The sequence below is a fragment of the Spermophilus citellus genome (assembly GCF_964194105.1).
Source record: "Spermophilus citellus genome assembly, chromosome: 2".
Lineage (NCBI taxonomy): Eukaryota > Metazoa > Chordata > Mammalia > Rodentia > Sciuridae > Spermophilus > Spermophilus citellus.
Genome location: NC_138183.1, coordinates 184,714,261 through 185,002,618, shown reverse-complemented (window position 1 = coordinate 185,002,618; position 288,358 = coordinate 184,714,261). Strand labels below are relative to the sequence as shown.

The 288,358-nt window shown below is 37.2% G+C and overlaps 3 protein-coding genes and 1 pseudogene across 7 annotated transcripts; 2 read left to right on the top strand and 2 right to left on the bottom strand.

The window, feature by feature from the left end:
- The first annotated feature begins 55,542 nt into the window (after positions 1–55,542).
- On the top strand, positions 55,543–81,779 carry PCF11 (PCF11 cleavage and polyadenylation factor subunit). 3 transcript variants are annotated; one of them, XM_081275073.1, is made up of 16 exons: positions 55,543–56,240; positions 59,942–60,067; positions 61,865–62,053; positions 62,364–62,558; positions 63,562–64,679; positions 65,075–65,255; positions 65,359–65,842; positions 66,397–67,955; positions 69,804–69,903; positions 73,125–73,244; positions 74,161–74,266; positions 77,454–77,637; positions 78,204–78,359; positions 78,785–78,877; positions 79,418–79,453; positions 79,902–80,649. In XM_081275073.1, exons 1-16 carry the CDS (start codon positions 56,049–56,051, stop codon positions 79,923–79,925), a joined length of 4,863 nt encoding a protein of 1,620 aa, XP_081131199.1. In that variant the 5' UTR covers positions 55,543–56,048; the 3' UTR covers positions 79,926–80,649. The 3 variants fall into 3 exon arrangements, with proteins under 3 accessions (XP_081131199.1, XP_081131198.1, XP_081131200.1); XM_081275072.1 differs by lacking the exon at positions 79,902–80,649 and adding an exon at positions 80,656–81,779 and having other exon boundaries at positions 55,592–56,240; XM_081275074.1 differs by lacking the exon at positions 79,902–80,649 and adding an exon at positions 80,656–81,778 and having other exon boundaries at positions 55,598–56,240; positions 65,359–65,449.
- A 6,567-nt stretch (positions 81,780–88,346) lies between these two features.
- Positions 88,347–225,237, top strand: ANKRD42 (ankyrin repeat domain 42). 2 transcript variants are annotated; one of them, XM_081280143.1, is made up of 13 exons: positions 88,347–89,266; positions 97,508–97,695; positions 99,227–99,334; positions 105,239–105,358; positions 106,673–106,808; positions 117,610–117,810; positions 122,501–122,626; positions 125,364–125,469; positions 129,707–129,882; positions 138,989–139,115; positions 141,423–141,567; positions 147,157–147,236; positions 225,183–225,237. In XM_081280143.1, exons 1-13 carry the CDS (start codon positions 89,209–89,211, stop codon positions 225,208–225,210), a joined length of 1,599 nt encoding a protein of 532 aa, XP_081136269.1. In that variant the 5' UTR covers positions 88,347–89,208; the 3' UTR covers positions 225,211–225,237. The 2 variants fall into 2 exon arrangements, with proteins under 2 accessions (XP_081136269.1, XP_081136270.1); XM_081280144.1 differs by having other exon boundaries at positions 97,508–97,671; positions 225,183–225,235.
- CCDC90B (coiled-coil domain containing 90B) lies at positions 152,850–170,576 on the bottom strand. Its single transcript, XM_081280145.1, has 9 exons — positions 169,847–170,576; positions 165,572–165,691; positions 164,384–164,487; positions 160,758–160,859; positions 160,036–160,077; positions 159,881–159,952; positions 159,727–159,780; positions 158,179–158,293; positions 152,850–153,392 (listed from the first exon to the last, which is right to left on the bottom strand). The coding sequence occupies exons 1-9, from the start codon at positions 169,944–169,946 to the stop codon at positions 153,331–153,333; spliced, it is 771 nt and encodes a 256-aa protein (XP_081136271.1). The 5' UTR covers positions 169,947–170,576; the 3' UTR covers positions 152,850–153,330.
- LOC308641455 (zinc finger Ran-binding domain-containing protein 2-like) lies at positions 174,691–176,229 on the bottom strand (annotated as a pseudogene). Its single transcript has 2 exons — positions 174,820–176,229; positions 174,691–174,748 (listed from the first exon to the last, which is right to left on the bottom strand). The product of its transcript is annotated as a zinc finger Ran-binding domain-containing protein 2-like (transcript).
- Positions 225,238–288,358: the final 63,121 nt, after the last annotated feature.

Here is a 288,358-nt window from a genome sequence, read left to right as displayed (position 1 = left end):
TGCTGGTCTTGATAACAAAAAAATGTAAAAAATTTTTTAAAAGATTTTATGCCATAAGTCACTAAAATTATTCAGAATACTTATTTTTCATGTCATTCTCCACCATGAGGGCAGAGGTGACATGAAGCCTCTACATAGTGTTGGATGGATATTTGTTGAATAAGCATTTTTCTTATGTTCTATAGAAGTGTTAATGTTTTGAGTCCATGGACCTCTAAGAATTTTATAAAAACTATGGAGGGTTTTGGGATGTTACCTTCCCCGCCTCACACAGGAAGAGCCAAGATCCTCTCCTGGCCTTAACCACTGAACATCTATATTTGTATAAGACCCATTATTTTAGAATGCTAGAAGCTGCTCTAGGATCCATTCATGTACTTTATATTAAGGACTGGAACTGTGTGGACATCTACACAGTCTGGAAGCCATTCCTTGATGGTGGTACATAGTGTAGTATAGAGCTGCCTTGCTTTATTGGTCCTTTATAGATGAGAAAATTGCACCATGCCTCCTGACTGTTAACTAATGGGCATGTTCAGTTTTCCTTTTATGAGTAGGAATTATATCCTCAATAGATTTAGATTCATGAATATGTGCTATAACCCAAAGGTCAGCATTACATACTTTATCTTTTTTAGGTTTTTTGAAACATAAGTTATGTAATATTACAGATAAAAAAATCAAGATCTGTCCCAAAGTTTATCTCACAAGGGTAACATATTACTAGCTCTCTAGATAAAATGATTCCTATTTCCTTTTCCTCCACTCCCTATTCAGAACACTTGGAACTCTGTTAGGACAGTGTCTTCATCTGTAAAATCTTATCTGAGTAAAGAAAGATGACAAAAATCATGTTTCACAGTGGAGCAGAAGGATGTGTAAAACAAGTATTTTAAATAATTCCAAACATGGTATGAGAACTGTTCCATGAAGTTTGAGAGTCAAACTTGTTAAACAAAAACAGTGCTGTGTGCGTTAGAAAGTTTTCTACTTACCTATCTGACCATTGCCTTGCTGCAGAATCTTCAAGGGCTAGTACAGTCTAACCAGAGTAGCTATCTGAATGTTTACCTAATCTCCAAAAGCATTTTCCCTTTTGTACATTACAGCAAGACTGCATCTCTCCTAGGCTTGTGATGGAAGAAATTCAAGTTGTTTACTATTATTATTAAAGTAGAATCAATAGAGCAGAGAAAGAGAGACAGGGGGAGGGAGAAGAGATTAAAGGGAAGTACTGGGGATTGAAATGGAGCAAATTATGTTATATGCATTTATGAATGTCAAATGAGTCTCACTATTATGTATGACCATAATGTACTAATAAAAGTTAAATAAATAAATGTAGGTAACAGAGAGAGTTTTGTTGATCAAATGTATTAATGTTATGAACATTTGGGCTGGGGATGTGGCTCAAGCGGTAGCGCGCTCGCCTGGCATGCGTGTGGCCCGGGTCGATCCTCAGCACCACATACCAACGAAGATGTTGTGTCTGCCGAGAACTAAAAAATAAATATTAAAAATTCTCTCTCTCTCTCTCTCTCTCTCTCTCTCTCTCTCTCTCTCTCTCTCTCTCCTCTCTCTTAAAAAAATGTTATGAACATTCAATATGTGCCAGGAGTTTTTTAATTTTCACATAAATTATTTGGGTAGAGAGTGATAGAATCTTCTAAGTTCACTCGCCCCAGGCCATATAATTTTGACTAACATTTGAATGCTCGCTGTAAGCAAAGGCACAAGGGCATTACAAGCATTTCATTCATGTTTCTCACTTAATATTTCTGACAACTCTGTAAAATTCTGTTAATCTTGTCATCCTGAAACTTAAAGAATTTAGAAATTTAAAGAATTTGGTATTTGCAATATGCACAACATATTGCAAAACTGAGACTCTGAACCCTGGCTGTTCTGACTCCAAAGTCTGTGCTCCATTCCATTAAATTGCCAAATCTTCTGGCATTATCATTAACCTTCACTATAATTTATGAGATAAGTGTCGCTGTCTGTGTTCAGTAGTTGGGCAGGAATCTTTTGAGGGGGAGTTACTGTGCCACTTCTGGGAGATGTGCTACCTTCCCTCACAAATAGGTTTCCTGTGGTGAAATCAAGTTGAAAGGATACAAAAGCTAAAGGAGGTGGAGGTAGTGTGGATGAACCTGTTTAGGAACTGATTATATCTGAGCCTCTGGCTCTTTTGCCTACCAGCTGACTCAGAGCTGGCAGATGGGCCAAAGCCCAGGCAGGTTGATTTCATGGGCTGAATACTTCAAAGGATCTGATTCCTGGCACTGCTATGTACCTTGCTTTTGAGAGGGCACAGACTTGTGAGGGAGGGAACAGGATGGTCTCCATGAGTTATTTGCAAAAGCCCTAGGCAGTGTTTGCTTTGAATCCAAATGTATACAGCTTGTTCTGAGTTTGGCAATAAAACCACAGAAGCAGCTCTAAGCAGGGCTGAAAATTTGATATATTTAATTTTTTTTTTAGTTGTTGATGGACCTTTATTTTATTTATTTATATGTGATGCTGAGAATCAAACCCAGTGCCTCACACATGCTAGTCAAGCACTCTACCACTGAGCCACAGCTTCAGCCCTGGATATTTAAATTTTAAGCATTCTACAGTACAACAATCCTCAAGTCCTGGATTCCAATCTTGGCTTCAGCATTTAACTGTAGATAAGTTACTAGGCCTCAGTTTTCTTAGGTGTGGAACTGGGATTTTAGCAGTACTTACTTCAAATGGTTGTTGTGAGGATTATTCAAAAACGAATAGAAAGCATATACCACAGTTCCTGACATAGGAAACACACTCAAACCATTAGTCATTATTCAATGAAAACTCCTATGTTATAAGAGATCACAGGACATGAATACGATAATTTATTCCCCATTCTTTCAGTTAAGATAAATTCAAAAAGGCAATGACTGTATTGGGTAGGAGGAAAGAAGAAAATAGCAATAACTTTCATTGAACACCTAAAATGAGCTAAACATTTTTAAACTACATATTGTCTCATTTAGTGCTCACAACAGCCCTAAGAAGTATTTACCCACTTTATAAATGAGATTGCAGACTGAGAGGCACTTAGTAACATGTCAGAGCCCATACAGTCTACACTGTCTAACTTCAAAGCCTATGAATAAAGTAGCCCTTATCTCCACTGGAGCATGTTATTCAGCAGGTAGTCAGACACATAAACAAGGGTGTACATTCAAACTGTTGAGGTTTATCCCAGATGCTTAGGAGGACAGAGCAGAAAGGGTCAACCCTTCACAGAAATCAGTGCTCAGAGTAAGACTTTAGGTGGGAATGAGTTAGGGGCTTTTGCTGGTGGACGGGTTAAGGGAAGTCTTTCTGGTTTTCTTCAAGTCATACTAAAAGAGAAGGATTAGAAGGAGAGCTTTCTAGGATTCTTCAAGTCAGTATGACTGACTTTTATATCTGGCATTATAACCACAGACAAAATGTCTCCAGAGAGACCAGATTAATGTTGTTTACTTGAAGTGAAATGGTGGGAGTCACATTTAAATGATATCTGTCTGCATCAGAATTGCTGTACTTCCTTGAGCTTTGGGACTAAACCTAAATATTAATTGTGTAAGTAATTCTTACTGCATGATTATTCTGTACTAATCACCACTGTGTTCATAGGTTAAAACTCCCAACTGGTGAAAGGTGAAAAGGCTTTGTCTAAATCAGTACATTTAATTCGAGCACATACTATATATACATATATATATTCATAAGTTATACATATTTACTACTATGGTAGTACTAGGATATGAATTATGAAAAGCATACAAAAATTGGAAGTGACAGAGTGAAGTTGAAATTAGTTTATTTCATGGTAAAATATACTTAGATTTCCTTTTTCTTTCTGTTCGTTTTAAATATATACTTAGGTTTCTATACCTTGTGGATAGTCAATATAAATTAATGTTTCTGATAAACTTTATAATAGTTTTGGATATTTTTTCAGCGTTTTTTGTTGTTTTTGCTATATTTAACTTACAGGGTTTTACCCCCCCCCCAGCAATTTTTTTAAAACAATAGTCCACCATGTGATTTGATTTAATTAAAATTATATTTTAAAATCCAGAAGTATCAAGTTCAAAGCCAGCCTTAGCAATTTAGCAAAGCCCTAGGTATCTTAGTGAGACACTGTCTCAAAAATAAAATGGACTGGAGATGTGGCTCAGTGGTTAAGTGCCCTGGGTTCAATCCCTGGTACCAGAAGAAAGAAAGAAAGAAAGAAAGAAAGAAAGAAAGGAAGGAAGGAAGGAAGGAAGGAAGGAAGGAAGGAAGGAAGATAGATTCTGGTTTTTAAAAGAGTGGACCTAGATTCCTAGATTTAATCCCAGCTGTACTATTTACTAGCCATGCAACTTGGGAAAGCAACAACTTCTTGGAGCATGTTTTTCATTAAATGAGAATGATTAATATTATATTATATTATATCCACCTCACTGAAGAGAATATAATGTGATAATACTAAACCCTCACTATGTGCACAAAGATGCCAAGCTAAAATCTTTACAAACTTTAATTTAATCTTCAATATGCTAGTGGGTAAAGGCTAACTAGTTCACCAAAGGATTTTCCTTTTCCTCCTGACCACACAGTAAGTCTGCATTTCCTGGCCTCTCTCTTATAGTTAGCATGATCACATTACCATTCTAGCCATTAAAACAGGGGCAGAAGTGATCAGCACTACCCCTAGGCCTGTCCTCTAAGGCATTCCCTTGTAATTCTCCATGCTCTCTTCCCTTGTCTGCCAGAAGACTGAGCAGAACCATTAGGTGAAAGGAGCTCTTTGCTTATCTCTCTACCTCCATCCTGCACTGGACTGTGACATGAGCCGGATATTAACTTTTATTGTGTTACATTATTGAGATGTGGGGATTGTTTGTTACAGCAGGTAGTGTACCAAGACAAGAATATTGGCACAAACCTAGAGAAGTGAGAGAGTTATTTACAGTGTCTGCCACATATCTACAATAAAAGGGGTTTGGCCTCATTCACTTTAGACAGATGAAGATTAATTATATGAAATAACTTATGAGCAAGTATCTGTAAAAGTTCTTTGAATAAAGCATGAGAAATTGTCAAGAATCACAGATACCACTGGGAACACCTTAAAAAATGAAGATATCACCCATTCAAAATCTCATGGCCTATAGCCTACAAAGTCAGTTCAACACATTTCTCCAAGTTTTATAAAAATGGGTAGTGAGTTTGAGTACATATTTTATATGACATAAAGAATCCTTCCTCTGTGTTGATGAAGTGTTCTCTTATCTATTAAATTCAAGAGTTGAAATGTGTTTTGGAACTTTTTCCCCTGAAGTTAGCCCATATATAATCAATAGTTTCCTTTACCCTAACAATTTTTCTGGATGTTACATTATGGTATCTGTCTTGATTCATATTTTTTAGCTGGAGTAATTGAATTACTGTCATTTGGATTACCCTTGATCACTGAATGATTTCATATCATATTTTTTTAAGAGAGAGAGAGAGAGAATTTTTTAATATTTATTTTTTAGTTCTCGGCGGACACAACATCTTTGTTTGTATGTGGTGCTGAGGATTGAACCCAGGCCGCACGCATGTCAGGCGAGCGCGCTACTGCTTGAGCCACATCCCCAGCCCCAAATATCATATTTTTTAAATAAAACAATATTACTGCACTTTCCCCTTTTCATGCTTATTTGCAAAAATTGATTCCTATGGAATTGCATAGATAACTAACTGGGCTCTGACTTCACATTTTTCTTCTCAGATGCAGATGAATGATTTCTCATTGACTTTGGTGAATGAAAATATCAGCATAATCTCCTAAGATTATCTGATGTTATCACCCTTATCATAATCCCTCTTCAATCCTATGTTTTAGAAACATTTAGGAGCTGGGATTGATTTAAGGAACTTGATAAATGTTCATGAAAGCTACGTGACTTGAGGAAACAAGCATGCTTTGTGTTCAAACAGACCTGACTTCTAATCCTGACACAGTCACCAATTAGCTATATGTGATTTTGACCAATTATTCTACCTCTTAGGAGTCACAGGTAGAAATGGAGATGGTAAAATCTGCATTGAAAACTTGATGAGAATATTAAATGGGATATACAGATTGATTTCACTTTTGAAAATGGATACAAAGATCTTAAGTAAAATACTAGCAAATCAAATCCAAAATATGCAAAATCCAAACTGTATTTGTATCAGAAATACAAATTTTGTTTAAAATTTTAAAAAGTCAAAAATGTAATTTATACCTTAACTGTCAGAAGGGATCAAAACATACGGTCATTTCTATAGGTTCAGAAAACTTTGACAAAACTAGAATCCACTCATTAAAAAATAAGACTTTTGGTAAGTTGGGAACCAAAGAAAACTTGTTTAACTAAAAAGAAGTATCTATATAATAAAATTTTAAAAACTTATAACCTAGCAAAAGCTCTCTTAAATTGGTAATGGGTATCTTTTAAAAGTATATTATTATTGAGCTGGGAATATAGTTCAGGGGTAGAGCATTTATTTGCCTAGCATGAGCAAGGCCCTGCCCCAGATTTGATGCCCAGCACTACAAAAACAAACAAAACAAAAGTATATCATCAAATCTAATAGAGGATGAAAAGTTTCCTTTTGAGTTCAAGAATAAGAGACTCCAACATATGATTGTCCTTGGAGGACCTAATAAGCTAAGTTAAAGTAATATATATATATATATATATATATATATATATATACACACACACACACACACACACACACACACACACACACATATATATATATATATATATATTCTTAAATACCATTCTTATAAACCAGCCACAAATACCTTTTAATTTTTAAAGATAATTTATGATAGTATTAAAAATTTTAATTACTTGGGAATAATCTAACAAAAGATATGCATTTCTCTAGGGAGAAGACTAAATTCAGAGACATTAGAGAAGACATAAATAAATGGAGAAATACACCATGTTCAGATTCATTGTCTCCTCATGCCAGTACATACAATAACCTGACTTATGTGGAAACCAAGTCCTGGTGCCTCAGAAAGCTTCCTGCCTCCAGCTCGTCCATGAGAGGGTCAGTTAGCTATAAACACATATGTATACAGAAATAGCTCCTAATGGTCTCAGCACAGTTGTGTCTACTCCTGGACCCACACTCAGGGGTGTGCCTTTCTCTCAGGTTTTGGAGGATTAAATAAATCAGACATGGAAAGGTCTTGGCCCAGGGCCTACTGCCTAATATGTGCTTCATAAATGTTAGCTATTACTAACAACTATTGATTAGCTGTTGGTAACAACTACATCAGTAGAAGATAATCCTGCATTTTGTATAACCAGAGTGTTCCCCAGATGAAGGCAGAGGAGGCACAACACCAGACTCACTGCAGCCTCCTTTGACTAAGTCTTTTGTGTGATTCTTGAGGTAATATCCTGCCCCTGGAGAACTAATACAGCAAGAGAAAGATGCCCAGGAGCTGTTTTTTTTGTTTTTAGAGTGTGATTGATAAGAGGAGCCCCGTTGTTTAAAACATCTCCTTTGCTCATTTGTTCATTCTGTTCTTTAAATTCAGAATGCCCTTACTGGAGAGTGAGCCATGCATCAAGATCTGTGTTAATCACCGAGAATGGAGAGAAATGCACCATGAGAGCATTGCAAAAGGAACTCTGATAATTATCTTCGGCTTCACAGCTCTAGGTGTCCAGGTCTGTTCATTTGGAGGAAGAGGGGACAGGATCTCAGTTAAGATGGAAAAAGTATGAGCTTTGGCATTAATGGAATCAGGATTTCAATCAGGATTTCAACTTACTTTCTTTGTGAACTTGAATAAAGCCTTCACTTCTCTAAACCTTTCTTCTCTCATCTGTTAAATGGAAATAACATACTTTCCATGAAAGATTATTATTGGGGCCATTTAAGCACAGTGCCTAGGCCTTAGTGGCTTCTCCTCAACAAAACAGCATGGCCCTCTGCCTCTACAACTTGTCCACTGCTAGTTGCATTTTTCTCTTTTGTGGCATCTTTCTCCCCTTTAAACTTGACTTTAATTTATTGTGAAAACTGCTCTTGTACATATAATGACAATAAAATAAATGGACTAGTGGAGCACAGTGTACTTTGCCCCTAACTAGGAAGCTGCCCTCCCATTCTGCTTCCCACAAAGCCATCATTGTTTTAAGCAGAAATTGCTGGGGCTCAAAGGCCAGCCGTCCTTAATGGTCCACGCCAACCATTTCTGATTAGTACAACAAAGGGAGTCCATTTGGTGCAGGTGGACTATTTCCGCATTTGCTCTTTTTTTCTCTGAGTAACTGGTCAGAATATTCAGAGCAGGGAAGGGTCTTGTAAAGAAGTTGACTCCAAAAAATGCTTTTTTTTTAAATTTTCATTCTTGGGTTCTTGATGTATCAGGACAAATGTCCTTTTTCCTCTCCTGGATAGTGGTGCATTGGTTCTTTTTTTTTTTTTTTTTTCCCTCCTTAATACTGGGAAGAACCAAGGGGCTCTTTGCCATGGAGTTACTTCCCTATCCCTTTTTATTTTTTATTTTGAGACAGGGTCTTGCTAACCTGCCAAGGCTAGCCTTGACTTTTTAATCCCAAATCTCTGGAATTAGAGGCATGCGCACCTAGTTTACAATGGTTCTTTGTAAATATTAGAATCCTACCCTGAGCACCAAAAAAAACCTGCTTTCTTCATTTATTCATTTTTAAATTATATTTACTAATTCAGTAGACACTATTGAACAATAAATATGTGTCAGGCCTGTGCCAGATCTTGGAAATACCTCAGCAAGATAGACTGGGCCACTTCCCTCATGAAGCTTACGTTTAATGAGGATAGACAGACAAAAATCAAAACAAATACAATATGTCACCAAATCAATTAACAAGAAAATTGTGATAAATGCTATAAAAGACATAAGCAGGAAAATGTATAAAAAATAACGGGGGGGAGGGTTGGGGGTGCTGTGGTTGTGGCTCAGTGGTAGAGTGCTCGCCTAGTCCATGCGAGGCCCTGGGTTCCATCCTCAGCACCACATAAAAATAAAGGTATTGTTTAGAACTACAACTAAAAAATAAATATTAAAAAAAATAGTAACTGGGGAGCCGGGGTTGTGGCTCAGTGGTACAGTGCTTGCCTAGCATGCATGAGGCACTGGGTTCGATCCCTCGCACCACGTAAAAAATAAACAAATTAAATAAAGGTATTGTGTCCATCTACATCTAAAAAATTTTTTTTAAAGTAATTGGGGGGAGGCAATTAGAGTGGTCAGAGTGGACCATTCTGAGGAGAGGAATGAGAAATGTGAAGAGCTGGAAAAAAACTTTCTCGACAGAGGAGAGAGCAAATGTTCTCTGAATTGAAAAACAGCTTGATATGTTTAGAGAAACGAAAGGAGTGGAAATGAGAGTGGGGAGGCTGGCAGAAAACAAATTAAGCAGGGTTTTTTAGGCCAGGACTATGGATTTTACTCTAAGTACAATTCATTAAGCACTCAACAACCACCGATGGAATGTCTACTGTGTCCCTTGCACTGTTCTAAACATGGCACATGCAGCAGTGACAAAATGTGAAACTCCCTCCCTTTTGGAAGTTACCTTCTAGTGAGGGCAAAAGGCAAAAAGTGAGACTACATGAAATAAAGGGTATTTTAGAAATGCTAAAGAGAATATAAAGAGGCTGGGAATACTGTTCTGTGGTAGAGTGCTTGCCAAGCATGTGTGAGGCTCTAGGTTCTATTCCCAGTACTGAAAATAAATAAATAAATAAATACATTCTTTGGCTCAATATGTTGTTGTGGGTTGATTTCTTCATTATATAGTAAAAATACAGCAATATTTATTTATTCACTCTATTGTTTGTGGTGATATTGGTTGTTTCTAGTTTTCTTTCTTTCTTTCCCTCTTATGAAGAATGCTGAATACTAGTATGAACATACTTGTTTGAGTCTTTTGATGCACATGTGCATGCATTTCTAATGGGCATATTTCATGGAGCTGAGTTGTATGTATCTAGTCTGCAAACCTAATACCAGAATTTTCCTCATCAGTTGTACTGACTTTTATTCCCACTGGCAATGTCTGAGAGACTGGAAATAAATTATGGAGGTAAAATATATGGCAGAGAACAAGCTGACCACATTAGGCTAAAGATTTGCAAACTTCTTGGAAACCTTAGAATATAAGAATCAAAGTTAGCTGGATTGGACCATGAATACAATCAAATGTCTTCTTTAACCCCATGATACTCAGGTTCAGTCCAACTTCCTAGCTACTTCCAACAGTAGAGAACCCCCTATTCTATCCATTTATTCAATTCACTACACCTGTTCTGCTCTGTCAAGTGTCTGTGGAATCCTAGGCAACATGGATAATTAAGGTTCACTCCCTTCTCTGGAGAAACTCTGAGAAAGGGACAATTCTCTTAGAAAGTTGTTTGATTCTGACCTGTTCTCCAGTCTCTTGTCTAAACTTTTTTTTTTTTTTTTTTTTGGGCACTGCTGGGATGGAACACAGGGGTTCATACATACTAGGCAATTGCTCTACCACTGAGCTGTATCTCCAACCCACTCTTGTCTGAATTCTTAAAATCCTAAGAACTGAATTATTTTATAGGCTATACTCTCTTCCAGTGCTGCTTGCTCCTCAGATTTTTGCAAAGGTGATCAGAGCTTTTGGGGGTTCTTAGCCTGTCTTCCTTCTTTTTCTTATTTGATCTGGAATCAAGTTCTCTCTCTATCCTGGTCCAAATTTGACAAACTTGAAACTCCTACTTTCGTGTTATTTCCTAAAGAGTTATGACGTAATTTCTGTACCTCTACTTCGTAAGCCAATATCTTGGGGAATGAATATTCCTTTATTTATAGTTAAATATTATTGTTAATATTTACATTTTTGGCTTAATGTTCAGTTTTTTTAATGTCTTCTTTAGGGACTTAGTTTATTAAGTGTATAATTAGCTTTGGGAACAAAATAGAAAGCAGCCACACAATCAAATAGCTTACTAGGCTCAGCAGACACTAGCTGGCTACAATGATAAAGGCATTTGTACACTGAAAAGGCTGACAATAAAAAATAATAGTATGCGTGGAAGGAAGCTAGCAAGTTGATGAGTGCTAAGAATAAAATATAAATATATGATTTCTCCAAAACAGTGATACAGACTCTACTTTTATACACATACAACTGCAACATCCAGTTCCAAGTAATCAGACTCCTCCCCATCAGCTCATTATTCTTTCAACGTTGTTATGTTAATTATGGATTCACAATTCCAATCCTTTTTTTAATATTTATATTTTAGTTTTCGGTGGACACAACATCTTTATTTTATTTTTGTGTGGTGCTGAGGATCGAACCCAGCGCCCCGCACATGCCAGGTGAGCATGTTACCGCTTGAGCCACATCCCCAGCCCCCCAGTCCTTTTTAACAGTCAATATATATATATAATGAAGATGTTAACTTTTTGGTGAGGCATTTTCAGGTAACATTTTGATATGACTATTACGTATTTATTGTCATAAATCTTAATAATTTGACATGTTTTTCCAAATGAATTGCAGAGTGATGACAGAAAGTAAAAGAAAGAACAATGTAAGGGGTTTGTTTGTTTTTATTTTTTTCATTTTTTTTCTATAAAAACAATCCAGAATGGAGACAGCTGTGAATTATAATCAGTTCCTCCGAGAATCATGGTAGTTAAACTAAACTAATGATATGGATCACTCAGGGACTAATCCCTGGTGGTTTACACACATTGCAAGCAGTTTCCTTCCCTGCATGATGTAAGATAATTTTTTTCCCTGAATGTTTTTTTTTAAGCCTAGGTAGCTTAGACAAGTAAAGAACATTGATTTTGCCACCACATATATCAGACTTTGATATGATTCTGATATGAATCCTTCTGAGAAAACCAATAGCTTTTTATTTTGCATATGTTATCTGCCTAATTAGGATTTTTCATGCTTAAATGGATTATAATACTTCTCTATTAGGGCTGCTGTGAAATTAAGTTAGTGCACTATATGTATATATTTTCATTCAATTTTCATGTATGTGCACACACACACACACACACACACACACCCCAAAAGTCCTTAGTAAGTGCTTAGTAATGTCAGAGACCAAATTCCCTGCCATATATTCCTTTTCTTTTTAACTCATTCATTTGTCTACATAATGTCTTTTTTCCCTTAGAATTGACATTTATTGGGTCATAGAGTTTTGCTGATTCTCTTTCTGAAATGCTTTTCTAATTGATTTCATCATCATCATTGTTTCTGACAAGCTTTAGTTCAGAATTGCAGCAACCTTTTCACTAATTTGTTTTCCTCCTCTCAGTCTTAATACTTCCAATCCATTGAGAAGCACTGTCTAGAGCTTCTCAAAACACAGTTCTAAATGTGAGTCCACTTCTCTTGCTTAAATACTTTTAATGACCCAGCTATATTTCAAAGATCTTGTTTTCTTCACGTTGTATCTCAAATGTCCAATAGGGTATTCCATGCTAACCATTTTATTCTATTAACTTCTTTAAATTTCTGTGATTAGATTAGGTTGGGGCAAATTTCTGAACAAAATGATCTATCAGTAACTTTTTAAAATGAAAAAGACGTTCAACTTTACTTCAATTAGGAGATCTACAAATTAAAATTGGATAAGATTTTTTTTCATTAGTTTGGCAAAGATCAAAAAGTTTGAAAATACACTGTTTTGGCCAGAATGCAGGGAAACATTCTCAAATAATGTTGATAGAAGTATAAATTGGTACCACCCTTTCAGGGAAAATTTTGACAATATCTATCAAAAATGCTTATATCTTTGACCCAGTATTTTCATTTATCCCACAGAAACAATATTCATTGCAACATTGTAAGAGAAATGGGGTATATTTTTTATATGGGGGAAATATCTATCAATAAGGTCATGGTTATATAAATTGCAGTGTATCCATAAAACATAATTCTTCAGTCACTAAAAAGAATGACATAAATCTTTGTCTACTATTATAAAAAACATATCTAGAATAGAGTTAAGAAACAGTTTAAGTACAGAGCAGCACATGTAGTAAGCTATCATTTTTATAAAATTTAAATACATATACACATACGTATTAAGTGTCAAAATATCTTATTAGAGTGATACACAAGGGATTGAAGAGAGCAGTTGCCCCTGAGGAGGTAAACCAGGAACAGGTACTAGAGTTGGTAGAGAGACTTACACTCTATATTCTTCAGTTCTGTTGGAGATTTTTTTCTACAAGGTATATGTATTTTTAAAAAAAAATAACAGAGCAATGTTTAAGCAAATTATGGTAGGTTACCGTGATGATTTCTGAATCTGGTCCTGCATTTCAAAGCCGACCTATGAGATGACACTGTTTATATCTGAGAGGGGTGATGATTGATGAGATTGAGTATCTGGTCATTAAGAAGCCATAGGGATATAAGCCGGGCTTACCTGGCACCAGCTCCCTGCAGTCTGCCTTGAAAGTAGATCAGTTGTAAAATATACCCCATTGTATTCTGAGTAGCACTTGAGTCTGTGCTAGATATTAAGACTGAAAGCTTCTTGAAGGTAGAAGCCAGCCATAACTTTACCATTAGCCACTACCACATGACTGGAATATAATAAGTGTTGACTAACTTTATGAACACGAACAATTAGATGATTTCCTTTACGAAATCAGATATTTATTAGATGCAAATGTTAGAGCCTGCTGTCTTTTCTAAAAAGCAGACCATTTGTTTTATGACTTCATCATGCTAAGCAATTTAAGAAGCAAAAATCAGGATGGGGATGGTTAACAACTACAGCCACAGAATTCAAGAGCAAGCCATTTTCTTTGATGTTGTTTGGTTTTTCCAGGGCACAAGAGAATAATTTAAAGTGTTTTAAAAACACCTGCTTCTTCACACAGCTGACAGGAGCAATAAGAGACTGACTCTGCAGTTTAAGCTATGAAACATTTCATTAGACACCTCCTGTTTCTAGCTCCATTTGGACTGCTCAAAGCAGGAGTTAGGGCCCTGCCTGTTTGCTCCCGGAGGATTCCTGTCACAAGTCAAAGTAGCATGTGAATCCCATCAATTCAAATGACTTGCCTCTGTGGTACACAAACACTGTACTCACTGCAAAGCCTCTAGCTCTGGAAAACTGTAGTATTTAGACTTTCCAGAGCAATCAACAATTTTTGGAAGCTACTGAGAATTTTCCAGAATAGCACTTAAAGCAATGCTTTGTTTCTTGATTCTGTAAGAAAAACATCCTTTTATTGATCTCCCTAATGCCCCCTTCTCTGAAAACACATGTCAGCCAATGAGAAAACAAGATGTGGGAAGGAGTGAGTCTATCAACTGGGACTTAGCACCTTGGGCATATCAGTTTAGAATCTCAGAGAATTCCTTTCCCAGCATTGCCTGAGCAAAGGAGAAAGATGTAATGGAAATAGCACAGAATGAAAGCAGATGGACCTGTGTTGGAAACTAGGTTGTGTCAACAACTGGTCATGTGACTTTGGGCAAATTACTTAACTTCTTTAAGGCTCTGCGTCCTCATTTTGCAATATTGTGGTGAAATTTTGATGGGTCAGCAGCAGCAGCAGCAGCCAGTTGCACTAACAGAGAGGTGCTCAATAAATCTTATACATATCTTTAATGACTGGCATAGAGAGGAGTTGAATAAATATTAATTTTCTCTCACCTTTAGTTGGGACTAAGTGTTGTCTTTTGATGAATTTTTTCTCCTACAAAGTTTCTCCCAAAGGTGACCAAAGCCTATTTTAAAACAGAGAAAGGAAAACAAAAGTGAATGAAAAGCAAAGAGCAGGCAATGGAAATGTATTTACTTTAGATCCTAAGCCTCCATCGGTTGGTCCCAATTTTCTATTTGTGTGATCAAAAATGATCCTGTCCAATGTTGTTTAGCAAAGAAAATTACAAATTTTTATTTTTAAAACTGTTTGTCTATGGTATTGCAAAAAGGATTTAAGACCAAAAACAGAGAGTCGCCATTACCAAACCATGCATTAGAATCTTTTTATAGCTTCATTACGAAAACACCATGGATAAGGAGTTGAGTACACAGCTTTAACCCCTGACCAACCTAGATTAGAGTCCAGACTCTATCACTTATTTTCCTTGTGGCCTTGGGCAATTTACTTAATCAGTGTGTACTTCAGTGTGTTGAACTGTGAAATAAGACTAACAAGAGTGCCCACCTTGTATGTGTGTGTGTGTGTGTGTGTGTGTGTGTGTGTGTGTGTGGTCAATGGACCTTTATTTTATTTATTTATATGAGGTGCTGAGAATCCAACCCAGTGCCTCACACATGCTAGGCAAACGCTCTACCACTGAACCACAACCCCAACCCTACCTTGTGGTTTTTATAAGGATTAAATAAAATAATTACCATGTTTACCATGATGCCTGGCACAGGGTTGCTCTCAACAAATTGTTATAATCATTGTTATAATCATTTCATATGTTATAACTCCATGAAGTAGCTACCATTGTTGCCTCTATTTCATAGACAAGGAAATGGTCTTACATGACAAATATAAAAATATTTAGCACATCACCAAGCAAATAATAAAAAGCTCAAAATATATGCATTAAAATAAAAAAGTCAATGGCCCCCAATGTGAAGATCAGGAATAGTGACTTGGTATACCTGGCAGGCATTTTGTGTAAGAAGAACCTGAAATGGCCTGTTAACTTGTCTGTTTAGCCCAGTGCTAGGAAGGTATGGCCAGAGTCCCCATAAGGCTAACATGTAGCCATTGTAGGTGCTTAGTAAATATTTGTTAATCAAATAAGTGGAGAGATTGAGCACACAGAGGCTCTGTTCTGGATCTTTTTGGTCAGGAACTGCACCAGCCCCCATTCCTGCCCCCATCTCCCTATCTTCATTGCTACTTCCTTCTTCATCTTAAAGCTTCAGGAAAATCAACACAGGTCCCTCCTCACTGAAAGAGGATGTAAACAAAAAATCTGAACCCTCCTTGAGAGGTCAACCCTGAAAATTTCACCCAAAATTCAAAAAATGGGCCATTCACATCTAATTGAGAAATGGTGGTAGATTGTTTATCAAAGGTAGGCAACAGAAAGACTGTAACCTTATTGGGGATAAGCAGGTCTCATATTGTTTTAGAGGAGAACAGGTTTAAAGCCTGAATAAATCAGTAGTTAAGTTCTGGAGATCTTAGTTTAAACAAATATATTTTTTAAACTACAGCAGAAATATAAACATGAACCTAAAATGAATTTGCAAATGATTGTTCTTGGTCAACTAGTGAAAGAAAGTCCAAATTTGAAAGTTCTTTTGGGGATCATAGTTTTTGTTCTCTTTTATGTTTACAATAGGACAAGTAGGAAACAAATTAAAAAAATTTTAAATGAAAGCATGTTTAAATGTTACTTTGTGGATTCCAAAGATAGGAACACAGAGGAAATTAAGGTCTATAATAGTGGCTTTAGAGACAGACTAGGCTAAAATGCTAGAAATCTGGCTCAATCAATTACTAGTATGTGTACTTGAACACACTCATTCTGTCTCTCTATCATACACACACACACTATATACACACACATACATATATCTACATACACACATATGATTATAGTGATGATTGAATAGCACAATGATATGTTTAGTAAATGATAGTTTTTTTAATTATCCAGGAAAGATGATATGCGTTAGAGGCCTTTTTTTTTTTTTTTTTTTTTTTTGGTACTAGGATTGAACCCAGGGGCACTTAGCACTGAGCAACATCCCCAGCCCTTTTTTTGTATTTTATTTAAAGACAGGGTCTCATTGAGTTGCTTAGGATATTGCTAGGTTGCTGAGGCTGGCTTTGAACTTGGGATCCTACTGCCTCAACCTCCTAAGCCGCTGGTATTACAGACATTCACCACCGTGCTTGGGAGAAGCCAAATTTTTTGACGATAGTTTCTCATGTCCAAGAGTTCACAGTGATCCTCAGTAGCAAAAATTTATTGATATGTTTACAAGGAATTTTCAAGGAAAAAAAGTAGCAATTATTTGGGGGGAGTGTGGGAGATTTAGGATTAAAAGAACCTAAGCACCAAGTCCTGACTCTAACACCTGTAGATGCTGTGAACTTGGACCCATCACCTAGAGTCTCTGAGACTTGGATTCCCCACCAGGAATCTTGGGTCCCTGAGATTTTTCAAAGTAACAAAGAGAATGAATGTGGATTAAAGCCCTTTATAAACTGTGACACACTCTAAAACATTAGCAAGTCCCTTGGAGTCTGGCCATGTTACAGTCATACCCTAAGAAAGGAATATGATGCTATCAGGTGAGGGGCCAGGTTTCCCACCAGATGGGCCACAGAGGTCTCATGACCTCACAGCAGTCAAACTTGTATCAGAGTCCAGGTTGCTGCATTTCAGGATAGAATGGGACAACAAAGAGAGCTTCCACACAAGGAAGTGCAGGGTTTTCTCAGGTCTGTCAAGCAAGGAACCTTTCACTCTCTCTCTCATCCTGATCATGAAAACCCACCTGCACTCTTCCTTCTCACAGAAGAAATCCCTCTTACAAGGATTCAAGAACTTGGAGGAGAAACGGGGGCTGGGGGAAGAACACTCTTGCCTATCACTTTCTTTTCTTTTCTTTTTTTTAAAGAGAGAGTGATAGAGGAGAGAGAGAGAGAGAGAGAGAGAGAGAGAGAGAGAGAGAGAGAGAGAGAGAGAGAGGGAATTTTTTTTAATATTTATTTTTTGGCGGACACAACATCTTTGTTTGTATGTGGTGCTGAGGATCGAACCTGGGCCGAATGCCTGCCAGGCGAGCGCGCTGCCGCTTGAGCCACATCCCCAGCCCCTCATCACTTTATTTTCAAAAGATACTTTCTGTGATGACAGCAGACTTTTTAATTTTCATTTCAATGCAAATAATTTCATGTGAGCTCTCTCACAGCAGCAAAGGAGTGTCAGGGAAAGAGCTATGGAGTGACTCAAGCTTGGCTCAACACACTTCCCCCACCAGTTCTTTAATTAATATATGACCTTCAGTGGATCACTACTTCCTTTGAACTATGGTTGCTTCTTGAAGCTAAGCAAAGTCATGAACATAGAGACATCGTTTCCTAGCTCATCCTGTAAGCTTAGAAGCCACTCTTAGTCCCCAATTAGATTCTATCTTGAATTGGTCTCTGATTTTCCTGAGTTTATCTAGTCTCCTCTATGTTTGTGAGCTCCAACACTATCTTTTCACTTAAGGATTTACTGTTAAGGCCTGAACCCAGCACATAGAATCTTCATAACACATATTTGTTGAATGATTGCTTTAGGAATTAATTTAAAAATCATGTTAAGCTCCTGGAGTGAAATCCCCAAAGTACCCAACAGTACAAAACAGGTGCTAAAGAAACACAGGTTCACAGGTTGATTAATTCATCTGCACTGTTTTTATCATCTCTTTTTCTTGCTTGATTTGTATCTTTTCTTTGGGAAGTTGAAATTTCCTGCTGTGTTTCATTTCTCAACTGCCACCAACTGTTAGTACAAACTGCCATACTCTTGGAGATTTCTGAAATCTCCCCTTTATAGGTAAGGTTGCCCAATTTAGGGGAAAAATAAAAAAACAAAGTGGGACACCAAGTGAAATTTGAATTTCAGATACAACAATGAATAAATTTTTTGGCATAAGGAAATACCCTACAACATTTGGGTCATATTTATACCAACATTTATTTCATTGTTTGTTGACATTCAAATGTAACTGAGTGTCTGTGTTTGATTTGGCAACCCTACCTACAGGAACTTACTCCAAGCACTGACACCAACATGGAGGTTGTCATTTATCAAAATTACACCTTCGTAGGCTCTGTGCTCATTGATTGGTCAGTTCCCAAACATTCCTAACAGAAAACTGCTTTACCTCCCTTCAGGCACAGGCCTTGCTCAGAGTCATGTGTTAGGGAAGGGAGAATCAAGGTCTGATTTCAAGTTTCCCTCATTTGACTAGTGAACTGCCCTCTCTCCTCTTTTGAGGATATTTGGCTTGTGGATGTTCCATTAACACCAAATATCAGAGTGTCCAAACATTAAGCTTAGATTTCTCCTTTTGTGCCACTCCTGAAACTGGTTTGACCTTCCAAATCTCCCTGCTGCTATCCTTGAAACACAGAAATCTTTCCTTCTTTTCCAAACATCAGAGACATCCTAAACTTTCTCTTTTGTATGCCTGTTAGTGTACTAAGTTACAAAGTAAATGGATTTGTTTTTGATGCGTTTATTTATTTTTTGTTGTTTTCACTACAGAAACATGTCTTGGACCTGTCTCTTCCATTTCACTTCTCCAGCCTGCTCTGCCAATTTGATATGACATCCACCTGGGGCCTAGACTGTAGCAACAGTATCCAAGCTCTTCCGTCTCCCTACATCTGGGCAACTCCTTGCAAACTTATCTTTATATAGTGTCCTTTTCCCACCTGGGATTCCGCTTTGGGAGAAGTTGGCATGAATCATTATTTTCTGTTAAACAAGCCAATACAAGGCTTTGTGGCCCAGCCTTCAAAGCCCCCAATCCTATCTATTTCCCTCTCCCTATCTGCTTTTCATAGACTGATATCCAATATCTATTTTGCTAGTCTCTGTGAGCCTCATCGCTGCTTCTGGCTACATCAGCCCCATCATTGCATTGAATACCAAATCCCTTCCCTCTTCCTCTGAGTCAATTCATATCCCTTCCCTCTTCAAAACCTTCATTAGAAGAGATATTAGCCAATCTTGGGGTGGAGTAGGGCCTGGCCAAAAGGAAGAAATCAAGGAAAAAAAAAGACAACCAAGCAAAAGCTCAGTAGATTTGCTTCCTTAATGAAAAGCTTTATAATATTAAATCACACTATAAACAAAAGAAGAAAAACTAGGAAAAATATTGACTATGTATAAGTGGCAAAGTTAAAATTCTTAATATAATTTACAAATCAATAGGAAACAAATATTTCAAAAGAAAATGAAAAGCAGATATCAGAGTGTGACACACATGCACAAAGTAGAAAAGATCAAAAACATGAAGAATCACAAGACCACATGAGTACTGGAGAAATGGAAACTAAAATAGCAAGGAGTGCCCATTTTCATTTATCAGATTGGCATTTTTAAAAATGACACTGAGTATTGATGAAAGTACAAGAGCAGGGTTCTTTTTTTTTTTCCTTAAGAAAAGGGTTAAGAGCAGTTTCTTTAAAATATATACTTTAGTAATGAATTTTAAGATGTTCTTCTTTGGACTTCTTTAACATAGCATAGACTTGACAAATCATATTTTTTTTATCTTAACAATGTTTTCCCATTTTCTATAATAAATATGTATTATTTTTATAATTGAATACACTTATATATATGCATTTTTTAATCCTATGAAAATTGAAGGGAAGATAAGGAGGAAAGGGGAAAGAAAGTCCATTTTCTTAACCAGGTAGACCTGGTTTAGATATCCCTGATTGCTGCCAATGAGATGTGGTTAATCTCTCAAACTTGAAATCCTCATCTCAAACGTTGCTAACATTAAAAATAAAAAAAGGCTATAGCTCAGCTGTCGGGTGCTTGCCTCACACATGCGAGGCACTGGGTTTGATCCTCAGCACCACATAAAAGTAAATAAAGATATTGTGTCCATCTACAACTAAAAAATAAATAAAAAAAAAGGTATATGACTTGTTACTAAAGTAACCGGTACTTTGTGAACATCTAGAAAGTTGCTGATTTTTCTATTCTTCTGCATCCTCAGTATGTAGTGCCAGCCTTGTCCTTGTGCAAATTAAAATATCTGATTGATAACCTCACTTTTAAAAAATCTGTATATTTAATATGCTTCTCCACTAATCCCATTTTTCTCTTCCCTTTTTCCTTTCCTTCTTCCTATTTCACATCAGTCCTATCTGCCCCATTTTCCCTTCTCATTATACTCTGCTTCTTATGAAATAATCTCACTAGTACTCTAAATAGCAATTTTTCAAAACCTAGTCCCAAAGCCGCTAATTTATCAGACTTACTTGAAAGTCACCACTGGGTCCCAAGTCTTCTTTTCCCTCTTGCTTCTTATTTTATCAATATCTGGCTTGAATATCATGTATCCTTGAGATGCCTCCTATGCTGCACTGAAAATGAGTCTGTTGATGTTGGTCCTGGGAGTCTGTGACATGTTTTTTCTGTCAACCTATTTTTTCCTCCAGGCAGAAGCTAATTCTATGTTTCTTAGGATGCTTCCTGCATGTTTGTGTTCATCATTCTTGTAAATTAAGTTTATAGCATTTTTTAGTAAGCAAAATAGCTTCTCTTCCCTTCCTCTTTTTTTCTCCTTTCATCTTTGCCACTCCTTTGTCTCCCCCATCCCATGAATATAATTATTAATGATTGTTTTTTTTTCTTTTTCTCTGATCTAGTTTGTATTTGCTAAAGCTAAGTAGAATGAATGCTTTTACACCTTTTAATCACAGGCACAATACTGAATATATGTTCTCTTATTATCTGGAAAACATGTTGGGCTGGGTTGTGGCTCAGTGGTACAGCACTTGCCTAGCATGTGTGAGGCACTGGGTTTCATTCTCAGCACCACATAAAAAAATAAATAAATATATTGTGTCCATCTACAGCTAAAAAAAAATATGCTGGGGGCTGGGGTTGTGGCTCAGCGGTACAGCACTTGCCTAGCATGTGTGAGGCACTGGGTTTCATTCTCAGCACCACATAAAAAAATAAATAAATATATTGTGTCCATCTACAGCTAAAAAAAATATGCTGGGGGCTGGGGTTGTGGCTCAGCGGGAGAGTGCTTGCCTAGCATGTATGGGGCCCTGGGTTTGATCCTCAGCGCCACATAAAAATAAATAAATAAAATAAAGGTATCGTGTACAACTACAACTAAAAAATAAATATTTAAAAAAAATATGATGAACACTTTAGGACAACTTGTTGGGAAAAGTATAAATGGCAGCCGTACCCCAGAGAAAAAACCCCAACATGGCGCCTAAGGACTTCTTCCTACCTTCTTCTTCTCTACAGTGGCGTGAAAAGTTCCCGCCCTTGTGAACTCTCCTGCCGGCGCCAATTTCAAATCTCGCTGGCGGGGAACCTTAGCCCCAATGAGAACTAATTCCTGGGCGCGGGAGCTGATATCTGGAAGAACTTGCCAATAAACAGGTGGCCTGCCATTTATCTAAGCCCTACCATCTCCCCTTTAGTTCTATAGAAGCACACAGCTTTTTGCAATAAAATTAGAATTCTCCTGGCGAAGTGTCTTTGCGTGGGGAATTCTTTCACAACTGAGAAGAGAAATTGACAAGCGGAATATATTCACAAAACAAGTTCTGTATTCTCCCTTCCATGATAATTAAGGTGTATGAGTATGGAATTTTGCATTAGACCAGATTGAATTCTGTCTCCAATACTATGCAACCTTAGGCAATGCACCTATCTTCTCTGGGCTTTAGCTTCATCATCTGCTGCAGTCTGGCTGGGCACAAAATAACCAAGCCGCAACGACGACGCACTTGTAGGTTCAAAACAGGAACCCCTTTATTCTCCAAACTCCCGCCAACGCCACCCACGCGGCCTATCCAGGAACCACCAACCGGAAATCCCTCCTCCCACACCTCCCCAACCAACCCGAACTCTCCAGGAATCCCCGAGAGAACTCCAAAGTAGCCAGCGCTTGAGGCGGACAGCAGGGGTCTAATATACAATTGAATACACAGCTTAACATAACCATCATCATCTCAATGGCTTGCTGATATCACCTCTCAGCTACTCCTTTCTGGCAAAAATGCCATGCTTCATCCCGACTTGGCTGTGGCTCTCAGCAATCATCTATAAAAAAAAAATAAGACATTCACATCTATATCCAAAGGTGGAAATTAAATGTGTCAAGTATACAAGATACTATTTACCACAGAGCAGGGGTACGGACACTAGCCAACATGAAGAGAAGGGTTGCTTCCCCCTACCCTTTCCAAGATCCAGTCATCCTTTGGGGGATTTATAATCTAGTGGGTGGGGGACTAAGATCTATATAAATAAAATAAACATTAAACACAATCAAAATAAATTTATCAAACATAGAATTTTGTACACGTCACGTAGTTCTACTAAAGGAACTTTGTAAAGACTATCTCATTTAATCCTTATAACAGGTACTATTATAATCTCAATTTTAACATGGAAAACCTAACATGCCTATAGATCCTGCAGATAGTAAGAGGCAAAATCTACAAAATCACCTACCAGTGTCCATGCTCAGAACTACTATATCATACTGTTCTCACTCATGCCTTGCACATAGTAGGAACTCAATAAATATCTCTTTTAATTCCTTTGACCAAAGCATACATTTCCAGAAAAATTCCACTTACCTATTCTTTGATCAAAACAGTTGGTTGCTTTACAGAGAATCTAAAACTCTATCTGGTGCGAAAGGAGATAGGGGAGGAATTGGGTACATTTTTTGGGGGGGGGTACTAGGAATTGAACCTAGATGTGTTTAATCATTGAGTCACATCCCCAGCACCCCCTTTTGTCTTATGACCAATCCCTTTTATTAAAAAATATTTTATTTAGAGACAAAGTCTCACTGAGTTGCTTCTTTGAACTTGGGTTCCTCCTGCCTCAGACTCCGGAGCTGCTGGGGTTCCAGGCATGTGCCACTGCACCTGGTGAACTGGGGTACTTTTTACTATCATAGATCTAGTTTCCCTAAGACTAGTGACTCTATAATAATCCACACCAAAGAGTATGAGGAGGACAGCTTGTTTTTAAAGGTCCCTCTGAACTCCACAATCTCTTTAGAGAGAGTTCATTTGTGAAGTCTTTTCAATGTTTGTTTTCTCATTTAATTCTCACAACTCTCTTACGAATAAGTATCATTTATAGATCTAATTTATTCCGATGGAGACACTGAGGCCCAAAATTATTCAGTTCCCCAAAGTTAGTCACTTTGGGAAGTGATTTAGGATTTGAATTTTGGACTGTTCAAAGCCAATGTTGTTTTCATTATACCACTCTCAGAGATGACAGTATGTATAAGACTGCTGGAAATCTTTCCCATCTCACCACTGGGCACAGGCACCTTGCATGTAAACTCAGATTTCTGACTACTTTAGGAACACAGGTGAGCCATAAGAGATTATTAATCTATCTTTAGAAACATCTTAAGCACTGTGTTCTTAATCAGTAATAAGGAGTAACTCTAGCAATAACAATTTCTCTTAGAACATTCAGCGTAAGTCTTTAGGACACCAAGGTAATAGCTCTGATTTGAGAGAGAACATTTTGTCCTAGCCAATCTGTAGCTCTATCCATAAAAAAATTAATGATAACAAAATAATTCAAGATTCAGGCCTTTATAAAAAGATGAATTGTAAAAGTCTTAGACTTTAACTGCATTTAACCTTGCTTCACTATTATTAATATCTTATCCTCCTGGGAAGGTTTTACCTTGAGTGTCCCAACAGGATTTTCAAGGATGTGACTAGAAACATGGATGACACCTCTGATGTTGATGTTTCTTACTGAAATCATTAGGGACACTAACTTTTCTTGAAGTAAACAATTCTACAAGTTTACATTTTAAAGCAGAACTCACACTTTATCCAAAAACAAAAACAAAACCCCAAACTGATTCCATCTCAAGGCATACTTTTTAATGAGTAAATTATCTAGTTCCAAGGTGAAGATCAAGATAACAAATTGAGTCTAAACTCTCATTAATTTAGATGTCACCTATCTAGATTTAAAGATAATTTTGACTGGGTTCAGGGCAAATTTATTTTCTCTTAGAAAACCCTGTATTCCCAGGACTTACAACATAGGTCTCCTGTATATCTCAGGGATCTCTCTGAAAGTGATAAAGGAAGTTCCCAAACAATCTGTAACCTCAAGTAGTAACTGCATGGGCTAATTCACATATTCTGCTCCTGTAATGATCAACTCATGTGGCAGATCTAACTGTTATGGGCAGTCACAGATATTCTTGACTATAAAACAACAAAATGAATATGATGAATTAGTATAGTTTAATTGACAAAATTTTCAAATTTAGGATCTGTCATGGCAAGGACTAAGGTCTGTTTGTACCATAAAAAGTTTCCTTTCTTAAAAAAAAACATTTTAGTTGTAGATTGACACAATATCTTTATTTTATTTATTTTTATGTGGTGCTGAGGATCGAACCCAGTGCCTTACGTGTGCAAAGTGAGTGCTCTACCACTGAGCCCCAGCCCCTATAAAAAAAGTTCTTGATGGTGAAAATTTGGGAATATTGTCCCAGAATATAAATTCAGAAAATTGGAAAGAACACAGAAGGATGTTTAAAATGTAATATGGTTTTGGGAGTGATGTTGGTCAACAAGATGGCAGGATACAAGTTTCTAATGCTTGTTCCCTTGCAGAATATTAAGCAATTATCCACATGCAAAAATACTTTCACAAGAGTTAAGGAATCTAGGTGAGATATGATAGTATCTGGGTAGAGCACAGAATTAAGGAAAGGTGCCTTTAAGCAGGTAGGAAGGACAGGGTCCCATTACCCACATCATTCCCTCTAAGCCTTCTTCATGGAGAAGGGGAATATACTGAGCTCTGAACTTCCCCCTAGACCCAGCACCAGGCCCTCCCCAGTGAACTCCAGTTCCCAGCTGGTCCCTGTGGACCCAGGCTTTAGCCTGTCCCTGCAGCCCCAGAATCCAGGCCAGCCCCAGACTCAAGCCTTACTAATCACCAGGCTGGCCCCTAAAGACTCAGGCTTTCGGCTGGCATTCACAGACAAGGCTTTCAGACCCGTCAACACAGACCATGGCTCCAGACTTTCTCCAGTGCCAGGCCCTAGCCCAAGGCTGGCTGTGCCCCTACACTCTAAGGGACAAGGAATCTGCAAGCCTGCTCCAGTGAACCCAGATTCCAGAATCACCCCCAGAGACTCAGGCATGCAGACTCAGACTCCAGGCTTACTCTGGCACCAGGTTAGTCCACATGGATTCAGGACCAGGTCTACCCCATGAACCCCATGATCAGCTCTATTTCCGGCACTAGAACAGCCCCAGTGGATTCAGGCTTCCTGCTGGCCACCATGGACACAGGCTATAGATCTAATCCCTGAGACCCAGTCTCTAGGCTTCCCCCTAAGGTCCCAGTTACCAGAAACACGTCAGTGAAGCCCAGTGCTCCACTGGCTCCCTTGGACCAGGATTCAGAACCACGCCCAAAAATGCAGGTCTGAGACCCACCTCTGCAGATCCAGGCACTAGGCCAAGCCCACCAAGGACTTTACCATGGATCCCACCAGACAGCCCATCCAGAATCAAGTTTACTCAGGGAACCACCAAGGTACAAAACACTTATAACTGACCCTAAAAAAACCAGAAATCTACATCATCTTAAAGAAACTCAAGAAGTTACAAGAGAACACAGATAGACAAGTAAATGAAATCAGGAAAACAATTTATGAACAAAATTAGAAGTTCTATGAAGTGCTAGAAATCATAAAAAAAAAAAAAAAAAAAAAAAGAACTGCCACCACCTTTGCTATCTCTGACCCAGCTTGTCTAAGTCCCACCATGGTCGCTATGCCTCAGGGGACTGCAGTATGTTTACCCAGCCAGCCGGAGACACCCCCCACCCCCCACACACACACTCTGTCTACCCACTTGTATACCCACTGTCCATGACTGCCACCCTAGCTCCCACCCTATGAGGCCAGCTGGGCTTCTCAGTACAGATGACATCCACACACACTGGAGTACCCATGAGCTCAGCTGTGCGACATATATATCTTAGGCAGCAACTGAAATGAAAGTCTGGAACTTGCCCAGCGCTACCCCCATGGATGGGGGCCCTGCTGTTATGAATATAAGCAGTTTGGGATTGCTCCATGATTCAGAGAAGCCTGTCCCTGTGTGAGGATTTCAGCTGGCCCTGAAGCAGGGCAAGTACTTCCAAGGTCTGAGATCCCTTCCTTGGTGAGTCTGGTGCAGACTCAAGGGCCAGTTCTGAGATGGCCCCAGGCCATAGCTCAGCACTCATGCCCTCTCACTGAGAGCCAGACCATGACACCATATTATACCTGTATAGCTGGGATTGGGAGTAAGGAAGGGGCTTCTCACTCCAGAGTAACTCAAGACACAAATGTGCAATTAAAAGAGGGTTTTTTTTTTTTTTTTTTTTTTTTTAAGAGCACACTCATGCATACATATGCACAGAACCTGAAAGAACCAAATAGAAAGTCAGGGCTGAATATGATAACTGACCTATATATAATTTTTGTTATTAAAAAGATCATAACTTCTTTTTTAAAGTCTTTTTTTAAAACTTTTGTTTTTAACCTTTATTTATTTGTTTTTTAACCTTTATTTATTTGTTTTTTTAACCTTTATTTATTTGCTAAAGACCAAACCCAGTGTCTCACATGTACTAGTAAAGTGCTCTGCCACTGAGCCACAAACCCAGCCCCTAGATCATAACTTCTCAGAAAGTATTTTGAAGTCATGCTTCCAAAAATATTAATCTTATATGTTTCATGTAATCAAGATTCTTTCCCTTTTTAAATCTATTTCAGACTTAATCTTCATAATTTAATGCTTTTAAATTCATGGTGGAATGACCAGTTGGGACCTAGTTTTTTTTTTTTTTTTAAAGAAGGAGAGAGAGAGAGAGAGAAAGAGAGAGAGAATTTTTTTAAATATTTATTTTTCAGTTCTCGGCAGACACAACATCTTTGTTTGTATGTGGTGCTGAGATCGAACCCGGGCCGCACGCATGCCAGGCGAGCGCGCTACCACTTGAGCCACATCCCCAGCCCGGGACCTAGTTTTGATCTTGGCCTGCAACTTTCAGAAAATTATATCAAATCTGCCAATTAGTTGGGACAATCTGGAAGGGAATACTAACAGTGTACCCTAAGACATATCTACAGATTATATTTAGAAATTACTCTAATTATGCTTCAACACCTATGGGATTGAGTCAATTAAACCTCCAAATTATATGCTGGGGACATAATTTAATGTTAGTCTCCCAGAGCATAGCATGGAAAATTTATCTTTAAGAAAAGTAAAATTTGGTTTCCTTTTCCTTTATATATATATGTATATAATATATAATATTATATATAACTATAATATATAATATAGCTATATATATGTGTGTGTATATACATACATATATATATGTATATATATTTAGTGTAGATAGGCATGTTACCTTTATTTTATTTTTTATTTTTATGTGGTGCCAGGAATCAAACCCAGTGCCTCGTGCGTGCTAAGTAAGCATTCTACCACTGAGCCACAACTCCAATTCTCCCTTTCCATTTCAAAAGTAATATATGATTTAAATAGAGAGAAAAAAAGAAACGCACATTAAAAAAAAGTCATATATGATCAATGTGGAAAAACTAAAAAAACAAAGTCATAAGTAAAAATAAATTATAGGCTATCCCAGGGAAGTTTTTCTTTATGTTGGGATACTCTAAAAATATAGATTCCAAGGTTTTATCCTAAACCAACTATATAAAAATATCTGGATGGAACCTAGAAATCTGCATTTTTAACCAGAATGCAGGCAACCTAGTGTTCTAGAAAAGACTACATTGTAGTCTATACTGTGCAAAACACCTATGGAGTGTATCACTGAAGATAAATTGATTGCAAAAGAAATATACCCAAGTTCCTGATGAGTTATCTTGCTGTATAGGTTAATTTAAGTTGACATATCTTTCTTCATTTTTGTCATGTGGATTTTTATGCTACTTTTTAAATGTTTTAGCTTAATAAACAGAAGGAAGCCATCTGAGTAAAAAATTGAGACACATATGATAAAGGATTCTATTTATTTTTTTAATTTAATTTTTTTTAGTTGTAGATGGACACAATACCTTTGTTTTATTTATTTATTTTTCTGTGTGCCAGTGATAGAACCCAGTGCTTCATGCATCCTTGGCAAGAGCTCTCCCACTGAGCCACAACCCTAGCCCAGGATTCTATTGTTGTTATTATTATTATTACTATTATTTTATCTGAGAATGCAAGTGAAAAGTTTTATAGTAGTAAAGAAAAGTTTTATTACCTTCATGGAAAAGAATGACATTGAAACTCTTCTAGAGAATTTTGAACAAACAGTTTCTAACATTGTGCAGTAGGTTGAAGTATCCTTACATAGAATGGAGTCATACAGTGAACTTCCTAGTAAGGAAAAGACAAGTACATAAACACCAAGAATCAGAGATAAAACAATATACACACGTCAAAAGAAAAAGTAATGAGAAGATGTTCCACACATGAGTGAAATGCAATTTAGAAAAAAAGAGATACCACTACCTGTCCAACAGAATGGTTAAAATCCAGAACACCAACAACCCCCAATACTGGCAAAGATGAGGAATTCATTCTTTGTTAATGGGAATGTAAATGTCAGTTTCTTGGGAAAAAACACTGATGTCCACACTAAAACTTCAACATGGATGTTTACAGCAGCTCTATTCATATTTGCCAAACTTGGAAGCAACAAAGACATCCTTCAGTAGGTGAATGATAAATAACCAGTGGTACATTTGGACCATGCACTAATATTCAGCACCAAAAAGAAGTGTTGTTATTAAGCCATGAAAAGACATGGAGGAAGTTTAAATGCATATTGGTAAGTGAAAGAAGCCAGTCTGGAAAGGATACATGTTTTACAATTCCAATTTTATGACATTCTGGAAAAGGGAAAACCATGTGGACAGCAAAAATATCAGTGGTTTCCAGGAATTATGGGCAGGGAGGATGAATAGGTGAACCAAAGGGGATTTTTAGGAAAGTGAAACTATTTTGTAGGTACATGTCATTTCCGTTTTTTTTTTTTTTTTTTCCAACCACAGAACATACAGTAACAAGAGTGAATCCCAGGGTAAGCTGTGGACTTTGCATGATTGTGGTGGGTCCATGTAAGTTTATCAGTTGTAACAAATGTACCCCTTTGGTAGGAGGATATTGAAAGGCAGGCTATGCAAGGACCGAGCAGGGAAAATAGGAGAAATCTCTGCCACTTCTGCTCCATTTTCTGCTAACCTAAAAATGTTCTAAAAAATCAACTCTAAAAAATAAAGAGAAACACAAATAATATATAGGGCTTCAAAGAAGAGAAAATTCTGTTAATTATGCATTCATTCAATTAACAAAACTTTTTGAGTACCTATTATTTTCCAGATACTGTGGTATTAAAGAGAAGGAAAAGCTGAAGGCAATTTTTAACTCAAAATTATTATTTGCTAATAATTTTTTCAAGGATCTCAAAGTCTATCTGTCTAGATCTGATATTAGTGTATGTTTTATAATGATAAATTATTAAATCAAATAAATTTTCATGAAAGATGAATGGAAAAAAAAACTACAGACATTTCTTGAGTGCCTACCAAATGTGAAGCATTGTGATACCAATACCTGGTTAAGAGGGAAACTTTAAAAATAAGGTTTCTCGTTTTTATTTTTTAAGCTGGGTAACATTGAGCCTGCTAAAATGAGCATTCTGTTTCTAAAGAAGGGGAAAATAACAATCTTTTATTTTTTTAAATTTACTTATTATAATTTGTTATATATGACAGCAGAATGTATTACAATTCATATTACACACATAGAGCACAATTTTTCATGTCTCTGGTTGTACACACAGTAGAGTCACACCATTCGTGTCTTTACACATGTACTTAGGGTAATGATGTCCATCTTATTCCACCATCTTTCCTACCCCCGTGATGCCTCCTTTCCCCTCCCTCCCCTTTGCCCTATGTAGAGTTCCTCCATTCCTCCCATGCTCCACCCCACCCCCATTAGGGATCTATAATCTTTATTTTAGTCAATCCTTACAAACTTCAGTGTGGCAGGTGCTTTTATCCCCAATTTTCAGATGAGAAAATCGAGGCTTAGTAGTTGAAATAACTTGTCTAAAGTCACACACAAAATGTTCAGGATTGTATTGAAATTAATTCTACTAATTTTGCTGTGAGTAAAAACATATTGATGTTTTGGGCTGAGGATATAACTCAGTGATAGAGCACTTTCGTAATATGTGAAAGGTCCTGGGTTCAATTCCCAGTACTGCAAAGAAAAAAAAATTAGTTTTAATGGTACTTTCTCCACAGAAATCAAATTACTAGGATCTCAGAGATTTGTTAAAATTTAAAAATTTGTTTTATTGTATTTAGGAAAATTAGGTAGATTTGATCGTGAAAACTGTATTTACTAATGGTACAGACTGCCCGGCAAAACAAACCACAAAAGAAGAAACTCATTAATGTTCCATCCTTGCTTGGAATCCAATATTTTTCTCCTAGGATGTGGTTACTCCATATGCATTGATACTTACCTGATAATGAGCTATGGGTCCAGGTTGACTGCCTTGTTCCTTTACTGATTAAATTCATCATCTCTGTCTTCATCAGGGAATGTCAAGCCAGCAATTGCTAAGCTTGAGTAAGTATTTATGGTTTCTTATGATTAGCTGACACCTAGAATTAAACTGCCTCACAGAAGTAGAATACCAGGGCACTAACTAATAGCAAATAGAAGAGCAAAATAATGGTAAGTGAAAAATGGATGACTAAAATTCTGAAATTATCCATGTTTTAAGAGTACTGATCCGGGCTGGGGATGTGGCTCAAGAGGTAGCGCGCTCGCCTGGCATGCGTGCGGCCCGGGTTCGATCCTCAGCACCACATACCAACAAAGATGTTGTGTCCGCCGAGAACTAAAAAATAAATATTAAAAATTCTTTCTCTCTCTCTCTCTCTCCTCTCTCTTAAAAAAAAAAAAAGAGTACTGATCCTCAAGGTAAATTTTTATTGTTATTCATGAACGCTCTATATTTAAGATTTGTCGAAGTGTGGACTATCCTGTCCCTGAGATAGAAGGACTGAAGTGGAAGCACACTCCTTGAGGACAGTTCCTGAGTAAGGGAGTGTTTACTGCTAGACAAAGATGTTGGGGGTGATCAATGAAAAGGCATAACCCAAACCAGGAAGGGTCAGACTAGCACAATTAGGAGAGGGCAAGGAGAAGGCATAAAGTCGTGAAAGAAGAAGCAGAGAGGAAGATGACCTATGAGAGGAAAAGAGCGAGATGAAAACAGGTAGAAAGGAACTGTCCCCATGGGCGAGATTGCTCTTGCCTGCAAAGCTTGCTGTTTGCCCCGCCCCCACATCCCTTCTTCTCCTCACTCTTCTTCCCTATCCCAGGTCAAGGGCTTCAGTGACTTTCTGCTTCTAGTTAAGATGAAGGAAAGTCCTGGCTGGAGAGCAGAGGGAGACAGGAAGGGAGGTCAAAATATTTATATTCCCTGGACTTGCTCCCTGCAGGGCCACTTCCAACTGACCCAGTCCCTCAACCAAAGTCACAGCCTCTCTCAAAACAACCAAATTTACGCATCTCTCTCATCACAAGGCTGTGGGACTCAGAAACACACCTCTCTAATAGTCCCTCTGTCAGTAAGCCTTCCTTAATTTTTAGTGTAGTAACTGTTTCACATTGGGATCTTGACTATTATGCTTCCTAATGTTCCTTTTCCCCTTCTTTAGAAACAGAATGCTCATCTTAGCGGGCTCAATGTTAACCAGCTTAAAAAATAAAAACGAGAAACTCTATTTTTAAAGTTTTCGTCTTAACCAGGTAGGACGACAAGTCAGTAAAAATGATATGATTGTTTTACACACATGCATATATTTTTATTTATTTGTTTTAAAGGGGTCTACCCTTCTCTATTTTTACATTCTACCATGAGGATGATGATATGATTCCTGGAGCTCCAGCATCTAGATTGAAACCAGAAGATTAAAGTCCCATCCTAAGGATGGTGAAATAAAGAGCTAGAAGGGAACCGGTCTCTGATAACTTGTTGACTGCCCATTTCAAGACTTTTTATGCATGAGAAATAATCTCTATATTGTGTAAGTTTCCATTATATTGTGTTTCTCTGTTACATACAGCCAAACTAATCCTAAATTATGTATTTCCAGAACAAATATTCTATGCCGTGGTATATACCTGTTTACATAACCTTTATCACCCCTATTGTGAATTATTTTCATTTGCTTTATTATTGTTGTTGTTGTTGTTGTTGCTTGTTTCCTCCCACTAGACTCCTTAAGGGAAGGAACTTTGCTTGTTTTATTGTATTCCCAGCCCCTAGAACAGAGTTCATCAGATAGTAGAAGCTCAATAAATATTTGCCAAATGAATGAAAAAGTGACTGATTGATACCTCAACTGGGAACTGCGGAGGTGGGCACTGTTAGTTGAAGGAGCCACACCAGGGAGCGTTACCCTTTTTACTCATTAGTGCGTAATGATAACACAGACATAATCATGCTGCTTCATACTTCATGCCCACTCTCCAGTGGCCATTCAGTCAAGAATGGTTTTCCCCTGTCCAAAAATCACATTCCTACTTATAGCTAAGGTTCTAACTTTTTGTTTTTAATAAACCTACTTTATACCTTATAGAAAGAATTGGAACAGAAAGCCTTTATTTATTTATTTTTTGGGTGCTGGGGATTGAACGTAGGGCCTCACAAATGCTAGGCAAGAGCCCTAATGCTGAGCTACATGCTCAGCTCCCTAAGGTTCCAACTTAATCATCACCTTCTCTGGGAGACTACCTGTCCCCTGTCACCACAAGCAGAGTTGATCTTCCTCCCTCCATCCTCCATCCTCCCTCCCAGGGTCTCTTTTTCTTTTCCTTGCCTGGGTCTCAGTATATTGCACAGGTTGGTGGGGGAACTCCTGGGCTCCCAGTGGTCCTTCTGCCTTAACCTTCTGAGTTCTGGGATTACAGGAGCACACTGACATACCCAGTTCACGTTGATCTTTCTTTATTCAACTCTTTATCCAATTCTTGGTTGAATTTTAGCACTTGCCACACTGAATTGCAATAAATTCTTTGTATGTTTTCCTCCTTGACTATATTCTCAGACCTTGAGGATAAAGTCTATAACTTATTTATCTCTTGTGTTTTCAGGACATAGCCTAATGTCTGGCTCACGGTCAGGCTCACTAAATGTTTGCTGAGTTATTAGCAAGATGACAGATCTAAGGCTATGATTTGAATCTGCCAGTTGGAAACAACATAAGAAGCACTTTTGGATTACATGTTTAAGTGGAGGAAAGTACTATATTTTATAAGCTATTGCAACCTGGAAGCTGGTGTTGTGGTGCACACCTGAAATCTTAGGTACTTGGAGATGGAGGCAGGAGGATTGAGAGTTTAGGGCCAGCCAAGACAATTTAGCAAGACCCTGACTTACAATAAAAAATGAAAAGGGGGGCTGGGGATGTGGCTCAAGCGGTAGCGTGCTCGCCTGGCATGCATGCGGCCCGGGTTCGATCCTTAGCACCACATACAAACAAAGATGCTGTACCTGCCGATAACTAAATAATAAATATTAAAAAATTCTCTCTCTCTCTCTCTCTCTCTCTCTCTCTCTCTCTCTCTCACTCACTCTCTCTTTAAAAAAAAAAAAATGAAAAGGGCTGGGATATAGCTTGGTAGTAGAGTGCCCTTGGGTTCAATACCTAGTATACCCCCTCCCACAAAAAAAAAAAAAAAAAAAAGACAACCTGGATCCATTTCCAATCTTAAAACTTCCTACTCAGTGTTGAAGTGTCTTTGAACATCTAACCCCTTGTCTATAAACTGGGATTTAATGACCACACAGGGCTGTTGTGAGAATCAAGTCAACAGTTGTGGGCAAAAACTTTTTGTAAACTAAAACTGTTAAGTTTCACACAAGAACAAATTTAAAAACTGCCCCAGTTTTTTTTTGTTGTTGTTGTTTTTAAGAAAACAATTCCCAGAAAATTCTCCTTCCAGTTCTCTCGTCATAAAGACAACTGCTGTGGTTTAGATCTGTCCTCCCGAGTCTTAAAAGAGTTGCAACACAAATCGAAATTTGAGGCTCCTCATCTGGAATCAGTCTTCTAGTCTATGAAATAGTTCACCATAGAGATCCATGTGTTTTATTTAGGGTTGATATTTATAAGAAGACCTTTCCTTGCCCCTTTGAAAATTCCACACTAAATTGCAGCCCAAATCTGAGGCCTCCTTATACTTGAAACTTGGGCTAAATGGTTCCAGCATGTGGAAAATTCCTCTCCTCAGCTCTCAGACTTGAACATTTTCTTAGTATGGTGAGAAAAACAGTCATTGTGTTCTTCTCTGGTCCTTTGAGTCTCACCTTGATTTACTCCAGTAGGCGGGAGAATGTAGCACCCGAGCCAGTGGGGGAGTCACGATTTAGTGGGAAAGGTGGAAAAAGGGGCAGGGGAAAAGATGGTCATTAAAGAAATGCCTTCTAATTGGCTACCCTTAGCACTCAGATGTTTCTTGGGCCTCATCTAGAGCTATACTTAGGATCAAATGGAATGATGGGATCATTAACTCGGCCCTGGAATGCAGTCTAGCAGCACTGATGGTATGATGGCTGAAGTCTGATTCCTCTGGGCTGGCTACACACAGAGGGTCCAAGAACATTTTGCAAGTTTCTCCAGTGCTCTCAACTGCATCTGTTCTCATGATAATTATGACACCTTTCTCCAGCTGCCTTAAGGAGCCTGAAAATCTCAGGGCAGGTTTTTAAACTGGCAAGGCTTCATTGTCAGCTCACAGGTGGCTTTATCCACACTGCAACAAGTCAAATTTTCAGACTTCTACCTCTGCTCCATCCCCGTCTTCAACCACACACTTCGCGTTCAGTCATGCTTCCTCGCCTTTGCCTCCACCATTGCCTTCACCTGGAATGCTCTTCTCTTGTTTATCTTAAATCATGCTTCTGTATGAGTTTTAAAGAGCCATCTTCATATAGTGCAACTTCTCTCAAACTCCTCCTAATATATAGTAGGCATTGTGTTAGCTTATGAGGACAGAGGTTAATGATATGCAAACATGGTTCCTCATTTCCTTTAGCTTATGTTCTTGGAAGGCAAGAAAACTAACCCAATACAAAGTAATCAGACTTATCACAAAACATTATGAAAGTATAGATGTCTGGGAGGGTTTAAGGAAATTTACTTATTTTCTATGAAACTATCTTGAACCACCTACACCCTTGTTATGTATATTTCCTGAGAACACTTATTATGCTTCGAGTCACTTAATGTAGTTCATGTTATTTTTATGTCAAAACCAGATTTAAGCCCCTTGAGATTAAGAACCATATTCTTTTGTGTCTCATCCGCGGCATATAACATTTGATAATACTTAAATGGTTTAATAGTTGATTGCTTGATCTGGAGTAGAATGAGGTTGTAGCAAGAGCTTGGGTAGGGAATCAGGAAATATGGGATTCTAATTTTAGTAATGACATTTGTTGGTGGTCGATTTTGGCCTTACCATTAGCTTCTCTGAATCTCAGTTCTTTTTTCTAAAATGAAGAACATCTTCCTTATGTGTTTTATAATTTCATTAGATTATTTAAGTGAAATGTCTGGTTTTAAAGTAAAATTCTTTTGTCTTCTTCCTCCTCCTCTTTCTGAGAGAAATACTAGGAAAGTTATGATCTTTTGTAACTCTCCACAGCAAAAGTGACCAAATTTTTTTAAATGAAAAATATGGATCCAACCTTTGAAAAACTTTTTTTTCTGATTTGTGAATTCTTTCATACAGAGAGCCTTGCAAAAGCATAAATATTAAATGACATTAGTACTTTATATAATTTCAAGGTTGTAAGCTCCAGGAGGGCAGAGATTCTGACTTGTTCAACATTGTAACAGTTGCTAACATAGGAACTCAATAAATATCTGAGGAAAGAATGGATAAATGCATAGTAATACATTTATATAAAAATAATACATCTATCCAAGTTCATTGGTGCATGCTTGGAATCCCAGTGACGCAGGAGACTGAGGCAGGAGGATCACAAGTTCAAGGCCAGCCTCAGCAATTTAGTGAGATCCTGTCTTAAAACAAAAAATTCAAAAAAGGGCTGGGAATGCAGCTAAGTGGTAAAGTTCCTCTGAGTTTAATCCTGTTACCCCCCACTCCCCCCAAAAAGAATATAAAAATTCACAAAAAGAGTTTCAAAGTATCTTAACATATGAAATTTGGACTGTCTTAAAATATTCAGAGCAAAATTTCATACTTCTGGCTCCAATCTTGACTGCCTGTGGCACAAACCATGAGCTTAATGGAACTTGATTGGTAGCAGGATTCCATACTGAAAGCAGTAGCCCCCTGACAGCAAAGTGGGTAGCTGCAAGCAGTATAGAGGAAGAAATGGCAGTTTCATACTAAATCTAAAAATGCCTTAAAATATTGATTTTAGAACCAGAAGAATGACACACATCTTAGCTGAAAAAAAGTAAAGTTTTACCCCATTGGCAGGGGACAGATAGTAACACATTGCTTCTATCTTCTAGTTTTCAAAACTTTATACACATCCCATTATTTGATCTCTACAATAAATGTGTAAATTAGTTAATTCAATAACATTTGAGCATCTTGTTCATTCCAAGCACTGTGCTTAGCCCTATAGGTCATGAATATGAATGCAATTGTTCCTTCTGTGTTTAATAATAGTAATTACCATGTATTGGGCTCTTCTACTCAGGCACTATAATTTCTTTTCTTCTTTCATTTTTACTGTATTATCACATTTAATCCTCAGAAGAAATGTATGAATTTTTGTTCTATTTGCTTGTTTTAGACATTAAAAAAAGATGCTTAGAGATGTGAATTATTTGCCAAGGTCACAGAGTTAACAAGTAAGATAGCACATAAATTAAAAAGCAAAATGTGAGACTCTAATCTGAATTACCTGATTCCAAAGCCCTTGTTTTCTTAACAAGTTACTAAAATAAGTTAGTAAATATTTTGACTAGCAGTTGCTTACTGCTAGAAACATTTCAAATTCTACATGAAATAAAATAGGATGTATGTTAAAAAGTTTAGAATTTCAAAGGTCTTTACTAAATAAACAGGCATTCTTTTTTTTTTTTTTATTGGTTGTTCACAACGTTACAAAGCTCTTGACATATCATACTTCATACATTAGACTGAAGTGGGTTATGAACTCCCAATTTTACCCCAAATGCAGATTGCAGAGTCACATCGGTTACACATCCACAATTTTACATAATGCCCTATTGGTAATTGTTGTACTCTGCTCCCTTTCCTATACCCCACTATCCCCCCTCCCCTCCCCTCCCTTTTACTCTCTCTACCCCATCTACTGTAATCCATCTCCCTCCTTATTTATTTTCCCATTAAACAGGCATTCTTTACACTGACTTTTTTTGGCAAGCCAATTGCCATTATGCGTCAAAATATAAATTGCTTACCCCTTGAACTGGCATTCTGTTTTAGTAATTATTGAATAACCCTAAGTACTCAAATATAGTGCTTTACTTCGTGTTCTTCCTCAAATGGTCCTTGAGATGAAGCATTGAATGATTTATTTGGCCAGAGACCCCAGAATCACTGGAGTGAATTCAGAGAGGGAGGGGAAGAAAATACAGGGTGGAAAATTAATCAACTCATCACTGTTGTGGGCAATGGTGTGTGGAAATGTGGAGGGTTTGTCCATACTCAGGGAGATTCTGTAAAATTTGTCTCAGACCTGTCATACCCAAGGAAGCAGGAATAGTCATCCTCAAATTCCTATCCATCATTAGACAGTGAGCTGATAGAAAGAGGGGGTGTTAATGCCCTGTTCACATGTGGTCTGAGTGTCTTCTCTCATTGAGAAAACCTAAGTGGAGCCACAGGTGCTTGAAGAAAAGACTCATGTGTTTAAGGAAACAGAAGTGCCAAGGGAGTTTTGGTGGGGCACAGGCAACATCTGCTGTCCCATATTAATGTAAAAAGATGTTAAATGAGTCATGATTTACAATAGTGAAACCTATAGACAACCTAAATATAATTCAGAGGGTAGGGTTCAAGGTTACCTGAACAACTTATGACCAAGAGACATGATGACTGCTAATCTTTTTCAACTACTTAAGACCAGGGGGTGCCTGACCTCATCTGGAAGGTCAGGGAAGCATTTTGAGGAAAGAACCATATGTGTTGAGGTGATACAGTATTGGGGAGTGCTGTGCAAGCAGAAGGAATGGCATTGCTGAAACCCTGAGAAAGGAAGAGGCATGGAACTAGAAGGCTTGTGTGGCAGGAATACAGAGTACCAAGGAAAATAGGCTTCCTGAGGCTTCAAGAAGAGGTAAAGACCAAAGTGGTACCTTGTAAGATTTGGAAATTAACTCTGTGACCCTGAGGGTGAGGAAAAGCCATGGAAGGGCTTAAGTTTTTGCAGCAACTAGAATGACAGCTCTGGTTGCAAAGTAAAGAAAGCAGGAGCCCACACTACGCTGCTTGACCCCCATGATCTGTGATAAATTTGAGAGAAGAGCAAGCTGTCAAGAATGCAACCCCAGATTTCCAGCAGATTGGTTATTGTTGTATGTAAACAAAATATTGATATTATTTATTATAAAGAGTCATAGATGTGATATATATACTCAATGGAATATTATTCAACTTTAAAGAAGAATGAGATTATGGCATTTGCCAGTAAATGGTTGGATTTGGAGAATATCATGCTAAGTGAAATAAGCCAATCCCACAAAACCAAAGGCTACTAGTTCACAGTAAGGTGGGGGAGCACTAGGGAAGAATAGCATTACCTTATATTAGGTAGAGGGAAGTGATGGGAGGGGAGGGGAGGGGATGTGAGGAGAGAAAAGATAGTAGAATGAAACAGACATTATCACTGTATGTATATGTGTGACTACATGACCAATATGATTCTGCAACATTTACACTCAGAAAAATGAGAAATTATATCTCATCTATGTATGATATATCAAAGTGCATAAATGTATTCTACTGTCTTGTATAACTAATTAAAACAAATAAAAAATTTAAAAAAAATCAGAGATACCTTTAATTTTTGTTACCTAACCTAATATAAAAGGACTTGTTGATGTAAATTTTGTTTTGTTTTGTTTTGGGTTCCAAGGATTGAACCCAGAGGGGCTTTACCATTGAGCCACATCCCAGACCCTTTTATTTTGAGACAAGATCTCACTAAGTTGCTTAGGGCCTTGCTAAACTGCTGAGACTAACTTAGAACTTTCGATCTCCTGCCTCCTGAGCAGCTGGGCTTACAGGCACGTGCCACCATACTTGGTTAATGTGAAGTTTTTAACTGTCCTAGAGTGACTTTTATACATAGAAAAGACTTTTCATGAGTTTTTATAAGTTAATATTCAATAAATAAAATGACAATTGAAGAAATTTAGTTTTCATTGTGACTTTGAGTTAAAATAATAAGTTATTCTATTTACTTTATTTGTTCATTATTTGTTCATTTATTTTCTGGGAAGTGAGGCCAGATATGCTTTACCACTAAGTAATATTCCTAACCCTTTTTATTTTTTATTCAGAGGCAAGGTCTCACTAAGTTGCTGAGGCTGGCCTGGAACTTGCCATCCTCCTGCCTCAGCCTCCTGAGTCCGGCTTTTATTTACATACCTAGAAAATATTCAAAATTATCTGATTAATGTTCAATCAACTTTACTTAAGCAAGTTTTCTTCAAACAATTAAACTTATTTCTAACTTAGTTCATTGAATTTCTCTAAACTTTAAACTCACAAATCTAATGCATTCTGTTTCCTTTGAGGCACTTTATTTACTTATTTATTGGTACAATTGAATTCAGGAGCACTTAATCACTGAGCCATACCCCCAGACCTTTTTTGTATTTAATTTAGAGACAGGGTCTCACTGAATTGCTTAGGGCCTGACTAAATTGCTGATGCCGGTTTTGAATTTGTGATCCTCCTGTCCCAAACTAGGATTACAGGTGTGTGCCACCACACCCGGCTAACTTTGAGGCACTTTAAATGCTTGATCTCATAAGAAAAATGTTTTCAAGTTCTTATTTTAAATATGGCAATAATATTTATAAATAGTAAAATTATTTTTTAAGTCTAAAATCAATTACTACATTACAGTTTCTAATTTTATTTTTTTCAAGAGAGTGTTTTTCTATGTTGCCCAGGGTGGTCCTGAAATCCTGGGCTCAAGCAATGCTCCTGTTTCGGTTTCCCAAGTACTTGGGATCTGGGGTTATAGTGTTCTTCCTATGACATATAGATTTACTCAAGGAAATCACAGTTACCAGCTCACTGAATGAGATAGTTTATGGACCAGAGGGTTTTTATCTTTGGCTGCAGATACGCTTTTTTTTTTTTGTACCAAGGATTGAATTCAGGGGCACTCAACCACTGAGCCACATTTAGAGACAAGGTCTCACTGAATTGCTTAGCAATTCATTTTTGCTGAGGATGGCTTTGAACTCACGATCCTCCTGTTTCAGCCTCCTGATGCACACGCACTATTAACTGGGAATTTTAAGGTTAACTGCTAGATTCTTTTGCATTATTAAAATTATAAGTGGTGCTTTTTAACACTGATTAATATTCAATTTATTTAAATAACAACACTCATCTCAAATACAAACTAGTGTTTTTTGAGCATATTATAAAAGGTATAACAGATTATCTAAGGCATGGTGTTAATAATTATGGTTCATAAGTAGCAAATTCTTAGAGACTTTGGTTGTTGAGGCCTTAATTTGTAACAGGAAGAGTAAAAAACATTTCAAGAATAGTACAGATAAGACCATAGAAACTTACAATCAAAACAACTTCTTTTTAAAATGAAGTGAATAAATGGAAGATAAGAAATCCAGGCTCTTTTGAGATCATAGGACAGCTGGGTTTTTTTTTCTGGATTACAAGACTATTTTTAAAATAAGTGTATGTATTTGTTTATAGAAATGAAAAACCAGCCTCTATCTCAGAGCAAAGCCTGTCCAAGGAAGGGACATGGCCTTTGTCCTTGGAAAAACCCACAGAGCACTCCTAAGCACATTCCCACCCTGCTGAGTTGTTTATCTACAAATAACAGGAGAGATCTGCTGTGCCAGGTGTCCCTGACTCAGTCAGGCTAGGTGGGGATCCATAGCAGCCCCCTAGCAGCCACCAATCAGCATGAGACAGGGAAATACCTGGGATGCTAGATGACCCTCCCAGTAGTTTATGGTGGTTGATAACAAGTTGGGAAACCATGTAGTTCAGCATGTACACCCCTTTTGGCTTAAACCAATCAGTTCAAATGAATACCCCTTTTGTACTGACCAATCACCCGTACCCAACTTGTTCCCACCAGTGAATGTGCTAATCATGTTTTAGAGTTGTTATTTGATTTTCCCACGGTGTGTGATGATTTGCTATGATGTATGTGAAGTCCCTGCCCTCTCCAAAGAATGTATAAAACTGCTGCAAACCCTGGGCTCGGGGCCTCTCAGCGTCACCAGTTGCTGTGTGTGCGCGTGGAGGACTGAGCTAGCTCGCAATAAACACCTCTTTGCTGCTTACATCGATCTTGGGTCTCTGGTGGTCTTTGGGGGTCCTGAATTCGAGCATAACAGAAACCCCTCTAAACTGTTCTAGCTGATGAAGGTGAATAACACGTCATAGTTCTAAAAGAGGGTTCATTCATAAACTGTTGGCAAAAAGATAAAATGTGCACTGACTGAAAGAAAAGGAAACAATAGTTCCTCTGAAGAAAAGATTTACTTAAGAACTAGAATGTATGTGTTGCCTACTCTGGCCAAGAACCCTGACTGGCACCAATATCTTGTTCCTTTCTCCTCCAAATAAGATTCTTAAAACATCCAATATGCACATTTTCTTTCTATACTCATATAGATTTACACATTTTCTCCATTAACTAATGCAAGGAATCCATAGTTACCAGCTTGTCAAATAAGGTTCTTTATGGAGCAGAAAGTTTTTATCTTTGGCTGCATATACACATAGTCATTATTCTGTTAAAGAACACGTTTAGCTCTCTTTAAATGCTGTGAAAGATTGAATCATTGTTACCAATGCTTCATGACCTTCCTGTCCTAGAATTCTATATCCTCGTCCTTTTCATATAACTCCCCAGAAGAGGCAGAAGACATCTCCCCTCCTCCCAATTAATGATGTGTTTGGCCTTGTAACTTGTTTTGACCAATGAGATATGGGCCAAACTGGCAAAGGTGTCAGTTCCAGGCCAAGTCCTCAAGGGACGTCTTAATTTTCTGCTTACTCCCTTGGACTCTGGTGACCCTTCATGAGAATAACTTGTCCCAGGTAGCCACTGGTCCAAGGAGAATGAGGAAATATGTGGAGCACCTTGACCCTAATCAGCAGCTGGACTCAAGCCCAACAGATTCCAGCCAAGCCTAGCAGAGCCACAGCCAACCACAGAGCCAGAAGAGATGAAATAAAACTTGTCGCTATAAGCTCCCGGAAGTTTAAAGTTGATAAAGAGCAAAAACTTTTCTTTTCTTTTCTTTTTTTTTTTATTGTCTAATCCTATCATTTTCTTTTTTTTTATTGGTTGTTCACAAGAGAGCAAAAACTTTTCAAGCCAATAGTTAGCATTAAACCTTTTTTAAAGGTTTATGCTGATGTAGCTTTATAAAATCTTGTAATTCACTTCAGATTTCTTCAGTTGATTGTTTAAGTAGCTAATCTACTACAGCCTGATTGAATTAAACATTATTTTAGATTCATGTTTGCCTATCTTCACAATTGTTATGATCATTTTAATAAAAATATTTGAAGTAACTGTAATAATCGGATGTTTGGATTTTGTGTATTTCATCTTAAGGCAGTTTAATAACAGTGTGTGCATTCAGAATAAAGATTTTTCAGCTTTTTAACATTTTTGTATAGTTAAAAAGCATTTTTATTTTTTTATTTTTTATTTTTTTGAGTCAAAACACTCTAATCTAGAATCCACATTTTCAATCACAAACTTTGAAGTATTGTTTATATCATTTAGAAACATCTTAAAATTCCAACAATAGACAGACGATTTTTCTAGTTTACATTTATGTGATAAACTTATACAAGCATTTAAAAATGATGTAGAAGAATATTTGAAAAAGACTTTAAGATGTATCATAAAACAACACTGGTTATCCCTAGTGATGAAATCACAAGAAAGCTTAATTTTCTTCTTTTTTTCCTTCCTTATAGTTTTCAGATTTCTTAACTTTGTACATAAAGAAAAACAAATTATATACAAAGAGTATGGTAGCCCTGGGTGCTTCCATGAAAATTAGCCATGAATGAGTTCTAGAAACTGGGCTTTTGGCCTACCTTTTTTATTTTTATTTTTTGGGGGGTACCAGGAATTGAACTCAGGGGCACTTGACCACTGAGCCACATCCCAAGCCCTATTTTGTGTTTTATTTGTAGACAGAGTCTTTCTGAGTTGCTTAGTGCCTCGTTATCCTCTAGCCTCAGCCTCCTGAGCCACTGGGATTACAGGTATTCACCACCACGCCCGGCTGGCCTACACTTTTGGTGTTTGTAGACTTCTTAAAAAGCATTTTTAAAATAAAGATTTTTATCTGAGATAGAAAGACCCCATGTATAATTTATTGAACATCTTCCAGGCATGCATATGTGGAAAGCATGCATATGTGTGTGTTATAAGTGTGTGTGATACACATATAAAATATATACTTTTTTAAAAAAACAAATTTAATTTGATTAATTAATATTTTCATAAGTTAGAAAGATTCTTTTGTTTTTGTTTTTTGTTTTGGTAGTAGGGATTTATCCCAGGAGCACTTTACCATTGAGCAATATCCCCAGCCCTTTTTATTTTTATTTTGAGAGAGGCTCTGTCTAAGCTGCTTAAGGCCTTGCAAAGTTGCTGGGTCTGGCTTTGAACTTGCAATTCTCCTGCCTCAGCCTCCCAAATCACTGGTATTACAGGTCTGTGCTACTGCATCTGACTTCAAAAGGTAGACAGTTTGAAAGGCAAGAAAGAGAATGAAAAGATTTCTTCTTACCTTATTTACAGGTTGCCTGGTCCAGAGGTCATTGTTACCAATTTTTTTTGATTTTTTGTTTTATATATTCTTCCAATGATATTTTTTTATTTTATTTTTTTATTGGTTGTTCACAACATTACAAAGCTCTTGACATATCATATTTCATACATTAGATTGAAGTGGGTTATGAACCCCCAATTTTACCCCAAATGCAGATTGCAGAATCACGTCGGTTACACATCCACAATTTTACATAATGCCCTATTAGTAATTGTTGTATTCTGCTACCTTTCCTATCCCCTACTATCCCCCCTCCCCTCCCCTCCCATCTTCTCTCTCTACCCCATCTACTGTAATTCATTTCTCTCCTTGTTTATTTTCCCATTCCCCTCACAACCTCTTATATGTAATTTTGTATAGCAATGAGGGCCTCCCTTCATTTCCATGCAATTTCCCTTTTCCCTCCCTTTCCCTCCCATCTCATGTCTCTGTTTAATGTTAATCTTTTCTTCCTGCTCTTCCTCCCTGCTCTGTTCATAGTTGCTCTCATTATATCAAAGAAGACATTTGGTATTTGTTTTTTAGGGATTGGCTGGCTTCACTAAGCATAATCTGCTCTAGTGCCATCCATTTCCCTGCAAATTCTATGATTTTGTCATTTTTTATTGCTGCATAGTACTCCATTGTGTATAGATGCCACATTTTTTTTTTATCCATTCATCTATTGAAGGGCATCTGGGTTGGTTCCACAGTCTAGCTATTGTGAATTGTGCTGCTATGAACATCGATGTGGCAGTATCCCTGTAGTGCGCTCTTTTAAGGTCTTCAGGGAATAGTCCGAGAAGGGCAATAGCAGGGTCAAATGTTGGTTCCATTCCCAGTTTTCCCAGGAATCTCCAAACTGCTTTCCAAATTGGCCGCACCAATTTGCAGTCCCACCAGCAATGTACAAGTGTACCCTTTTCTCCACATCCTCGCCAGCACTTGTTGTTGTTTGACTTCATAGTGGCTGCCAATCTTACTGGAATGAGATGGTATCTTAGGGTGGTTTTGATTTGCATTTCTCTGACTGCTAGAGATGGAGAGCATTTTTTCATGTACTTGTTGATTGATTGTATATCCTCCTCTGAGAAGTGTCTGTTCAGGTCCTTGGCCCATTTGTTGATTGGGTTATTTGTTATCTTATTGTCTAATTTTTTGAGTTCTTTGTATACTCTGGATATTAGGGCTCTATCTGAAGTGTGAGGAGTAAAAATTTGTTCCCAGGATGTAGGCTCCCTATTTACCTCTCTTATTGTTTCTCTTGCTGAGAAAAAACTTTTTAGTTTAAGTAAGTCCCATTTGTTGATTCTTGTTATTAACTCTTGTGCTATGGGTGTCCTATTAAGGAATTTGGAGCCCGACCCCACAATATGTAGATTGGAGCCAACTTTTTCTTCTATCAGACACAGAGTCTCTGATTTGATATCAAGCTCCTTGATCCATTTTGAGTTAACTTTTGTGCATGGCGAGAGAAAGGGATTCAGTTTCATTTTGTTGCATATGGATTTCCAGTTTTCCCAACACCATTTGTTGAAGATGCTATCCTTCCTCCATTGCATGCTTTTAGCCCCTTTATCAAATATAAGATAGTTGTAACTTTGTGGATTAGTCTCTGTGTCCTCTATTCTATACCATTGGTCCACCCGCCTGTTTTGGTACCAGTACCATGCTGTTTTTGTCACTATTGCTCTGTAATATAGTTTGAAATCTGGTATCGCTATACCGCCTGATTCACACTTCCTGTTTAGAATTGCTTTTGCTATTCTGGGTCTTTTATTTTTCCATATGAATTTCATGATTGCTTTATCTATTCCTACAAGAAATGCTGTTGGGATTTTGATTGGCATTGCATTAAACCTATAGAGAACTTTTGGTAATATCGCCATTTTGATGATGTTAGTTCTGCCTCTCCATGAACAGGGTATATTTTTCCATCTTCTAAGATCTTCTTCTACTTCTCTCTTTAGGGTTCTGTAGTTTTCATTGTATAAATCTTTCACCTCTTTTGTTAGGTTGATTCCCAAGTATTTTATTTTATTTTTTTGAGGATATTGTGAATGGAGTGTTTTTCCTCATTTCCGTTTCAGAAGTTTTGTCGCTGATATACAGAAATGCCTTTGATTTATGCATGTTGATTTTATATCCTGCCACTTTGCTGAATTCATTTATTAGTTCTAGTAGTTTCTTTGTAGACCCTTTTGGGTCTTCTAGGTATAGAATCATGTCATCTGTAAATAGTGACAATTTAAGTTCTTCTTTTCCTATTTTTATGCCTTTAATTTCTTTCGTCTATCTAATTGCTCTGGCCAGTGTTTCGAGAACTATATTGAATAGAAGTGGTGATAGAGGGCATCCCTGTCTGTTCCACCAATGATATTATATTTATATAAAAATACATATTTATACATGTATGTAACCTTTATCCTGATTTTTAAGAAACTAACGTAGTGCTAATACTATGTGCAGGGTCTGTACCTTAATTTAATTTTATTTTTTCATTTATTAAATCTTGAAGATTATTAAAGAGCAGCACATAAAGATCTACCTCATTCTTTCAAAAAAGACCCATAATACTCCGCTTGCAATACAGTTCTCCAAGTGACAGGGGTCTTGATGTCACAATTATTTTTGTAATAATGCTAAGATTTTATTTTTTTCCTTTTCACTTCTCTCACTGGAGTGGAATTTCCCAGAGGCTATGTGACCTGTGTTGTTGTAGCAGAGTAAACACAGAAGCAGACCTGAGAATCCAGCCATCTCTGAGGCCAGACAGTAAAGTGGTTTGCAAAAATATGAATAATGTTACTTTTTCACTTATTTTCTTGTGTTTTGGAAAATATAATTATTATTTCAAAAAAGTGTTATTTATATTAACATCTGAAAGATTTGTTTTTTAAATGGATAAATATTTTTCTGATTTCCAAAATAATCAATATTGACAAATGTAGTTCACATAAACTAAGCCTATTGGGATTCTCAATTTTTTTTAGTGTAAACTGGTCTTGAAACTAGTCTTGAGAACTGCTGTTCAATTATATAGATTTGTCATGACTTAATTTGTCATCTAAAAATTGACATTTACATTGTTTTCAATTTGTTGTAACTTGAAACCATACTGAAATCAAGAACCTTCTATGCACTTTATTTCCCACATTTGAGTAAACGTGTTTGGTGTTAGAAATGGAGTTGCTTGATAAGGTCTCTCAAAAGCATATAGCATCGTGTTCCATCCTTGAAAAGACCTTATGGGGTGAGAGTTGTGATTATTTCCTTTTTTTAAATATTTACTTTTTAGTTGTAGTTGGACACAATATCTTTATTTTATTAATTTTTATGTGGGGGTGCTGGGGATGTGGCTCAAGCGGTAGCATGCTCGCCTGGCTTGCGTGCGGGCCGGGTTCGATCCCCAGCACCACATACAAAACAAAGATGTGTAAGGGTAAAATTTCTAAGCTGATTCTAAGCTGCAAAAGTCTGAGTTAAAGTGTAAAAGACTAGGGCATTGTAAAGCTTCTAGATTGCAAGGCCTGGGCTAAAAAGTAAACAATTCCCCTGCTATCCCCGGAACCTGTAATGTCTGTAAAGTTGTTAGGACAATGCGGGAGCTGCTCAGTAAATATCTCCATTGATTCCCTGGTTGTTTAATAGCTAAGGGCTCCAGGTAGCATGGCACGTAAGCATATAGGCCCCAGAACCAATCAGTTTGAATGTGTGCCCCACTTAGAAGTGACCAATCACCCCTGCCCAAACTGTTCCCGCCAATGAATGGACTAATCATGTATCAGAATTGTTGTTCAATTTCCCCGCGCCTCATGATGATTTGTTCTGATGTATGCAAAGCCCACCGCCCTCTCCAAAAAGTGTACTTAAGCTCTGCTTGACCTCTGCTCTGGGCTCTGGGCTGCTCTCCCTTCTTGAGTGAGCACAGAGTCCCAACGCGTTGGAACGGATCCCTAATAAAAAATCCCCCTTGCCATTGCATGAAGCTAGTCTCGTGTGGTCTTTCCTTCTCCGACGTTTCGCCGGACCCTTACAGATGTTGTGTCCGCCGATAACTAAAAAATAAATATTAAAAAATTCTCTCTCTCTCTCTCTCTCTCTCTTTAAAAAAAAATAATAATTTTTATGTGGTGCTGAGGATTGAACCCAGGGCCTCACATGTGCTAGGTGAGTGCTCTACTGCTGAGCCACAATCCCAGCCCCTCATTATTTCCTTCTTACATGAGAAAACAGAAGCTTATAGAAGTTAAAATTCCTAACAGTCATGAGGCTAAGCAGTTGCTACAGTGACAGAGTGAGATGGTTTATCAAACTCCATGCTTTGAACCACTATTCTGAGTTATGGTTTCTCCCTGCGAGTATATTCTCTTCAGTTTAATTCATTTATCTGATAACAGGCTCTATTCTTGCCTTGGCCTAGCTTGTTTTCTGGCATAAAATAGTCCTGGAATAAGGTAGATGAATTGGTCCTCCTGAACAAAAGTCAGTACCAGAAAATAAGACTCTATTTTTATTCTTAAGTAATAAAGTAATAATAATAATAATAATTATTATTATTATTTGGTATTGGGGAGTGAACACAGGGGCACTTCACCACTGAGCCACATTCCCAGCCCTTTTTTATGTTTTATTTAGAGGTAGGGTTTCACTAAGTTACTTAGGGTCTCACTAATTGCGGAGACTGGCTTTGAATTCACAATCTTCCCGCCTCAGTCTTTCAAGCTGCTGGGATTATAGGCATGCACCACCACACCCAACAATTAACTAATTCTTAATTACTTAAGTAATTAAAAATTAAATTTGTTTTTAAAGAGATTATATATGTATTGTATACATATGTGTGTGTATGTGTATGCTTGCTTGATTTTATATATATATATATAATATTTATGCTTTCCACATGCCTGAAAGATGCTCAGTAAGTTATATATAGGGCGTTTCTATTCTGAGATGAACTCATTATTTTAAAAGCTTTTTTAACAATATAAAAACATGTAAACTTAGGAAATTCTTAAGTTCTTATTTTGGCTCACAAGAATTTCAGCCACCAAACAATTTGAGAAATGAATTCTAGAATATAATGCAGTTACACAATTTTCATTTTTCAGAATAAACTTTCTAACCAAATTGTGTGTCAAAATACCACATTTGACAAACAAAAATAATAAAAACAAAAATAACATTCAAACCATGTCAGTCATGTAAAATGAACTCAATAACCTTGAAAAAAATAACTAGAAAACAATAAAGTAACATGTTATGATGTATATGCACTTAAAAAAATACTTTTTAGTTATCAATAGGCCTTTATTTTACTTATATGTGGTGCTGGGGATTGAACCCAGCGCCTCACACATGCTAGGCAAGTGCTGTACCATTGAGCTTCAACTCTAGCCTTGTATATATACTTTTTTTTAACCCATGAAACTTATATACTTATATATAAACTTATATATTTTTCAAGAAACCTAATATAAGGGGCTGGGGATGTGGCTCAAGCGGTAGCGCACTCGCCTGGCATGCGTGCGGCCGGTGTTCGATCCTCAGCACCACATACCAACAAAGATGTTGTGTCCGCCGAGAACTAAAAAATAAATATTAAAAATTCTCTCTCTCACTCTTTCTTTAAAAAAAAAAAACCTAATATAATTTTTACTAAACCTGACATAGTAAGAATTTTTTTTTTTGATACAAAAATGTGGCCACTACTCCTTAAAATCTTTCCAAAGACACCAATCTACTACACGATAAAGCTTTAAAAGAGGTCACTTGTGATAGGCTAATCTCATCCTTTCTCCTACGCATCTTTTGATCTGCTTTGAAATACTTGTAGATCTCTAATACCTTCTTTAAATTGGTTTTTTGAATAGGCAGAAACACAGTGAAACCAATGAATGAAACCTCACTTACATGGGTCACATGTTTTATATTTGTAACTTTGTTATCTTTATCTTAAACATCTTCTAAATTGTATGTACTTTGGGCCCCCAAAACTCAGATCCTCCTCTATCTTTGTACCGGGAATTCCCTTTTCTTCTTTTATCTAGTTATTCCTATTCACTACTTTGAAACTTGTGAACTGTCAGTTCTTCAAGAAAGGTGTCCTGAACCATACCCAGTCTGATTTAGATGCCTATTTCATGCTCCCAGTCTATACACTGTTATCTTGACTCTTGTCACACTGCAGCAATTATTGGTTTAATTGCTTAGCTAACCCATGAGCTCCTCAGAGCATAGTCCAGCTGAATGAATGATAAACAGCAACAGCTTTTTACCCCAAGCACTTTTTTTAGATTCTCTTTCTCTCCAAATACATATTTTTTCCCAGAAAACAATATAAAATAACATGCATTTTATATAATTTGTTATGAAATATTCTGGAAGCTAGTTCTATTAGTTTGGTTTTTCTATTCCCTATTTCTATGAGGGAGAGAGAAACTGAACAGATAATATATATTATTATACAATATAAAATGTCTGTTATAAAATTATATTTTGTAATATAATTGTTTATTATATTTATATAATATGTTATATAAATATAATAATAGAGGCTTTCTGTTAGTATTCATTTGCTGTTATATTTAGAAGGAAGACAATGGCTCAGCTAAACAAATGGGAGCAAAACTTAATATATAGAAATGTTTTGAGTTAAGTTATATTTTCTTGTAAACAAGTGAAAAGATTGTTGGCAAAATGCCATTTTTAAGCTTTACAACTTTGAACTGGTTTCACAGTATTTGAACTGTGAGCCAGACTCCCTTCCTGATAATCTCTCCTTAAACTTCATAACAATAAGTTCAGCTTTTGCCCTAGCTTCTCAACTAATGCTGTATTGACCTATTTGAGTTGGTGGGATATAACAGTGGACAAGCAAGATGAGATCAAAATCAAAAGGTCAGCAAATATAAATACTACATATCTACTACATGCCAGTTTTAGAGCTTTGTTTATGGCCAATACTAGAATAGCTTCTTTCTTAGTTATCCTTTTAAGCCATGAACTTTAAAAACAAATGCTTTAATTATATAGCATTAGGACTATTCATGAAAGGATGTTCATGAGCATGAAAGGATATCCATGATAGCTTGAGTTTAAAGAGCAGGTTATTTTCTCTCTCTCTCTCTCTCTCTCTCTCTCTTTCTCTCCCTCCCTCCCTCCCCCTATCTATCTATACACACACATATGTATATATATATATATAAATATATGTATATATGTCTATAAAATCATATAATTTATAATCTCTCCATATATATTCCTTTTTTGTGTGGTATTAGGGATGAAATCCAGGGGCATTCACCACTGAGCCATATCCCCAGCCCTTTTTAATTTTGAGACAAGGTCTTGCTAAGTTATCCAAGCTGGCCTCAAACTTGTGATCCTCCTGCCTTAGCATCCAGAGTTGTTGGGATTACAGGTGTGCACCATCACACCTGACATACTCCCATGTTTTTGGTACTGAGGATTGAGCACGAGGGGTGCTCAACCACTGAGCCACATCCTCAGCCCTTTTTTATATTTTGTTTGGAGACAGGGTCTCACTGAGTTGGTAAGTGCCTCGCTAAGTTGTATATCCCCATTAAAAAAAAAATAAGATGTGCAAATTGCATTTGTGTGTATGTTCATTAAAAAGGCATGGAAGAGCTGGGTGTGGTGGTACACACCTATCATCCCATCATCCCAGCCACTGAAGAGGCTGAGTCAGGAGGATTGTGAATTCAAAGTCAACTTCAGCAATTTAGTAAGGCCCTAAGTAACTTAGCAAGACCTTGTCTCAAAATAAAATATAAAATGGATGTATTTCAGTGGGCAAGCACCCCTGGGTTTGATCTGTAGTACAAAAAAAAAAAAAAAAGGCATTGAAGAATGCATAATTAAATTGTGAACTGTGGTTACCTTGTCTGCTAAGTGTAGAGAGGTTTTTTCAGTTTTTAATTTATATACTCGTAGTTTGAATTCCTTTTCTTTTTAAAGTTTTTATGTGTAGTTGGCCACAATGCCTTTATTCGCTTATTTTTATGTGGTGCTGAGGATCGAAACCAGGGCCTCGCCAGTGCTAGGCAAGCACTCTACCGCTGAGCCACAATCCCAGCCCCCGTAGTTTGAATTCTTTAGAATAAGCATGAATTATTTTTGTGGTTATAAAACATAAACAATGAATAATGTTTAAATGGATAAAGGACTTGTACATGTTTTCAGCAAGTATATATACATATTTATGTAACATAAATGTTATTCCTACATATTATTCTCATAGTCAGGATTCACATGTTAAAGGAGAAATTCTACTTGCAAGTAGTGCTAGATAACTATTTGTTTTTTAAACGGATTGCTTTTTAATTCTTATTCCCTTATTTACTTTCTACTTTCTATGTTAATATACACATTTCAGTCTTTCTGATGACATCACAAATTTACATCAGAACAGTGCATGATTGCCCAGAACAGAGGTTTTGTGAGGAATTAAACTTCTCTTGTAAACATTCTGTGAAACAAGAGAAGGGTGTAGTTATTTTGCTCAAAAACAATGGAAAGTCTTTGTATTCTGTGGAAACACAATAATTAGTGGGCTTGATTTTTGAAAATGCCTCTGGATATTATTCCATGGGATTATTATTGGACTACTAATTTCATCAAGGCAGGGCCAAGGGGGTTATCATGTTCACCAATGCACCTAGTATAGAGATAGGCAGATAACTGGGGCTTAATGTTGATGGCAAGTCAATCAATTGTATATCCTGATTAAAGAACTGGCACTGAAAACCCATAGGAGAGGTTTTATGCATTCATTTGTAGATTTGTGTTGTTCTTCATAATTAAAGAAAAAACATTGCTGTTGCAGTATAACAAACAATATGATTGCTAGTCATTTGAAGTTTTCCATATGCTTTGTGGGTATATAGGTTTGACAATTTATATATGAAGATATATTAATTGCTTACTCTGTGTATAACATGAGAGGGATACAACAGAAACCAAATCGGAGCTTCAAAAATGTTTAATTTTTTAGAAGTTCATTTGATGTGAAAAGGGTATAAAAAATGAAAGGAAGATTTTAAAAGTGTAGTGACTAATTTGCATTTGACATTGCAAGGAAAGCTATCAAACTATTTTACTCAGGCTGTTTTCCTCCTGAAATATAGAAACTTCAAAATTTATTTAATTTTAACAATGTTCATTATAACTACATACCAATACTAACACAGGATGAAATTATTGAGATAATAAATAAACATTCAGCAATATTTCTTAGCTTCTAATGGAAGACAAGCTCTCCTCCCCAGGTTTTACTTCTCACTCATATAATATCATACTAGAAACAAATGAAAGGCTGCAGGTTGGTGCACGTAATTCCAACCACTGAGGCAGGAGGATTGTGAAATTCCAGGCCAGTCTCAGCAAGTTAGTGAGACCCTATCTCAAAATAAAAGGCAAAAAGGACTGACTGGGGATTTAGTTCAGCGGTAAAGCTCCCCTGGGCTTAATCCCCAGTACCAACAAAACAAAACAACAAAATGGAAAACAAAAAGTTAAAACTTAACCTGGTTGTATACTTTAATTATGTGCTGTTTTGTATATATCAGTCATATCTCAATGCTGCCAAAAAAGGGAAAGAAATGAAAAATGCTACTTTTTAGGGACAAATAAAGATCAAGTTTCTTCTGGGTTACAACAAAGTATCTCCACAGTGCGTAGTACTACAAGGGCAATGGTTATTATTAATTTATGTAATTAATAATCTTTTTAGCCTATATTTAGGCTAATATGTTTATTGAAAAAAACTACATTTAGCTTATTGTTTTATGCCGCAGCTCCACCGTAGAACCACTTGAATGCTTTGTGTGTTTTGAAAACACGATTGAATCCTAGTCTTCAAATAGATTTTAGAAAACAGAGAAAAGATTCTCGGAAGTTGAATATGTACTGGCGCAATGTATACACATTTTTCTATGTGCACCAAATAAGGCTATTTTTCAGTGTAGAAGATTCAGCAGTACAGTTATTAGGCTCCGGGTTGGGTGTGGCTGTTGTGATACGGTTCCTAGAGATCTGAGTGGGCTCTCCAACAATCTCCAAACCTCTAGGGAAAATGCTTTCACACGCAACCTCTAAATTAAGGCATTTTTTTCCTGGGGATTTATCTCCAGCATGCAGACGTAGGTGTTTTTGTGAGTGTGGGAAGCTATGGGCTCTCTAGTGAGTCTTCCCTTGGTTCCGGGGTAAACTGGCCCTCCCCCTTAGTTCGCGCTGGGACAGAAGGCCCGGCAGGACCCGCCCAGGCACTCGGAGCACCTGAGACGAAGGAGACGAGCGGGTGTGAAGGCCCGTGGGCTTAGCTCCCCCAGCGTCTCCCCGGGCCGGGGCTGTCTGGACGCGCGGGAGGGAGGATGATTGACTGAGCCTCTCAGTGGCTGCGGGACCGCAGGGAGGGACGGAAAAGCGACGGCTGAGCTTTCATCTTAAACTGGTTGGGTTGGTCCTCCGGAACTGCCTTCCCCAGCCCTATTGGCTTCTCGGAATGGGTTGTTATGGTTACAAATGACCGAACAGTCCCTTATGAATCAGCCAATGAGAAGCGCGGTCTTTTCCATCGCACCTCTGAGCAGTAGGTGTTGCGAAAGCCCCGACCGGAGCCGGAGAAGAAGGCGGTGCCAGAACGTCCTGCGGAAGGGACGGGGGCGGGGCTTGTGACGTTTCCGGGAGAGCCAATCACTTTTGCTTTTATCAACGGCCCCGCCCTTTTACCGCACATTTCCCCTCCCCTAGTTCATTTCGCACGACGCAGCGGTTGGGAACAGAGACATTTTCGGAGCTGGAGCCGCCACTGCCGCCGCCATTTTGTGTCTGTGGAGAAAGAAGCTTCTGTGGCGGCTGGAAGTGGACGGAGATCACCCGTGAGACGGCGGCGTTTCATACCCGAGGTTTCCCCTGTGTCGTCCCCCAACCCCCCTCCGCGGTCAGCATGTGTTGAAGCCGGAGCCGCGAGAGACCCGGGGAGAGGAAGAGGAGTCGGAAGGGAGGCGGGGTATCGAGAGCGGCTTCAGCTTCAGCTGCGGCGGACCTCGGAGGGGGGCCGCGGCGCAATGTCAGAGCAGACGCCGGCCGAGGCCGGTGCTGCGGGGGCCCGGGAGGACGCCTGTCGGGATTATCAGTCATCGCTCGAAGACCTGACCTTCAATAGCAAACCGCACATCAATATGCTGACCATTCTAGCCGAGGAGAACCTGCCCTTCGCCAAGGAGATCGTCTCTCTCATCGAGGCCCAAACCGCCAAGGTTTTTATACACCCCGCAGCCTCCTATTCTTCTAATACTCCCTGATTTTAGTGTCAGCCTCATCCCAGGTCTCGCTTCCATCCAAAGGGGGACGGTGTTCCTCCTCTCCAACCCCCCCCCCCCCCAACTCAGGCTCGGTCCTTGGCCCAGGCTTCGAGCGTGGGCCTCTGGAGGGGAGGGAGTGGGGAGGGTAAGGGTGGAGCCCCGTTTCCGCTTACCAGCTCCCGTTTAGGCCACCGCATTGTATACCCCGACACGCACACGCTGTGAATAGAGCCCTTTCGGGTGGGGGAGACTTTAAAGGCAGTTTGTGGTTTGGGGAACTAAGAGTTAAAGCAAATGATTCTAAGCCCCTGGGAAGGTGGGGAGTGGCTCTCCCGTTTTCCCCCAGTACCCTTTTGGGTAATTGTGCTCTGTGGGTTGGAAGGAGGTGAAGGGGGACCTGGGAGCGAGCTGTTGGTGGGTGGGTATAGGGCATTGGCCCCGAGTGGAGCAGCGGCCTGTTAGGAGCCCAACATGGCGCCTGAAAAGCACATGATGCGAAAGGGAAGAGAGGAGAATCCATTCCCTGCCAGCCAGGCAGCTGCTCACACCCGTCAGCCCCATTTTGGGGTGGGGGCGGCTAGATCAAACTTTTATTCTCTTATCGGAGGGTCTAATTTACCCCCAAATATGGGAAATTGGGCTGAGGGTGGGGTTTGGGTGGAGGGGGGGAGAGATCTTATCCAACCTGTAGGTGGAGAACTGGCCCAGTGGGTACAGGCACTTGTAGTTTTTCTGAAAAGTTCAGTCCCTCCTCCTCTTCCTTTTCTCTTTTTTTCCTCCCTTCACTGATAATGAAGGCGTGCTTTTCTTTACCCCTTGACAGAAGTGGTCCTCTGCCACCTTATATTTCCCTGTAGTCTTCCTCTTCTGTGGATTCATGTGGGAGCGATATGTCATTTAAGTTACTGTTAAACTTAGTTAATTATGAGTTTTAATAGCTTCCCAGTACTACTTTTTAAGTTATTTTTCAAGCTTGTATCTACGGTTTAGTTTTTTCTAGTTGTTAGTGTTTGCAATGATCCAGGATGAGCCTCCTTTTAGCAGAGTGAACCCCTTTTAAAAGGCCACTTTAACAACAACCACCAATATATTGTTTAGAGACGGTTTCTGTCTAGTGTAAAACTGAGTGGTCTGACTAATAAATGGTTTTGAAATGTGTGACTGGTATTATAAAATTTGTGAATAAAACATATAAAATATGTATTTGTCTTTTTTATTTACCTTTGTAAGGTGTAGAATTTGTTTCCAAGACTTATTTTTATCTATGTGGTTGTGTGTTTTAAACAAAAGTCTTTAAGTGACTTGGGTTCATTCTTCTTTAGGTTCCATCCACTCTTTTGGGTAAATCTGTTCACAAGATACACGGTTTCAGGCGGTCCTTTCATAACCTTAATTTGAAGTGGGAAAAAAGCAAGTTTTTTTTTTTTTTTTTTTTTTTTTTTACTTTTTAAGGACTCAACAAGTTTATTCTGTTCACTTTGACAGTGAAAATACAAGTTTTCATTCACCTTTTCTGTGAATGTCAGACAGCTATTGTTCTTTTTTTTTTTTAAATGTGAGATTTAGAGGGAAAACTTCGTTCCTATATTCAACATCCTTTTTATTGATACCACGAACATTTTGGACATAAAAAGTTAGTTTTTGCCCTTTTGAAGGCTTAAACTTATGACTTTAAAAAAAGCACTACTCATTTTTCAGAAAATACAATTTTTTAAAGCTAATGACCTCTTATTTGGGGCATTAATATTTCACAGCACCTAATATTTAGCAGCTTAGGCTGTCACTCAAAAGAACAGTTTCCTTGCTGTTTTTAATGGATCCAGAAGAACTTCGAGAACTGAAAACTAAATGCTGAATGTAGTGACCACATAAAACTTGTATTAGTGTATTCGCTACACAGAGAGGTGAAATTAGATGGACTGTTTGCTGGTAAAAAGCTGAATTTTTTTGGGCACACATTTCCTGGTTATTTTTGTAAAGCCAGACCAAGGAAAAGACGCCAAAGTCACTTTGGGGAAACTATCTTAATATGGGTTGGGGTTGAGGGTGGTGGGAGGGTTTTGTCATTTGGTAGCAAACTGGCTTGGTTTTGTGTTTCTGGAGGTGAATGTTTGTGTCCTTATTCTTTAGTATCAGCATTACTGAACTTAAGGATTCACACCTAATTTGACTCCCCCAAAGGTAGCAGTAGTGAAAAAGAATATTACATATAAGGACTTCACTTGTACAATAAAAAATTGGCTTACTGAACAGATTTTGGTGTGAAAGAGAACCTATTTATCTTCATAAGTACAATAATGACTTAAATGGTGTAAAACAAGACATGGTAAGGTAAAGACACAGCAATAAAGCATTTGACGTGTCAGTACTTGTTTGCCCACATGCAGTGGCCTTGTGAACCCTTTTATTAGATAGCACCTTAAAAGAGATTTGTCATACAAGTTACTCAAAGGTTTCTTTAGCCAACTTTGGGTTGTAAAGGTGTTATCAGAAGCAAGAGCATTTCCACACACTTGTATGGGCAATTGGTTTTGTGAAAAGTATGATAGCATTGTGTACTACAGAACTGCCCTAGCTACAGGTAGCTATGGGTAAGTGGTGTTGAGTGTTAAGATTCCTATACACAGGGGGTGGGTAAATGGGGATAACCTAAGTTTTGTCTTTGGATTTTAAAATCATGGATGCTCCTGTGGAGTCAGAGTTTAACACTTAGTTTATATGGTATGTCTTAATGCTCCTCAACAAGTCTGTGAACCTGCTGATGCTTTCTGGAAGCTTGCTGTGCCTTCTAAAAGCCAGTGGTGGGTAGGCGTTGCAGTTGAACTCTTGGGCAACATTACATTGGAAAGGGCTACCTTTATCAGCATCACCACACTGGCTCTGCACAAATTTAGAGCCCCTGGTTTGTGCATGTCAGAGGAAAAAATATTTCGACGTCGAGTTCATGCTGTGAAGAAAATCTTCAGGACAAATCCAGGTTTCCAGAGTCAAGTTCAACCTGATTTACATGACTCAGCGGCTGCTCCATCCAGTTTTTCTTGTATCAGTAACAAAATTGCAACTTCCTGCATGTTCATGTGCAAGTTTAAGTGACTTGCCATTAACTTCATGTGTGAAGTGTATTTAGTTTCTTTGTTCATTTGGATTATAGATAAGTAATCCTAATGATTTTACAGGTAACAAAAACTGCATAGACTTTAACATATAAAATATGCCTATGAAATTAGAGTTTCTACCAGAGGACTTTGTTAAATCTAGGCACACCATTATAAGTTAATACGGGTCCCAAAGCTGACACTTAAATTACAGAAAATAATTTTCCCCCTTTTTACTTCTCCCCCTTTAATTGTCACTTAAAACAGTCTTTTTTTTGCCACATGTACCTGAAATTCCATTGAGTGTTAAATGAGTACTAGAGATGTTTTTTTTTTTTCTTCCTGATAATTCTGAGCTTTTGTATGCCCAATTAAAGACCATTGTAAGAGATGAGAGTTGATTGAACACCTTAATTTCAAAAAGGTTAATATATCCATTCAAAAGTGTTTAGTGCCAACAAAAATAGAGGTCTGTATTTTAGGTTTAAAACTCACTTTTAAAAGTATTATTTGGTGACAATTCATTATACTAAACTTCTCAGTTTCTTTTTATTACCTCAGGCTCCTTCCTCAGAGAAGCTTCCTGTTATGTACCTTATGGATTCTATCGTGAAAAACGTTGGAAGAGAGTATCTCACTGCCTTTACTAAAAATCTAGTTGCAACATTTATTTGTGTGTTTGAAAAGGTATATATGCATTTAGAAACGTTTGCTTTTTTTGAAAAAAAAAAAAATGTGTTCCTGATTAAATAAATACCTGGCTTGTGTTGGGTTTTCTTGGGTGGTAAAATGTTTTATTGGACATTGATTTTCAAGTACTGTTTTAAAGTGGCTAAAACTGATGTTTTATGTTAGATCTTTAAAACAGATCTTACAGTTTTATACTATCCAAGAATAGTGTTTTTATTCACCTTTAGAAATAGCCTTTTTAGAGAAATTGAGCATTGTTCCATTTGAAGATCCGTTTCATCACTACAGGAAAAAAGATTAAAACTGTCAATTCGAATTTCATTGTTTAAATTTCTAGTGTTAGAGGAGAAAAAGCACAATCTTCTACTGTCTCAATCTGTGATTGATTGGTGAAACCTCTGATATATTTGTTTTTCCTAGGAATGTTTCTTCTTTTGTTACTTTGTTCAAGTATTTTGTGAATGTTGTAGGTATGTGTGAATGGTGGACAAGTTAATTACTCTAGGTTATTTTGGAAATATCCACCTCCTTAGTGTGTAGAATTAGAAGAAAGGCTTGCTAGTTTCTATAGCTAAAGATTGTAAATTTCTTACATAACATTGTATCTGGTTGTTTGGGTAATACAGTATTACCTTAAGGAAGATGAGGAGGTTGCCCAGTTAATTCTCTGGCTGCTAGACTTTATCTTTCACACTGAGCAAAAGGGCACTTATAAGATATTTAGGCTTAAAGATTGTTTCCTAACAAATAATTGGTGGTAGTTCTATTTTAGTAGATGCACCTGTTGTATCTGGACACGGTTGTCAGATTTGTAGAATTAGTTTTTTTTTTTTGAAAACTATTAGATATTACTTATTAGGAAATGTGTAGCTCCTACTTGAATAAATTTTTTAAGTTGTTAGAGAAGAAATGGTATATAGAGAAGTAATTTGGAAAGTAAATTAATGCTATATTTTCAGATAGCATTAAAAAGTGTGTTAATAGTCTATTTGTAGAACCTGGCTAGATACTTCTTAACTGAGGCTTTAGTCCTAAGAAGTGGCCAAATTCTGGTTTCAGTTTCAGTATATTCAAATTATTTGTGTATTTGGTAGCATATCTTTACTGAATTTAAGTGGGGTCAACTACAGTTGATGAAAATGACCTTATAGTAAATGGCGTTAACTGAAGACATGAATGCAGTTAAGGCTTTATTTCCTAAAGTTAAAAATTGTTTTCCCAAGTACTACGTTTCTCTCATGACTAGTTTTTAAAAAATTGTTAATGCCCATAGAATAAAGCTTATCAGTGTTTAAGATTTGTGAATTTAAATTCAATTAGGGTGCATTTCATACTATGAATAGTTTTTCATAGCTACCAAACATGTATTGCATTAGATTGGTTAGTGAGAGTTTTGTCTTAATTTTTAACTTTGTACGGCTATGTGAAAAATTTAAGCCATCAGGTAAACCATTTTCTAGTTGTTCTATATATTTCTCCAGAGTTAATAGGAATATTATTCTTAACCCTAAAATGTGAAGACTTTTGTACTTCCAGAAATATAAAAATGTATCTAATTTGCTTGCATGAAGGCTAGGTAATGATGACTTGATTTTTCTAATTATTTTTAAAGGATAAATTTATTAACTACATTTGCAAACCAAATGTACCTTTAATAAATTACTGTTCTATATATTTACAAAAGGACAGTATAGTTATGTATGTGAAGCAAAACAGACTTATGTAGCTTTCTACTTAATATATGAAATATTCTATAGTAACTTAACAAGCCATAGAATTGTTCTGTTGTTCTAGGTGGATGAAAATACTAGAAAAAGTTTATTTAAGTTACGTTCCACATGGGATGAAATATTCCCTTTGAAGAAACTTTATGCCCTGGATGTCAGAGTCAATTCATTAGATCCTGCTTGGCCTATTAAACCTCTACCCCCTAATGTGAATACATCTAGCATCCATGTGAATCCCAAATTTTTAAATAAATCGGTAAGTTTTAGTGTGAATGGTATATACTAATACTTTTAACTACTAAATATTAAAACTTTCCAGAAAGCAAAAATATAATATTTTGTGCTAAATCAGTTTGAAAAGTAATAGTATATAATTAAAATTTTATTTAAAAAAATGCATTCACCTATTTAGTTACTATGTAACTAAAAAGCTTTCTGTGTGCTTTTAAACATGATTGACTTCATGATTATGGTAGTATTAAGAATTAAACTGGTAGTTTTTAGTCAATCCTTAGCTTCCTTTTTAGATATGATATGTTTTCTTAACAAAGTATTTTTTCTTTTAGCCTGAGGAGCCTTCAACACCTGGCACAGTGGTCAGTTCTCCCAGCATCTCTACTCCTCCGATTGTTCCTGATATACAAAAGAATCTTACTCAAGAACAACTAATAAGGCAGCAATTACTGGCAAAGCAAAAACAGTTGTTAGAACTTCAGCAGAAAAAGCTGGAGCTTGAGTTAGAGCAAGCTAAGGCACAACTGGTAAGTACAGAAGATTTGGCATTTTAAGTAATTTAAACCTGCCATCCAAAAGGGAAATAATTTTTATTTGAATTGTATCAGCATGTTATTTTATTGATATTGTATTTTCCCACTTAGTTTGCAAATTATGGTGTATTTACTAGACCAAATTTTTATTGGAAAACACATTTATAAGCTGTATTTTATTCTCCAAATTGTTTTATCTTAGATTGCTGTCTTATAAGGTAGCACTTTAGTTTTTTTAACCATTAAATAAATATGGGTATAGTATTTGCAGTCTCAAGATTGTAGGTGTACTAAGGTGAATGTTTTTGCATAGTTTTGCATAGAGTTTCATTGAAATAATTAGGCTTCAAAAAGCCTACAAAAGAAAGGCTATCAAAATTTAAAGAGAAGAATGTATTTTCATGCACGAATGACCTTATACTAAGCTATTTTACTTATTTGAGAATCAAGAGGTATAGGAAGACAGAATTTTGCAAGATCATTAATAGTGCTGTTCTGGGAGAAACTAAATTTCATGACAGAATATAATGACTGACAAAGAATTTAATTTAGTAGTTTCTTAGGCATAATCTATTTTAGAATCCTGAGTAGTTAGGAAGAGGGAGTTTTTTTTTTTTTTTTTTTTAAAGAGAGAGAATTTTTTTTAATATTTATTTTTTAGTTTTCGGCAGACACAACATCTTTGTTTGTATGTGGTGCTGAGGATCCAACCTCCAAAGGGAGGTTTTTTTAAAACATTTTTAAAATTTTTTTGGCAAAGATGATGATGTCTCCTTATCTAGGTATTATAAAGCCATAAAAGAAAGGACTCATGAGAGGTAGTGAATCACCTATATATATGGGCTTTCTTTTCATTATATATACACTAGAAATGCCTAATATAAATATGGCATCAAGTAAATAAGTTTATGGAATATAAGAATTCTTCATAATGTCAGGAAATTGAAATAATGTGTGTGTTTATAGTATAAACATGAACATTTATTTTGTATTTCAGGCAGTTTCTCTTAGTGTTCAGCAGGAGACATCCAACTTAGGTCCTGGATCAGCACCATCCAAGTTACATGTTTCACAGATTCCCCCTATGGCAGTTAAAGCCCCCCATCAGATTCCTGTGCAACCTGAGAAAAACCGTCCGTGTCCATCCTTACAAATTCAGGATTTGAAAGGAACAAACCGGGATCCTCGTCTTAACAGGATGAGCCAACATTCTTCTCATGGAAAAGATCAGAGTCACAGGAAGGAATTCCTAATGAACACATTGAACCAGTCTGATATTAAGACAAGTAAAACTGTACCCTCTGAAAAACTAAATTCATCCAAACAAGAAAAAAGTAAATCAGGTGAAAAAATAACCAAGAAAGAACTTGACCAATTAGATTCTAAATCTAAATCTAAATCTAAATCACCATCACCTCTGAAAAACAAATTATCTCACACGAAAGACTTGAAAAATCAAGAATCTGAAAGTGTGAGATTGTCAGATATGAACAAGAGAGATCCAAGATTAAAAAAACATCTTCAAGATAAGACTGATGGCAAAGATGATGATGTGAAAGAGAAGAGAAAAACAGTAGAAAAAAAGGATAAAGATGAGCACATGAAATCATCTGAACACAGACTGATTGGAAGTAGAAATAAAATCATAAATGGCATTGTACAGAAACAGGATACAATAACAGAAGAATTGGAAAAACAGGGGATAAAACCAGGGAGATCGAGTAACAGGAAGCGTTCACGATCAAGATCACCCAAGTCCCGGTCACCAATTATACATTCCCCAAAGAGAAGAGATAGGCGGTCACCCAAAAGAAGGCAGAGAAGTATGTCTCCAACTTCAACACCTAAAGCTGGTAAGATTCGTCAATCTGGAATTAAGCAGTCACATATGGAAGAATTTACACCACCTTCCAGGGAAGAAAGAAATGCTAAGAGAAGTACTAAACAGGATGTTCGAGATCCAAGGCGAATGAAAAAGACTGAAGAGGAACGACCACAAGAAACTGCAAATCAACATTCTACAAAGTCAGGCTCTGAGCCAAAGGAGAATATAGAAAATTGGCAAAGTTCTAAGTCTGCCAAAAGATGGAAATCTGGTTGGGAAGAAAATAAAAGGTATGATATTAACATTTTTGATCAAGTACAATAATATATGTATTTTAAAGATAGTATTAATGAAAAATTAGGAAATGATTATTAAATGTTAAGATTAGTGCTTTCATTTTTTTCATTTAATTGTTAACAGTGCTACAGTTTAAATACCATCAATTATTCCTATTTTACAGATAAGGAAACTGAAGTTCAGAAAGGTTTATAAATTCACCTAAGGCTACAGTCCAGGGCATGCAAGAATCAGAATTCATACCTGAGTTTTCTTGACTTGTTTTTTACTTTTCATGGTTACTTATGTATCTATTTAACTGAGTCATTTGGAAAGGATTGTTAAATATGGTCTTGAGTGCGAAAAAACAAACTAACTTGGAAGTAACACACTGCTTTTATGGTTTCAGTTTACAACAGGGTGATGAACATAGTAAATCTCCTCATCTAAGGCATAGGGAGAGCTGGTCAAGCACTAAAGGAATCTTGTCACCTCGAGCCCCAAAGCAGCAGCATCGATTAAGTGTAGATGCCAATCTTCAGATTCCTAAAGAGTTAACTCTTGCAAGCAAAAGAGAATTGCTTCAAAAGGTAGTTACTATGGTTAATCCCATGTAGTCATTATTCTGTTTTGTACTTAATAAGTACTTTTTATATTTAAATTATTTAATTTGCTCTTATCATCCCTATGCAGACGAGTGAACGTTTAGCATCTGGTGAAATTACACAGGATGAGTTCCTTGTTGTTGTGCATCAAATTCGACAGCTTTTTCAGTATCAAGAAGGTAAACATAGATGCAGTGTACGGGATAGTCCTACAGAAGAAAATAAAGGTGGATTAAAAAAGAAACCTCTCTTATCTGATGCTGAATTAACCTACTATGAACATAAAGCAAAACTGAAAAGGACACAGGTTCAGCATTCATTTCCAAGACTTGATCTCTTAGATCCTGATATTTTTGACTACCCTTTGACTGATGCCTTGTTGTCTGGAATAGAATGTGAGCCATCCAAAAGTAAACATGCAAGTAGGAATAGTGGAGCACAGTTTGACAGAAAAGAACAATTTAGTGAAAGAGCAAGACGTCTTTCTCCTATATCTGGGAGTCGTACTTATGCTGAGAATCTTTCACCCCATGAGGGCCGGAGAAGACATGACGAGCAAGTCTCTGCTAAAGGTAGAAAAAGTTAAATCAGATTATGCCTATTGAATCACACAGCAGTGAAGGGAAAATGAACAAGCTAAGTGGGGATGGATTTTATTACTGTTCAGACTACCTTTTTTTGTTTGTGTGTCTGTTTTGTTCCCTTCCCTCCAACCCCCATATGAAAAGGGAAGGGGAAGGGAGTTAGTATTTATAAGGCCAGTTGTGTATTAGGGATTTCACTAGGTTCTTTATATATGTAATTTGATTCAATACAACAACCTGATGAAATATATATTATCCCCATTTCAGATAAGAAACAATGGAGAGGTTAAATAACTTGCACTCAAAGTCAAATAATAAGTTGATAGGGTGGGGATTTTTTTTTAATCCATGTGTGTTTGAATATAGAGGGCATCCTCTTACCTGTATTGCTTGATGCTATCTTGTCTCTTCCCGCCCCTCTAATATAGTGAGATAGATCTTATGTCTTTGGATAAACATTTACATGAATATAAAAAGAAGACTTTTAAGGTAATTTAATATAAACTCAAATTTAGTGAAAATTCTTTTTTTTTTTTTTAAAGGTGTTCGAGAAGAGCAGAGATCTCCATTCAATGATCGTTTTCCACTTAAGCGACCTAGATATGAAGATTCAGATAAACCATTTGTAGATAGCCCAGCATCAAGATTTGCTGGCCTTGATACAAATCAGCGGCTTACTGCTTTAGCTGAAGACAGACCATTATTTGATGGACCTAATAGGCCGTCAGTAACAAGAGATGGCCCAACCAAGATGATTTTTGAAGGACCTAATAAATTAAGCCCTAGAATTGATGGACCTCCTACACCAGGTTCTCTTCGGTTTGATGGGTCACCAGGACAAATGGGGGGAGGAGGCCCTTTGAGATTTGAAGGACCACAAGGTCAGTTAGGAGGTGGGTGTCCTTTGAGATTTGAAGGTCCTCCAGGACCAGTAGGGACACCTCTGAGGTTTGAGGGGCCAATTGGTCAAGCAGGAGGAGGTGGTTTTCGGTTTGAGGGTTCCCCCGGTCTAAGGTTTGAGGGATCTGCAGGTGGTTTGCGATTTGAAGGACCAGGGGGTCAGCCTGTGGGTGGTCTCAGATTTGAAGGACATCGTGGTCAACCTATGGGTGGTCTGAGGTTTGAGGGACCTCATGGTCAGCCTGTGGGTGGTCTTAGATTTGATAATCCCCGTGGTCAACCTGTAGGTGGACTTAGATTTGAGGGGGGTCATGGTCCATCAGGAGCTGCCATTAGATTTGATGGACCTCATGGTCAGCCAGGAGGTGGGATCAGATTTGAGGGGCCTTTGCTACAGCAAGGAGTTGGAATGAGGTTTGAGGGCCCCCATGGTCAGTCAGTAGCTGGTCTGAGATTTGAAGGACAACATAATCAACTTGGTGGAAACCTCAGATTTGAGGGTCCACATGGTCAACCAGGGGTTGGAATCAGGTTTGAAGGACCTTTAGTCCAGCAAGGTGGTGGAATGAGGTTTGAGGGTCCTTCGGTACCAGGAGGTGGCTTGAGAATTGAAGGGCCTCTGGGTCAAGGTGGTCCAAGATTTGAAGGTCATGCTTTAAGGTTTGATGGTCAGCCAGGTCAGCCATCACTCTTGCCAAGATTTGATGGATTGCATGGTCAGCCAGGTCCTAGATTTGAAAGAACTCCTGGTCAGCCAGGCCCACAGAGGTTTGATGGACCACCTGGACAGCAGGTTCAACCAAGATTTGATGGTATACCTCAAAGATTTGATGGTCCACAACACCAGCAAGCATCAAGGTTTGATATTCCTCTTGGTCTACAAGGCACACGATTTGACAATCATCCTTCACAAAGGCTTGAATCTTTCAATCAGACTGGTCCATATAATGATCCACCTGGTAGTGCTTTTAATGCCCCATCCCAAGGACTACAATTCCAAAGACATGAACAAATGTTTGATTCACCTCAAGGACCAAATTTTAATGGACCACATGGCCCTGGAAACCAGAGTTTCTCAACTCCCCTTAACAGAGCTTCTGGACACTATTTTGATGAAAAGAATCTTCAGAGTTCTCAGTTCGGAAACTTTGGCAATTTACCTGCACCATTGTCAGTAGGAAATATTCAGGCATCTCAACAGGTGAGTCTGTTGTTACTCTAAAATTATGTGGTGTGTAGATAAGTCAACTATTTTTAATATTTCTAGGGTTTGTGGAAGTCCTTCAGGACATAGTTTATTGTGTAGAGTGAAATGAAGTTCTTAATTTACTTCATTTACACTAGGGATGAGTGTCTTCCAGGGATATTTGCAACTTATATCCAAAACTGGTGTTAGCTCTTTCTTCCTGCTCCAGGGAAATGTCTGTCTTTCTCCTTTTCCGTTTTCATCCTTTTCTCTCTGCTTTTATACACACATGCTGTTTTTTGTTGATTTCTGTTTTGTTTTTTGCCTCAAAGCTTTGCAGTATTATGTTTTATAGACCTCTGTTACATTGAACAACTGTTGAACCATGTTATGCTATAAAGTAACTATAGAGCTGATTTCTTAGACTTTTTTGGCCAAGAACTTCCTTAAATAAGAAAATGAAATTGTCCGAATTTTTACAGTGTATACAATCTCTTCTTCATTTTCTCTTCCTGTGTTCACCGTCTTTCCATTCACTCTAGTCAGATAACAATTGCTTGATATTAAATAATAACACAGCAAACTTGCTATCTGTTTTTCAGATATACTCTAGTTACCTAAATATATAGTCATTCATTAATGCTCATTCATATTTATTCTGCATACATTTAAAAATGCATACTGAAATAATTTTAAAGCAATATGTTTATAATTTGTGATGAATTCAATTGAAAATTTAATGACTGTTCCTTGCTTGCTGAAGTTCTCCTGGACTAAATTTACTTTATACTGGGTGCTGACACTTTACTAGGACAAATTCATTTCATAGTAGTAAGACTATTTAGAAGAAAATGAAAAATAAGAAAAATCTTAAAAGCACATTATGAACTTATTGATAGAAAGTAGTCTCCTGGGGGCTGAGGATGTGGCTCAAGCGGTAGCGCGCTCGCCTGGCATGCGTGCGGCCCGGGTTCGATCCTCAGCACCACATACCAACAAAGATGTTGTGTCCGCCGAGAACTAAAAAATAAATATTAAAAATTCTCTCTCTCCTCTCTCACTCTCTCTTTAAAAAAAAAAAAGTAGTCTCCTGTTTATATATCCAGTTATTTGGAATCTATTCTTATATGTTCTTAAAGAAATGGTAGTGTTATTGACAGATACTCTAAAATGGGACTTAATTTAGTTTTGTTTCTATGTTATATAGAATTGGTGGTTTTTTATTATCTCTACAACACTGAAAATTCACGTGGATACTGACAAGGCTTATAAATGGGTATTTATTTTATGTAGTAGCAAGAAGTTGAAGTCCTGCCTCCCTATGATCTACAAACCTAGTATGCAAGTACAATACTTGTTTCAAAACAGGTCTCATTTTTAATTTTTTGTGATGCTGGGGATTAAACCCAGTGCCTTGCATATGGTAGGCAAGCAGTCAACCTCTGAGCCATAATCCCATCCCTGACTAACATTCCCTTTGACATCTTTTATGATCTGCTTTCTACTCCAGTTATAAACCTTATTCCAAAATGATGACCATGAAGGATAATAACCTGGAGTTCAGATTGGTAATTAAAGGCAGGCTTTGGACTGTGGAAAGAAGTCAAGGGTTTGGAGTTTTGGCCTCAGCTTTGCTAAGTAGCCCCATGACTGTATACAAGTTTTATTGTTGTATGCCAGTTCTTCTATTTGTAAATAAGGGAAACCTTCCCCAAGGTAAAGTGACTTGTGTAAGGGCACAGGGCTAGTTGATATCTAATATTTGTATGGTATCTTAAACTTTTCAAGGAAGTTTCAACTTATTCTCAGTTCCTTATAACTGTGAGAGATGTAAGGGAAGATACTGTTTCTTTTATCTTAAAGGTTATGACTGGTGTTGCTCAGCCAGTAGCATTTGGCCAAGGACAACAATTTTTACCAGTTCATCCACAAAATCCTGGAGCATTTGTTCAGAATCCTTCAGGTAGGTACTTTCTGAACTCTGTTTTTTTTAAAAGACAATTGTTGTTTTGTTAAATGGCTAATTTTGTCAGTTTCAGAAAATGGCATTGTTGAGAGGGCATATTAAATTTAGAGAGATTTAAATCTGGCTGAAATGTTTTTGTTCCCTTTCTGAGTTTATTAACATTGTTGATGTGTATCCATGTTGACCTTATTATTTACAGCTAGAGATGGTTAGCCTGGACTTGTAGAACAGAAAAAAGAGGGTAGAAATGTGGGATGTTTGTGTTAACATAGAGTAAAATAAATGACAAACCTCAGAAGTCTCAATTATTTGAGCTATTATATATATATTTATTTTTATTATTATTTTTGGTACTGGGAATGTGTTTAAACCATTAAGCCACACCCCCAGCCCTTTTTTATATTTTATTTAGAGACAGATTCCCTGAGTTACTTAGGATCTTGCTAAGTTGCTGAGGCTGGCTTTGAACTTGCATTCCTCCTATCTCATCTTCTTGATCTGTTGGAATTTGATATTTTGAGTTGTTTTGTGTGTATACATGGATTATGATTCAGGTGAACATTTATTAATCGAATACTGGGGATCTTTTATAAAATTGATTCATTCATATTTTTGTGGGCACTAAACTAGAAAAACTGATTTCTTAGCCAGGTCTGTTGTTACACATTTTTGTTGTTGGTGAGTCACAACTAACAATGGATAAAAAGAGTTTTTAAAATTTTTTGAATTTTAGTTTTAATATGTGGTAAATATATAAATTATGGTGACTTGTAACATAACTGCAAAGTTAATGTGTTGAGATCTAACCCAACCAAATAGTAGTGACATTTGTTTTAATTTCTAAATAATTTAAAAAAGCTATTTTCAGAAACATACTTTATCATAGTATTCATTCAGTTTACAAATTTAAGGTGTTTTCCAAAACTTAAGAAGAAAACTGGGGAAGTTGTAGCCAAGCTCTCTTTTATGCATTAGTTCTTAAATTGTGCCACTTAAATTCATTTTATTGATATGAAAGCTTTTTGATTTTTAATTTCTAGATGAACAATTAGGATTAATATATATATATATATTTGTCATCACTTTAGTGAAAAGGGAAGGAAAGGATTGGGATTAAATTTAGAAGACCAGGGTTAGAATCTCTACCCTGACACTTTATAAGTGAACAGGGTATAAGCAAATATCCTGTTTTTCATTTTTTTTTTTTTTCATCTCTGAACAGGAGATGGTAGTGTTATTTGCCTGGGATATATTTTTTAAGAGAATCAAGTGACGTAGCATATGTAAAAGTACTTTGTAACTTTTTAAGTGCTCTATTAATGTGTTTTCCTCTATAAACCAGTTTTCCTTGTTGAGTAGGGATGTCTTATTGGGTTAGTGGCATAAGATAGTATACAAAGACTGAATTTTCTTCTTTTACAAGGTTGGGCTATATGTGTGTTTTTGTATGCGTGTGCACAGAGTATAGCAGTATCACAGAGGAAATCAGATTTGATTCCCCTGGGTTGAGAGTATTGGATGAGATGTTAGGAATGTCTTTCAAGTGTGCTTATTCTTTTTTTTTTTTTAATATATATATATATATATATATTTTTTTTTTTTACCTTTATTGTACTTATTCATTTGTATGTGGTGCTGAGGATCCAACACAGGACCTCACATGTGCTTGGGAAGCACTCTATCACTGACCTCCAGCCTCAGCCCCACAAGTGTGCTTATTCTTATAAGAGATGTGAATAGTATTCAGTGAGCTATCTTCAGCTTCTCTCAAGGTTCCTTCTCTGATTTGAAAGTGAAAACAACACTTTCCTAATGGTTACTCCTTGTTCATTTATTCATTGAAACATAAACTGATCATTTGCTGATGCTGGGTATTGTGCTAGGAGGAATTTAATAAGGTTTCATCCTTCAAAGAGCTTTTTAGTGTAGTAGATTTATTGATTTTTTTTCTTAAATAATGTGTATGGTGCCAAATATTCCAGGGACTTAGAAATATTTAATTCATTGGATCCTTATAACAGCTGTAGGTAGGAACTATTATTAACAGTCAGGGGAAATTGATGCAAAGATAAGAAACTTGATCATGTCCCCAACTGAAAGTGGTATTTCTAACTTTCTGGCAAGGGGATCTGACAACATAATTTGTTCATGCTCTTAATCACTAAATGGAATGTAAATGTTAAACTAGTTGCGAAATGCTATTGTAATTGATTAACTACTGGGATTGATTTATTCATTCATGCATTCAGATATTTAATTTGAAGACATTAGCCTACTGTGTTAAATGTACAGCATTATAAAGGTTAAGGGTAGGGATTGTGTGTATTGTGGACACAAATAGAATTTCTGCTGCCTTTAAGAGGAACATTTATTGGTTCAGAACAGTTTTTTGGAGGTGTAGGCAGATGTATAATAGTGACAAACACATTTTATTTTTACATTTTTGCAGTGCTGAAACTCAGTGCCTTGAGCATGCTAAGCACTCTGCCACTGAGCTACAACCATAGCTTATTTTTATAGTTAAAGAATCACAATTTTTATCAGAATAGTGCTTAGCAAAATATGGGATCAGATTGAGTTTGAGGAGAATTTTGTTATGCTTGTCTCATTGATTTAAATTATCAAAGCTGTAATAAGCCTGACACTGTTTAGCAAAAGCCTGAACCGCTTTGCAAAATTAAGCACAGGTTATAGGGGCAGTTGTATTCTGAGCTAGATGGTCATCTCCTTGCATCAGTTCCTCTGGGGAGCAGTGGGGTCAGGAGTACTTCCACTTTGGCCTTGGGTTATTTTTCCCTCCTAGAAATCTCTGCATGAGATGTTATACTACTACACCTATACAAAACAACTTTTCTCAACGTGGTTATAATTAGATTAGAACATTAGAAAGGTTAAAAATCGGACCTACCTATGGCACTGTTTTGCATAGGAGATTGAGGCTTTCGGTTCTCTCTACACACTTTTTCTTGGTATCAATTAGATAAAAGTGGGTAGTACTGGTTTTTTAAAGATAACATGTTTAATAGTATTCTAGAATATTTTTTGTTGGTGATGATTTGTCAACTTAAATGAAAAATTAACTTGAACTTTTGAAATAATAGATCCAAGTATAATAAGATTTTTTGTTGGTAGAACATCTTGAAGAAAACTTAGAAAAATGCTTAGTAATGTAATGCATCTTTAAGTTCTTTTACTTTAAGAATCTTATTTTTTCAAAGGCGCTCTTCCTAAGGCATATCCTGATAATCATCTCAGTCAGGTGGATGTTAATGAATTATTTTCAAAACTGCTAAAAACAGGAATTCTCAAATTGTCCCAGCCTGATTCAGCTACAACACGTAAGTGTGATTTTATTCTTTATGTACTAAGCTTCATTTAGTTACAGAGATGTGTTATTTGATATAATAATATTATAAATGTCCTTATAGTTGAATTCTCAAGCATACCTTGTATTTATTTTAAATTAGCAATTTTATTTCAGAATTTCTTTTCATTCTGTTGACTTTACAAATCTCATTTTATTTTTCATTATATTGGGGTTTGAACCCAGGGTTGCTCTACCACTGAGTATTTTTTTTTTAAATATCTTTATTTTACTTATTTATTGTTATGTGGTGCTGAGGATTAAACCCAAGACTTTGCACATGCTAGGCAAGCACTCTATCGCTGAGCCACAATCCCAGCCCCACTGAGTGATATTTTTAAAAATTAGTTTGACACAGCGTCACACTATTTCCCAGACTGGCCTCAAATTTGCAATCCTTTTGCCCAGCTTCCCAAGTAGCTGGGATTATAGCTGGGATTACAGTGTGCCACTGTACTCATCACTACTTTTTTTTTAAATCAGATACAATTGGTTTATTATGACATTTAAAAAAATTGTCTAAGATTGAAAGGTTACTATATGGTAGACATTTATTTTAGTTAACATTCCTGCAGATGTCATATATAGTTTTAAATTAGTTATTCTCCATCAGTGTTGAAAGTAAATTGATTTAGAATTTGAATATAAATTGAATATTTATGAAATAGAATTTTAAGAATTGAAAGTATACTAAGTTCTTGGCCAAATTTTTGAATATAAATTGAATATTGATGAAATAGAATTTCAAGAAGGTGTACTAAGTTCCTTGGCCAGATCAAAGCACTGAATAGTTGGGTTTCACTGTATGCTTATGACATTATAATGTTCCTCTGTGAAGAACGTATATGAGTAAATGATATTCAGAAATTTGTATCTTTTCTCAATTGAAGAAGTAAACGAAGTTGCTGCTCAGCCTCCCCCTGAAGAAGAAGAAGATCAAAATGAAGATCAAGATGTTCCAGATCTCACTAATTTTACAATTGAAGAATTGAAACAGTACGTAATCTAATTTTCCTTAAAAGAGACAATGACTTTAATTACAGTATATGTTATTTCATTATTACTATATTGTTTTCATTTTATTCCATTTTACTGTTCTAAATTTTAGAAAGCTCCCTCACATCCACCTGTTTTTTGGAGTATGGTAAACTATATAATGTAATCTTATCTTTAGGAAGCCTGTTTTTAAATCCCCTTTAAAAAAGTCTGTGCTGTGTAGGTATTTAGGTCAAAAGGCCACCACAACATTTCCATTTTTTAAATGGATGGTGTAGAAAATATAAATAACAGGTATTAATAATTCATGTTTTCCTTTTTTTATTGGTACTAGGTATTGAACTTAGGGGTGCTTAACCCACTGAGTCATATCCCTACCCCCGCCTTTTTTTCTTTAAGTATTTTTTAGTTGTACTTAGACACTATACCTTTATTTTATTTATTTTTATGTGGTGCTGAGGATCGAACCCAGGGCCTCACATGTGCTAGGTGAGTGCTCTACCGCTGAGCCACAACCCCAGCCTGCCTTTTTTCTTTTTCTTTTTTTTTTTTTTTTAAAGATAGAGTGAGAGAGAGAAAGAGAGATAGATAATTTTTTAATATTTATTTTTTAGTTTTCGGCGGACACAACATCTTTGTTTGTATGTGGTGCTGAGGATCGAACCCGGGCCGCACGCATGCCAGGCGAGCGCGCTACTGCTTGAGCCACATCCCCAGCCCTGCCTTTTTTCTTTTAAGACAGGGTCTCGCTAAGTTGTTGAGGACCTTGTTTAGTTGCAGAGGCTGGCTTTGAACTTGTAGTCCTCCTGCCTCAGCCTTCCAAGCTGTTGGGATTACAGATTTGCACCACAATGCTTGGCTCATGTTTTCCTTTTTGTCTTAATAATTTTTTCTGTATTCTTACACTATGGAATTTCAGAAAGTTAGTCTTTATAGCTCATTCTTATAAGCAATGTTATGGTCATTGTGAAAATGTAGGAAATACAGGTAGCCCTAAGTATCTTAGCAGGTTCCACAACTGTGGATTCAACCTCTTTAAGAAGATGGGTTGGTTCTGAATATGTACAAACGTTTCTCTTGTCATTATTTACTAATTAGTTTGTATAAGAACTACTTAAACATAGCATTGTGTTAAGTATCATAAGTAATCTAGACATGATTTAAAATATACAGGAGGATGTGTAGGTTATTAATACTATGCCATTTATGTAAGGGACTTGAGCATCAGTAGATTTGGGTATTCATGGGGCATCAGGGAATCAAGTCCTTGAGGATAACAAAGGAGAACTGTAAATAGGAAAATGAAACTAACTACAGTTTTCTCTCTATGGATAACCACTATTAACATTTGCTATCTTTAAAAAAATTTGTTATCTTTATTTTTAAATTTTTTTTGGTACCTGGGGATTGAACTCAAGGGCACTCAACCACTGAGCCATATCCCTAGCCCTATTTTGTATTTTATTTAGAGACAGGGTCTCACTGAGTTGCTTAATGCCTTGCTTTTGCTGAGGCTGGCTTTGAACTTGTATTCCTCCTGCCTGAAGCCTCCTGAGCCACTGGGATTACAAGTGTGCACCAGTGTGCCTGGTGATATGATATATAAAAATTTAAAGCTATTTTCTAGTAAATGAATTCATTATATTCTTTTATCAGAAAAACAGTTAACAGGTTTACCATTTTAACAATCAATATTTTGTAGTTAAAGGCTTAAAAGATGGCATCCCTTTTCCTGCTACTATTCTTCATCTAGCTCTGTCCTTTAAAGGCAACTTTTTTCACTCAAACTTTTTTTTTTAAACGCATCAAAGTTCTTATATATATATATATATATATATATATATATATATATATATATATATAAATTATTATTTTTTTTAGGTGTAGATGGACACAACACAATGCCTTCATTTTTATGTGGTGCTGAGGATCAAACCCGGGTCCCTCCTGTGCTAGGCGAGTGCTCTACCACTGAGCCACAATCCCAGCCCCTTCACTCAAACTTTTAACATATTTTTTTCTATCATTTGTATCTTGATTTCATAAAATATGCTTTTTTTCCTCCTTCCTTCCTTCCTTCCTTGGTGCAAGAGACTTAATCCAGGGGCGCTTAATCACTGAGCCACATCCTTTGCCCTTTTTATTATTTTGATACACGTTTTGCAAAGTTGCTGAGGCTGACTTTAATTTGTAATTCTCCCAAGTTGCTGGGATTATAGGTGCGCACCACCACACTTGGTTGCTTTTTGATTTATTATGTTTAGATGAACTGTGAAATTCTTAAAAGTAAAGATTTGGCTAGCTCTTACTTTTTTTTTTCTGAAGTATAAGGTCTTGTTATGTTGCCCAAGATTGCCCCAAACACTTGGGCTCAAACTATCATCTTGCAATAGTTTCTTGAGTAATTAGGACAACAAGCATGTTAGTGTACTTGGTTAGTTAGCTCTTTTATTGTCCTACTAATTCCCTCCATGTAGTTATGAAACTGTTTTTCATTAAATTGTCATTCAGTGTTAATAGTATGACTTAATTTTTCTAGAATGCATTCTAGTTTCCTGAATGCAAAGTATCCATATTCTATATTTTGCTTTCTTTTTCATTTGGAGTTAATAACTGCTCTGTTTTGTATTTTCTCTTACTTGTTCTGTGTACTTATTACTTCTCAAATAGGGAGTCTAGAATTTAAAAAATGGATTATAATAAGTTTTCTACAGATCTTATAATTTTTAGTTAGCTATCTATTGTTATATAGATGGCTATTTCACTGTTCTTTAAATCAGTGGAGCAGTTGAATTATTCAGAACTCCAAATACCTATTGGGGTGAAATCTAACTATTCTGCTGTATCTACTTTGATATTAACTCCAAACTGAGAATCAGCCAACCACTATGGTCTCATTAGCTAGCATAAGATCATTCTATTTTTAGCTAAAAGGAGGTAAGTAACTGGGGCAAGGCCATCAATAAGCTTACCTAGGCTCCATGTTCCATTATTCATCAAAGTTTAGGTAAAGTGAGCCAGTGATACTAGTAGGTAAGAGTATTGATGTCTGGATATTAACTGTTTCAGCCAGCCTTCTTGGTTTCACCCTTGTTAAAATATGGCAAACTGAAGTTATTTGTAATTGATTTTGTTCTTTTAGCCATTGAGATATGTTATTGTAAAGATTTTTTCTTTTTCAAAACAGACGTTATGACAGTGTTATAAACCGACTGTACACTGGTATTCAGTGTTACTCTTGTGGAATGAGGTTTACAACATCACAGACAGATGTATATGCAGATCACTTGGACTGGCACTATCGGCAAAATAGAACTGAGAAGGATGTTAGTAGAAAAGTCACTCATAGACGTTGGTACTACAGTTTAACGGTAAGTAATTCATATGCCTCCGAACTTTCTTTTAGGCTTCAGTTTTTGGATATTCTGAATAAACTTCAACACCTAGAATATAAGCAATTGTTTACATAAAGGTATTTTGGAGAGTATTTGCTTTTTGTTGAGTTTTGAATAGTATACAAACCTGTTCCAGGTTTAAAGTTCCAAGGTACAGTGAATGAATTATTTTTGTGAAAATTGTATATGAACTTTTTCTTGTTTAAATTAGTTGTAACTTTAGGGCTCATGGAAAATAACATTAAGATACATACACATATAATTTTGTTTGTGGTGTTAGGGATTAAACACAGGGCAGTCATGCATGCTAGGTTTTGTGCTTCATTACTGAGGTATACCGCTAGTCCTAATATTAAAATCTTGGTTGTTCATCAGTTGTTGTTACATGTTGTCCATTAGTTATGGGGCTCAGTGAGAAGATATAATATTTAAACAATATTGTAGAAAAATACACCTTTACCTTAAAGTGGCATTATATTGAAGATAAGCAGTAAAAGTTTAGGAACAAATGAAATATTCTTTTTAAATCAACTCATTTTAAGGACTGGATAGAATTTGAGGAAATAGCTGATCTGGAAGAACGTGCAAAGAGCCAGTTTTTTGAAAAGGTGCATGAAGAAGTTGTGCTCAAAACTCAGGAGGCTGCTAAAGAAAAGGAATTTCAAAGTGTACCTGCTGGACCAGCTGGAGCAGTTGAGGTCAGAGAACAATGTTTAAATTTTATCCTTCACTTCCTTTAATAATCATAAATATATCAATTTATTTATATCCTCCTAATGATTTTAATATTTCTTATAAGCTCTATCATTCTATTGTGAAATGTTAACTGTTTTTCAGAATATTTAAAACATTTTTATATGTTGGACATTGTTAAACTTTTAACAACATTCTAAGTTTCTTAAAAAATATATATTTCTTTAATGGGAGTAAATGTTCTATTATGTAAATTTATTTTTTTAAATATATTTTTTAAAATTTGTAGTTGGACACAATACCTTTATTTTATTTATTTTTATGTGGTGCTGAGGATCGAACCCAGTTCGCAATTTCTTGCTAGGCGCCAGCTCTACTGCCAAGCCATAACCCCAGCCCCTAAATTTTATTTTATATGATTCTATTTTAGAGTTGTGAAATCTGTCAAGAACAGTTTGAACAATACTGGGATGAAGAAGAGGAGGAATGGCACTTAAAAAATGCTATCAGAGTAGATGGAAAGGTAAAATTTCAGTACTTTATAAGGAATGTTAAAGTTATATTTTTTGTTGGAGTAGCTCAACACTCTGAAAGAAGATTCTTAATTGATTATTTTTGGATTTTGGTCAATAAAAAAGGCACTGACCTTTAGAGTCATAGAATGAGTTTGGAAGGATCTTAGCAATCATCTGGATGCTTATATAGCAAATGTCATAATTAGTGCAAGACTCAATACTAGGTCTTCTAAACCTACTTAGTTATCTTTCTGCCTAATCATGCTATTATGATTCTGAATTTATATTTCACTATCAAATTGTTATTGCCATGAAACCAACCCATGTTATAGTAGGTACTTAAATGTAGAAGGCAAGTTTAAAGAGAAATCAAGTTTTTCATATTCCTTTAAAATTCTGTAAGGGTAAGGATAATTTGGTTCATTAAACAATGTTCCTTTGAAAGAACATCACCTTCTGGTTTAAATTTTAAGAGAGAAATCATTTTAGAATAGTCCATTAGAAATGAATATGCATGAAATTTATTTACCATTTTCTTTTTGTTTCAGATATATCATCCATCATGTTATGAAGATTATCAAAATGTAAGTTTTTTCTGGATTCTGTATTTGTTCTTATTTACATCAATAAATTTTAATTTTCAGTTATTTTTTGCATTATAAAAAGTAGTTAATCTTACTGAGCTATTTATTTTTAAAATTTTTATTATTTTTTGGTACCAGGGATTGAACTCAGGGGCACTTAACCCTGAGGCACATCCCCAGCCCTTTTTATTTTTTGAAAATGGTTTTCGGTAAGTTGCCGAAACTGGCTTTGAACCTGTGATCTTCTTGCATTAGCCTGCTGAACTGCTGGTGGTATTACAGCTACGCCTGGTGCTGTTTAATTTTGATGTAGCAGTTAGGTTGGTCACCAAATATTGGTGTTTTATAGGATCTAACATTAGTATATCATCTGTTAAATATAATTTGAAATTATGAAATATTTTTATTAATCCTTGTAATTTACTTGAATCTTGATGTCTTTTACTAGCCCCAAGGAAATGTGGAAATCTAAAGAGAAGGATCATGATGCAAATAGCATTCATGACTATGGGAAGCATTTACTTTTTTTTATATACTCCATTTAGCCATCTTATATTAAATGATCAAATCTTAAAAAATTGACACCAGTCTGGTAGTCTTAAGTTTAAATTGTTATATTTGTGGCTTGACCATTTTTGTAACCAAATGATGGTATACATTGTCAAATTTGTTTAAATCACCATAATATTAAGTTTCCTAGGATTTTTGAAGGTGTGTGAGAGATCCTCAATTGCCAAGTGTCATAGTATATGCCTATATTCCCAGCTCCTTTGAAGGCTGAAGTAGGAGGATTGAGATTTCAAGGCCAGCCTGGTCAATTTAGCAAGACCCCCTGTCTCAACAACAACAAAAATCCCCCATATCCTCAAGTGTTTATAGTCACAAAAATCCCAGAGTATTTGTATAAGAGACTACCATCTTTGTAAGGGTTAAAGACAAAAGCATGTCTAATCAACTTCTCTTGGCTGTATATTTGATAACAGATCAGCTGTTACTGGACAGCTCATTGCTAAATATGTATTGAATATTCAGTGTTTTTAGTATTTGGCTGCCTTTGCATGTCTTGTGGGGAAGGGGGGAGGTATTTTAGTTGCTTTTTGTTATGTGTGTTCCTTTGCCCATACACAGGTCTTATAAAACTGTTACTTAACGTGATAATTTTGAACTTTCATCAGTACTTATAGGGCTTTTTCATTTTGTAGACATCTTCATTTGATTGTACACCGTCTCCCAGCAAGACACCAGTTGAAAACCCTTTGAACATTATGTTGAACATTGTAAAAAATGAATTGCAAGAACCTTGTGAAAGTCCCAAAGTTAAGGAAGAGCGAATTGATACTCCACCAGCTTGTACAGAGGAGAGCATAGCAACACCTACTGAAATTAAAACAGAAAATGATACAGTCGAGTCAGTTTAAATAAAATGAGAAAGGTATGGTTTTCTTTTTTAAAAAAAAGCTGCTGTTGGATCTAGAAGGTGAAGAATTTTTTATGTATATATAGACATATATCTATATAAATTGTCTAGCTGAGGCAGGGCCTTCAGCTATAACTTGGTTAATAAATACATTTTAGTATTTGCATTTCCTACTGCCTGCACAGTTTCAGGTGCTTGTTGTGTGAAAGTTCTGTAGATGTGTGCAAATTTAACAAAATGAAATTGTATGTGTAAAAATGTACGATTTTCACTTGTGAAACTGTAAATTATAAATAAAAATATTTTTGCTATCCATGGAGTGTAATATTTATGCACACCATCAAATAAAGACAGTGTTTCTGTACTTTTTATTGGGTAAAAATGGAAATGAACAGCAACCTCAGCATAAAGATTTTTTTTCCTAATAGCTTCCCATGATTATAGCAGCAAAGTCTGAAGTTAATTTTATCTTTCAAAAGGGGATTGAGAGCACCGTAGGACTTTTCTCAAATAGAAAAGCCAGATTTGAAAAAATTTTAAAAACAATAGGACATATTTGCCTACATATATATAGGTATGTATCTCCCAACTATAGAAAACCACCCAGATGTCCATTTTTGGAAAGTATCCAATGACACGACTTTTATTCTTGGACATTGATGCCATCAAGAAATTAACAAATATATTTAAGTACTAAACATGATTTTTTTAAAGATATTTTTCAAATTGTCAAATGATTTAATGCAGATGAACATATTTCTATTTTAAGTTACAGGGGAATCTGTAAGAATGCTCATTTGCAATATGGTTAACCTTTTTCCTTTGTTGGTTTTGATTGAATTAGATGGATACCATGAGATGTTAATATTCATACATGTAATAAATAGAATGATGAAGAAATTTCTGGTTTGTATTTCTTTATTTCTTGAGTGAGTTTTTGGAATGTGCTTGCTTTTTTCTTATGTCTTTTTCATCACTTGTTTTTTAAAAACATATGCGTGGTACCTGCTATGAGCCAGGTACTCTGAGACATGAGATGAATACCTTCTGCCATTTATTCGGAGGAGATAGGTATAAAACACTGAAAGTTATTTGTTTATTGAGGTCTTACTATGTGGTAGGCACTGGCAGACTTTCTACAAGTATTTTCTTTGATACTTAAAACTATGCCACATGATACATGATATTTCCATTTTATAGATAAAATTCAGCTACTCCAGATGTTATACAAAATTTGAACCTGCCTTTGTCTTATTCCAGTACTAATGCAATAAAAATAAAAAACACAAGATAAATGCTAAGATAGAAGTAGGCATACCAAATCACCTGGTGGTGGGTTAAAGACTTACTTTACAAAGATGGTAATATGTGAGCTTCAAGGATAACTGCAAGTGAAAGCCACATGGATAGGAAGGATATCTTTTGGAAAATTAATAGCAGATGTAAAGGATTCAAATGGGTCATGTGTTCTAAAAAATTGATTTTCATGACTACAACCTGGTAATTTTCAAATAGATGATGAACTTTCTTGGACATGCAGCCATTATACAATCTTATGCTGCACAGAAATCCAGTAAGAAAACCAAGTATTCACTGGAGTTATGAATTAAATGAATTTCAGTATACATGAATGCTGCAATGGAAGAATTTTGGGGGTCTGTGAATTAAAAAATGTAGGCTGAATTTTCTGTTATACATTTTTCTGGAGACACTGCATTGGTTTAATCAAACACTTACAGGAATGGAGTGTTCAAAAGGAAGGTGACATTCAAACCTATCAGCATACCAAGTGTATCCATAAGAGAGAAGAGGGCCAAGGACAATTCCTTGGGAAATAAAAGCTGGCAGCTGGGAAGATAAGGGAAAAAAAGTGCTAAAGAAAGAAGGCAAATATTCATGTCAGCAGCTCAACTCACAATAGACAAGCTATGGAACAATGTAGGTGTCCCTCAACAGATGAATGGGTAAAGAAAATGTGGTATATACACACAATGGAATATTATTCAGCCATAAAGAAGAATGAAATTAAGGCATCTGCTGATAAATGGGTAGATCTTATTTCATGCTAAGTGAAATAAGACAATTCCCCGCCCCCCCCCCAACCAAGGGCCAATTGTTCTGATTTATGGATGCTAAACCACAACAAGGGAGGGTGGGGAGGGGAAGAATATAGAGGCCCATGGATTAGACAAAGGGAAACAAGGAAAAGGGACTGGGAAGGGGAACAGGAAAGAATAGAATTAGTTGGTCATAACACTCAGAGCCTTGTATACACGACCAGGGTAACTCCACATCATGTATGACCACACCTAAATAGAATTAAGTTATACTCTATGTATGTATATTCTGCCCAAATACATTCTTACTTTCATGTATAATTAAATTTTTGGTTAAAAATGAGATTTAACATGGACTCTGTCCTGAAGAATGTAAATATTATAAACCGCAAATTCAAAGGGGGAAGGGAAGCAAAACAAAAAGAAACATCCCAATTAAAAAAAAAAAAGGCAAGAAGAGTAGGAAAAACTTGGCAACAGGGAAAACAAAAAAAATCAACACCTTTAAGGGATGGGCTAGCCAACAAATTAAGTCACAAATATATGGTAAGACTGAGAAATACTTTAACTGCTGAGTATGGGGTGCCAAGTCTAGGTACAAAGGGTAGTGTGGATGCGAGTTAATGAAATGTAAGGGTCTAACTTTGGAATGGAGGAAGGACAATGCTTTTTGTGAGATGGTCATTGGTAATTACTGTTGGAATTCAATTCCTATTTTTCCTGAGGTGGGAAGCCAGATGTGGGGTAATGATCTAGCGCCGCCCTAAATTTAACTGCCTATTAGAATCACAGTGAAAGTTAAGAGATTCCTCATCTATCAAGTCCCATTTAGTTGATTCTCATTCAAGGGCACCTCAAATATTTAGAAAGCTCTGCAGTCAATTCTAATGAACAGCCAGATAGATTAATCAATTTAGAAATCAGCCACCTTAGATTTTGGTACCAAAATCAGATGGAAAACTAATATTCAACACAGCACTGGGAGCTAGAATTAGTAATCAACACTGAAAAGTGTACCAAGGAAAGCTAAAGGAAGCCCCAGAAAAGGTGGAACATTACATTATATTTGAAATTTGAGAGTTCAAGTTTGCAAAAGAATAAAAGGAAGATTGTTGTGTATGCCCCAAAATGTAGACATTTCATTAAGTTTATACCTACTTTATAATATCTTGTCTTAGTGTAACTTTTCCAATTTTGATGGTCTGGAAAATACAAAGCAATCTCAAAATAAGTTAGTTAAAAAACAAGTTAAAAATAACCATTGGGAAGAAAAAAATCAGGACTTATAATTTACAAATTTAGTAATTCCCATGTAACAGTTTAACTGAAAATGGAGGTGTCTATATTCTAGTTATGTTTTTTTGGCTGGCCGGCTGGTCTTGCAGACTAGTTAGCACCCTGAAAGAGGTTTATGAAAAATATTCAGGAAAACCTAAAGAGGTATCTAACCACACCTGCAAATAGAAAGATGTAGTTGACTAAATAGGTAAATTGGAGGCAGAAATGGAAAGTCAAGAGCTTTTGTCAAATGCCTGAACTTCTGTGAAGCTGGAAGTTCTCTCCTAATCCTAAATGGGGTCAGCTCCCTGAGATAATGGGTACTTTGTTGGGCAGAGGAGGACAAGTTAAGTTAAATAAGGACCAAAATGTATTCACAGGGTACCTCAGAGAGGATTTGGAGGTAAGCACCAAAGACAGAAACAAGAATGCCTGGGAGTAAAAGAGAAGAATACATGGGCAGTCAGGGTGATGCACATCTGCAGTTCCAGGTATCCAGGAGAGGCTGAGGCAGGAGGATCACTTGAGCCCAGGAGTTCCAGGACAGCCTGGAAAACAGTGAGACTATCCCATGGGGGTTTAGAGTACATGAGCAGAAAGAGATGGTTATTAAAACCCAAGTAACTTATGACTATAGCTGGCCCTGTCTCCTCCAGCATGAATTCTGAACCTTGTTTCAACTGAGAAACTTCCTTTATTTTCTGATACCAGAGATGGAACCCAGGGTGCTTAACAATTGAGCCAGATCCCCAGTCCTTTTTATATTTTATTTAAAGACAGGGCCTCCCTAAGTTGCTCGTTCTGGCTTTGAATTTGCATTCCTCCTGCCTAAGCCTCCCAAGCCACTGGGATTATAGGCATGTGCTACTACGCTCGGCAAGAAACTTCCTTTAAAATTAGCCACTTACCTTGAAATCTTGTGCAAATCTGGTTTTTATATCTTTAATACACTGTTTTGCTAAAATTGCTCTCCTCAGTATATCAATGATTTTTTTGCTAAAACTAGTGTCCTTTTCTTAGCTACTTAATCTCTCTTGGCTCATTATTTCTTAAACTACCTTCTTTGCTTTATGTGACAGTACATGTTTTTCTTTGCTTCTATCTTTAATTTGGTAAGGATTTAAAGTTTTTTCCTAAATCAAGAGAACAATCATAAAAAATTGAAGAATACTTTCATACCCTCTCTTCACTTATGCATAATCACCGAATTAACAATATGGTATAGATCCTTTCTAAGCTTATGATTCTTTTAAAAAATTAAATGGGATTTCATATATATATAATTTTTAAAAAATTTTTAAAATATTTTTTAGTTGTCAGTGGACCTTTGACTTTATTTGTGGTGTTGAGAGTCGAAACCAGTGCCTCATACATGCTAGGCAAGCACTCTACCACTAAGTTACAACCCCAGCCCTCACATACATATATTATTTTACATCTTTTTTCACTGTTATCTTAAAATTCTTTCCATGCTGATTAATTCCTTTAGATTTGCATTTCTACCACTCTGAAATATTCTGTTATAAATGTAGTAAAATTTATTCATCCATTTTTTTACCAATGGATATTCAAGTTTTTTCCTAATTATAATTACAAAGTGTTGTAATGACTATCATAAGATATGTACATCAGCAAGTTATTTTGAAGACTTTACAACCAGACAGTTGCTGATTCATAGCTAATGTATATTTAAATTTTGAGAGACGGCTGGGGTTATGGCTTAGTGGCAGAGCACTTGCCTCACATGTGTGAGGCACTGGGTTCGATCCTCAACACCACCTAAAAATAAACAAAGACTTAAAAAATAAAATAAAATTTTGAGAGAGCTGGTTAGGGTTACGTTAGCTTCATAATTGGGAACACTCCTCCTTTCTTAATGTTTTGTTTCTAGTGACTTTTGTCAAAGATAGAATACTTTAGGATATTCATTTAAAAAAAAAATTTTTTTTTTTGAGATAGGGTCTTGCCAAGTTGCTTAGGGTCTCACTAAGTTGTTGAGGCTGGCTTTGAACTTGCAATCTTTCTGCTTTAGACTCCTGAGCTGCTGGGATTACAGATGTATGCCACCATGTCTGGCTCATTCTTGCTTTTATTTTTAATTCCTCTTAAGTTTATTTTGGGGGATTTAACCTTATCTGTTTCTCTGCTACTTGTTTCTGCTTCCTGTTCTGACTCTTCTTGGTATGTGTGTATCCTTTAAAGATTTGTCATGTGCTGCCTCATTCCCTCCATGAGTTCTTTTACTCTATATAACATAGCAAAAAGTAAAGCCTTTACCATTATTACAGAAGTGGCTACAAGCACTCTATTAATTTGGAAGTCAGTTTTAGTAGGTTCCAACTCCTCAACTTTTAGTTATGCGATCTTGGCCAATCTGAATTGTTTCTTCATCTGTAAAAATAAAAATAACAGTAAAGATTAGGTTCAAAGTTATCTGCGAACCATTTAGCATAAAATTGCTCATATTTATAACTCAATAAATATGAAAGACTAATGGCCACAGTTCCCCATTTCTAAAATCAGTTTGGAATGAAGACTAATCCCAAACTTCTTTTTTAATAATAAAAAACCTTATTTTCAAACTTTATCTGTTCATCCACCTGACAATCTTTCAAGCCACCCCACTCATCCACAAAACAGCTTCCAACTAAGCCCTTTCCTTGAAGTAAATATTCCAGATGTTAAGAATGCCAAGATGGATAAGATATAGTCTCTACCTTCCAGAAGCTCAGAACCCCTGGAGGTTGGGGTGGAAGTGAGAACTGTTAAATAGGCAATTACAATACAAAGGTGATAAGTGACCTAATTGATATAGATTGTGGAAATTAAGACTGAGAATATGTGCAGCAAGACTGAAGGACCTAAGTTGGACTCTTCATTCAGATATTTTTACTGTGTATCCTTAAGCAATAAACTTTTGTGCCTTTTTTTTTTAATCTGTAAAAAGGAATATCTATTTTGGAAGGCTGCAGTATGAATTACAGAAGAAAACTAAAATAAAGCACTCCATATAGTGGGGGCAGAGTGATTTATGAATTCAGTAAATGGCAGTTATTATTAATTTCAAGATACTATGTTCAAGAAAGGCAATTGTACCTCAAAAGAGAAGAGGTAGTGTCTGCAGAATTCCCCAAATGTGTCCTCTGGACAAAGCTGGAGGGTGGGATGATGGTTTGGGGATGGGGGAGGCAGGGTAGTTTTGGGTAGGAGGAACAGCACAGCACATATATGAAAAAGTGTTTCCAGGACCCCAGTTCATTATTCCTGAAGGGAGAAGATATGTGTGGCAAGGCATTAATAGTGGAAAAAACAGCTGAGAGGGGAAGCAAGGTGGGCCATATCCCTGAAGGGCAGAAAACTCTTAGTATTTTCGGCTGCTGGCACAAAACCTGACCCATAAATTTACAACAAATAGTGAATGGAAGCGATTGTGCTAATCAATGGAGTTGGAGAGAAAGATTTTAGTCAGATTGTTGAATAGGAACATGTTACAGTGAAAGAAATCTGGATTTGAGGTTAGAAGACCTGGAGCAGTCTTTTGACGAATGAATGACCTGTGTTTTACACAGGCTTTACAACTTACCTGCTGTCCGATGTTAGAAAATTACTGATATATTGAGTCTTGACCTGTAAAATGGGGATTAACACCTATCGAGATAATCACAGAGCCCGGCATTAGTAGGCACTCAATAAAGCCAGCGGCTGTAGCTGCTAAATTCTCTCTTAGGTCTTTCTCAATATTTGTGAAATGACAGGATAAGAACAGATTTTCTTCCAATCAGCACTGAAAAAGTATATTAGGTTTGCCAAGGACGAAAAGGCCCCACCCGGCCCGCGCTACACAGGTCACCTACGCAGACTGCAGTCCTGGGGCCTCCATTTGGGTCGCTGAGCGATAGAGGGCGAGATGGATGACAAGCTGTTCTCAAGAAGAACCTCAGGCTTCGATAGGTTCTTCAAGACGGATCAAAAATCTCACCGAATACTGATCCACACCTCCTTCCCTCCGCTCCAGAAGCAAAGCCTTGAAAAAGGTGAAAGGAAGGAAGTAGGAAGTGACGTAGCAATAAGCAAACGGAAATTACCGCACCACGCCGGAAGTTTACTCGTTTCCAAGGCAACGGCTCCGCCACCACTCCCTCCAGGTGGCCGGAGTCGGGACGCTGGAAAGCGACTCAGAGGAAAGGGCTTCCGCCGATGGCGGCCGCCGCCACAGCGACTCGCGGGGAGTAGTAAATGAAGACGGTGGCCGCCGTACCAGCCATCATGCGTGGAAGGTAAACGGCCGACACGGTTCTCACGGCGCCCATTCCAGGGGAAGACTTGCCGAAGCCCAGGGACTTTGTCTCACCGACAACAGGGAGAGAAAACGTGAAGAAGGCGACAATCGCCTCAAGGTCTCCTTGGGAAGAGTGGGTGAAGAGGTCGGCTTCTCCCGCAGGGACTCGCGGAGAGTCGTTGGAGACATAGGCCACCACCGCTGTGCCTTTCGGGAGAGAGTCAAGGGAGATGGTGGTCACCGTCACAGCAGCTCTCTGGTGAAAGTGAGGGGAGACCGCGGCTTCCCCAGCAGCGACTTGAGTTCAAGTGACGTCGGCGACCCGCACTCGAGCGACTCTGGTGCTACAGTCAGAGACCACAACCGCCGACTCAGTGGCTCTTGGGAGAGAGGGAGTGTGGATGGTAGCCACTACCCCAGTAGTTCTTGGGACGGATTAAGTGAGGACCGCGGCTATGTGGCCAGCGACTCCTCGGGGGTGAGCGTTAGCGAAAACGCCGGTCGCCGTCTCCGTGGCTTCCGGGAGAGAGAAAGTGAAGACGAAGGTTCCCGAGGTAGGGTTTCTTGGGAGAGAGCAAGCAGGGAGGACTCTGGCTACCGTCCCAGCGACGACGACGAAGACGGCTGCAGCCGCTACAGTGGCTCGTGGGTGAGAGCAAGTGAAGACCGCCGCAGCAGCAGGGGCCTGGATTCCACTCCTCCCTGGAGTCTGAGGGATTGCACCATGCCTGGGGTGGCCAATTCGGGCCCTTCCTCTTCCTTTAAGGAGACTGCAAACACGTGTGAGTCAGACTATTTTGTTGGCTCTTGACTTTGCCACACTTCTTTTCACACATCAGCCCACAGCAGCCCTAGCCTCTGTTGGCATTTTCCGTTTAGAGTAGTCACGCCTTCTTTCCCCTTCTTTATTTTCATTGATTCCCCAGACTATTCACCCATCCGTCATCCTCCCTCATTTCCCCCTTTATTTTGATCCGCATCCTTTGAAACTTCTTGCTCAAATTGACATCAACTCTGGTTTTATCTTTTGGATCCTTTTAAGTTATTACCTGACTTCTCTGCAGTATTTGATCCTGTGGAGATAATAATTTAGGCTCACCTAGTTTTTTTTTTTCTTTTCACTGTATTGGGTCTTCTCCTTTGCTGACTTACTTTGCTCTATTCTTAAGTGTTGTTTTCTTCCCTTGATGGTGCCATCTAAAAGTGGTCCCCCCTTTTTTTTTCCTGTCATGTACTGTGGCTTCTGTTCTGTGTTATTCATTCAAATCTTCATAAATATTTAGTGTCTACCGTGGGCAGTGTTGCAAGGAAATAGCATTAAAGAAGGCAGGCGCATAATCTGTCTTATACTGACTAATGTGATTAAGTATTGGAAAGGAACATAAAGTTCCATTGGTTTCATTATGGGGTGAGAAGAGGGTCAGAAAAAGCTTTCTACAGGCCTAACACTGAGGCCTGAATTCCACATCTCTCCTCTGAACTGCAAACTTAAGTATGCATCTCTTTTTTGGAAAACTTCCTTGGGCACCTCAAGATTATGATACCCCAAATGTAATTTTTTTTTGGGGGGGGTGCTGGGGATTGAACCCAGGACCTTGTGCAGCAAGGCAAGCACTCTACCAACTGAGCTATATTTCCAGCCCCAAATGCAATTTTGTATCCATAAACTCTTATATCCCTTAATGTTTTCTATCGCAATGGCAAGATTGCATTCAAGTGACTAAGATACCTTGGATTTATTCCACTACTCTTTCCTTATTTCACCCACTATACTCATCCAAGTTCAGGTCATCCTTTTTCCATTACTATCTGTTGAATTTGTTTTCATTTGTTTCACTGCTACTGTCTTAGTTGAGGGTCTCAATTATTCTGGTCTAAAGTGGTATTTATGTTCTTACATAGTCTCCCTGACTCGCTAATCTTGCCGTTTTGCTCCCTAGTCAATAATTTTCTCACTACCAGCCATATAAACTCAGTGTTAAAAATCTGATCATTTAATTCCTTTTTTTAAAAAGATAGTACACTTGTCTTTATATTTTAACTTTCTATTTCATTACCATCATACTTCTATCTCATTATTCCACTTATTCTTCAATGTAGATTTTTTTTTGGTAGTTAGGGAAATTGGAACAGTTTCTGTTTGTTTAGTGTGTATGTTTTAGTTCAACTTTGCTATAGCTTGAATCTGGAAATAGATCATCCTGGTTTCAATTTATCTTCTCTTTGACAATTGGGAATCCTACTTGAAATCTCTGCCTTCAATTTCCTTAGGTATAAAATAGTATCAGACTTAGCTTGCAGGGCTCAGATAACAGGCATAAAATGTCTGGTACAGTGTGGGTGATTAATGGGTATTTGTTGAAAAAAGTTAGCAGAAAATGATATCTCATTACATCATTATGCTGGATTTTTGTATAATTTGCCAACAATGCTGACCCATAGTGGATGAAATGAGTGCAATTTAATAGAAATGTAACTGAATTGTGCCTGAGGTACTTTGGATTTTGTTAATAACACACACTAATTATACAAATTAATGGGATTCATGGTGATATTTCCATACGTGCACATATCACATGTTCATAGTGCCCATCCACTCTCCTTTCAATCCCCTCACTCCCTGAGCCTGTGGCACCTTTCTCATTATATTTTTCTACTTTCAAATAACTTTTTTTTTCTTTAAGTTCCTCGTATGAAATACTTTCTGTGTCTGGCTTATTTCACCTAACATGATATCCTTTAGTTCCACCCATTTTGCTGCAATGATAGGATTTTATTCTGTTTTTTTTTTTTTAGTGCTGTTTTTTTCTTCACCCCTGCCTCAGACTTCTGAGTGCCTAGCTCATTATTCTTCATTACCGAACAATACTCTATTGTGTATGTATACTGTATTTTCTTTATCCATTCATCTATGGATCGGTACTTAGGCTGATTCCATAGCTTGGTTATTGTGAATAGTGCATCAGTAAACATGGATATGTTGGTATCTTTCTCTTTTTAAATATCTATCTTCTTTTTTATACCTTTATTTTATTTTTATGTGGTACTAAGAATTAAACCCAGTCCTTATAAGTGCTAGGTGACTGCTCTACCACTGATCCACAACCCTAGTCCTGTGTAGGTATCTCTTTTTGTTATGATGACTTCAGGTATATACCCAGGAATGGTAAAGCTGGATTATATGATAGTTTCATTTTTAGTTTTTTGAGGAATTTCCATATTGTTTTGTATAGTGACTGTACTAATTAATTTTCCTACCAATAGTTTATAAGCATTCCTTTTTTTCTACATTCTTGCCAGTGTTTTTTGTTTGTTTTGTTTTTTGCTTATTTGTTTTGGTAATATTCATTCTAACTGGGGTAAGATGGACCCCATTATAATCTGGATTTGCATTTCCTTAATGGCTAATGATATTGAGATTTTTTTCATGTTTATTGGCCATTTGTACTTCTTTTTTGAGAAATGTCTATTCAGCTCATTTGCTCATTTAAAAATTATATTACTTGTTTTTTATTGTTAAGTTTTTTTGAGTTCTTATATATTCTGGAATTATTCATCTTCTGTCAGATGAATAGCTGGCAAATATTTTCTTTCTTTACTATGTCGATTGTTTCCTTTGCTGTGTCGATAACTTTTTAGATTGATGTTATCCCATTTGTCATATTTTGCTTTTGTTGCCTGTGCTTTTGGAGTCCTGTCCAGAAACTCATTTCCTGTACCATTGTTAAGTACCAGTATCTTGAAGTATTTCTCCTATATATTCCTCTGGTAGTTTTAGAATTTCAGGGCTTTCCTTAAGGTTTTTGATTTATTTTTGAGTTGATTTTTGTACAGGGCAAGAGGAGTTAAGTTTCAATCTTTTGCATGCAGATATCGAGTTTTCCCAACACTTTTTGTTAAAACATTGGGCTCTCTGTTCTGTTCCATTGGTTTATATGTCTATTTTTATGCTGTTATACTGCTGATTTGATTACTGTGGCTCTGTAGTGTGTCTTGAAATCAGGTTGTTTTGGCCACTTGGGATCTTTTGTACTTCCATATGAATTTTAGGATTGTATTTCCTAGTTCTGTAAAGAATGCCATTAGTATTTTGAAAGGGATTGCATTGAATCTTTAAATCTCTTTGGAGAGTATGAACATTTTTTTAAAATATTTTTTTTGAGTTGTAGATGGTCACAACACCTTTATTTTGTTTATTTATTTCTATGTGGTGCTGAGGAGGGAACCCAGTGCCCCACATGTTCGAGGGAAGTGCTCTACCACTGAGCCACAACCCCAGCCGACAGTATAATTAATTAATGTTATTAGTTCTTTAAATCAATGAACATGGAGGTCTTTCCATCTTTTAATGTCTTCTTTAATTTCTTTTATTAGTGCTTGGAATTTTCATTGAATTTCATTGAAACTTCTCAGTTAAGTTTATCCCTAGGTTTTTTAAAATTGTTTTTGTGGCTATTGCAAATGGGGTTACTTTTATGGTTTGTCAGCAAATTCATAATTGATAGAGAAAAACTACCCATTTCTGATTTTTGATTTTGTATTCTGCTATTTTATTGAATTCATTTGTCAGTTTCTAATAGTCTTTTGGTGGAGTCTTTAGGTTTTTCTGTTTAGAATCATATCATCTACAAATTTGACTTCCTCCTTTCCTATTTGTACACCTTTTATTTTTTTTGCCCAGTTGCTACAACTAAAATTTCTGGTACTTTAGAGCAGTGAGAATGGACACCCTTGTCTTGTTCTTGATTGTTTTTTTTCATGGTGCTTGTTATTGAATCCAGGGGGCACTCTACCACTGAAGCCACGTTCCCAGCCCTTTTATTTTTATTTTGGGATAGTGTCTTTAAAAGTTGCTGAGGTTGTCTTTGAACTTGTACTTCTCCTGCTTGAGCCTCCTGAATAACTGGTTTTACAGGTGTGCACCAATGTGTCCACTGTAGTTCATAATCTCAGAGGAAATGATTTCCATTTTTCCCTATTCAGTATGATGTTGGCTATGAGTTTGTCATATATAGCCTTTATTATGTTGAGGTATGATCCTTATATATCTATTTTTTTCAGGAATTTTATCATAAAGGAATGTTGAATTTTATCAAATACTTTTTTCTGACTCTTGAGATGATAATATGAATTATTTTTTTAATTAGGAAAAAATTTTTCTTTTGTAGGGTATTATTACTATGTCACCTTAGCTAATCTTGAACTCCTGGGCTCAAGTGATCCTTCTGTCAGCTTCCCAGATAGCTGGGAGTACAGGTATATATACCCAGCTGATTTTTATTACTTTTATCCTTCACCTTATTTGTTGATCTGCATATGTTGAGTTTATTTATGTATTTATTTTTGCTATACTGCTATGCTGTATCCCCAGACCTTGATTTGTTTATGTTGAATCATACTTGCATCCCTGAAATGAAACTGATGTGATATGATATATGATCTTTTTGATGTGCTATTAAATTTGATTTGCTAGTATTTTGTTGAGGACTTATGCATTTATGTTTATCAGAGATATTGGTCTCCTTTTTTGTTGTGTTTTTGTCAGGTTTTGGAAACAGGGTTATGCTAGCTTTATAGAATGAGTGTGGAAGGATTCCTTCCCTTTCAAATATATGGAATGGTTTGAGAAGGATTGGTGTTAGTTCTTTAAAAGTTTGGTAAAATTTAGCAGTGAAGCCATCTGGTCCTGGGCTTTCCTTTGTTGGGAGACTTTTCTTTAGTAATTCAATCTTATTCTTTGTTAATTGGTCTAGTCATGATTTTTATATTCTCTTGGTTCAGTTTACTAGTTCATGTGTGTCCAGTGATTTGTCCATTTCTTTTAGATTTACCAATTTGTCAGCATAGAGTTTTAAAAAAGTATCCCTAGTGATCCTTTTCATTTCTATGGTAGCAGTTGTAATGTCTCCTTTTTCAGATCTAATTTTATTTATTTAGCTCTTTTTTTTCTCTCTTTTTTGTGTAATCTAGCTAAAAGGTTTGTGGATTTTATCTTTTCAAGAAACAACTCCTTGTTTCCTTGATCCTTTGTATTGTTCTTTTAGACTCCTTTTCCTTTATTTATTTATTATTTCTTCCCTTCTACTAATTTGGGGTTTGGTTTGTTCTTGTTTTTCTAAGACAATGAGATGTACCATTAGGTTGTTTATTTGAAATGTTCCTATTTTTTTGATGTAGGCACTTGATGCCATAAACTTTCAGTATTGCTTTTTCTGTATTCCACAGATTTGGGTGTGTTTTATTTCATTTTCATTTGTTTCAAGGAATTTTTAAAATTTCCTTCTGACTTTCTCAATGAAAGTCAAGAGCATGTTATTCAGTCTTTATGTATTTATAGAATTTGTAAAGTTTCTCTTGCTATTGAGTTTTAGTTTCATTTCATTGTGATCAGATATAGGACATGATTTCATTTTTTTTTGAATTTTAAAAACTTGAGTCATGGCCTAATATATGATCATTATAATTCTTCTGTTTAAAATTCCCCAGTGAGTCAGGCATGGTGGCGCATGCCTGTAATCCCAGCATCTTGGGAGGCTAAGGCAAGAGCATTGCAAGTTCAAAGCCAGTTCCATCAACTTAGTGAGGCCCTAAGAAACTTAGTGAGACCCTGTCTCAAAATAAAAAATAAAAAAAGATCTGGGGATGTGGTGAAGCTCCTCTGGGTTCAATCTCATGTATTAATCAATCAATCAGTTAATCCTCAATGATTCTCCACTGTATGCTCAAGGGGAAGGTTTTTTTTTTTTTTGTTATTTGTATTTTCACAACTTCTACCATAGTCTATCTCTTGTCTTGTTCAAGCCTCTTCTACTTTATGCTTCAGCAATAGGACTTTTTTTTTCTTATTTTTAAAATTTAAACCATATCCTAATGTTCATTTTGTCTAGGATGCCTTTCACAGCTCCCAACCTTACTTGATAAACTCCACTGCTCCCACCTTACTTGGTAAACTCCTGATAATTCTTGAAGTTTCGTCTAAGATTTTACCTTCTCTGGGAATCTTTTTCTATTCCCTTGCCCTCCTGTTCTAGCTGAGTTGGAAGTTATCTGTGGTTATATACGTTCCTATAAATATTTTGGTCATTGCTCTTAGCATGTTATGTTTTTTTTTTTTGGCACCGGGGATTGAACTCAGAGGTACTTGACCACTGAGCCACACCCCAGCCCTATTTTATATTTATCTAGAGACAGGGTCTCACTGAGTTGCTTAGCACTTTGCCATTGCTGAGGCTGGCTTTGAACCCGCAATTCTCTTGTCTCAGCCTCCCAAACTGCTGGGATTACTTATAGGTGTGTACTATCATGCCCGGCCCTATCATGTTATTTTCTAAATTGTGTTTATTTCTTCTCTACTAATCTGTGAATTTATGTCTTCATCTTTTATTTTATGGTTACACTAATTCTAAGTGAATGGTGTATGAATTAATGAGTTAATTTGGAAAGGAATGTGGTGATAAAAATTCCATAAAATCATATGGGTCCAAATTATGGAAGAGCACAGATCATCATTCAGAGATTTTGGACTTTGTTCTATAGACTAGCAGTAGCCAATGAGTAGCAGTTTGGAATCGGGGCTTGGTGATCAGGATAGTATCCTTGTACAAAATGGGAGTAGAGTGGGTAGAACACCATTTGTTGGTCTTATTGTACTGGTTTAAAGAAAATGTATTTAATCCATGTCTTCCATCATGTTTTTGTAATGCTTGGTACAAGATAGATATTCAGAAGGATTTTGAGTACATTTATACTGTTTTGCCAAGAGTTAGTATTACTAAGATGTGATTCTAGTACAAGATAAGATTCTAACCTTACCAAATTAACATTCTACTGGATATGGTGGCATGTGTCTGTAGTACCAGCCACTTGAGAGACTGAGATAGGAGGATTGATGAATCATCTTGTACAACATAATGAGACCCTATCAAAAGTAATTAGAAGAAATTAATATTCTGATTATAAATATGTCAATACAAGTTAGTTTAGATTAGTTGTTTTCAGAGTAACTTTTCAATAATTTTTTGGGTTAGTTTTGCTTAGGGAATGCTTGCATTGAACTATGTACTCCTTTTTGCTCCTTCAGTAACTGTCTCTTCATACTTAGATAATTTTTATTGCCTCTGGTTCACGATGCACATTAAATATTTCGCAGAACAGTAAGCCTGACAATGCACTCTTGATGTTTAATAGGTTGAATTATAGAATATAAACCACTAGAGTGTATGCACTAAAAATTGTGACCAGCCATTTCTTTCTTATTATAAGACAAATAAATTAGAAAGAAAAACATATTGATAAAATATATCCATATGTGAGATAAGGCTCTGGTAAACTTTTCTTCACTGGAAAGTAGGTCTTTTTCCCCCCCTTACAGTATCGGGGATTGGACCAGGACCTTACCTATACTAGGCAAGTGCTCTACTTCTGAACTACATTCCAAGCCCAGGGAGTCTATTTTTTGTTTTAAAGAAAACACTGAGCATATTTCAAAATGATCATGTTCCCTTCCCCCATATCAAAGATGTGAGGAGATTGTTCTTCGCTTCTCGTAGTAGTATCCTCATGTTGCTTCTGAAGGTAAAATATATGAAAGTGTAGGGGTTTCCTAAGTCTTCCTAAGTCCCTGCAAGTTTCCCACTTTTAGGATAGTCATATTCAGCCTGGGCAAGTCATCAGAATTACTGTTCAAGTGCTTCTGCCAGTTTATGTCTCCACCACCTTATGTTCCAAGTAAGTTGAACTCGACTATATTTCTCTGTATTTAACTTTCTCCCCAGATTTATAATAGCAGTTTTCCCTGAGGCCTCAGCTCTCTTATGGACACAAGGAAAGTTGTTTATTTTCAGTGTATTCAGTTTTTTTCCTATAAGAATATGAGTGTCAACCTTCATGCTCTTTTCGTGTCAGAGCTAAAGCCAGAAGTCTAATGAAAATGTTAATAATAAACATCTTTGCAGTAAATTTTTACAAACCTGAAATGATTCATAGTTCTGTAATAAGTCTCAACCCATTTGATTTTTCAATAGGTGCCAGGAAGAAGGTACATTTTGGTAGCATTCATGATGCAGTACGAGCAGGAGATGTAAAGCAGCTTTCAGAAATAGTGGAACGTGGAGCCAACATTAATGAAGTTGATGTTCTCCATAAATTTACCCCTTTGCATTGGGCAGCACATTCTGGAAGCTTGGAGGTAAGAAGCTATGCATATTATAAGGTAAGTTTACACCTATAGCAGTTTTGTAAATTTAGCAGACCAGGATGAGACCTTATGCTAGGCACTGCAAATAGTTTTCCTTTCAATTCAGTCTAACATTTGGATATTCTACTGTACTAGGATTTTATAACAAATTATCCCAAAACTTAGGGTCATAAAATAACTGTTCATACTCATCAGTGAACCAAGAATATGGATTCCAGGGGCAGTTTCTCTCTTTTGTATTACATTTGTGACTTTAGCTGAAGATTTATGTGTGGGGCTAGACTTTTTTGAAGGCTTGTTCACTCAGATGCTGGTGGTTATTCTGGCTTAAATGGGGCACTTTAATGTGGGCCTTTCTGTGAGATCTTGCCACTTGGGCTAGTTTGGGCTTTGGATTCCAAAGGTAAGCATAGAGTATAACTTATAGAAGATAACATCATGAATACCCATCATAACATTTTTTCATGTAATTAATTCAGATTTTTAGAAAAGAGGTAGAATATTATGGATATATTTAAAGTCCCTGAGCATTCTTCTCAGTTGTCATCCCTTCCAATTCCAGAGATAAATGTTATATACAGATTTTGGTGTTTATTAGTTCTTTATATAAATGACATCATGTTATGTGTATAATTATTTAGTTTATTTTGTTTGTTCAACAATATGTTTTTGAGTTTTAACCATGTAGTTATATACATGTATTCTCCTTCATTTCATCAGAATTTATTCATACTTCTATTGATAGATATTTAGTTGGTTTCAATTTCTAGCTTGTACAAACAATGCTTAGTGAACATTTTTATGTAAATCTTTTTATTTATTTTTTTAGAGAGAGAGAGAGAGAGAATTTTTTTTAATATTTATTTTTAGTTTTCGGTGGACACAACATCTTTATTTTTAAAAAAATTTTTTTTATGTGGTGCTGAGGATCGAACCCAGCACCCCGCGCATGCCAGGCAAGCACGCTACTGCTTGAGCCACATCCCCAGCCCTCTTTTTATTAAACTGTGTACAAGGCCAACTAGAATTTTTCTTATGATTCAATGTTGTATGTGTGTGGCGGGGGGTGGGGGTGTGTGTGGGCGGTATTTAAGCTACTACATTTTCTCAGCCTGTAGGCCACAATAGGTCTATTCCACATTGCTGTTTTTTCTTTTTTATCCCTGACATACGCACATAGACTGCTTTCATAACTATCGCTATTATTTGTAGTTTCTTCTTTGTTTGGACTTATCTACTTCATGTAATCAAATCGGGTTCAGAGACTCTGTATCAGTTTGTATGTCTCAGTTGAAGTAAACACTTTGGCCTGTTGGTGGATTCCTCTCACATTCGAGAAGTATGTGTCTCATGTGACGTGTGACCCTGGGTGGGTGTTCTCCTCGTTGTATCCTCTCATATCCCTGTTTGATCTGTACTGTTGGCACCATTTTCATCATTTGTGGTTTGGGTTATAGATTTCTCCTAATTTCATCAAAACTGGAGTTATCAAAATGCTAAAAACATCTTCCTTATCACTTGTTAACATAATTGTTTTTCTAATTAGTGTCTTCATTGGCTGCTGTGGCATGGAGCTGATATCACACAAGTAACCACAAGAGGCTGGACAGCAGCTCACATAGCTGCAATTAGAGGTCAAGATGCTTGTATGCAGGTATTAATATTCTGGTTACTTTTTAAAAATTCAGTGAGTTTAATTACTTTAGCATAGTTCTGTTGCTATTATTCTAAATATTTTATCTAATAAACATAGTTATATATTCTAAACAAAAACAGTGGATTCCACAACTCAGATATTTTGATACCAATTATTCACTTAAACAAATGATATGTGACTAGAGATCCTTTTTTTCTCTAAAATATTTGGCTTGGGTTGTTTCAAGTGATGTTATAGTTGTGCCAAGATTATCTCCTTAAGTTTGCTGCTGTAGTATGAATGTGCCCGCCCCCCAAATAAATATGTTGAAATCTTAACCCTCAAGGTCATGGTATTAGGAAGTGGAACCTTTGGGAGGTTATTAGATTATGAAGGATCTGGCCTCATAAATGGGGTTAGTACCCTTATAGAAGATACCCCAAAGAGCTAGGTAAAAATAAAAGTTGCTGTTTATGTGGAAAAGTCCCTAACCAGACACACAATCTGCTAACATCTTAAACTGGGTCTTTCTAGCACTCAGAACTGTGTACAGTAAATTCTGTTGTTTATAAATTACCCAGTTTAAAGTATTTTCTTATAGTAGCCTGAACAGACTGAAATACTTGCCATGCTTGAATCTTTACTAATGTATTTCATGGCTAGGGTAACTCCTTAATATGTGGTAGAATCTAGTTTATTAGAGAAACTAGATTTGATTAATGTACTAAAATAGACAGGTATTTTATAGAGTCATATAAAAATATTTCCTTCCTGTAAGACTACTGAGATTATCTTTGAAGTGACAAGAGTTCTACTCATTAAATTACAAAACAAAGTCTGTGATTAAAGTTCTGATGAAAAGTATAGATGAGAAGAATTGTATGATTTAGGAGAAGGTAGAGGAATTATAAACTGAAGAAATAAAATGTCAGCTAAGCCAAAAAGAATAGGTTGATCTTAGGATGGGGCATGTAGCTTAGTGGCAGTGTGATTGCCAAGCAAGTGCAAGCCCCTTGATTCAATAAAAAAAAAAAAGGTTGATTTTAAAGAGGTGAATAGTAACAAAGCATTGTAGGCAGGGACTCTATTAGAAGCAAGTGAAAAATGATTATTATTTTTTTTTTTTAAAGAGAGAGTGAGGGGGGGAGAGAGAGGAGAGAGAGAGAGAGAGAATTTTTTTAATATTTATTTTTTAGTTCTCGGCGGACACAACATCTTTGTTGGTATGTGGTGCTGAGGATCGAACCCAGGTCGCACGCACGCCAGGCGATCGCGCTACTGCTTGAGCCACATCCCCAGCCCCGAAAAATGATTATTTATTGAAGATTAATGTTAACTCCGAATGCATCATTCCATTTAACAAAACTATTCTATGAGTTTCCTTTTTTATAGACTATGATTAATAGTCTATAATTAACAGATTCAGTGTTAAGTATGTTACCTAAGCAAGAGGCAGAGCTGTGATTTGAACTTAGATTTGTCCTGTTAACCCCTATATTGTATCTCTAGTGTGAGGGTCTGAATTGGAAAATTGAGATGTATTCTGTGAGTTGACTGAATATGGGTGGTTTGTGAGGTGAACTGTTATGAACACACACTATTATCTATACACATTGATGTATATATGTATATCTGCATATGCATACACACATATATATGTGTGTGTATATATATATATATATTTATACATACACACACAAATATATTTAGTTTTGGGCATTAATAGGAGAATAAGGTAATAAATCAGCATTTAGAAAATTAGTAAAATATGTCTGGTTTTACCAGGGATGAAGAATTCAAAGGCAAGAAACTACACACACACACACACACACACACACACACACACACACTCTTAGCCTCCTAAACCCCTGGGATTATAGGTGTATGCCACCATGCCCAGCTTTAAATATTTATTTGTTTGTGGTTCTGGGGATTGAACTCAGAGGCACTCGACCACTGAGCCACATCCCCAGCCCTATTTTGTATTTTATTTAGAGACAGGGTTTCACTGAGTTGCTTAGTGCCTTGCTTCTGCTGAGACTGGCTTTGAGATTGTGATCCTCTTGTCTCAGCCTTCCGAGCTTCTGGGATTACAGGTGTGCACCACTGCACCTGGCTTAAGTATTTTTGCTGTAGTTACTAACTAAAGAGAATGAAATTAGGTGGTGGTGGAGGGAAAAAAAAAAAAGAAAATAAGTCAGACATCTTGCAAAGCAGGCATCAACAGAGTATAGTGAGGATTTAAGTTTTAAGTCCAAATGATAGGTAATTGTGACACAGTGATTAGGGAAATCTGAAAGGCAGATAAATGTTGAGTTCAATTTGATCACATGTTGATTTTAAGGTGTCTATAGATTGTTTACATAGGTAGAGAATGTCTAGGCAGTTAGAGTGCTGAAGAGAAGACTTCAGGAGTAATAGAGAAGAGTTTAGAGTGTTAAGGAATGTTGAGTGTTGACAAATGTTACTGTGTAGGCATGGGAGAAAAGAGACATGAATAAAGACCTCAGAGATTAAAGATCATAAAGATAGGAAAGCCAGGATGAATTAGGGCTGTGGAAGTGAAGGAAGAAGTTTATTTTAAAGTTAGGCAGAATATCGGGCTGGGGTTATGGCTCAGTGGTAGACCACTTGCCTCACATATGTGAGGCACTGGGTTTGATTCTCAGCACATATAAATAAATGAATAAAATAAAAGTCCATCAACAACTAAAAAATATTTTTTTTTAAAAAAGAAATTAAGCAGAATATCAGTTACAGGAGAAAGCTAGGGTGTAAAGTTAAAGAAATGCCATTATAGGGGGGAAGTTGGTTATATTTCTATGCAAGAGTAGGAATGGTACCCTCTTTGGAGAGGGATTTGAAGTTGAGACATTGAGGTATTAATTTGATAAATGGGCAGTGAAAGAAAAAACTCAAAATAACTTCTGAGACATTAGGATCAAAGGATGTTTTCCTTTCTCCAAGCATTAGATCAAGTCACTCCTTATGCCTTCATTATCCCTCTCTTCCTCAAAATGATCAATTCCTTCTCAGAGCCTTTGTGGTGCTTTGTGATACTACATCATGTAGTTGTTCTTATCAAGGAGTGTTTTTTTGTATAGTTGATTATCTTTGTTTCTACATACGTCCTAACTCCCTAAGTTGATAAGTCTTCATATTCTTCATGAATACTAAAATACAGTAAGCACTCACTATATCATTTATTATTATTGACTATTAATGGGAATCAGACAAAATCAATGAAATTATTTTTTTCTAAAACCCTTGATAGGAATTATGATTGCTGAGATACTGGTAAATGTGGACTGGTTTAAAAAAATAAAAAGGCTGAAGAAGAAAAGAACTAAAAACATATTATCTGGTGACTGGGGGTATAACTTGGTGGTGAAGTGCATGCTTAGCATACACAAGGATTAACATACACCAGGATTCAATTTTTAACCTCCAAGGAAAAAGAAATTAACTAATAGTTGTTTAACAAAAGAACAATTTTTAAAGCAGTATTATGTTCAGCAAAATTGAGCAGAAGGTACAAAATTTCTTATTGATTAATTGATTTCACAGTTGATGAATAAATAGTGATATTTCATAACCACCCAAAGTTCAGGGGTTCATTCTTTGTATTTTACATTTTGTGTTTGGATAAATGTATAATGACATATATCCACTATTATGCTATCATTCAGAATAGTTTCACTACCCTAAAAATCTTCTATGCTGCACCTATTTGTCCTTCCCTTCCCCCTAACCCCTAGCAACCATGAGTCTTTTTATGACCTACATGGTTTTGCTTTTTTCAAAATAGCATATAGTTAGAATCAAATGGTATGTAACCTTTCCAGACTGCCTTCATTGACTTGATAATATGCATTTTAGGTTTCCTCCATGTCTTTTCATCGTTTGATAGCTCCTTTCATTTTAGCACTGAGTAACATTCCGATTGTCTGGATATACCACCATCTATCTATTTACTGAAGGGCATGTCGGTTTTTTCAAAGTTTTGGCAATTATGATTAAAACTGCTATAAAGATCCATGTTCAGGTTTTTGTGTAGATGAAAGTTTTTAGTTCTTTTGGGTAAATACCAACTAGTGTGATTGCTGGACTATGATAAGACTGTTTAGTTTTGTAAGAAACTGCTATTTGCACAGTGGCTGTACCATTTTGCATTTGCTATCTGCGGTAAATGTTAACATTTGGTGTTTTCAATGTTCTGAATTTTGGTCATTCTCATAGGTAGGTAGTAGTATCTTGTTTTAATTTGCATTTCTGTACATTTGATGTGGAGTATTTTTACATATGCTTATTAGCCACCTGTATATCTTCTTCGGAATGTTCAGGTTTTCTGTGCTTTTTTTTTTTTTTTTTTTGTTCTAGGGATTAAACCCAGGGCCATCTACGTGTTAAGCACAAGCTTCACCATTGAACTACATCCCCAGCCCTGGTCCATTTTTAAATTGGATTATTTTCTTATTGTTGAAGTTTAAGTAACTTTACCACTGAGGTACATCCCTGTCTTTTTTATTTTTTATCTTGAGACAGGGTCTCACTAAGTTGTTGAGGGTCTTACTATATTGCTGAGGCTGGCTGGAACTTTCAGTTCTTCTGTCTCAGCCTCCCCAGTCTTAGGGAATACAGGCATGTGTCACTGTGCCTGGCTTTGAGTTAATCTTTTTGTGGGGCATATTGTCTGTGTCTATATGCATTGATTTTACGTGTGGATGTCTGTTATTGTTAAGATATGAGGTGTCCGCTAAAAGCTCGTATGTGAGACAATGCAACAATGTTCAGGTGTGAAGTGATTATGAGAGTTTTTTTTTTTAAACCTAATCAGTGGATTAATCCACTAATGGATTAACCAGGTGGTAACTGTAGGCAGGTAGACTGTAGGAAGTAGGTCATTGGGGGCTGACTTTGGGATTTATATTTTGTCCCTACTGCGTAGAGTTCTCTCTGTTTCCTGGTTGCCATGTCCTGAGCTGTTTTCCTCCACTACATACTTCTGCCATGATGTTCTGCTTTATCTTAGGCCCAGAGCTGTGGAGTAGGTCAACCATGAACTGAAACCATGGACTAAAACCATGAACTAAAATAATTTTTTTCTCCTTTAAGTTATTCTTGTCAGATCTTTTGGTTATAGCTATCCAAAAGCTGACTAAAATAATGTCTAATGTTCCAATAACATTTGTTAAAAAGGCAATCTTTTCTCCATTGTATTACTTTTACTCCTTTGTTAAAGGTGAGTTGAGTATGTTCATATGGGTCTACTTCAGTGTTGTCTGTTTTTCTCCTTCAATATTATGTTGACTGTTCTGGGTATTTTGCCTCTTTATAAAAACTTTAAAATCTGTTGATATCCATAAAATAAATTGCTGGGATTTTGATTGGGACTAATAATTATTTTAAAACAATTACTCTATATATTATATAGAGGGGTGTGCTGTGTATATGATGCAACCCGTATACAGAAAACTGGGCCAGTTGCAAATTCAGATGAAACTTCCTTAGAAGCTTGATCTGGAGTACAGAAGTAGTTACTTTAATAATTAAATCCTTTCATTGAGTTTAAAGGTAAGTAATGAATGATTCTACTTTTGAAATTATACAAGTGTTAAGTTTTATTAGCTTATCATTAAAATATTTAACTTAGTGGTAATTAATCTGTTCATGAAATTTGTGCATGCTCAAATCAGAATATAAATTCCAGTATTATAAATGTCTCCTCGGCAATGTTAAAAAATCTCAAGCATTTTCTTAGTATTAGCTAAGAGTATCTCACAGTTTGCCTGTTGCATACATATAAAGACATGTATAATAATTTAGCTATAGGTTAATAAATTGCTTATTTTTAATCTGTATCTACATGCATGATTTGACTTTTGTACACTTGTAAACTCATTTCCATTTCTCTATTTTTAGGCTCTTATAATAAATGGAGCAAATCTGACAGCTCAAGATGATTATGGATGCACTCCTTTACATCTTGCTGCAACTCATGGACATTCTTTCACTTTACAAATCATGCTCCGAAGTGGAGTGGTAAGGGACTCTGTTAATATGATAGTGTATAACCATAGGTGGAATAACATTTACTAGTCCATTTATCTCTTCCTAACTTTTAAAATCCCTTACTTTACTTTGGGGAGGTAATTTAACTGTTTTTTTTTAGCTTTTTCATCTGTAAACATGGGAGCAGTAATTCAGACTAATCTCACAGTACCCTCCCCCCACTTCCCAAATAACAGTTAAGTGTAGTACAAAGTATTTCAGCAGTTTTTCATGCCAGATTGTAGTTTCATTAGGAAGGTTCTAAAGCTTTTTAAATGAAAGTTAACCAGGGAATTATAAGTCTTTATAATTTCTGAATGTTTCTATGTGTTTATTTCTTTCCTTTCCTCCCTCTTTCCCTCTCTCTGTCCTTCTTTTGAAACTCTTTCATACATAGATTTAGAAAGTGATTTATTTCTCCAGAAATTTTATTTATTGAAATATTTATTTTTAATATTACCCATTGGTCATAAAATAGCTATAAGAAAAGGACTACCTGTATCGAAGACATTATGGTAAGAGTTGGTGTTTCTGTAGTTAAAGAAAAAGTGTCTTGATATGATTTGATCATTTAAACCTATCTTTTTATTTTTTATTTTGTGAAAATATTTTATTTATTTTTGTTTAATTCCTTTAAAGTCCTATTGAATAAAAGGTTGTGGAAAAGATATCTGAAACTCAAAGGATTAAGTTTTATTCAAAATAGCAAAGTATAAATAAGTAGAGCCAGATTCAGGACTCAAATACAGGTTGACCAACTCCAAATTTAGTTCTGAAATCAAAGTATAAATGTGTTTAGTGGTAATAGTTTCAGGATGACATGTGGAGTCTCTGTCAGAAGGAAGCTATCTAAGTGGAAATGTCAGGAGTATAAATGAAATGAGTGGGTCCAGCTGCCCCACAACTCTATCAGAGTATTGTGTGAGGTTACCTATATCACAGAATAACAATGATTAAGAAGTTTTAAAATTTTGTATTTATTATTCTTTCTAAGACATTATTATTATTATTATTTCATTCTTTTCATTTTATTGGTCAGGAATTTATAGTTAAGTTCCTTTATAAAAACTATTATTTGACTTGTTATATTCTTTTAAAAAGGCTATTTTATAAAAACTTTATTAATATCTTATGAGCTCATGTGTTCAAATCAATGATTGCAGTAAATTTTTCTATTATATTCAGTGCTGACCTGATAGTTTTATGAACAGCCTCCAGTTGTCATTTGCAGAATTAAGCTGCTAGGCTTAGTGTTTTTCCTACAAAATAGAAAGAAACTTGAGTCCTTGTGAATGTTTCCTGTAGGATCCTAGTGTGACTGATAAGAGAGAATGGAGACCTGTACATTATGCAGCTTTCCATGGGCGGCTTGGCTGTTTGCAACTTCTTGTCAAATGGGGATGTGGCATAGAAACTGTGGACCACAATGGAAACCTTCCAGGTATTCTACAAAAGCAAATATTTTATTTTTGTTAATATACTCTTAAATGTTTGAGCATGTTTAAGAAATTTAAACTGTAATAATTTAAAATAGTAAATATGTTAATGTGAACATTTTTTAATTTGATGTCTCACCTATGTTATGCACCCCTCATGTTACTGATTTTTTGAACCATATTAGCAAAAGAGAAATTGGCAAAATTAAGCATGGATTCATTCTTCCCAGCAGCTTTTTCTTTCATCTACTGTCTAGTGTTCTTATCTTTTAATTTCATACCTCTCTGCCCCATAGACAATCTTTTTTTAAAAATATTTTTAGTTGTTGATGGTCCTTTATTTTATTTACTGTATGTGGTGCTGAGAATCGAACCCAGTGCTTCAAACATGCTTGGCAAGCGCTCTATCATTGAGCTATAACCCTAGCCTCTATAGGCAACCCTTTGACATTTTAAATGATATAGAGGACACAAGTGTACTTAAATTAACTTGCTAATGCAGTTGTATATATACAACTGCAATATACTGGCCAGTTTAGATCTAGGTTCTAAGCACACTGTTTTCTTTAAGGAGTACTGTAGCAATTCAGAAAAGGGATAGATCACATTGATTTTGCAATGAAAACGATACATGAATTACATCCTAAAGAAATCTTAAGAAGCAAACACATAAAGGGGAAGGCTAGGCAGAATAATATAAATACGTCTGGTCAAATTACTTTGCTGTTTAGAACCTCTTGGTATCCCTGTAGAGCCTTGATTACTTTGTCATATTAGACCTTTATAAATTGGCTCCTATATATCTCCTGGCCTCATCTATGCCTTTACATTACTATCTGAAATCCTTTTGCTTCTTTCTAAAGAACATCTGTTTTTTTTTTTTTTTTTGGCTGAGGGTAAGTTGCTGGTGATTAAGTTTGTGCACGGTGAGCATGTGCTCTACCATTGAGCTACACCCATGGCCACCAAAAGAACATCCTTTAGTGTTCATTTAGTATGAATGCACTCTTTTTGTGCATATCTGAAAGTGATTTTATTTTGTTCTTTCTTTTTATTTATGTTTCTTAAGAGAAAAACACTTTACTTTTTATTAATAAAGAATTTCATGTATTCATTTGCTCTTTGTTTCCACATTTTTATTGGTGCATTATAGTTGTACATATTGATGGGATTTATGTTACATATTCGCATATGCACCCAATATAACAATATAATTTGGCCAGTGTCACTCTTGAGCACTTCCCCTCTTCTTTCCCACCTCTGACCCCTTGATGCCTTTCTTCTACTGATGTCTCTTTGATTTTTAGAACTACCCTACCTTTGTTTTCCCTTTTCTCTCTAGCTTCCGCATATGAGAGAAAACATTACAACCCTTAACCTTCTGAGTCTGACTTATTTTGATTAACATGATGGTCTCTAGTTCCAACCATTTTCCTGCAAATGCCATTTTTTTCCATGGCTGAGTAAAACTCCATTTTGTATATATAACACATTTACTTTATCTATTCACCCATTGATGGACACCTAGATTGGTTCCATAGTTTGGCAATTGTGAATTGTGCTGCTACATGCATGGCTATGCATGTATCATTGTAGTATGATCACTTTAATTCTTCAGGATAAATACCGAGAAGTGGTATAGCTGGGTCATATGGTGGTTTCATTCCTACTCTTTTGAGGAGCCTCCATACTGATTTTCATAGCTGTTGTACTAATTTATATGTTGTACTAATTTATGTCCCTCCAGACGTGTAAAGATGTTCCTTTTTCTCCATATCCTCTCCAGCATTTCTTATTATTTGTATTCTTGATGACTATTATTCTGACTGGTGTGAGATATAATCTCAGTGTAGTTTTGATTTGCATTTCCCTAATTGCTAATGATATTGAACATTTTCATGTATTTGTTGGCCATTTCTGTTTAGTTTATTTACCTATTTATTAATGGGGCTATTTGATTTTTTTTGGCATAAAGTTTTATGAGCTCTTTGAATATTTTAGATATTAATCCTCTGTCAGAAGAGTAGCTGGCAAAGATTTTGTCCCATTCTGTGGGCTCTCTTTTCACATTCCTAATTGTTTTCTTTGCTGTACAGAAGCCTTTTAGTTTGATGCTGTTCCTTATATTAACTTTTGGCATTGCTTCTTCAGCTTTAGGGGTCCTATTGAGAAAGTCACTGCCTGTGCTTATAAGCTGGAGTGTTGGACCCTACATTTTCTTCTAGGAGTTGCATAGTTTCTGGTCTAATTCAAAGGTCCTTGAAACATTTTGAGTTGATTTTTGTGCAGGGTGAAAGATACAGGTCTAGTTTCATACTTCTTCATATGATTAACCAGTTGTCTCAGCATCATTTGTTAAAAGGCCCTCTTTTTTTTCAATGTGTGTCTTTGGCATCTTTGTCAAGGATCAGATGACTACAGATGTGTGGATTTATCTTTGTCTCTTCTATTCTGTACTGTGCTCTACGTATCTATTTTTATGTTGCTACCACACAGTTTTTGTTACTATAGCCCTGCAATATAATATGAAGTCAGGAATTGTGATGTTTCCAGCATTACTTTTTTAGCTTAAAATTGTTTTGGCTATTCTGAGTTTTTATTCTTCCAAATGCATTATAGAACTGCTTTTTCTAGTTCTGTGAAGAATGTCATTGGTATTTTGATGAGGATTACATTGAATCTGTATATTGCTTTTGGTAGTATGGCCATTTGAACTACATTGTGTCTATCTATGAATGTGAGAGATCTTTCCATCTTCAGAGGTTTTCTTCAATTTCTTTCTTAAATGTTCTATAGTTTTCATTGTAGAGGTCTTTTACCTCCTTGATTAGATTTATTCCTAGGTATTTTATGGTATTTTTTTGAGGCTATTATGAATGAATTTGTTTTCCTGGTTTCCTTCTCAGCAGATTTGTTGTTGGTATATAGGAAAGCTATTGATTTTTGTATGTTGATTTTGCAACCTGCTACTTTGCCAAATTTGTTTATTAGCTCTAACAGTCTTTTAGTAAAATTTTTTGGATCTTCTAGGTATAGGATCATATCATCTACAAACAGTGATAATTTGATTTCTGCCTTTCCTATTTTTATCCCTTTTATTTCCTTCTCTTTTCTAATTGTTCTGGCTAGAATTTCTAGAATCACATTAGATAGAAGTGGTGAGAGTGTATAGCCTTGTCTTATCCCAGATTTTCAAGAATCTTTCAGTTTTTCCCTGCTTACCATGATTTTGGCTTTGGGTTTTTCACACATAGCCTTTATGATGTTGTGGTAGGTTCTTTTTCTCCCTAGTTTCTTCAGTGATTTTATCATGCATGGGTGCTAAATTTTGTTAAAGGCCTTTTCTTCATCTGTTGAGATTATTAAGTGATTTTGATCCTTAATTCTGTTAATGTAATGAATTACATTTGTTAATTTGCATATATTAAACCATTCTTGCATTTCTGGAATAAATCCAACTTGGTTGTGGTATGCAATCTTTTTAATATGTTATTGAACACGATTTGCTAATATTTTATTGAATATTTTTGCATCTAAGTTCATCAGGGATATTGATTTGTAGTTTTCTTTCTTTGATGTGTCCTTTTATGGTTTTGGTATGAGTGTAATACTGGCTTCATGGAATGGAACTGGATTTGTTTCATACCTTTCTATTTTATGGAATAATTTGAGAAGTATTGGTTTAGTTCTTTTTTAAAGGTTTGATAGAATTCAGCTGAAAATTTATCTAGTCCTGAGATTTTCTTTGTTGGAAGGATTTTTATTACTGCTTGTATCTCATTACAAGCTATTGGTCTGTTTAAGTTTTCTATGTCCTGTGGATTCAGTTTTGGCCGATCATATAGAAATATACCCATTTCTTCTAGCTTTTCCAATTTATTAAAATATAAGTTTTCAGAATAGTCCCTAATGATCCACTGGATTTGAGATGTCTGTGATGATTTTTCCTTTTTTAGTTCTAATTTTATTAATTTGAGTTTTCTCCCTTTTTATTTTGGTTAGTTTGGCTAAGGGCTTATCAATCTTGTTTGTCTTTTCAGAGAACCCACTCTTTGTGTCATTAATCCTTTGTTTTTTTTTTTTCTAAGTTCATTGATTTTTGACTCTGATAGTAATGATTTCCTTCCTTCTACTGGTTTTGGAATTGGTTTGTTATTTTTTTTCAAGGGCCTTGAGATGCATTATTAATTTGTTTATTTGGGATTTTTCTTATGTAGGCACTCATAGCTATAAAATTTCTCCTTAGATCTGCCTTCATAGTGTCCAGAAGTTCTGATATGTTGTATCACTATTCTCATAATAATTTTTAAATTTCTCACTTGATTTCTTTTATCACCCATTCATGTTCAAAAAAGTATTGTTCAATCTCTATGTGTTTATATAGTTTCTGTAGAGTTTTGTCATATTAATTTCTAATTTCATTTCATCATGATATAATAAGATGCAAGGAATTATATGAGGTATTTTTTTGTATTTGCTAAGAGTTGTTTTGTGGCCTGCATTATTATCTTTTTGAAGAAGAATTCATAAGCTACTGAGAAGAAAGTGTATTCAGCTGATGGTGGATGAAATATTCTATAGATGTCTGGTAGATCAATTTGATTTATAATATTTTTCAGGTCTGAAGAGTCTTTACTAAGTTCCTGTCTGGATGACCTATCTAATGGTGAGATAGGTGTGTTGAAATTGCCCAGTATTATTGTACTGTGTCTATCTGGGCCTTCAGTTTGAATAGCGTCTCTTTTATGTAATCGAACCCATGCTTGGGGCATAAATATTTATTACTGTTATATCTTTTTGTTGGATTGTTGTCTTTACCAATATGAACCTTCTTGTTTTTTGTGATTCACTTTAATGTGAAATCTGTTTTATCAGATATGAGAAAATCTGCTTCTTTTTTGGACTCCATTCACATGATATGTCAATTTTTATCCTTTCACTTTCAGCCTGTGGCTGTTTTTGCATGTTAGATACAGTTGGGTCTTATTTCTTTAATCCATTCTGCCAGCCTATGTCTTTTAATCAGAGAATAGAGACCATTTACATTCAATGTTATTATAGAGAGATGCTTATTAATTACTAATATTTTGGTTTGTTTATCATGTTTAATTTGGTCCTTTTTCTCATTTGGTTATCTGCTTTTAAAATGAGATTTTTTTGGTGCTATTTCTTCTATGTTCATCATTTCTTTAAGTAAGTTCTGTAATGGTGGTTCAGCAGTCATGAATTCTTGTATTTTCTGCTTATTTTGCAAGATTTTTATTTCATCTTTGCTTTTGAATGATAGCCTTGCTGGATCTTGTAGTCTTGGTTGACAGTTATTTTCTTTCAGGCCTTGGAACACATCCTGACTTGCAGAGTTTGTTATGAGAAATCAGAAGTGATTCTGAATCACTTACCTCTAAATGTGGCCTGATGTTTTCCTCTTGAGGCTTTTAAAATCCTATCCTTGTTCTGAATGTTAGACATTTTAATTATAATGTGTCATAGAGAGGTTCTTTTTTTGATCTTGTCTATTTGGGGTCCTGAATGCCTCTGGTATCTTGATATCATATCCATCTTATTCTTAAGGTTTGGAAAATTTTGTTATTATTTCCCTGAAGAGTTTATCCATTCCATTAACCTACATCTCACAGCCCTCTTCAATTCCAGTGGTTGTTAAACTTAGTCTCCTCATATCCCAGAGTTCTTGTATATTCTGTTCATTGTTACTTTTTTTTTCCCTTTAATACTGTCTGAATGTTCAAGGCTGGCCAATATATCTTCTGGCTCTGAGATTTTGTCTTCAGTATAGTCTACTCTATTAGAGAAGCTTTCAAGTAAAAATTTTATTTGATTTATTGTGTCTTTCATTTCCAAAATTTGTGTTTGGTTCTTTTTAAAAAATATTTCTATCTCCTTATTGAATTTATCATTCATAATCTGTAAACTTCTATAATTCACTCAGTTGTTTTTATGTATTCCTTTAGAATTCATTGATCATTTTTATAATAATTCCTTTGAATTACTTAGCTGATATTTCATTCACTTCAATATTTTGGGGGTCATTTGCTGGTGAACTATGACTGTAAGGAAGTATTGTGTTAGCTTGCTTTTTCATATTTCTTGTATTTCACGTATTGGGTTTTATGCATCTGTTGGAATGTGTTTCTCTTCCACTCTTCTGTGTGGGCCTTGATAGAGCACAATCTTCACTTGCTAAAGTGTCCTAGAGTGTTCTGGATTGAGTCTTCCTTGTAGGTATCCATCCACAGCCTTCATGTTATTTCTCTCTGTTTTGGCTACAGTAATAGATGTCCATAGGTGAGATGTTGGTGTCTACCTCTAGTCATTTTTACTTCAGGCCTGATCATTAGTTTGGGTTTTTATCTCTTCCATTCTTTGTATTGAAGGGTAGCTAAAGATTGTCACTAATTTGTATATGGAGCGAGGTGCATCTGTCTTTTGGTTGAGTTTAGTTCAGCAGCAGAGTTTTACCCTGTGAATTGTAGTGTCCCTGTAGGTTCCCAGCATCTCATAGGAGGAACAAAGAATTGCAACAACCTATGCAAACAATATACAGCATTAAACTAATACTTCATTCCTATTATGGCATTTACAATGTTAATTGCCACAAAAACCAGAAATGGTAGGGTAAGTAATTGCCATCAGCAAAAACAATAAGTGACCATATATTATATTTGGTGTTAAATCAAACAACAAGTGTCAACTATGGCATCCACAGCAGTAATCATTGCAACAGCATTAATGGTGGGGACAGGAGTTATATAAGCCAATTAGTGCTAAAAGATGGTAAGAATACAGTTAAGTAAGAGAAAAGAAAATATGTTAGGAAGGTAGAAAAGAGTTTACAATTTCAAAAAGTGAGATGCAGAAAAGATGTAGCTTGTGATGGTTATAAGGAAGGAGGAGAAAAAACTAGAAGTAACATAGGAAAGGGAGAGTGAAAGAACAAGAGGCTTGGCTGTTAGCAGAAAAAAAAGAGAAAGAGAAACAAGAGAAACAGACGAATGAAAAATAATACAAAACAAATCCAAAATATTACTAATCAAAACCCCTAACCCTTAAAAAACAAGGCAAGGCCAGGTGTAGTGGTGCATATTTGTAATCTAGTGGCTTGGAAAACTGAGGCAGGAGGATTGCAAATTCGAGGCTAGCTTCAGCAACTTAGCAAAGCCTTAAGGACTTGGTGAGATCCTGTCTCAAAATAACAAATTTAAAAAAATTTAAAATATGTGGCTCAGTGGTTAAGTGATCCTAAGATCAATTCCCAGTACCAAAACAAAACAAAACAAAAATAACAAGGCAAAGAAAAAAAAACATTTAAAAAATGCTAAAAATCTGAAAAAAGATATAAATATGTATGTATGTCATGAACTAATCAGCACAGCAAAAGCATGCACAAAAACAAAAAGAAAAAGAAGATTCTTAATAAAAAGGAATTGTTTCCACTGAGGTGGTCAAAATAGTCAATAAGAATAGATGGTTACTATCTATGTCTGACTGTCTTTTTATTTCTTCTTGAATTATGTACTCAGTGCAAGAACAAGGGCTGAGAGTTATTAAACCCTTCTTCTTTTTGTGTTACTCACTAAGCTGCCAGTTGGAGTGGCTGAAGCTGGTTCAAATAATTCTCAGCTTCTCTTCTCCCCAGTAGGAGGTAGGATGGAATGGGAAGTATTCTCAGCTGGAGTTTTGTCTGCACAGACCAAATTGATATTCTTCCGGGGTGGGGCTGCTGCAGAATTCTGTATGTGGAGTTCCAGCAGGTGGGGCTTAGGTCTAATCAGACCTCAGAGGCTTTGTTGGCTTGTGTCTGCTTTGGAGAGATTAGATCAACATACCCCTAGGCCCTGGAAGTTGCTGATCTCTGCTGGGAATATGGCTCTCCAGAGCCTCATTAGGATTCTACTTATGAGGTGAGGGAGCCAATCATTCACCTCTTCTGCTGCCCTTGAACACAGCCTTTCCAGGCTTCCCAGGCTTAGTCCCTGAGTGTATGCAACCCCCACCTGTTCAGTTTTCCAGCCTGCTTTAGCTGGTCACATGAGCCACCAGACTCAAAAGGGGAAGTGATCCCCTTTGCTAAAGCAAAGAAAACTGACTTGAATTCCCCTGGGTGAAATATTCTTGGCCTGTTGTGCTCCTGTTCTTCTACAGCTCCAGCCCTTCCAATATAATCTTTCTTCTTTGTTTAATGTACCCAAATTTCTGAATCTCTAAGACACTCTGACCATCCAATTTTGACCTCACAGAGAAAGCAGTACTCCTGCTGCTTGAATCTCGAGCCAAGCAATGTCTAGGAATGCCAGCCTTCTTCTAGCCTGCCATCTTGAATCTCCTATTTGCTCTCTTACAAAACCAAAGGCCGAATGTTTTCTCTAATATGTGGATGCTAATTCACTATAAGGTTGGATGGGGGTAGAGTGCGGGGGAGGAGTAGGGCACACTAGGGAAGAATAGCATTACCTTAGATTAGGTAGAGGGAAGTGATGGGAAGGGAGTGGAGGGGAGGGGATGTGGGGATAGGAAAGATGGTAGAATGAAACAGACATTATTACTGTATGTATATATGTGACTACATGACCAATATGATTCTGCAACATGTACACAGAAAAATGAGAAATTATATCCCACCTATGTATGATTTATCAAAGTGCATAAATGTGATCTCTTGTCATGTATAAATAATTAAAACAAATTTAAAAATTATTTTAAAAACTCACTTTTTATTTCACTCACTTTTTTAAAAAACAAAAATTTAAACTAACACTCATCTATAAAAGTTTCCAATTCAAATGCACAACTCATTGTATTTTCCAAAATGAACACTTCTCTGTAACTGTCATTCAGGTCAAGAACAGAATATTACCACCATCCAGTAATGTTTCCCTTCTTCCTCCCCCTTTTTTCTTTACTTTTTACTTTTTGAACTCTATATTATCAAAAAGTATACAGGTATTCTTTTATATCTGGCTTCTTTAGCTTTCCCAAACTAATTGTGCCAATTTACATACCACACTAGACGTGTTTAAGAGTTTCAGTTGTTCCATTCTCTCATTAATACTTAATATTAATAGTTTTCCTAGTTTTAGTCATTCTGATGGGTGTATAGTAATCTTTCAGTGTGGCTTTAGTTTATGTTTTCCTGATGACTAAAAATATTCAATATGGGCTGGGATTGTGGCTCAATGGTAGAGCGCTTGCCTAGCACTGGGTTCGATCTCTGGCACCACATTAAAAACAAAAACAAAAACAAAACAACCCAAAACAAAACAAACAAACAAACAAACAAAAAAACAAAATAAAGATATGGTGTCCATCTACAACAAAAAAATTTTAAAAAATATGCAACATCATTTTTTAACGGCTATTTTGTTATTTTGTGAAATACTAGTTCAACTCTTTTGCTTATTTTTTGTTGCATCTTCTTTTTCTTATTGAAATGTAGAAGTGCTTTATACCATACAGATATAAGCCATTTGTCAGCTACATACGTTGCAAGTATCTTTTCATGCAACTCTTTTCTGCTGTATGGTTTGCCTTTTCATTTTTTCTTTTTGTATTATTGTGGATTGAAGGACTGAATCACTTTTTTATTCTTTAAGGTATCTTTTTTTTTTTTTCTTTTTTTGTGGTGCTGGGGATTGAACCCAGGGCCTTGTGCATGTAAGGCAAGCACTCTACAAACTGAGCTATATCCCCAGCCCTTTTAAGGTATCTTTTGATGAGTAGAAGTTTAAAAATTTAGGCCAAGTGTGGTGGTAAGTGCCTGTAATCCCCGTGAGTCAGGAGGCTGAGGCAGGAGGATCATAAATTTGAGGTCAGCCTGGGCAACTTAGTGAGACGCTGTCTCAAAATAAAAAATAAAAAGGGCTGGGGATATAGCTCAGTGGTAGAGTGCAGTCTCTGGGTTCAATCCCTAGTATTGGGGTGGGAGGAGGGAAGAACACAAACCAAATTTTAATGTTAACTAGGTTACTAATTTCTTCCTTTATGGCCAGTGCTTTCTGTATCCTGTTGAAAAATCTTCTGTGGTCATGAAAATATTTGTTTATATTATCTTCTAGAAATTTTATTATTTTACTTTTCATATTTAGATCCCTAGTTCACCTAGAACTGACTTTTCTGTGTGTAATGCAGGTAGGGGTTAGTTTTATTCAAAATATGCCTGATTATTTTGATTAGTCTTTTGCTATCTCAGTTTAAAAAACCTGACTTTTGTTTCTTTAAATATCTGTAATTATTTTATAACCAGTAGTATATATTTTTAATTGTATAATGTAGAGATTAAGACTGCATCCTTGGACTAGACTCCGTGTGTTCCACCCTCTCAAAAAAATTATTAACTTGGAGCTGGGATGATTGTACACACCTGTAGTCCCAGCTATTCATGAGGCCAAGGCAGGAGAATCAGTTAAGCCCAGGAGATTAAGACCAGCCTGGGTAACAAAGTGAAATCATATCTAAAAAAAAATTCATTTGACATATTTATTGAGCACCTACTCCATGCAAATCCCTCTTCTAAATTCTGGGTACATCGCAACATGTAATACAAAGTCTTGTCTATATGTGTAACTGTTCAACCAGGTGGTCTACTGCTTTTTCATGAGGAGAAGGCTGATTGCATAAAGAGATAAAGACTGGAAAGAAGGTCTGTTCTCCTTTCTCTGGGAAAGTCCCTGTCATATGAGGCAGAGATGGTCATTTCCCTATGAGAATTAGAGCTTGTATATTATTTCTTTTTCTCAAATTACTTCAATTTCAATTTTACAATTATATTGTTCTTTTTCCTCTTACTTATAGTTCACTTAGCAGCCATGGAAGGCCACCTTCATTGTTTTAAATTCCTACTCAGCAGAATGAATAGTGGAACACAAGCTTTAAAAGCCTTCAATGATAATGGAGAAAATGTATTGGACCTGGCCCAGAGGTTTTTTAAACACAATATTTTACAGTTTATCCAGGGGGCTAAATATGAAGGAAATGATTTAGGAGATCAAGAAGGTAAGTAATTAACCTGAAAATGTTATTATAATATAATGGTAATAATAAATAGAATCAAATGGGAAAAGAAAAGAAGTTATAAGGCACATGTTTCATTAAAATTTGTAATATATCATTTTTCAAACATTAATCCAGAATATTTATTATGAAATAGTTTAGACAAAAGTATGTTGAGATAACATAAGGAACACTGTTATTACTGAATTTAAGAATAAAATATTACAGAGCTTGAAATCTCTTGAACTTCTCTCTGTAATACTATTATTTTTTTCTTCTTCCTCCAGGGTAAAATATTATGTTGATTTATTATTCCATTCTCTGATTTTATATTTTAATTATGAATGTATCTATGTGTGTGTACTATATCATTAAAATATATAGTATTATTTTGTATATTTGTTATAATAAGAGGCTAAACTGTTGTAGTAAAGAAATCCTAAAATACAGTTACTTAAATGATATATAAGTTTATTTCTTGTATTTGACAGCCTGGGTTAAAGAGTGAATCTGTTATATCTGTTTATTCAGAGCCTACTATGCTATAAACTCCCTCTAGTTTTTGCTAATCAAGCAGGGGTGAGATGTTAGGGGAGGGGAAGAGAACATGATATAAGTCTAGGACCACTGATTTCCAAGTTGGAGATTGCTAACACTGAGTTGGAAAGTTAGTTACATGGCCATAAATAGCTTTTTTTTTCTTTTATAGACAGCATGTGGTCTGTATTTACATAAATAGCTTTTAAGGAAGCCTGGATATTTCATTACCTAGCTGGGAAGTCTCATCTCAGCAGCAACTCTAATGCTACTGAAGGAAGAGTATTTTGGTGGACAACTAGCAGTCTTTGAAATTTCTTTTAAAACCTTTAAAAAATGGCATAAAAAGTACATAGCCTTCCATGACTATTTTTTCATAAAATCTTGTGTTTTTGAAATTATTATATTAATGGATATGTTCAGTCTCCATTTGCCATGTAGGTTGCTTACAAAGTTTTTACTATTATATTTTTGTATATGTCTCCTCAGTTTTGTTTATAAGTTTCCTTAGAGATGTGTTTCCCTACATTTTTCACACACAGCCTACATAGGAAGGTGATAATCTTTGCATGGCATGCTGGGATCATTGGATGAATCTTCTTAAGGTCTTTCTTATCTTTTCAGAAAACTCAGAGTTAGAGTTCTGCTTTTATGGAGCTAGGGTGCCATGGTAAAAAGTTGGAAAGCCAAGTACCTTGTAAATTGTTACCTTTATGAAGAGTCTTAGTAAATAGTTGGGAAACTTTACTGTAGGTTTGCTTGGTGGGATATGCCCGTTTTCAATATAAAAAGTATTGCTATTTTCTTCATGAAAATGGTTAAAATCTACCCTATTACCAGCAGTTTGGGACGGGGATGTAGAGAAACACAATATATCTATATTATTAGACTTTCAACTTTTACCAAGCAGTTGGGTATGAAAAGGTTTAATATGTTTTGATTTGCATTTTCTTGATTACTAATGAGGCTGAACATCTTTTCATAAAGTTATTGACAAAGTGTATAGAGATTAATATAAAGAGTGCTATTTGTATCAGTAAATTTAAGAAGATAATATTAGGAAGTTGAAGTTACTTGGCTCTCTCTCCTTAATACCATTACCTTTTTTTTCTCCTCAAGAGTGAACTATTATTTTGGGTTTATCACTTCATTCTATGATACTATATTTTAGTTATATAATGCATATTAAAATATATATTAAAGTTTCTTAATTGCCTACCTATATTTTTCTCCTTTCTTAAAAATTTCATTCTTTTTTATTTTCTAAATAATTTGAGTTCCATATAGTCTTGAAACCAATCATGTATTGATTTTTATCTGCTACAGATATTTTCTCTCATGTGGCTTGTTTTTTTCACTTTGATTATGGTGTCCTTTAAAAAAAATCAATCCTATTAGAGAATAATTTACTTAAATGGCATTAAAGCATGCATATTGATGAATTTTGAAATAAATATATACTCATGAATTCACCACAAACATAAAGGTACAAACATTTCCATCAACCCAAAGGTTTTTTACATATCCTCTTCAAGTTCATCCCTCTTTGTATCCTGACCCCATAGAACCATTAGTCTACTTTTTTATCATTATGGATTACGTTACATTTTCTAGAGTTTTATGTATCAGTGAAGTCATTTTGAGATTCATCCTTGTTGTACCAATAAGTCATTCCTTTTGGCTACCATGGTATTACATTGTGTTTATCCATTTACCTGTTGATGAGCTTTTGTATGGTTTCCAGTTTTGGCATATAATTAATAATTGCCATGAATTGTAGACACATATTTGCATTCCTTTTGGTAAATACCCAGGAGTAGAATGCATGGTAGGTGTATGTTTATTGTTTAAGAAGCCATAAAATATTTTCCAAGTAGTCATATCTGTTTTTTATCTCTGAGCAAAAATATATGAAAATTTCATATTCTCCACATTCTGTCAGCACTTGGGCAGTCTGTTCTATTTTAGTCATTCTATTGTATATGTAGCATTATTGTTTTAAAGTACATTTCTTTTTTAGCTAGGGATGACGAACGTATTGTCTATGCTTGTTGATTAATCGTATATCTTCTTTTATGAAGTATCTGTTTAGTTTTTTTTGCCCATTTTAAAAAATTGGGCTGGGTATGGTGGTGCCGAAATCTGGCTGGGCACAATTCAGGAGCCACTTGTCAAAAGAAACTAACTTTATTTTTAGAACCACACAGGCCAAACAAAACAGCTCCTCAGGAAAAACCCTCAGAGCCCAACTGGGAATGATTTGAACTCCCATCTCTGGAGTTAGTACTGATCTGGCGGAGGCGCAGATGTCCAACCCTGCACTCCCTCTGGTTTGTCTGATGAGGGATCTGATGGACAATGTGTCCTGGGCACTACCCTGATGGAGTTGCTGGGTTCCTCCAGTGCTCCGTATATTTGTGGTTTTGGGCCCTGGAGCGTTGGGCCCCCCTGTCCATTTTTTGGCAATGGAGCCCGATGCCTTTCTCCACGATATCATGGATAAACACTTGGTCCTTGTTCGTTTTTTGATAATGGATTACCCTCTATGGTGGTTTGAGAATGGCATTCATTAGCCCAGTGTAATGGAGTACCCTCTCTGGTGGTTTGAAACGATTTCACTGCTTCTTCTATGTACAAATAACTATAAGTAGATATTAAAACTAGGTATCAAAGGAGTAGAATACCGGGTATTTGCCCACAATGCTGTAGAGGGAGACATTGGGCTAGATGTTGCTGGGGCCACTGTGAGCCAATCATCAGCTGGCAGCTGGAAGTTTGCTGGCAGCTGGAAGTTTGCTGGGGCCCCTTCGGCTGTGGCTCTCAACATGGTGGCATATGGCTGTAATCCCAGCAGCTTGGGAGGCTGAGGCAGGAGGATCTCAAGTTCAAAGCCAGCCTCTGCAGAAGCGAGACACTAAGCAACTCAGACCCTATCTCTAAATAAAATACAAAATAGGGCTGGGGATGTGGCCTAGTGGTTGAGTACCCCAGAGTTCAATACCTGGTTAACCCTCCCACCCCCACCACAAATTGAGTTGGTTTTTTTTGCTTACTGTTGAGTGTTCAGGGTTCTTTGCATATTCTAGATGCAATTTCTTTGTCAGGTATATGAATTACAAATATTTTCCCATTCAAATCTTGCCTTTTTTTTTTCTAAATGGTGTTTTTCAAAGAGAAAATGTATTAAGTTTTGACTAAGTACAATTTATTGATTTTTTGGGATAGTGTTTTGTGGTCCTATTTTGACATGTTTGCATGTCCCAAGATCAATTTGCTATTTTCCTAATTTTTTTCTGAAATCTTTATTGTTCTAACTTTTTCATTTAGACCTCAATTTAATTTTGTATATAGAATGAAATGTGTCAATTTGTTTTTTTAAACTATGCATAATCAGTTGTTCCAGCATTATTTTTTGGAAAGACTTTACCTATTTACTTTTCCTTTACTCCCTTTTACTTATTGAAATGTCTTAGCCCCTTTATCAAAAACCAGTTGCCATAAATGTGTGTGTTTGTCTATTATTAATTCTTGTAAGTGCTTACTACTGTGCCTGGCATTTAGCAAGGGTTCACTATATATAGTTTTATAATTCAAGACATTTTATCAAGCATCTATGTTCAAGGCACCAGGTTAGGTACTTTTACATACATGTGTTTATATGTATGAGTATAAATATATATATATATATATATATATATATATATATATATATATTATATATACATATATTCATAGGAACACACATACTTCTTATCCATTTTCAGAATATTTCGGATTCTTCACTTTAATGCAAGCAGAAGAGGGAATGGTCTATGCACATGTAGGCCTTGAGACCTGTGTCTTCATGCAAAGAGTTGAAATGACCATCTTTTTGTGTTTTGTGGTGGGATGAGGGAGAAAGGGAATATGACTAGTAATATATCTGATTCAATGCTTTTGGCAAGTTTTTAGTCTGGAGGAGAGGAAGAGTAGCACAACTGGTAATAATCTTATTTTATAATTTTCTTTTTATTACTCGCCACACATCAACTGAACTCATTCTAATATAAAAACCTCACATTTGAGATAATATTGGAACCTGAAATATATGACAGCTTAAGGAAGGGAAAAGAATAATTCATGTGTTTACTTAAATGTTGAATTTTTTTCTCGACAGCATTAGCATTTCCAGGTCATGTGGCTGCCTTTAAGGGTGATTTGGAAATGCTTAAGAAATTAGTAGAAGAAGGAGCAATCAATTTTAATGAACGTGATGATACTGGATCCACTCCTATGCATAAAGGTGAACTATTATATTCCCACTCATTTTTAGTTCTGATAACAATTGAAGTTGAGTTATGCTATTTGAAGTAATTATCCATCAGAAACACATGAAAAATATGAAAATTCTTCTTTATGTCTTAGCAGTATAAGTCTACGTTAAATGGCTTTCATATAAAAAAGCTATGAAAATCAGAATGACTGATTTTCAATTCAAGTGTTTTGAACCTTTTATGATACCAGACACCTACACATTGTCACATGTAATGTTCATTCCAATGAAATTTCTATTGTGACATTATAATGTTAGTGAAGATGTGAAATGCATGGCTAGACAAATTTCTTAACATATTTAAAATGAGCCTGTCAAGTGGTGCTAAAATGGAAATATATTTCTTGAAAAATTTTATAGCAGCATTTTGTTCTTTAGACCTGTAAATTTTTTTTTACTTCCATAGAAATATCAATGGACATTGTTAGATTTGAACATATTTCAAAGGTACTCTGCCACTTTATTGTCCTTCCTTCCACGTGAAATTCTATAATGTTGATTAGAGTTCTTTTAGTTTTTAATCAGACTTTGTCAAATTGTCAACTTGGTGTTGAGATTCTAGAAATTATGTTTGTTAATCTCCCCTTTTGGTTTTAGCCAAAAATCAAATCTTGGAACCCATTATGCTTGAAACTTCCATTCTGTTTTATTTCTGGTATTGTGTTAAAAGTTTCTTCATGATCTGATGGAAGGTGATGTTTGTGAAGCTCTTAGGAAAAAAAGATAGTAGACTTGCTAATATAATTATGTGTTTAAATTGAACTTTATTTCATAAATAACTTTTGGACATCCCCAAATCATATATTATGTTCCCATTGGTTAGGTTTTTAGCTTATTAAACTTTGATCTATAATGCACCCCAAGTATAGAATCTAAGCACCATGTGTACCAATAATTTTATGAGGTAATAGTTATAAGGTAATAGTTATATAATTTTATAAGGTAATAGTTATATTCTGAAGACAGAATGCCAGGCCTTTCTGTTAAGGAGCTACAGACTTATCCCATAAAAAAATTGAGATTTTTAAATAAGGCGGGGTGTAATTAGTGGCAAAAAATTGGCTGTTAAAATACACATGATAGGAATTTGGGAATAGGAGTTGAGGGACAGAAAAATTTGGTAAGGATCAAATTATTGAAGAAGTATCCATAATATCAGGTAATGATACCTGATGCTTATATGACACCTAACAGAATGCAAAGCTCTTATTATATTTAATCTTTATTGTAATTTTATGAAATAGCAGTATGCTTTCTTTATAAATAAAACATTGTCTCTGTAAAGGATGAGGAAACTGAGTTTAAGAAAGGTCAGGTACCTTGACTCAGGTTATGTAGTTAGTAAGAGCAAAGCTGAGAATTGCATTCATTTTTTTCATGCATTAATTCACTCATGAACTCCATAGACATTTATTGAGCATATGTGCTAGCTACTTGGTGTGTTCTGGGGATGAAGACTACAGTCCTATTCTCAAGTCTCATTGTTTAGTAGACTTAAATTCAGGTTTATCAAGCTTATTTTCCAAAGCTTTCCTGAGCCTTTAAATGGACCAAGAATAATGGGTAGAAATTAAATGAACACACAGTTTAGTGATGGGCTTTGGAGTGGGAAGAGCAGAGTTGTGGAGATGAAAATTAATATAGACAGTACATATTTTGAAGACAAGATTTAGACAAAGGTGATAACAGTTCATATATTAAGTATAGTTTAAGAGGTTACTAATTGTGAGTTGTGAGAGTTGGAGGAATAACATATAAATAATGGAGTAAGATTTCTGAAAAAATCTATATAAGGTCTCAGTGGTTGGCATGTACTCATATTCTGGTGTGATATAAGATTGGGTATAGGAGTTCTATCGTAGGTGACAAGCACTTGGGTAAGGATTATAAAAAACTGGATTCTAGCTTCAAATTCATTAATTCTTTGCTGTGTGATGGTAAATAAATAACATTTTTGAGTCAGGCGTGATGGTGCAAGCCTGTAATCCCAGTCTCAGAAGGCTGAGGCCAGGAGGATCTCAAGTTCAGAGCCAGCCTCAGCAAAAGCAAAGTGCTAAGCAACTCAGTAAGACCCTGTCTCTAAATAAAATACAAAATAGGGATGTGGATGTGGCTCAGTTGTGGAGTGCCCCATAAATCCAATCCCTGTACCTCCCCTACACACACACACACACACACACACACACACACACACAAAACAACAACAACAACAAAACTATCTTTGAGCTTCATGTTTTATGTCTGTAAGTAATATTCTCTGTATAGAGACTAAGTACAGTATATATTTGATTACATGTGTGTCTAAAAAATAAATAAAGGAAACACAGCAAATAACATTTGCTTAATCTTCTTTTCTTAGTTACTACAAGGATCAGTACTCTAGCTGGGTGCTGTGGCACACGCCTGTAATCCCAGAGTGTTGGGAGGCTGAGACAGGAGGATCACAAGTTCAAAGTCAGCTACAGCAACTTAGTAAGGCCCTAAACAATTTAGTGAGATCCTATCGCTAATTAAAATATTTTAAAAAAAGGCCAGGGATATGGCTCAGTGGTTAAGCACCCCTGGGTCCAATTCCTAGTACCAATGAAACAACAACAACAAAAAATATAATAGGATTGTCCCTAATTTTTGAAATTGTTATTAATAACAACTCTTTTTTCTGTATTTCTTGTTTGTTTCCTTTCCTTTTATTTTATTTTTAAAACAGCTGCTGGACAAGGCCACATAGAATGTTTGCAGTGGTTAATTAAAGTGGGAGCAGACAGTAATATTACTAACAAAGCAGGGGAGACACCCAGTGATGTGGCTAAGAGGTATAGATCCCTATCTCCTTTGTTCCTTTCTTTTGTTTTTAAAGTTTTAATTATACCTTCTTATTTAGAAACATCTGAGGATTTAATGGAATTAAATCAAATTCAAAGATTCATTCAAATGCAGATGAAATCACAATTTTCAAGCTGAATTGACATTTGCTATTGTATTAGTTCCTTTCTTTAAGACTGTGATTCTCACTTGGAAAGTAACATTTGTCTCCGTTCCTGGGAGGAGGGTATTTAGAAATCAAGGGGAGGATTGTCACAGTGACTGTTAGAATGACCATCACTAATCTTTAATGGGTTCAGATCTAGGAATGCTAAATATTCTGCAGTGTTCAGAATAGTAGTGTACAATGAATTGTCCTGCCCAAGTGTCTGTAGTAACTTTTTAAGATATATTGTGGTACTAGTGTGATAAAAAGAAATAATTAACATTAATAATACAAAAGGAAATTCAAGGGGTTTTAAATGTATTTTAGGATTTATAATTGAATTAAATATAACACCTATTAACACTACCAGCTCATTCAGGTCAGATCTTCAAGGAATATTTAGACACATTCATTTGTTCATTTGGTTATTCTTTCATTCCACTACTAGTCTATTACCATGACCCAGATGGTTAGTCAGATTATAAAGATGAGAAAACAACCCCTGACATCATGGAGCTATTAGTAATGTGGGGAGAAAATATTCAAACAAAAGTTCTTATTAATTATCATCCTTGTACCATATTATATACTGTGTAAAGGTGCTGTAAGAACATATGAAATCCTCCAAAAGGATGAAGCAGGAGGATTGCAAGTTTGAGGCAACGTGGGAAACTTAGCAAGACCCTGTCTCAAAAATAAAAAATAAATAAATAAAAAGGACTGGGATATAACTTAGGTTCAATCCCTAATATTGTGTGTGTGTGTGTGTGTGTGTGTGTGTGTGTGTGTATGTATGTATGTGAGAGACATTTACATCATTACATATGATGGTAAGAGTTATGAAGGAAACTAGGGGGACAGAATTTAAATAGAGGTCAAGGGAGGAGGAGTTATAAGATAACATCATGTATGTTTGTGGTTCAGAACTCCATGAATGTAAAGTGTGAATATGGGCTAACAGTGGAAGGTGATGCTTGATCTGATGCTTGGGTGCAGTCATTCTCTAAATAATTGCAGATTTTTTTGTGTGTGCTCATTTAAAAAAATTTTATCTGTGGTGTTTCTTTGATGCCTTGGAATATGGTTTTATTGTATCATGTACCTGGGATCATTGCCAACTCAGGTGTATTTTTTTATTTTTATTTTTAAAAATAGTTTTAGTACCTTTATTATATTTATTTATTTTTATGTGGTGCTAAGGATAGAACCCAGTGCCTCACACTTGCAAGGCAACCACTCTACCACTGAGCCACAACCCCAGTGCCAGGTGTATTTTTATTTTTTAAAAATAGGCTTATCAAGACATAACTGACATGTAATAAAATGTACATAATCGTAGAGTATAAAATGAATTTTATATATGTAGACACCATGAAACCATCACTATAATAGTAAACATACTCATCACCTCTGAAAGTCTTTTTTTGCCTCTTCATAATCTCTTTCCTAATGCCAAAGTATCTTTCTTAAAGCAAACACTGATCTGCTTTCTTTCGCCATAGATAAAATTGCATTTATAAAATTTTATATAAATGGAATCATATGTATACAGTCAAGTGTTGCTTAATGGTGGGGAGACAATCTGAGATAAATCACATAAACCAAGATGGTATAGCTTACTATACTATACATTAAGGCTACAAACCTGTGCAGCATGTTACTATATTGAACAGCATAGGCAATTGTAACACAAGAAAAAGAGTACCCAGAAAAATACTAGATGGTAGAAAAGTTTCTGCTCTGTTTAATACTATGAGACCACCAAAGTATAGGCAGTCTGTTGATGATCAGTGTTGTTATGTGGTACTTAACTTTTACTCATATCTGTTTTCTTTCACTCAGCATAAGTATTTTGAAACCCAGCTATGTAGATTCATAGTTTGTTTTCTTCTTACTGTTGAGTGTTCCTTGTATGTAGAATTCCATAGTATTCTGTAGTTCAATTGTTTTTTCACCCATTGAAGGACATCTCGACTGTAATCCATTTGTTGGTGATTATGAAGAAAGTTGCTATGAATATTAATATTATACTTGTTTTTTTGTGTCCGTATAACTTTTTAATCCCTTAGGTAAACACCTAGAAGTAGGCTTGCTGGGCCACATGCTAAATGTGTGTTTAACTTTATTTAAAAAATTGCCTACATGGCTTTAAAATGACAGTACCTATTTACATTGCCACCAGCAATGAATGAGAGTTTCTGTTATTTCACATTCTCACCAACATTTGATATTGTCAGATTTTTGATTTTCATAATTCAAATAGGTATGATAGTGGTATCTCATTGTCATTTTAATTTGATTTTTCTAAAGAAAAATGGTTTTGAGAATCCTTTTATTATGTATTTGCCATCTGTTTATTTTGGTAAAGTGATTCTTCAAATCTTTTGTCCACTTTTTTCTCCCACCTTTTTTTTTAATTGGTATTAGTTGTATAAAATGATGGTCTTGTCTACTTTTAAAAATTGCATTATTTTCTTATTGTTGAGTTTTAAGGGTTCCATATGTATCTAGATGTTAGTTCTTTCTCAGATAATGTGCTTTGCAGATTTTTTTTCGCTACTTGTAACTTGTGTTTTCATTACCTCAGCAATATCTTTGAAGAGCAGGTTTTTTTTTTTTTTTTTAACTTATTTGTCCTTTAGTGGATTATGTTTTTGGTGTTAAAGAAATCTTTGATTAGTACAAAGTCAAAGATTTTCTTCTAGAAGTTGTATAATTTTGGACTTTGAGGTCTATGATTCATTTTAAGTTGGTTTTAAAAAATATGATATGAGTACATCCTAAGTTATTTTTCATATACTCATATTCATTTGTTTTGACACTGTTTGTTGAAAAGTGCAGTGTCCTTTTTCCACTGCCTTTTGCCTTAGTCACAATCAGTTGTTCATGTATGTGTGGGCTTATTTCTGAACTCTGTTTTGTCTATTTTATCTAGGTCTATATATCAGTTTTTATATGAATATCACATAGGTGATTGAGTAACATGGCTGTATCTGGAGTTATCTGTAATTTTGGGTTCACATTTTTCATTTATACACTAAAATTCTAGGTGTGAAAAATAGTGTTATTACAAAGATAAATTTGAATTTAACATAAACATTCAGTAAATGATGGTTGTTAAATTAATGGCCTAGTAGTAGATATAGTGAATTCTGATAACCTTATAATTTTCTATGTGAGTTTTATTACTGTTATTTAAATTTTTTTTTTTTTTTTTTTTTTTTTTGGTGGTGCTAGGGATTGTACTCAAGTACTCATGGATTCATGCATGTGTCTTTGGCAAGTGTTCTACCACTGAGCTACATCCCTAACCCTTATTATTATGTGTTTAAATGGTTTGTAATACCTGATAAAAGATAGTGATGTATGTATGTTTGTACGTGTGTATGGTTATGTAAATATGGGGAAAGATTTTGTGTTTAGTAATTCTTCATGTCTTAAGATAAAGTACTAAATATTCCAATTAGCAAAATTGTGGAAAAAATATGCAGATTACACCTAATCACAACAACAGAAGCTCCCAAACCAAGAGTATATTGCAGAAAGCTTTGTAGAGACATGAGAAAGAGTGAAGAGAATAGAAAATGTCAATGGGAAGGTCATTATTTTTCTATTAAATTTTAAGCCGTGCAAATGCTTCGGGTCGAGGAAGGATAGATTAATGAGGGTAGAACTAAATCTGGAACCAGAACTAATTTTACAATCTAAATTGGGCCAATAAAAGGCAGCAAAGACAGGGAGTGAAGTTAGGATAGTTTTGTGCTGAGTTAAGTAGTTCTATTTGGGGGCCTACCAAATTATTCTTTTGATAGTGAATCTCCTTTCCCAGTGAGATTTTGCCAGGAAAACTTATGGAATCTGTTTTAAATATGAGTACTTATCTTTTGTGTCCAGTAACTGTTTTTAGTTTCCTACATAATTGAATGTATATTAAATCTGACCTTCAAATGCAAACATTCTTCTTGACTAGTGGGGGTGGGTTGATGGAAGAACATTCAGAGTAGAATTGCCTAAGTTAAGAGCAAACTACAATTTAAATTTGAAGATTGTGCATCTGGTTAATTATTAATTCTTTTCTACAGATTTGCCCACTTGGCAGCAGTGAAGCTACTAGAGGGGCTGCAGAAATATGATATAGATGATGAGTATGATATTGATGAAAATGACCTAAAGTTTTTTGTAAGGCATGGTGTTGAGGGAAGCACTGATGCCAAGGATGATTTAAGTCTGAGTGAATCAGATAAAACAGATGCTAGAAGTAAGTATGCCACCTCTGTTGTGTGTTATCTTTTCAGAAATACCATAGCCATTTTTTACCATGGACGTTATTCTAAAAACAATTACTATATATAAAGTACTTTAATGTTCTTGGGGAGCAAGAAATATAAGTTTGGGGAGCAAGAAATATAAGCAAAAAATATAAGTTTTTATTCTTGGGTTTTGAATATATAAAGAAGTCTAAGACCTGGTTGTTGTCCCTCAAGTGGGGAAAGTTACATAAAAGAAAAAAATCTTTGAGTGTATCATAAGAAATAGGGGAAAAGATAATGCAAGGATTTCCATGGTTCATTGGCTGATAATTTTTACAAATGATAATATAAAACATTTATTGATTATCTAATATGGACTAGTTATTGGAGAAATAATAAAGAATGCAGAGGAATTTACATTCTGGTGGGGTTCTCAGAGGGAAGGGTAACAAATAATTGATAAGAAAATATATGCATAAATAAAATAAAGTAGTGTGGTAGGGTGGTCCTGTAGATAGCTCTTTGAGGTAAAATTTGAGAAGAGACCTGAATGAACCACATGAACCACAGAGTGAACCACATGAAGGTCTCAGAAGAACATTCCAAGCAGAGGGAGCAGTATATGTAAGATCATAAGTGTATTGAGTGTGATCAGTGGGTGCTGGAGAAAAATCATTAAGGAACTGGTGGCAGATAAAGTTGGAGAGGTAAGCATGGGCCTAACAAAATCATTAAGGATCTAATAAAGACTTTAGATTTAAATTTGTTTTTGGTACTAGGGATTGAACTCAGGAGCACTCGACCACTGAGCCACATCCCCAGCCCTTTTAAAAATTTTATTTAGAGACAGGGTCTCACTGAGTTGTTTAGAGCCTCACTTTTGCTGAGACTGGCTTTGAATTCTTCCTTCCTCAGCCTTCTGTGCTGCTGGGTAGATTTGGATTTTATTTTAGATAGAAAGCCATTGGTGGGATTTGGGGTTATGAATAATGTGACCTAATTCATGTTTAAAAACAATATCACTGTAGCTGCTTCATGGATAAAAGACTGAGGAAGAGCATAACATTTCAGTTTGGGCATCAATTAGATGGGAAGAGAACATATTCATCAAATGGATGAATCTTCTGATATTCATTTATATATATATATATATATATATATATATATATATATTTTTTTTTTTTTTTTTTTTTTTTTTTGTGCTGGGAACTGAATCCAGGGCCTGGCACATGCTAGGCAAGCATTTTTTTTTTTTTAACTGAGCCATGCCCCACCCCTACAATATAATTTAAATTTTCCAGATACTAAATTAGAATTATATAAGAGTAGATGCAGCATATCTGCACAGATTTCCTGATGTAGACCTGTAACTACCACTGACACTGGGATTCTCCATTCTTGTTTTACTTCAGTGTTTTTATAGTAGAGGCCTTTATCACCATTTCATAGGAGCTTACTTTACAATTATGTGTTTCCCTTTAAGGTAATATATATATTATACACACACACACACACACACACACACACACACACACACACACATTTAACCAAATGGCATCAGTAAAACTATACTTTATTTGGAGGATGGTGGGGGAGAAAGCAAAAGTCAGGATCCAGGCAGCCTTGATTGTTTTTACATCCAAATTTGCAGTGGTGCGGGGAAACCCCCTTCCCTTCACAGAACCAGAATGGAAGCAGGTAGATTAGGTAGGAGGATACTGCCTTAGTTCAGGAGAGAGTTGATGATGGCTTAGACTAGAGTTTAGATGATGGAGATGGTGAGATTTGAATATATTTTTGTGAGAGATGCTAGGATTCATTGACAGATTTGGATTCAAGGTGTTTGAGAATGAAGGTAACCAAGTGTGTCTGTTAGATTTTAGACCTGGAAAACAAGGTGAATAGTAATGAGTTTCTTAGAACTCAGGGTAGAGTAACAATGAAGACTTTTCAGAAGCAGAATTTGGGCTTCACTTTGAAGGCCAGGATTTAAATAGGCAAATGGATAAGGAAGGGATTCTGTTTACCCAATAAAATATATCTGCTGTGTTCACAGCCCTAGGCTAAGGGCTATAGCAGTGTGTCAGAAATAGTTCTGTTTTCTGAAATTCAGAAAATATTCTGAATTGACTCAGTGTATTACTAAAAAGAGTCACAAAATTGTGCTTTATCAATTCATTTTTCTCATCATTGAACATGTTTATAGATTACTGGTTATGTATCAGGCAGGTTCTAGGTGCTAGGATTACATTGGTAAACACAAATATATAAGAATTTAATTATCATCTTCTAACAGCAAAAAGATATTTTAGTATATTTAAATATTCTTTTATTGTTTTTGTTTTTTAAGATTTTTTATTTGTTGTTTTTGGTTACATATGACAGTAGACTTTATTTAGACATATTATATATACATGGAGTATAACTTCCCATTCTTGAGGTTGTACATGATGTACAATTACACTGGTCGTGTATTCATATATGAACATAGGAAAGTTACGTTGGATTCATTCTACTACTTTCCTATTCTCATCCCCCTACTTTTTTCATTCCCATTTATCTAATCCAGTGAACTTCTATTCTCACTCTTCCATCCCCTCTTATTGTTTGTTAGCATCCATATATCAGAGAACATTTAGCCTTTGGTTTTTTGGGTTTGGCTTATTTTACAGCATGATAGTCTCCAATTTCTTTCATTCATTTACTGGCAAAAGTCATTCTTCTTTATGGCTGAGTAATATTACATTGTGTGTGTGTGTGTGTGTGTGTGTGTGTGTGTGTGTGTGTGTATATATATATATCACATTTTCTTTATTCCATTCATCTGTTGAAGGACACCTAGGTTGGTTCCATAGCTTAGCTATTGTGAATTAGCTGTTGATGTGGCTGCACACTAAAGTATGCTGATTTTAAGTTTTTTGGGTATATTCTGAGGAGTTGGATAACTGGGTCAAATGGTAGGTCCATTCTAAGTTTTCTGAGGAGTCTCCATTACTGCTTTCTAGAATGCTTGCACCAATTTGCAGTCCCATCAGCAATGTATGAGTGTACTTTTTCCCTCACATCCTTGCCAACATTTATTGTTTCTTGTATTCTTGATAATTGCCATTCTCAGTGTAGTTTTAATTTGCATTTCTCCAATTGCTATAGATGATGAACATTTTTCATATATTTGTTGACTGATCATATTTCTTCTGTGAAGTGTCTATTCAGTTCCTTTGTCCATTTATTGATAAGGTTACTTGTTTTTTTGGTGTTCAAGTTTTTTGAGTTCTTTATATTTCCTAGAGATTAATGCTCTGTCTCAGGTGCAGGTGGCAAAATTTTCTCCTATTCTCTAGGCTCTCTCTTCATGTTCTTAATTGTTTGCTTTGCTGTGAAGAAGCTTTTTAGTTTGATACCATTCCATTTATTGATTCTTGATTTTACTTATTGTGCTTTAGAAGTCTTACTCAGAAATTTGGTTTCTAAGCCAACAGTAGAGATCCAGGCCTACTCTTCCTTCTAGGGTCTAATGCCTAGGTCCTTGATCCAGTTTGAGCTGAATTTTGTGCAGGGTGAGAGATTGTTGTTTAATTTCATTTTGCAACATATGGATTTCTAGTTTACCCAGCACCATTTGTTGATGAGGCTATCTTTTCTCCAATGTATGTTTATATCACCTTTGTCTAGTATGAGATAACTGTACTTATGTGGGTTTGTCTCTGCGTCTTCTGTACCATTCATTCATCATGTCTCTTTTGATGCCAATACTATGCCATTTTTGTTAATTTTTTATTTTTAAAAGAATGGAACTGTTGATCATCTACTCTTTGATTCTCACAACAAGGTTAATAACCTCCCTTATTAATTCATGAAAGAGTTTTAGCTTTTAATTTTTTTTTTTTTTTTTTTTTTTTGTGAAAAGCAAGAGTTTATTTCACGGCATTCCCAACACACACCATGACAGGCCCAGCGTGGCGGGCTGGCGAGGGTGAGCGTGGGGACACAAAGGGACCACCGCCACAGGTGCAGAGGGAGCGACAGGCACTGAGCGGGAAGGGAGCAGACGCTGCGGGAGCGAAGCGCCTGGGGTCCCAGGGCCCTTAGCTTTTAATTTTATACTGATTGCATTAAGGAGATATGTCAAAATTTAATTTTTACGATTACCACTTAAAGGACAGTCTTATTCCATTACATGATATCTTATTGTGCTCACACCACCATAACTAAATATCGGTAGACTGGGTGAGTTAAACAACAAATTTATTTTCTCATAATTCTGGAGGATAGAAGTCCTAGATCAAAGTCCAGCAGTATTACTTTTTGTGAGGGCTTTCTTTATTACTCTGAGATGACCACATCCCCAAATGGCAAAGAGAAAGAGAGAGAGAGGGAGGGGAGAGGGAGGGGAGAGGTGGGGAGAGAGAGAGAGAGAGAGGGAAGTATACTAATCTACAGAACCAGAACCCTACTCTACTCTCCTGTCACCTAACCTTAATAATAACTTTCTAAAGACCTATATCTCCAAATAAGGTTACATTTGGAGGCTAAGGCTTCAAATAAGAATTTTAGTGAGATGCATTGAGTCCATAACAAATGGATAAACATAAGTATTCTAAATTAGCAAGTGAAAGTGGGAGTGCTTTTTTCTCTCTAGGGGATGTGTTATTAGGTTGATGCAAATGTATACCCTGAAGCCAGAAGGACAATAGCTTTTCTTAGTGTTTTTGTTTTTTATGGAATTAAATTAAATTCTAGTATTGGGAGAAACCTTTAATTTTGGTATCATTTCTGCTGATGGTTCAGCTACTGGTATATAACTCTCCTGTCAAAATTTTTATTCTATAAAATTCTAATAATAATGGTTTACATTTCTATAATACTTTACAATTTTTACAACTCTTTAATATCTCTGTTTTATATTTTAAGAAGCACTCATTTAGTATAATATAATTTGATAAATAAAGAGCCTGAGGTTCAGAGAAACTAAGTTAGTTACTCAAAATCACACAGCTGGAAGCAAGTCTTTCAGACTTCCTTTTCCAGTGTTCTTTCTGGTCACCACATACATTGCCTCCTGAAAGGAATAATTTCATGCCATATAACTGTAATTTTACTTCTCGTGATATTTAGTCAGAGAGCCATGGCTTGTACTAATGAATAAGAACTGTTTCTGTGGAGCTCTTTTCTAGAAGAAGGATGAAAAGAATCTGAACTGAGGCTGACCAAAACAAAGGCATGTATAGTGGGTGAATAGAGTTCGGCAGTGAATTCAGATACTAGAGCTTGATCACTTCTTAGCTGTGTTACTCTTTGATCCTCACTTTTCTCATCTATGAAATTAGAATGTTAATATTGAATTACCTGATGGAATTGTTAACACACTAGAGGATGGAAAGTGCCTAACCCATGTTAGAGGCTCAAAAATGTCAGTTTCTTTTCTTTTGATCTCTGTAGGGTGTTTTCAATTATTCTGCCAGAAAGACCTAGTTTACCCACACTGTATTTTTTTTTTTTATTTCTAATTCATGGATTTCTTCTTTCTTTGAAAAAAATTTTAAGAACTCCCAGAATACTATGGGAAAGAATCTTACTCTCCAGGGAGAGTGGAAGACTCTTTCCTGGTGAATCTAATCAATGGAGAACTTGAAGATGCTGAGATCCCCCAACGGTGGTGCTGAGAGTTAACAATCTCTTTAGAGTTTCCTAACGTCTTTATTTTAAATAGCTTATTGAAATATAATTCATATACCATTTCATTTGCCCATTTAAGGTATACCATAAAATGGTTTTAGTGTATTCACATATTTGTTTACAAACAATCACCACAATTTTATGTTATTTCTATCACCTCTGAAAGAACTCTCTCGGGGCTGGGGTTGTGGCTTAGCGGTAGAGCGCTTGCCTAGAACATGCGGGACACTGGGTTCAATCTTCAGCACCACATAAAAATAAATAAAATAAAGGTATGGTGTCCAACTACAACTAAAAAATGTTAAAAAAAAAAAAAGAAAGAACTCTCATCCCTCCCTACCAGTAGTCACACTTTTTTAACCCTCAACTGCTGATCTACTTTCTGAATCAATAGATTTGCCCATTTTAGACATTTTACATAAATGAAACTGCACCATATGTGGCTTCTTATTTCACTTAACAGTGTTTCAACATGTGTACACATTGTAACATGGGTTAGTACTTCGTTCCTTTTTATTGCCAAATGAAAATTGATATTTTCATTTCATCCAAATGAAATTATCCATTTTCAGATGGATATCATACACACACACACACACACACACACACACACACACACACATCAGTTGATGGACATGAGTTGTTTCCACATTTTGGTCATTATGAATAATACTGCTATGAACATTCATGTACACTTTTTGGGGTGGAAATATATTTTCATTTCTACTGGGTATATACCCAGCAGTGGAATTTCTATGTCATCTAACAACTCTATGTTTAACATTCTGAGAAACTGCCAAAATGTTTTGTAAGTCAGCTGCACCATTTTACATTTTTTTTTTTAAAACCATATTTTCAGGGACTGGGGTTATGGCTCAGTGGTAGAGCGCTTGCCTCACATGTATAAAGCCCTGGGTTCAATCCTCAGCACCACATAAAAATAAATAAATAAAGTTATTTAAAAAAAATGTCAGTCTGCTGGTCTTCAAGGAATAGTATTTAAAAAAATAAATAAAAACCACTTTTCCATGTTTAAAGTGATAATGTCAGATAAGAAGATGCAACACATTTTTCATGCTACTAGTAAAGCTCATTTTACATTCTTACCAGCAATCTTTGAGTGCTTGAATTTCTCCGCACCCTTACCAACATTTGTTGTTATTTGTCTATGGTTATATCTGTTTTAGTGGGTGTGAAGTGGTATCTTATTGTAGTTTTAATTGGTGTTTCTCTAATGACTAATGATACTGACTGTCTTTTTTTCATGTGCTTACTAACCACTTGTATATTTTATTTGGAGAAAAGTCTCTTCAAATCCTTGGTCTGGTTTTCAACTGCTTGGTTTATCTTTTTATTCTTGTATCGTAAAAGCTTTTCTGGATGCAAATCCCTTTTGACCTATGATTTGAAGGTATTCTCTCTCATTCTGTTGGTTGTCTTTTAACTTTCTTGATGGTATCCTTGGCAGTGCAAAAGTTTTTGATATTGATGAAGGCCACTTGATCTGTTTTATAAGTTGTTGCTTGTGCTTTGGTTTCTTTTTGTTTGATATTTTGAGAATGTAAAGGACTGCAGGAAGTGAGCAATTGATCTTGTAGGATTTCAGTTTCTTATGAAATTTTTTGAGTAGAAGACACTTATGAAGAAATCACTGTCAAGAAATTTCAAAAAGATGTTTTGGGAAAGACTGAGAACGTGACTAGAATAGTTCCTTGTGGTATGTTTGATACAAATGAGATTGTAGCATTCTTGCTATATTGTGACACTCCCTGGTACTCAGCTGGACTGTTTGCAGCTAGTGAAGGGATACTATATATGAAATCATATGCCATTGTACTATCCCTATTTAATTTTATTCCAAGGAAACCTACAAAGAACTAGATGGTCCTTTCTTTGCCAGAGTACCAATTGGGGACTGGTTGAATTTATTGTGATCCTAGACTTCACTGGAAACAAGTCTCAGTTCAGAGCACATTTTAGTGAATTATGTTTAGGTCTATGGCATCATTGAGCCCTATAACCATTTGAGGTTTGATAATTGGTTCAAGATTCCCATCACATGTCATCTGGCCTCCTGTCACTTTCAGTGACAAGCCACTCACTATTATTTAGAAAGAAAATTTCTTTTTAGAATTTCTCTGAAGATTAAAATGGGTAAAGTTCTTAGTATCTTGTACATCATAGACACTCCTTAAATACATGATAATTTTAATTGTTTTTGTTGGAAAATTTCTCTTTTATTAAGTTGAAATCTTTTCCTGGAATTAATCCCAATTAATCCTACCTTTTACCTCTGAGGATTCCACAGAACACGTCTTTCAAAACAGCCTTTCAAATGTTAAAGAAATTATTTAACTCTCTCAATTTTTTTTCTTTTCTTTTTAATTGTGCTGGGGATTGAACTGAGGGCTTCATGCCTGCTAAGCAAGTGCTGTACTACTAAACTACATCCCCAGCCATATTTCAGTGTTTTCTTATGTGGCATTTTTTACCCCTTAATCTCCTCTACCACTTTGTTTGTTGATGATTCCCAAACCTATCTGCCCCTCAGAATTAATTTGTGGGTCTGGGATGGGCTTCAAGTATTTACCTTTTAAAAAAATACTCCAGTAGATTCTGGTGGTTGTATTTTAGAACCTGCAGCTCCAATCATTTGATAGATAAATCAGAGTGGTGTTAGGAAGAAGAGGCTGTAATTTGCTAACCTCGTCCTGTAAACAAAAGAATTTCTCATCTTTTATACTCTTGATATTTAGGTCCAGAGAATTACTTTTGTTGAAGGGGGCTCTCCTGTACATTATAAGATACTTAATAGCATCCTGAACTCATTAGGTGCCAGTAGCTGAATCCCAAGTTGGGATAAGCAGAAATGTTTCCAGACACTGCCAGATGTCCCTTGAGGGGGGAAAAATCACTCAAGGTTGAGACTCACTATCTTTAAGGATGAAAAGAAAAATCATAGTTTTGGTAGTTGGAAGATGATTGAAACTAATACTTCTTCCTCTCAGTATTCTCTTTCATAGATATTACAAGTGACTAACCAAAATTTGGAATGGATTAATTCTAGGTTATTTTAAATTAATAAAATGTATTTAATTTCTTCTGATTTTCTAATGTATAGTGGATTATATATAGTCATGTAATATACTACTGTTAGTTTTCTTTAAATCTTCTTGTCATAGCATTAATAGTTATAATAGTCTGATATATGCTCCAATAGCAGAGTAAGAATCCTATGTTTAGGTGTTTTATTGCTTGCTCATCTAACTATTCTGTCACTTATGTTTTATCCTCTGTATATATACCACCCTTTCTTCAACTGCCTTCTCAAACCTCACAGGTAGGTGGCTCAAAAGAAAATGCTTGAGAGGACCATGACTCTGAGCATATGTGCTGTTACACGTCTAAATTAGGTTCTTATTAAATTGTGTCTTGCAGTGAGAGCTTATAACAAAATTACAGAATTGAGACACCTTCTGGAAATTGCTGAGAGCAACTATAAACATTTGGGTGGGATAACAGAAGAGGATCTAAAGCAGAAGAAAGAACAGCTTGAATCTGAAAAGTAATGTCTTTAAAACTTTAATTATTTGTATTTAGTTACCTCTCTAGATGCCACGTGAGGGTTTGTTGTTTCATCCTGTCAAAGGGTGTTGGGTTCTAAAACCTCCTACTAGATCTCTGATGGAGAAGGAGTTAAAGTTCTCTTTTAAAGAAAATGTGATAATGTATACACAACATAAAATTTATCATCTCAACTGTTTTTAAATGTACAGTTCAGTAGCATTAAGTATATTCACATTGTTGTGCAACTTGAATCTAGAATTCTTTTTCATCTTGCAAAACTGGCACTCTTTAAGGAATTCGGGTTTTTTTTTTTTTGAGACTACAGCTATTTTAATCTTTTCAACCAGTATAGGTCTTTGAACATCCCCATCAGACAGGACTGCCTACTCACAAATATGAGACCCATTCCTGGGTTGGCCAACAAGAGTACCCATCAGAGAATGTGCTTAAATCTAGAGGCAGTGAGCAGTTGTATAGTTATACTTACCTTTTACCCCCTGTATCCTAAATTGACTCTCTGGACATTGGGTATCTACTTCTCTAGGAATCAGTGGCTGCAAGAATAAAAGATGCCGCATGCTTCTTTCCTCCCACTGCCTGTGTGCCTGTCTGTTTGCTTTCTAGAGTGCACAGAGAACAAAGGGGGACAGGAGACATGGCTCTGTAAAAGAGAAACTCGAATTGCACATGGTTTTTCTTCCTCTTCCTCTACTTTCCCTGCCCTTCCTATTGGTTTTATCTCTTTCCTTTACACTCTTAGAACTGCCTGTTTTCCTTCCATCCCCTTCTGGATCTAGCCTCACTAAGAAATCTGGTAAAGGTATTTAGAGTAACATTTAAATATTTGATAAAAATTTAACATGATTTCCTTCTATGGATAATACTTGGGGTTTAAATAGAAGACAAAATATGTTGCCAGAATACTCTTAATGGGATTTTAGTTGTTAGGAAGCTGTGGTAGAACTTTTTATTTTTGAGTCAGGGCTTCCTTGGTTTCTCACAAATCACATCATATAGGTAGCTAACCACTGCCTCTATACTCTTGAGGCGTTTGAGATGTAGAATATTTTTAGTACTGGCTTTAGCCTAAGATCCTAGCTGGAAGTTCTTAGATCCTTTCATTTATATTTTGGGTACAAACTCCTTATCTTAGGTATATCTATAAAAAAAGATAAATATTGATTTGAATGATACACTTTTGGTTTGTTACTTATTATTTACATCAAATTCACAATACAACAAAACATAGTTGTATTACTCTGTCCCAAGGATCATCTTCCCTTCTTATTTGTTGAACTTATTTGTTGGGCTTCCACTTCCTCCATCTTAACCCCACTCATTTTTCTACCAGAAAGAACTACTTCGGTGTACTCTCAGACTGCCCTCCTTGGGGACCTGGAATCCAAGCCAGCATGCTTTGGGAATTCTAGACAAAAACCCTGGTTTATGTCATAGTATCTCTTGTCTGGATTATTATGACCTCCTCCTGACAGGTTTCCCAGTCTCCTGTCCTTGTGCCCTCACCCCACCTTCTACCTTATTGTCTGTTCCCAAGAGAAATCACATTAAAACTTCAGCGAGAGCATGCTGCTTCTCTCTTCAAATCCTCCAGTGGATTCCTATTTCACTCAGTAAAAACTGAAATCCTTACTATGACTTATAAGGCCCTACCTGCCTGTTCTGGCTTTTTTTGACCTCTAACCTATACTATTTTCCATTTTATTTATTTATTTTTAAAACTACTCCAGCCAGAATGGCCTCTGATTTTCTTCTTTTCCTTTTTCTTTTTTCCTTCCCAGGCATATTTCTGCCTTAGGGTCTTAGGTCTTTCCCTCTCTGGAATGTTCTTCCCCTGATGTTTAGCTATCTATTTTCTGCAGAATTTTGCTTAAAGCACCCTTTTTAGTAAAGCCTTTCCTAGCCACTGAACATGAAGTGCTAATCACCTCTTCCATGATATTTTATATCACTGTTTCCTGCTTCTCTCCCCCTCCCCTTAGGACTTATCATCTCGGAGATACCAATGTGTTTTACTCCCCCCCCCCCCCACCTCTACTATCTGTTTTCCTCCACTACTAAATTAAAGAGGGCAGGTCTTGGCTTTTTTTTTTTTTTTTTTTTTCCACTACTTATCTCTAGTACACAGATCAGTGCTGGTTCAAGTAGACCTGAAATGCAGTAACTATGCCTTTGATTTAATTTACTTGTCTTAAATGGGCACTTTCCACTGTTACCAAAAATGTTAGTAATGGTATTGGAGTATATAATGATATTGGAGGATAATTGAATAAAATTGTTTTGACAGGACCATCAAAGAACTGCAGGACCAGCTGGAGTATGAACGACTCCGTAGAGAGAAATTAGAATGCCAACTGGATGAATATCGAGCAGAGGTGGATCAACTTAGGGAAACAATGGAGAAAATTCAGACCCCCAATTTTATGGATATGGTTGGTATCCTTAACATGTTTATTTTTATTGAGGAAATAAAAAAGAGTGTAAGCTTTGGGCTGGGACTAGTTGAGTTTGATTCCTGGTTACAATAATTTTTGATTTGGGAAAATCATTTAACTGCTTTGTGATTCAGTTGTAAGTTGAAGAGAATAATTTAGACTTTTTAGAGCTGATGTCAAGATAAAAGGAATATACATCTATATGTATAGCTCTATTTATCTCTAATAGTTTCTTTCTCTTCAATGTGTGTGTGTGTGTGTCTCTTTTAGTTAGGACCTCAGCATGGTTCACTGAGTGTGTAGTAAGTGCTATTGTTAATCTTGTACCATATAAGGAAAAGCTATTTTTTATAGGCAGAATAAGCAGTAAGAATTCAGAGGCAGTTAGAAAGTATGTACATTTTAATATTATAAATAACCTAAGTAAAGTTCTTGGAATGGAATCCATTTTAGAAACCTTCAGCAGTTTAAGAGTAGAAAAGAGGCAGGCCTGATGGCACAGGTTTGTAATCCCAGCTACTTGAGAGACTGAGGCAGGAGGATTGCAAATTTGAGGACAGTCTTGGCAACTTGGTGAGACTCTTGACTAAAAATAAAAGGGTGGTTGCTGGGTACAGTGGTACGGGCCTGTAATCCAGTGGCTTAGGAGGCTGAGGCAGGAGGATTGAAAGTTCAAAGCCAGCCTCAGCAACAGTGAGGCCCTAAGCAACTCAGTGAGGCCATGTCTCTAAATAAAATACAAAATAGAGCACTGGGGATTTGGCTCAGTGGTCCAGTGCCTCTGAGTTCAGTTCCTGCAACACCCTCCCCGTCCAAAAAAACGGCTAGAGGTGTAGCTCAATGGGTATGGCACTTGCCTAGCATGCGAAGCCTTGATTTTGATACCTAGTACTGAAAGGAAAAACAAAAAACAATAAAAAAGATCCAGCATAGAAATTTTCATAGCATCCTTTTGCTCAGGTTATGGAATTATACAAACTAACATTTGTGTAACACTTTGTGTTTACAGAGTTCTTTCACAAGTTTCTTATGTTATTTGTCTAGTCCTCATTTAGTATAGGAAGTAATGGAGGCTCAGAAGGGTTAAGTAACTTATTTAAATCACACAGCTGGTAATGGTGGAAATATCAGTTAAAATTTGTAACTTTGACTCCATACTCTTAGTTCTTTCACAATTGAAATTATGAATTTGGAATTCAGAATATAGCTGTAAAAAATAGAAAAAATTATCTTAAGAGTGACAAAAAGAGCAAATATATAGAAGGAAATTAAAAAGAAACTCATGTAAGAGATAGAGCCAAGTCCAGAAAAATAGGTGGAGTATAGAAGACAGAAACATGACAGCAGGAAACCCCAAGTGCTTCTTGTGTTTGAGGCCTTCTAGATCTCAAGAGTAGATAAGGTAGAAAGTGCACTGGGGAAACTTTGACCCTTATGTGTTCTTCAAGTGAAGACTGCCATGATGTGGTCCTTGTGATTGGCTCATTATGATACAAGGTGGGGATTCAGACATGGTTAATATTTTCTTTCTGTAAAGAAGTTTTTTCTTCATTATTGGATGAATTAGTTCTGTTCCAGGCCTGAATTGCTTCATGATTTATAACAAAAACTTCCTGGCTTCTTTTTATTTTGTACAAACTAATTATTAATCTCTTTAATAACCACCATTTTAGTCAGCTTTTTCGCTGCTATAACTAAAAGGATCTGACCAGCACCGTTATAGAGGAGGAAAAGTTTGAGGGCTCATGGTTTCAGAGGTCTTAGTCCATAGAAAGCCGGTTCCATTCCTTGGGGCTCCAGATGAGTTGAACATCATAGCTGGAGAGTGTGGCAGAGGGAAGCAGCTCATATCATGATCAGAAAGCAGAGAGAGAGAGACTCCACTCACTCTTCAGGTACAAATAAATATCCCAAAGCCATGCCCTCAATTAACCACTTCTCCTAGCCACATCCCACCTGCCTCCAGTTACCGCTCAATTAGTCCCATCAGGGATCAACTCACTGATTAGGTTAAGGCTATTACCCAATCATTTCTCCTTCAACCCTTCTTGCATTGTCTCAAATGTGAACTTTTGGGGGACATCACATCTAAACCATAAAGCCAATTTAGAAATACTAAAATAATATATGTCCTTGTCATCTTGCCACCTTGTGGCAGGGACTGCAATTCCTCCTCAAAGGTAGTTGTTTTTCTCCAGCTGCTTAGGTGGGACAGTCTTTATTTTGGGGATCACTCAAAATGTACCCTTTCATTTGAGTCATTCCAAACTGACAGTCTCTGCATAAAATTTTCCATTTTTTAGCTATTTATAAATTCTCTTTTCATGTTCAGAAGCATTCTGTTTTCAAGTTTGGGTCTGATTTCCTTCTGCACAATTCAGGTTCTCTAAAATGCCACTCTCCTCTAACAATGTGTAGACTTTCAGGAGAGCTGACTCAGGCTCTGGACTGAGGGCCGTTTGTTGTGCAATCTTGCTTTAGATTATTCCAAATTTAAAAAAAATTAAATATATTTTTCAGTTGTTGATGGACCTTTATTGTATTTATTTTTTTATTTTTATGTGGTGCTGAGAATTGAACTCAGTACCTCACACATGCGAGGCAAGCACTCTACCACTGAGCTACAACCCCAGCCCAAGTTAATCCCAATTTTTGTAAATGAGCTAATGTCATTAACAGATGTAACTCGGGCACTTCTTATTTTCTCTTCTGAAAAGCTTCTAATTCTCAATCTCCTCATCTATAAGATGGGGGATAATAATACTTCATGGGATTGTAGTGATATTAAATGAAATATTATGTAGAAACCCTGAGCAATTTGTGGCACACACAAGCTATTACTAGCAGTATTGTTTGTATTATTTTCTCCCTTTCTTGTGTCTTTTTCTCTTTTTTCCTTCCTATGCAGCTAAGGATTGGAAGAGTTTATTTTGGAGTCTGACTAAATCTTTCTCCCGCTACTTTCTTATGATTGCATAAAGTTGTATCTTTAAATCTCTCCACCCAAGAATCTATAGTAGTATAATTTTTACTCAGAGAAGTTCTTAGGAGTTACTTAGGATAGTTTGACATATTTTTAAAAATTTAAAAAAAATTTTTTTATACCTTTATTTTATTTATTTATTTTTATGTGGTGCTGAGGATTGATTCCAGGGCCTCGGATGTGCTAGACGAGTGCTCTACCGCTAAGCTATAACCCCAGCCCTAAAAACTAGTTTTTTAAATAACTGTTTTTATAGTGCTTTCTTAGATATTATCTCAGCTTCTCTGTATCAACACTGAGGAGGTAGATTCCATTTTATGTTATGTATGAGGAAGCTAAGTATCTTGTTAGAGCGTATAGCTAGTGTGAAGCAGGAACAAACTCAGAATCTCTGCCTTCAGATTATACTTCTCTAATCTTTCTGTGTATGTGATTATCAAACTCATATTTTAGTACTATGTCCCCATCAGGACTCCTCAACTATTTCTCATTGCCAGTAGCACATTTCCACTTGAAATTTTTGATGGCACCTAATTTAAAAAAATGTCTAGAACCAAACTCAACATAAAGACCAGATTCTCCTCTATGTACAAATTCATGGCATCACCATTTTCTCAATTACTGTCTTGAGTCTTGGATTTTTTTTTCTTTTTTGGTGGTACTGGGAATTGAACCTGGAGCACTCTACTAATGGACTATATCCCCAACCCTTTATATATGTGTGTATATATATGTATACGTGTGTGGAAAAAAAATATATTTTTTTTCCAACTTCCTAAGAAATTGGGAATGCAGTTGTGCATCACAGTGCCCTGCTCAGTCTTAGATTCTTAGTCATGACTAACTTTGTTTTCTCCAGCCCATAAAAAGTGGGCCATCCCACAGATAGGAGCATATGCTCTATTTTTCTTGCTGATCTTGTAGGTGTCTGTGAAGGTGTCTGTGTCTGTCTGAACTATTATTCTGTGTAGACATAGAAATTATCAGCTTGATTTTCTTGTCACTCTCCTACCCTGAATGAATGAATGAATGAATCTTCAGTTTCTCATTTATTCTTAAACTATCTTAACAGCCTTATTTCTGTCTGTTTTCCTACATGTAGCCTGTCTTTTCTGACCTTACCCTACTCTTTTCCATCACCAAGCCTTTTTCATTTTGTTCTTAGGCCTGAAGGCTCCCTATCAACTCTGCCTCTTAAAAATCCCCAGAAATCATTGCTTTTGTTACCTCTTTCCTAATGCCCATGACCACATATGATCTCTCCTTTCACCAAGCACTTTGTACTGCTCTGAGGGCATCTCATTTATATTACATTTTGATTGGGTACTTAGTTTATCCACAGTACTAAAAATTTAAGTTTCATAAGATTATCTGATTCATCTCTATAATATTTCAGTCATCATCAACTTAGGTATTGAGTACTTGTATGGTGGGCTTTGTGTCAAGACATTCTAATTTCAACCTAACAGCCCAGCCTCAAGTTCATCCTGTCCATATTACTTGCTGCTGCCATTATAAACTCCACACCCTCACTTTCTTACGGTGCTTGTTAAGATTTATTTTGACAAATTCATCTTTAGAAACTTGGATGGTAGCAAGTTTGCAACTGAGAGAAGAGGAGGGAACACAGAGAAATGACTGTTTTTCCAGGTGGTGTTGGAAGATAGCTTCCAGGTTCATACACTACTATATATGAATAAAGCTAACTGAGCTCATTAGCAAAAGTATCAGAAGGAACACCTTCAGGAATTAATTCTAGCCATGGGCTTTCCCCATGGACATGTGCCTTGTCCTGTTCATGGAGCTTCTTTATTCAGATTCTGTCCTAACTAGGTACACAGCATTTTTTAAATTTATTTTTTAGTTGGTCACAATATTTTTATTTATTTATTTTTACGTGGTGCTGAGGATCGAACCCAGGGCCTCGCACGAGCTAGGCGAGTGCTCTACTGCTGAGCCACCACCCCAGCCCCCACAGCATTTTTTTTTTACTTGAAGAATTACTCAAAAATGACTAAGAGCTAGTGAACATCTGCAGTGTTTCCAGCCTTATCCCTTGTTTCTTTCCATAGCATTTTGTTGATTTTTCTGATAGGTCATGAGAATTACCAAGATGATAAGAAATTTTCAGGAACAGTGGGAGTGGGGCAAAGTGGAAAATGAGACAAGGGCAGTAAAGAGGTGCTGTACAAACATAAAAGGGAAGAAAGGAGTCAGCAAATATAAATCCTAGCCCTGTGGGCCTTGCAAAAAAATCCAGAGGATGACATAGTGACCCTTTCTGCATTTCAGTTAGCAGTGTATTATGACATGTTAGTCTAAGATACAAGAATAAAAAACAAGGCATTCTCTTTGAGGGATATTTTAGGTAGAGATAGGACTGAATGATTTTTCAAGGTGCCTTCCAGCCTTAAGATTTAGCATAATATGAAGCACTGGTACTTCAGATTTGGGATCTTATTTACAAAAATCTTAAAAGAAATTTAATCAGATTTGAAAATACTTAGCATGATTAATTTTTTTTTCTTTTGAACAGACAATGTAGAAAGATGAAAATATGTGCTAGAATGAAAAGTCTCATTTCTTTTTTCTTTTGTTGATAGGAAGATGACTCATGTGAGTCCAGCAAAGAGAAGAGGCGTGTGAAAAAAAAGGTGCCTTCTGCGGGAGTGTTTGTAAGAAGGTACTAACTAGTCTGTGAAAAAACTTTAAATAAACTTGCTGGATTTTCTCTTTAAGAAATCAGTATAAATATAAATCTATAGCAACTCTTCTCAGAATTGTTCTGATATGCTACTATCCGATTTCTGAAGGTGGAAATATTTGATCATAGTGATTTTAAAAAAAAATTTTTGTAGTGGTACATAGACAGAATGCCTTTATTTTTTAAAATTCATTCTAATTTGCTACATATGACAGCATAATGCATTATAATTCATATTAAACATATAGAGCTCAATTATGATCATATTTCTGGTTGTACACAAAGTATTTTATTTGTTTATTTTTATGTGGTGCTAAGGATCAAACCTAGTGCCTCATGCATGCTAAGCAAGCGCTCTGCCACTAAGCTATAGCCCCAGCCCTATCATAGGGATTTTTAAAATTATATTGATTTACTTGTACACTCCCTCCCAAAATTAATTTTTATATACCTACTTAAGGAAGTCAAAAGTTATGAGCAATTAAATTTGTAAAATATAAATTGTCCAGTCTAATAATTAAAGGAAATCTAGTTCTAGATATTAAATTTATTAAAAATTTTGTTATGACTCCATAATAGGATTGTATTTCTTTCACTTTCTAAAGTACCATTTACAGCTGCTGTTGTGTTTATTTATTTGGTATGGGAACTGAACCGAGGGGTGCTTAACCACTGAGCCACATCCCCAGCCTCTTTTGTTTTTTATTTTGAGATAAGTTCTCACTAAGTTGCTGAGGCTGCTTTGAACTTGTAATCCTTCTGCCTCAGGCCCCCAAATTTTGCTGGGATTACAGGTACGTGCACCATGCCTGGTGCGCATATGATTTTAACATTTTTCTGTTTTTCAAATGATACAACTAATTTTACAATAGCAACCAAATATCTCACTTGGCAAAGTTTTATGCAAACTGAAAGTTTGCTATTATTAAAAAAGCATAGTATGTGTTGCTAAGAATACCCATTTAAATAATCTGCTTCAGAATTCAACCTTTGTATGTCTTGCAAGCTTTAGAAGGAGTATAGTTAAGAAGCAGCCTGGACAGGATAAGAAATACATGGCTTTATTATTTTTCTTCCCTTTACCCCCCCACTTCAAATTAAGATTAGTTGTTCTTTGCTGACTTAAAAAAAATGTATGATATATAGTTAGGTTCTGATTTAGTTTCCATATTTTACCTGCCCTTTCTTTCCCTTTTTTCCTTTCATGAACTAGCAAAGAATAGTTCCCCCATGAACTATCTTGGGGGCTCTGTCTAGATCTTATCTTTTTCTGAATATCTGATCACTAGCTTTGGGCTTCATTGGCAGTAGCATTCTCAACCACAATATACCAGCTTGTCCATTCTTGGTATCCTTACGTATACTTTTCATGGATGCTAAAGAACAATTTAATCTAGTATCATGAGGACTAGTTTGCCTTCATAAGAGTACACTGGATTGCTAAGACCAGTTCAGGCTGGTTAATGGTGTTAAAATAGATCAGCTTGAGCTGGGAATGTAGCACAGTGGTAAGGGGCATGCTTAACATGTGCGAGGCCTTGGGTTTGGTCCCTAGCACCACAAAAAAGAAGGAAAAAAGACTTAGCTCTTTTCTTGATACTCCTTATATTCACTATTGTTAAGTTTCTCAGTGGTTTCCAATGGACTTTGAATCTACAATAATATGAAGTATATATATTTTATAGACAGATTAAGTGGTTGTACCTAGGATCACATATTGCAGAGCTGTGGTTCTAACCCTAACAGCGAAAGTTCAGTCCTCATTCTCATTTACCACTTCTGGAATTCCAAATGCAACATTCCTCTCATCTTCTGGGATTATACAGATTTATTTTCCCCCTCTAATTATTGATTCTTGAGTTAATCCCAACCATGGAAATTGTTTTATTTGCTTCTGTTTTTTTTTCCAAGTCTATGTCTTTCTTATCAGTGAGGTAGGAAATACCAGAAGAACATTGTAATAGAAGCATGTACCTGTGGTAGAGGTTTCCTGGTTGTCCCCAACATCTATTCTTCTCTCTTCTCTAGTTATAGTATCTCCTGGGGTTTCTTGCTGCTCAGGATAAGAACTAACTTCTTAGGTTCCCTAGCATCGAATCAGATGGAAGTTGTGACCAATAGGATGTGAACAAACATAGTACCTTAGGGTCATGCCCCTAAAAGGGAAAGGGTTTTCCACCTCCTGCCCATTTCTTCTAAAATGTAGATGTGGTAGTGAGTCACTGGACATTATAAAAATGAGTAAGATGAGGAGGAGTCAGGACCCTGACACCATGGAGCTGACACATTAGCCCTTAGGATTCTTACACTGGACTGTGAGAGAGAAGTACGCCTGTTTCCCATAGAAGCAGAACAGAATGTATATTCTCTGTAGGGTGTTTCCAAATAAGAATAGGGATGAACTGAGCTTCTACAGCCTGTTTCTCCTACCAAATTTACAACTGGATAAGTTACTTTAATTCCTTAGAGCAGAGTGGAGGAGGGGTTAGAGTGATGACAATGTTATGATGTTCTTCATGTGCTATTCCTTCTCATGGAGGAAGGAAGTCTTCCATCTGGTTACAATTTAAAAATATTATTGTTTAATATAACTTATTGTTTAATCTCCACTAAGATTATTAAGTTCTATGAGAATTAAACATGTTTACCGCTGTGTACACAGAGAGCTCACGCTCTTTGGCACATAGCAGGTTGTCATAAGGATTAAGTGAATGAAATGCACTGTAGTTTATTACAGTGGACTTTAGCCTAGATGGTCTTTATTAATGTAATAGAAATTTATAATATGTTAAGAACTTGTAGATAAGAGATTTTGGAGATAATGAATCAGAATGTAATAGGATAATGTTAAGATATAGAGTTTTGTTTTGAAAACAACTCAGCAGTTAGATCTTTGAAGAAAATCCTTTGATTCTCACTCACTGGACCATGTGCATGAGTCTCTTTATTTTTCTACATTTTTCCTATCTAAAAAAAAAAAGGCAGGTTTCAAACTATCACTATTTGCTGATGACATGATTCTATACTTCGAGGATCCAAAAAATTCCACCAAAAACTTCGAGATTTAATAAATGAATTCAGCAAAGCAGCAGGATATAAAATCAATACCCATAAATCAAATGTATTTCAACACATCACTGATGAATCCTCTGAAAGAAATTAGGAAAACCACCCCATTCACAATAGCCTCAAAAACAAAAACAAAAATAAGCAAACAAACAAAAAACAAAACCTGGGAATCAATTTAACAAAAGAGGTGAAAGACCTCTACAAAGAAAACTACAGAACAACGAAGAAAAGAAATTGAAGAAGATCTTAGAAGATGGAAAGATCTCCTATGCTCTGTATAGGCAGAATTAATGTTGTCAAAATGGCCATACTACCCAAAGAGCTACATAGATTCAATGTGATACCAATTAAAATCCCAATGTCATACCTCACAGAAATAGAAAAAGCAATCATGAAATTCACTTGGAAAAATTAGAGACCCAGAATAGCCAAAGCAATCCTTATGAAGAAGAGTGAAGCAGGAGGCATCACAATACCAGACCTTAAACTATACTACAGAGCCACAGGAACAAAAATGGCCTGGTATTGGCACCAAATCAGACAGGTAGACCAGTGGTACAGAATGGAAGACACAGAGACAAACCCACATAAATACAGTTATCTTATACTAGACAGAGGTGCCCAAACACACATTGGAGAAAAGATAGCCTCTTCAACAAATGGTGCTGGGAAAACTGGAAATCCATATGTAGCAAAATGAAATTAAACCCCTATCTATCTCTCACCACACACAAAACTCAACTCAAAGTGAATCAAGGACCTAGGAATTAGACCAGACACCCTAAACCTAATAGAAGAAAAAGTAGGCCCAGATCTTCATCATGTTGGATTAGGCCCTAACTTCCTTAACAAGACTCCTAAAGCGCAAGAAATAAAATTAAGAATCAATAAATGGGATGGATTCAAACTAAAAAACTTCTTCTCAACAAAAGAAACAATCAGTGAGGTAAAAAGAGAGACTATAGTATGGGAGCAAATTTTTACCACACACATATTAGAGCATTAATATCTAGGATATATAAAGAACTCAAAAAACTTAGCACCAAAAAACCAAACTACCCAATCAATAAATAGGCTAAGTAATTGGACACTTATCAGAAGAAGATATATAATCAATCAACAAATATATGAAAAAATGTTCAAATCTCTAGCAATTAGAGAAATGCAAATCAAAACTACTCTTAAGATTTCATCTCACCCCAGTCTGAGTGGCAATTATCAAGAATACAAGAAACAATAAGTGCTGGTGAGGATGTGAGGGAAAAGTCACATTAATACATTGCTGGCAGGAATGCAAATTGGTGCAACCAATCTGGAAAGTAGTATGGAGATTCCTTAAAAAAATTGGAATGGAATCGCCATTTGATCCAGCTATCCCACTCCTCAGTTTACACCCAAAGGACTTAAAATCAGCATCCTATAGTGACGCAGCCACATCAATGTTCATAGCCAAATAGTGAACCCAACCTGGATGGCCTTCAATAGATGAATGGATAAAGAAACTGTGATATATATTCACAGTGGAATATTACTCAGCATTAAAAGAGAATAAAATTATGGTACTTGCAGGTAAATGGATGGAGTTAGAGAATACCATGCTAAGCAAAGTAAGCCAATTCCCAAAACTAAAGGCTGAATGTTTTCTCTGATAAGTGGATGCTAATCTATAATGGTTGGGGGGACACAGGATGAATGGAGGAACTTTGGGCTGGGCAAAGGGGAGGGGAGGGGAGGGGGTATAGGCATAGGAAAGATGGTGGAATGAGATGGACATCCTTACCCTAGGTACATACATGATTGCATGAATGGGAATGGCATGACCCTACTTCGTGTACAGAGAAGTGAAAAATTGTGTTCTAATTGTGTTCTACAATGAATCAAATAGCATTCTGCCATCATGTATAACTGTTTAGAAATAAAAAAGTTTTTTAAAAAGGTAGGATTATTTTGAATACTGGTCGACTGATTATGAAACTTTTAAAGCTGTTGCCAAGGAATTATGAAATATTCTGAAGTGTTTAACATTTTCTGACTGTGGCTTCTTAATGTGGATAGAACTAAAGAACTAAGATAAAAATGACAGTTTGTAATTAAAAAAAAAATAACATATATATTGTCATGAGACACTAAATGAGAAAAAATATAGGGTCCCCAAAAAGCAACAAAATAAAAACCTGAAACCTGGATTTCCATATAAGTTTCCTGGGAGTAGGCTCTATATATACCAACAGATGTTTGCTGAATTTAAATGAATTATTAGGAAAAGTTTTGTCTTATAAGTTTAAGATGGGTTGATTTAAATTGTTTTAAATTGAAAATCAAGGATAAACCCTGGTTTTTATATGAAAAATTTAAAAAAGTAAGTGTAATGATCAGAATAACTTCATAGATTTTTATACTAGTGGTTAGATACTGGAGCACAAATTTTAAAAATTGTTTACTTTTATTATAAAAAGAAAATAATCTCCTGTTATATAGTGAGACACTTTCAAAACCAAGCTACTTTCTTTTTTTAATTTGTTTTAATTAGTTACACATGACAGTACAATGACCTTGACATATCATACATTTGAATCATTTTCTTATAATAATCTTTTATTTTATATAAAAATTTAACTACAGTACTTATCAGGAGAGTTAGGTCCAGTAAGCATGTAGGCTAAGGCATAGTTTTCAAATTTGCAGCACATACCAACAAAATTCTATTTGATTTACAAAATTCTTGAAGCAAATACAAGAAAATTTTAGTTCAGTTTCTATGAACTATCAAAAGGATGAGGACAAAATGCCCTTCTATCGCAAATAAATCAGGGTTTGGATGATAGCTTTTCAAACAAATAAAATACAGACACATGAAATAAAGATAAAATACTTAAAATACTTCTCTTTAGTCCATGCATACTTTGAATAATGTTGTTGTAAATTTTCTGCAGCAACTGAAAATGTTCAAAGAAACTCCCGGTGTAGTATTCTACGAAGTCAATAGCAGCCAACAGTAGGATAGTTAGTAATACTTCCAGAATCTATAAAATCCCAATGCTATTGCAAGACAAGTGAACACTGAGGCTGTTAAAAAAAAAAAAAAAAAGAAATAAAAAAGAAACTATATTACAAGTCAAGTATTCATTATTATTTTGCAGGGATTAACAGAATAGTGTTATTTTCAATTTAGATGAAGAGAAAAATAAAGGAAATCAATTTTGTACCTTATGTTTTTCTTTCCTTAGAAAACTAAGATAAAGATAATAATTAATAACACAGTATTAAAGCCAGTTATTTTTATTTTTGGTAACAGGGATTGAACCCAGTGGAATTTAACCTGAGTTACATCCCCTGCCCCTTTTCACATTTTATTTAGAAACCAGGATTACAGGCATGTGCCACTGTGCCTGGCAATACATTATTTTTAAAAGCTTCCTAAATTTTAAGACAGAATAAGGATAAAAATAATTTAGAAATGTAGATAAGTCAGAATCTATAAACAGTATTTAAAGTCATTGACAATAGTGTTACAAATGACTAAAAAATTATAAACTATTTCATTTTACAATAAAATAATCTTTCTTATGTTAAAAATTATGTGTTTTAGGTTAATAGAACAGGCATTAATATATCTATGGGAAAAAAATTGTGTGTGGTTCTGGGGAGAACCCAGGGTCTTGTACTTCCTAGGCAAGTGTTCTACCACTGAGCTACACTGCCAGTTGGAGAAGAAAATTTATATTGTCTTTTCAGTACATTTTAAAATAATTTCTCAGCTGGGCACAGTGGCCTGTAGTCCCAACTACTTAGGCTGAGCCCAAGAGTTTGGGGAATCCTAGGTAATAAAGAACCCATCTCTTTTAAAAGAAATAATTCATAATTACTAAAAACTTAAATTTTAATGAAAATCCTTAAAAAAAAAAAACTTCAGAGAGTAGAGGGCAGAAAAAGCATAAGGCTTTTTGGTTAATATACCACCTGCTTTTCCCCTTTTATTTGTGGTGCTTGTGCATGCTAGGCAAATGCTCTACCACTGAATTACATCCTCAGCCCACACACCACCTGCTCTTTGTTACATCATTTAAAAAAAAAAGTTTTGGATGTTGATGGACCTTTATTTTATTCATTTATTTAGGTAGTGCAAAATCGAACCCACTGCCTCACACATGCTAGGCAAGTGCTATACCACTGAGCCACAACCTCAGCTCCATATTACATCATTCTAAGAGAAAATGTTTCAGCCCCCTTTAAGAAGTTAAGGGGGCTAGGTATGTGGGGCAGGGGTAGGGCTCTTGCCTAGCCTGCACGAGGACCTGGGTTTGAACCTAGCACCTTAAAAAAAAAAAAAAAAAGTGTTCAAATTTGAGTGAGGCTTTTAAGGATTCTCTAATCTCCAGTTTGTTTAAAAGGCCATGAAAGCATCTTTAAATGGAGAATCTGAGATAAAAGGACAAACTTTTATGACTAAAGACACAAGAAATTAGCTATATATAATAAAGCTATTTTAATTATAATGTATAAATCTAATTTACACTATCCCACTTAATTGTGCTATTTAATGTAACTTAGTTAATGATAAGGTCAGTTCCTTATTTTTAAGAAATGAAATTAGGCCTAAGATACGTAGGGAATCTAGACATTTGAGAAGAAAGAATAACATTAAGAATATATTAGGCTGGGGCTGTAGTTCAATGGTAGAGCACTTGCCTAGCACATGTGAGGCCCTGGGTTCAATCCTCAGCACCACATAAATAAATAAATAGGATAAAGGTATTGTGGTAAAAAAAAGAATATCTTGTCTTACTGCAATTAATTATACATTATCCAATTTGATCCTGCTACTATTTACCATGTGTCAGGTAGTGTGCTAAGTGATTCCATTACCTTATTTAGATATAATTAAAATCCTATGAGATTAGTGGTATTATAGCTGTTGTTTAGATGGGGCAACAAGCCCAAAGCTATATGACCAGCAAATGGTGAAGCCAGGATTCAAGAATAGGTATACCTGACTCCAAAGCTTTGTTTTTTGAAAACCATTCTGTTAGCCTTATTTGTACTGTGACATTTGTAATTTTTTTTTTAAAGCTGTTTTGTAGTTGTATATGGACAGAATGCCTTTCTTTATTTTTATGTGGGGCTAAGGATCAAATCCAGTGCCTCACATGTGATAGGCAAGGGCTCTGCTACTGAGCTACAGACCCAGCCCTGAAATTTTTTTTTTTTTTGAGCCACATGTGGCTATTTAGGTGATTTTTATTTTTTGCTAATTTAAGAGCTGATGAATTTATTGTGAGGAGGAAAGTATTTCATTTCTTTGTTAGAATACAGAAGTGTTTCCAAATTTAGTGTCTTTTTTTTCTTGTTCCTATTATTTTGGCTTTTATTTCTTCTTGTTGTCACTACTAATAATCATGAAGACATCCCAAATTATTTTTAAATTTGCTGTTTATCTTCTATGGACTGTCTAGCAGTGAACTTACATATATGTAAAATGCTTAAATAAGCCATGTGCCTGGTAAATTTCCCACCAATGTTAGCTTTTTATTACTATTTATCTGCCCAGAACAGAATATTCTACAGTAACACAGATTAAACAGAACTACCATTACTTTACAGCTGTTGCTTCCTCGGCAACAGTGATCTGGGCCAAAAGGACCTGCAACCCCAAGAGGGGGCTCTTCAGACTATTTCCTGGGATTTTTTTGTATTGGTTGGTGAGAGTAGAATGACATCAATGTAGGAGCTACTGGTGGTAATGTTTCCAACTCATAAAGTTAGTGTGGAGAAAATGAGGACATTCAGAGACAGAATACAGAGTAAATTCTGTTTCCAGTTGTCCTTTTTAGGATATGCCTGACTTTTCAATATTTAATAATAAGCCAAAACTAGTTAAAGTTGGATATATAATATTTAAAATTAAAAGATTACTGACTGATGTAAGCTGGGATACCGATTAACCAAAGTGATTAAGACACATTGATATCTTCTTCAAGGGAAATGCAAGATCTTTAATGCTGGGACTCTGACAACTGAACTAGGAGTTTTTATTCCCCCTTTATGACTGAATTTAATATATGAATCTCAGATAAACTGGGTCTTACAGGCAATTATCTTAGGTATTCTAGAACCAACAGATCCACTCATGACATTATCATCCCACTTGTTCAAAGTACGGGATTTTAGCTTCTTAAAAGGCTTACCATTAACAATACTAGTAAGTAGTACATATTTATAGATGGATAAGGACGGAGAAAAATGCCTCAGTATTGTTGGCTTTAAACCCTCAGTAAAAAACAGAAGGGAGGATGACTTAGAACTAAGTTTTTCTAAATGACTAACTTGTTAATTTTTTTTTTTTTTTTTTGCTATTGCCACTAAGTCTATTCAATTCTGCTTTGTATATCTTCACTTCTGAATGAAAGCTTTTTGGAGCTCATTACCATCTTATGTTATTTTAAACTAAGATTATAGGTAAACACTCTGTAGGAAGCTAAGTCCACCTCAACACATTCCTAAACTTTGTTACTTTGTGATCAATTTTGAAAGAGGGAATGAACACTCCAAACTGGGCTGTTTTAGAATTTTCCTGGGTATTACAACTGAATGTCTTTAGGTCCAGAGATGTTTTAGTAGAGTTTGTTTTAGTTGTTATGTTTTAGCCTTAGAATTCTTTCTTCAAATGAATGTTAAACAGAAACCCAATGTTTTAAAAAGATAAAAGTTGAGTCATTTTAATTGCATATCCATGCATCAGCTAGAGCTCAGGCTCATTCTTCACCTCTCCTAACATCCCAACACCAGTGGTGGACACTGAGGAAACCGCTGATAGTATAAATCAGGATTTTATTCTGGATAGAAATTCACTAATACAAAGTTTTAAAATATTATCTTTTTGACCCCAAATTTTAAATGGGCATGACAACTTATTACATAGGAACACTAGCATAAGTATACAAAGATGGGTATATGTATGTGTATTTATTCAAACATACATATATATGGTTATTCAGTGGAATACTATTCCTAATAAAGGGAGGAAAATGCCTGTTAATAAAGTATTGGGTAAATTATAGCATTTTAATATTATGCTTTCTAATAAAAAGACATCTAAGTATGTACTGAAGTTCAAAAATAATTAAGACATTTGATTACCTTTTAAAAAGTTGTAGAGTTGACTGTCATATATAATGTAGTTTTTTTTTTAAAGGTGTATGTTATATTTATATACAGAAGATACATGCTACTAATAGTAGATTTGGAAGGCTTTTGCTGCTTTTGAATTCTAAAACGATGTATAATTTAAAAAATATTACTTTTTATAAAAATAAAAAGGACAAATATCACTTGATTAGTGTATTCTTCATAATTCATAAGGGCTATATAATTGTTATGTCAGATAGTAATTAAGGAGCTTAGTACATGACAAATAATCTAATTTGGGGGTAGTATCTGTGCTCAGGCAATTGAATGAACAAGTTAGTTTCAACCCTCCATTACCCTTTGCTTGGTATGGTTTTTAATGGCCTGTATCTACTTTAGTGTTCTTTTTATCTAACCCCACTCAAATCCTTAAGGAAGAATATAAACAATAAAAGAAAATTTTCATTGTATCCTTGTATCACTTTGTCCTTGGGTTTATACATTTCTTTGCTACCCATGTGCTTTTTCTTCTCAGTAAGTTGCACAGAGTTGCCTGGTGAGTTATATCTTGGGACTGAAGCCTTCTTCAAGCACTACAGGGGACTAAGCACTAAAAGCATCATTATAGCTTCTCCTTTTCTTCTGTTATCTATATGGTTACCTTGAGAGGTAGGAACTAACAGGTCCAAAAATTGAATGACAGTATTCCTTTCTTTGACAGTCTTACCTGCAAGATAACGAATTGTCTCCAGTTTATTAGACTCCATCAGTGTTTTTAAGGAAGCAATTTCAGTGTCAATTTTATTACTGGTTTCTGAAATAACATTTTTGGTTTGAGTATCCTGTAGTAAGCAAGAATAAGAAAGACAACTAAATTTTGTTCCTCTGTAGAAATATTTATGTGCTAATTTTGCATTATAAATATTTTCACTGGGGAAATACAGTAAAAGCATAGTGGTATTAAAAAAAAATTCAACGGACACAAAGGAACAAACCACATTACCCCAATTTTCACACTGGAAATAATTTCTTAGAATTATCACATGCTGGGCATATTCTACTAAAAACCTCACATAAGACACTTGAGACATAAATATATAAGATGATAAATGGAAAAGCGAAAATTTTAATACTAGAACTATCACTTTATTGTGTAAAGTGCTTAGGATGGTATGATTAAAATTTTAGATATTATCTGCAAAAGGAAAAAAAATCCCAATATGTAATATGAATTGACACCAATATAAAAGGAACTAGCAGAAATATCTAATGGTGAATATATAGGAGCCAGAACTCAGAAATCAGTTGTAAAACAATTTGCTTAATTCCTTATCTACTTTCTCTGGCCAAGAAGTAAGAGTATAGGATTCTTGAAGACATATGTGGCCTTCCCGTTTATTAAAATTTGAGCATAGTAATGTCTCTTCTATATTAGAAAGCCAAATGACTTATAACTTTTTAAAAAAATTTTGTTCTAATTAGTTATACATGACAGTAGAACACACTTTGACACATCATACATATATGAAGTATAATTTATCATTCTTCTGGTTGTACATGATATAGAATCACACTGGTCATGTAGTCATCATGTATGTACATAGGGTAATAATGTCACATGGCTTTTAAGAAAAAGACTAGGCTGGGTCAGAAAGCTGGGGTTTACTCAAGCCACAGAACTTAAATGATGATTAAATTTAAGGATTATTGAGAAGGTAAGGTAAGCAGTAGTTTTAAATATAGGGTTTAGAATCCAGGTTCTTATCCCAGCTCCACCAGTCATTAACTCTGTGATCTTAACTTGTCTCATTTTCCAAACTGGTAAAATGGGAATAATAATACCACTTTCCACAGGCTGATACAAAAATTAAGTAAATTAATAGAAGTAAAGCATGCAAAACAGTATCTGGCAAGAAATATTTGCAATAAATATTTTTTTAACAAATTTTTAAGATAAGTATTTATTTAAACCTAGGCACTTAAATACCAATAGTGAACAGTGAATCTTTGTCTTTTAAGACACAGTTACTGTCTCTGCAAAAATAATTTAGGTAAAAAAAAAGTGTGCTATACAAAAATCTTGATTCTTAGTGTAATGTCAGAGCTCATGTACAACCACTTATTTGGGGGCAGCTTCCCACAAAGTGCTGGCTAACTATAGTAGCTATGAGGAAATCATGGATTTTACAGGGCTAGCTTTATAAAGTCTAAACTTATAAACTGATACATATAAAGAAATGTATGAAAGAGAAAGTTCTACATACTACTCCCTTACCTTTCTGGTAAATTCTGTGGTTGTTTCCATAAGTTGCTTTTCTTGATCTGTAAACTAAAGGATATGAAGCAGCAGGAGATTAAAAAAAAATAAAAGACTAAAAAGAATTAAAAAGGAATAAGTAATCAAGAAGCTATATTTACAAGCTCATTACCATATCTGTTACCCTGCTCCTTTCCAGGTTGATGTCCAATTTATTATCTGCTCTGATTCTACTGGTTTCATTCTTTAAAAAAAGAAAATATTTAAAAAATTATATTGTAATCAAATTTATTGGTCTGATACTAAAATGGGAAAAATTTCACTTACCATTAGTTGTTGTTTAACTTGGTCTAATTCAATTTTCATTTTCTAGGTAAGAAAGATCATAAACAATTAGCATGAAACCAAAAACCCATATTGATTCATTTAAAAAACATCTGAGACTCTAGATTAGCAAAAATTGAATATCTTTCTATATACACTCATACATACATACATATATATTTATATAAAATATAAAAATATATACACTAGTGAATAACAACAAATTTCTGATTACAGGAACATACTTTTAAGTGAAAAGACAATAGAGGATCAAATAAAATGGAAAACACCATATTATTTTCAGCTTTGAGTACATTATATTATGAGCTATACAAGAAATTTTATATAGTATGTAAGCTCAAAGACTTTCTTTTATGTGAATTTTATGTACATAAAATGCAATTCTTGTTCTTCAGTATGTAAGACATTGATTTACACATAAAGATTAAGCATGATAAAACAGTGTATTTTTTTTTATTTTTTTTATTGGTTGTTCACAACATTACAAAGCTCTTGACATATCATATTTCATACATTAGATTGAAGTGGGTTATGAACCCCCAATTTTACCCCAAATGCAGATTGCAGAATCACGTCGGAAAACAGTGTATTTTTAATCTAAAAACTTGTTTAGTAACCACATAAAGTTATTTGGTCTTATTCACCAAGTAACATACTGAAGAGATCAGTTATTTGTATCAATAATAAATTAAAACTTATATCACCTCATTCTCAGCTCTCAGATTTGCAAATTCACTTTTTTCTAGGATGACCATATCTTTCCTGATGGAATCCAAATGAGCCATTAGCTGTTGTACTGTTATTTCCTAGAAAATAAAATAAAAATAAGCTAGTGATCTAGGAATGACATTGTTTTATTCATGAATTGTTTTCATGAAATTTAGAATGTTAACCAAATGTTAAAAAAACAACAACATATAAACCTACAGAGATTCAAGAAGAAAAATGCATTTCCCAGTGTGTAAAATTAATGTTTAGGTCTAAACATTCTAAAAAGAATTCCAATAAATTGCTTACTTAGCCTCTAGAAGTTCCTCACCAAATGATTTATTTTGTTTTTTGAACACATAGATAGAAAGGGTTTTATTACCTTTTGTTACTTTTTATTTGTGGGATTTTTTTTACCATTGGAAAATGGTAAAAGGTATTGAATAAAATTTAATGTCAGGGACTATAACAAAATACACAGATATTTGTTTAAAATAATTATTCTTTATCGGCACAACATTAATTTTGTTTAAATTCTCTCATATCTTTCCTATATTTGGCACTACCAAGAATATACAAAAGAAAAGGTGGCTCCTATCCAATATACTTATAAGTTTTTGCTTTGTTAAGGAGGGAAATTTTTGTAGTAATGATTTAAGGCAGCTTTACAAAAAACCATAATGGTTACCACTAATCTTAAAATGAGGTAGCTTACTGACATAATTTATTGCTCTTTATTAAAAGTTAAATCAGATAATTGTATATAACCTTTTGAAGAACCCTGTATAATGGGTTTATAAATAAAACAAAAAAGCCCAAACAAGAACAGGATCAATAATCTCATTTTTAAAGTTACAATTTGTGATTGGGGTACTTTGTTGGGGTTGCAGTCATTTTTTGATTGGCATGAGATAGAAAGACCATTTGAAAGCTGACGACTTTTAGATAGCAGAGGCTGTAACATTTTCAGATATAGCTCAGTGTTCAAAGGGTCTGGAATGCACATATCTCCAAAAACAACTTTCAGATGAGACACTCTCATAAAGCAGAGTTTAAAAGTGTGAATTGTGGAGTTAGGCTCTCTGAGTTTGAACTCAAATTCTGTCACTTTCTTTGAGATTCTGGGCAACTTATTGAACTTCTTTCATCTCCTCATTGGTAAATGGAAATAACAATACTCACACCTTACAGAGTTTTTTATTTTTAAGATTAAGTAAATACTGTATATAAAATACTTTAAATAGTTCTTGGCCTACGGTTAGTATCCAGTAATTGTTAGCTATATATTATTAATGGCATAGTGATCTAATGGCTGAAGTAGAATACTCTGACTCCAGTATTTTTATGTTGAGGATGTCTTGACTTAAATATGAATCCTACACAATATAAATGTTTTCAACTGTGTTCAACAAATATCTGATTCCTATGCCTTCCCTAACCCTCATATATTACTGGGAATGGGGTTCATTTTCTTTTACTCATTTCTGCTTGAAGTATTTATGAAAATTACCTGAGAGGTCATTACAGATGTGTCCTGTGGGGGCTTTCACACCTGTTTCCCCAATACCATTATAAAGGAGTTCTATGACATTAAATATAATGCATTTTTATTATTGCAAATACATATGGAAGAAATGTAATTACAGATTTCTTATAGAGTTTGAGCCTGAGAATAAGGGATTGTACAGCAGCTGCTTTTTACTTCATTCTTTCTTTACATACAGCTGTGACTCATACAGCACAGTGTCTATCTTCCAGAACTTTAAATAGACCAGGTATGGTGGTGCACGTGTGTAATCCCAGTGGCTCAGGAGGCTGAGGCAGGAGGATTGCGAGTTCAAAGCTAGCCTCAGTAACCTAGTTAGACCCTAAGCAACTTAATGACATCCTGTCTCAAAAAGTATAAAGGGCTGGAGATGTCGCTCAGTGGTTAAGCACCCCTGAGTCCCATCCCTAGTACCAAAAAAAAAAAAAAAAAAAAAAAAAACCAACAACAAAAAAAGAACCCCCGCCATTTAAATGGAAAGATATTATTCATTATTAAGTGGTCAAACTTATTAGAAGTATGATCTTTATAACTTTTGTGAAGTCATCAGAGGTTGAACAGAGTTAGTGATCTGAAGTAATCAAGTAGTTAGCTTGTTTGCTTGAACTTAGCTCTATGCTTCATGACATCATCTTTGTGCCTTATTATATGCTAAAGGTCAACAATGATGTTAAGTTCAAGAATGGAATGGGATTTTAACTTCACACACTAGAAATTTGAAAAAAGCCAAAGTTTAATAGTAATATTACTATACATAATCCTATATTTTATATGTAATATTAAATGGTCTTGGAAGCATGATGATTCTTCAAATTAGTTTTAATTCCCTGCTTATATTATAGGCAAGTTTAAGAACTTAAGAGTAAATTACTTTTTATTTAAAATGTCAGTAGCTCCTTCTAACTCTGTTATGGATGCAATAATTGTTGGCTTTTTCTTTAGTGGATTTACTAGTCTGCTATGAACATGAAAAATTAAGCTAAAATGATGAAAACACAAATTTAAAGGATATGAATGTTTTAGTTTCAACGTCTAATTGGAGATTATAGTAAAAATCTTTGTTTTAAAATATTTTTTCAGCTGTAGATGGACACAATGTCTTTATTTTTATTTATTTTTATGTGGTGCTGAGGATAGAATCCAGTGCCTCATGCATTTGAGGTAAGCACTCTTATCACTAAGCTACAATCCCAGCCCATAGTAAAAATCTTTAATAGATTCTAATATTATGTAAAAAAATCCTATATTTGTGTGTGTATGTTTTGAAATATTTATATGAGGGAAGAAGTCTAAATTTGAAAAACTAAAATTAAAAAATATAAGTATCAGAAGAAAATGGATTTTTTTTTTTTTTTTTGGTAGTAGAGATTAAACCCCGGGGGTAGTTGGCCACTGAGCCACATCCTCAGCCCTTTAAAAAAAAAATTTTTTTTTTCTTTTCACTTTGAGACAGTGTCTCACTAAGTTGCTTCACTTAATTACTGAGGCTGGCCCTCAACTTGTGATCCTCCTGCCTAAACCTCCTGAACTGCTAGGGTTACAGGCATGTGTCATCACACCTTAGCAGAAAACAGATTCTTAAACAGTTTTACTGTGCTCCTTACATCTTAAGTTTTTCGTAAACAGTTGACTTTAAGAATTTGTATATCCAGACTTCTTAGCCAAGCAATTTATGAAGTCTTTCCCAGCCATATTAGTTTAATCCTTTCTAGCTTTCGTCTCTGAACTACAATATATATAGGACACGAGTAAAATGTATCATATAGTAAAGAAAGGTTAGCTCTTCTGTGATAGGCTTTCCAGGGGAAAAACTTTCAATAACAATCTGCTACCATCTCATGATTCAAATAATTACCTCACACAGTGGAAGATATGACAAAATTCCTTCTTTGTATTATGCCATAATCTTGTTAGGACTATTCTAACTTTTCAGTCTGTCCTAGATACTGACTTTACTAAAGATCTTTCTTCCTTTCCCTTCAATTCTTTCTCTTCCCTCTCTTCCTTTTCTTTCTTCCTTTGTTCCTTGAAAAAAATCATTTATGAAACTGTCGGTGATAAAAATGAATATAGTACCTGTTGAGCTTGAGTGACCATCTCTTTATAGATAGTATCCAGGCTGACATTTGATAAAGTGGTTAATACTGATACAATTGTTTCTGCTTGTGCTTTGTCAAAACCTGTAGGCAGCAAATAAGTATGTCTTTTTAAATGTACACATCTTTATCAGAACAGACCACTAGAATAACTTTCCTCAATATTTAAGATTGTTTTATTTTTTTTAAAAAAATGGTTATAATTAAAAACTTGATAATGCTAAATTACTCTCTAAAAGTACTTTATAATTTTACTATTCTAAATGCCTCCCACATCCTTAGCAACTATAGAATATTATTGGTCTTTGTTTTTGAGCATATAATTGGCATAAAAATGGTATTGCATTATTTTAGTTTGTACTTAATTCTGTATGTCCTTGGTTAGTAATGAGGTTAAGCACCTTTAATATATTTTTGGTTATTTTTTTAAAAATTGTTTTTTTGTAGTTGTATATGGACACAACTGTTTTATTTAATAAGTAAGATATAATAAATGACTAGCCATTGGATGAAATATATTAGATTTCCTTAGTGAAATTCCAGATAGATTAAAAGCTGAACATAAGAATTCCTAGGAATCAATAAGAACAAGTAAAAGCAATTAGAGGAAAATGGGCAAAATATAAATATATAAGCAGCACACAAAAAAATATAACCAGGGCTGGGGCTGCAGCTCAGTGGCGGAGCACTTCCTTTCCCTTATGTGAAATGCCTTATCATGTGCTACATTCATATCCATGTGACTTTGAATACTATTTTGTTCTATTAATCAATTTCTCTATTCCTGTGATATCACATGTTAACTTGCCACTTTTATATTTGGTAATTTTTGTGCTTGTTTGACTTTTTGTGATCCTTGAACATTTGTATTTCCATTTAGATTGTATTATCAGCCTCTAGTTTTTTTCTTTTTCACTTAATTGGAATAATTTTGCACCAAATTTTTATACAGTCCTTTTTCATTAATATATCTTTAGTATTTCCCATATCAGTAAATATTCTTCAAGCAATACCATTTTTAATGACTGTATAATATTCTATTGTGTGAAATGTTATAACTACTTAAATAGTTACTCTTAATTCCTCATAATAGCAATAGTCTTACCTAGGTGATTCATAAATGCTATTAAGTTTTTTCCTTCAAGAGGTACCTATTCCTATATCTTACCGTGAGTTTCCAAGTCCTGAACCAATGCATGGGTATCAAAAGTTAATTTCCTTTGTTCTAAAGGAGTTATGTCCACTGGCCTTCTGTCATATCCTTCCTTGGTTGTGGTGGTCAAGAAATCTGAAAAGAGAAGATAATTTTTTCCCTCCTTTTAATAGCAGATAGAGGTATCATACTTTGGCTTCCAAACCATTTTCCCCACATATTTAAATATAGTTCTAACTCTTCTATTTAGGAGTTTTGTAACCTCACACAAGTTAATTGGACTCCTCCATGCCTTTCTTTTATCTAAGTCTATGTTATTATTCTGTACATAGCAAACATTCGATGTTTTTCTTTTAGTATTTCAAAATGTTTTTTTTCTTTTTTCTTTTTTTTAATTGGTTGTTCAAAACATTACAAAGCTCTTGACATATCATATTTCATACATTAGATTCAAGTGGGTTATGAACTCCCATTTTTACCCCAAATACAGATTGCAGAATCACATCGGTTACAATTAAAAATGTTAAGAGCTCATCTAAAGTTGTAATGATACATATCAAATGCTTTTGAGATCATTGTCTCAACTCTTAATTACCAGAGAACAGAAACTGCCCAACTCTCTGTAGTCTTCAGAAATTTCTCAGAGCTATGGAAAAATTTTATACCGATATTCCTATTTAAAGTAGCTTTCCATATTCCCACTCTCCTATATATCCATGGTTTATTTCCTACACAGTTTTCAGCTCTAATCTAATTATTGTTTGCTGTTTGTCTCTGAACCAGAATTTAAGTCTTAACTGTGTTTTTCATTACTGTATCTTCAGCACCTAGTGCTTTGGCACATAATTATATCACATTTTGTCATCAAATCAATGAATTTGAATTAAAATCCTGAGTATTTACTGGTAGCAACACAAGCCCTAGGAAATATGTATCATTTTTGAAATAACTTGGTTTCCTGTTTCAACAAATTTCCATTTTTAGCCTAGACAAAGTATTGTCCTTTTTAATATACTGATTATGAATTTTTTAATAAGGTCTTTGCTTTTGGGGAGAAATTTGCCCATATACAACTTATTTAATATTATTATGTATTAAGAAAATAACTGCCTGTTAGTATAACACAAGATACTATCCTAGACTGTTATATTACTACCAAATCAAGGCAGAGTTATTTACATTTTTAGATTAAAAAACCACACCTAGGAAAGGAGAGGGGTTTGTCTATGGTCAGAGAGCCAATGACAGATTTCAGATTCAGACTTGTTTTTTTTAAAAGATTATTTTTAGTTGTAGATGGCCACAATACTTTTTTTTTAATGTAGTGCTGAGGATGGACCCAGTGCCTCATATGTGCTAGGCAAGTGCTCAACCACTGAGCCACACCCCCAGCCTCCAGATTTAGGTTCTTTTGACTTCAAAGCTCATGTTCTCTCCATCACCCTTTGTTGTGTCTCTTATTTATCCTAAGCCACTTAATAGGTACTTAAAAAGCACAGCTGCAACTCCAGGCACTACTTTTCTGCTAGTGTACAGCAAATGTGATTCCTTTCTAGATATCTTCCTAGCCAACAAATATTTATTGAATTACAGACTATGTATTAGGAACAGGGGATAAAACAATGAACAAAACCAGGCATACCTTATGTCCTAGATTTTACAGACTAGCAGGCAGAAAACAGATGTTATTAAAACTGAACATCAATTCTAAATTCAAATGATAAAAAGAAGATTCAATAACTACTCAGAATTCTATTTAACTGAAGGGATAAGCGGAAGCAGTTGTAAAGGTGGAGCAATTTTTAAAAAACACACATATTATTATCACCGCGTCAGCATTATTTTTGGATGAGTGCCACATGGAAATGGTAAAATGATATGTGCCTTTGTGTGTCAGACATAAAAGCAGGAGAAAGAAAAATTAGTAGTTCCAATAACAATTGCATTGGGAGTAATGATTTGGTATCTTTAATTTTCTATTCCTGATTAAAAGGTTATTCTTTTATTTGGCATTTAGAAAAAAAAGTAATAATATATGATATTTTACTGTTTTTATATCTATTATTCAGTCTTTAAAATTCTCATTTTCTGGACATGGAAAATTGAGGCTCAGAGCTAAGTGATTTGTCTCACGTCTTAGTTTTATTGATAGGCAGATTAATGCAGTTCCTCGCTTCAATAAACAAACATTGACTACCTCACTCAAACATCAGCTTCTCAAATTTGAGATAGAAAAGACTTTAACACTGCCAGCAAATCTTGCAGAGCACAGGTCATCTCTTGTCCCGCTATGCTTCCTTCATCTCTTTTTTCAAGGGCTCTTAATTTTACAAACATGCCTTGTGCTTTTCCTTCTCCAAGACTTTGCTCAGTCCATTCAGAAAGCTTTCCTTTGCCTGCTCATCTTTGTCCTTCAGAGCTCTGCAGGAAGTCTCTTCCTTATCTCACCAAATCCTAAACCTTTCATTATTTGATTCTTTCACACCTATCTTGTATGTGCATGTGTTTTACAGTAAGAAACAAAGTTTAAAGGCTTACCCAGCTTTCAGAGCTACTAAATTGTACATCATGGATTGGTACTCTGGCCTATCTTGCACCAAGCTCCTGTTTTGCTGGAAAAGGCCAGACTTTACTTTGAAAAAACATGTAAAATGGTGTCTCATTATATCTAAGTCTCAAGTTTTATATTAATGTGCTTAATCACCTTAGAGCTAAAACACCTCCGTGACATGACTGATTTTTTTTTTTTTTTTGGTAAAGTACTCAAAGACAGACATTACAGCTCATATTCTTATATGCTGATCTGCTGATCTATGTTATAATGGTTGCATCAAAATTACTAGGGTTAGTAAATTAAATAAAGTTCTGGGCTCCACCCCTAGACACTAACTCAGTAATTCCAGGATAAAAATCTATATTTAAAAAACAAAAACTCCAGTGTTTTTATGCTCCGCTAAGTTTGGGAAGTAGTTATTAACAAGGAATATAACACTACTGGGCATAAAACTTAAGACAAATCGCATCACTTTCCTATGCCTTCACTCATTCATCTTTAAAAAGGAAATTGGACTTAATGATAACTAAGGTTCTCCCTAGGGTCTTAAGTCAAAGTTTTCAAATTCCTTGATATTATTAGGGAAATTTAAACTACTTGTACACAGCATTCAATAAATATTTGAACAGTGAAGAGGGCTATAAAAATATATTGTTGTAAGGGGAAACTTTAAATTTCTCCAAGAATATTAAGATTCAAGTGGAAGGATATGTTGAAACATTAAAAATTACTGTGCTGATGTATTTTCCAGTATGACATATACTTCAAAGTTTAGTCTCTAAAAATGTTTAATTTTTAAATTTCATTTAAATATTAAGGTTATCTCTCAAAGTTTACAAAGATGAGATTTATCAGAGTTTGAAAACTGTTACCATCACAATGTGTATATATGTTCAACACCCAAACTATGTAATGGAAAACTTCCTGAATGATCCTGGCAGCTAAACAGCAAGCTTACAGATGGAGGATCAACAAGTACAGGTTTTTGACTGCAACTGGTGTCATTGGTGTCAAAGGAAAAAACAAAACAAAAAAACAACACAGCGTGGAGGTGGGAGAGATGTGTTTGTGTACTGTCTCAGTTCACCTAGTACAAAAGATTCAGGAGGTGCACAGAGAATGCTAATGTTGGTATGAAGTGTCTACTTTGTGGATAACCTTTTTAAAGAGTCAAAAAATTGAAAAAGTTGGGGGAAAAAAAAAAACACAACACACAACCCTGTAAATATTCATCTAAGTCAGATGTTCTTCAGGACACACTGCGAACAGAAGTACCAAATAGTTCTAAACTTGTTGGTGCCAGCTTTTTTTATTTTAATGGCTACTATGTGATTGCAAAGGACTGAACATGTACGTGTGCCTGATACGTGTGCGCGGTCTACCAAAAACTTAGGTTATAGACCAACAACTGAAAAGACTTATTTCTGAACGGGTCCTAAAAGAAATAAGGGTTTCCCCACACACAGATCACGTTTGCTCCAGACAGACCAACGAAATTACTGGCCTCATGTGACAGAAAAAAAGAAGAGCTCAGAAGAGGAAGGCGGCCACTTCCCAGTACTGTCTTCCGCGTTCCAGTCCCCAGCGGTGAGCCAGGGCAGCGGGGTTGCCAGCGCCAGACGTGGCAGGAGGAAGGCGTGGCACGCTCGCCTCCGGCTAACCCCAGCAGGCGCGACCCACCGGAATCATCTCTCTAGACGGTACTCCAGGCATCGTGGCACGATACCCCAGCTCACCTCTCCGCAGGGCCGGCGAGAAACGCCCGCGGGGAGTTGAAACCCAGTGGCCCCCGCTGCCTCCAGACCGCAGGAGCCGCCAAATGCAGCGACTCCTCATGTTCCAGAGATGTCCGGTAGGCCAGAAGAAGCGGAAAACCAGATGGAGCTCGCTTAGGCTTTCGGGAATAGTTCTGGTACCGCAAGAATGCTGGGAAATGTAGTTTCCGGTCTGTCACGCTCTTCGGGTATTCGAACCTGGATCCCGCGAAGGGTGTTTTTTTCCCTAGTCGGACCTACAATCCACTACCATAGTTCAGAGGCCCTACTTTTCCCATCACTTCGTCCCAACCTATGTATGCCTTCACCGCCCTAAGAAAACGGGATCTCGGAGAACATTCTGGCACCTGTTTTTTGACATCAAATATAATCCAACAGCAATCTCCCTACATATGGAAGGCGGCCATTACGCCCTGCGGAATGGTTGCTGGCCCAACTATCTAAATGCACAGCAGCCGGGGACCTGCAGTCCGCGGCCGCGAAGCGTTCTGGGGAATGCGTAGCACGTAGCCCACGCCACTGTCTGGGAAGCTTGGTTGTCCCGCTCGCGGCGCGTTCTTGCTGCTTCACGTCCTGCTGCTTCGCCCTCTGTAGCACTGGAGGACCAACTGTTTTAGACCGTGTGGTTCCTTTCCTCAGGAAAACGGATTTCCTCCGCTTTTCTTGGGTGGGCATGATTTCCATTCTTTATCCCTCCCAGACCTCAGTTACTCCGACCTTGCTTCATATGATAAAATGCTGAAAATAATGTACAGTAACTGTGTTCGGAGGCTTTAATATAGATCCTAAAATGGTTCACAATCTTTAGGATTTTAGCGATTAATTAGGTTACCTATGTTCAAAACTTCGCGAGGACTACTTAACAAGTACCATTCTAAGCCCTGTAGCATAATTAAAGAACAAAACTTTAATTCCGCCAGTACGTATTTTAACAGATAATTCATGGAGAGAGATATAAATAGCTCTTTTAAAAATTGGGGTGTGGGGGCTGCGGTTGTGGCTCAGCGGTAGAGCGCTCGCCTAAGGCGCTGGGTTCGATCCTCAGCACCACATAAAAATAAATAAATAAAATATTGTCTCCAACTACAACTAAAAAATATATATATAAAAAATTGAGGTATGCCCAAATCAAGATATGCTATTTTACCTATCATTTTTAAAAATGATAATCCTTAATGCGAGAAAATTATTATGAAATTAACATAATGTATATTATTATATGACAATGATATATATGAAACTCTAAAGTAAAACCAGAGTTTTATGTCTAAGAAGCTATCTTAAGAAAATAATCACGTATGTAAGGTATTATAAAATCATGAGTATTGTGATGTTATTTAGTCATAAAACCTGGAAATAATCTATTAAAAATGATTCAATAACTCACAGAAATGTCTCAAGTTGATATTTATGCAGTCATCAAGTATTTTAAACTTAATAAATGGATTTATTGTCTTAGAGACAGAAAAATTGACACATTTTTTTACTTTCCATGGTGTTACAGCCCTGTACCCATTGCAAACTGAAAATAACATATCTTAAAATGCATTTAATACAGCTTCAGACTTAGGATAGTTTGATATATAATTTTGTGATTTGGTGGTGTAAAGGGATATGTATTCAATAGAAATATGCTTCACATTTCAAATTTTGATCTTTTCCTCAGTCTTAAAACATTCTGTAGAATACCCTTGTAATGCAGGCCAGCCTCAGCTGTCAGTGGGAAAGTGATGAGCCTGTGACAATAGCATTCCCCTCATTCAACAGTTAATTTTAACAGTGCTTCGAAGATTGTTCAGGTCCAGTGTGCTTTCACCTGCATAGTTAATGGGGGGTACTTATACTACCGTTTTTGTTATTTTACTTTCAATATAGTGTTCAATAAATTACATGAGATATTCAACATTTTATTATAAAATAGGCTTTGTGTTAAATAATTTTGCCCAACTTACAGTTAAGTGTTCTAAATATGTTTAAGGTAAAGGAGACTAAAGTAATATTCAGTAGGTTAGGTGTATTAAATGCATTTTTGACTTATGATATTTTCAATTATAATAGATTTGTCAAGATATGACATCATGGAACCTCCCGAAGTATCTCTACACATAACCTACTGAGCATCATAGCTAAGCCTCGCCTACCTTAACGTGCTCAGAACATTTTCATTAACCTATATTGGGCAAAATCATCTGACACAAAGTCTATTTTATAAGGTGTTGAATATCTCATGTAATTATTGACTGCTGTACTGGTGAAAATGAAAACAGTGGTTATATGGGTATGCTTTTGCACCATTTTTTTTTCTTTTGGTACTGGGAATTGAACTCAGGGGCACTGGACCACTGAGCCACATCCCCAGCCCTATTTTGTATTTTATTTAGAGATGGGGTCTCGCTGAGTTGCTTAGCACCTCCCTTTTGCTGAGGCTGGCTATGAACTGACCATGCTCCTGCCTCAGCCTCTGGAGCTTCTGGGATTACAGGTATTGCCACCACAACCTGTGCTTTTGCACTGTTTTAAAGTTGAAAAATCATGTAAGTTTAATAATTGTAAATGGGGACTATACCTTTGAGAATAACTTTGTTAAGTAAAATGATTTCCTGGTTTGGAAGAATCATAGTTTAGTGGATGATACAGGCTTGTGGAACCACAATATTTTTATTTCTCTTAAATTAAATAATGGTTATAAAAGTGGTCTCTTTAAATATTAATATATATTGGTTCTTATTTATACTGTTATAAAATTTTATCTCATCTAACACACAATATTGGTTATTTACCTGACCAAAGTTGGGCCAATCATGTTCCTGTTTGTGCATTTGGCAATTAGATTCAGGGGTTCTCAATTATCTTCTGAAGCTGGCTGAAGCGATAACAAGCAAACTCAGGAGCTGAATGTAACCATATTTTACTAAGTGGGCCAGAGAAAAACAGTGAGGGAGAAGCAGGGATAGCAGATGGAGGGAGAGTCCAGATGGTATTCTGCTAATAGCTATAACTCCTCCCTGAGATCTTCATAATGCTTCTATGTGTTTGAAAATCTCCATTGTTGCTAATACTTGTATGCTGAAGGTCTTAATTTATAAAAATATTTTCTTAAATATTAGGTGATATTTTCTACTGTTTGCTGAAAGAAATAAAGGAGATAGTGCATATAAAATGCTTGCATAGGGCCTGGCACATATAAGTACCAATAGTAATAATGTCTGATGACTTTACTTTTCATAATTCCCCATGAATCTCTTGTGTTTCTGTAAACAGAGGCCTTCTCCGTCCTTTGTTACTGACTCTTTTAAAGGTAGTTTGTGTAATAAACAAAATTGGAAAATACTGTGTCTCCCTCTGGAGCAAAAGGCTTCATGCTAACTATTAGAAAATATTTAGGCTGCCCTAACTCAGGGTTCTACTCCATAATGCAACCCATTGCATACTCAGGAATCCACCTGGGCCCGTCTGCATCATACTGTGGGACTCTGGGCCCAGGGGATCTGGCACAGATATACTGGCGCTCTTGCTGTGCTATTGGTAGTTGCACCTTTTGTTTCTAGCCAAGGAATCTTCATATCTTCTAGTAGAATCCATACAACTGTGCAGGCTAACTTGATAGGTAGCAAAGAGGGTAAGATCTCATACACTTTACAGTATGATTCTTCACAATCATTACCTTTTTCTGGGCTTGAAAATTTTTTTTTTTCAGTTTCACTCACAGAAATATCTGAATACCAGCTACCTTTAAGACTAGATGTGTGAAGAATCTAAAGAAAAGTAATCCAGTTCAATAATTATTTGAATTCCTTTTTTTATGCAAGAAATTCTGTGAGATATGTAATAACTGCAAGGATTTCTGCCCTCCAAGAATTTGGAGTATAACCGGGAGAATAGAACATGTATACGAATATACTTCTGCATAAAGAAGTAATAGATTAGTGTCATGTAAATATTAAAAAAAAAGTCTTTAGTTCAGTTAAGAATGAGATACTCTTTGGCCATAGTTATCAAGAGAGAGGATTTGAACTTTTAAAAGGGTTTCTGTTAAGAGATTGTGAATGGGCATGGTGGTGCATGGCTATAATCCCAGCGATTTTGGATGCTGAGGCACAGGATTGCAAGTTTGACGCCAGGCTCAGCAGCTTAGTGAGGCTGTAGTCAACTTAGTGAGACCTTGTCTCAAAATTAAAAATAAAAAAGGCTGGAGTGTAGCTTAGTGGTAGAATGCCCCCGGGTTCAGTTCCTAGTACTAAAAAAAAAAAAAAAAAAAAAAAGAAAGAAAAAGAAAAGATTGTGGGGCAAGAAGTCTATGAGTGAGCAAACACACTTTACTAATCTTGCTGCTTCCTACTCACTGCCTTTGCATATAGTGCTTTCTCAACTTGGAGCACATTTTTCTCATTAATTGGCCAATTCCTTCATATTCTTCATATCCCAGTTTAAATGCCACTTCTTTAGAAGCACCCATTTCTTCACTACACACACATACAACATGCTTTTTTTTTAATGGACTCCTAGAGCAACCCAGTCTCCCCATGTCCCTGAACTTACTCTTTGTATTCTTCATGATGATAGAGACCACATCTGTTACTGTGTCTGCAGCACTGACCATAATGCTTGGCCTGTAACAAGTCTTTGATGTATACATGTTGAATGAATGAGCAAATGTTCAGAACATGGTCAGAGGTTGTCGAGGAAACCTGGAAGACTGGGGCAAAGGAATTTTATGGAGTTTGGGTGGAATTAGTGGAGATAAAAGGTGAATTAGGAAGGCTAAGGAACTTGGGCTTTTTTTTTAAGATGTAATTTTTAATACATTATTTCTTTTTTGAACTTGAACCAGAATGGGACGATCCAGAAGATGACCTGTGGAGCCTGGGTAAAGTAGTGGTGTTCCGTAGGAGGTGGCTGTGGGCTTAGGGTTGTTTAGTGTTTTCACCAATCACCTTTCAGGTGGCCGTGATCTTGTTCATCTTTTTTTACAATCACCAGGTGAAGAAGATCTAGAACGACTTCTCTTTCTGTTCCTCTCAGAAGATGATGAACTTGAATAAGGTCTTTTTTGTGGGGACCTGTGGGACCTAGAGCTGGATCTTGATTTCGACCCTCCAGGTCTTGAACGTTCTCTGGAACTTGAATGAGATCTTGACTGCGAACTGGAAGAACTTCTTGAATGGGACCTGGATTCTAGACCTTGAACTTGAGGGGGATAATGAGCATGATGAAGATTGTGAATGTGAAGATTGAGACCTTGAGCGACTTCGTCTATTAGATTTTTTTTTATTACTATCTTCTTCTTCACTGGCATCAAGATTATATTTTGAGAGATCAGCATCATCTTCATCCTCATCCTCATCTAATTTATATTTAGAAAGATCTTCATCCTCACCTCTTCTCCCTCTGATTGTTTATCTTCAACTTCCTTTAATATAGAGGCAGGACCAACTGCCTTTCCTCTGTATTTTTTCTTTTTACATCCAAACTCAACATATTCTCCATCAGATTCTTCTCTTTCTATATATTCAACATTTTCTCTTTCATTAAAACCATCACCATATCCCGTTCTGTCTTCTAATTTAGCATACTTTGGAATATTGCACATGTTACAATCTGATCTTCTGGCCCAATTTACATTACTGCAAGTTTTACACTGCCACTCATTAGCACTAAATAGGCCTCGGCTCTTTTCTGCAAGTGTCTTTCCTATTTCAGTACCCCTAGCCTTCATCATTTTTGCTTCAGTTGTTTTCTCCCGACCACATCGATTATAGCTGGTTCTTCTAGCAAAGTTTACATTTCCACATTTTTTGTCGGGGCAAATCCAGTCCCCATCACTGACTTGGAAATTCTTGGTCAACATCTTGGACGCCACCACCACAGCCACCCACAGCTAAGTCTTCCAGGAACTTGGGCTTTACAATAGATTCATAGGAAATTTTGAAAATGTATGAGCCCAGATGGATAAGTCATTTTGGGTTCCTTTCCAGAAAATAACCATTTACCATTCACTAGTATGGGCAAATGAATGATTTCTTCTTCCAATGTCTTGAGATGACCTGGCATAGTTTATAGGATAAAATTTATCCCTATCTCAGAGGCTAGTAGGATAGGAGGGGGTAGTGGGTCCCAGTTTTTTTCATTGTGAAGGAGTACTTGAATTATTTTTCTATTCTTATCAGCTCCAAATTTTAAAATGTCTTACTTTTTACTAACTATACACATTAAGCCATTATTTTTGTATTTTCAATTAATTTAAGTGAAACTAGTGGGAGGAAAGCAGTGTTAATCCATCACTAAGCTGATAAATTTCTAGCTGAAGGCAAAGATAATTACCAGTTTCTTTGGTGAGTTGCCAGTTTCATTTTAATGACAATACAATTTCTTTAGGCATTTAAAATATCAAAACTCTCAAAAAAAAATACTCTTCTCTGATGCTCAGGGGCCTAGGAACCCAGGTTGGGCAAAATTGCATGACCCACTATCCCTGCTACCCTGTTGGTCTCTGAGGTATGGCTAAACTAGGCTGCTTTCTGAGTTGCATTTCTCATAGCCAGATCACCGAATGACATTGGGAAAAGAAATGATTGATTTGCCTGAACTTGTTGAGCACAATTGCCAGAGGCCACCTAGCACTGTAACTGTAGCTTTGGCGTAACTTCAAGAAGAAAGCATGCAGCTTGAACCACTGACATTTGTCCATCCTTTTCTCTCAGAAGAGATGATGTGAAGGAATGCCAGTGCATTTTTTAAAAGCACGTGAGTGAAGCATAGTAACAGACTGCTCTGGACCTTATGGGTTTAATTTTCTTCCTTAGCTTGGAGTTCTTGACACTAGGGGGAGTATGTGGAAAGGAAAAGAGGATAGTTCTTTGTTCTTATTTCTGAAGCTGGCTTAATAGTTTTTTTTTTAATCCCTGAGTCAGAGAAAACCATGTTCACAAATGCTTTGGTTGGCCTTATGTTAAATCACATTTTTAAAAAAATGGCTTCAAGATGACCACCATTCCCTGTCTCCTGAAAATCTGGAGGAAACTTTTGTCCTAATTATACTAGGAGTCTGACAGTAACACTCAAATACAAGTTTGTCAATTAGAATGAAGCAAAGGAAAGAATGATTAAAAGAAAAGAAGAAAAAAGACCTGTAAAAACATTATATAGTTGCAATATTACATTATATCTTGGGGTGTCTCATTTGATTATTCATTTATTTTTTCAAATAATCCTTATTGAACATAATTTATGGTGGTAGACACTATGGTAGGCCAGGAACATATAGACATAAAATACAGTCCTGTCCTCAGGTTGCTGTTGGTTTAGTTGTAATAACACTAGAATGAAAGAAAGTACAGGTTGCCAAGAGAATGGGGAGCCTGGGCAAGGCTTCACTTTGGAAAGATACGTACACAGTTGTTCATTTAAATGGATTTGATGGATGGTGGTGTGGTCTATGTTGTGTGTGAAAGGCAATTGCAAATCTGGGCAAGTATGTATGAGGAAACCTGGTTCACTTGGGAAAGGAGAGAATGAAGAAATGGGTTTGGGGTAGATTTGGAAGATGAGGTTGGAAGAGGTGTGTCTGGCTCTCAAGATTTTTTTTGCTTCATCAGTGAGTAAGAAGAATCACTGAAGGCCACTAGGCTGGGGAGCAGCATTGAAAAGAAAGAATATTTGCCTGCTTAGTCCTCTCATCTGGGCTTTTCTCTTAGCAGTCAAGGCCAGGCATTTCATGTAAGTCCCCTGTCCTAGGTAATGACCCTGGGAGATCTTAGAGATTCCCTTCTTTCCTGTCCAGGGGTAACCTCTTGCCTAGCAGAGCCTATAGCTCCTGCTCAAGATACCTGATCAGAGGAGCCCTCTTCATTTAACTTCTTGGCTGCCTTGAACCTCAAAGGGACATAAATGGTTAATAGAATTCTGGGGCCTTGTTGGAATAACTTTTGGTTTACTGCTATCAGCTAGCATCTATGAGCAACTCGGAGTGCTTGAAAAATCTATGCTCATTCAGTCCTGACAGGAACACCTGCAGGATGGGGTACTCTGCTCTAGCGAGTCGTAAGTGAAACCTCATCCTCAGCATTTGTGGTTAGCATTGCCAAACTACCAGGCCAGGAAACCAAGAGTCAGGAAACCCCTGACTCTGAAGGCCCCTTCCCCTAGGGACAAAGACCCCTCCAGACTGCTTTCCACCAAGGCAGCAATATTTAGAGCTTCCTCATAGTGCTGTTACATTAGGCATAAGATGATTGGCTTATGGATATTATCTTGATTATTTATGATTGGTGGGCACATCCCACCTGAATCCTATAACAGTTGTATGCATTCCAAAAATAAATGAGCTCTGGACATCCACTGAGATTGTCAACAGCCAGTTCTCACCAGCTCCTGTTGTCTGTGTGTTGACTCTGCATCTCTGCCCTCCGTGACTGAGGTAGCTGAGTGACTAATTGACCACACCAGTGACCAGAATGACTGCAGGGCCTCATCTTTGGAGTCCAGTTCTTACACTGGGGCATGGGGGAGCTAGAAAATTCTCACCAAAGTCTCATCCTTCCCCATTTCCCAAAAATGCAACAGGCTAGCCTTCCTCCCCAAACCCTTGATAGATGCCATTTTATCTTTTTGGGTGCTTGTTTATGTAGAACAGTTCATTTGACCTCCTTAGTATATGAGCTGGTTATAACAGCCTTTATAGACAACAAAACAGGTTCAGAAAGCTGAAATGACCATCCCAGGTCATAGTGCAAGTAAATGTTGGAATTCAGAATTGAACAAGTTGCACATTCTGCAGAAATGTTTCCTTTGTTCTTCCACCACTTATTTTTATTGGGCAATGGGCATGAATTGTGAAATTATGTATACTCTTAGAGATACATTATTTTTCAGCCCCCAAGAATCTTTTTCACTTGTTCTAGGAAATATGTACAAGGAATGACAAATAATTTTCATCTCTTGTGTGTGTCTACGTTGTGGGGTACTGGGGATTGAATCCAGGGGTGCTCTATCATGAGATACATCACCAAACCATTTATAAATTTTGAGACAGGGTAAAAGTTGCTGAGGCTGGCTTCCAACTTGTGATTTTCCTGTCTCAGCCTCCTGAATCATTGTAATTATGGGTGTGTGTTGCCATGCCTGGCTAGGTTTCCTTTCAACTGACAGTGACTGCTTGGGAAAAAGCAATGAAGATTGTGAGGTCACATCTTGGTGCCACAGACAAGAATACCATAATAGATTAGTAATGTATGCTATGAATGTGCTAGAGGGAAAGAGCAGCACATGTACAGCTATCATAATTCCTGCACTGGTCATGACATTTCTGCTTCATCCTCAATACCCATTTTGCTCATTGTCTTTTATTCTTTTCCTTTCCTGCTAGAAGCTTCAATTTACTGAACATTTACTTAAATTAAAGTAGGTACTTTACATATATTATTTTCGGTCCTCGAAATAATTCTGCAAGGTAGGTAGGATAAAAAATTAGAGGGCGTAAATATCTTGTTGAGGGACACCCAACAAATAAACTGAAATTTGAATCCTAACCCATGTAGGAAACTTTGTATTTTTATGATGGGTAATGAGTTCCTTCATATTTACTATTTACTGAGAGCCCCACCAGGAAGCTCTCCAGGTTTGCAACTTGAGGCTCAGCTAGGGAGCTGACTATTTAGTGATGGAGCCATGGCTCTTAACACCTACTCTGGGTCTTTTCCTGCTATCCTTCTGGCTCTAGGAAGAAGCCCTGACTCCATAAAGCCAGCTTAAATAGCTGATCTATACCAGTCTGGGCAGAACTGGGGGACTCTTGATTAACTTTACTCTTGCCATCCTTACCTTGTTTTCAACTCTTACCATTAAGAAGAGGTTTTAAAAAATTGTTAGTTCCTTCTTTTTATAATTTAAACCGTATCTTTATTAAAATTTATTGGAGATAATATCACATAAAATTAACAATTTTAAAATCAACAATTAAGTGTCATATTTGGTATAATTGCAATGTTGTGCAACTACCACTTTTTTCTAGTTCCAAAGTATTTCCATAGCTCCAGAGTAAACTCCTGTACCTATTAAGGAGGTTCTTCTCCTTCCCTACTTCTCTCAGATCCTGGCTAACACCAATGCACTTTTTGTCTCCATGGATTCATCTAATCTGTATATTTCATATAAACCAAACCTTAAAGTATGTGACATTTTGTGTGTAGCTTTTTTCATTTAGCATAATGTTTGAGGTGTTTATCTGCATGTGTCAGTATTTCATTCCTTTGTTTAATATTCCACTGTATGTATATGCCATAATTTGTTTATCCTTTCATTTCTTGATAGGCATTTGGACTATTTCTACCTTGTGACTATTAAGAAAAGGATTGCTATGAACATGTGTGTACATATATTTGTTTGAAGACCTGATTTCAATTCTTCAGACATATACATTGGCACAAAATTGTAGGGTCATACAGTAATTCTGTATTTAACTTTTTGAGGAAAGGCTCACTTCTTGTTTGATCCTATTGGAGGTAGATTTACACGTTGATAGTGAAGAAAACCAGCCTTTCTTAGCTACATAATTTCTGTTTTTAGTTTTATTTTAGAAAATTTTAAGCTAGGTTCACCAATTCCAGCTACCTCCCTGGGGCAACCACTGAAACAGGAATTTAAAATAATAGAAGCTCTCTTTTATCACATGCATTCTATGTGCCAATGAGAGTGCTAGACACTCTTGGGACATGAGCTCTAATCTCTGGGACAACATTGCCTGGTAGCAATTATTATCTCCATTTTACAGAAGCAGAAGCCTTATCCTAAAAGGTTAAAGAACTTTCAGGGCCAGCCATATACCACTTCTAGTGGTGGTATTTGAAGCTTTGAATGTCTGACCCCAGAGGATATCTCTCTCTACAATATGCAGCCTTCCTCAAGAACTTTCTACGCTGATGTCTTTAGATATGTTGTTGAAATGAGAAACATGCTTTTGTTCTAGAGGTTTGTTTTTTTTTTTAACAATAAGCAGCATAGCATTTATTAAGATAATTTTGATTGGCAAGTGCAGGAATCATGGAAGGGGAATATAAAATAATAAGGATAAGAGGGTGGCTCAGGAAGTCCAAAGGCAGCACAGTATCAGTCTCAGGAAGACTGGAACTATGCTTTGAAAAGTTTCTGGGAACCAGAACTTTCCTCATGACTTATCCCTACTTTCTCTGTCTGTTGCCTTATTTCTCCATATTGATTTTCTCTGATGCTTAGTGTATGGGATAGAAAAGGTCCATGCCACAGCGTCTGCATTTATATTTCTCCTGTGCAAGAGAGCAGTCAGCTGAGCCAATTTTCAATTTCCAGGGAAGGCAGTCTGATTGGCTCTCCTTGGATTAGTTACCTAACATTGACTGATAACTGTGATTTCATGGCATAGTCACACTATACAGCCTGAGACTCTATGGAAGGAAGTTGATTGAGAATTTCTTGGGAATGGGGTAAATGTTTCCCCATGGAAGACCCAGAGGTAACAAGGGGTCTTTTCTCTAGTTTTCATAAGAACATGAACAAATCATGCATGACAAAATTAGAAATGGTGATACTGTAATAGTCTAAGTTGCTATAGGGATGTGGGAGAAAAAAGGGTGTTTTTGAGACAAAAAGTAGTCTGAGCTAGAGGACCTCTGGATGGTGTGGGAGACTCATGAAGATTGCACCTCTCCTGGAAGTGGTACTCTTCCCTCTAGAAGCTCAAGAAGCACATGTAACACTGCTCAGCTCCACAGCAGCTTCAGAGATCTCAGCAGGACTGTGAACCGCGTTGAGCATTCTGTGCATCTTTGGGTTGATATATAAGGAATGCCAGTCATTAGAACCATAGAATATTGATATAGTGATGCAGTTAGCAGGTAGAAAGACTAAGGATTCTCAAAACCTCAAAACTAAGTGCCATTAAAGGTAGATGTAAGAATGGGGTCCTATGGGGACCTAGAGAGGATTTTAATGTAGAATCAGGATGACAAATGAGGACCTTCTGGGCAGAATGGGAGTTTCATCATTCCTAAAGATACCTTCCACCACCATTGTGATAATTACATTTGGTTTTATATAAGTATATGCTTAAATAATTTTCACAGTATCTGATATTGAGTTCATTTCATAGCTTGTGTTTGTTTAGTCTCATTTTTTCAGCCATTATAAGATGGAAAACATTAAATATTGCAGATAAGATTCTGGTGTCCAGAATGGGAGGACCAATTATACCATACAAAATAAAATCTGAATAGAGGTTTTCTTTTTTCCCTTTTGCAAGGCCTTGATAGACTATTTATGTTGCCATCTTAGTTGAATGGATGCCAAGATGTCAGTATTGTTTCTGATAAGGTAACCAGCTCTTGAGTTTATGGAGGACATGCAAAGGTCTCTTCCTCCTGGTTGAAATTATCAAGACAGTTGCCTTGGCTTGCCCTTAAATTTAGCAACACTTTATAAAACAGAAGTTTCAGAATTTTTGTCTGATATGTAGGCACTAGAAGACATCATACTTTGCTCTGAAATGTGAAGCCTATGGCCTTGGATTATAAGCAGTTTCTTCACAGAAAATGCCAACCAGCAGAAGCAAATCTTGGAACTAATCTTCCCTTTGCCTACAAAATGATCAAACTGTAATTATCACATTTAAGGGGTAATTGTTCCAATTGTAGCAGAATGGGATACTTCAGCCCTCTTTGCTGACACAAATAGAATCACTATAAAGATGTAACAGTGCTTCCAGAACAGTTTGCTTTGAACTAGTTCTTTTTATAGTGAATTTAGGGTCAGAGAAAGGTGCTGTGTGAGGGCAAGTCCCAAAGAGCCTGCTGGCTTGTCAACCTCTTCAGCTGTCCTCTTCATGTCTGGGCTCCTTAGTACCCACCTGCAGCCATAACCCAAAACCCAAAGTACCCCTCACTTTGACCCAAGGCATCAGGACTTGAAACTATTCTTGTCATATCCTGGTACTTGGAGAAGAAGAAGCTTGATATTTCTTAGATATGCCACAGGGCAGATAAAGTGGAGAGTCTGACCTGAGATTTTTTCATGAGGGCAAGGCGAGAAAAACAACCCTTCATTAATAGGGTTACCAGTAGAGGGAGGGAGGAAGGAAGGGAAATACCACATATTGAGCTACAACTCTTTTTTGGGCATAGTACAGGGCATTTTTTTTCCGTGTCATTTTAGTTAGGTAGCAGAATCCCAGGTCTCAAATTTCTTGCCTTTGATTGATATGTTGATTATACAATTAGTTGCCTCATTGTATTGTAAATTCCATAAGGGTAGAGACCCATTCATGTCATTAATTCTAGCATCTAGCTCAGGTCTTGAAGCAGAATGAGTCCTTAATATAGCTTAAACTAAGCTGCAACAAGAGTATGGGTTTTAGTTTGGAGAATAACTTTGAAAGGTGCAAGGCCAAGAGTTGTCAAAGAGGTTGTGAGAGGTCAGTGAGGGCTTGTAATAGAAATACCAGAATCTGTACTAGCTGGCTAAGCAGAAAGCGGCTTATGAAAAAGCATTTATGGCTCACAGAATTGCTGAGAGGACTGAAGAAACAGAATCTAAATTGAGCTTCAGGAATGGCTTCCCCAGATCACACCATGGGGTTTCTGTCTTTGCCAAAATCGGGAAGCTGCACTATTAGGAAGCTCTTGCCAGAGCTCTCAGCTCTGGAACCAAGTCAATTCAATGCTGATCTACATGAAATAATCAATGGCTCATGCTGTGTCTCTTTCCCCATGCTAGCCACTTCTGAATTTTAGTCTCATACCAGAATATCTGATTAAAGAAACTAAATCACACTCACAATCTAGTTGACAAGAAGTTTAGGAAATTGTGTTTTAGTTTTGCAGCCTTTGTACAGAACACCAAAGAGTATGCTGGACAAACCAATTTCCTGTGTCTCTGCCACAGCAGGGCTGCTAGAAATTTAGGAGGATGTGGATTAGGTATGGGGAGCCACACTTCATTAGTATAGCAGTTGTTCTCTCAGAGCCTTGTTTAAGACTTGAGCCAGGAAAGGTGCAAATTCACAGCCCTGGACTTGTGCACTGACAGTCTAAAGGAGCAACACAGAGGTAGTTAGAAGGAAACTTTTAACAACTGCCTCAGAACAGAACTAGCACTAGAGGCTGATGAGGATGATGCTTCAAATAAGAGTCAAGTAATACACTAGACTCCGCTACTGGAGGACAGGGGGCACAGAATCTGGCCATGAGGGAGGCTGCGCCTACGATCATCAGACTCGACTTTTTAAGCAAAACTCATTCTCTTAAAGTCTCTTACAGCTGGAAAGGACTTAGAAGTTATCTTGTCCAACTGTGATGGCTGCACAAACTTCCTCCTCCCAAACATCCGTGAAGAGTGGTTAAAATTATTTTTAGCTTTATCCAGATTCTTAGTTTGTTTTTTTTGCTTTCAGTTTCTTATTTTCCGGGTCAATACTCCGTGGCAGGTTGCCTCCCAGATAAAATATGTGAACAGGTGTATGAACAGAAAATTTAGTAACAGCGAGTTTAAAAATGTTAATGAAATCAGGACACAAAGGAATCATGAAAATTTGGTTCTCCCAGTAGCTTAATGTATCAGGTATTTAAGGCTATGAGTCCTCTCCCAAGGATATAAGATGGGAAAGTAATCATCACAGGAAGAAAAGCCATAGAGGATATTGCCTAACTGACAGGGAATGTGTATAAATGAGCTTCCTTTATAATAACAAGTTGTAAATTTCTCTTACTTCATTTACTGTGGCTTATTCATAACTTCAGAATCTCTGGGTCCAAACCTGAGTCCACATCCAGGCTGTAAGAATAGGATACTTATGGAAGAAACATGATCATGAGGGAAAGACATGTGAGGTCAGCTCTAGAGTCCAGGGAAGAGAGGGATTATCAGTGGAGGTAGGCATAATGAGACCTGGAGCAGGTAGTACATTCAGAACCCAAGGTCTCAGGAGGAGGACATTGTGAATCCTTACTCTGTTGTTATTACGATTAAGTCGACCTTTCTCTGTTACTCTTTGTAAATCTTTGGATTAGTCCAGATACTGGCAGGACGTGGATGACTTTCCTCAGCTGAGATTCTGAGGCAGCTCTTTAATGAAGGGACTATTTGCCTAAGTGTGGGCAGAGGCACTAGCAATACCACAAAGCCATTATCACTGCTAGGGCTTGGAATCTGGTTGAAAGTTAGAATTTTTTAAGTGCTACCAACTAGAAACATGGCCATAAAGGAAGGCAAGCAGTGCCAAAACAGGAGTGTAGGAGAAAGAGATGTGGGAGAAATGAATATTGTGACCTTTCTGCCCTCCAATTTTCAGCCTCCTGCTAGTTACGACTGATGGATTCTGAATCCAGTGGGTAACAGTTCCTGGTGATGTCAAAGCCACGAAAGGCCAGGGCACAGAGGAAGTGGAGATGAGGGCAGAGAATGAACGGCATACCATTCTTGATTCTTCTCTGTTTACCGAACATTTGATTCTCTCCTTACTCTCCAACTACGTTTCTGAGAAAAATCAGATCAGCTCACTTAATTGCTGTTGACCTTGTTTGGGTAGAGCTTTTTTCTGAGGGTAGCTGGCCATCCTCTGAATTGGCTGCCATGGAGTAATTGTTCTCTTATTTTCAAACAGTTCTGGCCAGAGGAGCAAAGCAGGTCCGGGGCTCAGAGGCTGACCTCTTCCCTCAGTAGGGAATGTGGGCAGGGCAATTGCCTTCAGAACTGGTTGCAATAAACTGAGCTTGTCCAATGCAGGGCCAACTTTGCAGAGATTCCAGTAGTGTGTGAGGGCCTAACTTATGGCCCCTAAGCACAAACCACCCTGATGGTTCCAAGGTGGTATGGTTACAGACTCATTGATATCTTGTTGACTATGAGAACAATGGGTGCTCTTGGCAACATTTTTTTTTTAATAATTTTTAATTTTTTTTTAGGTGTAGATGGACACAATGTCTTTACTTTATTTATTTTTATGTGGTGCTGAGGATCAAACCAAAGGTCTGACATGTGCTAGGCCAGCGCTTCACCACTGAGCCTCAACCCCAGCCCTTGGCAACATTTTTGGCTGCAAACAGAGATTGGGCTACATGGGCTGACTTGGCATCTTTGTTAGTCATATTTTCATCCCTGTAATTAAAATACTTGACAAGAACAACTTTGAGGAGGAAAAGTTTATTTTGAGTTCCTGGTTTCAGAGATCTCAATCCATTATCAGCTGACTCTATTGCTCGGCGCCTGACATAAGGCAGAACACCATAGCACACAGGCTTGATGGAGGAAAGCTGCTCAGCTCGTGGCAGCCAAGAAGCAGAGATGGAGCTAGACGTTCGGGAAAGATAAAAATCCCCAAAGGGCACAGCCCCAGGGACTGATTTCCTCCAGTCACATCCCACCTGCCTACAGTTACCACACAGTAGTCTGTTCAAATTATTAATACATTAAATGGATCAATCCACTGTTGAGGTTATGGCCTCATGCCTAAAAGTCTAACTCTGACAAACTTTTGGAAGAACCTTAAAGATTCAAACCATAACAGCATCTGACCAAGGGTGGGCAGTGCACATGTTCTGAACACCTCACATACCTTATCTCAGAAGTACCCTGGAGTTCTGTGTACCACACAGGTTTGGGATTAGTCAATGAGCATATATATTCCTTTTCCTTCTCCTCCTTCTCTCTCCTCTCTCTCCCTCTTTTTCTGCCTCACCTTCCCAGTATTGGGGCTCAAACCCAGGGTCACTGAGTACATCCCCAACCCTTTTAAAAAATATTATTTTGAGACAGGATCTTGCTAAGTTGCCCAGACTGCCTCAAATTTTTTATCTTCTTGCTTCAGTCTTCTGTAGCTGGAATTACAGGTATGCACTGCCATGATCAGCAAGCATATATACCCTTCTACTTCAAGGATTCGTTCTTTTTTATTTCTTTTTGCATTCTTTTTTTTTTTTACTAAATTTTTATTGATATACAACACCAGGATACACCCTCACATTGTCACAAAGGTGTGTAACTCAACCCACTTTAATTCAATCCCCAGCAGCACCCCCCTTCCCTCCCTCCACTCCACTAATCCCTCTTCAATCTATTTACAGTTTATCTTTTTTTTTTAATTAGTGTCCTGTGGATATACCTGATGCCAGGACTCATCATGCCACATCTATGCTAGCACATATGAAAGTTTGGTCAGATTCATTCCACTCTTATTCCCTTTTCCCACCCTTCTTCATCCTCCTCCATCCTCTTCATCCACTATACTGATCTTTCCTTTATTTTGATAAAATTCCTTCTCTATTTTTTCTTTCTCTCTTTTATTTTTATCCCCTACCCCTTATTTTGGATTAACTTCCACATATCAGAGAAAACATTCGAACTTTGTTTTTTTGGGGACTGGCTTATTTCACCTAACATGATAGTCTCCAGTTCTATTCATTTATTGGCAAATGCATAATTTCATTCTTCTTTATTGCTGAGTAATATTCCATTGTGTATATATACCACATTTTCTTTATCCATTTATCTATTGAAGGGTACTTAAGCTGGTTCCATAGCTTGGCTATTGTTTACTGTGCTGCTGTAAAAACTTATGTGGCTGCATCACTGTAGTATGCTGATTTTTTTTCTTCATAGTATAGTGCAAGATACTAGGTATATGATACTTTCAGCATAATTTTAATACAACAAAAATTTACTGACTACTTACTTTATATTGTTTATATTGTTGGGCCTGGCAGTTCAAAGGTAAGTAACAATTGGTATCTGCCCTTGAGGAGCTCCCCAAATTGGTGAAGTTATAATTATTAGATTGTAGACAGGTACATTAGAGTTTGCTAAGTGCTCTGATGGGGTAAGAAATGGGCATTCTGCATCCTGGAAAAGGTTCACTCAACCTAGCTTTAGGAGATACCGGTAAGCCCTGTGGGAGAAGACAATTGAATTGAATCTTAAGGGATGAGTAAGAGTTGGTTTATGTAAAGGGCAGTCAGGCTATTTCAGGTAAGGGAAAAACATGAATGGGGTTATGGAAAAATAAAGACAGTGATGATGATGATAGCTGAAATGTCTTGAGTGCATCCCATGTTCTATAAGCACTATGCTTGCATATTGCATTAATATGGTTGATATTAAAATAATTTAGCCTACTTCAAAGTCCCTATGAAGTAGGCTAAATTATTTTAACTTTGAAAATAAGGGACAAAACCATAGAATAGTTAATGAACTCACTGAAGGTCACAGAACTAGTGAGTGGAAGAGTGTGAAACAGCCCAGCTGATAGCAGGTAAAGTGGGAAATGAGAGTGAGAAGGAAGGCAAGGGCCTTGAGTACCGTTGTAAAGAACTTGAACATTAATCTGTATGTAGTTGAGAACCCTGAAGTACTTTCTGCAGGGAAGTAGCATGATCAGATGAGCAACTTGGTTTCAGTGTAGTCAGTGGACACGAGGGGAGCAAGACGGAGGGAGAGATCAGCCTGGATGGTGGGCTCAAAGCTGACCAACTAAACTGATCCTAGAGCTGGTTCCAGCTGAGAGGTGGTGAGGGCTCACGGCTGTTCCTCTCTGTTTCTCATTAACTGAGACCCATCCCTTTTTTCTGGAATAGATAAATTCTACAGTTCTTTCCATATGAATAATGCCAGGAACCAGGATGGGGAAGGGAAGAAGTATTTGTGCAATTTACTGTGCACGGGTCTTGTGACCAGTGACCCTCACTGTCACCCCCTTCTCCCTATCTTGTGTAGGAAGAATGCTGCTACTGATTGCTCATGTCTAAATCCATTTTGTTGGTCCAGAATGGATCAAGTGGAATAGTCTATGGGCATTCTACTGTGGGCTGGCAAGGAAGGGAGGATGGGATTGGTCAGCTTTGAACCCACCATCCAAGCTGTTTACAGAGGAGTGCTCCATGTGGTCAAGGTTGCATTGGCCTCTGTGGCCTGATAGTAAAATGTGCTCTTTTGCCAGACCTTGCACAGAACTTATGTTTCCCCTCAGGAATCATGTGGATTGGAAGGGGCATAGGATGATGTACCCAACTGCCTGCTTTGCAATCCCTTCTATTTCCAACACTTTGATAGTCCTTGAAAATACCTATGTTTTCTCATTTATTCCTTACAGCACCTCTGTAACATAGTATTGTTATTACCACTGTACAGGCGAGAGATCTGAAGCATAGAGAAGAAGAATTATTCAAGGTCTTAGAGTTATTTACTGTCAGTTGGGATTAGGGTTCAGGTCTCTCAGACACCATACCCAGAAAATGGATTAAAGTAAAGCAAAATGTTCTTCCAGAGCTGTGTGGGAGGTGATTCTTAATAAGATATTACCCTGGTTGTACTTTTAATATTTTTATTTCTTTCTGGTAAGAGCAGTACAAATGAAAGTAGTCATGACATTTTTTATACAAATATCTATGCATTCTTCACAAACTGGTATGTTTTATAAGGTTTCAGGTATACTGGAGTAAAGTTGTTTTTTTTTTTTTTTGAGAGAATTGTTTCTGAGGGGCTGGGACTATATAGCTCTGTGGTAAAATATTTCTCTAGAATACCAAAACTTTGGGTTTGATTTTCCGCACACACACACACACCAAAAAAAAAGTAAAAAAAAATAAAAAATGATTTTGACAATAACTTGCTTTTGAAATAAATGCATTATTCTTAATATAAAAAATCCTTTTCAAAAAATTCCTTAGTCAAAGCAAAGATTCACTGAATTAAATTTACCTGCAGAGGTGTTAGATATTTCTGCACCTGCAGTCTCCCAGAGAACACTAGTATGGACAACACCCCAGAAAAATCAACACATATATTTACACTAAGGGAAAGGAAAATAAAATTGACTTCACTATATTAGTAAAACAATAAAATTTATTCAGTTTATTTGAAAAACAAGTTGACAAAATTTTCAAAGAGCAATTAATTATAAGTGTATATTGCCAGGCATGGTGGCACATGCCTGTAATTCCAGCAATTTGGGAGGCTGAAGCAAGAGGACCACAAGTTCAAAGCAAACCTCAGCAATTTATCAATGCTATAAGCAATTTGGTGACATCCTATCTCAAAATAATGAACAAAAAGGCACATTTTTTGTGCCTTTTCTGAGTCCTAAAACATAGTTGCAATAAATAATTTTTTTTATTGGAGAGCAATAAATAATTGTATATGGATTTTTATAACCATTTTAGAGAAAATATTAATTATTTAATATAAATTATATGTTATTGTCATTTTGTCATGTGACCACAGACTTTTGAACCATTATATTGAACAACATACCTTGAATTGTTAAAACCTCTCTCTTATTGTCATCCATTTTGGTTTTATAAGAAATATAAAATGTTCACATTTTTCAAAAAGTAAACTCCCAGAACTGATTTTACTGGATCAAGGCATATAAACACTTTTTGGGGGATGGGTGCTAGAGATTGAACCCAGGGGTACTTAACCACTAAGCCACATCCCCAGCCCATTTTGTTTATTATTTTGCAATGTACAGAACAGAGGGCACAGAGACAAACCCACCTGAATACGGTTATCTCATTTGTACTGTTTTAAGCCACTAAATTTGTGGTACTTAGTTAAAGCAGCACGAAGAAATTAATGTGCTTTTTATATTGGCTGCACCAATTTGCAGTCCCACCAGCAATATATGAGTGTATCTTTTTCCCCCCATCCTCACCAACACTTATTGTTGCTTGTCTTCATAATAGCTGCCATTCTGACTGGAGTGAGATGATATCTTAGAGTAGTTTTGATTTGCATTTCTCTAATTGCTAGAGATGATGAATATTTTTTCATATATTTGTTGATTGATTGTATGTCCTCTTCTGAGAAGTGTGTATTCATGTCCTTGGCCCATTTGTTGATTGGGTTATTTGTTTTTTGGTGCTTAGCTTTTTGAATTCTTTATATACCCTAGAGATTAGTGCTCTATCTGATGTGTGAGGGGTAAAAATTTGCTCCCAGGATGTAGACTCTCTGATCACCTAACAGATTGTTTCTTTTGCTGAGAAGAAACTTTTTAGTTTGATTCCATCCCATTTATTAATTCTTGGTTTTAATTCTTGCACTAAAAGACTCTTATTAAGGAAGTTGGGGCCTAATCCCACATGATGAAGATTAGGGCCTACTTTTTCTTCTATTAGATGCAGTCTCTGGTTTAATTCCTAAGTCCTTGATCCACTTTGAGTTAACTTTTGTGCATGGTGAGAGATAGGGGTTTAATTTCATTTTGTTGCATATGGATTTCCAGTTTTCCCAGCACCATTTGTTGAAAATGCTATCTTTTCTCTAATGCATGTTTTTGACACCTTTGTCTAAAATAAGATAATTGTAATTTTATGGGTTAGTCTCTGTGTCCTCTATTCTGTACCATTGGTCTACCAGTCTGTTTTGGTGTCGATACCATGCTGTTTTTGTTACTCTTACTCTATTATATAGTTTAAGGTTTGGTATAGTGATGCCATCTGCTTCACTCTTCCTGATAAGGATTGCTTTAGCTATTCTGGGTCTCTTATTTTCCTGATGAATTTCGTGATTGTTTTTCTATTTCTATGAGGAATACCATTGGGATTTTGATCAAAATTACATTAAATCTGTATAGTGCTTTTGGTAGTATGGTCATTTTGATAATATTAATTCTGCCTATCCAAGAGCAAGGTAGATCTTTTCATCTTCTAAGGTCTTCTTTGATTTCTTCCTTTAGGGTTCTGTAGTTTTCATTGTATACATCTTTTACCTCTTTTGTTAAGTTGATTCCCAAGTAACTTATTTTTTTTTTTTAGGTTATTGTGAATGGGTTAGTTTTCCTCATTTCCTTCTCAGAGGCTTTGTCACTGATATACAGAAATGCCTTTGATTTATGGGTGTTGATTTTATGTCCTGCTACTTTGCTCAATTCATTTACTAGTTCTAGAAGTTTTCTGGTGGAGCTTTTTACATCTTCTAGGTATAGAATTATATTGTCAGCAAATAGTGCTAATTTAAGTTCTTCTTTTCCTATACATATCCCTTTAATTTCTTTCGTCTGTCTAATTGTTCTGGCCAGTGTTTCAAGAACTATGTTGAATAGAAGTGGTGACAGAGGGCATCCCTGTCTTGTTACAGTTTTTAGAGCAAATGCCTTTAATTTTTCTCTATTTAGAATGATGTTGGCCTGAGGCTTAGCGTAGATAGCCTTTATGATGTTCAGATATGTTCCTGTTATCCCTAGTTTTTCTAGCGTTTTGAACATGAAAGGGTGCTGTATTTTGTCAAATGTTTTTTTTGGCATCTTTTGAGATGATCATATGATTCTTATCTTTGAGTCTATTGATGTGATGAATAAAATTTATTGATTTCCATATGTTGAACCAACTTTGCATCCCTGGGATGAATCCCACTTGATCATGGTGCACAATCTTTTTGATATGCTTTTGTATTCAATTTGCCAGAATTTTTTAAAAAATATTTTATTTATTTTTAGTTTTCGGTGGACACAACATCTTTATTTTTATGTGGTGCTGAGGATCGAACCCAGCGCCCCGTGCATGCCAGGCGAGTACGTTACCGCTTGAGCCACATCTCCAGCCCAGATTTGCCAGAATTTTATTGAGAATTTTTGCATCTATGTTCATTAGAGATATTGATCTGAAGTTTTCTTTCTTTGATGTCTTTGTCTGGTTTGGGGATCAGGGTGATATTGGCCTCATAGAATGAGTTTGGAACTGCTTCCTCTTTCTCTATTCCTGAAATAAATTATAGAGTATTGGTATTAGTTCTTCTTTAAAGGTCTTGTAGAACTTGGCTGTGTATCCATCCAGTCCTGAGCTTTTCTTGGTTGGTGAGCTCCTGATGGCGTCTTCTATTTCATCACTTGATATTGGTCTGTTTAAATTGTCTGTATCTTCCTGATTCAATCTGGGCAAGTCATATGACTTAAGAAATTTGTTGATGCCATCAATGTCTTCTATTTTATTGGGTTATAACTTTTCAAAATAATTTCTAATTATCCTCTGTATTTCTTTAGTGTCTGTTGTGATATTACCTTTTTCATCACGTATGCTGGTAATTTGAGTTTTCTCTCTCCTTCTCTTCATTAGCGTAGCTAAGGGTCTGTCAATTTTATTTATTTTTTCAAAGAACAAACTTTTTGTTTTGTCAATTTTTTAAATTGTTTGCTTTGTTTCAATTTCATTAATTTCAGCTCTAATTTTTATTATTTCTTGCCTTCTACTGCTTTTGTTGTTGATTTGTTCTTCTTTTTCTAGGGCTTTGAGATGTAGTGTGAGGTCATTTATTTGTTGACTTTTTCTTCTTTTAAGGAATGAACTCTATGCAATGAATTTTCCTCTTAATACTGCTTTCACAGTGTCCCAGAGATTTTGATATGTTGTGTCTATGTTCTCATTTACATCTAATAATTTTTTAATCTCCTCCTTGATTTCTTCTGTAACCAATTGATCATTCAGTAGCATATTGTTTAGTCTCCAGTTGATGGAGAAGTTTTTATTTTTTATTTTGTCGTTGATTTCCAATTTCATTCCATTATGATCTGATAAAATGCATGGTAGTTGCCGCAGTATGGCTGGCTGGGAAAAATAACCCGGGGGGGTGATGAACAACTTGTGTAGATTGATACAGCAGGAGTGGGAGCCATTTATTGTAGGACAACAGAGGTATTTATACATTCCACACAGCTTATCTAATTAACATAAACTAGATACAGCAGTCAACCAATAAGGAATCTCCACACTTAATGGCTTGCTGGCATTATTTCACAAACCACTCCCTCTGGCAAAATGCCAGGCGCCATCCTGACTTGTTTACAGACTCTAACAAGTCCCCCTTTTGTTTAATTTAAATAACGACCATAGTGGTTTTTACACAAACACCACAAACAATCTGCTACAAGCAGAAGGGGAGGATACAAAATGCCACAATACCAAGCCAATTGATGGCTCCATGCAAGAAGCCCTTGGAAAAATTATACCAGCAATGACACCGTTAGCAAACATATCAAGTTACAATTTGTTGTAGATTACAGTTTGTTGTCTCAGTCCAGGTAAAGCAGTGTCTCAATAGATTAACTCACAGTCCAGGTAAATCACAGTCCAGGTAAGTTCTGCAGGCAGCTAGCTTAAATCACAGTCCAGGTAAGTTCTGCAGGCAGCTAGCTTGATCCGAAGTCTCGTCTGGTTCTCAGCAACACTGGAAATTCTTCCACCTTCGTTTTCACTGGCACTGGGACGAAGGCAGGAACTCCGGATGGCTAAAATCCTGTAGTATTCCAGCAGGCCCTAGGAAAACAACCTTCTGAACAATTTAGTACATTATTTCAAGGTTTTTTACATTTGAAATAAGCCTTAATAGTGCTCATTACTCATTAGCTTCCAGGTGTGGGAGAACCATTGTAGTTACTGGCCTTGGAAACGACCAGACTTCAGGGATGCCATGTGCGTCCTCCGCCCAGCTGCAGCGTCTTCAGGCAGCCCCAGACGGGGAGCGTCCTGGACTCAAACTGCCACCGGGCACAGGGAGCAAAAGCTTTTGAGACTGGGCCTCCGGGTCAGGTCTGGATTTGGGCTCTTGGCAGTGGCGTCCCGATCCCCGGGTGGGGGGCTGGGAAGAGCCTGCTGCCGTTGCTTGGAAAGTTCTTGCTGTGCTATGACCGGCTCGCGCACGTTACCTCCGGTAACGAAAAGTATTTAGTAATAGCCTTTTGCTGCAACTTTTTTCCTGATAATCCTTCCTCCTCAGAACTTTCTTCTTTCTGAATAGAGTTCCTGGGCTTCCATCAACACATTCCCTAACTATTCTTGGTTCCACTGGGGTGCCTCTTTCCCTTATCAATTTACTTAACACCCCTTCCATATTTTCATCACAAAGACAATACAATACACTGAGACAAAACAAGACACAAACATACTGTATCAATCTTTTCCACTTTCTCGAAATGGCCATTTTTCCTCTCGCCCTATCTAGGGACGAGCAGATTTGCTCCCATCCTACCTATGGACGGGCAGCTTTTTTTTCGTCACTTACCCCCGAGTGTCCTGGGGCTCCCCGTAATGGGCCACCATCTGCCAGGTGCCATCCTGACTTGTTTACAGACTCTAACAGGTAGTATCTCTACTTTTTTATATTTGCTAAAAGTTGCTTTGTTGTATATTATATGGTCTATTTTAGAGAAGGATCCATGTGCTGCTGAGAAGAAAGTGTATCCGCTTGATGCAGGTTGAAATATTCTATATATGTCAGTTAAGTCTAAGTAATTGATTGTGTTATTGAGTTCTATAGTTTCTTTATTCAACTTTTGTTTGGAAGATCTATCCAGTGGTGAGAAAGGTATGTTAAAGTCACCCAAGATTATTGTGTTGTGGTCAATTTGACTCTTGAACTTGAGAAGAATTTGTTTAATGAACATAGCTATTGGGGCATATATATTTATGATTGTTATGTCTTGGTGGTGTATGGTTTCCTTGAGCAGTATGTAATGTCCATATTTATCGCTTCTGATTAACTTTGGCTTAAAGTCTACTTTATTTGATATGAAGATGGAAACCTCTGCTTGCTTCCGCAGTCCATGTGAGTGGTATGATTTTTCCCAACCTTTCACCTTCAATCTGTGTATGTCTTTTCCTATCAGATGAGTCTCCTGTAGGGCAGCATATTGTTGGGTCTTTTTTTAAAAAATTCAGTCTGCTAGCCTATGTCTTTTGATTGGTGAGTTTAAGACATTAACATTCAGGGTTATTATTGAGACATGGTTTGTATTTCCAGCCTTATTTGTTTATTTTTGTTATTTAACTTGACTTGATTTTCTTCTTTGATTAGTTTTTCCTTTAGGGTACTACTTCCCTCTGCTGATTTTCACTGTTGTTTTTTATTTCTTCTTCATGAAATATTTTGCCAAGGATGTTTTGTAGAGCCAGTTTTCTAGCTATAAATTCTTTTAACTTTTGTTTATCATGGAAGGTTTTTATTTCATCTTCAAATCTAAAGATTAATTTTGCTGGATGCAGGATTCTTGGTTGGCATCCATTTTTAAAAATTTTTTTTTACTGCTTGATATATGTTGTTCCAAGAATTTCTAACTTTCAGGGTCTGTGTTGAAAAACCTGCTGTTATCCTAATTGGTTTTCCCCTATATGTAATCTGATTCCTTTCTCTTGTGGCTTTTAAAATTCTCTATTTATTCTGTAAAATGGACATTTTTATTATAATTTGTCTTGATGTGGATCTGTTGTGATTTTGTACATTTGGCATCCTGTAAGCTTCTTGAATTTGGATTTCCAGTTCATTCTTCATGTTTGGAAAGTTTTCTGATATATTTCATTGAATAGATTATTCATGCCTTTGGTTTGGACCTCTGTACCTTCCTCTATCCCAATATCTCTTAATTTGGTCTCTTTATGCTATCCCATATTTCTTGAATGTTCTGATCATGGTTTCTTACCATTATCACTGTGTGGTCTATGTCCTTTTCAAGATTATATATTTTATCTTCATTGTCTGATGTCCTATCTTCTAAGTGGTCTACTCTGTTGGTGATGCTTTCATTTGAGCTTTTAATTTGGTTTATTGTTTCTTTCATTTCAAGGATTTGTGTTTTTCTTTTCTTTTTTTTTTTTTTGTCCCTGTTGAGGTGATCTTTTGCTTCTTGGATTTGTTTATGTAGCTCCATGTCGAAGTGATCTTTTACTGCTTGTATTTGCTCTCTTATATCTTCCTTGAGTTCACAGAACATTTTAATCATGTACATCCTAAACTTCTTCTCTGTCATTTCTTCTTTTGTGGCTTCCAATGATTTTAATGAAGTGGTGTCTTTATTTGTTTGTGGTACTTTCTTCCCTTGTCTTTTCATGTTGCTCATGTATCTTCCTTTCCAGCTCTGTGGGTCTGGGGTGTTATTACTCTATAGGTCTGTAGTGCTCTTGTAGGGTTCCAAGATCCCTCCTTTGTGGGGAAGGACAATATTAACTGATCCCAATATCCACAATATATCACCTATGAACAATATATTGTTATTAAGACATTTACAATTTAGTCTCAATGTACAGAAATGTTGGATTCAATTATTATCTAAAATATAATCAGTAGTTTCATAAAAAGGTTTACAGATTCTGACGGTGGACAATGAATTGGGGGTGGGGAGTAGGACAATATGCTGAGGGGGAAAGATGTGAGGGTATAGAGTTAGTATATCTTAGGAAATGTGAAAGCAAAATCTAATGAAGAGGGTTAGTAGCAAGAGAATAGAGGGAAATAATTTAGGGTAGACAAGTATGTGGGAAGACAGTAAAGTACATAAAACCAACACACATATGTATTTAGAGAAATACAGGATGTTAAAATAGTATAATTTGGAGGGGGAAAAATGAAAGAAGAAAAAAGAGGAAAAAAAGGGACATACAACATCTCTATATTATATTATTCAGATGACTCAGTCCTCAAAATCTTATTTCATTCAAAGTTCTTGATTTCACATATGTTGGGTGTGTGAGGGCTGGAGGATAGAAGGGTAGAAGAGAGAGAGAAAAAAATACTCGAAAGAAGAATCCAGAGTTGTTGCTAGTTTTAGAGAGCTGTTTCTTTTCTGTTTCTCTTCTCATTCAATAGATGGGGCTGTTTTAAGCTGGTGTCTCTGCCCTCAGGATGCTGTAGGTAACCAGGGTGGGAGGACTGATCCCGGTGTAGGGCATCTGGAAGCAGGGAGTACCACCCACCAGTCTCTGCAGGGAAACTGTACCTCACAGGTCTCTTTTTGGGACCGCTTGTCTGACTTGAGCATCTGGTATTGTCTTCCTCTCTTGCCTGGAGATTTCCCAGCTCCTGGTCTCTCTGTTAGGCTCCAAACTTTAGTTCCATTCCCTCTCTCCTTAGAAGTTCCCACCTGAGGGACCTTTCACAGCCAGGCTTACACCAAGTGAGTGGTGCCCTGGTTGTACTGTACATCTGCCCAACTGGGAGCTGTTTTTGTGTTGAGTGGTCACTGTGCCAAGGTCACCGCTGGGGGTTGGGGGGAGTTGGATACCTGGTACCTGGCCAGATGGAGATCATATCTGAGAGCTGAGAGCTGCCCCCACCAAATATGGTGAAAATGTTATCCAAGATGGAATCGTTCTGCTTATAGTGCCAGGGTGTCTGATGAGGAGGGGGGAACCAGGTGATGGCGTTGTGCTGTGGGTAGGAAGTTGCCAAGTGGCTTTTGTGAGAGTGGAGCACAGTCTGGAGTTTTGCAGAGATGCTGATAGGTGATTCTGCTAAGCCGCTTGAGAGCCATGTGTGAGCTAGAACTACAGGCTTTGGGTCTTGGGTGCTGGGTGTCCGGAGTGGAGTCCTGCTCCAATGCTGAGGCTCTGAGCCCTGTGCGGGGGTCACAGCAGAAATCAGATGTATAGGGGTCCTCTTACACTCTCTGAGATGCAGTATTCCGACTAGGTGAGACCTCGGTCACAGAGCGACACAGGATGCTGCCTGCCTCTGGCCCACCATCTTGGAATCCTCTACTATTGGATTTTTTTAAAAAATTATTTTTCAGTTGTTGATGAACCTTTATTTTGCTTATTTATTCATATGCGGTGCTAAGAATCAAACCCAGTGCCTCACATGTGCTAGGCAAGCGCTCTACCACTGAGCTACAACCCCAGCTCTGCTATTGGATTATTTTAAGGCATACAAAGCTTTTGGCATAGTGCTTGATACAGAGTAAAGAAGGTAATTATTGAGCAAATATGGCTAATAATAATGGCATTATTAGTGCTAATAATATAACATTATTAGAATTATTTTTATTTACTGCAAGTGTATGTTTCAGGCCCTCCCAGTCCAGTTCACATGCCAGAGCTAAAACAGTAGGAGGGAGGGAGAGACTTGTTTGACTCAATCCCCTTTTATTAGCTTCTGGAGTATTAGTGGTGCCAGGCCTGGGTCCTATCATTTAAAAAGAAAACTGGCAGCAATCTCACTCTGATTTCCTTTTCCAACATTTAAAACAGAGACAAATGACACTTATCCAAAGAGAAATATTAGATTAGGCAACACACCAATTCACAGAATTAATTCAGCTGTTTCTGTTCCTTTTCTAAGGAGCTGTGTCCCTATCTGCCTTCTATAGGCAATGCCTGGACAGGCCAGCCTGTGTCTGCAGAATTCTGTGCTCGCAGACCCCCTGCCCATGACCTAGGATGCCACCAAAAGTGAAGGTGGGAGGCTATTTCTGTAGCTAGCTAATGTACCTATAGTTCATTTCCCTTCTAATTTTGTGCTCAACAAGGCAGCCTTGTGGGGAAAGAGAGAGGCAGGGAAAGCTTTTGATATCAGAGTTCTCCCACCTCCCTGCCCCTCCCTACATGTTCTAGCTGTACTGAGGGCGAGGTGTGTGTAATTGGCAGCTAAGAAGGAGCAGAAGTCAGTGCTGTCTTCCTTTACAGAGTAAAAAAACCTGCAGTTTTAGCTTTTCTATTCTGTATACTGTCCTAAGCTTATCTTTCACAGCATCTAGAAGGGCAGTTGGGCATAGGTGAGGGGGGACTATTGTTTTTTAAAAAGTGCATGTATTTTATTATAAATGTACTGCTTTCTTTAAAATAAAAAGTTTGGAAATGTATAGAGTTCTAAATGAAATTATTCTATAATAAAGAAAACCCCTGATAATGGTTTGATGTATTTCTTTTCCATTGTACTGCACCTTGCTTTCTTCACTTGTTTTTATTTCTTGACATCTTTCCAAATTAGTACAAACTATGGTTTGGATATGACTTGAGTATGTCCCCAAGGCTTCATGTTTTGGAAGCTTGGTCCCAATGTGGCAGTGTTGAGAAGTGGTGGGACCTTTAAGAGGTGGGGCCTCATGGGAAGTAATTAGATCACTGAAGACACAGTCCTCTGAAGGAATTGATGTAGTTCGCAGGGGCCCTGGTTAGTTCCCAAGAGAGGGTTGTTATAAAAGAACAAAACTGGTCCCACCCTGGTCTCTCTGTCTTCCTGTTTCACTATGTGATCCCTCCTTTTTGAACTCACTTTTGTCATTATTCCTTCTGTCATGGGGATCTAGACAAAGTCAGCATTGCTGTTGGACTTTCAGCCTCCCAAACTGTGAGAATGGAAAATGAACTAACGTATATAGGTGTATTTCATGCTTCTTGGTACCTAGTCAATTTTGAGTAACTGTAAGAAAAAACCTGACATAAACAATTTATAGAGGAAAAGTTTATTTAGGCTTAAGTTTAGGAGGTTTTAGTCCATAACAGTTGGTCCTATTGCTTTTGGACTCGCAATGAGGCAGTACATCGTGACAGGAGCTCATGGTGGAGAAAGCTACTCACTTCTTGGCAGCCAGGAAGCAAAAAGAGAGACAGGTAGGGGTCAGGGCCTAATATCCTCTTCAAGGGCACCCCCCCAATTACCTAAGCCCCAATTACCTAGCCCCACCTCTGAAAGTTCTACTATCGCCCAGTAGCACCAAGCTGAGGACCAAGCCTTTAATACATGAGCCTTTGGGGGGCATTCCAGATCTAAACTATTGTAGTAACTAAATACTATTCTATTGTATAGGCATAATGTTATTCATTTAACTTGTGCTTCTATTAATGGAACTTAAGTTTTATCTGATTTTTTTGTTATTATAAACAAAATTGTACTGAATATTCTTATAATGTTGGGAACATGATTGGGAACATGTGAATTGCCTGGGTCCATGGCTCCTGAACTGTCCAGAGATTTGGACAACCCTCAACTGCTCCTTGAGATGAAAGTCAACACACTGTGTGCCTAGAGCAGATACTATGGTGGGCATGGGTTATTCAAGAATGTCTAAGAGTTGACTAACATTCCATACCCATCTTAGAGAAGTAGGGGAAGAGACAAGAGACAAGTAAACAAAAGTTATAAGTTATCTGGATATAAATAAAATGTTGAGAGATCATGGTTGAGGGAATAACTTCCTTACTTTGGAGTCTTTGAAGAAGATTCTCAGAGAAAGTAGGCCTTAAAACATAGGTAGTTCTCTTGGTGAAGAAATAGGGAAGGGCACCTTAGGCCAAGGGGCTAGTATGACCAAAGGCCCAGTGGTGGGGAATTCATGTGCTCTTTGGGAATGCTCCCACTGATCTATAAGGAATATTGGGAGGAGAGGTAAGAAATCAATTGGGAGATGTGGGCAGGCATCTTGGATGCCATAGGGAGAGGAAAATATTCATATCAGATGTAGGAAATGTTAGGAGGCAGAGAGCCTTGTGTCTGGGAAAGTGCTTAAGAGATTGTAGAAGTTCAGGAAGAGGTGACAAAGAATGGGATCAGGATCATGGTGCTACGGACAGGGGAGAGTAGGGGTTCAGACCCTATTTGATATCCTTTGGTATCTAAGAAACATCCTAGATTGGTCAGAATTAGACTAGAGGCTGAATAGTTTTGTTTTGCAACAAGAAATCCTTCTTCTGGGAGAAATGCCCAATCTAACATGTCTTAGGGGACTGAGCAATAGAACTGCTTGTGTTGGCTCAATTGAAAATTGCTATCTCAGAACCAGAGTGGCTTGTGCTCTTACTGGATGAGACCTTTATTGGGCTATAATTCCATTCTTAATTAGACCCAGACTACAGGGACATTGGAGAAGATGCAGGAGATAAAACTAAAGATGTAGGCAGTGGGCCTTTTGAAAGACAAAACCAAAAATTAATATGAACACATAGTGATTAATTCATTCATCAAACCTGTATGAGAATTTACCCTGTGCCTAGCAGAGTGCTGACTATGGGAAATATAAAGTACCCATTTCCCAGAAGCATCTGATTTAGGACCAGAAGCAAAAAGAGCTTGCAAATATGTTGGTTCCTCAAATTTAGTCTACAATAGAAGGGTGAGCTGGAGATGTTTGTCCTTGGAACTCTCCTGTTATACCCTTTTCTTCATCTTCCCCTGCCTCATACTTCCCTGTGACAGCAAGTTTGTGTACCATTTTTGTTCTCATCTGGCTGCCAGCTCATCCCCATTAAAGCAACAACTGATGATCAGAGCATTTCTAATAATAGCTTAAGGCACGATCCATCCTGAGCTTTCATTTCCAATGTGTGTGGAGAGTGGAGAAAGCCTGAGAAAAGGCTGGTTGAAGATCTGGTCCAAGCCCCCTGTTCACTAGTTGTGTGACTTTGGAAAAATCATTTAGCCCTTCTGAGCCTCATTAATTATAATTTTTTGTTCTGCCCTCCTTATGAGATGGTTGGAAGGCTCAGTAGGATGTAGATGTGCTTGGAAAATTGTTGAGCGCAATGTGAGAGCAAGAGTTTATAATTACTCCCTGTGCTCTCTGTTGCTGGGAGACAGAGACCTAGATGATTATTATTGTAGGGTGCTCACAATTTGTAGGCTGTCTCTTTTTTGCCCCGTCTCATGAGAGTGAACATCCCATACCCTGGTTCATCATCTACCATTCAAAGGTGGAAGACTTGGGGTCAGTTGGATAGAACTGATTTTCTTTGAGAAGATATTTTGTGTGAAGGGAAAGGTGAGTGAGATCTAAGGAGGAATTACTGAAGATTTCTAAGTATGTGGCAGGATCTGAGTCACAAGGCATTAACTACATTAGGAGAGACAAGGTTAAATACAGGGAAGATTAAACCTGGATTAAAGGGGTCGGGACACTGGACACTGAATTTGGCACTTTATAGACTTAAGTGTTGCCCTTTCCAACCCACTGTGTGAGGTCAGGTAGGTTACGAGGTCACTCAATTATCATTTGCTATGTTATCAAGACTCTCTGATTCAGTAGGTCTGGAGTGGGGTAGGATTCTTTGGTTCCAACAAGTTCTAGGTTGCTGCTGAGGGTGTTGGTCTGGAGACCATACTTTTGAGAAGGAAGCAAAGTTAACTGCTCAGGATGCCAAAGCGCTTAATAAGTAGATCCTTAAAGCCTAGTCTTTTGGCATTATCTGGTGGCCTCTAAGGTTTTGTATTGCAGTATTGAAAATTTATGGTTGGGGCTGTAGTTCTGTGGTAGAGCACATGTCTAGTATACACAAGGCCCTGAATTCAGTCCCCAGCACTGCAAACAAACAAACAAACCACCAAACCAAACCAAACCAAACCAAACCAAACCAGGTTTTCCCTTTGTCTGGTGGGACAGGCAACTGGACTTGAGACTGGTTCAGACAGCTCTGCCTTTTGAATGCTCTCTGTTGCTGGGAGACAGAGACCTTTTCAATCTCTGGGAGACAGACACTTTTCAATCTCTGAGCCTCAGTTTATCTTGGAGTTCAATTACATGACTTTTAAGATTTTTTAATACCATGGTAAATTACAAGGAGAAATGTCAGGATACAGGTTGAACTCCTGGATGGACAAATATTCTGTGAGAGGAAAATTTAAATGAGTCAATCTTAGATCATTTCTAGGAGAGTTTCCTTTCTAGGATCAGTTAAAAAAAAACATTTTACCTCTGTGAAAGAAAATGATTAATCCTCTCTCCAGTGTATTGATTTTCTAAAGGATTGTGAATTAGCACCAGAAACCTGGGGACCTGCCAGGACAGATGCTCCAGATTCTCATTTATACACGAGGGAGGGAGTGGCTGTTGGCTCTCTGTCAATCCTAAGCTTTCAGCCCTGTCTGAGGAGTTAGATCTTTCCTTCTTGCTTATCACCCTAGGGCAGGGCACCTCATCTTCCATCTAAGAGCCCTAAGGTGGATTCACTGTGAAATATAGTAGTGCTCAAGTTTTCCAAAGTCTCTTGTAAAGAGCAAGATGGTGCTTTGTTTTTTAAAAAATGTTTTTATTAGTGCATTACAGTTATACATAATATTGGGGTTCATTTTGACAAATCATATGTACATGGAATATAATTTGCTTCATTTCATTCTCTTCCTGTCTCCCCCTGTCCTCTTCCTTGCTGTATTTATTTTCCTTCTACTTATTTATAGTTTTTAAAATTGGTGAGATATACATGAAATTCACTGGTATATTCACATATGTACATAGCATAATTTGGTTAATTTCATTTTATAGTTCCTCCTTTTTCCCATTCCTCCTACCTTTCCCTCTATCCCCTTCTTCTACTCCACCAATGTTCCTTCTATTTTCATGGAATCCCCAACCCTACTTGTTCCCCTTTATTTTGTTCTAACTTCTGCATATGAGAGAAAACATTCTACCATTGATTTTCTGAGTCTGGCATATTTCCCTTATCCAACAGGTGATTAATATCCTGAATATAAAAAGAACTTTAAAAACTTAACACTAAACCTGCCCCCCCAATAACCCAATCAATAAATGGGCAAGAGGTTGTGATTTTAAAGGAATCAATTGTGACCCAAAAAGAGAAATTTTCAGTCTAATTTATTTTTTACTAGTGATACCTGGGCAGGTAGGCTTGACTCTCTGGGACAGAAGCCAGAGGAGGAAAGGCATTTATCTCGGGAAAGATGATAATAGTGAAAAAGAGTAAATGATACTGATAAGAGCCACTGCTCTTTTTTTTTTTTTATTTCAGACAATACATAGAGATACCCTATGCAGGTAGATATTATCAAACTCATTAAGAAACAGAGGCTCAGGGGTTTAGTGTGCTTTTCCAAGGTGACTCGACTTAGCTTTGTTGAGTAGGATTTAAGTCCTGGTCTGATGACTTCAAAGCCCCTACTCCTTCCATTCTGCCACACTGCAGAATTATCCTATAAAACATTTCCAAGAAAGGAACTGAGGGCCACATTGAAGAAGTCATATTTGTTTTTATGTCCTAGAGAGATGACCTTGGACCCAAGATGACCTTGGAAACAAGATACAGTCACAGGAATAGAGAAGAGTAAAGGTGAAAATTAGATGTGGGAATCCAGAGCTTTATCTGTGAATGGGTCCAGGATACCCAGAACTCTGACCAAACACTTTCAATGGAAAGGGCTTATCACATTCCAGGTGCTGCTTGCCCAGGAGGTAGCAGGGAATTTCTTGGCTTAGTGTGATCTCTTGCTTTTTGGTTCTAGATAAAAACGAAAACTTTCCTTGATTTAATTTACCCCATAAGAATGAATCTCTGGCTTCATTTTAGCCCCATGTTACATCCTCGGAGCTTCTTTCCTTTTTTAAATATTTACTTATTTATTTTTTAGTTATAGTTGGACATGATACATTTATTTATTTATTTTTATGTGGTGCTGAGGATCGAACCCAGGGCCTCACACGGGGTAGGCAAGCACTCTACCACTGAGCCACAACCCCAGCCCTCAGAGCTCCTTTTTTTATAGTGGCTTTCCTTCTTATAACTTTTCACGTCTTTTCCTTCATCTGATCATCAGGGTGAAATATAGGACCTTTGGAGAGTGGGTGCCTGTCTCCCTGAGATGAGCACAGGTTAATTGCAAGAGACATGCACTCCATCTCTCCCGGGCAGAGTTGACCTAGTTGGATAGATTCACTCAGCCAGATTTTCCACAGTTCACTGCATCAGGGTCAAGGATAAGTTTGGACATGTGAAAACTCTGATTCAGAGAAAATACACAAGTATAAAACCCATTCACCATTTATTCCACAAGTACAATTGCATCTTTAGCATTACCCAGGACTGTGCTAGGCCTAGGACAGGGAGGCAGGGAGGAAAAAGAACACAAAAATCTAGATTAGTCCATGCCAAAGAGAACCTTCCTACCCAGCTGAAAATTTCAGTAGGAAAAAAATGGAAAGGATGTTTGTGGTTGAAAGGATCAAATTTAATGACTAAGGTGCTTATTCATGTGACAGATCTTTATAATTAGATATCTCTATATGCCAGGTACTATGCTAGACATTGGGTAAACCAAACAGACATAATTATTCTCTTTGAGACTATGTCTAAAGGGAGGTGTTCACAAATAAGTAGAAAAGTCCTTTGCAAATCTTCACTGGGTGTTTTCTAAGCGTGGACACTATACTGGGCTTTGTCTTTTGGGTTGAAAGTAAAAAGAAGAATAAATACAAGACCACATATATGACATCCATGTAAATAAATACATTTTAATGTGTATAAGAAATGTGATAGAAGTATGAACCAAGCACCATGGGAACACAGATAAAGGAGAGTGTAATTCTGTATTGTAGGAGGTGTGAGTGGCAATGGTGGGCATAGTCAGGGAAGAAGGGAAATTTGGGATGTAATGATGGCAAAGTGGGCATTTTTGAGATGGACAAGGTATTGCTAGCAGAGAGAGTAGCATGTGATTGTCATGGGGTGCTTGGCACCTATAAGTAGTTGTTCAGATTGGGGATAAGTAAGTTTCAGTTAGACTGGGGAGGAAGTTTTAATGATTTATTGAACTGCATAGTGACCACAATTAATAATAACATATTACATATTTCAAAAGGGCTGAAATATATTTTTAACATTCACACATACACAATGATAAATTGGTTAGGTGATAGGTATGTGAATTAGTTTGATTGAATCCTAGTAAAATTTGTACATAGATCAAAACATGACATTGTTCCAGAAAGATATACATAAATATTAAAGTATTTGTCAATTAATATTTTTCAAAAAATTAAGTGAGGTGAGATGGAGTTGCATAAGTAAAGAGGGATTAAATCAAGAAGAGCCTATGTAGACCATGCTTTAGGGAGCTTGGATTTGACCTAATAAACAATGAAGAATTACTCAAATACTTTCAGATGGGAAATAAGTTTCATGGTTTTGAAAAGAAGGGAGGATGAGATTCAAGACAAGGACTGTTAGGGGCAATTTTAACAATTCTGGTAAGAGACAAGATTTGGCAGTAACATGGGGATGATGGGGAGGGAACTAAGCCTAGAAATATTTTGCAGTTAGTATTTTCAGGACTTGGTATGGGAGGTGACTAAAAGAGTCTATATTTCTTACTTAGGTAGTTAGGCGCATGGTACTGCCAGTTACTGAGATTTGGAATAAGAAGGTATTAAGGTAAATTTTATGTGTCAACTTAGTTGGGCTGGTGTATCTAGTTGTTTGGTTAAATGCTGATATGCATGTTTCTGTATGTTTAAAGATGTGATTTACATTTAGTCAGTGGGCTCTGACTACAGAAGATCACTCTCCATAATGTGAGGGGGCTTCACTTATCAGTTGAAGGCCCTAAGAGAAAAGATAGAGGTCCCGCAAAGAAGGAGGGATTCTGCCTCTGTGTACCTTGGGACTCAAAAATGTTGTATCAACTCCAGCCTGGGTGTCTAGCCTGCTGGCCTGACCTGCAGATTTTGGACTTGCCAGCCTTCGCAAGTGCATGGGTCAATTCCTTAAAATAAATCTCTCTTTCTTTATGTACACATCTTGTTGGTTGAATACCCTAATATAGGATGATTTCTTTCTGTTTAGGTTTCTAGTGCAGAAATGCTTTTCTGAAGCAATGGTTTTGGATTTTTAAAAGAGAAATTGGGAGCTTATTTTTACTGTTTGTGCAAGAGGATATTATGCTTCAGTATTAGTGTTGTTTATTTATGTCTTTGAATTGCTGGATGATGTCCCTTTTAGTCTTGTGTTGTATTTTAGGGCAAGTGGGATATACTTGTAATTCTCAACAGTAATGAAATTCACCACACAATATAACTTCTAATTATTTTATTGAAGCTAGGATTATTGTCTGCTTCTCTTTTGGAAATTATACAGATGATTGTACTTGGAAAGGAAGTATTGGGATTGTTTTCCAGAAATTGCCTCACTTAAGATAAGGGTCTAAAAGCACACATGAGTTCCGGGCTACTACTTTACTCGCATTTCATCTCTGGGTGAAGGAGTAGGTCCTTCAGTAGCTCATTGGGGGTAAGAGAATGGCTGTGATTTTCCTATAAAACTATACTGGAAAGAGCTGGAACAGGGAGAATTGGTATAATTTCTTAAGCCTTTCATATATATTTTAATTCATGTCATTTCCTCAAGAGAACAGATCTTTGAATCAAATAAATCTAGGCCTTCCACAGACCATTTTGTGACTTTTGGCAGATAAAGTTACTGCTTGAATCTCAGTTGCAATGTCTATAAACACATCACTTAGCATTTTTCAAGGATTCCTTAAGATGTCAGTTAAAGGAAATCTGCAGGTCAGGCCAGCAAGCTAGACATCCAGGGCACAGTACAGAGTTGACACTTAGGTAACAAAAGCTGTTTTTGATATTCTGGGAATGTATTTGTTCCCTTAGGCTTTCAAATTCTGGATTCCCCAGGATATGCTTCATATATTGCATATGCTTCATCTGTTGGACTGTGTGGAATCTTCTCTTACAATGGAGTTTGTTCAATACCTGAAATTTTCTCAAAAATGAAGGGAACCGACAAGAAGTAGACATGACATCTTCATGGTTAAATGATTCCAGCTGAAGAATAAGCCTTATTTCACGAGCAACAAAACTATCGCATCAAGCATGTCTCCCTCTTTGGTTCCTTCACTCAACCAGCTCTACTCATTCTCCCAAACCCAGGTCCATAACATCTTCTAAAGGAATCTTTGCTGCTCTTGCCTAGTTCTTCCTTGGACTTTAGGAGCATCCTCAGTACTCCTAAGGGACATCTCCAGAGGGCAGCAGTCATATTTAATTTTGTATGTCCAGTAGTCTTAGAGTTGTCCAGTAAGTGGCCCTTTTTGTTTATCCTAGCACTTATTATATTGTGCACAATCATGTTTCTGTGTCTTTTTCTAACACAGAGCTCTTTCAAGGGTAAGAACCATATTCAACTTTTTAACTTCCAGTGCCTTGCACAGTGTGTAGAGCTTTGTCTGAGGGAAGAGTGAGTGGATGGATGAATGGATGGATGGATGAAAATTGGCAGGGAGTTACAATTGGGACTATATGAAGGATACTGTGTTTCACTATCACCACCTCCCTCCCCACCAGCCCCCCATTTTCTATCATGTCTGCATCTCTTCTAAGTACTTATGGTGGCACTGACTTCTAAACACAACACTTAGGACATTTCAAAATTCTGTAATTCTATCCTCAGGCTCTGCCCAGTATAGTCATATTCAACAAGTTAGCTTCTGTGTGTGAAAGTAGGATAAAGTAGGGGGGAATGAGTAGAAATTGTGGTTAGTTTTTAATGAGGCAGACGTTCTGAATATCAAGTTGCTTTGCCTTCTCATTAGCAAGTTTCACGAGTTGTTTGATATGCTCATGAAGTCAGTATTGCAAACAGAGATGAATCACTTATTCCTTGACTTCCTGTTGAGTGGAGATTATTAATTGCATATTTTCTCATTGGAGCTCTTCTTATGACTGCATATTTTTTGCCAACTCCTATTTGAATCAACTCCACTCAAATCAGGGGATGTGAAGTTAAGTTTAGGGTAGAGGAAAAGAAAACCTAGAAAATTGAGTCAACAGTCCTGCTGAAGAGTTTCAACACTGCAACTTGGGAAAGAAGTCATTAAAGGGGGACTATAGCAGCCTCCTGGCCTCCTATAACCCCATCTTGCCCCATGATGGATACTTCCTGACCCCCAGTGGGAAGCCTACCTTGCAGAAACCTTGTGCCAGTGTTCTGCAGAGGCACCACCTGCCCTTCCACTTTCAAAGGATAGTCCTTGCCTCCCAGGGAGGAGCCACCATTTTGAATCTGTGTTTATGACTCTTTTGCTTGTAGGACAAAATGTGTGCCTTGTAAGCAATACAGTACTCAGTATGGGAGAATCTGAACCTTACACAACATGCATTATGCTCAGTGTCTTCTTTTGTGATACTTAACTTTCATTCATTCGTCTGAGATTCACCCCTGTTTGTTTGTTTGTATATATGTATGTATCTATGTATTTATCATCTATAAATTATGAAGTCACTTTCAGTTTTTGACTTGGTACTGTGGGCCTACTTGATAATTATTTTTCTATTCTCTCTTTAATGAAGACATTTGGTTAGTCTCCAATTTTCTGTTATCACTGATAATGCTACTAAAGCTATCCTTATATAGCTTCCTCCCTACTGGGTTCTTTGAAGGTAAGTAGCTGGATCTTATTCATCTCTGTATCTTCTTAGCATAGGGCCTCAATAAATGTATTTTGAGTGAATGAATAAGTGCTCAGACACTTTGTCTTTGAAAGTTATGGAGTGCTATCAAAATCACAAAATGAGTCCTAAGGTAGGAGTTAAATTCACCAATAGTATTGTTGAATAGAGCTGCAATAAATGAAATTAATAAAATCCCCAAGTAGCTCCAGGAGCATGCTTGTTAGAATGCCCACATGTGTCTGTCTGTCATGATACCATTAGGTATTTTAAGAAATTTGTTACTTTTAAATATAATAGAAGGCTAATTCATGCAGCATCCCCTACTTTCTCCCTCCTGGATTAGGGGCCATATATCAGGTTTGAAGAGTCCTACATATCAAGGGATGATGAAGTGGGGAAATGGAATTTCTGAATTTATTGGACAAAATATTACATTTCAGTAGTCATAATCTCTACCTCTGGCTCACGTGGCTTAGGAGCCCTTGCCAGGTTCAGTTTCCATTTCCACCTGGGGTGAAGTAGAAGGGCCATGACAGAAAATGTCACATGATCTCAGCTTTAGAGACATATATCCTTTATAACCCCTGAACAGAGGCTTATTTTTCTTTTTGTAGGAATTTTTCTTAACATTTTTGATGACATGTCTATATTTTTCATCAGCCTCTAAATAGAACATTTCTACTGCTTTACTTTTTTTTTTTTTTTTTTTTTAGTTACATTGATAAATCAAGAAAGAAAAAATGTCTGGGTCATACTGAACTGGATGTTTCAAGTCTTCAAGATTGCTTCTCTATTCATTGGCTATCATTCATTCCACAAACACCTGCATGTTAAGTTTTTGCTGGATGCTGCAGATGTTAAAGGGAAATGAAACAAAATACTGATCCTGGTAAATTTTGTATGTCAACTTGTCTGGGCCACAGTGCTCAGATATTTGGTCAAGCATGATTCTGGATGTTTCTGTGAGAATATTTTTTAATGAGACTTACATTTAAATCAATGGACTTTGAGCAGTTGTTGTCCATAATGTGAGTGGATCTCATCCAATAGTTCATGGCCTAAATAGAATGAAAGCCTGACCTCTCCTGAGCAAGAAGGTACTTTTCTGACAGACAGTCTTTGCATGTGAACTGCAATTCTTTCCTGAGTCTCCAGCCTTTGGCCTCCATCATATTTTGAATTCACCAAGCCTCCATAATTATGTGTGCCAGTTCTTTAAAATAAATTAAAATACACAAATCTGTGTATATGTACAGTCTCTGACTTATAATTTTTCAATTTTACAATGGTGTGAAAATGATACACAATCAGTAAACTGTACTTTGAATTTTGATTTTTGATCTTTTCAAGGCTAGTGACATATGGGATAATACTCACATGTAGTGCTGGGCAGCAGTAGCCAGCTGCAGCTCTCAATCAGACACACAATCACAAGGATAAATAACTGATATAGTGTACTGTTATTATGGGTTGGATCTTAATTGTTCCCTGGAAAAGTCATCAGAGGTAAAACTATTAGATTATGAGAGTTGTAATCTCATCAGCAGGTTAATACCCCTTTCCCTCATTACTGGGGATTCCAACCGGGAGTACTCTAACACTGAGTACATCCCCAACCCTACATCTCTAGACCTTTTAATTTTTATTTTGAGACAGATCTTACTAAGTTGCCCAGGCTGGTCTTGAATCTGAGATCCTCCTGCCTCAGACTTCTGCATCATTGGGATTATAGGCATGTGCCACCATGCCCAAATGGATTAATACATTTGATGGATTAATAATTTGAATGGACTACTGGGTGGTAACTATAGCCATGTAAGGTGTGCTTGAGGGAGTAGGTCATTTGGGGCATGTCCTTGAGGATTATATCTTGTTCCTGGCTCTTTGTAAACTCTGCTTCCTGGCTACCATGTATTGAGCAGTTTTCCTCCACCATACCCTTCCACCATGATGTTCTGCCTCACCTCAAGCCTAGAGCAATGGAGTCATCTGATCATGAACTGAACTTCTGGAACTGAGCCCCAAATAAAATTTTCCTTCTCTAAGTTATTGAAGTATTTTGGTCACAGCAATGAAAAGCTGACTAACACAAGTGTTTATATTGGATAGTAAACTGTGTACTGCTGTGTTTGGAAGGTTAGATGTAATAAATTCATTTTTACTTACAGTGTTTTCAACTTTAAAATGGGTTTATTGGGATATAATCCCTTCATAAGTCAAGGACCATGTGTTTATACATATCCAATTGGTTCCATTTCTCTGGAGATTCTAATACAACCCTTGTTCTCACATACCTCAATACCTTTCAAAACAGACATGCAAACAGTTCCAATCCAGTATAAAGACTCTAAAGGTGGATTATACATCAGACCCCTTTATCTTGGAGGGACATGTTCCAAGACCCCGGTGGATACCTGAAACTGCAGATTGTACCAAACTCTATAAAATAATACAACAGTAATATACTGTTTTTCCTATACATACATATCTATGATAAAGTTTAATTTATCAATTAGGCATACTAAGAAATTAACAGCAGGGCTGGGGATGTGGCTCAAGCGGTGGCCCGCTTGCCTGGCATGCGTGTGGCCCGGGTTCGATCCTCAGCACCACATACCAACGGAGATGTTGTGTCTGCCGAGAACTAAGAAATAAATATTTAAAAAAATTCTCTCTCTCTCTCCCCTCTCTCACTCTCTCTTAAAAAAAAAGAAATTAACAGCAACAATAATAAAATAGAACAATTATAACAATACACTACAATAAAAGTTAGGTAAATGTGGTCTCTTTTTTTTCCAAAATATCTTATTGTACTTTCATCTTTTGACTAAATGGAAGCACTTTTAGCTTCTCCCCTTGGCTGAATTTCTAGCATCACTACACTTGTGCTTTGGGTCCATGTTTAAGTAAAATAAGAGTTACTTGAACACAAGCAGTGTGATACTATAGCAGTCCATCTGATAAGGAGATGGCTACTGTGCACCTAAATGGTGGTTATGTACAATATAGATATGTTGGAAAAAGGGATGATTCAGGTCCTGGGTAGAACAACACAGTCTAGTGTGACACTCCATCACTCAGGATAGTACACAATTAAATATTGATTTTTTCCAGAATTTTTCATTTAGTATTTTCAGAGTAGGGTTGGCAATGGCTAACTGAACCTGCAGACCATGGATAAGGAGGGACTGTTGTATATATAAAGTGTGATTAGAATATAGAAGAGTATCAGTATTCCTCTTGGGATACTTACAGAAGAATTTCCAGGCTATATTTTATAGGAGGGTATTGTCTTAGGCATTGAGATAAAAAGTGTGCAAAGATACAAAAGTATGGAAAACAGAATGTGTACCATCTGTACAGGAGGAAGTGGTATACAACTGAAAATCAATGTGTAGCAATTGAGCGAAATGCTCAAAAGTTAAAAAAAAACCCCAAAACCAAATATGTGCCTGAATACACATGTGAATTGACAGAATCTTCTTGGGGACATGAACTGGAAAGGGGCTCATTTTGCACTTGAGTCTGGTGCTGAAAACAAGGCAAATAAATGCTGAGGCAAAAAACCTGTGTCTCACCCAGGTGAAACTACCCTGCTTGCGAGTGTGAGGGCTGGAGGGCGCTCTGGGTCCTGTAGAGCCTTCACATGAACACCTGTGATGAGGTGGCTTCTCTGTGTGACTCTCCCTGGCAGAAGGTCATTGTGGATGTTTGTTGGAAATCACTGACATCCAGTACACTGTGCTTATTCTCTCAAATCCACTCATGCTTGGAAGTGGAAGTGAGGGTTTGTTCTTATAGTTATGAATATATAACATAAATAAATGGGCTTTCAGAGAAAGAAGAGAGAATTAGTAGTCCATTAGATAACAGAATCAGTGGAGAATTCTGCCCCATTTTCTGAGAGAAGTTTCAGAGAAAAGACTAAAAATAACTACTAAGAAGGAAATGATAGAAATGTTAATAAAACCCCCACACCTCTAGACTAGAGATTGATTAGAAGCAAAAGAAATTACACTTAATCTAATTGCGATGCAGGTTATGTAATTAGGTTTAGGGAAATTTGGAGTGTTATCATTTTGAGGACACTTAAAACCTGTACCAGTTTTCAAAGTGGAGATGTGGAGTAGGAGTGAGCGTCACATTGAAAGTCTTCTCCGAAATGAAGACAGTTGATAGTGTAGTGTGGAGGTTGGAAGGAGTGTTTGTGTTAGCTGGGTGCCTCTGAGCATCTTACCCATCACTCAAGTGCCTGTTAACTCTCCTCATCCTTACATTTACCTTCTGTCCAGAGGCTTTCCCTGTGCTGAGCTCTCTATCTTGTTTGACTTTCATCTGTGGCCTACAGAGCTGGTTGCCCATCAACTCCAACAATGCCCCTATAAACCTGTCTCATTTACAAGACCTGCTCTCTGATGGAAGCAATTTTTAATGACATTGAATGGACCTTATTTAACAACATTACATGATTTTCCCTGACATGATTATGTTTTCGCAGCCTGTGGCATATGGGAATGGACTTTGCTTGGTAAACTATGTCCTGTGGAGACATGGAGGAGAAAATTTAATTTGCCTTCAGCTGTTGATAATGATGGTATCTATCTTGCCTACAACACACATATGAAAGTTCAAACTGCACAAATAATTGATACCTACCTTAGAGGAACTCTGTGTGTGTGTGTGTGTGTGTGTATGAAAACGTCTGGCATATAGATACCAACCTCTTCTTGCCAAGGCATCATGGGGGAAGATAAAAGTAATGGCCATCAACTCTAAATTTATTTTTGTCTTTGTGAGGATTCAGACTTGATAATGGAAGGTGTTGCAGCAAACTGGCTGTTTGGTCATTTTTAAATAAGTCAATCTCTTGAGCTTGGTTCTCATATGTAAAATGGGGAGGTAGATATGACCTAACTGGGTTTAATGAAGATATAAAGGTAACATTTGTCGTCTGGCATTCCGAGTCATTTGTAATCTGGGTATTGATGCCTTCTCTTGCCTTGCCTAGTGTTCTTCTCCTAAACAGACTACCTGCTCCATCCACATGGTGACTTGTGGCTCCTCACACAGGCCAGCTGTTGATCAGCTCAATTTCCCTCCTGGAAAGCTTGCTCTAGTTTTCCTCCTTATCTGAGGAATATGAAATTTTCAAAACCCAGCTTGAAAACCATAGATTTTATGTCACCTTCCTGAACAATCTAAGCTTCAACAATTGTTTTTCCTCCATTTACATGCCTTTTAAAAATGCTACTAGTAGTAGAAAATATTAAATTATTTAAAAACCTCAAAAAAAAAAAACACCACAATTGCTTTTCCCTTGAACTCCTCTAGCATCTTATTAAGGATTTAACATAAGAACTTTAGACTGCTTAACCTTTTATGTATGAGAGATAATATTTTTAAAATAACTCCTGTTGCATTTTCCCTTCCTATTAATTCTTTTTCTTCTCCCCTAATAAGACTGAACCAAGAGTCTGAAAGGAAAGGTGGATGCTATGACATGAGGAACATTTCCTTCCTGGAGAGGAACATTGCTTCCTGGAAGGAAGAGGAAATTGGGAGTCCTCATGGTACTAGGTAGAAGAGGTGCTTGAGAGGAAGAGAGGCAAAGTTCAGATGCAAGTCATCTTCCCTTCTCTCTCTGAAGATGATGGTGGGCTAGTAAACAGGATGATAGAGGCTTAAAGAAGTAAGACATATGACCTAGTAGTCCACTTCCTTCACACTTGGCTTAAAGACATTGTTAACCCACAGAGAAGCCCATAATTTGGTATGGCACCCCTACCTACCAGGTGCATGCATTAGAGTAAGAATGACTGAGGGAGATAACTAAATGGTGGGCCTTAGTTCCCTACTGTCTGGGCTTCAGGGGGATCCAGAAATTACTGTGGCCTTTGGGCATTGAGGTCCTTAAAGATGCTGGCTGAGAGGGCCAAAGAGTATTGTTGTCTACAGTAGGTGAAGAAATGCTGCAGCAGAGGGTAGGGCAGCCCACCCACACTGGTGATCTTAAGGCAGCTGCAGAGGACCAGTAGTTCCAACGACAGCCATGGTGGGGCCAAGTGAGCAAGTCATTGATCTACAATGCGAGAAAGACTCAGATTGAGGGAAAATAGGGTCACAAATACACTGAGGAAGGGGTTGGATATCTTAGAGTCAAGATCTGCTGGAGAAGTTCTCCAATAGAAGCTTTCCCAAAACTTCAGGTGAAATTATAAAAGAGTAACACCAAATAATCTCCAATGGTTGAATTTAAACTGTCACTAATATTAAGCTTTGGATTTGTGTGGCTCTAATTGTGCCCTTTAAGCTATTTCTCTGAAGGCTCACTTGAATGTCAAGTATTATGCCATACAGTAGGAACATGGAAGTCTATGTTAAGCTACTGAATATTTCTGCACACTCATCCAGGAGGCTTTATCTTGTCAGCCTTCATAAATACGTTTTACTTCAGAGTTGAAGTTGAAGGAATGATAAAGGATACTATGATTCAGAACATGAAACCTCAAAGTATGGCACCTGGCATACTTAATGTTTAAAGCTACAAGAAACTGAAAAAAAAAATCCCAGAGGTATAAAGGTCAATCTCTGACATTTCTCCTTCTTTCTCCCATGAAGACCCTCACAGGATAGGTGTTTTGTCTTCTACCCAGAGGGAAGAAGTGTCAGTCACACAGAGATTCCTGAAAAATCTGAACAAAATGGTCTTGATAAGATCCACTCATTTCATTACCATTAAATCATGTTTTCCTCCTCCAATCATACTTCTATACAACTTTCCATTAGCACACACAGTTTTCCCTGGATCTTTGACCCCCATGTCATATAAAACTTTCATTAAATAAATTTGTTATTTTTTTATTATTGCTAATAATTCTTTGCTATAGAGGTATCAGATGTGAACCTTGTGATGGCCGAGGAAAAGAGATTACTTTTTTCTCCTTACAATATTAATCCTTGAAAATCCTGGTGGTTGTTGCTGGTGGGATGAGAACATGGAAAAAAGATTCTTTGGATGATATCTTTTAGCATAATAAAGCTATTAAGTTATGCTCTGGGTGTTTTGTATGTGTTCTACCCTGAAGATAAGGAAGCCTCAGAGTCAAGGCCACATAGTGGTTGTATAAGGTGACTGTAGTAGTAGTAATATGACATGGGATTTACCCCACAAACACAGGAGGCAGAGTAGAATGGAGCTGTAAACTTGGATGAAGAGCGATAAAAAGGAAGAAGAAATGGAGGGCCATAGAGGGGATTTTCATGACACTTAGGAGAGGTAGATTTCAATATTATTTTTCTGATATGATTTGATCTTTTTCTTCTATTTCCATCCTCAGTTGAGTCAACTCATTTCATTTCCTCTCTACCCCTCATTTTTGGGTTCATGTCTGTTATTAATGCTTGTATTTCTGAATAAAGGTATTTTTCATATTCCCAAATACTTATGTGAGAATAGTTAATTCAGCTTACATTTTTGTGCTATAAGTTTCCCCATTTTTGTGGTTGGTTTTTAGAGAGAAGTTTCATTAGCAGAAACTCATTTATATTTTCTGATTAAAAAATAATAACAGTAGTTTTGCATGGCTGTGGTTTGCTTTCTATCTATTACAATTCATTTCATGGACAGGGTTCCTCGTTTGAGAGCATCTCCTCCTGTCAGCTCTTCCCTCTTCTATGCAATTTTCTTTTATGGAAAATGGTGTTATCAGTGATGACCTTGTGGGAGAAGGTTCCTCATTTCCTGCTCCTCTTTTGTTCCTGCAGGATCCTTCCTACGCCTCACTGCCTTGTCTCCTACTTCTGCTACCCTTTTTCTTTGTACCTGATATGTCTCCCCAAAGCAGTTGTTAGGCTTGGTCCTCTGGTTTCACACTGTGAAGCCCCTTCCCTATAGCTAGTGATGTGAACTATCAAGCCAGGCAGGCCTAGGCTGGGTATTCGGCATTCGATGTTGGACCTACATTTTCTGGAGGTGCCTCTGTCTACATGTTGTCTGAGTCCTTTGTTTCTCATCATGAAATCTGTTATCATGATATCTCTTAACAATCTCTTTCCTCATAGGTTTGCAATGAGGCAAGTAGTGATAGATCTATTGGTACCCCCCTCCCCCTTACAGATAGCTAGAAGATCATCATGTTATGTCTTCTAATAATGCTGAAGACACAAGCCAGATATGGTTTATTTGTTCTCATTATTGATTTTGCTTTTTGATGAGTGGGCTTAGGGTGAAGGAAAATATTGGGGAGATTCAAATCAGGCAACTACCATTGTTCTCCAAATCTGGAAGATTCTAGGAGGAAGACTGTTCTGACTGAAAGCTCACTCAAGCCCTTATGTGAGCTCTGATTGTATGTCTTATTCATTGTTGTGTTGGACTGAGTTGTGCTGGATCAGGATGAAATGTTAGGCTTATATCTTCAAGTGCAACAAATTTCCTCTCTTGCATATCTGCCAAGAAAATAGTTCCCTCACTTTGCATTTACTTTTTTATTTTTCTTTATGTGTATCCTTGTTGGACTCTCTGTGGATCTTTGCTGAATTATCTACTGAAATAATGCAACTGCCAAAAGCAGGCCATGCTCTCCTGAAAAAATGCAGTTGTCAAAAGTGTTTTCAGTGACCTGATGTCCACCCTGAGGCTCGTTGGAACCATATCCTCTCTGAGGACTGTTTGATGGCTGGGGCATCTTAATTAAGTGTTGTCTTCCTGATACAAGGACTTAAACTTATGGATCTTCTTTGTGTTTAACTAATACTGATTTATTTATTTGTCTGACCTGGAAATGAGTTCTGGCCATTTTTGACACATTCACAAAGCCAAGAGGGGAAAATAAAAAATAATAATTTTGAAGGTTCAGCTTCCAATCACTGCAGGAACAAACAATGGCTCACAGCATTGTTATTTATATTAGAATACTGTGGGGGTATTCAGCACCACCAGGCCTCTAGACACATTCAACTAGCACATCCTTTGAATTAGGAAAATTGAATCAATATACAGTGAGGTCCTGTATTAGCATGTAATTTAGGAGGCATTTATGCTGAATTAAAAAATCTAATTAGTGGTTTCCTGTTTAGGGGGTAGTCACTGTTTATTCCATTTCCAGTTCACCTGGGTCTGTAATCACTTCTCATGCTTGATTTCCATTCAGATGGTAACATTTTACTTTTCATCCCCAACGTTTCCACAGACAGACCTAGGAACTAAATGTACTCGAAACAAATGGCACTAAGGATCCAAAGTGACTTTTAATTAAAATGCTTAAATCCCCACATTACTAATAGGAAGGAGCTAATAAAGTTTATAATATCAATAAAGAGAGAATATTTGTAGTGTGCTTTTTTAGGGGCTTCTCCCTTGAAAAGTCTCATTTTATTTCTCAACAAAGGCCGACTGCATCCCATCTGTGGCTCTGCCTATTCCTCATGAATAATGAGAAATGGTTACTGCTATTGTTACATTCATTCTTTTGAATTTGTGAAAGTCTGGGATGCTATAATTCTACTGCTGCAAATCAAGTCTTAAGGGAAGAGTAAATGATGTTTGTGGGTATTTTTAAGTTTCTTTTTCAACCTATTTATCTATTTGAGGTCATTTAAGTCTGAACTTACTAATATAATTAGGTGCAGAGTCAATGATAATAGAAAGTTGTCATCCAAATGGCTCTGGATACCATGTGGTTACCCATAGGATAGACACGTATTGTTACCCGTGAAGCACATAAAGCAAGTACATTAAGATTTCTATGCACCCAAATGGTTGGGCCTTCAGAATATATGATTTCTACTTTAAATTGTGTAGCCATGTATTATAGGAAAATGATTCAATTTTAAGGTTTTTTTTTTTTTTTTTTTTTTTTTTTTTGTTTTTTTTTTTTTTTGGTATTGACAACTAAGTAAGTAGGAAAAATGAGGCTAGACACTCAGGAATAGCAGGAAGCAGGCCTATTGGCTGCAGGAAGATTCAAAAGGGGGTTTTCTCCTCCATCAAATCCCCAGTTTATACCCAGTGTGTAAGGGGAAAGGCTCAGACGCTCACAATCTGTGGACGTTCACACAAAAGCAGCTTTCACTGTTCTGGGCACTCACTTCAGGCCAAGTACACTCTCTGTGAAAATCAGTGTCTGGGAAAGAGAGAGTCCCCTCTCCCTTTCTTCTCACTAGCTGGCTCACAGACCTGCCTGTAGACCTTTGAGATGTAAACACCTCTGTGAATGCTCCAGACTCAACCTGGAGGCCTTGAGTCCCTTCTCTGTAATCACACTCTCCACCTGAAAACACTGTTGTAGAAATTCTTGCAGATAATCTAAGGACAATTATGGTCAGGGTCTCTGGTGAAGCTTAATTATGGCAAGGGTCTTCTGGGTGGGGGGGGGTCTCTGGCCTCCTTTAATACAAAATAAGCTTAGTGGTCTATCCATGTGTTTAAATGCTTAAAATGACATTTTTTTTCCATTTAAGACCTGAAGCTTTGTGGGATGTAAGTATGTTTTGAAGGGTTACATTGGTTACAGTGGGACACATATTTCCATTTGAAAGAATATATTTCTTGTCTCTGTCTTTGTGACTTTGGCAGTCATTGATAATCATCAACTAGATCTGTTATATTATTCAAAGTTGCAAATAAATAGTATTTCTAACATTTCTTCAACCAACAGATGGAAGACACTTTTATAAAGAGAAATTCCACATAAACTCTTCAGCTATCTTTAGGTACAGTGTAGAGAGGAAAGAACATTCTCCAAAAGTGACTAATAATTTTTTTAAAATGTATCACATCATGGTATTAAACATATATAATGCATTCTAATCAATTACAGATGTTATTCTTATTGAAGTGCAAATCATCCTACCTTTGTTCAGTGGGAGCCTCTTTAAGTTGGCTCCTGAATCCTTTTGCTGCAACCCCATCACAGAAGAACATTCTCTCATCCAGGCTATGTAAATCCAGTCAAGCAAAGACCAGTGGGGGAAGAGCTTAATATTACAAATTTAAAAACCCATAAGGAAGCACATGAATAAGAATCAACAGACATGAAAACAGAAAAATCAAGCTCCAAGAACTTCATAACAGAACAATATGAGAGCCATAGCCATTTTTAAAAATAGTTAAACAAATATAAAAAAACTGAAACTCTTAAGAAAAAGATTGTGCAAAAAAGAACAGATTTGAACAAGTTAACAAAAAAAAAAAAAAAACAGAAAACCAAACCAAACAAAAGCAAACCAATATTTACACCTTTAACAAGGAAAGATATTAATTAAAATAAAATTAAAAACCCAGTAGGTGGACAAAACAGGTTCTTTAAGAGCAAAACTTAAATTGAACTCAGAAAAAAGGAAAGGGATTCAAGAAGTGATAATAAAAAATATATTATCAGAGAAAATTTAAAAACATTAAATAATTTAGGAATTAAATAAGAAAACATGATGAAAATTTAAAATAGAATGACCATGAAAATATATTTTGATGTTCAGATAAATCAGTAATTATAAATTTATGGCATTAGTTTTAAAACAAAGGAAGCAGTTGAATCAAATATCTGATTCTAGATAGAAAAGGTATAACAGAGAAGAAATAATTCAGGTGAAAGAACATTGTAAAACAGCTGAATGCATGAGGGTTATTATTATAAGTGGCAGAAGCAAAAATACTGAATTTCAAGGAAGTGGCATTTTGTCTCTGTAAATTTGGGGAAATGGAAACTCAGGGAGATGTAATAAATAATATTTCAAGATTTCTACAATCCTTTTAAACAAATGGTGCTAGGAAAACTAGATATCTATATGTAGAAGAATGAAACTAGATCTCATCCTGTATGAAAATAAACTTAAAAGAGATCAAAGACATAGAAATTAGGCCAGAAATTTTGCAACTCCTAGAAGGAAACACAGGATCAACACTCTAACATATTGATACAGGCAACAACCTCAACAGTGGGACTTCTAATGATCAGGATATAATACCAAAAATTAATAAATAGGATGACATCAAGTCTCCTGCACAGCAAAGGAAACAAGAATATAAAGACATAACCTACAAAATGGGAGGAAAATCTTTGCCAGCTTCTCCTCTAATAGAGGATTAATACCCAGAATATGCAAAGAACTCCAGAAGCTTAACAGAAAATCAAATAACTCAATCAATAAATGGGCTAAAGAACTATACAGACATTTCTCAAAAGAAGAATTAGAAATGGCCAACAAATATATGAAAAAATGTTCAAAATCCGTAGCAATCAGGGAAATGAAAATTCAAACTACACTGAGATTTCATCTCATTCCAGTCAGAATGGCAACCATTAAGAATATAAACAGTAATAAATGCTGGTGAGGACATGGGGAAAAATACTCATATACTGTTGATGAGATTGTAAATTAGTACACCACTATGGAAATCAGTATGGAGGTTCCTCAAAAGACTGGGAATCAAACCACCATATGACCTAGCTATATCACTACTCAGTATTTATCCAAAAGAGTTAAAGTCAGTGTATTATAGTGATACGAGCATAACCATGTTTATAACAGCATAGTTCACAATGGCCAAGTTATGGAACTAACTTAAGTGTCTGTCACCAGATAAATAGATCTAAAGAAAATGTGATATGTATATATAATGGAGCTTTATTTACCCATAGAGGAGCATGAAATTATGACTCTTGCAGGAAACTGTATGGAACTTAAGAGCATTATGTTAAGCAAAATAAGAGAAACTCAGACAAGCAGGAGTTGTATGTTTTCTCTCATATGTGGAAACTAGAGTGAATTAATGATTTAAAGTGTGTGTGTGTGAATCTCATGAAAATAAGAAGACTAGTAGAGTATAGGAAGGAGAAGGGGTGGGGAGTAAAGGGGAGGAATAGAGAAGGTACTGGAGAATGAAATTGACCAAATTATGTACCTGTACTAATATGTCACAATGAATTTTACTATTATGTTATACTACTAATAATAATGTACCAATAAAAAATTAAAAAGGTCCCTGCAATAACAGAGAGGGGCTGTTTGTTTTCTTTCTTGTGGCATTTGCAAATATACATATATATGTCTGAGAGAGGGAATGGGGCAAATCAAGCTTTCTCTAAACTTGGCAGAACTTGGAGTAAGCAGAGCATTGATAGAGAAAATGACCAACTGCAACTACTTTTGATGTACAGAGTCATATTTGGTCCTTGTTGAAGGGAAACTGTGCATCTATGGTCATTCTGTTATTAGGAAGAGGATTCTCAGAAAGCTAAGGAACAGAGGGTGACAGTGGTCCCTTCAGCTACCTCTACCAAGTGAATATGAGAAAGTGTCACAAGCAGGTGGCTTGGGTGCTGGCAGAAATGACATGAATTTCTTTTAGAAATAAAACCACTGTAACCACAAGAGTCACATGGGAGTCCAGCTTTCAGAATTCTGCTCAAGACTCATTGCTGGAGCACATCTGGTAGCAATAGCTAGCAGCTGTTAAAGCCGATCTTTTTCTTTTCTGGCTCCCAAATCAGCCTACAATAATCTGCCCTTCAGAGGGAACTCATTAAGTTCATTGATGTTCATGGTTTGAAATGCTGAGAACTAAGTCTTATAATATTTTTTAGATTGGGAGCAAGGACCTTGGCTAATTAAATCCAGTACCACCTGTCAATCTGAGCACTCGGTGGTTTGTCTTGGGTTCCAAGATTTAGAGACCCTACTCTAGTTCTTCTTTGTCCAAGTCCCTCCCCAACAGAGTGAAAATAGTCTTCTAGACCCCAGGAAACCCAGAGCTCCAGAATTCCCTGTTCCAGTGGTTTCATTCCTGCACAGGCCTGTTCCCAGGCCCATTCTCTGGAGGATGGCATAATCAGTGCAATGTGCTCCCAGGCCTGAGGCTAAGGCAGTGCTGTTTCAATGGAAGAGAGGACAGATAGAGCTTGGACATGCAGCGGGATGTTCATACTCATTGTAAGAAGCTCCTTAAAGTGCTGAATGAAGCCAAGGGTGGGAATGGCAAGGAGGGAAAGTGAGGAGAAGGGATGTGTGAATATACTACATTCTGTTTATCCATTTCTCAGTTGATGGATATTAGGACTATTTCTACTTTTGGCTGTTGTGAATATTGCTGTTTTGAACAGTCACGTATAGTTGCTTAGTATTCTAGGGTATGAATAAATCACAGTTTATTTATCTGTTTCTTCATTGAGGAAACTAAGTTCTTCCTTTCACCTATTAACTCAAGTTAACGATTATACATATGTCTTCTTTGTACACATTTGCCACAAGTTTCTCTAGAGTCATTAACTTTTAAAAAATATGAATAATAGCATTTTTATTGTGGTAAATACACATAAAATAAAATTTACCCTTTTAGCCACTTTAAAGTACACAATCCAGTGACAGTTAATGTATTTGCAAGGTTATAAAACTATCACCTCTATTTAGCCTGAGAATTCTTTCATGACCTCCAAAGGAAACCCAGAACCTATTAAGCAATCACTCCCTTTCTTGTCCTCCCTCCAGTCCTGACAATCACTAATCTGCTTTCTGCCTCTATGGGTTTGCCTGTGTAGACATTTCATAGAAATAGAATCATACATTGTGTCTCGTTTTATTTTTGGCTTCTTTCACTTAGCACATTTTCAAGCTTCATCCATGTTGTTGTAGCATGGTACTTCTAAAGCTGTATTAGTAACTTATGGACTGAATGTCCCTTGACCTCTCCCTGGGCAAACCCAGCTGTTAAAGCCCTAAGTGCCAAGATGAGGGCATTAGGAAGTAGGGCCTTTGGGACATAATTAAGAATAGATGAGGTCATAGTGGCAGAGACTCCATGATGGAATTTAGGAACCTCATTGGAAGAGGCAGAGGTTCTAGAGCTTTCTCTTTCTACCAGGCCAGGTGAGGATACAATGAGAAGGAAGCTCTCTGCAAGCCAGGAAAAAGGGTCTCACCAGGAAATAAATCAGCTGGTGCCTTGATCTTGGGCTTCTCAGCCCCAACATCAAGAGAAAGAAATGTGTGTTGTTTAAGGCATCCAGGCCATCATATTTTGGTATAGTAGTCAGGGCTGACTAAGACAGTGATTAATGAGGTATTAGTGGGTTATTCCTATTTTTGTCCTTTTTTCCCCCCCAATTAACAGACTTTTTTTTTAAAATAGCAGTTTTAGGTTTATAATAAAATTGGAAAGTACTAAGTGTTCCCACAAATATCATTCCTTTGGGCTGAATAATATTCATTTGGATGGATATACCTCATTTTGTTTAGACATTCATCAATTGACATGTGAGCTGTTTCCACTCTTGCAGTTATAAACATTTATGTACAAGATGTTGTGTGGACATGTTTTTATTTCTCCTGGGTATATATCTAATTGCATCATATGATTAACTCCATGTTTAACTTTCTTTCTTTCTCTTTTTTATACAGGGGTCTTGTTTTCCCTGGCTGGTCTTGAACTCATAATCCTCCTGCTTCAGCCTCCTGAGTAGATGGGATTATTAGCATGTGCCACTGCACCTAGATTTGGGATTTAATTAATTAATTAATTAATTAATTATTTTTGTGTATATGGCATTGGAGATTGAATCCAGGGGGCTTCTACTACTGAGACACATCCTCACCCATTTATAATTTCTATTTTGAGAAAAGGTCTTGCTAAATCCATGAGGGTCTCAATAATTTACTGAGTCTGGCCTTGAACTTGCAATCTGCCTGCTTCAGCCTCCTGAGACACTGGGATTATAAGTATGTGCCATCACAACCAGCAATTTTCCTTTTTTTTTTTTTTGCAATAATAATATACTACCAGTATTATCTACCAGCATTTTTACGATTAATTCTAATAATTGGACTTTAGATTTCCTTGGGATTTTTGTGTAGACACATACCTCATCTATGGATGCTATCAGTTTTGTTTCTTCTTATCTAAGTCTCCACATCATGGCTCTGAATCACTTCTTCTCTTTTCCCCTGAATACAGATAGTAAAGCCAAAATCTGCCAATTTACCTGCAGTTTTGTTGCATCTGGAGCTCTTACCACAATCCAATGTCTGCTTTTCTCAGTGGGAAAATCCCTACCTGCACCTCAAGCTCATGCCAGCCATATGGCTCATTGTATAGGAACGCTTTCTGAACTTTTGCTTTCTTTCCCCATACAGTCTCCCTGCCTAGAATGACCCTCCATCCCATCCACACCAGTTGAAACCCCACCAATTTTTTCAGGGATCTTCTTAAATAATATATTTTCTCTAAATGATTACTCAAGTCCCTTCTTGCACATGTCCATCTTGCACATGATGTGACCACTCAGAACCCATAATGGCGTAATGGAAGGGAACAGAATTAGAAAGAACTGAATTCAAATTCTTCTTCTAGCATTTAATACCTTTGTAACCTAGCTATGTTACAGGGTTCAGTTTTCTTATCTGTAGAATCAAACTCTGATTCCTCCAGCTGTTTTTTTTTTCAAGGACTAATTATATAATACAGTCAAAGCACCTGGCACATACTACTCATGAGTGCAGTAAGTGAAGGCTTTCTTGTACCTTGTCTTCATACCACCATGACAGCCTGCATCTTCTTGATTGCCCTACCTGCTTTCCTTCATGGGGTGTGATCCTCCTTCCAGATCTGAGTTTTTTCTTAGGGACAAATCACATTCTTTCTCACACTGCATTCCAGAGAATGCAGCTTCTAATAGGAACAGGAAGGCCAGCTTCGAGTGAAGAATCTGATTAACAACATTCAAAGATCCTTCCTGTTCTAGGGTCAAAGGCAGCAAGATATTTCCATGCATGTACTTATAGAAGTCCTCAAAAAAACCCCAAACTTGAAAACTCTAATTCCTAGCTCATAGTGGCCTCTGATCACATGCTCCTGTTCTTTGTCCCCTTCACACCTCCATACCCCATCCCTAATAAAAAGAGGAATCAAAACATGCATTCATTATAAACAAGCTTTCTGGAAGAGAGAAGTGGGTATTCTCTCTTTTGTTAGAGTGTAGGTGACATGAACCTTCCTAATCTGGAGAAATGGAGCAACAGGTGATTTCTGCCTGAACCTGGGGTTCAGTGAGACCTTAACCACTGCCATATACCACTTCTGAAAATGCCTGCTAATGCAACTTTCATTCCCTAGCACAGATATGCCCAAGGACCTAAAGGGATGAAATATAGGTCAGTGATAGAGCACTTGCCTAACATGTACAAGGCCCTGGGTTTGATACCCAACACTGTAAAAATAAACAGATAGATAGATAGATAGATAGATAGCAAAGGACGTAATCAGACATGTATTATATAAATTGGCTGCAAAGAGAAAAGATAGAGCTCACGCTCCAGCACAAGAGATCAGTGGTAAACAAACAGTAGAATGTATGGGGGGGGGAGAACTAGTAGAAATTTAAGAAATTTCTTGGCAGAAACTTTAATATGAAAGTATGCATTTTATTAATTCAGGGAGCCCTTTTTTGTTAGGGGGAGACATAGAGATGCAAAAGAGAGAAAAACAAATAAAATCCTGCATTCTATGAAGTCCCACTGCCAGGAAAGTGAGGGCACTTGGTTTCCAGGTCTCAATTTTCCCTCCCTTACAATTTAGAGTAGACTTGGGTTTCTGTAGGTTTAATATAGCGAAGAGTGGTGGCTCATGGACTTCCATATTTTAAAAAAATCTGGTCTGGCTCTTTCCAACAAAGGAGCAACTCCTCCTGCTCTACCTCGAAGTCAAGGAAGCAAACATACCTTGGTCTGATCCCATAATCTTGAGTTTATGGGAAACCTTAAGAAAAGAGTGAGCCTGAGTCAGAGAACCAAGAATGCTTGGACCACATGTGGCCACCTGAGCTACGAAGGAAGTTGCAGCTCTCCACGATTGAGAATGATCCTCTCCCAATCCTGGAGGAAGAAATCTAGTGTCCATGAAAACGGACCACAGTGCACTGCAGACGCCTCTCTTCCAGGAAGTCTTTTGGACCCTCTGGTCTGGGTCACATGCTGTTTTATGCATCTCCATAATACTCCACTTCCATCACAGAGTATATTTGAGTTATCTTCCTATAATTTTTAATCATGGAAAAGTTCAAATATCTAAAAATATTAACACAATACTATAATGAATTTCCATGTGCTCATCAACAAGATTCAATAATTATGAATTTGTGGCCAATCTTGTTTCATTTTGAATCCTTTCCACTTCCCTCCCCATCATATTATCTTTAAGTAAATCCCAATATCTAGCAATTTCATCACATTTTTTATGCATATATTATGTTTTATATCTTAGAGAACTCTAATACAATCATTAGAACAACTAAAAAATAGAAATAATTCTTGATTCATCAAATATCATGTCAATGTTTAAATGTTTAATGTCTTTTTAATATTTTATTTTGACTCTATGTTTATTTGAATCAGAAAGCCAAATAACTTCCATATATTGCAGTTGGTTCATGTGTCTCCAAGTCTCTCAATCTATTTTCATGGTGCCTCCATCAACTTTTTTCTTGCGATTTATTTATTAGAGAAAGTGGACTGTTCATTCCACATGCTCCCCACAGACAATGTTTTGCTGATAGAATTTCTGTGCTGTAAAATTTTACATTCTTCTATCCTCTGTATTTCCCCAGAATCAGTATTTGGATCTAGAAGTTTGGACATATTGAGGAGCAACTGTTTTTGGCAAGCAGTTGCTTTCTTACTTATATCCACCTCTACTAGAGTAGGCCCTTTTACGGCAGGATCACTTCCCATCCCATATTCCTAGTGTTACCCACAGTGCCTGAGTGTTATTTAGCAGATGCTTAGTCCATACTTGTAGAATTAACAAATGAATATTTATAACCAACATAACAGATTTTAAATATAATATCTGGTAACAAATCTCCTCAGAAACTGAAAAACTTACTGACTTTCAAAATTCTGAGTCCACATAACTTGCTCTAAAGCCAATGCATGTATAAGCTGGGTATATCTCAAACCCCAATGAAAAGGGTTAGCTCCCAGAGGATGGAGACCCTCTGCAGAGGTAGTTTCTAACAGTCTTCACAGTTCCCTGTAGATCCCCACAGATGTGGTAATCAGCTTGTCTTCCTCAAAGCTTCCAGGCTTTTTTAACCCTTGTACTTGTGCCAGATACTTGTTCTGCCTAGGAAGTCCTCATTAATTCATTGAAAGATACTTATTACTTAGGTTGGGAGCATCATCTTGTTTCATTACCACATCTCCAATGTTTGGCTACTAAATAGGAGAGATAGACTTTAAATAATCACCAATGTGAATATTAAATTACCTTAATAATATATATATATTTTCTATATATATAGAAAATATATATATATAATAAATAACTTTAACCTAGTTGGAGACTCAGGAAAGCCTCTCCCTTCTTACTTTGTCTACCTGATAAATAACTGCTTACCTATCAAGACTCAGCTCGAGCACCATCTCCTATAGGAACCATTTCCTGATAGCCTCTGCTTCTTTTGAGTGGATGAGAGCATTCTCCCCCATCCCCTTTACACCTCTCCTTTATCTAGTCCCAGCTTCTGCTGCTTGTGAAGACACATGTGTACATGACACCCCTCCACTGAACTGCCAAATTTTTAAGGATAAAGAGAATAGCTGACTCTTCCATGACTCCTAAAGTCTAGCCCAGCACCTGGTTTATTACTCAATTTAAAAGTTTGTTCATTAATTCACCAAATGTGTGACCTCACTAAAGACATAGTTGAGGGTCCTCCTATGTACTAAGCATTGCACAATGGTGAAAAAGATGAAACGGTACAAGAGACAATGAGATTAAACAAATGAAAGGGATAGGAGAACGGATTCTTGAGGAATAAAATAAGAATTTCTCATATCCACTATCAAGAGCCTCAGAAAGAGGCAAGGGAGATGTTTGTGGGGTTTAGGAAAGCAGTCAAGAGAGCAGATTGTCTCCATACATTCATGAAATATATGCTTTGAGGCACCCCTCCCTTCCAAACACATAGCAGTGACAGGTAAAAGAAAAACATGTCTCACCTCAAAACTATTCATACATCTCAATAGCCCGAAGATAGAGTAAACATACAAAGAGCATATAAGAAGGACCAATGCCACAGGACCACTGGAGCCCAACCTATGAAGTAGGCAGCAATGATCAGGAGTTGGACTTTTGCAGGAAAGCAGGACTAAAATTGTTCCAACAAGACAAGAACAGAGCCAGGCCCACTGCCTAGAGCCAGGGACATCCCTGTGTTTGTGAAAGACATGAACAAAACTGGTGCCAGTTTTTTGAGTCTCAGGCTCTGTAGGAAACAGTAAATTTAGGAGGAGGGAGGACATAGATCAGTGCTAACCCAAGAATGGAACCACCAATGACTAGATGTATGATATTCCAAATATCACCATGGAATAAGAGCACCAAGATGCCACTCTAAGGGAGGTTTCTGGGTGCCAACTGGAATAAAATTAAAAATTACTTCAAGGAAGTAAGATTATCATAGAAGGGCAGAAAGAGACAAATGACAAAATTCAAAGCAAAATACTCACTGAAAATTAGCCTGTAAATCAAAATGCTAAACCTACTCCTAAGACAGTCCACAAAAACCAATAATGGAAACTAATATCAGATGAAAAAATTTTAAAATAAAATTTTACAGAAACTTAAATATGTTTAGAATTTTCAAAGAGATTAATAAAGTGACTTTCGTTTAAAAAAAACAAAAGGAAATGACATTAGAATAGATTGAAGATGTCTATCAAAAAGAATCGGAAATCTTGAAGAAAAAACATTTATATTTAATTAAATTAAAGCATCATAAACACATCAAAATAAAAATCAATTCCATTTTGATTAAAGACCCAAATGTAATATATATATGTTTACATGTTTATATGTATTTGTATATATCATATGAATTTATGCATTTTTTTAAGAGAGAAAGAGAGAGAGAATTTTTTTTAATATTTATTTTTTAGTTTTCGGCAGACACAACATCTTTGTTTGTATGTGGTGCTGAGGATCGAACCCGGGCTGCACGCATGCCAGGCGAGTGTGCTACCGCTTGAGCCACATCCCCAGCCCTGAAAATTCTTATATATTCTCATATGTTTCTCCCATATGAAATATTTTATATAGAATCTCCTCATAATCTCAGTAAATGGAAAAATTTCTTAAGAGCCTCACATACAAAAAGAAGGACCAATAAATCCAATAATATAAAATATTAAACTACTTTTCTGAAAGTTAGTATTTAAAAAATCATTTAGACAAAATACAAAGTCAGAGAAGATGATTACCACATCTTTTTACGATAGATGGGTGTTTTCAACTTGGACAAGCACACAACTGGGTCAATAGAAGAAGTTTCTTTAATATCTTCTTCTGTCATACCCATAAGCAATAATATCCATAAACAATATATGCATGCTTTCAAATTTATATAAATTACATCAACAATAATTATGTTTATCATTCTGCAACTTGCCTTTCTCTTTCATTTTCTGAGTTTCTATCAGTTATTTTATCTGCAGTATAGTATTCCATCATATAACTATATCACAGTTTTCCTTTTTTATCATTTTTTGGTTGATAGGCCCTTATTTTCTTTATTCTTTTTTTTCTACTGAAAATGATGCTATTAAAAACAGAATAATATAACAATTCTGTTTGGAAGTGTGTTCCAAAATATATTTTATACTCTTTTATTGCTTATTTCTAATTTAATTATACCAAGATTTGAGAAATGATTCTGGGCTATTGACCTTACTCTCTGAAACTTAATGAAGCCTTCTTTGCTCCCCAGTTTTTTTAAAATAAACCACAGGAATTTTATTTATATGCATATCTTATATTTGTTGGATGCAAAACTTTCTCTCAATCCATGAAGTCAGAGGGTCAAAAAATTGTAATCTTGGGTCCAAATCTGGCCTGTTGCCTGTTTTTGCCTGTCTTTGTAAAATTTTATTTAAACACAGCCATGCTCATTCATTTATCTGTTTTTTTTACATAAATAAATAAATAAATAAATAAATTCCCATCCCTTAACTGTGTGATTCATTTTTTTTTCAATCTCTTTCTATTTCTGTTTAATCTTTTTTTTTTCTTCAGTACTGGGGACTGAACCAAGGGCCTCATACATGCTGGGCAGACATTCTGCCACTGGACTACGTCCACAGCCCTTTTTTAAATTTTTATTTTGATACAGGGTACTTGTGATCTTCCTGCCTCAGCTTCCCAAATAGCTGGGATCCCAGTTATGCCCCATCACGCCCAGCTGTCTATCTATGCTCCTGATAGTGGTGTTAAAAAAATCTTCTGCTATAATCGCAAATGTGCCCATTTAATCTCATAACTCTGACCAAATTTGCTTCTTATTTTTGTCTTCTTATTTTAGCATCCTGTTGCCTTCCAGACAGCCACCTGCACTTGTAGTTATTTAGACATGAGTCAGGTATCATTCCCTATGACTCCAATCTCTAAGAGGCAGAAGTCAGGCTTTATAAGACTTTCACTCTGCTTGAGAAAGGTATTCAGTACATAATAGCAATCAATGAAAGATAACTTTCTTTTGATGACAAGCTTCCCATTTCACTCTATAAGCCCAGCCTGTCTGTGGCCCCAAACACAATTCTCTTTTCCCTCCTCTAAAAAATTGTCCAGTGGTGCAAGGTGAAAGCATGATTGTGGTGTGAAGCCTAACACCAAGAAATTTCAGCAATGTGTTCTCGCCACGTGGAGTAAAGCAAGCACATTGGAAGAATGATAAGCAAGGTTTATTAGAGGTAAGGACAAAAATATTTCAAAATACATGGATTATAAATACAGAAAATAATTGAATTCTCTGTCTTAAGTAATTGGTTTTATTCTTGTGAATATTCTTCAGAATAGTCTAATTGTGTTTTGTGCTCCAAGGGGCTGAATATGTATCCAGAAACTATGCATTGAGTTATAAAATATGCATCCCTGAATATCTGGACCGGCAAAAAGAAGGTTCTGGTAAAAAGGCTAAAGATGTTTTTCGGATGCAAAAGAAAGGTGGAACCCACAGACTTCAAAACCCCAGGCAGACCGGGGTTTGTATTCTGGCCCTACCACTTAGCAGCTATAGGGCCTTGGGCAATTTAGTTTTAAATTAATTTTATCCCTTCACACCTTGGATTTATTTATTTATTTATTTATTTAATATTTATTTTTTAGTTTTCGGCGGACACATCATCTTTGTATGTGGTGCTGAGGATCGAACCCGGGCCGCACGCATGCCAGGCGAGCGCGCTACCGCTTGAGCCACATCCCCAGACCGACACCTTGGATTTATATCTATAGCATGGGGGAATAATAATACCTCTATTACAGGGCTCTTGGGAGACTTAGAAATAAGGAATGTAGAACACCTGGCACAGCATAGTAAGCCCAGCTCCCAGCATCTCAAAGTTGTGTATGCCCTGCTGAGAGATCCCATGCTGTTATTTAGATGACTTTCTACATGACTTGGTCCGGGTTTTGGCATCACCATCCCTCTGGGCAGGGACAGAAGGAATTGCCGTGGTTGGCACTCAGGCTCTTTTCCCCAAAGGCATTCCTCTTTTGGCAACCATTTCTCATCTGCTGTTCCCTGCAGCAGAAACTGTTCAACATAGATGTTCCTCACGCACGGCTTGAGTAAATTTAATTAGTGCATTTCTAAGAAAGCACAATGAGCTCTGCAATATCCACATATTTTGCTTCTTTAGAGAAACTAGGATATGTGCTCCAGTCTTCTCCCTTAGAGAAAAATACATACATATATACATACATACATACATACATACAAAGCAGATGGGGATTATAGCAATTAAAATGTAGTTTTTTTTTTTAAGAATATGGTCACACTTCCTGGTTTTCTGATCAGTCCCGGATAATTGAAACTCCTTCCCCAGGTTTAAATATTCATAAAGAAATCTGCAGATCAGAGGAGCCCAAGTAAGGAAAACCACACAAGATCCTCACAATTCTAATCCTTAAGACAGCCCTCAGGGAGGAAGGCAGCAGGAATACACATTGTGTGTCCTACTGGGGAGAGAGAGAGGATGCAGGCTCCTGCCAGGCTCCTCTATGGGCTGTGACATTTCTCCAAACAGCCAGCTGCCCCAAATGGAAGGCACATATCTGAGAGCTCTGTGACCTTGGTAAGTTACCTTAACTCCTTGACCTGAAGGTTCCTCTTACAAAATTAGAATAAATAATTTTTAATAATCTTTATAGTTCTGACTTTGCCTGAATTGAGAACTGTGGAGTCATAACCTTAATTCTAAGAGTTTTACATATGTTTTCTCATTATTTTTTCTCATAGCAACATGGTATAATACAGACCTGTCATCCACAGTTTCCTAATGAAGACAGGAAGGTTCCCAGTAATTAACTGATCAGTCTTAGACAGCTATTAAGTTGTTCAGTGTGGATTTGAACCCACGAGTGGCTGAGTCACTGACTCATGCTTTTTTTTCCTTCACTTTAGGAAATGACATTTCCTTGGGTCCTAAAGATTAGAAGATGGAAATGCTGGTGGTAGCTCTTAAGTCTTTCTGACTTAGGTATTTATGATGCACCTACAGTTGCCAGATCCTGTGCTAGGAGGTGGCCACACAGCGGGAGCCCTCATGTAGCTTATAATCCTGAGCAGTTTTTTAAAAAATTTTAATTTATTTATTTTAATTAGGTATACATGACAGCAGAATGCATTTTGATTCATGTACACAATTGCAGCACAACTTTTTATTTCTCTGATTGTACACAATGTAACGCTGCATCTTAGTTGCAGTCATGCATGTACCTAGGGTAATAATGTCCATCACATTCTACCATCTTTCCTGCCCCCATATGCCTTCAGTTTAAAGCTATTAAGTTCTCCCTGTGGCTAAAAAAAAGAAAGACAATAGTGCATTTTGATCTTAAAGTTATGCAGCCTTCTACAGTTCCCAGGCTCTTCAGGCTCATTATCTTATTGTGATCTTCATGGTGAGAGAAGAAATAATGCAGGCAGTATCATCCCATTTTCCACATAAGGAAACTGAGGAAAACGTGTAGCTGAATTTGAGTCTTACTGGGCCATATCCAGTGCTCTTTTATTACACAAGGTGATCTTTTGCATGCAGTAGAAAAGAGTAACTACTGTTGAGTTCAGCCAATAATCCTATTTAGTTGTTTTTCTGTGTAATCACAAGTAGCTTCAATGGCAGTTTTCATTTTCCTGCAGCCTTTTCAGGGGCAGGCAGATCTGCCTGAAATGTCCCCACTGCTGAGGCCACTCTGGCTGTTTCTGATTATGGATGGAGCCTCTGGGCTGGTACCTGATAACCAGGCACTGGTAATGGGCTTAGCTGTCTCGTTCTCAGCAAGGGCACACAGTTTTAGATAGGTCATACTGCTAGCCCAGTTCAACCTGCATCAACATGCACAGTGTCCAGAATAAGCCACAATTTATGGGCTCCTCATTCAACCTTTTCAGTGCTGGAAACTGTTTGAAAAGAGGCACCACTGAATGGAAAAGAATGTGGAGGGGGAACACATCGTAGAGTCCATGTTGGCTGAGACACAACCGAGGGGACCAGGGAGGTTTTACTTGGAGAAGAGGTAGATAAGGGAGGAGGCAGGGATAACAAATGTTGATTTAATGCTGTATCATGCCAGGTACTATATGAGGGTCTCATGGAGCACATACTAAATAATAATAATGACACAGTTTTTCAAGGGCTCATCTTGGCCAGATGTTAATCTGAGAACCTCATGTCAGTGAGTATATTTGATTTCCTTGTCAGAGTTCTCCTAACAGAATCAATAGGATATGCATATAGATGTGAGAGGGAGTTTATGAGGAAATTGACTCCCAGGATTATGGCAGCTACGAAGTCCCACAAAAGGTTGTCTGCAGTCTGATGACCCTGGGATGACCACTCATGCCAAGTTCAAGGGCCTCAGAATTAGGGAGGATAATGTTTTAACTCTCACTTAGAGGCCTAAACCTGAGAACCAGGGGAGGGCACTGCCAGTGTAAACCCTGGAGTCTAAACTCAGAGAGCCTGGACTTGTGATGGCCAAGGCCAGAGAAGAGTGTGTCCCAGCTCCAGAGGGGACATAGTGGTGGGGGACATATTTGTTCTGTCTGTCCACATGGACGGCAGGGCTTCCTCTCCATATTCATTAGGACCTCACATGCTAAACTCCCCTGGAAACACCCTGACAGAATGCCCTTCCAGGTTTCCAGGTATCCCTTAATCCAATCAAGTGGATCCCATCACAGGCCCCCAACCCTCTGTGGGGCAGCTATTATTTTCATCCTTATTTTGGAGAAAAGAAAACTGAGGCACAAGAGGGAAGGAGCTTGCTCAAGTTCTTGTAATCAGCAGCTAGAGGCTGACCCTGTGCTTTTAGGCTGTAGCACCTGTGGGCTTACCCATTAAGAAGGATGCCTTTCTATTTAAAGGAAGAAGCTGCCATGTGTAAAGTATCTGCAAGCACACCATCTCTTTAATCCTCACTACCGCTCTGCAAGCTGTTACTACCACCATTCCAAGTGCGGAACCCGTGGCTTGGAGAGACCAAGCGATCTTCTTAGCAGGTTTGTGTCCCCCAGCCTGGCCCAGGTTGTAGGATCTCCAATGTGCTGTAGTTTCAAAGTTCCCTGTAGGGAACACAGACCACTTGAGTTGCCATAAAAACAATATCAAAGCAGAGAAAACTGCTCTTCTCCCCTACATTTCCTGTAGTGACCCCTAGACAGTGAGGGTAGACTGTATTTGGAGGCAGCATTTAGGATACTCTGTCCTTGTAGACTCTGGAGACCTGGATGTTCTTTCACTTTCTTCACTTACAATTTCATCCTTGTGGTTCATGCACTGTGGGGAGCTCAGCAGTCAAGCTTCTAAAGCATCAAGGACCATCCAACATTTCTTGGCAGGAGGTACTTACCACTGCCTTTCCTTCCATGGGCCCAGTGGGCTGTGTGAATCTCAGAGACCACATGAGGTTTCTTCTTAATTATCCACTTATCTTGGGACAGGTCACCCTACCTTGAAAACAAAATCAACTAGACGGATCACTTGTTTTTTTATTCCTCTTTTCACATGTTGGTACTTATCCCCAAGTATTTGGGAAGCAGATCTAGATTCTTAGAATAAATAAATAACTTGTTATATATGATAGCAGAATGCATTTCAATTCATAGTACATATACAGAGTACAATTTTTCATGTCTCTGATTGTACACAAAGTAGAGTCACACTATTCGTGTCTTCATATATGTACTTAGGGTAATGATGTCCATCTTATTTCACTGTCTTCCTTACTTCCTTGACCCCTCCCTTACCCTCCCTCCCCTTTGCCCATTCCTTCCAGGCTCACCGCCATCCCCATTATGGATAAAAACTGAAGTAACTAAGGAATTTGAGAGGGAATGACTCATTCCTCTAGTGAGTAGTGTCCCCTCTTAGCTCATCCTGCTACCTACACACCTCTTAACTTTCCAAGTCCAACTCCTTTTAAGACATGTTAAGGGCTAGGGATGTAGGTCTGTGGTACAGTGCATGCTTAGCACACTAGGCTCTGGGTTCACTCCCCAGTGCCTGTGTGCACATACACACGGATAATGAACAGACATCAGAAATATATGCGACTTGGCTAAACCCAATAAATGGACTAGAAGTCAGCCTTCTAGCTCCCAGTCTCAGCAGCTGTGTTATTAATGGAGTGAGGACAAGCTCTGCTGATTATTGTGCTGTTGTTCCCTGTTCATCTTGGGCACATGCTCCTCACAGAACTGTATGAAACACACACGAAGAAATCATGCATACATGACAGGGAATGGGTCTGTTTATCTAAATCTTGGCTCAGAATTCATTTCAGAGAGAGTCACTTGTGATGGGAAAATACAACACTGATCCCTCTAGGACAGCTGAGTCTGCAGTACTGGACAAGGGAAATGAATATCTGAATAACAGAAGAGAAGCCTCAGAGTCTGAAGAGGTCCCTGGGGATAAGGGGTTGAGTGCAGGTAGTTTATCTGGAGGTGATCCCAGGAAGCTCAATGTGAGACAGGAAAGAGAGAAGTCATCAATGGTGCTTCAGTGAGGCTTCACTGTGGGCAAAGGCTCAACCAGGACCAACTGACACTGCAATGAATATACCTCAAAATAGTACCATCTGGAGTGGGGAAAGTACTTTTTTATACTTTTGGTCCTTATTGGTTGAGAGTTGTCCCTGGCTGGCAATTCTGGGCTATCCCATTGGGTTGGGACAAGTTTTTTTTTTTTCCTTTTTAAAATTTGTTCCTTTTAGACACACGTGACAGCAGAGTTCACTTTGACATATTATACATACATGGAGTACAACTTATTCTAATTAAGATCCCATTCTTGTGGTTGTATATGATGTGGAGTTTCACTGGTGGTGTATTCATATATGAACACAGGAAAGTTATGTCCACTTCATTTCACTGTGTTTCCTAGTCCCATCCCTCCTCCCTTCCATGTATTCCCCTTTATCTAATGCAATGAACTTCTATTCTTCCCTCCCACGTCCTTCTTGTGTTTTAGCATCCGTATACCAGAACATTTAGCCTTTGGTTTTTTGGGGATTGGCTTATTTCACTTAGCATGATAGTCTCCAGCTCCATCTGTTCACTGGTAAATGCCATAATTTCATTCTTATTTATGGCTGAATAATATTCCATTGTGTATATATGCCACATTTTCTTTATCCTTTCATCTGTGGAAAGGCACCTAGGCTGGTTCCATAGCTTATATATTGTGAATTGAGCTGCTATAAACATTGTAGTATGATGATTTTAAGTCCTTTGGGTATATGCCAAGGAGTGGGATAACTGGATCAAAAGTGGTTCCATTCCAAGTTGTCTGAGGAATCTCCATACTGCTTTCCCGTGTGGGGGTGGAGAAAGTGCTCAGGTGGAGAAGTAGGGAAGCACAGGTAAGAAGCTGCACTGTTCTGGAGGTGGTTGCAGCTGCTGGGGGACTCAGTGCACCACAGGCATGTGGGCTCTGTGTCTCTACTGAGTGTGTTATAGGGTGGGATCTAGATGGTAGAAACCTGCACTCTTTGATGGAATGCCTCCTTATTGCCTCTCTTAAATGCACCAAATGCTTGGCACGTGTGGATTTTCTTGGGACAAAAGGCAATGGGACAAACAAAGGCAGTTGCACAGACCTAGGACCTGAATCACGAGAGCATAAGCCTCAGAAATTGGCCCAACCCTGGACAGAGCCTGAGGTGGGGGAGTAGATCTCAAAGAGGCGTCCAGGGACATCCATCTCGCTTCTGTGGCCATTCCAGGTATTTGAATGTGTGGGATACATGGGAATGGGTGAAATGGGAATCCCCCATTTCTCCTACTAGACGAGGGGCTCCTAATGGTTTCTCTTGGGCCAGGACTGGCAGCAGCTTGTCCCCCATCCCTCTGCCCAGAAGCCACCTGGTCTTTGTGGTCTGTGAGCATTTCCAGGTATGAACTCCCTCACTTACCATTTCCAGGTGTCAGCTGGGCACTTGAATGCACTTTGCAGTTGAGAAGAGTCCTTCACGGTTGACAACTTCATGTCAAGTGCTTGTGTCTCATACGGACAAATATTTATGGGGAAGCCCAATAGAAAGGAGGCAGTTAGAGAGCTGCCCCTGACAAAAGTGCCAAGCATTATGGGCATGTTTTCTTCAGTATTGGGACAAATATTTGCTAATGTAGTTTAGATGGGATGGTGGGAGGATAGACTTCCTTTTTTTTTTTTTTTTTTTTTTTTTTAAGTCAATGAAATTCTGATAAGGGCCCAGAGAAGACAGCTGGTCAGAAGAATTAAATTTTTTGTGTTTGGCGTATCTGCCAGCAGCCAGGGCCCAAACGATGGCTGGCACAGCTGGACTAGTGAATGCTTGACCTCCTTTCTCTTGGCAGGGTTGACAAAGACCCAGGTGCCATGCTGTGAGCTCCCCTGGTCTTTTTTCATCATTTTCTTCTCTCTCTCACTCTGTCAGTATCAGTATTTAAACAACCAGATGACATCCAGACAGAAATGTGTGGGCTAAAAGGACAGTGGGCTGGGCTGGGAGGATCTGTGGGCTCAAGCCTGGGTTCTGGCACTCACTGGCTCCTTAGGCCTTGGTGTCCCTGAGCCAGGGACAGGATCTGACTCATGTTCTCCACCAGGAGGTGATGGTTTCTCATTCCCCCTGCAACCCCCGGGGACTTCTCAGAGTCTGAGTTCTATTGTGAAGACTTTGCCACTTACTCTAGCAGTTATTTTGGCTTTCTCATCTATAAGATTGGGATAGTAAAGCCTGCTTTTCTTAATTCACAGTGTTTCGGAGGAAGGTCAAGTGAGATCTTTGAAAAAATCCTCTAGTTATTGCATAGCATTTCTTTCATTCAGTCATAAGATTAATGATCATCTATGTGTGTGTGTTGGTTCCTGAACTATAAAGCTACCCTTGAAAGGCTTTCATTTTTTTGTGGATATATTCAAGTAAATACATAATTAAATGACTGTGACTCATCCTAAAATAGCATGGGAATATGGAAGCCTTGGTAACCCTCTAGGGCAAGCCGGCATACACACCTTATGGGAGGGATTAATTTATCCACTTGAGAAGCATTCACAGAATTCCTGCTCTTTATGCTACACCTTTTTTTTTTTTTTTTTAAACTTCCTTCTATTCCCTGTTGTTGGACACGTTTGCTTTTGGCAAGCTTCTCCTTTCTTTGGCTCTTTGGCTTGTAGGACTGAACTGGTCTGATGTCCTTTCTTGGGCAAATGTCCCATGGTGGGAGTGGGCCCTGCTTTCCAGGGGGCTATTCTTGTGAGCAAATAGCCCCAGGGAAGGGATCTGCCAAGCCCATCATGCTTCTTTGCACATAATTGTTTCCTGAAGTCCTGGCATGACCTGGAAAGAGTCCAAAGATCCCCACTTTCCCTCTCCCCACATGAAATGCAAAACCTCCTTATTTCTACCATTTTATAAGGAGCTGTGTACTGACGCAGTGCCATGGCCATCACCTCCTACCTTGAAGCAAGGCTGCAGATCCGAGAAGCTGCTTCTTTAAGAATGCTTGAGCTGTGGGAAAGGCCAGAGAGGTGGTGATAGGCAGTGAGACTGCCTGCTGATGACTCTTCCAAAGAGGGATATCTGTGCAGAAGAGAGGAGCCTCTCTCTCTCCAGCCCAGTTTTCCCCTCCAAGATTCCAAATGCATTTTCCTTCATTTTTTTTTTTTTTTGGTAGAACCTCTCTTAACTTCATGTTACTGGCTTACCAGGTAAACTGGGGCCATATCTCCTCTGAATACTTTGACTGGTACCTTTGGGAGGTGGAGTTCTTGCAGCTAAGAGGCCACACTCTGGTTTGCATGTAGACTTTCACTCCACTAACTGAGTGTTACTACTTCTTAGTTTTCACTTACCAGGAGTTAGGCTTATTTGATTCTAAGCTGTTTATTCCAATTGTAGTTGAAATTGTTAATTTATAAGTCAATATATTATATAAATTGATAAAATATGAAATAGAGCTTATTTCCACAAAACTGAGTTGCTTTCCCTTTGAAAACTTAATTATAATGAGTAACTTATAGAAATTGCTATCAAAGGCAGCAGTTGTGTCATGTCCAGTGAAGCAACAGGACATGATATAATGGAGGTTGCCCACGTCACTCTGACACATCCTGTTGGTTGGAACTTTGTTTTGTGGCTCCATGAAGACTGGAAATATGCAGTCTATCTAGATGATTGACCTCATAGCCAGCTCAAATTTGAGTTTCCATGACTTCAAGAGAGACTTGGAGAAGGAATATTAGGAATAAGTGGCAATTCATATTAAGGCACTTTTTTTCACATTAAGGCACTTTTTTCTATGGTTCTCTGATTTGATTCCCTAACTTTATTTATTTATTTATTTATTTATTTTTTTGAGGGGGAGAGAGAGAGAGAGAGAGAGAGAATATTTATTGTTTTAGTTTTCGGTGGACACACATCTTTATTTTATTTTTATATAGTGCTAAGGATCAAACCCAGCGCCCTGCGCACTACCGCTTGAGCCACATCCCCAGCCCAAATGATTCCCTAACATTAAAAAGTTAACTGATGAATGATTAGCCTTATATCCTCAGATAAGAAGATTCTTACTGTATAGCTATCTTTCCAGGACTTTTCACCATACCCTTGTCCCACCTAAGTCTTATTCAGCTTTTGCTTATTCAACAGACTTTTAATCATTCACTTATTTATTCCATGGGTGTTTACTTTAGTGCCTGGCACTGGGCACTGACAAGACAGGAAGTGACAAGACAATGATGAGACAGAAAGATAAGGCCCCTGCCTTCTGTGGTTCACAGCCTAGTCAGGTTGATGACTTAGGGACCCTGAGTGCCATGACAGGGACATATACCACATCCCTTGGGAGCACATAGAAGGGGATGGGCCCTGAAGCTCTCCAGTGCTTAGTCTTTACGGAGCACTTTATGAGGTTTGAAGAAGATGCAGTTTGGAGGAGTGAAACAAGCACTGGTATGAGCTCTACCTTGTAGAGTGGTGTGATACTGAGCAGGTCACTTCCCCAGGCTGCTAGTTCCCCATCTGTTATTGTTTGAATGCTTGCATTTTTCTAAGATTTGTGTTGAAACAATCCCAAGTGCAACAGTACTAAGAGGTGAGGCCTTTTGGAGTGATTATATCATGAGAGTTTCCCCTTCATAAACAGGATTATTGGCCTTATAAATAATCGGAGGGACCAAGCTAGGCCCTTTTGCCCTTCTATGCTGCTGCCTTGGAGGACATAGCATTTGTTTCTTCTGGGGGATGCAGAGGCAGGCATCATCTTGGAAGCAGACACAAGGCCCTTGCCAGACAGCAACCCTGTTGGTACCCTGACTTTGGACTTCTGGCTTCCAGAACTATGAGCAATACATTTATGTTCTTTATAAATCACCTAGTTGCAGGTATTTTGCTGTAGTACCACAAACAGACTAAGATGCCATCTATAAAATGAGAGAATTGGACTTAATAATTTAATGGTTACTACTAAACCATAATTTGAAATGCTCACCCCACCACCACCATCCTAGGACAGAAGTTGCTGCATTTTGAATCACATGAATTTGCAGCCCTGGTCACAACTAGAGACTGGAGACTGGACTCGAGGGAGACCTGTTGGCTTCTGTAGTTGCCTGGCCTGAGAGCTATGTCTTAGAGGAGTGGAGCCAAGGGTGAGTAGCTACACCAACCAAACCCTTTCTGCCAAGGAGTGAAGACACATGGTGAAGCACAGAAGGTGAAGAAGCTCAGAGACAGTCATGGAAAAGCCAGAGACAGAGCCACAGGCTGACACAGGAGTGAGTGGGTGAGGAGTTTCCAGGAAAAATAGAAACAGAGTCAGGGGAAAGTGAGGGAGCAAGGAGTAAGTACTGTTGGATCCTGGGACCAGGGGCAGTGCCATGAGTAGCTGGCTGAGGTGGTGCCCAGTGCTTCCTTCTTTCCCACACAGTTTAGTTGATGTATAAGCTCTTTGTATTTCATTTCACACTTAAATAGGGCCAGATACTGTTTTAAGCACTTTGTAATCCTTATCAGATATATATTACCATGATTTATGCTCTGTAGAGGCACAGCAGAGAGGATAAAGAACTTGGCCCAGTGAACACCTAGTAAATGGCAGGGCCAGGATTCAAACCCAGGCTGCTGATTGAGTCCAGGCACTTAGCCCTTACACCACAATGCTTTTCATAAGCAGCAAGTAATGTTTTTGAGCACCTCGCATCTACCAAACCTTGTGCTAGGTACTTCACTCTTAATTTCATCTATTCGGTTGTATGTTATCTCATTTAATTCTTAAAAACTCTACGAAGTAGATATCAAAATTCCTATTCTACAGATGAGAAAATTGGGGCTCAAAAAAGTTAAATACAAAGTCAAACAGCTGGAAGACCTGCTTGGAATGGTAAAGAAATACCACACAACAGTTCCCCTCTGAATTGTGGAGGCAGCTGAGCCTCCCGGTCTTTGCATCTGCCATTCACAGTGACAACCTGTGCACTATCTGTCATTTCAAAAACTGTGAAATATGAGATAGAGCCTCCATATGTTAAAAATTCACAGGCATTTGTAGAAGCTGCAGTTAAAGTGGGGGAAGGGAAGAAAGCACAAAGGATGTAGCTTGTGTTGGATTGAAATGAACTATTTTTTTCTTTCATCTTTTCTGCCTCCTGTTTAATTGTTTATAGAGATAAATAAAGCTGGGGAAATTGCATTTGTCAGATTTCAACAGGGCTTAGATTCGTGGTTCTTTCTTCACTGCTGCCCAAGACGGTGAAAACTCTTTTGTTAATAGTAGGTTTGTTAGCTGATTTTCTACTTAGATACTTATATTTTTTGTCTTTGTATAAGAAAATAGTATGCAAGTGATACTCTCATCTTAAAAAGATAAGCATAAAAGATAAGCATAAAATATGCAAGTGGAAAAGAAACCTGTGAGCTAACCAGCCTTGTTGCCTAAAACGATTTACTTCTTGTATCATGCATAAATCGGGAAGTAAGAAAATGAGCCACAGAACCGTGGTTGCTGGGAAGATCTAATAAGAAAACATTATTTCCTTGATATTTAGGCTGTTGTGTTTTCAGAATCACCTTGTAAGTCCTCTCACTGCCTTTGGGAGGTGGACCGCTTGATCCCACATTACATGTAAATGAGTAATCTTCAAGATGTTAGGTATGGGTACATGGCAGCATCAGGATTTCAAGTAACTGTCTAGGGACAAGGGGTTGTTAAAATTATCACAAAACAATATTACATGCAGAGAGGGGTTTTCCTCTTAATTAGTTTTCTGGCATACAATTAATATAAGTTCATGTTTTAAATTCAAACACCATAGAAACACAAATCTAAGAAAGTCTTTTAATCCTACTTGAAAATATAAATATTGGCAAGAGTTTGCTATGTATTCCATGGCATCATCATTGTTAGTAATAATATGGAAGGTCACATTCTCATAGCACAGAATGGGTCGTCAAACATTTTTACAGAAAAGATCTCAAGGCTCACATGTTTTCCATAATTTGTTTTTCCTGTGGTTAGAGGGGATGTTGAGCCTGTGCCTTTGAGACCCTAATGATCTAGACAACGAAACTCATATCTGCCTGAGGTCACAGAATAAACATTTTGACTGAGCTGACTACTCCCTGCAGACTGGGGAGCTGGCTGCCCTCCCTTCCATCAGCTCTGATGAGCTGTTTGACAAAGCTCAATGATTGTTTTGACATGTTATAGACACAGCCTCAGCCACTCCAGACAGAAGGAAGTCAGCCAGCTACCAAAATTTCAACAGCTGGGATCCACAGGCTTATAATAAATTAATATGTAAACATTTGAATGAACTTGAATTGAGAAATTGAATATTTTCAAAAGATATGCAAGGTGGAGTCATAGAATTTCAGCACCAGTAGGGACCTCAGAAATCAACTGATCTAGTCTATACCTTTTTATTTTATAGTGAAGAAAACTGAGCTACAAAGTTGGAAAGGGAACTAACTTATAAATGTAATCCTATTTGGGTTGAAAAAAATACTTACTGAACATCAATTATTTGCTAGATTCTTGTGAGTTGTTTGAGTTAAATCTGTTTCCAGCTTTTGTAGATTTGATGGTCCATGATTTACTGCTTAAGACATCATAAAAGCATATGGTGAAATATTCTGAACATTTTCATGAGATGAGAGAGATTGTTTTGTTTGGGCTGACATATCAAAAATGCCATAGACTGGGTGGCCTCAAAACAATGAAATTTATTTCTCACAGTTCCGGAGGCTTTGAAACCTAAGATTAAAATGCTGGTATATTCAGTGTCTGGGAAGGACTTGCTTCTTGGTTCACAGATGGCCATCTTCTCACTGCAGCCTCCTAGAGTGGGAAGTGGAGAGGGCATTCTGTCGGGGTTTCTTTTGTAATGGAATCAGTTTCATTCAGGAAGTCTCCATCATCATCATCTAGTCACTTCCTGAAACCCTAACCTCCAACTATCCTCACATTGGGGATTAGGTTTCAACATATGAAAAGGAGGCTACTATTCATGTTATAGCAGAGGTCAACCCTACCTGTTTCCATATCCCTAAAGTATATACTGGAGTGAAAGAACCAGCTCACACACTGCATCCCCCTTCTATAGTTCCTGCCCCTCATGGACCTCTGCCCCAGAGACCTTATGAGCCTCATATGTAGCACTTGACTCTTCGTCTCACATTGTGGTCTCCTCCCTCGTCACCTCACACAAAGCAAACCCTCTATCTGCTAATATTTTTATTTCTGATGTCTACCATGTGTGTTGAATAAAAAGTTCTTCAATTAGTGGAGGAATTTCTGTTTCTTTAAGAGATATTTCACTTTTTGTGGTATGTATGTAGCTCCCCAGATACATATTTCTGGAGTGTTAGATCAAATAGGTGTGCAGACTTGGGAATATATTTTCAATATACTTGGGCTGGGAGTGTGGCTCAGTGGTAGAGCCCCTGTTTAGCATGCATGAGGTCCTGGGTTAAATTCCCAGCATGGAATAAATAAAATAAATGATGAATAAAATAAATTCAATTTACTTCCTAAAAATACAGGCGTGTGGCCTCTACATCACATTGTCCTCTCGGGTTCATAGCCTATTTGTTCATGCTCTGATTTTTAAGCAGTGTAATTAATGTCATTTACCAAAATCAAACCTGGTATTCTTCTTTGTAGAAGGCCTATAGGAGAAATATTGGTTTATGGTATTTTGACCATTGCTAAAATTGCTTAGGGCAAGTCCCTGCAGTGTTCATTTATGCTGTCTGATGTCCAAACATTCCTTCTGTCTTATCCCTAGACTGGAAGCTAAAATTGCAGATTCTCTTACTCATAGCTCTCTTTTAGCCAGAGCATGGTTATGGCCTAGGCAAATCCCCAGCTGCCTCAGCCTGGTGAATCTGAAGCAAGTGATAGAAGCAGAGAGTTCTGAATTCAGTGTGGTAGAGACAGAGGCATTAGAGGGAGGTAGTGCCCTGTGGTCAAATGTCAACATTAGCCACAGGGGCCTAGTGCCAGTGGTATTGGCTGTGGTATTAGCTGTGTTGTGGTACCAACTTGACTGGACATAATTTGATCATTACTTTGGCTGCTTAGCTTTTTTTCTTGGGTTCTGCCTTGTTTACTTTTCTTTTCTTTTTTGGTCTTGCTAGGAACTGCACCCAGGGTCTTGGGCATGCAAGGCAAGCACTCTACCAACTGAGCTATATCCCTAACCCCTGCCTTGTTTTCTGCCTTTTGTTGTTTAACTTCCCCATGAGGTCTGTGAGTTAGCCAGTATCCTTCTACTAAATTTCTTTTCTGCTTAAAGTAAACCCAGATTGTTTTCTGTTGAACTAAGAATTTTGACCAATATAGTCGTGAAATAATAATATCCATGTTTGGATTTTCGTAGCTGATTTTGGACTTCAGACTCTTTATTCCTTTTATATTTTGTGACTGCTTTTAGTAGAGTAAGTTTAATTTTGTGGAAAAATGATTAAGGTGTCCTGGATTCCAATCTTAGCCCTTACAGTTACCAGCTGAAACTTTGGAGGCATGATTTAACTTCCTTGAGCCCCTATTTTCTCATCTATAGAAGAGGAACTACTATGGGCCTGTTTTGTGTCTTTGCTAAATTTATATGTTGAATTCCTAACCTCCAATACATCAGATGTTACTGTACTCAGAGATAAGGTCTTTAAAGAAATAATTAAAAATACCCAAGGTCATTGGCATGAGCCCTAATCTAGTACAATGGTGTCCTTAAAAGAAGAGGAAGTTGGAGCACAAATAGGTGGGAGGGAAGTCTGTGTGAAGAAACGGGGAGAAGGCTGCCTTCTGTGAGGTGAGAAGAAAGAAAACAACCCTGCTCACACCTTGATCTTGGGCTTCTAGTCTCTAGGAGAGTGAGAAAATAAGTTTCTGCTGATGAAGCTACCCAGCCTGTGGTAATGGCAGCCTTGGCAACCTAATATGGGGACAGTAAGATTTGTCTCACAGGGATGTTGTAAAGATCTAAAGATATAATGTATGTAAAGCATAGGTGTTCCAAAGAATGTTCACTCTTTTTCTTTTTTTTCCTCTGAAATTTTCCATGTATTTTCCCTTTATTATTCCCTTCTACTTCTTTCAATTTTACTATGATTTAAAAAATCAGGGATATTTTAAGTTAAGGGAATATGAAAAATATTTTTGATTTTAGAGATCCAGATCTTTTCTCTAAGAAAAAAGGGAAGGAATATAACAAAAATATGATCTATTTTGAAACACTTAAATTATAAAACATGAAAGAAACATCACCAGCACCCTGAGCCTTGACTTTATCATTTTATGTCCAACTGATACCCTCCCCATTTTTCCTGCCTGTTTCTTGATGCAGAATATATTTTTCTGACATTGAGTCTCAATGCAGTCAGCATCACCCAGTGACACGAATGCTTGAGATCTTAACCTGCTGATGAGAGGAAGTTTCCCTATGATAAAACAGGTCAAAATCCTGACCTAAAGTTATTTTTTTAAAAAAGAAGTGTGTCTGTATCATGAACTCAGAGATGAAAATTCACAGTATTAGGGTCACTAGAAAAACCTGAAAGTAAAATGTCTTCAAAAAAATACTGAAAATGAAGACTTTGGTCAGAAACCAAGCATGAATGTTTGAGTTATTTTTAGAAAAATTATTTGTGATTTTCACTTATGAGATGGGTAAAAATTTTAAACTGGAATAATACCTGCTGTTGGTGAAAGTGGGTAAAAATTTGACAATGGAATATAAATTATTGTGATAGTTTAAAGAGGAAATTATTAATATGCATAAAAACTTCAGTGTACTTTAATTCTCAGTTTCATGGCTAGGAATCTTTCTATATGTTCATTAATACATGCAAATTACTGCAGAACTACTTTATTTATATCTTTTTTTTCTTTTATTGTAGTACTGCTTTTGATCGTTTAAAATAGAGATGGGAGGAAATGCAAAGGCCCTAAAGTAATTTGCTAGCTAAATTATGGTCCAACCACACAATAATTGCAAAATTACTGTTAAGGTAGGTCTTTACGGGCTGGCAGGGTGAATTATGTGAAAAAAGACCCAACATGACCATATAAAGAGTATGTTCCCTTTTGTGTGCATGGAAAAGGTACATATGTGGTTTATGTGCGAGAAATTTATTTTCTGAGAAGGTTTAAAAAAGTGTTAATAGTCATTATTTCTGAGAGTAATGCTGAGTCCAGCAGGAAAAACATCTTTAGTTTTTAATTCTTTCTGTATTACACATACATACACATAGCTGAATTATTTATATTTTAAATGTCTACCCTATTCATAATTCAAGTTTCTCACACTCATGTGAGAATTCCTCAACACCACTTTGAGTCACACAGAACACTTGGCAGAAGACTAAAACAAAGATGTTGAAACCACCACTTCAAGCACACACCTGGAATCCTAGCTACTCAGGGAGGCTGAGGCAGGAGGATTGAAAGCTTGAGGAACAGTCTCCTCAACTTAGCCAGACCCTGTCTCAAAAAAAAAAAAAAAAAGTCTGAGAATGTTGTTCAAAGTAGATTGTCCCTGGGTTCAATTTCCAGTACTGCTTCCCCCAAAATTAACACTTCCATATTCAAAATTAAGTTGATGTACTTGGTGGTTGTCATTTTATATTTAAAATGTGAGCAAAATGTGATCAAAGAAGAATGGTTTGTTATCTATGGCTGCCTAGGATATTACCATAAAACTTAGCACTTAAAACAACGCACATCTATTTCCTCACAATTACTGCAATTCTGCTGGCTCAGTGTCTGTACAAGTTTGCAGTGAAGATTTTTGCAGGGGCCGCAATCATCTCAAAGTTGGACCACGGGGGGATTCTCTGGAAACTCACGGTGTTGACAGCATCCAGTTATTTGTGGGCAGGAGCTGGCTTGTGGCTGCAGCCTCTTTAATTCCTTATCAAGGGGCCTTTCCATAGAAGAGTCACAAGATGACTTCTAGCTTCATCAGAGAGAGCAAGGGTGGGGGTGGGGGACTGGTGAGAGCGAGTGCCAACAATGCAAGCAAGAAGGAGCTAAGCTCTAAAACACAACCTAAACTCTGATGCAATTCCTTCACTCTCACCATGGTCTATGGTTAGGTGCAAGCCACAGGTTCCACCCACACTCTAGAAGAGGAGTTACCAAAGACAGGAATTCTAGGTGGTAGGGTTACTGGACCCCATCATCAAAGCTGACAGCCACAAGAGACTTACGATGAATATTTCTGCCTCAAATGAAATGCCAATTTCATTTGCAAAATCAAAGCTTGAAGCACCAAGACACGGATATCACATGTTTTGGATACACTTATAATATTTTTGTTAAGTGAAAATTATCTGGCCAGTAACTTGAATTTTTTTTATTTGTTCTTATTAGTTATACATGACAGTAGAATGCATCTTGACACATCATACATAAACAGAATACACCTTCTCCTTTTTCTGGTTGTACATGATGTAGATTCACACTGTTTATGTTAGTCATATGCACATTCTACTGTCCTTCTTCCCCCCACACCCCTTCCCCTATGCCTAATACAAAGTACCTTTGTTGTTCCCTAGCCACCCACCTTATTGTAAGTTAGCATCTGCATAAAACCTTCCATCTTTGGATTTTGGGGATTGACTTACTTTGCTTAGCATGATATTCTCCAGCTCCATCAATTTACCAGCAAATGCTATAATTTCATTCTTCTTTAAGGCAAAGAACTTAAAATCAGCATACTACAGTGACACAGCCACATCAATATCTATAGCAGCTCAACTCACAATACTAAACTATGGAACCAACCTAAGTGCCCTACAACAGATGAATAGATTTAAAAAAATGTGGTATATAGTAACTTGAATCTTATCATCAAAATTCTACTATGTAATAGCAATATTATAATTATATAATATATTGTGCATTATATTAATATTTATTGTCAGAGTAAATATATCTTATTATATTTAATTCTGACAACTAAGTGTTAGAATCTTCAGCTTTCAGATAAGGAAACTGAGAGACATTAAGTAAGGTTAAGGTATTACGGGCACATCATATAATGAGTACATAGTTCCAACCCTCTCTGTTCTGACTTCAGAGTCTATACTTTTGCTCATCATATTCTGCTACCTTTCAAGATTACATTTGAGAATATATAAAATGATTTTGAGAAACATGCTTTTTAAAAAATCATAATCTGGACATAAATAAATACTAATCATTTTCCAAACAGCATGGCAATAATCTCCTAACTAATAAATTCAAGGAATTCATGATGGATTGGGTCAATCAAGATCTCTACCTCTTTTGAGCATTGAAACTGAAAGGCATGGAATACTTATCACTTGGTGATGAGCACTGCAGCTAGAAGTTGAAATAGAGTTGGGATTCACAGCCAAATTGAATCATACGCAAGATGAGAAAGCAGAAAAAGCCAAAGGAGAGAGGAGATGAGAGACAAATCAGCTCACAGGAAGAAGCAAAGATGAGAGGCAAGGGGTTCCTGTGAGAGGTCCTGAGCAGATTTCTTACAAGCAATGAGACAGAATGAGAGCAATAGCAACTCCAAATATGTATAGAAGGGTGGCATATACTAACAAGATATTACAAATCAGCAGTGAATGCAGGAACTCTTCAGAAAAGGAAAAAAATTCTTTATTTTATTTTTTCTTAGAAGTATTTTTTAGTGCCTTTTTCTTGTGTAAAAAATATGATCTTCATAACTATATCAACATATTAGGTAGATTAAAGATCTAATTTGATAATAATATAAAAATATAGGTACTGAGCTTGATTTGTTAAATGTATACATTTTATATATTTATCAATACATTATTTTTTATATCAAAAATATATAATTTTTATGTCAGTTTTAAAAATTAAATATATATATAAATAGATCAGTAGAGGAGGAACAACTTTTCCTTAGAGAATTCCAACTAATAAATGTAGAAATAATGAAGGAAATGAAAGATTACTATTAGGGCACCATAATAATTGCTGCAGGCAAGATCCACAAGTAGTCATTAAATTAATGGATGAAAGTTTAAGAACAGGATATTTGCATAGTCTTAAAGTACCTTGCCCACATATTTGTTAAGTATAAAGAGAAAATTGTAATTTTACAGGATAGAACCTTTCATACACCACCTCAACTACTTGTTAATATTAATATCACCAGTACTGATGTTTTGAGATGATGCACCCATCGACATGACCCACTGAGAACAGCATGTCAACTCTGTGGTGTTCTTCTCATGGATAGACAACCACAATATAATCATAAGGAAACAAGAAAATTTCAAATTGGGGGACATTCTGCAAAATAACTTAGGTTCTCTGAAGTTTCAATGTTATGAAACAATAAGAAAGTTGGAGAAACTATAATAAACTGGACATTAAGGAGACATAATGACTCAATGCAAGGAGATTTTTGGATGAGAATTTGGGCAGAAAAAGGACCTAAATGGGAATACTGATGCAATCTGAACAGAGACTGAAGTTTAATAATAGAATATAACAATGCTAATATCTTAATTTTAATATCTGTGCTTTGGTTACATAAGATACTAACATTAGGAGCTGGAGATGTAGCTCAATAGCAGAGTATTTGCCTAGTTTGTGTAAGGCCCTGGGTTGGAGCCCCAGAACCACAAAAACCAAAACAAAAAGATGTCAACGTTAGGAGAAGTTAGGGAACTCTTACTACTATTTTTTTTTTTTTAGAAAGAGGAGAGGGGAGAGAGAGAGAGAGAGAGAGAGAGAGAGAGAGAGAGAGAGAGAGAGAGAGAGAGAGAATTTTTTTTTAATATTTATTTTTCAGTTCTTGGCAGACACAACATCTTTGTTGGTATGTGGTGCTGAGGATCGAACCCGGGCCGCACGCATGCCAGGCTAGCACGCTACCACTTGAGCCACATCCCCAGCCCTCTTACTACTATTTTTGCAAAACTTATAAGTCTAAATTATCTCATAATTGTTATAGTGAGGTTGCAGTAAATCACCGAATGATCTTAAAGCAGGAGATGGAACATTTATTCACTAGCCAGTGGTCCAGATCCACCAGCTGGAGGGTCAAAGGAACATTTATTCACTAGCCAGTGGTCCAGATCCACCAGCTGGAGGGTCAAAGGGCAGGGTACAAGTCTACACTCTTTGACCCCCTCCAAAGGTTAGAGTACACATTTATAGTCCAAAACCACATTAATCATAAGGGGCTGTCACTATGATTCAAAACCATAAACAAATGTCATGAGATCTAAAATCATAAGCAGAAGGGGAAGTGGGTCAAAGTGACCCTAGTTAAGTATAAGTTAAAGAATGGTTACTAACGTCTAGACAATCATTCTCTGACAAGGTACATTGTCCAAGAGAGATGGGAACCAAAAAGAGAACAATTTTACATTGTATAAAAATTTCCATTTTGTTTTGCCAAACATGCAATGCTAAGCAACTGTTGATGGGTACAGAGTGGGGGCTTTCCCATAGGGAGAAGCATTTCTTATATGACTTGGAGTGTCAGGGTAAAATGGAGTCTGTTTGGACATTGCTCATATAGCCTGACTCATAACATAATGAAGAGTAGCAATTATTAGTTGAGTTCTGGTTTTATGTATCACATAATACCTGGTACTGGCTAGCCCTCAATCATGAACAACCGTAGACTGGACAAAACATATGAGGCATCTGTTTTAAATGCTGGATAATTGTCCATGCTAGTCAGTTGGAATGAAGGAAATATCACAAGGTGTGTATTAGTCATGGTTCTCTACAGGAACAGAATCAACAGGAAGTATGATTATAAAAAAAAGGGGATTTATTAGATTGGCTTACAAGACCAGAAGCTGGATGGTCCACAATGGCTGTCTGCAGGCTGAAGAGCTGGAGGAACCAGAAATTGCCCAGTTCAAGAGGCTGAAGCCTCAGAACAAAAGGGATCAATGATATTACCCCAGTCTGAGGCCAAAGGTTTCTGGAAACTCCCTGGAGAGTCACTGGCAGAGTCCACTTTGGAAGAGTGAAGGAGTGAGAGTCTGATATCCTCAGGAAATCGCAGTGCAATCAAGAACCCATTGAAGAAGAATAGAACTTGCATCTGCTGCTGCTTCCATGTTCTTCCAACTTTTATTCCATCCAAGCCACCATCCTATTGCATGGTGCTGCCCCTAGTCAAGGAGGGTCCCCACTTCAGTTTGCTGTCCCACATGCCAGTCTTTCCTAGATGCATCCTCAATGACACACCCAGAAACCTCTTAGTCTTGGGCATCTCTTAATCCAATCAAGGCAATTCAAATGAACTATTAACAAAGTGTGGCTTCTGATTTCCTGGATTATTTCCTAAGAATCTTCTGACTGTAGGTCCATGTGCTGGAATCGAAGCAGAGTATGGTAGTTTTATTGAGTTGTCAGAGAGTAGAGTTTGAGGCAGCTGAAGCAGCTGAAATCCCTGGGGCTGGGCAGTAGACAGGAAGGAACTCCTGAGTGCAGAGAGGACACTCCAGAAATCTGGGCATTTGAGTTGTTCTCCTAGACCTGAACTGAAGCCTGTGCAGAATAAGAATATAAAAATTTAAGGAAGAATGGCTGCTACAGCGTTGAAGGTGGAATAAAGATATTAGAGGTCAAGCGTAGTTGGGAGACTTTGGCAGTCTATTGCTGCCAGAGCAGAGAAAGCTCATTACCACTCTGAGGATATGAGACACCAGAAAGACAATGCCTGAGGAGAAGGACCATATCTAGAGCAAGGCCCACTCTAGATTTGTTTTAGTGAAGCCCAAAATAGAGTCATGAAAAGATCTATAGGGAGGACAGATGTTATGGTTTGAATATGAAACGTCTCCCAAAGATTCATTTATTGAAGTCCTGATCCCCAGGGAAGCAGCGTTCAGAAGTAGGGTTTTGGGGGAATGATTAGATCACAGAGACTTTCATTTATTCATAGATTAATACATTCAATGGATTAATAATTTGAAGAGACAACTGGAAAGTGGTGTAGGACGTGGGGCCTAGCTGAAGGGAATGAATCCTTGGGAGCATGCCCTTAGAGACTTTATCTTGTCCCCAGTCCCTTCTCTATCTCTGCTTCCTAGCTACCATAATGTGAGCAGCTTTGCTCTGCCACACCCTTCTACCATGATATTCTGCCTTCCCTCAGGCCCAAAGCAATGGGGTCAGATGATTATAGACTGGAACTTCTGCAATTATAAGCCAAAATAAATCTTTACTCCTTTCAAGTTTTTATGTCAGGTATTTTTGTCACAGTGATGAAAAGCTGACTAGTACAACAAAATTTGGAGATTGAGACCTGCAAGGTTAGAGGAGCTTAGAACAAACCCCAAACTTCCTCAGATCTTCCCTAATAAAGCATAAAACTTGGCCTACACAAGTTCAAGGTGATTAAAAATAATCAATTACCTTCTAAAAGAAAAATCTACACTATTCAAAGGAAGATATAGAATTAAGAATCACTACAATGAATAATCCACAGTTTTTAACATAGAAATTAAATATGAAGAAAGCCCAGAAAAATGTGATGTATAGTCAAGAAAAATTAAATAGTCAACAGAAGTGGATGACCCTGATGTTAGATTTAGCACCCAGACATTAAAAGCAGCTATTATAAATGTGTTCAAATAGTTAAAGAAAAAATATATATATATTTTGGTATCAGGGATTGAAAGCGGGGCACTTTACCAGTGAACCACATCCCCAGCCCTATTTATTTTTTATTTTGAAATAGAGTCTTACTAAATTGCTTAGGGCCTCCCTAAATTACTGAGGCTGGCTTTGAACTTGTGATCCTTCTGCCTCAGCCTCCAGAGCTGATGGGAATACAGGCACAACCATGTCCAGAAGAAAAATATAATCTTAATAAGTGAATTGATAGGGGTTCTCACTAAAGAAATTAAAGATAAAAAATCATACCTAAACTTTAGAATGGAAAAGTACAATGCATCAGGAAGAGAGAAAATACTAAATCACAGTGACAGTGTGAAAGGCATAGACTTAAACCTCATAGAAATAATTTACAACTTAATACAAATATAATAATTTACTACTCAGCTATTCTAATATGTCTAGCTCACTACAGAAAGTTTTGTATCTATGTACATGTAGAGGTAATAATTATAGCGAAAAATGCTAACAACCTAAAAAGAAAATGTCTAAATAAATACCGATCAACTTAAAAGAATTAGATCTATATGTAACAACATGGGTGGATAGCAAAAAAATGCAGAAAATGAAACAGTAAGTTGTAGAATGATAGTTACAGTGATAAATACAGTATGATATTTAAATTCATAAAAATGTGATACCTCATGATATGTTTGTGGATTCAGATATAGGTAGTAGGTTGAGCTATATTAAGTTTTAGTTATTATATGTCAGAAATTGTTGAATATGGACAACTTTGTAATATTATACCTATTAGTGAAAAGTATTAATAATGAACTGGATGGATTAACAACAAATTCATTCATGATTTTCTTTGAGTAAATGTGTACAGAAAGTAACAAATAGGATTTCATTTATCTGTAGTACTTTTTAAATTAAAAATAAAGGCATTAGTTAATTCTGACAAATACATGGGTATTTGTTTTAATACAACTTGAATTTTCCTTTTTATATGTTTACAGTAACAAAAAATGAATGGGAAGGTATGTTCATTTTGGAGCATTCTACTTCTAGGTAATAGGGAAAGGTAGTTTTCAGGGCATTTGGAATAAGGCTAGTGTCTGTGGGAAGCAGGGCAGTAGAATGGTTAGCGCTTTAGGAAAAGGAGAGAACAGTGGTATTTACTGAGAGTTATTTTGTGCAGGAGACATTGCATTGATTACTTAGTGTTTATAAGACTCCTGGGAGGTCTTATAAACAAAAATATAAAGGTTTACAGAAATTAATAAAATAACTTCCTCAAACTCAAAAGTACTATATGGTGGAGCCTGGATTTGAACCCACATCAACTCCAAAGCCCTTTCCATTAGAGATCTTTCTTGACTTCCCATTATCATCTGTATTAAGCTTCTCCAAAGAAACAGAACAAAAGGATAAATATAATAAGAGATTTGTCATGAGGAATTGACTCAAAAGATTATGGAATCTAAAATAGTCCCAGGATTTGCTGGCTGTAAGCATGTGACTTGGGAAACAAGTGTCGTTGTTGCCAGAATTTTAGGGTGAGTCCCCAGCTCTGGTGGTCCCAATTGACCAGAATCAGCTACCTGTCTAATATTTTAGTCAAAGAGATGAGTGGTGGTGAAGGGAAGGAAAGAAGCTTCAATTTGAGTGACCACACAAGAAGGACAGATAAGGGGTATAGTGAACAGAGATCTCTCTTCAAAGGTTTGGCAAAAAATTTAAGGTGTTACAGAAAAAGGGAACAAAGGCCAGGACTGGAGGCTTGCATGAGCAGGGGTCTTGCATAGCTGGTAGAATGAGTGATGCTGGTCATGGGACAGGGGTCCCCTTATTACTTTGACTATAAATCTTGCTTTCTGAAAAATGGTGTCTTATTTTAAAACTGACTTTTTCCCCCTTCTTTTCTCCCTCTCCCCATCCCTAGCCACGAGGGAAGAAAGATTAACCTTCTTCCCATCCTAGGTCGAGTTATCTGTCCTTTGGCCCACTGACCACAGGAATGAAGTAATGCAGACTTGGAAGACAGCACCAGCAGACCTAAGAAAGAGCTCTCACTCAAGGCTACTGCTTGGACAGGAATTGTGACTCCTGATTGATAGGGCACATCTGGAGTTTAGCCACTGTTTTTCCTGACAATAAGAATCACAGTTTCTGGGACAGGAGTCCCTGTGTTCTTCATTTGCTAGCAAATCAATAAAACGTCTTTTTTCCTTTTCTCAAAACCTTGTCCTTGTTACTGGATCAACAATGGTGACAAAGGATTAAGCTTTTAGCATCAGCTAGGCCATGTTCTGGTTGATTCCTATCTCAGGATTGGTTCTGTGAAGCTCTGGGAAGGTCGTCAGCACTTGAGGGGTCAATTCAGCTCTTGTGGTAAAATGATCTCCTGCTTAGGGGACAGACAGCCTAGGTTTCATTTTGGGGTAGTTACTCCCTCTTAGGGGTCAGTCTCCTTATTGGGTGATCCATTATGTGAGGATCCCTGATGCTTGGAGGTAGTTTCAGTCCTTTGTCCATACTTATCAATTGCCAATGCTTACCAGTTGGGCCTGTTGTTCCTGGAATCCAAGGTGACCGTGGAAGGATGTGACTCAGAGAAACAGCAGTTAAAGGAGGCAAATAGTCAGATAGGGATAAAAGAAAGATGGTCAGGTCAGTGACTGGGTCTTCCTTCAGTGTCATTGGGTCCAGGTGTAAAGAGCTAAGAACCAGGTGAATCCTAGTGTGAGAGCAGGAAGAGACCAACAGGCAGGCCTCAAACAAGAGGGATGCATTCCTCCACCAGTCAGTCCTCTGCTTTTTTTCCCTTTTTGGATTGGATGACCTCATTCACAAGGCAAAGGCCACTTACTTTTTGAGTATGTTGGTTCAAATGCTAATTTCATCTGGAAACACTCCAAAATAAAATACTTTTTAATCTGGCACTCTGTGGCATGGTAAAATTAACGGTGGCCCATAAAATTAACCACCACAGCATTTTAACACCTTGTAATCTATAATCCTGTTTTTTATTTCTCTCAACAGCATTTATCACCAACTGATTGTTTCTTTGTTTTCTGTGCATCTCTCTCCTTCTCTCTCTCTTTTTTTTGCCAAAACGAGAAATACTGTTATTTATTCACTTCATTGCATATTTGATTAATTCTCTAACCTTGAAGCCTACAAAACTGGGTATCTGTGCACCAAGCTATGAGAAAATCTAAAATAAGTCTGTTCAGATCCGGAAAATTTCATTTTCAGTAACAGCAGAATGAGCCATGACCTGTAAGCCATTTCTATTGTGAAGAGAAAAGAAAAATTAGAAACAAAAGCACATAAAGAAGAGTGCATCAATTAGATTTTAGAGCAGAGGCACTTTTGAAAACCTTTGTATTTTTCTTTGCTATTGTTTTGTTGTTGTTGCTTTGTATGTCTCTCTCCCCACCCCTCCCACTTGCACACACAAGGTAGACCTCTCTCCCCCACATGAGACCTTGACTAGATCATGTATTTCCCTATTATGTGTTCTGTATACGTCCCCAAGTATGTTCTGCAGTTTGTACTTTAGACTGCTACATCTATTTATTTTATGCATTTGCTAATTCTACATTATTTAATTTTTTTTGTTATGGCGGTGGCTATATGTTGTATCTAATATTAATATCAAATAATTATACTTTCCTCTTCTTTTTTTTTAAATTATTTTATTGTTGGTTGTTCAAAACATTACATAGTTCTTAATATACCATATTTCACAGATTGATTCAAGTGGGTTATGAACTCCCATTTTTACCCCGTATACAGATTGCTGTGTCACATCAGTTACATTTCCATTGATTTACAAATTGCCTTTCTAGTGAATGATGTATTGTGCTGTCTATCCCATTCTCCACTGTCCCCCCTCCCCTCCCCTCCCCTCCCCTCCCCTCCCCTCCCCTTCTCTCTCTCCATCCCCTCTACTATAAATCGTTTCTTCCACTTATATAATTTTTCTCCTACTCCTCCTTTCCTCTTATATGTAATTGTGTATAACCCTGAGGCTCACCTTCCAATTCCATGCAATTTCCCTTAACTCTCCCTTTCCTTCCCGCCTATCATCCCTGTTTAATGTTAATCTTCTTCTCCAGCTCTTCGTCTCTACCCTGTCCTTGGTTACTCCCCTTATATCAAAGAAGACATTTGGCATTTGTTTTTTAAGGATTGGCTAGCTTCACTTAGCATAATCTGCTCTAATGCCATCCATTTCCCTCCAAATTCTATGATTTTGTCATTTCTTAATGCAGAGTAATACTCCATTGTGTATAAATGCCACATTTTTTAATCCATTCATCTATTGAAGGGCTTCTAGGTTGGTTCCACAATCTTGCTATTGTGAATTGTGCTGCTATGAACATCGATGTAGCAGTGTCCCTGTAGCATGCTCTTGTTAGGTCTTTAGGGAATAGACCGAGAAGGGCAATAGCAGGGTCAAATGGTGGTTCCATTCCCAGCTTTCCAAGAAATCTCCATACTGCTTTCCAAATTGGCTGCACCATTTTGTAGTCCCACCAACAATGAACAAGTGTACCCATTTCCCTGCATCCACGCCAGCACTTGTTGTTGTTGGACTTCTTAATGGCTGCCAATCTTACTGGAGTGAGATGGTATCTTAGGGTGGTTTTGATTTGCATTTCTCTGACTGCTAGCGATGTTGAGCATTTTTTCATGTACTTGTTGATTGATTGTATGTCCTCCTCTGAGAAGTGTCTGTTCAGGTCCTTGGCCCATTTGTTGATTGGGTTATTTGTTATCTTATTATCTAATTTTTTGAGTTCTTTGTATACTCTGGATATTAGGGCTCTATCTGAAGTGTGTGGGGTAAAGATTTGTTCCCAGGATGTAGGCTCCCTGTTTATCTCTCTTATTGTTTCTTTTGTTGAGAGAAAACTTTTTAGTTTGAGTAAGTCCCATTTGTTGATTCTGGTTGTTAACTCTTGCGCTATGGGTGTCCTATTGAGGAATTTGGAGCCTGACCCCACAGTATGTAGATCATAGCCGACTTTTTCTTCTATCAGACGCCGTGTCTCTGATTTAATATCGAGCTCCTTGATCCATTTTGAGTTAACTTTTGTGCATGGCGAGAGAAAGGGATTCAGTTTCATTTTGATGCAAGTGGATTTCCAGTTTTCCCAGCACCATTTGTTGAAGATGCTATCCTTCCTCCATTGCATGCTTTTAGCCCCTTTATCAAATATAAGATAGTTGTAGTTTTGCGGATTGGTTACTGTGTCTTCTATTCTGTACCATTGGTCCACTCGCCTGTTTTGGTACCAGTACCATGCTGTTTTTGTTACTATTGCTCTGTAGTATAGTTTGAAGTCTGGTATCGCTATACCGCCTGATTCACACTTCCTGCTTAGCATTGTTTTTGCTATTCTGGGTCTTTTATTTTTCCATATGAATTTCATGATTGCTTTCTCTATTTCTACAAGAAATGCCATTGGGATTTTGATTGGCATTGCATTAAACCTATAGAGAACTTTTGGTAATATCGCCATTTTGATGATGTTAGTTCTACCTATCCATGAACAGGGTATATTTTTCCATCTTCTGAGGTCTTCTTCTATGTCTCTTTTTAGGGTTCTGTAGTTTTCATTGTATAGGTCTTTCACCTCTTTTGTTAGGTTGATTCCCAGGTATTTTATTTTTTGGGGGGATATTATGAATGGAGTAGTTGTCCTCATTTCCGTTTCAGAGGATTTGTCACTGATATACAGGAATGCATTTGATTTATGCGTGTTGATTTTATATCCTGCCACTTTGCTGAATTCATTTATTAACTCTAATAGTTTCTTTGTAGACCCTTTTGGGTCTGTTAGGTATAGAATCATATCGTCTGCAAATAGTGATAATTTAAGTTCTTCTTTTCCTATTTTTATGCCTTTAATTTCTTTCGTCTGTCTAATTGCTCTGGCCAGTGTTTCGAGGACTACGTTGAACAGAAGTGGTGAGAGAGGGCATCCCTGTCTTGTACCAGATCTTAGAGGGAATGCCTTCAATTTTTCTCCACTCAGAATGATGCTGGCCTGTGGCTTATCATAGATTGCTTTAACAATGTTGAGGTATGATCCTGTTATCCCTAATTTTTCTAGAGTTTTGAACATAAAGGGATGCTGTACTTTGTCGAATGCTTTTTCTACATCTATCGAGATGATCATATGGTTCTTATTTTTAAGTCTATTGATGTGGTGAATAACATTTATTGATTTCCGTATATTGAACCAGCCTTGCATCCCAGGGATGAATCCTACTTGATCATGGTGTATAATTTTTTTGATACGATTTTGAATCCGATTCGCCAGGATTTTATTGAGGATTTTTGCATCTAGGTTCATTAGAGATATTGGTCTGTAGTTTTCTTTCTTTGAAGTGTCTCTGTCTGGTTTAGGTATCAGGGTGATGTTGGCCTCGTAGAATGTCTTTGGAAGTTCTCCCTCTTTTTCTATTTCCTGAAATAGCTTGAAAAGTATTGGTGTTAGTTCCTCTTTAAAGGTTTTGTAAAACTCTGCTGTATACCCGTCCGGTCCTGGGCTTTTCTTAGTTGGTAGTCTTTTGATGGTTTCTTCTATTTCCTCTATTGTTATTGGTCTGTTTAGGCTGTCTATATCTTCCTGACTCAATCTGGGCAGATCATATGACTTAAGAAATTTATCGATGCCTTCACTATCTTCTATTTTATTGGAGTATAAGGATTCAAAGTAATTTCTGATTATCTTCTGTATTTCTGAAGTGTCTGTTGTGATATTGCCTTTTTCATCCCGTATGCTAGTAATTTGGGTTCTCTCTCTTCTTCTCTTCGTTAGCATGGCTAAGGGTCTGTCGATTTTATTTATTTTTTCAAAGAACCAACTTTTGGTTTTGTCAATTTTTTTCAATTGTTTCTTTTGTTTCGATTTCATTAATTTCAGCTCTGATTTTAATTATTTCTTGCCTTCTACTTCTTTTGCTGTTATTTTGCTCTTCTTTTTCTAGGATTTTGAGATGATATATGAGATCGTTTATTTGTTGGTTTTTTCTTTTTTTAAGGAATGCGCTCCAAGCAATGAATTTTCCTCTTAAAACTGCTTTCAATGTGTCCCACAGTCCTGATATGTTGTGTCTGTGATTTCATTTAACTCTAAGAAGTTCTAAATTTCCTCCTTAATGTCTTCTATGACCCATTGATCATTCAGTAACCTATTGTTCATTCTCCAAGTGATGCATGATTTTTCCTTCCTTCTTTTATCGTTGATTTTCAGTTTCATTCCATTATGATCAGATAAGATGCATGGTATTATCTCTACTCCTTTATATTGTCTAAGAGTTGCCCTGTGACATAATATATGATCTATTTTTGTGAAGGCTCCATGTGCTGCTGAGAAAAAAGTGTAACTACTTGATGTTGGGTGGTATATTCTATATATGTCAATTAAGTCTAGGTTGTTAATTGTGTTGTTGAGTTCTATAGTTTCCTTATTTAACTTTTGTTTGGAAGATCTGTCCAGTGCTGAGAGAGGTGTGTTGAAGTCTCCCATGATTATTGTATGGTGGTCTATTAGACTCTTGTACTTGAGAAGAGTTTGCTTGATGAACGTAGCTGCACCATTGTTTGGGGCATATATATTTATGATTGTTATGTCTTGTTGGTGTATGGTTCCCTTGAGCAGTATGCAGTGTCCCTCTTTATCCTTTTTGATTAACTTTGGCTTGAAATCTATTTTGTTTGATATGAGTATGGACACTCCTGCTTGTTTCCGCAGTCCATATGAGTGGAATGACTTTTCCCAGCCTTTCACCTTCAGTCTATGTATATCTTTTCCTATCAAATGCGTCTCCTGTAGGCAACATATTGTTGGATCTTGTTTTGTGATCCATTCGACTAGCCTGTGTCTCTTAATTGGTGAGTTTAAGCCATTAACATTTAGGGTTATTATTGAGATTTGGTTTATTCCTCCAGTCATATTTGTTTATTTATGTTACTAAACCTGATTAGTTTTCCTCTTTGATTACTTTCCCCCCTTTACTGTCCTACCTCCCACTGATGGTTTTCAATGTTATTTTCAGTTTCCTCTTCCTGTAATGTTTTGCCAAGGATTTTTTGAAGAGATGGTTTTCTAGCTGCGAATTCTTTTAACTTTTGTTTATCGTGAAAGGTTTTAATTTCATCTTCCATCCTGAAGCTTAATTTCGCCGGATACACGATTCTTGGTTGGAGCCCATTTTCTTTCAGTGTTTGAAAAATGTTATTCCAGGATCTTCTAGCTTTCAGAGTCTGTGTTGAGAGATCAGCTGTTATCCTGATTGGTTTGCCCCTAAATGTAATCTGCTTTCTTTCTCTTGTAGCTTTTAAAATTCTCTCCTTATTCTGTATGTTGGGCATCTTCATTATAATGTGTCTAAGTGTGGATCTCTTATGATTTTGCACTTTTGGCGTCCTGTAGGCTTCTAGGATATGGGATTCTGTTTCATTCTTCAAGTCTGGGAAGTTTTCTCGTATTATTTCATTGAATAGATTGTTCATTCCTCTGGTTTGGAGCTCTGTACCCTCCTGTATCCCAATGACTCTTAAGTTTGGTCTTTTAATGTTATCCCATATTTCTTGAATGTTCTGCTCATGGTTTCTTAGCAGTCTTGCTGAACTGTCTATGTTCTTCTCAAGTTGAAATATTTTGTCTTCATTGTCTGATGTTCTATCTTCTAAGTGATCTATTCTGCTGGTAGTATTGTCAATTGAGGTTTTAAGTTGATTTATTGCTTCCTGCATTTCTAGGATTTCTATTTGTTTGTTTTTTATTACTTCTAGCTCCCTGTGAAATTGATCTTTTACTTCCTGGATTTGTTTCTGTAGTTCCTTGTCAATGTGATCTTTCATTGTCTGATTTTGCTGTCTCATGTTTTCCTTGAGAGTCCAGATCATCTGAAGCATGTATATCCTGAACTCTTTATCTGACATTCCATCTGTTGCAGCTATTACCTCTTCTAGAGTTGAGTTGACCTGCATTGCTTGTGGTCCTTTCTTTCATTGTCTTTTTATGTTGCTTGCGTTTCTTTCTGCTTGGTGAAACTGTTGTGTTTTTGAAATTTTTCCCCCTGTTTATTTATGTTGCTCTTGTATAGTTGGGATATCTCTCTTGTAGGGCGGGTAGTGGCTGTGATCCTCCTCTAATCAGGGTGATCTATCCACTACGCTGGTTGGTCGTAGGTCTGCCCGCCCTGCGGGCACGGGTGGCTGCTCTACTCTGCCCCCACTCCAATTGCGGTGACGTTCCTACCACGTCCTCGGATCGTTGGTCCTGATCCGGATGTGGGCGGCAGCTCTTCTCCACCCCTACTCCAATTGATGTGACGTGTCTACCATGCTGGTCGGCCTCCAAGCCTGTTCCGCCAGTGGGTCTCAGATCTGCCCACCCTGCGGGCCTGGGTGGCAGTTCTGCTCAACCCCCACTCCCAGTGGGGGTACCTAACTGCCTCTCCAACAGGTCTCTGGGCTCCTTCCGGACGCTGGCGGCGGCTCTGTTCAACCCCCACTCCAACCAGTGTGACGTGACTGCCTCGATGCTACTCGTCCACCACACTGGCAGGCTGCCGAGCCTGTCCTGCCAGTGGGACGCAGGACTGCCTACCTTGCAGGATCAGACGGCAGCTCTTCACGGCCTCCATTCCAAGTGGGTTGACTTGGCTACCCTGCCATCGGATCGCTGGTCCTGTTCCAGGCGTGGGCGGCTACTCTCCTCGGCCCCAGCTGCAGTTGGGGTGTTGTGATACCACACCGGCGGGACCCTTAGCCTGCTCTGGGCGCAGGAGGCAGCTCCACTCTGCCCCCCAGGCCCCCGCAGCACCCAGCAGGACCCGGACCAAGAAGCAGTCCCTGTAGGATCCCCAACCCTGAGCCAGAGCCGCTTCGGGAGCCAGGAGCCGGTCTCTCCGATCCCCGCCACGTTCTGCTAGGAGCAGGCTCCTCAGAGCAACCGCCCCGGGTTCCCCAATCCTAGGCCAAAGCAGCCCCGGGAGCCCAAGCCTGGCCGCACCAGACTCTCCCTGCTCGGTGCCCAAGCCTGGCCGCACCAGACTCTCCCTGCTCGGTGCACGCTCCGCTGGGAGCAGAGCCTAAGACGCACTTCCTGCGGGTCCCCAGCTCCGGGCCAAAACTGTTCCAGGAGACAGAGTCCCGCTGCCCCTTGTCGCAAGTTTCACTTGTGGCTGGCCTCAGCTCGCGGTCCCTGCAGGCTCCGCGGCCCTGGGCTCAAGCAGCCACGCGAGCCAGAACCCAGCCTCTCCGATCCCTGCCACACTCTGCTAGGAGCAGGCTCCACAGAGGTACCCCAGCCTCAGGCCCAGGCAGCCCCGGGAGCCCGAGCCTGGCAGCTCCAACCTCTCCCAGCTCAGTGTACGCTCAGCCAGGGGCAGGGTCAAAGACGCAGTCGCCGCGGGTTCCCTAGTCCCGGGCCAAAACTGTTCCGGGAGTTAGAGCCACGCCCACCCTCAGCGCACAATCCACTTGTAACTGGCCTCCGCCCGGAGTCCCCGAAGGATCTCCCGCCCTGGGCCAAAGCAACCCGGGGAACTAGAATCTGGCCGCTCAAAGTCCGGCGCCCGCCTTGCCAGGGGTGAGGCCCGAAGAGTATTCTCCTCAGATTTTCCAGTCCTGAGCCTGAGCGATCTGTCTGCGCGACGCAGGCAAATACCAGCCTGGAATCACCTGTTCCGTAGCTGAATGAGCTGAGATCAGTAGAAAACAGGGATGATTGCATCAGCTCTCCATGATGGCGGCTGCTGTCCTCCTCCGTGTTCCGACCGGTGTCGGGAATCGAACTGGACCGGTTCTCTCCTCTGTTTCAAAGCTGGAACTCAGCACTCAGCGCGGCCAGTGCGCCACTGGCAGGAGCCTCCAGAATCCGCTTCGCTGTAATCCCGCTCTGGTACCTCGGGCTAATTAACTAGGGCGCGTCCCAGACTCCATCCACGGGGCGGTCCGCCGACCAGGTACTGCCTTTCCTCTTCTTTTTTATTAGATATTTCCATTTTATTTTTCCTTCATATAATCATTGGAATTATGTTTAAGTCCAAAAAGAAAAAAAATTCCTTAAAAAGATGTATAACTATTTGAAGTAGTATAGGAAGAATACAGAAAGATATCAAAACATACTTCTCCGATGGCTTTTGAACCAAGGTCCTTAGCAGATTCCTTCCAGCATACTGCATGCAATTTGATAAACAAAGGGGAACTCAAAAATGGCAAAATGGAGCACTGTATCTGTCCCCCAAAGCCTGCACCACAGAGATTTCACCCTGACCTGGTTTTTTTTCTTTTTTCTTTTTGCATTACTGGGTTTGAACCCAGAGTATGTCCCATGCTAGGCAAGCACTTTACCACAGAGCTATGTCCTAGGCCTTATTTTTATTTTGAGACAGGGTCTTGCTAAATTGCCCAGATTGGCCTTGAACTTGTGATCTTCCTGTTTCAGCCTCCTCAGTAACAGGTTATAGGCATGCCTACTGTAATCTTAATGGAAGAGTTGGTTCCCAACTTCTTTTGTGAGGGAAAGTCACTCCCACCTCCATACACACAAAGCTTTGCTTGATGTAAGTCCCAGAACTGAGGTGGAGTCATGGCTTTGTTTCAAATGAGCCTTAGAAATGACAGGCATAATCTTTTAGAAGCAAACTCTTAACAGCTGGGCCAGGTGCTCCACCCCAGGTCATCCTCCTAGGGACAGTGGCTTCTTCCTGGTAGCATAAATAGCAGTACATTCTCTGGACCAAGGCCACCTGAGGGCTCTTCTGTCAAAAGGATGACCTTGCAGATCCCCAGGTTCTGCCACAAGAGACTGCCCCATTCTCTGTGTTCACCTGAAAGTGCCATTGTCTAATGCATGGGTTCCTCCACATTCTTCCATTCACTCTTACCCTCATGGGACCCTTCCAAAGGCAGAGACCCTGGGAAAGAAACCCAAGAACAGAACTGTAGAAGGGGATGGTCCTTGAATCTGCCTCCAGACATTCTCCGCAGGACAGCTGGTCTTCAGATAGAGTTGATGGTCAGGCACTCTTCATCCTCCATGGTAGGGAAAGTTTCAGGTAGACAGCACATGCCACCTTCTTCAGAGTTCCTGTTCAGTTAAGCCCCCCCCCCCCAAGTCTCCTGAGATCAAACTTGGAATAGCAGTTTTGTCTCATATTCTTTTCCAAAGAGGTAGTCAATGTTGGTACCTCCATTTCTTGGTGAAGTTTGCATAAATGTGGACAGGACTCCAGAGAACCTGCCGCAGACCTGGTCCACCTTTTTTCTCTGTCTTGGCCCCCTGTGCCTCTCTGACAGTCTTGTGGAAAGACTCTGGACTGAGACCCAGGCCTTCCCCTGCATCTAGGGAGGCAGTATCCCTCCAACTGTCCTCTTGGTCCAGGCTGGGGCTGTGCTCTGAGTCAGTATATGTTGCTCTGGTGAGCTCTTAGTCTACTGAGAGTACAGTTGTGGTTTCAGAGTGAGACAAGGACAAGGACAGGTAGCCAGAAAAGATAGTAAATGAGTCGTAAAGATGAGGACTGATTATCCAAGGAAAGGAAAATGTGTTGCTAATACCTCAGTTTCCAACATGTAATCCACATTTTCCAACACAAGCGATTGCCCCTTGGGCTGCTCTTTAACACACCCACTTCCGTGGGCACCCAGCTCTGGGCCCTGACTTCTTTCTGGAAAAGTCTGTTATCTTTGTTCTGTCTCTTTCTTAAATAAAACTTGCTTTCTATGCTTGCCTCAGCATTTCTTGGGAGTTTAATTTTCAACACCATTGAATGAGGACCTGATCCTGATTTCCAGCACTGGTATCAAGAGGTTCAGTCCATGGTAGGCTGACTCCATCATTCTGGGTCAGAGATGAAGTAATCATGGTGGAAGAATATGGCAGAGAAAAGCAGGTCAGGACATGTCAGCCAGGAAACAGGGAGCTGTGCCTCCCTCTCTCTAGAATACAAGCTTTCAGAGAGTGAGGATCTTGCCTTTTTTGTTCACTGCGAATGCATACAGAAGTGCAGAATGCTTGTGGGCACTCAATAAATGCATTAAATGAAAACACTTTTTAAACCTTTAAAACATTTTGGAGTTGTTAAGTAGACGCTGACAACACTTCCAAATTGTGCCTCTATTTTATGGTTCTTCTAGAGTAGACATACATAGCTCATATATCTGCACCAGTTGCAAAAGGTCTTTAAATACATTTAGGATAATTTGTCTTTTCATTAAAGTTTCTCAGGCCGCTCTGCTTTAGGACACCAGGACCTGAAGTCAGAGAGACCTGGGTTGAAACACTAATTTTGCCTCCTACCTAACTCTGAATCCCTGAGTAAGGTCACAATTCCTTTCTGAGTAATAGTTTCTCATTTGCAGAATGCTGATTATCATACATTGAGAGTTCTCATCAGGATTAAAAACTCCAATGTCCGCGAAAGCACCTTTAGACTGCAAAGTGATTTCTAGACCGTCAGGTGGCATTCGATTGTAAGGAGCACAAAGCACTTTTTGCAGGAGGCTTTGCCAAGAACCCAGGCTGTTAAATCCATATCTTGAATGATTTGTCTTTTTCTCTTCTTTGTACTACCCACCAAGAATAGAAATCACCTAATAAAGGCTGGCTGAATGACTGACATTAGGAAATCACAGGAGTTGATAAAAGAACAATTGAGTATTCTCTGAGAAGATGGCATCTCATTTGAAATTCTAAGTGAGGCTGAGCTGGGAATACATAATCCTTCAAGGGTATGAAGTTTAATTGGTTTGTCTTAGGTTACTAGAACTAAAAGGAGAAAAATCAAAGGAAAACCGAGAAAGGTTTAGTGTCGCAGTATGATACAAATGATTTAGATAATACATTTAATTTAATGATTTAACAGTTTTCTAACTATTTTCTTTCTTTTCCATTCTCCCGCCAACATTTTAAGAATATGTTCTTTAAGGACAGATAGAAAACTACAAGAAAGTGCCCTTTTAAGGAGTAAATATATTCTTAGAATATCACATGTAAATGAAACTTTTATAGGTTGGACACCCTGAGTCATATTTATGTATTTATTTATTTGGGTACAGGGGATTGAACTCAGAGGCATTCGACCACTGAGCCACATTTCCAGCCCTATTTTGTATTTTATTTAGAGACGGGGTCTCATGAGTTGCTTAGTGCCTTGCTTTTGCTGAGGCTGACTTTGAATTTGCCATCCTCTTGCCTCAGTCTCCCCAAGCGCTGGGATTACAGGCATGTGCCACTGTGCCCAGCTAAATCATATTTAAATACATGCAGAGAGCTGACTCTTGGCAAATTAGAATACAAACATTTGCATAATGGTATAATTTATCAGGTCAACCGATGAATATGAGACACCCTTGTGTGCATTGTGCTAATTTCACAAAACCCCTAAAGATAAGATATATTATTCCCGTTTTACAGATAAGGGAGTCCAGGCCATGAGTTTAACAGATTTGTCCATTGTCGCTCAGATAATGAGTAGTAAATCTAGAGTTTAAATTGGTTGCAAGTCAACCTACAAAACTACAGCTGCATCGAAATAAGAAAGAATGACTTCTGAAAAATGGTAATTTTCCCTCTAAATTTTAGTGAAAAATAATTAGTATTTTTGTACCATCCAGGTAACTAGGATTTTCAATGAGTATGCATTTGATTAGTCTTCCAGTTGGTCCAAAACTTACTCCCTCTCCCATGTGCCTGAGTCATCTATGAGTGGTGGCAAGTGGGATCTCCCAAAGAGAACAATTGGATGTGTTACTTCCTCATTTAATCTTAGTGCTTCTCACTTTCTTTAGGTTAGTATCATTTAAAATATTTCCTCAAAGTCCTTGGGTACACCTTGACCATCTATCCCTCTATTCTTGCTTCTTCTGCTCCCTTCTAAATTCTTTTTTTTTCTTATTTCTTTTTTTTTTATTGGTTGTTCACAACATTACAAAGCTCTTGACATATCATACTTCATACATTAGATTGAAGTGGGTTCTGAACCCCCAATTTTACCCCAAATGCAGATTGCAGAATCACGTCGGTTACACATCCACAATTTTACATAATGCCCTATTAGTAATTGTTGTATTCTGCTACCTTTCCTATCCCCTACTATCCCCCCTCCCCTCCCCTCCCTTCTTCTCTCTCTACCCCATCTACTGTAATTCATTTCTCTCCTTGTTTATTTTCCCATTCCCCTCACAACCTCTTATATGTAATTTTGTATAGCAATGAGGGTCTCCCTTCATTTCCATGCAATTTTCCTCTTCTCTCCCTTTCCCTCCCATCTCATGTCACTGATTAATGTTACTCTTTTCTTCCTACTCTTCCTCCCTGCTCTGTTCATAGTTGCTCTCATTATATCAAAGAAGACATTTGGTATTTGTTTTTTAGGGATTGGCTAGCTTCACTAAGCATAATCTGCTCTAGTGCCGTCCATTTCCCTGCAAATTCTATGATTTTGTCATTTTTTATTGCTGCATAGTACTCCATTGTGTATAGATGCCACATTTTTTTTATCCATTCATCTATTGAGGGGCATCTGGGTTGGTTCCACAGTCTAGCTATTGTGAATTGTGCTGCTATGAACATCGATGTGGCAGTATCCCTGTAGCATGCTCTTTTAAGGTCTTCAGGGAATAGTCTGAGAAGGGCAATAGCAGGGTCAAATGGTGGTTCCATTCCCAGCTTTCCCAGGAATCTCCAAACTGCTTTCCAAATTGGCCGCACCAATTTGCAGTCCCACCAGCAATGTACCAGTGTACCCTTTTCTCCACATCCTCGCCAGCACTTGTTGTTGTTTGACTTCATAGTGGCTGCCAATCTTACTGGAGTGAAATGGTATCTTAGGGTGGTTTTGATTTGCATTTCTCTGACTGCTAGAGATGGTGAGCATTTTTTCATGTACTTGTTGATTGATTGTATATCCTCCTCTGAGAAGTGTCTGTTCAGGTCCTTGGCCCATTTGTTGATTGGGTTATTTGTTATCTTATTGTCTAATTTTTTGAGTTCTTTGTATACTCTGGATATTAGGGCTCTATCTGAAGTGTGAGGAGTAAAAATTTGTTCCCAGGATGTAGGCTCCCTATTTACCTCTCTTATTGTTTCTCTTGCTGATAAAAAACTTTTAAGTTTAATTAAGTCCCATTTGTTGATTCTTGTTGTTGACTCTTGTGCTATGGGTGTCCTATTAAGGAATTTGGAGCCCGACCCCACAATCTGTAGATCGGAGCCAACTTTTTCTTCTATCAGACGCAGAGTCTCTGGTTTAATATCAAGCTCCTTGATCCATTTTGAGTTAACTTTTGTGCATGGCGAGAGAAAGGGATTCAGTTTCATTTTGTTGCATATGGATTTCCAGTTTTCCCAACACCATTTGTTGAAGATGCTATCCTTCCTCCATTGCATGCTTTTAGCCCCTTTATCAAATATAAGATAGTTGTAACTTTGTGGATTAGTCTCTGTGTCCTCTATTCTAAACCATTGGTCCACCCGCCTGTTTTGGTACCAGTACCATGCTGTTTTTGTCACTATTGCTCTGTAATATAGTTTGAAATCTGGTATCGCTATACCACCTGATTCACACTTCCTGTTTAGAATTGCTTTTGCTATTCTGGGTCTTTTATTTTTCCATATGAATTTCATGATTGCTTTATCAATTTCTACAAGATATGCCATTGGGATTTTGATTGGCATTGCATTAAACCTATAGAGAACTTTTGGTAATATCGCCATTTTGATGATGTTAGTTCTACCTATCCATGAACAGGGTATATTTTTCCATCTTCTAAGATCTTCATCTACTTCTCTCTTTAGGGTTCTGTAGTTTTCATTATATAAATCTTTCACCTCTTTTGTTAGGTTGATTCCCAAGTATTTTATTTTTTTTGAGGATATTGTGAATGGAGTGTTTTTCCTCATTTCCGTTTCAGAAGTTTTGTCGCTGATATACAGAAATGCCTTTGATTTATGCGTGTTGATTTTATATCCTGCCACTTTGCTGAATTCATTTATTAGTTCTAGTAGTTTCTTTGTAGACCCTTTTGGGTCTTCTAGGTATAGAATCATGTCATCTGCAAATAGTGATAATTTAAGTTCTTCTTTTCCAATTTTTATGCCTTTAATTTCTTTCCTTCTAAATTCTTATTTGTATTTCCCTATTTGCTCTAAGCTTTGTCTCACCTCTACCTGGAATGATTTCTCCTCTTGTGGGTTTGGTAAACTCCTCCTAAGCCTTGCCTTAAAGATCAGGTAGATAGTTTGAATCATACTATGACACTTAACCCTTTTCAGTTTTCCTGTGATTTTTCTTCTTTTAGTTTTTGTCACCTAAGACAAACCAATTAAACTTCATACCCTTGAAGGATTATGTGTTCCCAGCTCAGCCTCATACCTTCTCTGTGATGACCATGTCATTTTCCCAGACAGAAATGTTTTCCCCTCCAATCCCTCTTTGAGCACTCCTATCTTTCCTGGGTCATTGCTGTGTCCCTTCCAGACCATAAGCAACATGAGGAGGACAAGTACTTGTGTCTCTAGAACCCAACATGAGGTTTGAATAAACCAGTAACTTAAGAACCTGTCCAGAGTCCACTGCAACCACCACCTCAATTATATATATATATATATATATGTTATATATATATAAATATAATTGTAGATATGTTAGATATACATATTATATATAATTATATATAAATATATATCATTAAATATTTATTATATATATAAAATCCTGAGCCTTCAGGGCCTTGCTGTAACCCTCAAATTCCTCTTCCTCCTCCCTCTCTTCCTAATCTTTTTTTGAACAGCACATGCTCCAACAGCATTCCTGGATGCAAGAATGAATGTTTGGATTGCCCAAATGATTCAGAGCTCCTGAGCTCCTATGCAGACCAGTTGCTAAATGTGTCCATTCCTTATCTTTCAAACAAAAACATGAGAAAACTAAAATACAGTTTCTGCAGGTATCTTAGATTGGTCCATCCTTTGCCTTCTCATAGTAGGATGTTGCCCTGGGGAAGTTCTTAACTGTAGGAGAGTCCCTTAAATTTTTAATCTTCTAGTTTCCTCCCAAGCTAAAGGGAAAGACCTGCTATTAGGCTGCTAGGTGCTGTGCATAAAAACCTCATTTTATTGTTATCTTCTTTCCCGTTTTTAGACGATAAGGAAACTGAAAGGTTCAGCAAGGTTAAGTAATTTTCCCAAGTTCTCTTAATTTATAAAGGGCTTAGCTGAAGTTTGGCCTCAGGCTTTTTGACTTTTCAAATCAATGTTTTCCCCACTGCATCAATAATATTGTTGTAGTCTTGGGTTGTATTGAGATAATTATGAGAGTGTTTTGGAGTGTGTAAAACACTATACAGATATTAAAGTTTTTTTAAAAAATCCATCATTTTGTCACAACATTCAATATTATTCTCAAAGCAGAACTAAGAGATAGGGGAAAATGCCTTATTTTAAAACAGCAATAACAACAACAAACTCAGCAGACAAATCAGAATGTGACCTATAGCATTTAATATCTTTTACTTAATCCTTTGCAAATGCTCAGAATTAATCCCATATTCACAAAATATTGTTGCAACTAGAAGAGACCTAAATGGACAGATACTATAATATTTTCATTTTATTGAATCTAAAACTAAAATGCAAATGGGGCAGATCATATAGCAAAATCCAGAACTGGAGCCCGGGGGTTTTGACTCTGAATCTCAGCCCCTCACATGGCACCATCTTAAAGGACCCAATGTAGAAGACCAGAAAGGAAATGAGATGTGCCCTGTCATGGCTCAGCTTGTACTGTGGAGTGCCCTTTGCTGTGCATTTTACTTACAGAGGACTGAGAAGATCTCCTAATTTTTAGAAATGTACGTGGGTGTTCTTAATCCTTCCTGACCAAGGGCAATTATCTCTCGAAATTGAGTTATTGCTTATGAAAATATCTTGATTCTTAGTAAGAAAGAGACTTGAATTGTTTTGTACTGCAGCAAACGAAGTAGATAGGTTGGAATGGTACATTTCATCTCCAAGGGAGAGGAGCTCAGTGTTTGATTTAGATGTTTCTGGTTTCCTCATTATTCTTCTCCTACTCAGAAAGACTGCCTGAGCTAATTTCCTTCTAAATACAGTCTTTCTAATCAGATTTTCTACCCTATATGGATCTCATATGATACTGATCCTTATCCTGAAAATTAAAACTATTTCCCCTGCATTTTAATGTGTAGCAGAGATAACAGCCTAGAAAGCCTTAAAGCAAAAGAAAGAATGGCAGTTGATTCATTTGAATTTGTTACTGGCAGACAACTGTAGAAAGCCTACTATTGTGTACTGGGTATGCAAAAGGTGAAAGGGGACAGAGAGACAGGAGCCTCTGACTAAGAACTCAGGATTTGAGGTTAGGATAAGGGTCATGTCTCAGTAATCATACCACTAGCATTGTTATTTTAGCCAAGTTCTTTCGCTGCCCTGAACTGCAGTTTATTCTTTTAAATTGTGAAGATAGTATCAATCTCAGAGGATCATTGTGAGGAGAAGAAGTGAAAGTGACTAATATTTAAAGTAACTGTGTGCCTGGCACACTGTTAAGTCCTTTGCATGCATTATCTTATTTAGCCATCACAACAACCTCATTAGGAAAGTATAATTGTGAACTTCATTTTGTGCATTGGGAAATTAAAGCTTAGGTTAATTAGCCTACAAATTTACCGGTGAAGATGGGACTTACACTTTAATCTGCTTGACTCCAGAGCCTGTGCTTTTTCTGAACCACCGTGCAGAAAGTTTATATTTATACTTTTATTTGTTTCTGCATCCACTTCTATCTAAATGTATGTCCATGTCCACATCTGTCTGACTCACTGTTATCTACAGGTTGTGTTTGCCATAGTATCTGCTACATAAGTAGTTCAGAAGTCAATATGATGTATATATTAACAGCCACACTGATAAGTGTTGTAAGAGGTCAGAGGAGAGTGAGACCACGTTGGACTTTCGTGGGCTTCAAGGAAGAGAAAGACCTAATGCTGAGCATTGAAGAATGGTGTGACTGGCACTGCTGCTGCTCTATCATGCACTCTTCCCTCTACTTCCTTTGTAACAGGATGTCCTCAATGAGGTTTATTAGCCTCCTTTGCAGCTAAGAGAGATAGCTCAATGTGACTAAGTTTGGCAGGAATATATTATATAGTAATTTCAGGAAGTTGTTAATGGAAAGAATATGCTACTCTTTTTAATTTTTCTTTTAGTAATACATGACAATAAAAATGTATTCTGACATATTTATTATACATACATGGAGTATAACTTCCCATTTTTGTGGTTGTACATGTTGTAGAGTTACACTGATTATGTATTCATCTATGAACATAGGAAAGTTACGCCTGATTCATGCTACTGTCTTTCCCCTTCCCTTCCCCCCAATCCCTCCTGTCGAATCTGGTGAACCCCTACTCCTCCTTCCCCCTGGCCTATTGTGAGTCAGCATCCACATATCAGAGAGAACATTGTTTTTTTGGCGAATGGATTATTTCACCTAGCATGATAGCCTCCAGTTCCATTCATTTCTCTGCAAATGCCATAATTTTGTTCTTCTTTATGGCTAAGTAATATTCCATTGTGTATATACCACATTTTCTTTATCCATTCATCTATTGAAGGGCACCTAGGTTGGTTCCATAGTTTAGCTATTGTGAACTGAACTGCTATAAACATTGATGTGGCTGTGTCACTGTGGTATACTGTTTTTAAGTCTTTGGGGTATATGCCACGGAATAGGATAACTGGGTCATATGGTGGTTCCATTCCAGGTTTTCTAAGGAATCTCCATACTGCTTTCCAGAGTGGTTGCACCAATTTGTAGTCCTACCAGCAAGATATAAAAGTACATTTTCCCCCACATCCTGGCCAACATTTATTGTTACATGTATTCTTAATAATTGCCATTCTGACAGGAGTGAGATGAAATCTCGGTGTAGTGTTACTTTGCATTTCTCTAATGTCTAGAGATGGTGAACATTTTTTTCATATATTTGTTGACAGATCAAGCATACACTCCTCTTGATTCCTTCTTCTTTCTGATTTGCTGCTGGGAACTTAGGCCCTGACAGGAATTCAAGCAATGTCCTAGGCCTGAAGATGAGGACCACATCATAAGGATGACAGAGGAGAGAGCTGGTTGGGGCTGAGTCCTGATCATTCTGAAATTGCCACGCTAGCCATGGGCTACCTGCCCCTGGAACTTTGTTATGTGAAAGTAAAATAAGGTCCAATCTTTAAGTTGTTGTTACTTTAGGTCAGATACCAGCAAAACCCCACGTAAATGGGAATGTTTGGATTTGTTAAGTGATTGTGAGCAAGGTAAAGAGAAACTGAGGTTTTGCTGTTATTTACAGGTCTAGTTTTCTTGTGGAAGAGATTTTAAGCCTTAACTAAAATGGTAGTTGGGCTTTGGAATCAGGCATATCTGAGTTGAAATTCAGCTGCTACCAGCTCATGACTATGTTATCTTAGGTAAGTCCCTCCACTTGCTGAGTTCAGTATCTTAATTTGAAAAGTAGGGACAGCACTACCTACTCCATGATGTTGTTATGAGGAGGAAGACAATATTTAAACTAAGGAGAGACCCTTAACTTTGCAGCCTCTTGCACAATTTGTCTCAATAAATGGTAGCTGTTAGCATTATAATATATCCACCGGCCATGCCTTCTGTGACTAGAGATGGTTAAAATTTTAGTATTTGAAAGTTGGAATTATAATGGGAAGATCTAGAATTAGTTCTTCTTTAATTATTTACTTGCTACTTAGCTTCAGGTAAATCACCTTTCTTGAGTCTTAGTGACCTCCTTGGTTAAACGGGCATGATAACCTATACCGTGCTTCCCGTGGATCTTTGGTGAGACTTAAAAGAACTAAAGGGGAGAAGGTAAAGCTTTGGGAGGGTATGTTCATCTCTACAATAGTTCTGTGTCCTTGATTTCTGCCAGTTCCTGGTATATTCTGTCTCCTATGTTCAATTGGATACTGCCACCATCTTTAGTCTTCAATTATCTTTCAAGTCAAAAGGTTGGACAGCTGGTACAGTCCTGATGCCTGCTCAGTAGGAGGAATCCCCAATCCAAGCATATAGTTTCTAAGGCCTACTGGTGTAGGATTGAATTATGAGGCAAGAACTCTCTGTGGTTAAGAACACAGGTTTTGAAAACAACTTTGAATTTGAATGCACTACCACTCTAAAAATTCTGTTAGAAATTTGTGACCTAAGGAAAGCCTTTTAAATTCTCTGTCCAGAGCTCCAGTTTCCTCATCTATGCATATGGGATCATAACAGTCACTTTCCTCTTTTGACATGAGAACCCTACAAATGTCATATGTTATTTCCTTGTTTCCTCCCTTGAGTCAGCTTTTATTGGGACCCGGTCTCATATTTACCAAGAGTTAACCTGCACATTCAGTAGTAATTGGCACATAGAGAAAAAGGTTTCCAGGAGGAATGCTGTTTCTATACAACCATTTTTGGGTCTCTCAGAAATAGGTCTGGAATAGAGGAATCATCTAAGGGAGGGGGGATTAAAAAATCAAATAATTCATCTCTTGGTGGCCATTGGGAGCAGGGAGAGTCTGGTGCATTGTGCATTCAGGATGAAATTTTACATGTCTGGGCCAACAGAACCTGTGGTTGTCATAGAAACTGCTTGGCATTTACTAGCTCTAGAAGCTACCCCTCTATCTCTGTAATATGGGAGGGGCTAGAAGAAACCTTAAAGTTCATGGAGTAAGAATGGGAGAATTCATGTCAAAAGAGGGAGAGGGTTTGCCAAAGAAATTCAGTTCTTTAGGTTCTATAAATGCCAAGCTAGTCTGGTGACTTATTATAAGCTTGTTATTTTGACAGACATTTGTTGAGAACTCCTGTGGTAAGCCCTCTCCAGGTATGAAGGATGCTGAGATAAAAGACATAAGGTCCGGATCCAAGGTGGCGGGCTAGAGGGAGGCAGCATTCTGTGTTGCTCCATGACCTGGGACTCAAGTAGTGAGAATACTGCTTCTTTGCAAGCTGCATTCCCGCTTCCTCATAGGAATCATGGCCACTGTGCCCATCTAGGGCTCCAGGCCTCAGCATCAGAGTAGGTCTCTCAAATACTGGCCCACACAGGGTACCCGAGCCAGACCATCAACACCTGCACAGAACTTTCTGCCACCCACCGGAGCAAATATCACCTACGCCACTCCCACGCAGGACACCCAGCAGCTTCCCACACGCAATAACTCTGGCCGCCATTCCTGTGTGAACTCCCATCTACCCATGTGGGGCTTCCCTGGTCGCCGCTATCTTGGGACCCTGCAGCAGCTCAGATAATCCCCTATGCGCAGTGGCCTGCCTGCACCCAAGAACTTCACACAGCCTCTGAAGACAGCCACACACTGCATGCCACAGAGCTGTCTATGAACTCATTGTCCTACACTATTGCTTGGACCTGATAGCCCACTGCTGAAAGCAGGCGCCTCCATCTTGGGTCACATTCATGACCATCTTCAGTAGGGGGCAACTCCCAGTTTGGAACTTTGGCTGGCCAGGTACCTAGCTTCTAATTCCCCCCTCTCCCCAGGAGCCACTACCGCGGCACAGTGACATCCTAATTACTTTCTCTATTCTGAGGGTGGAGATACCAGCAAATAACAAACAACCCCATCTATTGGATGAGAAGGGAAGCAGGAAAGATACAAACTTCCAACTAAAACAATCCTGTTTCTTCCTTCAAGATTTTTTTCCCCTCTCCCTCTCTATTCTCCTTCCCTCATATCCCTAACATGTGAAACAAAGTACTTTGCATGAGTTAGGATTTTGAGGACAGGGACATCTGAATAGTATATTACAGCTGTGTTGTATATATTCTTTTTTTCCCCTTCTTATATTATACCAATTTCTACTACTTTAACATTTTTAATTTTTCTTAATATATATGTGTGTTTGTTTTATGAACTCAACTGTCTTCTCACTTACTTGTCTACTCAAAGTTACTTCCTCTCTCCTCTCCAGTTACTAATCTTCTTCTTTAGAGTTCTCTTTCACACTTCCTAAGATACAACTCTACATCCTCACTTCCTACCTCCTCAGCATATCATACTACACCTCACCCCCAGTTGTTTGTCCACCATCAGAAACTGTAAACCTTTTTACAAACCTATTGATTATATTGTAGATAATAATTGAATTCACCATTCTGTACATTGTGACCAAACTGTAAATGTCTTAATAGGAATTAATTGTTTTAAGGCTATTGTTTATATTGGGATCTGTTAACATTGTCCTTCATCTCAATGGAGAGGTATTGGAACCCTACAAGGACACTATAAGCTTATCGGGTAAAAGTGGTAATGCCTTGGACTCACAGTGCTAGAAGGGAAGACACACAAGCAACATAAAAAGATAAGGGAGGAAAGTGTGGAAATCAAGATACCATATTATTAGAATTTATGGCCAGCACAGCAGAAGAAATTACAGAGAAGGAGTTCAGTATGTACATAATTAGAATGTTCTATGAATTAAAGGATGATATAAGAGAGCAAATATAGGCAGCAAAAGATCATTTTGACAAAGAGCTACATAAACAAATACAGGAAGCAAAACATTACTTTAATAGGGAGATAGAGGTTCTTAAAAAAAAAAAAACCTAACAGAAATCCTTGAAATGAAAGAAACAAACCAAATTAAAAAGTTCTCAGAAAAATAAGAAATTATACCCCATCTGATTCAAATGTATGAGGTCAAGATCATTGTACTGTCATGAGTAACTAATTAAAACAAATTAAAAAAATAAAAAAAAATTCAACTTAAAGTAACAACAACAGATTAGACCACTTGGAAGACAGGACCTCAGACATATATAATCTTGAAAATAATGTAGACCACACAGTGAAAATGGTAAGAAACCATGAACAGAACTTTCAAGAAATATGGGATAGCATAAAAATTCCAAATTTAAGAGTTATTGGGATAGAGGAAGAAATAGAGTTCCAAACTAAAGGAATGAACAATCTATTCAATGAAATAATATCAGAAAATTTTCCAAACATGAAGAATGAATTGGAAAATCAAATCCAAGAAGACTACAGGATGCCAAATAGAAATAGAAAAAGCAATCATAAAATTCATTTGGAAAAAATAAGAGATCCAGAATAGTTAAATCAATCCTTAGCAAGAAGAGTGAAGCAGGTGGCATCTCTATACCAGACTTTAAACTATACTACAGAGCAATAGTACAAAATAGAGACCAATGATACAGAATAGAGGACACAAGGACTAACCCATATAATTACAGTTATCTTATATTAGACAAAGACACCCAAACCATACATTGGAGAAAAAATAGCCTCTTCAACAAATGGCCCTGGGAAAACTGAAAATCTATATGCAACACAATGAAATTAAACCCCTATCTCTCACCATGCACAAAACTCAACTCAAAGTGGATCAAGGACCTAGGTATTAAACCAGAGACCCTGTGTCTAATAGAAGTAAAAGTAGGCCCAACTCTCTATCATATAAGATTATGCTCCTATTTCCTTAATAAGACTCCTATAGTGCAAGAATTAAAATCAAGAATTAATAAATGGGATGGATTCAAACTAAATAGCTTCTTCTCAGCAAAAGAAATAATCAGTGAGGTGAATAGAGAGCCTACAGAATGGGAGCAAATTTTTACCACATGCACATCAATCAGATAGAGCACTAAACTCAAAAAGCTAAACACCAAAAAAAAAAAAGAAAGAAAGAAAGAAAGAAAAAAGAAAAAGAAAGAATTAACCCAATCAATAAACGGGCCAAGGAACTGAACAGACACTTCTCAGAGGGTGATATACAATCAATCAATAAGTTTATGAAGAAATGTTCAACATCTCTAGCAATTAGAGAAATGCATATCAAAACTACTCTAAGATTTCATCTCACTCCAGTCAGAATGGCAGCTATTAAGAATACAAACAAAATAAATGTTGGCAAGGATGTGGGGAAAAACGCACACTCATACATTGCTGGTGGGACTGAAATATGGTGAAACCAATATGGAAAGCAGCATGGAGATTCCTTGGAAAACTGAGAATGGAACCACCTTTTGACCCAGCTATCCCACTTCTGGGTCTATACCCAAAGGACTTAAAAACAGCAATCTAGGGCTGGGGATGTGGCTCAAGCGGTAGCGCGCTCGCCTCGCATGCGTGCGGCCCGGGTTTGATCCTCAGCACCACATACCAACAAAGATGATGTGTCCGCCGAGAACTAAAAAAAAAAAAAAAAAATATTAAAAATTCTCTCTCTCTCCCCTCTCTCTCCTCTCTCACTCTCTCTTTAAAAAAAAAAAAAAAAAAAAACCCAGCAATCTATAGGGACACACCCACATCAATGTTTATAGTAGCACAATTCATAATAGTTAAACTGTGGAACCAACATAGATGTCCTTCAGTAGATGAATGGATAAAGAACATGTGATGTATATACACAATGGAATATTACTCAGCATTAAAAGAGAATAAAATCATGGCATTTGCAGGTAAATGGATGGCATTGGAGAATATAATGCTAAGTGAAGTTAGCCAATCCCCAAAAAACCAAATATAAGGTGGCTGATTCATAGTGGGATAGGGAGGGGGGGCATGGGAAGATTAGAGGAACTCTAGATAGGGCAAAAGGGAGGGAGGGAAAGAGAAGGGGCATAGGGGTAAAAAAGATGGTGTAATGAGATGGACATCATTACCCTAAATACATGTATGAAGACACGATTGGTGTGAGTTTACTTTGTTTTCAACCAGAGATATGAAAAATTTTGCTCCATATCTGTAATATGAATTATAATGCGTTCTGCTGTCACATATAACAAATTAGAATAAAAAAAATTAAAAAAAGAAATAAGGTTCTTACTATCAGGGTCAGATCTAACAGTGGAGAGAGACCTAGGCCATGTTTTAGGAGCTCTGATAGGGGCACAATGGAAGCAGATGGCAAAAGCTTCTAAACAGCCTGAACAGCCTGAAGAGCTAAAGTAGAAATTACCAGATAAAAGAGGGATGGCAGTAGGACACATCACACAAATGGAATAGCATGCACCAAGACCCAGAGGGAGAGGAGAGAAAGCTGGATGCTGATCCTAGAATTTAGAATAGTTCTGCATGGCTGGAGAAGGACATGAGGTGGAGGAGCAGCCACAGATATATCTAGAAATGAAGTCAGCAAGACCCAGATCACAGAGGCCTTAAAAGCCTGGAAAAGGGATCACCTCTTCATTGTTTGGGCAATGGAATGATGCTTTAATGTCTTTGCTTTAGATATTTTCTCCATAAAGACCATCTTTTTCTCAAACCTGAAGCTATTTTAAAATATCTATATGTTTAATAGCTATAGATAAAGCAAATATGGCCAAATTTTAACAATTGTCAATATTTTTTTTTTACGTATTTGGTAGGCAAGCAGATGTTCATAATGGTACTGTGTGGGGGGGTAACTTTCCTTTAGGTAGGAGTTCTTTTTAGATAAACATTTTCAGATAAAAATGATTGGAGTTGCTGCATTCTGGCTTTGAATTTCTTGGGCAGTTTGGACAGTCAATGCACAGGGACTCTGTGCCTACTTTCTACAAAGGATATGGCCAGTTTACCTGAGTTACCTCCAACAATCTCAGAACGTCCAGCCTCTCAATCCAGTAAGTGTCCTGCTCCATGTAACATTTATCTCTTTGTTCTAGGAATAAGGACTCAAACAACAAATAAGTTGTGATTCCTGCGCTCCTGAGTCTAGGAGAGGTCATGAAGTAAATGGATCATTGGAAGTGATCATTGGAAGTACAGCGAAGTGACACATAGAGAAGGTTCAAGCTGTTGTTGGAGCACATGGGAAGTGTTGGGAAGACTGTGTCAATTAAAGCAAGAACCCTTTTCCCTTCCTGTGATCTTTGCCAAAGAGATGTGGGGTGACTGGAGAAAGGACACTTGACCTTCATGTGTCATGGTAATAACCAAAAATTGAAAGTGGAGAGATGGTTCTGAAATTTCTGAGCCTAAATTAGTGGGACATAGGTTATGAAATGAGGAACTATGCATCTGACTGATAGCCCTTCAAAACCAACAAAAACTAACAGCAAACTAGACTCTTCTTTTGTCATTTATTTAATGATTTGTTACAGGATACAAATTGTTGTGGTGATATAAGATAGATCTGAGTTGAGAAGAGAATGTAGAAAATACTTTAGGAGTTTAAAACATATATGATGTTTTTTTCCTTGTTTGATTTTTTAAATTCTCAGCAACTGGCTTAACATAACCTGATTATTCCAAGGTGGCCATTCACCCTTTTAGAGCAAAATAAAAAAATTTTAACTTATCACCAGCTAACAAAACAGAAGCATGGAAGTGGATGAGGGAAAACAATGACTCCATTTCATTTTCCAGTTCTGCTTGGAATTAGCTCTAGTGGCAAAGTTAAGAAATTTTTAAATGAGGGATTTTTTAAAAAATCAACTTTTTTCTTATAGTTTAAGAAATCCATTTCCTTAATTGAGAAGAGAAAAAGGAGAAGTCTTAAAAGCCTTGAAAGGCCGTATAGATTCAGCTAACTGTAAACATCTTTTGCTCAAATAGACACAGACGTTGTTGAGAAGATGAAAAGACTTAGCAATTCAGTAGCACAGATAGAGCATGAGGTTCATGAATTAAATAGGCAGAATACAAGCCAAATTATTAAGGAAACCCTTTGAAGAGAAGCACTAAATCGACAAATGCCATTTCCATAACTATCAAAATTTTGAAAAGAAGGAAATAAAAACGGAAAGATGAGTTTCACAAAGTGAGAAAGAGCATCTCGTGGGGGATGTCAGTGGTGCTGGCTTAGCCCCTTAATGTTTGTGCTGCTGCTGTGTCTCTACCTGGGTCGGAAACCTGCATTTGAAGGCACAGCTGTGTTGAAAAGACAGCTTCATTACTTAGGAAAGGAAACTGTCCTTGTAGCAACCCTGGCGGATCCCTCCCTATCCATTATTCTTTAACAACTAGCTCAAGGTCAACAAATGAATAGTTCACTGAGGCTAATTGTGCAATAAGTGCAAGAGGCAACATGTCCCATCCTCACTGCCCGCCCAGAGACCCCCTTGCTCAGCCAGATGCTCTGGGGTCATGGGTATCCGCAGAAGACTAACTAGAATGAATGGGGACATCACATCCCAGGCTGACCTTCAGGTTTACCACAGGGCACTCTTAAGAATTTCCTTATATTACCATCTCTGTTGATCCTGCTTTCCCCATCCTTATCCAAAACAAAGAATGGTAGTATCTGCAGGTTCTGTCACGCTCAAGACCTGAAGCTATATCAGTCCAGTCTGCAATAACAAAAATCTTCAATTAGAAAAAAAAAAAGCAGGGGACCTCTGGAACTGGTCCTTTTGCCCAGACCAGTACCTATCCAGTAGCATGGAGTGAGCCATGGGCACCTATGTAGTTCTATTTGTGTGGTGGGCAGGGCAACACCATAGGGTCAGATCAGTTACTACAAAGCACCGAAACTATACAAATACCCCATTGCTCAGAACCCATACTGGTCAAATATTATGCCTGATGTGGATTTAATCTGGGGCTCTGAAGTGAGAGATAATCAGATGATCTCATCCTCTAAGCAGCCCTCTTCCTCTTCCTCCTCCTCCCCCCACTCCTCCTCCTCTCTCTCCTTCTCCCTACTCCTTCTCTTTCTCCTTCTACTCTAGTACTGGGATTGAAGCCAGGGTCTCATGCTTATCTACCACCAAGCTACTTCCCCAGCACTAAGCCTCCATTCTTTTAATTTTTAAAAAATTGAGATTAAAATCTATGTAGATCAAAATTTTACATAACACAGTATTCACCTTTTTAAGGTATATAATTTGTTAATATTTTTTTAAAGAGAGAGAGAGAATTTTAATATACATATATATATATTTTTTTTAGTTTTCAGTGGACACAACATCTTTGTTTGTATGTGATGCTGAGGATCGAACCCAGGCCGCATGCATGCCAGGCGAGAGCGATACCGCTTGAGCCACATCCCCAGCCCCTGTTAGTTAATATTGACAAGGTGGTGGGCACAACTACTACCACTAATCCCAGAACATTTCCATCATCCTCAGAAGGAATTCTGAATTAGAAATTTCTCCTAACTTTCTCTTTCCTCCATCTCTGATCCTGTGAACCTTTTCTGTCCCTATGAATTTGCCCATTCTGGACATTTAACATAGTAGAATCCATATGTTGCCTTTTTTGTCTGGCTGAATTCACTATGCCTGAAGTTTCCAAGTTTCATCTATATTGTTGCAGATGTCAGTACTTCCTCCTTTTATTTGCTTAGTGGTGTTCCACTATAAGAATCTACCGCATTTTATTTTTGTATTCATCAGTTGATGGACTTGAGTTGTTCCCACTCTTTGACTATTATGAATTATGATGCAATGAACATCCTTATAGAAGTTCTTAGGTAGACGTATATTTTCAATCCTCTTAGGTATATGGCTAAGAGTGGAACTGCTATGGAATCATAACTGTGATATAATATCATTTAAATTTTCAGTGAATCCTCATTCTCATTTTCTATTTCTTCCTTATGCACTTATTTGTGTAAGTTCATAGCATGAAGATGGTGATAAAATTGGGTCTGAAACCACCAAGACTAGCCTCAGGCCCCACATTGGGTTTTGTTCAGCAAGTTCTCTTGGGAACCAGCCTTGTTTTCTGAAAGCTTTCATAAGTATATTGCAGATGATCATGTTGCCCATAAATTGCCCCTCATAAAAAATAAAAAGGCTTGAAGATAAGGACTGTGTTTGTTCCCATGGAAATACAGCAGCTAAATTTAGCTTTGCACAGAGATGCCCTTGAATGTGTCTGAGGAGGCTTCTCCAGATGTTTTGTTCTACCTCCTCAGAGAAGCAGATGGATCTAGAATATCTTGCTGTCAGTTTCTACATAAAAAGAGCATGGTCACCTGCTTTTCCCTTTTTCCCTCTTTTACTGGCTGCATAGCTGCTGATTATTCAATTTCCCCCACTGTCTCTTCTCTAGACGCCCAGGGTGCAGGTACAGTTAAGGGGGTGGGGGGAACAGGTGCTGATCAGAGAGGATGGTGGGCGCAATGGAGTGACCTAGATGAAGACCTTAGGGTGAAGCTTGGGAAGCCTGAGAGCAGCTCAGGGTGCAGGTGAGCTTGAATGGTGCTGTCCTTGCACACTTATGGGCTACTAGAGAGCTGCTCACTCTCATGAGTGTTTTTTCTAAGTTTTTAATTAAAGTTATAATACTTAAGAAAATACAGAAAGAAACAAATAAAAATAAAAAGTTATGCAACTTGAGAGATAAATGTGGCTACATTTTTTTTTCAGGTGCATGTTCTTTTGCTCTAAGAAAACAGGATTATTCTGTAATGCTCTATGAAATTTGTATTCTGCTTTTTTTGTTCTTAGAATCCCCTATGCCATTTAATATAATTCAAAACCACCATTTAATGGCATGTAGCTGCATATGCAATTTTGTGTTGGCCATGTAGAGAGTCACTAAAGACTTAACTCTCTCATCCCTGACAGGGCCTGTTAATCCTCTTCCATTATAGGTTTCAGAAATAAAATTTCTTTGTCCTTAGAGGGAAAACAAACAAAGGAAACTCATTAGGTTTCATGCAATGGACACAATATGCTGGAGGTATGTTACCCCTGCAGGAACCACCTTGGGTGGCTTTGCTGGACAGTCCTGGACTGACTTCAGCCTCTGTTGCCTGCCATGCCTCCCACAGTCCTTTTTTTCTGCCCTTCTGGAAGCCAGAAAAGGAAGGGAACTTGAGTCTCTTCTAGAAAACTCTACTCCCTTAACTAGGTAACTGCAAGGAAAACATTAGTATTCTTATTTAACAGTTCTTGCTGAACTAAGAACCGCTCTTCAAAGTGGCTCCTGCCCTCACCCACTGGCTAACCTGGGGCAGAGCTCCAGTCGCTCTGCAGTGCCAGTGTGTTGGGTCATAGCTGTTAAAGTGGGAAAGCTCCCAACTTATCTTCTCTGCCTTTGAGCAGGAGTCTACCTGCCATACCAATTCTGGGACTTTCTCATGGAGAATCTGAAGAAAAGTGGAAGATTCCAACAGGTGCGTGGTGAGGAAGTCCTGAGAAATTGGAGGAAGGGCTAAAGAAAATTAAAAGGCCCAGCTCCCAACCAGAAGGGTAGTAGGTAGTAAAGAAAAGAATGGAAGGGGATTTTAAAAAAAGAATTATGGGGCTTTAAGTTTGTGTTCCCCTTGTGGTGTCTGAGGTATACAAGTAAGAGACATGAGTTATTTTGAAATAACTCTTAGTAGCATGGACTGTGTTTCTTCACAACTTATTGCTAGGAATAGACCAGTGAGATGTAATAAATGCCATACTGACAAAGAGGAGAGCAGGAAGTCCATTACCAGACAAGGTGTAGAGTCTAAAGGCAGGCGAGATTTGGGATTGGTTTCTTCAATACTGTTCCGGGTCTGGGAGAAAGATAAGAACATGTCAGGGCCAGGGTACCCAACAGTCCCCCATTGGTTGGATTACAGGTATGGTTGTATTTGCTGGTTAGTGAAGGGCTAAGTGACATGACCATCAGCGTCATTGTGGCTCGACCCATGGCCTCACTGTTATGACTTCATTATCTAAGTGAGCCTTTTTCCTGGCACAATAATAATCAGAATCGGTATTGACAACTCAGTGAATATGGCAATACTGTCGGGGATGTGATATTGAAGCAATCTGGACCAGGCAATACAGGAAATGGTGATGGAAGTGGGATGTGATGACTTCAGAGGTGAAAAACACTTCTGATGTGTCTCCAGAAAATGAATGTATGTACCTCTGAAGTAACCTGACATATTGGAAACACTTGAGGACAGGTC

What these genes read in the sequence shown, in the direction of transcription:
- PCF11 (XM_081275072.1), top strand. Translation starts at nt 56,049, where the DNA reads ATGTCAGAGCAGACGCCGGCCGAGGCCGGTGCTGCGGGGGCCCGGGAG. An exon ending in CGAGCAAGTCTCTGCTAAAG is followed by an intron (nt 65,843 to 66,396) that starts GTAGAAAAAGTT and finishes TTTTTTTTAAAG; the next exon opens with GTGTTCGAGAAGAGCAGAGA. An exon ending in ACAATTGAAGAATTGAAACA is followed by an intron (nt 74,267 to 77,453) that starts GTACGTAATCTA and finishes TTTTCAAAACAG; the next exon opens with ACGTTATGACAGTGTTATAA.
- ANKRD42 (XM_081280143.1), top strand. Translation starts at nt 89,209, where the DNA reads ATGCCTGGGGTGGCCAATTCGGGCCCTTCCTCTTCCTTTAAGGAGACT. An exon ending in TGATTTAGGAGATCAAGAAG is followed by an intron (nt 117,811 to 122,500) that starts GTAAGTAATTAA and finishes TTTTCTCGACAG; the next exon opens with CATTAGCATTTCCAGGTCAT. An exon ending in AGATAAAACAGATGCTAGAA is followed by an intron (nt 129,883 to 138,988) that starts GTAAGTATGCCA and finishes TGTGTCTTGCAG; the next exon opens with TGAGAGCTTATAACAAAATT.
- CCDC90B (XM_081280145.1), bottom strand. Translation starts at nt 169,946, where the DNA reads ATGAGGAGTCGCTGCATTTGGCGGCTCCTGCGGTCTGGAGGCAGCGGG. An exon ending in CCACAGAATTTACCAGAAAG is followed by an intron (nt 158,294 to 159,726) that starts GTAAGGGAGTAG and finishes TGCTTACTACAG; the next exon opens with GATACTCAAACCAAAAATGT. An exon ending in GACAATTCGTTATCTTGCAG is followed by an intron (nt 153,393 to 158,178) that starts GTAAGACTGTCA and finishes TTTTTTTAACAG; the next exon opens with CCTCAGTGTTCACTTGTCTT.